Below are 288358 nucleotides of genomic sequence, written 5' to 3'. Positions count from 1 at the left end.
TCATCAGAGTTGATAGTCTCGCAGGCAAGCAGAGAAAATATATAAATTGGTTTGCATCAGATTATATCAACAGTAAAGATAAGTCAAGATTCCGGGTATCATTCTAGTAACGATTAAGAACCGATTTACAGCCGTGATTTGAATCATTATTATGGTGAATTATTTATTTAAACTTATGAACCTGCCACAATTTTATTATCGTCAATGTTTATTGAAACTGTATCACCTGCCAAAATATCCTTTAATATTATAGAATGAAATGATACTGTAGATGTGCTACGTACTCTTATAAGTGAAGAATACTTTAAAAATCGAAATCATTATTTATTCGATACTAGTCCTATAATGATAGATTTTCCTTAGAGTTTTAGGAAAAATTAATTCTTTTAAAACGAGTATAGGTGCTAGACTTTATGTCGACAGTGGTGAAGAGGTACCACTATAAACAAAAATCGATAACTAAATAAACTTACTATATATACAATAACAAAATAATATAATATAAAATAATATACAACGAAAAACAGCTTCGTCGCGTGAACCTAATCTCTGGAGACACCGTAGCTCTACTGGTAACTGGTCATGGGTAGGAGGATTATTGTTTTATTAAGGAAGTTGTTCAAATGTCTACCTGTATTAAGTATTTTTAAATGCGAGGGCCAAAAAGTAAAATATAAACCCTTAAACCCATATAATAATAAGACAAAATGAATCATTTTAGAAAGAATTGCAATTTTTAACCTTTAGCTGTTTGGAAGTTATAAACTGTCTATTAAAGATGTGACACGCCTATGGCTTACGATTGCTCATTTTATTACTCTCACGTTTCTGAAAATAGACTACAAAAATTTGTTTTTATAAGACAATACGCCTACGCGAATGAAAGACACTGTATCATCATTTAAGAGGGTGAAATTTTATAAAGCGAATTCAAACTTCACCGTATCAGCTTGATGACGAACTTTCAGGATGACCAAAAACTGAGATAACCAGGGATATCATCGAAAAAGTTCATAAAATGGTAATTGAGGGCCATGAGGCTGGAGAGATTAGAAGAGGCTACCAAAACAATTCATTGCCATATTCTGACGATATATTATGCATACGTAAGCTATCCGCACGTTGGGTACCGTGTCTCCCTGGCTTATTAACGCTGTTCGTGTAAAACAAGTCTAATTTTTGGCGTCGATTCATAACTTTAGATGAAACTTAGATACACCAATATACTTCTGAAATGAAAAAACAATCAAGATAATGGATTGCAAAGTACAAGCCTGCTCCGAGAAAAGTAATGGTCGAAAAAGTGATAGTGTGCGTTTTTTTGGCATAGTCTTGAGATTGAGTTTACCCACTATTTTGTAAAAGGTAAATCATCAACTGCAGACGGCAGTTCTCACACTTTCGTGATTACCATAGCTAAAATTCACAATTTGAACCACCGTTTCACCTTCAGAAACATATGTATTCTCACGTACGAGCATGTTATAAATGAACTCCGATTTTCAGGAAAAAAACGGCAAGTATTAGTTGGAAGAGTGCAAAAGATTAGAGCTTCGTTGAACTGAGTTTACATACAATCCTCGTACAATGGAGTTTTCATCTGGCGGGAAACTTTTATCATTATTGCTTTGAAAAAAACTATTTATCATGAGAAGTTTCAAATGTCAAAGAATATGTTTGTTGTTAATTGATTCTTCTTCAACTCAAGGAACCAGCCCATACCGATCAACGAAGCTTGGAATTCATAACCCAAACCCAAACGAAATAATTTCGGCATGTCTTTATGGAAATAAAAAACTTTGGTGAGACATGTGAGCTTCAGTAACTTTTTTTAATTATAATATCACAAATACATCAATTTCAGAAATAAAAAGGAGCAATATAAATACACCAAAATATCTGGGACTAAAACTAGATGCGAAGTAATGCTGTAAGCCTCTAATGAAAAAGAATCGAGAAGAACAATGTATTAGATACAAGAGAATGTATTTGTTGCTGGGAAGACAATCCACTGTCAATTTTTAATAAACTACGTGTATATGAAATCGATAGAGACCTACGGGATTCAACTATGAGAATGTGACTGCGAAAGCAACACCCAAATAATCCAGAGATTTTAAAATAAAGTGCTAAGGAGCATCGTTGATTCACCCTGATACTATCGGGACCTAGAGACAAACACGGTAAGGTAGGTATCCACAAAATTTGTAAAGAGTTACAAAAAGCGACTCTTAAAACATGTGATCATCGAGGCAATCCAGAGTCTCGACATCTAGAGAGAAGACTGAAGCGGATAAAGCCTTTTGAGTTATCTAAGTGCTCAGTGTTAAATCAGAGCACAGCGTGGAATTCTACATGTTAGTGTAAACTATTATAATTGTAGTTATAATAATTGAAGGAGGTTCTGTTGAGTAACACCCTTAGTTACGAGATATTTATAGTAATTTAGAATAGAATAAAATTGTTCATTGATCATGGTAATGATCAGATCACAATGATAGGGAAACCTATCTAGGTTTTCTAGAAAAAAAACAAATACGTCAATAACAAAAATTATCTTTCGAACGATGTATCGTCGTTAGCAACGTCAATGCACTGGTGATTGCTATAACTATCACTAAAAGTGATGGAAAAAAATTATAGAAGCATTATAAGGCCAAATTATGGAAGTTAGTAACGCTAATGGCACGAAATTGAATTATAGAGGTTTTTATTGAGAGGATTATTTATTATAATTTCATTAGCCAGAAGACATAACGGATTGCTCATAGGTACAACGTAGAGATACGCGATTTTACGCTTTCCGATGGGGTTTAATCAATTCGGTTTTTCGGTGTTTCCAAGAATGTATATATGTATGATAGTAACTATCTTTTGGAGCTATTCAAAACGACTAGAATCATCTTAAAATCGTAATGAAACGCTTCAAAATAGCTTAGAAATGAGTGAAGTAATTGGATCTTCAACGCCTCTAACACGTTAAATACGCAGAATTGTATTTAGAAGCAAATTTCAGCATTTTGTGAAGAGCTAAAATTCATTATTTAATCGCACTGGTTGATACTCTAGCAATCAATAGTCCCCAAAAAATTAATTGGGTTACGTTCACGTGATTTTCCAGAGATTACGTCATGTAACTCATAACATAATCGATATTTTCAATGGTCTTGTGATATTACAATTGATTAGAAATAGATAGTTGAAGAAATTTTCATCACAACAAAGCTAGAATGCTGCTTGTAGAATTTATAATTTATACCTACTTTCGATCAAATTATTGTTAGAATGATATATTTCCTGATAGAAATTTTTCTTAAAACCATTAAATAACTCAATATCCGCGTTTCTGTCTACTGCAATGTCGTCGAAAATTAACAATTCAGGAAGCATACTTCGTCCCATCCGTTCATCCCCTACAATTGCCTCCTTAATGCGTATAACCCCTCACAAATTACAAGCCCACGATACCCTATATATACACAAGATCAAAACAATAAGAAATAAGTATCCAACAGAGTAAAACCACGTTGAGAGAATCCGAGGGTTGCTGCCACCCCTTATGTAGGGCAGAGAGAGACTCCGCCCACTACCTAATTTCATTGGTTCCTGCTGGTTAGAGGCACGCCTGTGCGTAGGTGACTTTCTGGGCGAAAGAGGGTTGGTGGGGCAATGGGCAATCGGGTCGACTTACGACCCTTTGTTTCAAACTTGGAAAAACAATTTTATAAGGGTGCTAAATAAAATATTACCCATTTAGAGGGATGTCTCAAGGAAGTGGGAGTAGTATATTACAAAATGTTTCATATTATACAGGGTATGTTATAAATGAATGCTTTAAGTAGGTCATTCAAAGTTTTTGCGGAGAATGCGTTTGGATTAAATCAACTAAAAGACTAATATCAAATTGCGTTCGAATATATTATATTCATGTTTGATAATTTATTTTGACTATTTCAGTAGCTGATTTAGTATATTTATTAGTAAGGAAAGTGGATAAAGTTTAAATACGACATAAAATAAATGTATTATTATTATTTTACATTTCAATTGAAAACTAAATGTTTTGAACAGGAAAATACAGAGATGGCCGCAACTTTCTTGGCAATTTATGGAGGAGGTGTTCCAATTTTCTTACATCTTTTCCTTGTTTCATTGGAACATTGGATTAAGTATATTGTGTAGAAGTTTAAAGAGAGTTTACCGTTTTGCTTCGATTGCTATCTCCAATATTCTCTATTTTTTCTACACCTAGATCTATATTATCTACTTTTTGTACAAATTAAAAAATGAATATGAGAACCACAGCGGTCTATTCAAAGTATATGATATCATTTGATTTTAAAAGTATGTGGCACTAGCAAATTTTTTTTGGGTCATTCCATTTATGAATCAATGAATCCATATATTCGCTTAGCCGCAAAACGTAGGTATATTGTCGTTTATTTCAATTGGTATAATAATATATTTTGTGATCCCTGGCAAAACCAATATGTACGTATTATTAGAAAATGTCGTGAATATTGTTTTTTTTATTATTTTATCGGACAGGAGGCCACTATTCATCCCATAAATTTTGGCCCAATAAACTTCCATTGCTTGAATTGGTCAAGGTCCTTTAAAGGATATTTTATATATGAAGTTTTTTAGGTAGGTACTTATGATAAATATATCCTATAGATAAGCATTACGAAATAATTTCCTGTAATTTATCGAGAAGAAAAATGTACTAAACAAGTTGGCCGATTCATGGAAATTGGTACTCGATATTCGACACATTGTTTCCGCCGTTCATTGTCACTATCCTTGCAATTGACAAAAAGAGAAAATATATAAAGATCGATGCAAAATCTTCATTCAAATTCAATAAAAAAATGGCAACCACGCCATGTGCCCTAAGAATACATAATACAGGTACTTCTTTTGTGAATTCCTAGTTACCTTCATTTAATAACCTTTTAGTTTCCTAGCATCATGCAGTTAACTTAATCCTTTCCTATATATCCGGTAGCACGTTTCAGGAAACTCAACATACCTTGGGACGAGCAGATCTCGAACGCCATCTTAGTTACGCTGCTTCTACAGATTCGGGACTTGCGATTTAGTTTAATTTTAAGTTTGTTATATATGTTTTATTGGCTTATTTATATATAAGTAGTTAGTTTTAAGTAGTTGTCAACTGAGATTATCTGCTATCTCTTTGCCATCCTCGGCCCCAACATTAGCGCCCATGAGCGGAATTCTCCAGTAAAATATTATTCAAATAACACTTTGTTTTTGTAAACATGATTAAATATAGACCATTGATATCTTTATCATGATTTAACCAAAAATCAAACTTAAGGGATCATTCTCTCTGTGCTTAATACTCCTAATTTTACTGAGTGTATATTCGAAAATATATTAAAAAATTCTCATCCTACTATAGAACCTAACAAAATTTCAATGTCAAAAATTTTTTTTGCTCAACATATTCTCCTCTTAATTGGATACATTTATTAGAGCGAACCTGCAACGTCTCTAGACCTTTAAAAAAATGTTTCTTCTTGCTCTGCAAACCAGACCTCCATAGCTTTTATTACTTCCTCATTGGAAGGTGAGGAAATAGATGATAGTCGGACGGTGTCAAATCTGATGAATAAGGGGGGTTTTCTAGTAATTCAAACCCTAAATCACGAATTATTTGCATGGCGACATGAGATTTGTGTGCAGGGGCGTTGTCCTGCAAAAAAAAACACCTTTGGATAGCTTTCCGCGTCTTTTCTCTTTAATTTTCCCGTAGAGTGGTCAGTAATGTCGAATAGTAATCTCCAGTTATTGTTCAACGTTTATCTGAAACTGAAGCAAGAACTTTTCCGGCAGATTTTTGGACACGGTCTGAGAGAACCAGAGTGTCGCCATTCCATCGATTGTTGCTGTGTTTCCAGATCGTAGAAATGTACCTAAATCTCATCCATAGTAACAATTCGGTTTAAGAAGTCTACATCGTTTTCAAATCGAGCACGGATCGAACGCGATGCTTCTACCCTTGCACGCTTTTGGTCAACATTCAAACATTTGGGATCCATTTTGCAGCAATTTTTCTCATGTCCAAATTAACGTGAATTATATGATGAACGCGTTTGTATGAAATATTCAGTGCTTCAAATATCTATTTTATTCCAATTCAACGGTCTGATAAAATCATGTCATGAACTGTATCGATATTTTCGGGGACTGAAACTGGCCTTTCCGATCGGTCATCATCTTCAATGGAAAATTTAATATAGGTACTTGGCTCGATACTCAAATTTTTCGATTTTCACAATTTCGGTGGACATCTTTTTTCTTTTTATTTATTGCGTAACTCTGGTTGACTTTTTTGACATCAAACTTTACACTGACACTTTTAATAAGTTATTGTTCGTTGCTATGGTAACGCAATATTTTGTCTAGGCTAACTAGATATCAATACATCCTCGTAATAATCAAGTGGATTAAATATGATGTTTAATAATGTTATGTTTTTTTGATATCGAAATTTTTTGATATTTAGTTATACAGAAAAATTTATTAATTTTGCTATTGTTGTGATACAATAATGACTTATTTCTTATTTGCTTCAAATTTTCAAATTATATGATTCATTTATCTCAACTCTCTCAAATAAATTGATAGTCTGATTTCTACACATTCACTTCGTTCTTAATTTATGTCGGAAAAAAATAATTAGATAATTGCGATCTTCTCGTTTACTCTAACTATTTTCCGAATAAAGAAGTGATGTAACAATCAGACCACCCAAAGGAGACTAATCTTCCTACTATTACATACATTTTTTCAGTTAAACTCTTGATTTGAATCGATGCAGAATTGCCAACATACGGTCACGACGACAAATTCTTATACCAGTCTCCGCAAGGCAACTAAGCGGTTTTTTTATTAAGTAGCTAGCTCATCTAGAGAAGTTTCGATCAGAATTTTAAGTAACAACAATATATTATCCATACCAAAAAGTTGCTTCAGGATGTAAATGAATGAAAAGTTTCATCCTATATTCTAAAAAAAAAATTTAAGCACTGTTAATTGAATACAGCAATTTTTACAATCAATGGAACAAACGTCACTAATATATTTCCACAAAATACTTATATTATAAGATATAAGTGTTATCTAAAAAGTTTCTAATCCCAACTTGAAGATGATAGTACTTATCAATATATGTAGGGTTGGCTGGGTACTAGAACATTGTCCAAAATGAAAAAAAAATCTGGTAAAATTTGGGTTCTTAATATCAATATTTAGAGGTGCCGCATCGTAATTTTTTATTTCTCATTTAAATTACACGGATATTTTTTTGGAATTTTCAAGTATTTCAACGAATTATTGTGTAGTGAAAAGGAGATATTTTTGTAGGAAATTAAACGGCCTACAAAAAAGGTCTGAAATAATATTTCGCTAAGTCAACTCGGAAAGTTATTGGCAGATAAAGTTTAACCTTAAATAATATATTACAACTTTGACAATATTTTATAGTTTTCTACAAAAAAAGTCTTATAAACATATGACAACATAATTTTCGTGATTTTTCTTCCTAAATTTATTGATAAAAGCTTATGTTACATAGCACGATTCGAATGAAGACGTTGAAAACTGATTTCAATGTAACTGATTTTAAATAACAAATAATTAAATAATAGACATAATCGCATAAAAAATCTTTACAGTACTTCCGACTACAATGAAACGTTTATAAGATCATGACAGGCGACGAATCATGGATCTATGCATATGAACCCGAAACTAAACAACAATCGAAGGTACGAGTCTTTCAAGACAAGGCAAATTCACCAAAAGTTGCGTACGGAGCACTTCTAAGTAAATGGTGGACTGTTTTTACAGAATTACTGGACGTATCGCCACCGTTCCATTAGAGCAACGTAGAACGATCAATACTGAATGGTATATAAGCATTTATTAGCTAGAAGAAGCCCAAAATCAGGGAAACCAATGGCAGAAAACGAATCTTAACCACCACGAGAATGAGAGCCCTCACACATCAGTTCAAACAAAAACGTTTTTGTACAGTCAAACCATTGAATTGATGGGTATCCACCTAACGATTTCTTCTTATTCCCGCAGATTGAAAATAAATTGAGATGTCAACGTTTTTCTACACCTAAAGAAGCTGTTGATGCGCTCAAATCACATTTTTTGGAGGTACCTCAATCGGCATGCTTAGACATTTAGTTCAAAAGTATGCAAAAGTATATTCATCTCATTGGAGAATATATTGAAAAACAATAAAGCCATATTCAATTATAAATATTTGTTTTCATTTGTCTATCTCAAAACTTGAGGAGCAACCCTCGTAGTAAAAGTTCCTACTTGACCAACTTTCCTTTACATATATATCTATATAACAATATAGTTGTTCAGTTTTTTCAGCATCAACTTTTATTATTTAAATCATTCTTATGGTCCAATTCTAACAAGTTTACACCAAAAGTTTCTAATTTTTTTTATCTAATTCGAAGATTAATTATTCTAGATACCATTTGATTGGCATATTTGTCGTATTCAGAAGGAAATCGAATAACAATCATTAATTTTAGTCATAAAAAAGACTTGGTTTTTTAGAGCAACAAATCAATCTACTTCTTTTTTATGAATAAAAACAGGGATAGCGGTAATGTTTTATTTTTATAAGGATAATTCACAACATAAAAAGAGACTAAATGTTTTTATAGTTAATAATAAAAGTACTAAGTATATGCTATGACTCTATTTTAAATAGGACGCAATGGTAATGTATAGGATGTACTCTTTGAAGATGAAAGGTAATGGCTAGATATCACCTGGCTATCATATGTCACGTACTTTTTTACATCATTATGAAGACATAAATATTTTGCCAAAGCCAAGAAAGTTTTTCAACTTCAACATATTAATATGTGAATTTTTTGGAAATACTGGGAAAGAGTATCAATTTTCAATACAGTACTCACCAGCTCTTCTCCAATTTTGCTGCAATTTTTCAATTCTACTTGGTATCCCATTATATAATATATAATTATTGATTTTAGGTCTCTTTTGATAGAAAATAAGTTTCAATAAACAGGTAGATATGGACGTTTCAAACTATTTCGGTCTGAATCATAACAAGTAATTTTTCCTTAGTAGTAGTATATTTGAAAAATACCCCTTAAAATATATGGTAGACCAAAACTCCAAAAACCTGACATCTCTCTTCGACCAATTGTTCCAAGTATTCAAACTCCTCTCACCCCAATATCTAATTATTTGAAATATGCTTGGAAAAAATTTTATACCATCACAAAAATATCAAAAAGACGTGGAATTTCGGACAAAAAATTAAAAATTACAAAATACCTGACAGTGATCAAATAACAAGAATCTTTTTTTACAAAAAAGAGGTATGGGACACCCCATTACGTACTGAATAGTAAACAATTCTTTTTAGGTCCTTATTACAATATTTAATTTTCAGAATAATTGAATCATTTAAAAGTAGAGATAAACAACAACACAACATATAAAATTAACTCCTTGAAAATGTTAAATAAAACCAAATCAAATAATATTGAGCGAATAATGAATGTGAATGGAGTATTATACATAATTCTATTTTTCTATATCATCAGGTACTTTCAGTGGGGTTTCCGGTTAGTAGTCAATAGTTTATTGTTTTCTCTGCAAGTGTGTGAATTATTGAAGATCAAATTATTTATTTATAAATATTTTCTGAACAATAAAGTATATGACAACCGTGGCTTCAAGTTCAACCATCAACAAGTCGATTCTCAGATTCGGTAAACATCTTACTAGAGCCTAGTACAGAGACCAAACAGTTGAAAAGAGAAGGCAACATCTATCAACAGATGCTCAAAAAGTGATTCAAACTGTTTTTAACCGATCTCGTAGTCGAGGAATGTTCACAAGAAATGCTATCCATGGAACAATGTTTTCAACAAATTACTTCTCAGAAACACACTCTACAAAACCTGATAGCTAAACTCCAATATGAGAAACAATATACTGTATGTTTGCTTCAAACATGATGCCAAATTATCAAGGTATGATTTGGAGGGAAAGTAGCCGTTTGATAAAGTGGAAAAACGAACGTACAACAGAAATTCGTGAGTATCGTACTCAAGGAAGACAAATCTATTGCTTGGTCCATCTATGGTTTGACAGCCACTGTTCGTAAAGCGTGTATAAATGATTATTGGACTTGTAAAACGGAAGTATCCTATTCCAGAGGTAAACGCATATGCACATTACATAGTTGTAGGAAGCAAGTACAGGGGAATGAAGGATTAGTATTAAGTTCGAAGCATGCGTAATAGCAATAGCTCTTTAGATTATTATCAGGATATTGAAGGGACTCTTTCCGACTCTTGATTCAAAGAAAAACTGGTACCAGTATTACATTCAAACAAATTAATTGTGTTAGATAAAGCGTCTTATTATATAAGACAAATTCTTAAAATTCCAACAAAATATTCTTCCACAGCAAACGTATAGGTTTCTACTTGAACAAGATTTATATTTTGAAGGACATTACACAAAGACGCAACTCATAGTGGTTTTCGAAACAAAAATAAATGCCAAAGAATATAATGCATACTGCTGTGTTTTATATCAAATTGAATTAATATAGTCCCAACTAAAAAGACAGATAAGAACTAGTAAAATTCCACCCATAATTTCCTTCTTCGCTATAGAACTAAAATGAAAAAATGTTCAAACTTTAGCACCGAGAATTGGAGAAATACCATGAATCATATTAAAATAGTTGAAAACCGATACATGCAACATATACCACGTTTAAATAGACTTGCAATTGATTCAAACGATAGCCTTTCTGAGGGAGGGGAATGTGTATATGTGTATATGTATTATAAATGAAGACTACAAGTGAAAAACTTCCTAAGTCACAATTTTAAAATTACCCAGAAAATTCTCATAGTAAAGTTATTCCCCAGTGTGATTTTACTGTTATCAGATATCCACTTGTATTGTATCTATATTATGGCAACAAAAACAAGAAAAACAAAAAATGGTATTAACAATTTTTTCTGTCAAAGGTTCCTTAGCTGTTTGAATAGCTTTCATCAAAAAGTGCTGTGTAACTTTTAATCTATTTGTTAAGTTACAAATAAAACTTTGAAGTAACAAATTCATCTAAGTATTTATTTTTACTGAAATTAGTTTCAGTACAAGTCTGCACAAAAATGAGAACATCTGTGATAACAGTTTTCCTATTTGATGACCAGCTTAATACAATTCTAAAAGATACATTATTAAAAAAAATTGAAGAATACCTCAAAAATGAAGTATATATACAAATTGACGGTTGCGCCATGGGGGCATCCACATGAAATGTTATAGCGCAATTAGTATTGGAAGATCTTGAGTAAACTGTCTTAAGTGAAATTAACAATTATATTACATTCATTTCATTCAAGCGAGTTGTTGGAAGACATTTGGATATAATCCGCGCAGTGGTTGAAATAGTGTGTCTGAATCCTTACATGGGCGACCTGGCAGAAGGCGACTTACCACTTCTCGTGATGACAGTAAGAAGAAGACTGCAAAATGATAACCTGATCCCTAATACACCTGCGATTGGCCCAAAACTTACTCCACCCCATTGGCAATCATGCCTGCCGTGGTGATCTGTTCTCTTCTCAGATGACACCAGAATATGCCTCCATGTTAGCGACCGAATAAGGAAAGTGTACCGAAGACCAAGAGTTGTAGACTGCTGCTTTGAAGTGGTTGGCTGAATGAGTGCTTATGGAAGTGGTTTCTGTATGATCTGGGGTACAATTTCTATAGGAGCACGAACCGACCCTGTTTTCATTCGCAGGAGCGACAGTGTTCAAGGAAGAAGATAGCTAACTTGATTAGATCTATACCTAATCGGATGAGAGATGTTAATAGGACAAGAGAAGGTCATAACAAATAAAGCTTAATTTGCTTAATTCATTTTTACTATGTTACACTTATGAAGTCACAATAATTTTGAATAAATTTATACTCACATTGAAACATATTCTTTCAAACAGCATATTCATTTCTTTGACTGATGAATAATCTAAAAAATATGGGTAAAGCCAAAAGTTTATTTATGCACGCAAGTATATAGGTATACACCTAAGTAAATATACATATGGTTAGAATGGGAAGTGGGGTTTTTAAGGCTAGTTTACTGCGAACATAACTGAAAAGAAGGTCGATCATTACAATATTATCGCTATTGAAAATACTAAATGTATTCAGATTACTATTTAAAATTCTTCACCTGGATTTTAAACATCTATCGACAATACATATGGTAAATAAAATGTTGAAGCATTAATAAAGATCAAATAAAGTATCGAAACGTTGGCAATTTAAACAAATTCTACACAATTTTGATCCGAGTCTTTAACCCACAACACCATTCGGAACTTCGAAGGAAATAATTGTTAGTTTAATACGTTGAACCTAGAAATCCTAAAAATAATTGCGAAGCTTGTCTAGATGACATTGACAACGCCCACAGTGGAGTAACGAGCGTACAGTGGGCCCATGCACTGAAAACCTGGCCAGAAGTCCACATCCTCAAGTGTTCAGGAATACGCAAAACTTGTTAACTATGCAAAAGGGTTATTGGGTCTGTAACGGAGTGCAATCAAATATACCCGAAACATCTGCTTTTCTGATTTTTGGTTCGCACACATATTGATTGAAGAACACAGAATGGACTGAAATGAGTAGAAGAATAGCATAAGGAAGTTAAGCCATAAAGCAAGTAAATAAAATCATAGTAGTCATTTGGAGAAGTCAAAATTGGAATATATCGAACAATAATATGTCCAACAGTAACATACGGAAGTTAAATATGGGTTTTAACAAAGGCAGAAGAGACAAACTAGTTAAATGAGAAATGACGATATTGAAGAAAATCTTTGGAGAAATAAAACATATGAAGAATTCTGGAGTGGAGGATCTTACCACAACTGAAGAATCTATATAAATACTCATCAGTAAGAAGTTCCATAAAAGCTCAAAGAGTGAGATGTTTGGGGCATATTAAAAGGATAAATATGCAAAAAGGGTAATTGAAGAATGGAAATGAGGTAAAAGGCGAGGAGAGACTAGAGAAGAGAATGGCTAGATGCGGAAGTTATTACAGAAGTAGAATTTGAAGTCCAGAATGGCAGTTTGTGGGAAAAAATGTTTAATAAGAGATAAACTAACACAGAAGTTGATCACCCTGTATATTTGTTGGTCGCACTTGGTCAACGTTTAATAGATGCACCGTTAGTAATCGCCTATAGATGTTATTAAAAAATTTGAATACAATTACGTAGCTACAGCTCTGTAATTTTAAAGATGTTAAATGTGTTTTGTAATATTAATAGGATCAAAATAGCGAAACTGCCAGATAGATTATCTTAATAATAATTCAAGTCATACAATTATTCCACCAATAAAAAATTAATTGGAAAAAGTTTAGAAATCGGTATTGAACGGAAGGTATTAAGTATCTACAGGGACAGTATATATTAAGAGAATATGCATCAAAATATTTTTGTTCATCATTTTGAATGGAAGCATTCGATAAAATTGATTAATTGTATCTATAAAAATTATTCGTAAAAACATTTTTAATCTACGGTAGTTAATTTTTGCAGAGTTTCTGACTGATTTTTTCTAAAAATTAGACGGAAAACAGAGCTTCCAAATTATAACGAATGTTTATATGTATAAATAACAATACAACAGATGCCAGTATATTTTAATCATTAGTTTTATGAATCGTTTTACTCGAGAAAAATTTTATTTGATATCAAAATAAAAAAAACAGCAGAAATTTTTCTGCAATTTTATTTTTATATGAAATACTTTGCCTCGACCAATATTGGAAATTGCCATATCGTCCAATTTCATTTTCAAAGACATCTGTTGATAACCAATCATCAAATTTAGCCACTTTGATATTTCTATTGTTGTCATGGTAGTAACCGCTGAGATATTTCTTCAAATAAAAAATGATGTGGTAGTCGTTTTGCACTAGATCTTGTAAAATGGATAATAAACTTGTTTTCAACCAAATGCTCCCATCATTTATTGAATGGGCATTAACGTGTAGCAAAATGATGACTTTTTTAAAATTATTGTCTTCTAAATCGTACCGCGTACCGCAAAAGGTACGTACAAGCACTGCCCGACCGCGGTTACACCTGTCAGCATTTTTAATATCCAACTCAGATATAACTTCCTTTAGTTTGAGCGCTTCGTTACAATTTCGTAGAGAAAGCACTACGAGACACTCGATTAAACTGTGAAGCGTTTGTTTTCTTGAATATTTTGGTGCACATTTTCCACTAACTGGCCAGTAATGACGGAAAATTCATTGCGTTTCACATTACTGTCATCAACGATGAATCCTAACTCACTCACATAATATTTTCTCCCTACATTGCATAGATCTCACGATGAATTTCATGCATGCACATGCTTTAATGCTAATTAATACTCCATGTTTAATGACGCATTAATTTTAATTTATTCTGTATATTAACTGGAACCGTCTCGAAACACCTATTCCCAGCTTCTGCTTATTCTTTATTTCTCAATCCCCAACCCAACTCTTTCAGTTTTACTTATTTGTATGTATATATTAGAATTTTATATAGTGATAGTATGACCTTGAATACTTTACAACATGTTGCAATTTGAAAGTTTCATTGAGTTATGCGAAGGAAATTTGTTAAGACACAGTTTGTCGTTATTGGTAAAATAAGCAAAATTAAACTCAGGACACTTATTTAGTTATAAGAAATACGAACAAAATAAGCTTTAACAAGTAGAAATAATTAAATTGATTTTTAAAGATTATTACAAAGATCCGATATAATAATAAATGTTCAGATTTAGAAATAACAACAGTTACCAATATAATGTTATCATAATTTTTAGAAATAACATCTCTTATATTCCGTCCTCTAACGTGAATTGGATTGTTACTTTGTTGTGTCCAAGAGTTGTTTCGTTTTTGATGTTTTGGCCTTGTTTTTGATGTAAAGGTCATTATACCTGACTTTTGCTTCGGAAAATCATGTCGTATTTCTTGTCTTAAGCGTTTGTTTCGCCGTACTACATCATACTCTGAAGACATCCCACGACCTTATTTTCTCTGGCTATTTGTCCTCTTCTCTCGTCTTTTACGTCTTTGTAACTGGTTATGTCGATTCCATTTTCATTCTCTTTTGTATTATTTGACCATTCAGCTCTAATTTGCATCTAATGGGCTCTTTTGATGTTGTCATGCACAAGGATTTTTCAATCGAAATAATCATCTGTGTTCATGTGAAATCAAAGGTATTCAATAATCTTTGAGAATCATATTCATTTTCAAAAAATATCATGGCACAATGGTCATAGCCAGGATTTACAGTGCATCTGGGTGGTACTGTTACCGGCCCCAAGCCAGGTTAGCAGCCTACATCGGAGAAAACAGATAACTAGCTCAAAGTACCGATAGAATGCCTCGGATTTGGACGTTAACAACCCACGCCAGGAAAAGGATAAAGAAATGGAGAAGGAAATACATACTGATAATAGCCACCTGAAACATAGCCGCCCAGGTGCTTCTTCAAATAAAGGGAATCTTCAACTGCAGAGAGTTCCAGGAAGAAAGCACAGCTGTTAAATGTGAAATAATAGAGACTGATGAAATGAGCAGAGACAAAAAAGTTCTTCCTACGGTTTTCTTCAGTATTTGCTAGAAAGATTCAAAGAAATAAAGAATCCAATCAATGTTTAAAGAGCATATAATGATTGACTTACTAATCTCGATGGTACATTTTTCATTTACATCTCTAAGGATATACCAAAAACCAATATTCTTATGTAATCAATTTTCAGTTAGAAATTATCCCGCAATTGAAAATCAAATTAAAATAGCTGTACAGTACTTTCTTATGTAATTTCCATTATACTCCGAATAGAAATTAAGCCAACAGTGATATTTTTATTATTTCAATGGTCAATAAATTCCATTGAAAATTCTTTTGAGATTAAATGTTTCAGGTTACTCCTTATAAATTTTAGAGTAATAAATAAATTATGCATTCGCGAAATATTAAATAACAGTCGTTCCAAAATACTGGAATGTCGAGATATTGGAATATTTATTTCTTTTTTTCTACACGTAAAAAATAGAGATGAATATTTATTTACCCTACCAGACGTCGCGTCGTCGTCTGCTGTGTTAGTAGACCTAGACTAATACATTTCAAATTTCAAGGTGACTAGTTGTTGTTATTGCCGAATTTCTTGATGTTTTTTATCCAAGTTTCATTATTTATATTTAAACTTTAATTTGTATATATTACATACTCGTATCAGATAAATGTGAGTAGATTAAATTTTTATAATTATACGCATTTGACCTTACAGCAAATAGGTACCACCAGAATAAAATCTAACTATAAAATATTTTGGGTCAATTCTCCTCACAAATCTTACCAGATAAATACTCCTACACTATAAAATACTAGACATATTGCGAGACAGAAACTCAAGTTTAAAAAAGGACATAAAGAAGAACCAGCTAACTATATGGGGATATCAAATGGATACAACAATAAAACTCGTTACAAAAATTATCATCAACCAAGCAAGCAGCAATGTTCCAGTTAGATCCTGCCTAGATGCAAAATTTATACTACAACAATTAGTTGTATTGAGAAATCCATAAAATATAACAAACCTACATTACTATGCTTAATTGAAATCACGAAAAAGTTTGTTCTATTAAACTGGAAGACGTTATTCATCTCTTGTACAGTAGAAACATACCTATCAATATAATTCAAACTTCAGGATCGCATTAATAGGGAACTGAAAATCCCATACCAGTCAACCAAGGTATTCGATAAGGAATTTTGCTTACTCCCAAGTTATGCAGCTTGCACTTGATGGAATCATAATAGTGGTGCAGCTAAGCAACGGTTACGAAATGGGTGACAGACAAATCAAAATCCTGTGCCATGTCGACGACGTAATGATATGTGTCGAAGATGAAGATGATCTTCAAAGATTATTAAATACTTTCAATATTACAGGAATATAATACAAGATGACAAAAAAAAATTTGCTCGACAACTTCAAATTAGAACTATAAGGTCAAATAATACAACAGAGAATGAAATTTAAGTACCTTTTAATTGAGACAGCTAATTAAGGAGACCTAAAAGACGCAAGATGAGGACAAGTAGCCAGAGCAAATAATATCGCGAAGTGTCTTCAGAACATACTTAGTATGGTGAAACAAATATAGACAAGAAACAAAGGCGCGAATTTCTAAAACAATAATCAGACCTATAATGATCTATACATCAGAAACAAGGCCAGAAACATAAAAACTACTAAACTAGAACAAGAAGGAAGTGAGAACCTCAGAATATATCATTAATGAATGGGTTTCACAGTATAAGAGACCATGGACCTAACATATACGTCGAATAACAGACGATAGACTGGTGAAAATCGGAAGAGTGATAAATCTTCAATTGGAGCATGGAGTGACAATCTAGAGCCGGGATGAAGAGAGATATCGAAGAAGGAATAGGCGATAGATCTGTTATGGAAGAAGAAAAAGAAGGTGATGGATCAAAATGGAACATCATTTTTCTATTAAACATTGCAAATGAAATATATCTCTTACGCAAACGAATTCTGTACTTTAAAGACACGTTTATGTCACATAAACTATTACGTTTGCAACGTAAAATATAGATTTGAATTGTAGATTAACCAATCCAAATGTTGTTGTATTTTATTTTCTAAAGAGAGTTGCTAAGGTAATTCTAAAATAACCATCAAGAGAATTATTAGATTACAGAACAACTCAAATGATTTACAAGTACACGTGAGACTGTTCAGTTGTGGGAGAAAAGTTCCGATAATTTTTAACAGATGTTCCAATCAATAAATACCTTAATATTAAATGGGGAAACTAATTTAGTTCCAAATTCTAACTACTTTCTATTTTAAACAGATTTTTAGGAATAAAGAAATGGCTTAACAAGCATGTTCCATTTTTTTTCGTTTGTTCCATGAACAACATTATTCTATTTCAACAATCAAATTGCTAGATTTCGTTTTATTTATAATATAAATTCATTCACACCTGAAATACGAGGACAGTTTCACGAAAACTAAATTGTTGTCATATCGATGTTTTATGAACATAATCTAGAAAAATAGATAAATTAGTTTTGATACACAGGGATAGGTCATGATCTTTTTTCCAAAATTTTTCTGGTTGTGGACGGTAACAGCTGCAATTCTTACGACGACGAATCGATAAAATTACTTATAAGTTTCGCGACTGTAACTGATTTTCAAAAAACAATGGATGCTTTTGTAGGCTTATTTAAGCATCAAACGATTATCGAAAACAAATCTTCGAAATAAATCGAACCAAACTGTATAATTGACGCTATCGACAACCGATTGGAATTTTTTTTTTAATATTGTGAAAAAGTACTAATCACATTTTATTTCCGAAAGTCGTTTATAAGATAATTATTCTAATTATACATAAAGAAATATAAATCTTGTGTAGTTTTTCAAAAACGAATATCTATTGTATTTGTATATCCCTTAGCAACAATTTCGGATACGACCTTGATAGAGCTATTAACGAATTCATACGTCGCGCCTAAAACTTTTGTATTTGTTGTTATAGCGAATTTAATGCGTTAGCGACAACACAGTCGCAAAACATCACTAACAACCTTGAATGTTCTTCACAAAATTATTTACATTTTTTGTGCGTCCTGTTTAGGCCCACTCAATGATGAAAAGTGGATAAACAATAGTACAATCAAATTCGACTTCATACCTAAGAAAATTAACATAATTATTGTAGTTTCGTGTAGACAAATACAGGTTGAATGAAATTGTTGATTCATTCTTTTCGATATGAATTCTGCAATAGTTTTTAAAAATAGTCACTAGTTAGATTATCATCAAAATGTTTTTTGAATACAAATTAGTTTTTTGAGTAGATTATTATTATTATATACGTACATGTGAATTTCTAAGTTTATTTTTTTCACAAGAGGATATTCATGAATTCATTCCTACATAATCAATAATCTCATTTACCATGAGGTGTGTTATTTTCTGTTTTGTGTCATATTTTTGCTTTATTCATGCTCTTCTTTTTCTCTTCATGTTTTCCAATAGTACTGTATCAAAGAGGGTTGCCAGTTCCGGGCGACAGAAATCCGGGACACTAAATAAATAAATAACAATTTATAAACAAAAAAAATTAACAAACTAACTAACTAAATTCATTCTTCATCAGTCACTATTTGTCTTGTTCATAATTAAACTAAAAATCAGTGCAACTCATCTCTAAATTTAAAATTATGAGAAGTTCGGCCCTTATGAAATCCACACTGCAGTGTGTACTCAGTACGCAAGACACAACTGTTTTTAACGCGTTCAAATTAGCTTCTGTGGCACTAGCAAAAATCTAACCACATTTCTTATGAACTGTCAAAGCTGATAGAATGATTATCGAATATCGATTTTTTTCTCAATGCACAGTGGAATGGCAGCTTCTTAAAGACCTTCAAAAAAGATATCGTCGCTGAAGTCAAAATTCTTATCTAAATAGTAGCAAATATCTATTCATGGCCATCCCCAAATGAAAACCAAAAAGTTGATCTAATATACTCTAAGTTGAGAATACTGCCATTCTGTACTCTTCAGCGAAACAAAATATCTATAATGAATTACATAAATAAAACAATAAATCGTAAGTATTAGAATGATATATAATCCATAAGTGTCAATACTTAAATGTTGGATATTCCAATATCTAGCATCTATCCTTTTTTATGATTGAGCATATAGAGATTATCCTAAACAAATAATATAATAATAACCTAACATGATGATAAGTTACCGGGGTAAATAACTATTGTTCAATAGAACAAAAAGAAAACTGATTATAGCAATAGATTACAAGAGATAATACTAGCGTACTTAATCCTGAAGCCTTCCCACAGCTCCAGGTCTAAGGCATGTTGAGCACCCTTTTTCATAGTAATTTCCATTCTATCCTATCCTGCGTCTTTTGATCAATTTCCTGCCAGCTTATTCCTCGATTTTCCATTGCCACCCCAATTTCCTCTGCCCATCTCCTCATGGATAATCCTTCTTTTTATAGTTTTCTTGCTTCATACATAATATCACTCAATAAGTCGTGTGACTCACCCACAGATGGCGCTTTCTTTGTCAAATCCATATGACGTTTATGTAACAAGTACTAACTTTCAAAAGACTATGTGTAAAATTTCATGACATTTCGATTAGTCAGAAAAAGTGACAGCCATTTAAGTGAAGCTACTTCTGTTATTTTCAAAAAAATGGATTCAAAACAACTTCGTGTGTTAATTTATCATTGCTTATAGTTGAAAAAAAATTGTACAAGCTCAGCAATGGCTTCAAAAGTGTTATACCGTCTGTTCCACTGAAAAGAACCATTTGTTATTGGTTTGTTGAACTTAAACGTGATACCCATGATAGTTAACATTCTGGTCGTCCAATTGAGGTGGTTACTCCAGAAAATATCAAAAAAATCCATAAATTGGTTATATGAAATCGTAACTTAGAATTGCGTGAGATAGCTGAGGCCGTAAAGATATCAGAGGCAGTGTGTTTTCAAAGTGGGTGCCGCGTTTACTCACAGTGGTTCAAAAACAATCATGTGATGATGCGTCGATATATCTGAGTGGACAGCAGTTGGTGAAATACGTCCGAAGCGTCCAAAGGCACAACAGTCAGCTGGGAAGGTTATGGCTTCAGTATTTAGGGATGCGCATGGCATATTGCTCATCGACTATCTCCAATAGGGAAAGACAACCAAAAGCGAATACTACATAAAGTTGTTGAATCCTTTGAATGCAAAAATCTAAGAAAAACGGTCTCATATGTCGAAGGAAAAACCACTGTTTCACCAATACAATGCACCGATTCAAAAGTCGATGACATTTGCTTCCTCATCCACCGTATAGTCTAAATCTGGCTTCCAGTGACTACTGGCTATTCACTGATCTCGAAAAAAAAAAAAAAAAAATTCGTCGGTAATAAATTCAGCTTAAATAAAGAAGATATTGCTAAACCTAAAGCCTGTTTTGAGGCAAAAGACAAATCCTTCTGAAAGTACGGCATCCATAAGTTGGAGAAGCGTTGGAATGATTGTATTGCTCTAGAAGGAGTTTATATATGACTTATTGAGTGATGTTATTTTCCTTATTAATCGATCTTCTTCTATTCTCATAACATGACCGAGCCATCTTAATTGTTCTTTTTATGCTGTGTTTTGGAGAGATGATACGTAACAATACTTAGAATTTACTTCACTTCAATGAAATCCATTTTTCAGGTATTTTTGCTTTGTTTTATCATCTACCACCTCAACATCTTCTCCTTCCATTTTATTTTATTTCTAAGTTTTTTCTCCGGACTCTGGGTCAGAGTTTTTCGTTTTTCTTTTTCTGTTAGCAAAATATTTGCTCTTTTGTTTCCTCCAATGGTTATTATAACACAGTTTTTCTTCATTTTTATTTTAAATACTCATAGATCACATAGTAACTCGATATCTAAGACGGTAAATAATTATTAGGGGTTTATTTTTCCAGTCACGCGCCACTCCAACATTAAGTCCGTAGAAAACGGTATCTTAAAGAAGAATTTTATCACTTAGCAACAATTTTCGAAATTTCACTACTTAACTGGAGATTATGAAATATTTTGGCTAATTTTCTGAGGTTGTACTTTAGTTATCCACGATACACAGTATAAGTTATTGTGGTGGATTGAGCGGTGATATAGTCCAGCCACTGATCAATTATGATACGTATTTCTCTATTCAATGCCAATCTCTATCTTTGGATACCACACTTTAGGACTTCAGATAATGCCTATTTCTCCGTACCTTCGACCCATTTTGTACTATATTAAGCATGATAATCTAATCGGATTCCTTGATCAATATTTGAACTTTTCCAAATTCCTTTATAGTAATTGCGACCAGTTTTCAACTGGTCAATAAATAAAATATTTTAGTTTCACTGAAACTTTATTTGTACTCAACCCATGCATAGAAGATAAGCTATTTTATACTTAAAATATTGATTAGAGTACAAGATTCTGATATAATGACAATCACACCTACATAATAATTCGTTACGAGTTCAAGTTTCTTGTCTGCGTTACTTTTGGTATGTTGAACTCTTAATACCGTAAGCTCTGATACAAAAATGTTGTGAAAGAGCACAGTTCCCAAACTTACAGGGCTTACATTGGCACCCATTCAAGTCCGATCTTCAGGATAAAAGTATCAACTGATGTTCTAGAAAGTATTTGTTTAACGCTGGTGAATTTATTTTCAAAAGTTTTCGATATTCACTATATTTTCCATGCAATGATTGTCTCAATTGAATAGTTAACGCAGTTTGAAAAAAGTTTCGTGCATATATTTGATAATTCGTAACTGGGAACGGTAGAGAGAAGCCTGAAATATGGTATTCAGTTATAGTTACTTTAAAGCTATGCTTAATATTTTGTGTTATGATTACAAGAGTTTCCATAATAATAGTAGTTTTAGACCCGAAAAAGTATTATCTTGAGGATTTCGACTTTCTCAAGTTAAGATAAGTATATTTGATAACTGTTTGCAATATAGAACATGCAAATATGCTATGAAAATTATGAATATTTATATCTTCCTGAATATTATACGAGCTTTACATTTGAATAGAACTAAATGCGACTCTCCGATTTTTATGCCAAAGTAAATATAATGTTCCAAAACACCTAATATAATAAGAATACTCATTCGTGAACGTTTCCTAGCTTCCAATAATTGCTTGTGGAGTTTCCAAGGAAAGGTAGATTTAAAAATATGTGAATTGAGGAGTAGTCATCTGCTCTGTGTTCACTTTGAAGGGTCTTGTTTTTTAATAATTCTAGTTCTGTCGCCAAGCCGTCAATAAATAAATATACAAATGATATTAAAAATAATTCAGATGATTGTTGTGAGTATAAATTGATCGATTTTGTCAATTCATTTTTCATTCATCCCAATGAAAGTGCCAGATAAAGATACGTTGCAGCCTTTTGTACAAAATAACAGCGCCATTGAGTTCGTTCCATCTGTAAAATTCTTGTTTTAATTCTTCGAAATGGGCTGCTTTATCTAAAAAATTGATTTCGCTTTGTTTTGCGCTGAGATCAAATTTAGAAGATTCAAAATTTAACATTTCTATTCTTATTCATATTTGAATTTGCATGGTCCGTAAACAGGCTTATCCTCTTGTGATGCACAGCTATTCACTTAGGAACGCGAAGCATGATCTTTGTCTACCTACTCCATGTTCACAATCAGTTAAAGGCTGAATACTATAAAATGCGAAAAAAATGCAGAATTATTTGCCAATTGAAATCAAATCTATTTTTCGGCATTTGTAGGCATATTTACTGAAAAGTACTTTTCTATGCTGTAATGTACATTACATATAAAATTTTGTGTGAATACTATATATTTAGATTTTATTTTCTCTATGTATTTATTTGTGTTTGTTTTGTGATTAATTGTAAACAGTTTTTTGACAATAAAGCATTCTTTTTGAAGAAAAAAAGACAGTTAAATAATTAAGTAATACTTTTCAAGGAACAATGAAATTTGATGTGTTTATTCATTTAATGTATTAAATGATTTTTACAGTTTTATATTTCTACTTATGTAAGGGCGGATCTATCTTCAAGAGGAATCGCTTGTCGAGAGCGCCGATACCCCTTGCTGCACTGCAGACTTCAGTCGTATACGTCTTCAAACTCACGCGCATTCCCTACATTTCCTAGTTTCGTGGTGACCGAGAAAATTAACTGGCTTGAGATTAAAGACGTATTCCAGTTTATTCAGTAAAACGTATTGAAGATATCAAGTATTTATTAGATCTAGAGTTATGTGGATCATAATTTTGATAATAAATAATCAGATTGTCTATAACTTTGAGACTTCTAGAACAACTTAACAATATACCGCCAATTTGTTACTTCACTAACTTAATATCAATTAATGAATGAATCAAATATTCTGACAAATACTTTCGATGATTTGACCTATAAGATTCTTAGAATGATACTCATTATCTTGATAACATACATGTAATAAAGATTTAGCAAGCCTGTCAGTTTTATCGATCAGATCAAATAAATTACTTTCCTAAGGTACAAAAGATTACCAGTGCAATATCTTGAACGCAGGAGAATTCGTAAAAAATAAATTCGTAGAGTTCTTCTCTAGTTTTTACAACTTGTCCTCAGAAATAATCGCACTGAAATTGTTCCATAGTTAGAACGTTTTCTATTTCTTTTCCAACAGTGTCACGAACATTAGACCATTAGTTTTCCACTATTCATTTTCTATTAAGCATTCTGAACCATTAGATCTTAAAGGTATTTGACTCTCCAGATCATTCGACCTTTTCTAGCCGTTAGGCTCTTACCATTTATTTCCCATTCAACACACTAGATCTTTACGATACGTTTGACCCTCTAAACCACTATATATATATATATATATATATATATATATATATATATATATATATATATATATATATATATATATATATATATTACATCACTTCCTATTTGATTTGAATTATGACATATACTTGATTTCAAAGCATCACTTCCTCTTTCTGTTTCTTAATGCGATATTTTTCAGTCCGCAAACTCTTTTAGTATATAAATTAGGTCAAAAGGTCCAAAATAAAGAAGAATTTCAGAAATTTATTTATATAATTTTACATGTGGAATTTAAAATTTTCCTGTAGTATAAACACAACTTCTCGCTTTTCGTAGGAGGTGAGAAAAACAAGGTTTAGAAGCGCGAGTGGAACAAAAACAGACAATCTATGAGAATGAAACAGACCGAATCGGTGTTTGATCACTGGCGCATAACTATTCATTATGCACGCATTTCGGTCGGGACTGACCGTCTCAAGGATAAATCTAGTCTGTTAGGCTCGACTGAGCTATAACAGCTTTTCCAAAAAGTTTAGACGATGGTTTAACTTGTATTAAATCTAATTTGCGGGATTTCGTGGAAGTGGAATAATATAAGTTTTACAGGTAATCCTAGGAAGCGACAAAACACAAAAAAGAAACATTTTTATTATAGCCTGGTTGTAATCGTTTGGTTTCACAGTCTCGTTTTTTAGATTTTTTTATATGATGGGATTTGAAACATTTTAATCGTTTCCGCTTGAAAAGTTTAAAAACTCAACACCTTATAAAAATCTAATATTTACTTACAGTTGTTCCAACTAGATGATTATTAGCAGTAAATGAAGAAGTTCTTCAAAAATAAAAATTGTGTAAAAACAACTCTCCATTGTTCGATCGTAAGAAATTTAAAAAAATATATTCATAAATAAATTATTGGAATAAGAATAAAATTGGATTGTAATTGATTTCAAATGCGACCATATTAAAAATCAACTTTGATTAAATTTTTTTAATTAACATATTCCCTTAAAAACCTACCACATATTTGGTATCCTGTTTAAACTGAACAACCTTATGGGGTAATTTTTTCCTCCTTTTTTGCTGTTTCTATTTACTATTTTCAAAAATGAATGACAGCACAAACTCTATAACCCATGAGGTATGATCATGAATCTGTGTCGTAGAATTTCTGAAATAACAGACTCAAATATTAAGAACAAATTCCACAATAAAATCTTTCGCATTTGAGAAAACTTCATGACACATTTGTTAATGAACATTCCAATAAGGGAGTAAGTTTTCGAAGTTTTCAAATATGATCCGATTTGAAACATCAATTATTCATAGACTTGTCAAGCAAAGAAAGAAGTGAAAGAATCACGGACTTCAGCTTCAACTGGGAAGAAACCTAGACATGCAATAATTGATCAGACTGAAAGTGCATTCATTTTAGAGAATTATGAATTATTACAGACAATACATTCATTAGACTTTAAGAGAAGGACGATAGAAAAATATGTGCGCTCTGGAATGATTCATTTTGACAACATTGCGGCTGATTGACTTATATATATTATCGTCCCGTCTCTCAGCGCTTCATATCCTTTTTGGCTGTCGACTCAAAATATGTGTTGATGGTCTGTAATCCTGGAGTAATAATTAGATTAAACAATTTCCCAAAAAGAGAAAAAATTGTAAGAATAGTCCCTTTTATGACTACTTTGATGTTGGAATTTTACGAGTGAAATGTTACTGAACAAAAGCTTGTAAATCGTTCTTTTAATACCCTATCACACTGCAATTCTTCTTGTAGATAAGCCGTATTATCTCTTAATCCTATTACTTTCTCATCCAAGCTGTTTCTTTCTATATCGACTTTTTTTAAAACACTTCAAATTTTGTAAAATTTGAGACATAGTCTACCGAACAATATGGTTGTTACTAAAATCGTCTAAAAACATGTTTAATGTAGGAAATTCTCTTAATTAACAATTTGCAATTTATGAAAACGGTAATTTTTTCGCATATACGTATGAGCTCTTAGCCTAATATTTCTTTCTTTTAATTTCATACACTGACTAAAGCTTCTATGCCACTATAAAAATATAATGCATTTCTACAGTTAAAATGTTCGTACACGTTTAATTTAACCGTAACAGTTAAATCTTTTACCCTTCAACTCGACCTTATATTACCTTACCTAATGATAAAAGAAATTTCAAAGAAGCACAGACCAAAGTAAGAAAAGCTATAACAAAAAAGAAAAACGAGACATGGGAAAAGACCTGCACTCAAATAAACACCTACCTAGGAGGCAGCAGAAACACAGAAAGTTGGAAAACCTTAAAATCTCTTCGAGAAGATAGACCAAATAATCTTATATCACCAATTACATTAGAAAAATGGGATGAGTACTTCTCTAAATTGTTTACAGAAACAAGACCAGAGTTCAAAAATAAAAAACAGGACAATATAAACATCATCACATCTCCGCTTAGAATTACAATTAAAGAAGTAAAAGACGTTTGTCAGTCACTAAAGAATCGAAAATCTCCAGGCCCGGGTCAAATAGCACCAGAGTTAATTAAAAATGGCACTGAAAAACTTTTTTCTCATCTGCAAATGCTTTTCCAGAAGTGTATAAATGGTGAAGCGCTACCCCAAGAGTGGAAAACATCTTATATGACTACCGTATATAAAAAAGGGTCCAGAGAAAATTGCGACAACTACCGGGGACTTACAGTGCTGTGTACAATATCCAGAATTTATGGAAAAATCATAAAAAATAAAATCGAACAGGAATATTGCAACATGGAGGCAGAACAACAGGCAGTCTTTAGAGCGGGGAGGTCGACTATTGATCATTTATTTACGATTTCACAAATAATTGATAAGAAAACCGCCAAAAATCAAGAACTCCACCTTTTGTATGTTGACCTTAAAAAAGCATATGACAGCGTACCTCAAAGAAAACTATGGGAATCCTTGGAAAGAACAAATATAAATGCGGCACTAATAAAAGCAGTACAAAAGCTTTATGAAAACAGTAAATCACAAGTAAAAATAGGAAACAAGGTCTCAAAAGGATTCTCCATCAATAAGGGGTTAAAACAAGGATGCTGTCTGTCGCCCACACTCTTCAAGATATACCTGGAACACGCACTAGCACACTGGAAAAGGAAATGTAAGAACATGGGCATTCCACTAATCGATTCCACACTATATACCCTGTGTTTTGCAGATGACCAAATAATCTTGGCACAGGACTACGAAGACTTAGAATATATGACAAGAAAGCTAGTAGAGGAATATAGGAAATGGGTTCTAGAAGTAAATTTTAGTAAAACGGAATATATGTGTATTGGAGGAGAACAACAAAATTTAATACTTGAAGAAACACAACAAAAAATAAGTCATTGTACAAAATACAAATACCTAGGCATGATCATCACTAATGATGGAAGATTAGATGAAGCAATAGCACCACGAAATAACCAAGGAAGACAAGCAATAAGACAACTAAATAGTGTATTGTGGGACAAACAAATATCCAAGGAAAACAAACATCGAATATACAATAGCATAATAAAAAGAAACATATAGTAGCGAAGTCTGGCCTCTAAAAGAAAAAACAGTCAAAATGCTTGAAGCCACAGAAATGGATTATTGGAGACGCGCGGCAGGAATATCAAGACTGGAAAAAATAAGAAACGACAGAATCAGGGAGATCATGAACGTGCAACACACGATTATGGAAGACATTAAGGTGAATCAGTTAAGATGGTACGGACATGTCCAAAGAATGCCTGAAGACCGCATACCCAAACAAATTTTAAATTGGGCACCACAAGGAAGAAGAAAGAGAGGAAGACCAAGATTAAGTTGGAGAGAAGGTATCGAGAAGGATATTCGAGAGAGAGGATTAGAAGAAGATCTTTGGGAAGATCGAGAAAAATGGAAACTGGGAATCGGAAGACGGCGAAGAACGTTTTAACCCGATTAACAAAAAAAAACTCGACCTTAACTTTGCGAAAAAAAAATAGTTGGATGGGGCTTTATGACGGATGATCAATCTCTGTAAAGCCACACTCGTATACAGCCTTGGAAAGAGAACCAGAGTGGAGTCGAGCATTGACATGAAGTAAGCGCACACCTTGATCGATTTCGCCGGGTTGTTATTGGCGCAACAGAGTTAGTAAGCTGAAGTAATATGCAGCTATCAAAGTTGTATTTAATTCCTTAAAGTTAATCGAAAGGATACCTTCGTCAAATTATTGACGTTATCAAGTTTTTGGTGCTTTTCTTGACCTTTGCTTTTATTGACACGGGCTCTCTTCTCAGATGCCTCAACATGGAATCCCTTTTTGATCTCGTATCATAGTAGAAGACCATAGTTTTATCACCCCTTACAATTGATCGAATTACACTTTCTTGGTCCTCATATCAGAGTTTCAAAATTCGTTCAAAACATTCTACTCGTCGCTGGTTTTGTACTGCGCTGGAAACAACTTGAAACAATTTCTAATTGTTATAAATGATAAACACAAGTTACAACAGCTTCCATTCTGATTTTGATTGATGATGGTGTTAATCCTTCTTTAGTCAAAAAATCCATAACAGCGCGAAACTAAGAGTGAGATATTTTTCAAAACATCTCGACTAAGTCGTTCTATCTCTACTATATTAAAATGGATCAGAGCAGCAAGTTGAAACTTTATGTAAAGCTTGTGGAGACTTGTCACTGACCCGTGCGGATACGGACGCACTCTACTTACTATATGAGGCTCAGAACTCATGGACCGCACTACGTATCTACTACGGTGCGAATTTGACGTTACATTACTTTGTTAAACAGATTCAAATGGTGAAAGATATCTCTAAAGTTAAGTTAGTGAAATAGTCAGAAAATTCGTGTTTTTTTATTAGGTAAAAATATGTCTATATCTGTCGCTAAAATATATTCGAGGACTAACATTGGATATCTGCAATAATACAAGAAATGCTGGTGTTTGGAACATACTTCCATGTACTTACATCAATCAAAAAACATGTAGGAGTTCAACTTCACAAAATCCTATACGACCTCCTATCATTTATTATTGATGATTCTAAAAAAAGTTGTCAACTAGAAAAAGCATTTTTCATAAAATTTCTGAAAAGGTCTGTATTTTAAATACAGTGTGAAAAATTTTCAATACCTATGGATTGATCGATTTGAAATTTGTTATAAATTGTCAGTCAGAATTATGATATTCACGACGTTTTTCAAAAATTCCCGCCACCCGTTCCAATACCGCTTTCGATTCGATATTGGGTTGAGATTGGTAAGAATAAGAAACGGTGCAATATTCTAACACTTACAATATAAAATTTCCGTGTATGTTGTCTAAAAGATGCCTAAGAATAAAAGAACTATATCTATGATTTTTAATTCACATACAAAAGATTTTTACTATTATTGTTTACATTTTTCGCCTAATTATTCGAGAATACTTATTTCTGAATCAACCCTTACTTAAGTTTTATAGTTATCTGGTTTTTTTATGTATAAAGCATTCGAAATTGATAGTTAAAATTTCACTATTTTTGGTTGACTTCAGCTGAAATTCAGCAAAAAGTTTGTTCGAATTATACGTGAAAATACTTATCTATAGAATATCCACTAACATATATCCGTATGAATTAAATTACGCGAATATTTATGATCATTAAAATAAATATAAGAACACGTGTGCCACCTTGATCAAATCAAAACTAAGACGCGATATAGACATACGTATGATCTGGTAATCGCAAAACGGTAATCCTCGCAACCCGGATGAGGGCCCCTTGTCTTCTTTAGTTTCTTCTATAGAGGCCTATTCAATTCCGCATCTCGAATTCACATTCCGTCGGGCCCGTGTGTTTATTTCCTTTCACAAATTCGACGGTTAGAATCGCATAGAATACAAGTCTTCAGTTATAATATATAAACTGCACGCAATCGATTTATTTAAACTCGAAATATATATTGTACCGGACTAAAATATTATATTTTGTGATTTAAAGTTGCGCCCTAAAAGTAGATATACGTGAAATATAGTTAATGTAGATATTAAGTAACCATGTTAATTCTAAACAAAATTGTCCCATATTAACAAAATGAGTACGATTTGTTGAATATGCAGGCGGTAGTGACTTATTGATGAAAAAATTACTTTTTTTACTTTACTAATTAATTACAGAAAATAATCAAAAAAAGCCAGATCGGAAAAATATTGCAGATGAGCTAATGAATCGTGATGCATTTTGGATAATTTCACTTTTCATTTCACATTTCAATTACACCTTTGGAATCCCAAAACACCGTGACCATGAACTTAATGGCCGAAAAAAACGGTTTTTGGCTTACGGGTTTAATAGGAGAAGTATCACTCTTTTCCCATTTCTTTCTGTTTGGAGGAAAATCTGTTCTAGTCAAATTCAAATCAAGCAAATTGTCTACAGTGAGAATTCATTCGTTTTTCTTGATGAAACCTAAGTCTAAGTCTTCTCACAATTAAGAATGTAATTTTTCCATTTTTCAAGTTTTTAATGTGGGTATTATACGTTTTACACTGCTTGTAATATTTATTCCTTTCTCAAAAGATTTTTATCGTGCTATTCCTCTATCATAAGCAAATTTTCTAGTAGAAAAACCAATTTTTAGGTACATAAGGTGATTTTTTTCACCCACATTTATGTTAAACTTCAATTGGGTGTGAACTTTGTCTTTATTAACCAAAGCCATATCGGAATTAATAATCTTATCTATAATAAGCTTGTTACAAAATATTGCATTGAGTACATTATCAATCAAATTGTTAAAGAATATATAGTGTGAAAAATTACAGAAAGAAATAGTAACGATTCTAGAATTAATATCTGAATAAATTCCCGGTAATCAAAAGTTCATTACATTTTCTAATGTCTATTAGCAGGTATTACGTTGGAATTTTTGGAACCGTTGATAATATTCATACTGAACACAGTATTTGCACTACCACCACACCAACATTCACAAATAAACTGCCTGACTCGCGTTTCGATAACGAAGTTATCGACTTCAGACACTGAAGGTGAACTACAACCTACTAACTTAACTCCCCTTTTTTATACGGAATTTTCTTACCAATGAACCTTCTCCCACAAAAAATAATTCTAGCGGGAAAACCTCCTTTGCCGGAATCTTCTCATTTATTCCAACTAAACTAGAATTTATTTAACAATTTCATATACATCCAACTATTTATTATTGGATACGAATCCATAATTATGTTTATTTTTAATAATGACCTATTAAGAGGATTCGAATGAAGAGTTTCAATGTAGATAATGTAGGTAATTTTTGATGTGTAAAAATAACGCAAAATTATTTTATTAATGATTAGTGCAATTTTTTCTTTACAACCAGACACTTTGTAGACTTGATTTCTGTTTGTATTAGTCGGTTGCTACATGACTACGTGTTATTTTGAAACTTTACAATGGGATTTCCCAGAAAAAATGTTTTTTAAGGCAAAAAAAATAAGTATTATGTAGCAAAAACAATTATAATAACTTCAATAGACCGTAGGTACTCACAGAGCGTTTCGGGTTTTATTAAGTATTACGACAAATGATTCTTAGAATCTAAACACTTAATAAAAATCTAATAGACAATCCTTGACGACTTAATTTCTCGTGAACATTTTTATGCAAAAAAATGGTACGCTGTTATAAAATTAATTTGGTGAAGACGAAATAGAGAGCATTAACCTATTATGGGATTTTTTGACTTCATAATTAGGTACGTACCTAACATTATAGTAGGTGAATATCATTTTTGAATATTTTTTTAATGGAGGAGCAACAAGAGACTCAATTCATACCAAACAAAATTGGTTTACAAATTTACATACATTTATTTGTCTATCTCATTCTGCAAAGACATAATATCCAATGAATACAATGGAGTTTATGAAATCCACTGCTCTGATTGCACCCGTTGCTATATTGCCCAGATAAATCGACGTATTTCCGTCAGAGCCAAGGAACATTTGTTTTCTGTCACTAATTCCGATATATCCTCAACCCTTGCCCACCTAACCATACCGGACACAAAATCGATTTCAATAGAATGAAAAGTATCGCGCCACTCCGCTCCTTCAAGCCCAGGAGAAGCTATCGAAATAGAGAAACGTCCAAACTGTTTGAACACAAAGGACGATAGCCACAGATTGCCGACAACATGGAAACACTTTCATACACTTCGCTCCAATACCACTCCGTTTAACTACAACATTTCCTCTATAACCCCCCCGAGAAGCCGATCACCATACATTTATTACCCCTCCCGCCAAGAATATACTTTTCACGCGCGCCAAAACCCCAAAACCCGCCAATAGATTACCTTTAATTACAAGGTCCAGGTGACTAGCTTCCCAGTTAGCTCAAGACCAGCAGTGAGTGTGTTAGTGTTAACAGCATTCTTGATGGTAAGCATATTATTTCTATTTTCTATTTGAATCATTTTATATTTTTGTTTCAGCTTTTCATTTCCTTTGTGAAATTTCGAGGAGTAGGTAGAAAGGGGAGTGGACAGATTAAGGCCACATAATCGGACCACTTTTTACCAATAAATGAATAACCACCCTATCCCCACCCTTCTTTTAATAATGGCTCAAAAGGGAGCCGAAACTTCGAGAGTTTTTAAATTTTTAACATATATATATATATATATATATATATATATATATATATATATATATATATATATATGTGATTCCTAGCTCTTCTTTTTTTTGACATGTGGTTTCCAGCGCAACCTCGTTTCTAATGTGATAACCTCTGTTGAAATTTGAGCGTTATTTAATCTTACTGGCATATGTTGTTCTCTCTTGTTAAAAAGTTTGCGTGCACTTATTTGGTTTCGCTGAATTTCGCTGAAATTTCAAACCAAAGTTGTATTTAACAGTTAGTTGTTTGTAATGTACCTAGATCTTCTTCATGAAGGTTCTCAACTGCTCTAATGGCAGTAACATCTACGAAAGTTATGATATTTTGCTCTAAATCAGGTCCTAATACATTCCTTCGCTTGAGTTTAGCAGCTTTCTTCTTGTTTTATTATGAATACACTGAGATATATGAGACTCTAGGAGTTGAGTCTATTGTTTTGGCATGCCATGTTTCCTTTTAGTTTGCTATACTTTAAGGTTATACTGATTACAAAATTTGTACCATACAAACAGACAGAGCGAGTTGAATAAAGTATTGCTTCAAACATTGGGAGATGAAAAAGATGTCAGATCATTGATATAGAATATCAAGATTTCAGGATATATCTAAAGCCTTTGACAATATCACCCAAATGTCTGTCCGAAAAACAATCAGTTGTTGTTGAAGCTACTAGCGGAACACGCCAAGAAGAAATAATATGAGTAACAGCTCCTGTCCTATGGAGGTCAGTTTGAAGATAACTTGAAGCTTCTACCAACATATTTGAACGAATTTATCCACACTATAATAAGAATATGATAGTTGACTTTATACGATAAAAAATATCAAAAGTAATAACAAGTTTTTGCGCTCATTTTAGCTTTGGTTTTGTAGACCCATTTTGTTTAATTTTCATAATTATATATTGATATACAATCCTTTGATCAAAGTATGAATTTTCTTTCAATAGTTAATTTGGATATGCATACCTCCAGTTTCAAATTGGTGTTTACTTGTTCAGTAAACTGTTAATTAGAGATTTGAGTATTGATGTTAGGTATTTAGTTTACACACGAAGATTCATATTGACAGCTTCATCATATCATTATACTAATGATTATGCTGAACATTGAGTAAAATTAACATCACGTTATGTATCTTGCTCTTTCACGAAGATTGCGGTACAATAACTATAGATGAGCTATATGCTATTACTAAATTTGTCTGATCGATATTCATGAGTGAATCAAAGACAACTGTATATACAGTATATTTTGATAAAAAATAAACAGTTGAATGCAAATAGGATATGAATTTTTCAGGGAAAAGCGTAACGTATTTTTTTAGTGTAATTTATTGTGTTATTAATTAATTCCAATATTTCCAACGAAACCAAAGATGTTGCTATGATAGGTTCCATCAGCTTTTACAATAATTATAAAGTAGAAACTTGTATTTATTCTCACTATTCTCACAATAAGATTTTGTTTTTTTTTTACAAATGTGTATATAATAAATAACGAAAGGTGTAAGATATCATTAATAAAACACTAATTCTACGGTTATAGCTAGTTAGGAATTTATTTTGTTTTATCATGATTAGAAAATAAGTTCAGCAACCTAATGTTGTATTATTCTTCAAAGGACTATAAATGTGAAGCTATGATTTTGTTCCTTACCAAGATTCAAGTAGATATTCATGTACTTTTAACTTAAACATAAAAAATGCCCTACGGTCACGTCGAAGCAACATCAAAATCATAATTTATTTTGTGTACTACAATTCATTTATTTGTTTTCAGTTTTCAACGTTGATTGTAATCAGTGCAACCAATTTTTCACGTAATTTTAACTTAATGTTCATTACAAAGTTCTGTTGGTAAACTTTTCCGAACTTTCAAGCTAATATTCGGTATTATTGGCACGTTTCTCACAATATTTGATTTTCCTTTTTTTGGAACAGGAACTGTATTGAACGAGAGAAAACATACAAGACTGAAATCATAATCAACAAATAAACAGTTAATGAAATTGACATATCCTGATACCACTAACACTACATATAACTAAACAGAAAAAAAAAATATATTCAAATTTGTCTCATAAGTACTAATTAATATTTTGGATGCTCGATAAAGTCCTCATATTGTTGAAAACAGAATATTCTTATATTCTATTTACAATTTTCACTTCTCCTGTCATCTTTTATATATATTTGATTTTTTCATTTCCAGCTGTGGATAAACTGAACAATCAGTTTGCATCGACAGTTGCAGCATCAATAATACATTCATATTAAGTATAAGTATAAATAACTTACTCTTCTAGTCTCATAGTTCCAATGAGCTTCACTAGCTTTAAAAAAACTAGATGTTTCTTTTTTGTCGAAACACTGCTTGGGTATGAGTTGAACTAGAACCAAGATACCAAGTATTCAGTGGCTATTTCGCATGACAGAAACGGCATGAAATCTCCACAGAAAATAAAATCATCTAGGCTAGGAATTATCTTATCGGGTGCTTCCAGAGGAGGCAAAGCATTATAAAGGGGGTGGTTTGAAGGTGTAGCTTCATTTCACCGGGAGCCAAATACAGATCCCAAAAGCACATCCAGAGTGCTCTCTTCCGGTACCTTTCTTCAGCAACACTCCAGAGAAAGGCTCTGAGTTACAATGTACATAGTTAATCATTTCTTAAGAATATCCTCATATATCCTTATAAGGTACACTATAAGATATAATTTTTGGAAGTCTCAGACAAGCAGAAAAATATGTAAATGAGTTTCCTCTATTTGCCGGAGCAATCCCATAATCGTTTAAATATGTGTTCATAACTACTTCCTAAGCTATTGAAGTACGAAACTTATTAACTTGAAAATAACAATGAAGCAATGTACTCCTAGCAAACAATTTTAGAGTTAGGTTTTTTACATGATTGTTACTTATCGTATCATTAACGATGTCTCATACTAAAATCAAAAGTTACAATCAAATATTTATAACTCATGTTTCATATACATCAAATAGTTATAACAAGTATAGTTTATTATAGTTACATCTTCTAACTCTTTTGTAGAAAGTATTGAACAGCAGTCTCTCTGCAAATATCTGAAATGAGCCTGAGAAACATAAGTCCAGGCTGTATAAGAGGTGATTCTAGAAAGTAGAAATATCGAAAAAACTCCCGCATTTGTTTTTCAGTCAATAATTGATAGTTGGGTTAATCAGTAGTCAGGGATCGTTGCGCAGACAGGCCTTTTGATAAGCCCGTCATGCTCTACTTGAAACTACTAAAGGTCAATGTTCTTTCAGAAGCTAATCACCTAAATTGGATTGAAAAGTCTGCAGATTGAGATAACTGTGTTTCTATGGAGTCAATTAAATATTACTTTGATAGTATGAGGCCTGTTATTGTCATACAGGAGAATCATAAATTTACGTAACATGTCCGACTATTCACGTCAGATAACTTCGCTCAACCTTTGTCAAAGTGACACAATAACGATCTATATTGATGGTCTGATAACGATTCAGGTAATCGATCAGGATAATCTTAAATTTCTATGTTAAAAGTGATCTCCAAACCATTTTTTTTTGCTATGAGAAAAATGTTGAAGTTTCGTCACCAGTGATCAATTAAGACTTCCCTGCCATCCTGTCGGTCTGAATAAAGGAAGTTACATCATTTCGCTACGTCTGCATGTTGCTTCTTCACCATAAAATTTCACAAGTCCATGCCCATAAAAATCGAATCAGAGAAAACAAATTTTCTCCATCTTATCCTATTTTTTACAATCGAGAGTATTTTCCTTCTGGTAAAAAACCTCACCTACATATAAATGCTATTAATCTGATTCATTCTTGCCAACCCTTTTCAATAACTTTCATAGTTAGCAAAATTTTAGATTTGTAGAACTCAACTGCTAAATTCGCGTGACTTAACTCAATCACCAAGAAAAAGTACTTCATTGAATAAAACTGTAACAAGTGATAAGCTTTAAATATCCAGGATAAAAATTAAAAGGAGATGAAAGAATCGAGGAGGAATAAGAGGAAGAACAAAAGCAGCAGGAACATTATTTCAAATAGTCAAAATATTTTGATTGACAATCTAATTATGTATTTTATTTCTGACAATCATCTCAATAACCAATTAGTTAGGTTAATTTTTTTAACACTATTACTTTTTATACGAATCTTGCATAATGTCATACTAAAGCCGAGCATGATTTTATGCAACCGTCAGTTATTCAATCCCTGTCAAAAAGCAAAACTAGCAAAAAAGTAATAACAAAAAAGTTCCAAAGAAGTAGTTAAAATAGTGACAGAAAAAGAAACATTGAATGGAATAAGCATAAAAGTAAACGATTCGACTCCACACAAGCCCAATATCCTTAAAGCTTAGAATTCAGTAGTATTTGATTTTTTATATGAAATACTGTTTAGTAGAAATTAAATGATAAAGGATGAATTGATAAATAAAAATATTCCGAAATATTTACTAACTTCAGTTCTTTTAGAGACAAATTTTATTTTTCTCTAGTGGTATGACAACATTCAAATGATAATCCAACAGTTACATTTGGTGTAATTACTCTTTTAGAAACCAGATAAATGCTGAATCAGCTTCGATAATCTTAAAAATAACCCTATTGAACAAGTCATGTAGGTATTTATGGTTGTGGAGATAACTATAATCCATTTTTATGTAGTTTGTGTAGTAGATATAAACATTTTCTCAATGCAAACCTGTCTAAAGTGAATTTCTCAGTAAAAGACAGGGAGAATAAAAATCTTGAGTTAAAATCAACCAAGACACTACTACTATTATCATTCTGAGTAGAGTATTTAACTTTAGACTCCATAAAAAGTATATCGTATTTTCAAGTGAATAAGATCTTTTGATAACCGACTTCAAAAACTTTCAACTGTCAAAAACATTTCCTTCGAATAGATGACTAGGAGAACAGAAACCAACCAAGATACTACTATCATTATTATTCTGTAGTAGTATCTATATTTAAAATCCATGAAAACGTGCATCTAGTTTCCAAGATGAATAAAATATTTTTCTACTGATAATTAACCTCAAAAACAAATTAGTATATTTCTAAAACTGAGAGATCCTGTACTTTGTTCGATTATCTGCAACAATTTGTTTTAGTGGGGGTGACATCACAGCTATGAAAAAACTATAGGAAATTTTGTCTTAAATCTATGTTCAACAGTTGGACAAAACTTGAACTGTAACTTACTAGTACTAGTGTAATTTAACAAAATGTTTTCGTTCTCCTTGTCATCTACAGTGTTATTTTTGATAGTTGATAGTTAAGCTCCGCGATCTTAGTACCTCATGTGCGGAGTTTCAATTGACCAATTACACCATCTGAAATGTCAAAAATTGGTTGATCTTATTAAGTAATCAGCGTTATAAAATTTTTTATTTTATATTATATTATTTCATTTATTTTAATATTTAATATTTTATTTATTTTAATATTTATATTATTAAGTTCGAAGTTTTTCATGGTAATCGCGAAATTTTAGCACCTTATTCGCTGATAATTGCTTAGCTTACATAAATATTTGGTCAGCTTCATTTATTACTTAAAAAACTTTTTTTATTTGAGGAAAAAACTTAGACATGTATCTACTAGTATCAAATAGTGGAGGAACAAATACTTCAGTATTTTAATCTATATGCATGCATAAGATTTGAAGTCAACTAGCTTATTTAATAATAATAATAATAATTTATATAAACATGAATTTTTTTGAATTAGACATATTTCATTTACATAAAAAATTACCATTACCAATAATTTCTAAAATACAGTTATTATAATTTAAGTTAATCAATTCTAAATTTCTATTTATAAGTGCTCACTGATACAATTAATCGTCCCAAAACATACGCGTTACTCATTTAATTTTTCAAATATTAAATTAAACTCACAAAATATTCATGTAAGCTAACCAATTATCAGCAAATGCTTCTCGATCGCTGATAAGTGAACTTTTTGTTGCTAATGAGGTATTAAAATTTCTCAATGACTTTGAAAAACTTAAACCTTTATTAAAAAATTTTATAGCGCTGATCAATTAATAAGGCCAATGGACCTTCTATGACCAATTTCTGACCTTTCAGATGTTGTAATTGTTCAATCGAAACTCCGCACATGAGGTGCTAAGATCACGAAGCTTAACTATCAACAATAATACATTTAGTTAAAGTACACTAGTATCTAATCTACAATCATTATTCTGAGTGAAGTTCCCCAAATAAGTAATAAGATTCTGACTTGATAATTGACCTCAAAAAAGCAAAAATAGCAAATTTGGTCTAATGGCTATATTCAACATTTGGACAAAATTTTGAATTTTAACTATCAATTTTTCAAAAACATGTGTTTATATTCAGGGGTATCTTTGAGTAGATAACACGGAGAACAGAAACCTTGAGTCAACTAAGACACTATATATCTAACGCTATAATCCGTGAAAGAGTATATCGTGTTTCCGGGTGAATTATAAAGTTTTCTTGTGGTAATTAACCTCAAGGAAATTTTATCTAATGTCCACTTTAAAACTTTGGACAAATTTTGAAATTTAACTGTCAACTCTTTAAGGAGATTTACATTTACAGGGGTACTGATTGTGTGATCCGTTTGGTAAATAAATACACTTTTATTATTAACAAATCAAAATAACTCCATAATAGATTTGTACAAGTCATACTGTGCAAATATTAATTCTATGTACGTAAAATAAACAACGGTCGATAACTACTTAAACTTTATATAAATCAACAAAACAATATAACGTTAGACTAAACTAAGTGGCGCGTGCCGAAACTTTTGGACGTTCGCGAACCACTCGCCCCGCTGTCCCTAGAACGAATGAGCTTCTGTTCGGTTTAAAATGTTTCACCTGGGCTCCTGTAAGTGTATTAGTTTTTCCTAAAACTTCTACTAGGTATTTCAGAAATAATTGAGTTAAATGCATACCAGTAGGAAATTAAGAAGGTTACAAAAGAAAGGAGATTTGGAATTTCCTTGGAATTCAGGTAACGGTCAGACAGGGGTGGAAGGATTATTGTTTTATTGAGGTTGTTCGAAGAAATATGTACCCGTATTAATGCTAGTGATTCGAGTGAGTAACATATAGATACAACAGTCAAAGATCAAATAAAGAGTTCGATACCGATGGGCCGGCGAGTGAAACGTTGAGAAACTGTAATTTGACCCTCTCGAACAACGTTTGTTATGAGATGTGCTTGATACATGATTAACCAAATAAGAAGCTAAAGGATCTCAGACACGTGACCGCGAGAATGTCTGAAGATGTGAAAACTAGACAAGGGATTTGATTGAGTCAATAATCTGAGTCTACTTCTAAAATACTACTTTAGTGACTATTACATAGAGAAAGACAGATGTATGAGTTAGATGGATGTTGTTTATCAGTGGGAACCATGTTGATGAGGATTGTTTTCATTGACTCACAAAACTATTCAACTTCAAGCGAAGCTTCTAAATAAAATTTTCTTGCATTATAGGAATTGAGAGATACGATGGGCCACAAAGCTAATGACACAGTTTTATTGTTTCTGATATCAAAATCATCCAGTTTTTCATGCAAATAATTTCTACTAGTTCCATGATAGAGAAATCCTCGAAAAATGTACAACTATGAAGTTCAGTCCAGTTGTTCCAATACATTGTATTGCGAAGCTTGTCTGATGTAATTTGTACTACAATGGTATTTTTTAAGAAGTCCGAAATAATTAAGTTAAATCGTGCCACATTTTCAATGACGAAACAGCTTGTCTCGATAACACGATTGGGTTCAAAATACACGAGACAAACTTCTCTAACGGTATTAATTTGTGTGTACGTGAGAAAACAATTAAAAACATAAGTAATTCTGAAATTTTCATCATTTTATTTCGATTAAAATGCACTTGTATATTTTTTCAAACAAATATTACAATTAAAAGTTATTTGCATGGACGCCTTGTACGTAGACGTGGATATAATAGTGTAGTATAATCGGAGTAGATATATTTCTATTCTACATCGAAGCAAGACTTGTAGTAACGTGTCCTATGCAATATTAACCATACAAATATATCAATTCTGTTGTATAATTTAACACCCGAAGAGAAAACGAGCCACCGGAGCCGGCCGGAATGCATGATGCATTCGGGGTTGGCAACATTGCGAAGAGAACGAATCAGGGGGTGGGGTGAGTAGTAGACGACGCGTGTGACGCAGTGTCTGGGTCAGGGAAGGGGAGGCAGGGGGAAGCCGGTGGACTAGCCTAGACTAGGTATTGATCTAGGCCACCTTCACCCACTAATTTCGACGGCAGAGGGCCTGTAACCCTTCCTTTTCCCCACGTTTCCCGTTTAAATCCCCTTGCCCGATTCGAAATACCCCACACTCCGGCCCGATGCACCAGGACATCTTCACGTCTTGACTTTATAACGCGTTCCAGGTAGGCGTACACTTTGGGGAAAATTGGGATTTTAATTTATTTCTTAAAGTGAAAATTATATTAATCGTTTTTAAAAATTTGATTTTTCCACGAAGGCAAAGCGAAGAGAAACTCAATTGAAAGTAGTTTTTGCTGAATTTTTGTTATTTTAAATTAAACGATACAATTATAAACATGTTATGTTTAATTATATTATATTCATAAGTTGAAAACAGTGAAATTAAGTGTATAAAAATCGATTTTTTTCCATTATTTGTCTTATTCCACAAAAATTTTCGTTTGAATCATGTACTGAAATATTATTTTATATAAAATTTATTCTTTATTTCGTTCGTATAAACCGTTCCGTTCTTTGGATATAATAACTTGAAATAGACTCTTGCATTATCGGGTATGGATGCGACAATTGAAACGGAAAGGTTAATGAGATTTGCAACATGTAATATAAAGGGCTTGAGGACTAAGGAATCAGAAGTCTTTCACGAGCTTATGAAAACAAACATTGGGTATTGACAGAAACAAAGAAAGGAAAATGAAAATATTGGAGATTACATACAATGGGAAGACATGAAAAAGTCCATCAAAAGTTGAGAAGAAATAGACGAGCAAATAATGACCATAAAAATAGTAAAAACAGCCTACATTATACGACGTTATAATTGCTGTGTATTCCTCCAGCAATGTTGCGTTGTCGCAAATAAAAGACCAATTTTATAATAAGCTTATAAAGGTTGTGTCAAACATCAAAAGGGGTAAAAGGATACTCATCTTAGAAGACTTGAATGCAACGACAGGCAACGACAGCTAAAGCAATTATTTTTCTGCAAAAGGATATCCATAAGTTTACGTGGGAGAAGGCAACCAAGAATTTGAGGTCAGTTATAGAATGCGTAATGTAGAAGCAGCACTCGCAATTGAACATAACAGATATAGAAGTGTACCGTGGAATAGAATGTGGGACATAGTACCATGTAGTTATGGCAAAGGTAATAGTGGAGTATAGAAGAATAAGAAATGGAACAACAAGACCAACAAAGTGAAGTAAATGGAAGTAATTATAAACTAGACAGCCTGTAACAAGAGTGACGAACCAATTGCTCTATAAACTAAGGCTGGCTAATAAATTACAGAACATGGTAACACAAAATGGGAACGCAGAACAGATAAAGTATGAACAGATAAAGAAATACATAGAAGAAGCGGCTAAAGAATCTCTAGAATACATGAGAAAGGAAGGAAAACAACAAAATAATCTTAATTTAATAGATATATGTGAATGTAAGGATCATTACGAACAGCTGCTGTCGGAAATAATAACACAATTTGAATGACGGTATAATGATATTCAAGTTGAAGCGCTACGAGTATAAAAAATTCCCATTGAGTTGGTGAAGCATGGATGGAAAATATAACATGAAATTTTAACAAATATATACAATAAGTGCCTATTGAATGGGGACGAAATACCAGAAGATTGGAATATGGTGTATTACATTAGTGTAATTACCGCAATGGTTAAGTTGTACGGCAAAGTATTGAACCGCTTCCATAATACAGTTCATACATCGCCAAAAATTTAAAACGAGTTTATGTAGCCAAATTGTCAGGAAGAATAGAATAAGGCATGTTAAAAAGCAGTCTTAGGTGATGAAAGAGCAGATAGAGCTGGTAAAGAACAACTATCAATAGATGTGCGATTCTACGATGAAAACACAGGAAGAAGTTGTAGGTTTTGTAGAAGTAGTGTGCGATATATGAAATATCGCTGAAGCAATTTTTTTTATCAATTCTTACTTTCCTGGATTTCGCATGGTTTTGGTTCAAAGGCCTTTATATATAATAATCAGTTTATAAAAAGACCCACTCTAGCTTTTGCGTTAATTGAGCTTCATTCTGTGTATGTGATTAAATTTGATTTAAATTGATATCAAGCAGCTACATAAAAACGCAAACCTAAACGAAAAGCTGGAAATTTGGCACAATTTGTATCGGATGATAAATTGGAAGACGTTGAACTTATGGATCTGTTTAACGGTGCCAACATATTTTTACCTATTCTTGGAAAAGCATTGAAATTTTTAAACATTATACCGTGCAATACAGCGCCCGTAGAATGATGTATCAGTACTCTACGGAAAGTTGAAACTTCTTTGAGAAGTATTGAGAGAGAAGAAGGATTCTCGCAGTTGTGCCTATTGAGCATATATCGTTTTTTAGAAAAATAAAAATGTGCTAATATTGAAAACGGTGCTTTTGGAAAATTTTCAGCCAGTCTTAAAAGTTTACTCTTGAGTTGAATGAAATACATTTAATGAATTATTGTGTTTCATTTAATCGATACCAACGAGTACCTCCTGCCTCTCCCTAGCCCCAATCCTTGGTACGCCCTTGAGAACTTCATTCTGAATAAACGAAATTTCTAACATTCTCTGTCACTTATCGAGAAAAAAGTCCACCTTTTCCATATTACCTACCAAATTTTCCAATTTATGTACATTTACAGCATTAAGTACGTCAATGTTTAGCTACACAAATTCATTGCATGTTTTGTAAAATATCACTAAATGGACATTAATATTTTTGCTTTAAAGAAGGACGGGCCGAGGTGGAGATTCATTTCCCTCAAACAAGCTTTCGAATCATTATTGAGCGGCTTGAAAAGCTGTCAACGAATAATTATGTCAATCCTTTTTGTGATTCCTTAGCATTTAGGTATCCAGGCAAATGAAAGGGCCGACGGGTTAGCGAAAAGTACTGTAAGAAGTACGCTATTAGTCTTCCCAATTCTCACACCTAATGGTGTCATCAAAAGTCTGATAGACAGAAGATCTGAAGACAACTTTCTGAATAACTGGCTTACTACAACTTGGAACAAATTATCTAAGGCTAAACATCGGGTTGATTACTGGCCACTGGTATGCAGAAAAGCACTTCAAGATAAGGTTCATCACATAAAATGCTCCAAGATGTAAAAGCGACGAGGAAACTGCAATTCATATATTGTTCAAGTACACACTTCTCTGGGTTGTTGAAGAAGACATTCTAAGAATTTTTATGCTAAACACACACATGCGCCTAAGAAAACCCATCCCTCTAACCATCCAAACCCGGATAAACCCACGGATGGTTGCGAAGAACGACATCAACTTCGTGGCTTTTCTCAGTTTCGCGCGTAGACTCCTTCCTGAGTTCTATGAGAGATTCTGGGATGTCTTATCTTTTTGTTAAGAGATTAGCCTGTTGGCTATACACTCTTGGCTTCTTGTTCTGGAAGTCTTAATGTGTATGTTTGTGTATTTCGTTGCCTCGGGTAAAACTTTTCCAACCTTCTTTGGCAAGAAGAGATCTTCCTTCGCCTTCACTATAGTTGTCCTCGATGTATAACACTGCATTTGCTTATGAAACGCGGAGTTACCGTGTCGGGGGGTGTCATCTTGTGGGCAGACTCGGTTAATCTAGTATATTGTAAAATATTTCTTTTGTTTTCTAGTGTATATCGGTAGTAATTTTCCAGTGTTCTCATCGTTTTTTTGAGTACGACTTGTTAGTTGCCATATACTTTTTGATTTTAGTCCATTTTCCCTCAGCTCTGTCTCTACTTCCGACATGGGGGTGTTTACTGCCAGTCCTTTTATGACTAGCTTCCTTTCTTTTTCATTGTTGAGTAGGATGCTGAACACCTGACCCAATTATAATTCATATTCAATATACACTTTGGTTGGAGATTTTTGAAGAAGTTAGAAGGCCTTCTCCTTAATTATAGCCGAAAAATAATTGTCGGAAATATTTCCTAATCATTCCTGAAAACGATTGAATTAATTTTTTTTTATGTTGGATTCTCATTTTTTGTATTAAAATACCAGACACCATCAACGTAATTACACTTTCAAAATACGAAGAGTGATTTTTAAAGGAACGATTTCGTAAACAGGATGGTACTCAAAAATTGTTAGCTATTATAAAAATTCTCCAATATATGAATATGTTGATAGCGATTTCACAAATAATAGTATGTGTACCTCGTAAAAGCGCTTGCTGTTTACATTGTCTCTCATTTATGCATTGCTTTTGGTACTAGTTACACAATTACTATTCTGCATCCGTTTCGAAAATTTTCTTTATGCTTTATTATTATTATTTTTTTTTTACAATCTTTTTATTCTCGCCAAGATTCTTTTTATTTTTAGAACGATTTTTAATATTTTTGTAAGCGGCTTTAACATTAATAAGAAAACTATTTTTTTATATCAGTGAAGTGAATTTTGTTTTTTTTTGTTGTTTCAAATCCAAAAAAACTTGTGGGGAATATTTCATATATTTTATGAGTAAGTTAGCATTTATAAGTGATGTATTCATAAGTGTTTATCCATAATATTATTTTCAATATACAAAGCGGCTAAAGAAAAAAATATCGTACGTAACATGATCTAAAAGCATACGTTTTGTCCTGGGAAGATCCCAATCACCCCATGAAATATCATTTTCGAAGCTTGTTACATAAATTACTATTATCTCCATTGTATAGTAACAGCATAATACTGTCTGATATCGGAATATTATTGCTTTATATGTATTTTGCTATATCTCACTCGCCTTTAACTTACTTAATAAGTCAACTGCCACTCAACATTATATGTATTTTGTTACACAGTTGCTCCGTATACAAACCGTTTCAAAAGTTCTGTAAAAGGACCCTCTACGTTTACCTTTCAAATTATCATTTACTGCTTAATTTGATTGAATCTCTGCATACGATAACATTTTGACGGAAAAGTGAGGTTTCAATGTTTGACAACAATTTCCCTGCGTTCATTTTCATATGTTTCAACTGGTTTTTTGGCTGAAAATATAAAGAAAAATACTTTTAATACAATATTTTTTTATGACACAACCATATAAAAACCCAGGAAAAGCTATGGAAATTATCCTGAAAGAACTTCATCCAATAGAATGATCTCCGAACAGATTTGCAATATATCACATAAATGGTTCTGCAAGGTGGGTACCACGATTGCTTTATACTGATTAAAAATTCTCCCGGATCAAAAATTCAAAAGAAAGTTAAGTTATCTTCAGATATAATCGTTTATTTATCGATAATAGATAAAACTTCATCATTATACCTCAATAACAAAAATACAATCGAAAAAATGGACTTCATCCTTGCCCCGAAAACTATTTTTTACTTTGATCACTATTACAATGTTTAGTGATTGCGAAAGTATAATCTTCATTGATTATTTAGAAGGGATTTGCTGACAGGTTTTTATCTTGTGCCAGTATAGTTGCAAAAAAATTAGCTACACTGTTCTACGATTGTCTTATAGGCCATATTCACCTTATTTGGCTTGCTTCGATTACTTTATTATCCAAACAAAGGAAAATGGTTTGGGTGGTAAGCGATTCTAGACAGATGGAAAATCCATGATGTTGAAAATAATCCGAACCGCAACAGAAATTTTCTTCGTTTGATCGTATATAAAATGTAGTAAACACTATAATATATCGTGTTCTCAAAAATTTACTGGCTGGACAGAATGTTTTGATCATAGATCCTGATATTTTTTGTTATAGAGATATAGAAATATCCGCACCTAAAAACAAATCGATGTACTTACACTGTTGCTACACTATATATATATATATATATATATATATATATATATATATATATATATATAAACAGCTCCACACACCTTATATGCTCCATCTATTTTTGTTCACGGCTGCTTCACACCAATCCGTTATTCCTATTCTTTCTAAATCTTCTCTACATACTTCTATCCATTTTTCCGTGAATGCCCTCCTTTTCGCTCCTTCTACCCTTAACAAGGATCTTTCCACCCAACTGTCTTGTCTATTCTAGCTATATGCCCCATCCAACGGAGTCTTTTTGCTCTGACCACATATCCCATCTCAGCTTGATCGAACAGTACTTTGATCTCTGAGTTAGTTCTTCTTCTCGACTCGTTTTGCTTTCGTACTCTTCCAAACATCCTCCTTAGTACCTTTTTCTCCCATATGCTTATTTTGTTTCCTTCTTTTTTATTCATGATCCAATATGTATTGCTATTCAGCACCGTTGGTTGTATAACTGTCATGTAAATGCGTAACTTGGCTGCTCTTGAAATATCTTTTAATCTTAATAGTCCTCCTAGGGCTCCAAACGTTTTGTTCCCTCTCGCCAGTCTTTTGTCAATTTTCCTGGTTTCACCTACTTCGTTTGTCACTGTCACTTCCAGGTATTCGAAGTGGAACTGGACTTTTTCAAATCTATACTTCTTGTTTTGCTCTGTGGTCACTTTTAATTGGTTGCAGCTATTCGGATTCCTTTCAATCTTCATATATTTGGTATTTTGTTCATTTATGCACTGTCCATATTCCTTTGCTTTCTTTTCAAAAAGTAGGAACTTTTTTTCTAGATCCTTTTTCGTTTTCGTTTTGAAGAATCATTATGTAAGTAGTTAAAGCAAAGGTCGTAAGTAATTAACATGGTCGCATTATTATTTAGTGTATTGAGTGGATGTCGACGGGCAAGAACTTGTAAATATGTAATGTGGAGCTTAGAAGCTACGTACTCTTATTCAAACTGACCGACTTCCTCGCAGGGATATTCAACTAAATTCAACTAAAAAAGAATGTGGTGTCGATTGGTGGAACTGAACAAGACCTAACTAATTAACTTCACTAGGAAACAAACTCAAGCTCATCAAGCAAGCCATTTAATGTGATAGAGAAATATCTGAGACTCACTCATAATAAACCCTTCTGGAACAAAAAAGAAAAGGAGATTAATACTAAAACCACGAAAGCCTTGGTGGTGTGCAGAAATTCCGGGGTTGTAGCCCAAAGATACCATGTGAGATGTGAGACCAAACATCAGGTAAAGAAACAATCTCTCTAAGGTACAAAATCTGGCTTGCATATGTCAAACCAGGACCATGAGATCATGTCCAACAGCTGCACTAAAAGTGATTCTAAATCTACTACCTCTCCTTATAGTATTGGAAAGGGTGGCGGAAAAAACCTTCAAAGAAGGAATTAATAAGTATAAACCGTCTTCAAAAAATGATTAAGTCTAGGTTAGGATGGAATACCTAAAAATTTTAGCTTAAAGAAAAAACATTATAATTTAAGATAGGAATAAAATCAGTTACTCGGTCAATCTATAGTAGCTGAGACAGGCAAATACACTCCTGGGAAACTATAACCAGGGAAGCTCTGGTGAATGTACGAACCTCAGCAAAAACAACCTACAAATACTAACAGGGGTCTTCTAGGGGCGTTCTCGCCTCTATGGTCACCTGAAGACGCTAGGTTTAGTAGAGTGGAACGAACAGATTCTATTACGTAGACGACGAAGCTTCAATCCACATCCTCTCGAAGTGTGAGAGACTACACCTGGAAATTCCAACTTTCAGAGCTATTCACTATGAATTTACCCACCTTCAACTTTTTCACATATAGAGATACATAAAAATGTATTATACAGAGTAACACAAAAACCATTTATGTTATTTTGCAAAATGAACTTCATTTTTGAAATGAAAATCGTATATTTTCCATCTTTTGGTAGAGAGATCTTGAACTGATATTTTATGCTATAGCTGTTCTAACTACTGCATATGCAAATAAGAGAACAGAAAGAAGGCTGTTTACGGTCACTTGTGACCTTTATTTTCGACAATCAAAAATTGGTCTAAGTTGTTTCTCCCAGAGCGAGAGTCACTAGAAGATGTCCCACGTGTGGGAAGTGACCGGCTTCTTAAAACCAAAGAAATTGCAACATAAACATCATTTTCGAAACAAGTATTTTAAGGATCCGAAATGAGCATTTAAATATGACAAAACTTCTCAACTTCTTAACTCTACCCGTCGAGTAGAATGTTGTAAGCGACTTTTAGACATTTGCCGATCAATTGTAACAGGTAATAGAACCATGTTCTTTCTTTATGATCCGACTTCCAAAAGAGATTCCATAGAGTGGCATAGAAAAAAAAACCCGTGACTAAAATAGCAGAGGTTATAAAAAGCGCCAAAAAAGTGATAGCTACAATATTTTGGACCGCGAAGGAGTACATTTGATTGATTTACGCAGTTGTGTCAAAACATTGTCGAAAAAAGGCCGCACCGTAGTCTGCGTTTTTTATTTATGACCTTTCTATGATAAGCTGAGAGCTCTGGACCGCACCTCATATGTTGGTTGAAGGATTCTGAATGTTTTTTACACAATAGGTCACGTATTTTCTTTTGATTTCAAACGTTAATATTAAATTTTTAGAAAGAAAATCAGAATCTTTTGGTTTGAATTTAATAACGAGTCGAGAATATTGGCAGTAAATACTGACATCACTTTCAACACTCAAACATGAAAAAGATCCATTTTATGCTATAATTGTTTATTGTGAGTTATTGTTTTCGTTTGCAACAAAAAATAAAATGAAAGTAAAGTGAAATCAATCATAAATAAAGTGAAATTAATCCTAAATATACGCTTTAGATTAGGTGTCAAATGTAAATGGCTAAATATTTTGTCTCAAAATATAAATTTTTGCAAAAAACATTCATTTTGACGTTGAAATTATAGTAATTATTTTATTATCGTATAGCTTTTTTAACCAAAATAGAATAATAAATAAATTCACATTTGAAGAGGATTTCAGGTGTATATACCTCAAAATTTATATGAAAATTGTGTCGCAAGATTGCTGATATACTCAAAAACAAACAAACAAACAAACAAAAAGAGCAAAGTGAAGTAAAAATTTGGGTTGTGGTAAATCGGCTCATTCTGTTGGAAAGAATAAATCCAAATGATGAAATTAACCCATTAAATTTACTTTTTCAAAATCTGTGCAATGACGCTCCGTCCTACTGACAAACTATTTGCTCTAAGTCTTTAGCAGAAACCAGTTCCTCCAATATATCTATAGAAGTGGTGGGAACGTAATAGAAAAATATAATCCCAATTTCACAAGAAACGTTAACAGTTTCTTCAATTTCTTTTAATATGGATGATGTTATGATGTATATTTTTTCACTTGAATATATCTTCTGTGAAAAACGATTATTGTCCGTCCAAATAATTATAAGATTTAATCAATTACTTCCAGTATTCACAATATATGTTTAGAGAATTATGAACGTTTCTACTTTTTTCTGCGAAGATGTAAGTAATTTATATGGCCTATACAGCTTTTTTCAACAAAATGTTTCCTTGATCAACTTCTTTTAAATTCAAATACTGCTTTGTTCAACTTATTTCTTGTTGTTATTAGCTGTGTGTTCGTAATCAAATGAAATAATATTCAATTCTCAAAAATTAATACTAAGCAAAAAACAAAATTAAATGATAAGTCCAATTCTTGATTTCCATTCCTTGAAACGTCACGCTTCTTAGAGCTTTTAGCAACACTAATTAGGGTATATATTTTTGAAAATATGTTTCTACTAAGAAATATGCACCATATTCTAAGCTTTATAGATTGTTAAATACCTATCATATCTATTACCTGTACACATTGTTGTTTTATCACAGCTCACCACTTGATAATTGAGTATCAAAAAAAATATTTATTTATAAAGACCGCAATAGGTTGAAACATCAAAATTTTATGTATTATTAAACGAAGTTTCAATTAAGAGACCTAAAATCAAGATAATTTATCAAAAAAACTGTACAAGAAATAAGAAATTAAAGAAATTCATTATGACATGCATGAAATAATGCCTACCTACAGTGTTATTGAAATCGAAATACTTTTATATACTTAAAACATATCGCACGTCCGCTCAAATAGTGTCACAAGTCAAAAAATCTACTTCATGGCACTATTAGTGTGATAAATTTTATCTTAAATAATATTATGCAAATAGTTACTATTGCGGTAACTATGTAACTTTATAAGTTATCATTCAAAAAGTGAAAAATGAATTAGAATTAATTTCGAACGCTTATTACTCGATAGTTAGTGTTTTTTTTTGACTTATGACAATATTTGAGAAAAGATGCGATATGTTCGTGTCTCTTTTACAAAATTATTTGGAGGTCAAATTAGATGGAAGAGCAAGGTACATATAAAAACTAAATTGTTGCACAGAGTAAGGTTGGATTCTGGTGTCATGAGGAAAAATCTATGTATTACCTTCGAAGCGCAGATAAATATCTTTTATAGAATCAAAAAATCCGTAATTAAAGCAGTACCAAGTGTTTACCATGTTTTTTTATTTTAGAGTTTTGATATTTATTGACAACTAAAATGGATTAAAAGGAACTTTTTCTATTTTCTCCCAAAATTTTTGTATTAAATATGTTAGTATAAAAGCCGATTACTCAGAAGAGTGATTTTTCAATAAAAAGTGACCTTATATAAAAAATAGTTCTTTTCTAACCACAATCTCCTTTTAGTTCTACACCTTATGGTGGTAGCGACAAATACACAGTTCGGCTAATTTTTCTATAAGAATATCAGACGAATGATCACGCGCAATATATCCAAGCATTCATTTGAATTTTTTATTCACGTGAGTTTTTGATCAGCTTCAAGTACTCGCGGCACCTGCCTTGCAGATATTTTGGATATTCGTTATATTCGATAATAGTTGTATATTTCAAAGTTAGAAACAGTTTTCCCCATATGAGTATTGAAAATAAAATAGATTAGATTGATGTAAATGTTTGAATATAATCGTCGTAGCCAAAGTATTGTCAACCTTTGAAGTGACACCATTTTATCAATCCGTTCTCGTATTTTGATAGTTTATTTGATTAGGAATATTAATATGGTAAGTGTACTGTTTGGTATGAAGCCATAAAATAATGTTAAATAATCTTCTCTCAAAATTTGTCATCAAAAACTGGCAAATGCAAATCCAGTCTACATAAAAGTGAACTAACCTTAAAAACTTTAGATGTCTGAAGATTCTCTGTATGACCTTCCTTATTACAGTCTTTTCGCAACCAATTTAACGAAAATTCCTACACCATTAGTAAATTCTAATTCTAATATCTCAATAATAATCAAAACCAATTTCAAGGTATCAAAAAATATTCTAAATAATAAGACTATTATTGGATTTCAAATGAAATGCTTGTAAAATAAATTGTGTGAAATAAACCCAAATGAAAACCAGAGTTCACGTATATGTGTTCATACTTTTCAGATAAGTTCTACAGTTTCCTTTTCCACAGGATTAAAGACTAACTACGACACTGATATTATCCGAACTCCTCACTCCATAGGGCTCCCGACACTTCGAAAAGGGGGCGATAGTGGTGCTTGGACTCTTTTTAGTTCTAGCCGGGATTCCTGGAGAATTTTCGGGAGAGGGTATGGGGTGACATGTGGGTTGGATGGAGGGAGGATTTTGAGGGTATTTGAACAGTTGGGAATTTCTCTTTGTCTGCAGGAATGGATGCACTTGCACGCAGTCTGCTTGATGTGGAGTTTAAATTGGGAATTCTGGCATTTTATGAGTTGGCTGCCTTGAATTGAGAGTACTTTTATATGTTAACAGAGTTGTTGGTGAAACTTTGGGATAAAAGATATCTGATATCGATGTCATGCACCGATATAAAACATTTTTATTACAAATAAGATTCGATTGTACGGAAGACTGAAAAAATTGCACCAAAACAAATCTGAAATATTATTTCATTGTATAATTTGATAAGCAAAAATGCAATAAAAAACAACTGCCGTAAAATTTGTATTTTCAATTCATTCAATATCTCGCCAATATTAATTAAGCGGCAATATTCGTACACTACTTTTAGTTTATAATTTTTACATTTTAATTATGATAATATCTAATACTTATCCACAAGAACAGTCCTTGTTAAAAATTCTGCATAAAGAAAACTTATGATATGTTTTCTAGTGTCCAAGACATGCTAGTTGCTTTATTAATCTTATTGAAATATATCCAGCTCATTTCAAATTTAGTTTCTTAACCCTTATCAACATCTTCAGAAAAAAAACCGTTAGTTAAAAAAAGATTCTAAATCTGTTCCGAAGTTTGATATTAATTTTAACATTCCTATTTACATACAATGTTTATGATATGATATGATAATTTTTACATTGATTCTGAATGTATACGGGGTGGCCAAATAAGCGAGGTAAGCGGATCTATCTCGGACACAACATCACATCTTGCAAAAAAATTATTTTCATATAACTGACCAAGAGAATTTGCTGGAAAATATTTTTGCTAGTTTGAGGAATGTCTGCTAGAAGCTAAATAAATTTAAAAATAATATTGCCGAACAGAGGTATGCTGAACTTTTTTTAATCTAGAGATAAGAATGAGAAAGAAATGCTTTATTGTCAAAAAATGTTACAATTTGTAAACAAAAACTTGTAAAAACTAAAAAGCAGACATAAAAATAACTAAATAAAAATAAAACAAATGAAATAAAGATTGGCGAGATACTTTTTTCTATTTGACCCACTGGAGTGTTCTCAGTTTTGTTATGTTTTAACTAATACACTAGACAACATAAACTGTGCTCTGCTTTCTCACCACTACACTAGCTTAAAAGGTTCAACTCTTTTCAGTCTTTTTACTATCCCACGTTAACCCAGCAGCTGGATTACTGCTACATTCTAGTGGTTATCAAGCCGTTATTTATGCTTCGCAAATTATATAACATGCTTTGGTAGCTTTTTATAATTTTGAGGTTGTTGGAGACCGATACATTTCGAATTGATAGTTCAGTGTTTCTACTTGAAAACGAATATAATTTTTAATATTGGGCATTCAGCATTTCCCTTTTCTTGTTGATGTTTTCTTTACATCATAGCTTCGTATATAAGTATGTACTTAGCAGTAATTGCATATGGAATAATATGATCATTATTGATTATAGGTATTTGATCGGTGTATGTATTTGTAAATGTGCACGGATTTATTTTTATTAAGTACCAACTTTTCGAACAAGCGTTTATCTAACGCTCCTTGGAGGATAAACATCTTATTCTGTAGTTTGTTCAACATCTTATTCAGTTTTACTAACTGCTAGTACACTGTACTGTACTGTAGTTTGTTCTGGTACATCAAAGGTGTGTAGGTGATATAGCAGTGGGGCCAAGAATACTGCCTTATGGTATATCATTCTTTCATAAATAAATCTAATTCTACAACAGATATCATTGTCACCATTCAAATTACCAGAAATGAAGCAGTGGTCGACAATGTTGTCTCCTAAACTACCCACTCAAATATTTAATTTATGTGTAACTTTCGAAAATGAATATGTATTAGTTTCATTTCAATATCTTCAATTTGTGTCTATTCATTTATTGATTTAAATAAAATGTACATTCATTTGAAAAACCACGTATCTTATAGGTGATTGGCATTAACCTGCATTAAATCTCTTAGATTATCGTCGCCTAGAATTTTTATATTAAAATTATTTATTCAAGTTTTTATTTGGTCATAAAGAGATGGGATCATTTAGATTTTTTAATAAAATGATGGGTCCGATTTCTAATTTGATTGTTTTTTCCTACTACCAACAACAATTGTTAGTGAGAAAATATAGAATTCACATTATTCGTCTCCATATTTTATTTCACGCTTTACATTCAATAAAAGAAGCTACTGGAGATATTCACTAAACATATAAATCTGAAAAGCATTCGGTAATGATAAAGATACGTTATTCATAACAATAACTAAATTTGGCTGAATCTTTAGTAGGATCTAATGGGTAAACAATTTTTAATATAATGCCGCGGTCATACCTTAGTAGCAGCAAGACAAAAATGAGAAATGTCTTCAGTGATTAAAAGCAATGCATTTGATAAAAATCGAGCTCTTTTCCTCGTTAAGCAAGGAGTTTTTTAAAAATAATTCTATAAGTATTCTTTCGTCGAGTTTATTTTCAAAACCACACTATATTAAAAAGCACCTAAATGTTAAATAACAGCATTTACGGACTTGCTCTCGTCTAAGGCACGTAACTATATTTGATTTAACCCTTCAACAATGGACTTCAAACTCTCCATATATTTCCGTACACACACCTTTTTCACTATTCAACACCACAAATAGTAACCAAAAAACGATCACCCTTAATAAATTCAAATAATTAATAACAATAAAAACAAAACTGTTAGTTAAATACAATTTAATGCATATTAAACCACATAAACAAGTTAAAATAATTCATTGAATACAACGTTGAGAAACCTTGAACATTTTAGAACTAACTTCAGTATATTAGTTTGGGGTCGGAAGTCTTTCTACAATCCTGCAATGATAATAAATAATTTATACCATATTGATTGGATGTTTCAATCTTCAACCGATTCCAAGGTTCGTACCGTCTGTTCCACAGAACCTATTTACATAAATTCATAAATCAACTTTAAAACATACCCATAACCAAAGTCTTCATTTTCGCTTGACTTTACTCGTATTTTTGAATCCTCAATTTCTATTTTCTATTGAATATGAAATTTTGATGATAATTTTTTATTCGTCCTTGAAATGAAGAAGTTTTGTCAAAAAAACTCCTATTTATTGTAAGTAATGTAATATAATAATTGGTAATTAGATGATGGGTTATACGGCGTCTTGTATTCATACAATCATCTTTTGAAGAAATAGAAGATCATTTTAAGCTCATATTTTTATTTTCAAAATCCATAATAGCTAAAACATTTATTTCAAAGCCCCATTCATAAATTTTATAACAAATCATAAACTGCGAAAAGAATTTTAAGATCTTTTAAAAGATCGACAACACTTACAATTTAAGTTTATAAGGGAATAACAATATAGGAAAAAGGAATGACCTTGCGTAAAAAAGTATTCACGAGTCTTATCAAGTTCAATGTATATACTTCTCTATCATTTTAGAAAATTCATATCTTCGTAGTTATTTGAGGTGGATAATATTCGTTGAGACACCTTATACAATTAAACTTAATGCAAAAAATGGTTTTGTCGACATTATTGATAATGATAATGATAATTTATTTTTATGACATCGTAAATCAGAAATTGTAACTCCTCAGCTGTAACTCAGATATTGATACCACACAATTTTAAATTTCATTGCTATTTCAACAGTAGATCTGCTTAAAAACAAACAATGAAATATATGGTGTGAATTTTATTGTAATTTATCTTTGAGATTGATAGATACTGGTGATGTAAAAGTATATTTTGGACATTTACTACGAGGATTATCTGAAAATTTTCCGACCTCAATATAAAGATGTCAACACTTATCAATTTAAGCTGGGAAATATAATTTACACATGCATTGAAAGATTCTGGATAGAATTTCAGCCATTTTAGATTCTTAGTTTGACATTTGTTTAAATGAGTCGATTTGGAGATTTTTCTGAAAATGGATTAGAGAGATGGAATAGTTTATCAGCTTCTCAAAAAACGCTTTTGCAACACACATGGAGAATTATGTATGAGTAAACTATTCAATCACAAAACATATGAATTAAATCTTTACTAGAGGAATTTACTTTTACTGTTTTTGTCAATAACTATTCTTATCTCATGGATATACAATGATCATTCCCAAAAACAACGACTTTTCCGAAATAACAGTTCAATAATTTAATTTCTAAGAAAGTGTTCGAAGTTTATATGATCTACCACAATTCTTATAACCTTTATATTGTTTGTATTTACAGAACACCTGACGCTGACGTACATAGTTTATTTCATAAACTACTGACCTTACTGGAGTCCTTACCTCTATTGAATTTTTAATGTTTACTCCAGCCTAAGCAAACATCACTACACTGCAATAACTTTTTGTCACTTTTTAAGGCTTTCGATTCTGTTTTTCATCTTAAGCAACAAATTGCAGTACTACGGTTTTAGGGGAACATCTATCGCATGGTTAAAGTCATACCTTACCAACAGAAGTCAACTTGTAAGAGTTGATACAACTGATGTCTTCTTGCATGCCAGTAGAATGTGGAGTGCCTCAAGGCTCTGCATTAGGGTCTATTTTGTTTCTTCTGTTGATAAACGACATCGCCTATCTAGACATCAGTGGTAAAATATGTCTATTTGCAGATGATACTAGTTTCTCTTGGAGCAACCCTGATCTCACGGCACTTCATAGGACCATATCTAGTGACCTAATCACCCTTAAATCATGGTGTCATTCTAGTATTCTGTGCCTCAACGTTCATAAAACTAAAATTTTTTCATATTAAAAAGCATTGCTGCCTTTTGTATTAAAAAATACCATCATTGACGTTACTGAATCTGAAAAATTCTTAGGGGATAATTTTGTGAAATGGTAGTTAGGTTAGGTTTTTCCTGTTTTGCGCTAAGATCAGTTTCCAAGGAACTAAACTTATCCACCTCTTTAAAAGTCTATTATGCTCTTATTCTTCAAAGGACAAAAGAGAACTAAGAGAGCTAACTAAACAGCAGGGCTCTGGCCGGGACTATTTTATAAGATTCAAAATATTGACTCTTACTTCCTTATTCATCTTTGAAGCCTAATTCGCAGGTACGCTTCTCCAATTTTAGAAAGATCATTGCACAGTTATCCACCAGTTATCCAGTTTTACGTTCAGATTTGGTTAACGGCTCAATACTTTATTATGCAAAAAATGCACAATCATTTGCCAATTGAAATCAAATCTATAACATCTTTTCCGCATTCCGCAATAATTTTAGGGCATATTTACTGGAAAGTGCCTTCTACTCTATAAACTACTTTTATTCCAATACTAATATTTAATTCGGAGCATACTACGCACTAGTTTTATGTTGATATTGATTTTTAATACAAATTATTACCTATTTTAGGATTGCCGTATAGTTAGTTTATTATCTGGTTTAATTTTGACGATGTAGGTAGATATATAATGTACGAGTATATTACATATAAAAATTTTCACTTGTACATTTTCAAAGATAGTTTCTTTATTCATAGTATTGTTCTTGTATATACTTCATATGTAGATTGTTTCTTAGCTTTTTACAAACTTTGATCTATAAATTATAAGCAACTTTTTGCCACTAAAGCATTTCTTTATCTTTCTCTCTGCGTTGGGTGTCGCATTTGCTCACTTTGGATCCAAAGCGCATTCCAATAAGTTTTTCCCAGGCCGTATTGACGTGGATTAACCAATATGAGTGGAACTTTTCGCATCGATTCATAACAGTATTTGTAAATTAGAACTGTGTTCACCACTATACTCCTGAAACGAAAAAACAATCGAGGCGGTGTATTGCAAACGGCGAACAGAATCATGAGATGGTGTTCATAGATTATTTCGAAAAAGGTGAAACAATAAAAGGAAAGTATTGCCATCATTGCTTGATATGGTAAAGAAAGAAGTTCTTTCACTTACAGGAGAAGACGAGGAAATTATCGCATACGTAAACGCCTATTTTAAGGAGAAAGGTGACACCTATCATTTGTAAGCGTTGAAAAAGTTAGTGCCTTGCTTCACTGAGTGTTTAGTCTTAAGTTGAGAGTATGTTTAAAAATAGTCTTGTTTCTTTGTTAGATAGAAAACTTTTGATATAATCCTTGTTCGTTCATTCACGATTTAACTATTATTTCACACAGTATAATATTTTTGTATAATTTTATAGATATCACATTGTACGTAAGTATACATTACAATGAATTTTAACTTTACTAAATTTAGCTAATTATTATAAACTACTAGAATCTGCCATGAAAAGCTAGAAAGGATATGAAATTTTCGGTCAATAAGTTAGTTAAAACTTAGTTAAAATAGACAAACAAATTAACGAAATAAATTGAATAAAGTAATGTTAAACATGTTTTAGGTCAATGCATGTTCAACAGTTTTTTTACAGATACGTATGTTTAAATTGTTGACGTCAATGATATTATTTCTGGCCAATTTGATGCCGTCAAGGGGTTTAAACTCAAACTTAGTTATTTATAAATTTTCAAATCCATAATCATTTTTAATATGGGGAGAATTTTGGAAACTAAATCCCAAAAATATAAATTTATATATTTGTAATGTTAATTTTGATAATATTAAAAGTACTTATTTGCTTTTTCAAGTGAAATCTCGAAAAATAAATTGTTAACAGTATTACAATTCTTCAATTAATTTTATTAATAGCCTTAAAGGAGCAACATATGTTTTTATACAACAATTGAACGGAATAAACTAAAAATGTAGAAAATATATATTTCCACACAAAAGATTATATTGTTTGTTTCCATAAATTTTCTAAAAAAAATTTGATTCTTTGATTCACTTAAGAAAAATATTTTTTCAAAACTTCACCCAACATATTACCACCATAATCAGTAATCGGGGGAATTATCGAGAAGACACAAATAAGTACAATGCGTAGATAAGTTTTATATGCACAATGATAATGAATCAACAACCAGAACAGAAATCTCTATTTCACTACCAATATAAAATTATTTACTTTTCCATCATTTCTGCAAATTGATGATTATTTATGCGTAAACCACCCAGAAAGATGTGTGGATATTGAAATATCAATTCAATATAATTTGTCATCATATGGAATCAATAACATTTCAAAACGCGTTCAAAACATAAAGTTTAATATATTTAAATATTTAACGTACAGTTGACGTCTTATAGCTTTTCGTTTCCTATTTCCCGGGTTAAATTAGTAGAAAATCTCATTATACGAGGGCGGTTTGATGGGAGAGTGACTTTCCAGAAGCTATGTTAATAACATAACTCATAGTTTGGTTAGTGAGGCTTTCTGGTAGGCCCGTTGAGATAATCAGGCAACATAGTTTGAACCTTTTATTACTACTCACAAAGTAAAGTTTGTCAAAGTGTTTGAACCTGTTTAAGTTTATCAGTTGATAATATAGTTAGTATTTGTTTTATTTTTGCTGTCATCTATAAAAATTTCACATAAATCGACAGTTTATTTTTGATATAATGGAAAATATGGAGATTTTTTACAAACAAAAACCGTTAAGGAAACAAAAATTATCGTATCATCGTACTTAAAATAATTGTGATTTTCCGGCCTGAAAAAATGGACCTATAAACACAGATGGGGCTGGATGTTAGGTATCGTCATTTACTGAACTTTTCCAAAAATGGTTCAAAGTCAAAGTAAACTTAAAATTGAAACGATTGCATGGATACCTTTAACAGTAAATCCAGTGAATGTTTCCGTGGATATGTAACGGTGAATGAAACTTGGGTACACAATGACGTCATGGCTCAGTATTTTATTTCGTTAAACGAAAAAACTGAAATGTGTTGATCGTAAATTTGAATAAAGATTTTTTTATTTGGGAAAAAAAGAGATTTTCCATCACGACCATGCCCCTGCTCGCTCATCCGCCAATGTTGGTAAGAAATTAACTGAACTATATACGCAATAATCACCTGATCTGGCTCTCTCCGATTGCTTGTAAAAATGAACCAATAAAAAGAGATGGTGCTGGATGTCAGGTATCGTCATTTACTAAACGATTCCAGAAATGGTTAACAAAATTATTATATCCGGAGATGGTGGAATAAAAAACGTGAGACAGCTAATAAAGTGAATATTTCACTAGAATGGGTGAGCAATAAAAAGCAACTGCAAGGTGAATGCAGTTATTACTTAATGCTGATGAAAAGTAAGCTCGATCTTAAAAATGAAACGATTGCATGGATATCTTTCACTAAACTCTAAATCTTGTGAATGTTTCTGTGGATATGTAACAGTTAATGAGACTTGCGTTCACAATGAGGTCATGGCCCAGTATTTTATTTCGTTAAACGAAAAAACTGAAATGTTTTGATGCGTAAATTTAAAGAAACATTTGGTATTTGGGAAGAAAAGAAATTTTCCATCACGACCATGCGTCTGCTCGCTCATCCGCTACTGTTGATGAAAAATTAACTGAACTACATACGACGTATTCACCTGATCAGGCACTCTCCGATTATTTTATGTTTCCAAATTTCATTAAATGACTTGATGGGAGACGACTTCATATAAAGGTAATGGCCCAGACGTGTAATTTACAAAACCGCAAGGTTAGTTTTTTTTAAGGTTTAACTTGAAATAGTTGTACGTTCTTCAAACTTGAGTGTTTAGAATTAAGAGGAAATTATAATGAAAACTAACTTACTTTTTATACAGTAAAGTAAGATTTCTATTAAAAGAACAAAACGTCCTCATAAATTGTATTACTACTGTAGTATAATGTGCAAGAAAAATAGGAATGTATTAATTATAACAAGTAAGTTCACAGAATACCTCAGAGTAAGCTAGTAAGTAGTATGGTTTGAAGATACATCCAGATTGATTTGAGAATAATTGGAATTACTGATAAAATTGGATTGTAGACGGGAGCATAAATTTTCAATCGGCTCCGGTTGAGAAATATGAGAAAATAAAAGTACAGATTGGAGGAGCTTATATGAATTCACACTCCAAGATGAATTTTTAACGGGTGTCGCAATAAAAATGGCAATGCGCCGTATGTATAAGAAATCGCTTAGTACAGCTGCGAAAATAAATAGTAAATGGTTTCCAGATCAACATGGAAATAAAATTTGTATGTTTAGTACTAGAGGGTGTTCCGGTATTTGATGCCAAAAATTCGGGAGTCAGTAGATGAATGACTATGCTGAATAATGCTGTGACATGAAAAAAAGATATGCATTCGAACATTATGCATTTTTAATTTGTGTTTGACGGAATAAATAATTCTACACTACTATATGAATGTCAGAGGCGGTTCATGCCCAAACGTCAACAATCTATAACTTTCACAGTGACAACCTGTACATTCTAAAGATACCAAAAAAGAATTTATAATCAATTGTTTAAGAAAAAAATTCTCTTGGCTTAAATCGATAAAATTTATGGTTTAGGAGATATGTAGTTTTTTAGAAGCCAAGGAAAACATTCGCCATAAAGAGACATTCTGAAGGAAATTATCATAAATTGTAATTATTTTTTGGAAATTCTTACAGGAGGTATTGAAACACAATCAAAGGCATAAAGAACAATTTGAAAGTGATTAATAATTATTTTTCATCTAGTAGGCTTATGTCAAATAAGCTCGTGATCTAGCTCGTAAGAATCCAGAAGGTTGTACACTGAACGCTTTCCTTGCAGAATTATACCCTACTATAGAACTTTTGTTAGGGTTGATCGCAGTTCACTTATTTTACTTATATAAAATGATTTTCTGCCATCAATCAGTTTATGCTAATCCCACAATCAGCGTACGCAAAATGTTTCAAATTTCCAATTCCAATAATTTCCCTTTATGGGCACGGTACAATTTGAACAAAGAATCAATATTGTTTTTGTATTAATGTGAGGGCAAGAATTGTGGTTAATAATTTACTAGATCTATATTTTTTTGATAATAACCTGAATAATCAGCGATACTTAGAATTTCTTCAAAATGATTCCCCGCCAATGTCATGTATATTCCTATAAATATTCGAAGAGACATGTGGTTCATGCACCCCTCCCCTCTTCCTAAATGATGTAAAAATAGGTGCATTGATCGGGGAGGTCCATTTGCATGGTCACCAAGCTCCCTGAATTAAATATTCATTCATTCATTCATTTATTTTTCATTCATTTTTTTTGGATATCTCAAAAACTTGGGATACCTATGCAACACCGGTAAACACAAGGAAAATAATGATACGTAGTATAATTTTCCATTGTGACTCTATAAGACAGAATCTTGAAATGCTCTTCCAAGTGGAAACATATATTCTCCGTAGACTCCGGAAATGCAAGGTGCCCACTTCCAACATTCATTATAGTTTTGTTTTGTTTTTATTTGATAAGTTGTAATACGATGTTCGGCAGTATGCAGTTCAATTAGAAATGTTTGATTGTGTTTTAATACATGTTGTAAGTGTTTTCAATCAATAATTACGATTTATGATAATTTTCTTCAAAATGTCTCTTTATGGCGAACGGTTTCATTGGCATGTACAACGGGCCAAAAATCTATATATCTCCAAAGCCATACATTTTATATAGTTAAGCAAAGAGTGCCTTTGTGTTAAAAAATCTATTAAAAAATTCTTTTTTGCTTTGTTTAGATTGTACAGGTTTCACCTGTAAAAGTTACGGATTGTTATCCATTGGGCATGAGCTGCCCCTGGCCTTCAGTTAGTTGTGAGGAATTATTTATTGTGTCAAACACATTTTTCCATCATGTTTTTCCATAAAGTCCCGGATTATAAAATTAAGAAACATAAAAAAAGAAAAAGAGTCTGCGTATATTTGTTAACATAATTTTTACCACTAGGAAAACCTTCTCTTCTTGGAAACAGCTCTTCTGCTCAATAAGAAGGTAATAAACTTAAGGAGCAGTATCAATTCCAATTAAAATTTCTAAGATATCTATGAAAAAAATAAAACAAGCTTGTAGCTTAATGATAAGGAAAACGGTATAATAGTTTAAAAATATCTTTCTGTAAATATAGATTATAATTGTAGATATAAAACAGATTTTAAACATATAGAACTAGGTAGAATTAACTTTCTGCCCTATTTACAATAATTCTCTTCAATTTCTTATGTGTATCTTTCTAGATGTTCTTGATTTTAGGCTTATTCTGTTTAAAATTTTTTTTTGATAATTTTTAAAATACTGAAGTTAAGTAGAAACGTCCATTTATTTATATCTTTTAAAAATTATTAAAAAAAAACTAATTTTGAAACAGAAGAGACCTGAAATCTGATACTGGGAAGAAACGTTAGGGAACTCGATGAGATAATATATAAAAAAAAGTAGTGAGACTAAAGGAACAGCATATATAAAAGATAAGAACAATCAAAGCAACTAACATTCGAATCGTTGCCCATTAATTGCGACACAAGCTGTTTACTTCTTATCCACCAACGCAAAAAATGTGAATCATTTAAACAAACTTTATCCAACATTTTCTACAAACTTACAAAAAGTTTTAGCAAATTATGTTTTTTTATAAACACACTGTATAATGAAATTGACGGTTGGGCTATGAAGCGATGTATATAAAGTATTACAGCACATAGAATTTAATAGAAATATCAATAGTAAATCAATAAATAAATTGTATTTATAATTAACATGTGCTAACCAACGCTTGGATAATACTAAGAGATTATTACCGAAATCAAAAAACGGCAGTTCGGTAACTCTCTTTTTTCTTATTTAACCCACATCTCATCATATTGAGGAAGTTATACAAATCGAAATTACACTGGAAATAATTTAATCCGAATCTACGTTCTTTTTATAGAGGTAATATTTGTTACTCTTATTTATTGTTATGAACTGAACGTGTATTCTTTAGGTATCATTTGAGAAAAGTGCTATTCCCGTTAATAAATTTCACGTAATTTCTATTAGTTTTAAGGAAATCCTTAATCTCTAAATAAACCCCTTCGCTACCTCACCAATCCGAATTATCCCGATTCTCAAACACCAGCAACCAGCAGAAATGTGTTGCAGATCCCCGCTAGATAACAAAAAATAATGAGCTCGCAATAGCGGCACGCAAACCCCTCTTTGTTCCACTTCAGCCCCTCGTCTAGCCGTAGGTTGCCTATGATTCTTCTCCTCTCGCCCCGCACACTCCTCCGTTACTTCACAAACTTATTCGATGATCGGACGTGACCTCGAAACGCATAGGCAGCGCCTATCGCCTAAATTGTGAACGGCGGAATGAACGTGTCTGTCTATTTTGCAACTCGCCGAAAAACGCTCGTGCAGAACGTTAGAAGCGGTATTATGGATGAACAGGAACGTACTTATTGCGCCAATGAAATATTTGAAATAAGCGAATATTTTCTTGTTATAATTTGGTCGATTTGTCTCAGACTACTTATTATTTCGAGGTTTAAGAATATTTTTAAATAGGTAAATAATATTTTATTCGGCAATCTGTAGTGAAAGAATTTGAATCAAATAAATTAAAAAAAATTATCAGATGAATAGAAAAGGAAGTAGTACAGTTATTATCAAGTTAAATCCATGAATTTATTACAGTTATTTCCCATTTTTTATTTTCTACATGTAATTGGTTTTATCAAGGTGCACAAAATAGATATTATTTTAAAGAAGTCAAGAATTCTTTTGATCAGCTATTTATTCAAGTATGAAAATACGCATCAGCTTGGTAAATGCTGGATCGAATAGCTACTTTAATGATATTAGTATGTCATCACCGTGACTGCATATGTATGCAGACGTATCGTAATAGAATAGTGATATTTCTCTCATCACTGACCATTAAGTTAGCAGACGGAATGTCACAACAATTAGAACCAACAAGGATACTGAATACACTGTTTACTCTACAACTACACCAACAATGACGATCACACTGTCTGACGCGCGTTTCGATAACCAAGTTATCGTCTTCAGAGTCTAAAGGTAAACTAAAACTAAACTAAAACTTCCTTGGCGGGAATATTCACATTCATTCCTTGACTACTATACTATAGATTGGGTATAAAAACTGGACCCTTTGTCCCTATTTAAACTACTATTACATCTAGCAATTTCAATGCTTTCAAATGCACCCAACAATTGATTAGTGGATACATTTTTTAACAATTTTACATTATTAATATTTATGTCATGATTGTGACTGGCAGCGTGATCGTCAATACCAGATTTTCCGGTCAGCCCATATTTTAAATGAGCTATGTGCTCTTTAAATCGGATGATAACGGATCTCTTAGTCCACCCAATATACTTTAGACCACAATCTAACTTAATCTAACCACAATCACCACAGCTAATTTCATATATACCAATCTTTTCCAAATTTGGTATTTTATCCTCTAGTCTACTCATTATAGGGGGTTGGCCTCGGAAAATCGACGTGCTCAGTATATTACCACGTCAAAACTTGTATTTTGATATCCTAAAACTATTCTCAAAACTCACACATGATTGAATTGTCGCCAGTTCTAAAGTCAGGGGTCAAAAGCCACTAAAATCGATTTTTTACAGTTTTTAAGTATCTTGTTTTCTATGGGTTTTACACTATTTGTAGTTATTGAATTTTCTACAACTTTTGTATTTAACATTTTTTTATACCTTGAACTGTTCTCGAGGTAGAAGCCGTAGAGCGCGTTGTCAGAGAATTATCTGAGGTCAACTGGTAGTCTAGATCAAATTAAGATTATAATTTATTGCTATTATAATTATCACTTTTTATTAACTTTTAGATTAAATTCAATCTTTCTTTCTAATAATACTTAAAATTATCAATTCAATTACAGTCATAATCTCTTTCGTTAATTGAAAAATTACTAAGGGACATACTTTAATTACTTTGTAATTATATTCTCATATGCACTAATAGCGTTTGAAGCAGAAAATAATCAAGTACATCTCATTTAAAATCCGTGAACTTGCTACAGTTATTAGCACTTTATAATGCTCCGAAATCTGTGGATGGTACTGATTTGATTATCTCCGTTATACATTATACGTCAAGTCAACAAAGTCGGATAAACCTATGTAATTATCAAATACTCGTATTCCACCAACGATGGGAGCAGCTCACCAATCGCATTTATTATCAAATTCAAACTTGGTAAAGGCAGTGTTTTGAACCTCAGAAATAGGGTTGGACTATGCGTAACGAATTCCTGGAACCAATCATGACTATCTTACCACCCGCACCAGATGAATTACTCTATATGATATTCTGTAACGGCCAAAGAGGCTATGGCTCAAGATGTTGATGCAGGAAACGGGGTTATAATGCTCTTTAGCTTGCAGACTGTGTAATGCTTGTCTCAATGCTGTACTATGCAGATTATATAGCCTTTGACACAGAAAGCATGAATGACTTGAAGAAAAATGTCGTTGAAGATGGTAATGAGAAGGAACTTAAGACTCTGCAGCAGAGTGACGATGATGACGATGATAAAAAAGAATAAGAAGAAGAAGAGAATTGAAATTAGAACTATTTATAAAATGACACGTTTAATGAAAAAATTAATCAAAAATTAATTTTTTTTCTTTATTTATATAGAAAGTCATTAGTATAAAATAGAATAGAATTAGAATACAGTTTAAGTATTTTCCTCAACAATTTCTTAATTATATGACCAGGTAAGTGTTATTAAATAAAATGACATAATTATAAATTGACCGCGCGCTCTACAGCCTCTGACTCGAAAACAGTTCAAGGTATAAAAAAATGTTAAATAGAAAAGTTGTAGAGAATTAAATTTTCTACAATAATATAATTATTACAAATAGCGTAAAACCCATAAAAAACGAGTTATTTACAAAAAAAGTAAAAAAATCGTGTGATCTTTGATCCCCGACCATCCAATTATATGTGAATTCCGAAAATAGTTTTTACGTGGTAATATAATGGGTTTGTCAATTTTCTGATATATTTACTTAATTAAGATAACTGGACTACTTAGGATTGCCCAACAATTGTTTTAATGTATTGTTGAATTTAGAAACAAATTTAAAACCTACTTTGCTAAATATTCCTTCCAATCCTTTAGTATGAAGAGTATTGAAAATTATAAGAGCAAATTGTTCTTGTTTTTCATTTTGGGTTTGAAAAAAAGTGGTTCCACATAGAGATTTCTTAAACCTATGACGATTGATTAACCTATTTGTAATTCTTTTATCACAACCGTTAAGTACAGCTACATCCTCAATGAAGGTCCTTTCCTCGTAGATTCTCTCGATGGTAAGTGAAAAGTGAATTAACCGATGTACCATGAAATGGAGACTGGCCATCTTATGTTGGTTACGATGAAAATAATCAGCCGGGATGTACCTGCACGTAGCTGTGTTTTTTCTAAATACATCACATTCTAGCCTATAACTATTCCCAATCACTAAAGTATCTAAAATTAATAACTGTCAATTATTTTCCATTTCATAGGTGAACTTAAGAGATGGATATTTTGAATTGAGTTCCAAAATGACACTTGATTGATTTGCTTCTCATGAACAGTTCATCTATAAACGATGATAGAGAGATCTCCATTGCTGTTCCTTCGTCTTGTTTGGAGATTTCGTTGTTGTACTAAAAATAGTATTGTTCCATACTTTTTTTTGTTAATTGTAAATATTTTTCATCAAAGGAGATTAAAATTTACCCATCTTCAATTTCTGTAATCTTCACTTTGTTGATGAACTCTAACGAACTCTTCACTGAAAAACTCTCAGTTTTGATGGGTAGGTTTTCAAACTCCTTCGTTATTCAACTGGAAATATTACAACTAGGTGAATTTTGGGAAGGCAATAGAGCTTTGACAATGTTAAGTTACTTACGGATAACTTATACTTGAGTGTACAGATTATCTTGGTTATCGAAACGCGCGTCATACCTTGTAATTGTGAGTGTTGGTGTAGTTGTGATGTAAACAGTGTATTCAGTATGAATATCGTTAAATGTTCCAGGAATTCCAACTTAACCAAGAAGGATGCTCTTCGTCAAATAAATGAATAATATATTTATTTGTTTTATGGTATTTTAGCTTCAACACCTGGTATCCTTGGATCTCTTATACACCGACTCAAATGATCTATCGTATCCCCCTTTCTTGCTGCGATACTGGATAACCCAGTGGTTACAACTGATCCATCAATCCCACTCCTTCTTAAAAGTTTGTATCCTCATTAATCAAACCTTTAGGGTGATTCAACAATGCAATCACATCGTATAAATGAGCTTTCGAACTTTGAAAATTTCATATGCAAAACATTGAATATTCTAATAGTGTAAATGATATTCAAAATTTCAATTTAAATTGAAATGAACCTAACATATTGAGATTTATAATTAGTTGTCACCTCCTACATCCAATTATTCTTTTCTAATTACGCATTCTATTTGCCAATTTTCTTATGAGAATTTTATCATGTTTATAGTGAAATTTAAATGCTGTATCGTGTTGAGTTACAAATCTAATTCACCTAAAAAAGCTCGATCGGATTCAATTCAATATGGTGGCGATTGAGAGAGAGGCAGAGAGAGAATTGCTTTGTTGTCAAAAAATTTTTACAATTTTTACAATATACAGAAGAAAATCACAATAAGTATCAAAATTATAGGTAATAGTAATAGGTGATAATTAGTATATATAAATTCATAGCAAAATATTATTAATAGAATAGAAGTTCTTTTACAGATTAGAGAACACTTTCGAGTAAATATCCCCTCAAAATATTGCGAAATGAAAGATGATGTCAATTTGATTTCTATCGGCAAGTGATTGTGCTTTTTTTGCATTGTACAATATTGAGCTCTTAACTAATTCTGAATGTGGAGTAGGTTGGTAAAGGTCGTGCTCCCCGTTCCTAAGCGGATAGCCGTGCAACGATCTGAAATTTGAGAAGCGTGCTAACGATTGGGCAAACGGAATCAATGATGAATAAGGACGGAAGAGTCAGAACTTTCAATCTTTTAAAGAAGTCCCTGCAGTGCGCCCTGCTGTTTATTCCGAGTAAATATCTAACAGCTCTCTTTTGTAGTTTGAAGACTCGCTCAAATTGAGTCGCACCAGACGTACCTCAGAAGGGAAGGGCATATCAGAGATGCGACTCAGTAAGGACATAATAAACTGTTAAGGAGGTGAATAAGTTCAGTTCTTTGGGAACTAATCTCAGCGCAAAACAGGAGGAACTTTATATTTTAGATAAGGCGGTAATATGTAACTCACATTTCATGGAATTGTCCACGACAAGCCCTAAGAATTTTACAGATTCAACGACGTCAGTGGTGGTGTTATTTAATAAAAAAGAAGTTTTAGAAACTTTGAGACAGAGAGGATTAGAATCGCACGAAACTAAATAGGGTCTAGTACTGAGCCTTGGGGCACTCCATATTCTATTGGTTTGCAAGAAGACACCGTTGTATCAACCCTTACAATCTGACTTCTGTTGGTAGAGTATGACTTAAACCATGCACCTGAAACCATAGTACTGTAATTTGTTGATTGAAATATTATGAATAACAGGCTGACTTCTATTCCATTGAATAACAGTAATTCCTCATTCCTTGACCATTTGATGAATTAAATATTTTAAATGTTAATATTTCCCAACCAAGATTTAACATATCACGGTTAGTAGTAATTCCCTTTTCAATTTACCAAACTTATGTATCGTTTTTTTTTTTTAATTAATCATGAGTAAAGTTCTTTTCTCTCTTTTTCTCTTATTGGGAGTTAGATATTGTAATTAATCAACCAATATTACTCAAAAGGGTAAAATGGCTTCGCACGCTATACGAATGAACTATTAATGTGATTGTTTTTGCTAAACCAGCATATTGATAATTTTTCAATCTCTGATAGCTTAGAATGTTTCATAGCAGAATGATGCATATACTTGTTTAGGTCGCAACAGAATATTGCCATACCAGCATTTAAAGCAATATCATGTTGATATATTCGTATGAAATGTAAGAAGCATTTAGTTCGAATTCTTACGGTTTGAGTCATCCTATACACTCATTTATTAATTGTTCGTGGCTAGAGTGATATAAGTACTCTCTTCAATCTAATGTTACTTGTGTTAATACTGAGATAGAGAAATTGATTGAACACTTACATAGTTTTTTGAAAATGTAAAATTAAAAATAAAGAAAGCAAATCCGAAGATGTTCGCTAATTTTTTTCACCCTTGAACTAGAACCACGTAGAAAATAGTTGAGATACAATAAAGCTACAAGACTTTTTGGAAAATGATTTTATTTAGGTTAAAAGTGATTACAACGTATATCAATCCATCTTTGCAAGCTTGTATAACTTAGAAGCCTGAATTGCTGTATCTAGATCAGTTTCAGCCCTCAAACGTCGACCAAATGAATATATATTCAGGTTAAATAATAGACAAAGAGAGAGAGAACTTTATTATTATAAGAAAACTTTACAATTTCATATTAGATAATATAAAACAACAATTTGGCTTGATAATAATAATTATAATACATATCTCACTTCATACTTAATTATATTATGCCATTCTATTGAGTCTATGGTAGATTGTAAAATTCTACCACATAATAATAAGGTCATTCAAACAGAATTGCCTTTGTCAATCTCCGGAACTCATTAAATGTATTTGCCATTTTTAATTTCGAAGGTAGCTTTTTCTAGTAGGGTAGTTATGAATGAGTTTCTCAGTTGAGTTGTGAAAGTGTTCGCGAACCAAATAAACATATTCTAAAATGAAAAGAGCGGGGAGAGTTAAAATTTTGTATTTTTCTAAAATTCGCAATGCGTTCTATGACTCAAACCATAAATATAAGGAATAGATCTTTTTGGTAATTGGAAAATAGATTCGAAGTGATGCAAATTACAAGACAAGACCGTCAGAGAGGCAAACCATGGCGAAGATATGATTCGAACAATGATTATCAAGTTGTTGAAGCTGAACGAGAATCCAGCTCTTGACTCAGGTTCAATGGCAAAACAAGCAAAGGATAATTTTTGCACTAAGGTCTCTACATGTTCAGACCATTGAAGGGCATTACCAATATGTAGACTAAGAAATTTGATCGACTTCGAGGGTCGTATTAAATCATTGTTGAGTTTTAGAGGTTGTAAAACTCCTTTGTAGGATAAAACTTAAGTTTCCTTAGTGTTTAAAGAGAGACTGTTCGAGTCAGACCAGGACTTAATAGTAATGCGATCTTTGTCTATAGTAGAATGTAAAGCTTGTAAATATGGACCATTCCAGGTTACACCGGTGTCATCCGCAAATAAAATAAATTTACCATTAATTCGTAAGTCTGTGATATCATTAATGAACACCGAAAAAAGAGTTGGACCTAAAACTGAAGCTTGAGGTACACCATTGCCAATTAGCAAAATACTCGAAACTTTACCTTTTGCTCATACCAGTTGTTTTCTAAATTCAAGGTAAGATATGAATCATTCTAAAGAAACGCCTCGGACGCCATAATACTCAGAATTTCATGATCAGCACAATCGAAGGTCTTCATAAAAAACCGAAGCTGTATAAAATCTATTATCAAATGATTCTTAATATTTCATTAAGAACAGAAAGACAAAAGAGAAGACAATAGATGATTTTTCATTACTTTTTCAATTATGTTTGATGAGGTTGGTAATCATCGCCACGCTTGTGCAAGAGAACAATTATAGCTGTTTTTAGACAGCTTGAGAAAAGTCCCTTTTTCAAAGGATTCGTTGATTAAAGAACATAAAACATTAATCATCAGTGGAAAATTAAAAAATAACTTTACTTATAACCCGTCGCGTCGATGCCCCCGGAAGTCTTGTTTTGAATGCTGAGTATGGTTTGCTCTAGCTTTAATCTATTTACAGGTCTAAGGAAGAGATGTCCGTGGTTCTTTTAGAAGGAACGAGAAAAAGAACGCCATGACTTGGAGATATTTTAGAGCTAATATTGTTACTAACGTTCACAAATTGAATATTAAATTCGTCTGGGTAGAGGTCAATATTGTTTGATAAACGCGTTTTATTTCTCATATCATCGATAACATAACAAGTTCCTTTCGAGGAATTTTTGACTCTAGAGATGCGATAGTTTTGATAGTTTGCCGATACAATAATCCAATCATCTATTCAGAAATCCCACAATACCAAATCAGGCGAACAGGGCGGATGCTTGCTACATTAATTTACGTGAAAATACAATTTCCTGCTATGCACATTGGCTTATTCAAAAAATGTAGATGAACATTTTCTAGTGTAATAGTTTGATGTAACTTCAAGCTTAATGGCCATCACTAATCCTGTGAAAAAGTTGCATAAATAAATTTCTTAACAGGTTTCTGTTTTTTCACCATTATTAAAAGTTTTCATTTCCCGTACGCTCTGTTATAACAGCAGTCAAAACTATACCATGCTTGTTTTATTTCATAACATAAGCAAGATTACTTTCAAATACTTGCTTCAACAAGAGGTTTCATTTTATAATTTAATTGTAAATCCGTTCCTGTAGACATAATCCAATGACGTGAATAAAAGAATTATAATTAGAAAAGCCTTATCATTGCGCTGACATGCTATTCATTTCCAAAAGCAATTGCAAATTTTTTTGCTGAATTATAGATATACATTTACTGTAAACATAAAGCGGTGGTACTTTGCCCTCGCATGAGTATTTGCGAAAATATTTTTGAAATCCAAATACCAAACGTACTCTGCAAAATACTTTAATTAAATATAAACATTTTGGTTATGCAATCATATATTACAATTATTTCAAAAATGCATGGATATTTGTATGCCGTTGAATTTTATCCATTTCTCTTGAACCAATCTCATTTAGCTAGCTCATTAGGATATTTTCTCAAGTGCCAATATATCGTTGGTTTTTATAGTGCTTGCTGAAGTAAGTTCTCTCTTTCTCCTCTTACTAGCGCTCTACACGAAATGAGATACAACAAGAGTTTTGAAAATCCAGTCCTGATATAGTTTTTAAAAACATTAGCCTTAATTCAATATTTGCCTCTTGCGACAAAGAAGATATTATAATATTCCACAATAAAATAAATCTTCATGTTGGGATGAATATATAACTAAATATTTCCTATAGTAATAATTTATTGTCCACATTCTGATTAACATAATCAATATTGATTATTTAACAACTATACGAATTTAATAACGCTTGCATTATATCATTCTTTAATGATGTAAGCGTTTTAATCATTATCATACCGGTAGTAGAATTTTTTTCATAGGTACGGGCCCATGTAGGAGCTCGACAGGCCTTAGCTTGTGCCAACACTGAGAAACCCGGCCTTGGTAAACCGATAATGGCCCAAGCCTGGTTGAAGTCTGGGTAGCTTACCCCCGGCCATTCTATAATCAGTCAAGCCTGGCCGAACTCTATGTAACCTTATCTCGACCATCCCATATTCACCCAAGCTGGGCTAAGCTATGGACATCGGCCATCCTATAGTCAGCCAGGCTTGGCAGAACTCTGAATAATTAAATAAAATTTTGTTCTAATATCTTATCCATAATAGATATCTTAACATTAAAAAAAATTTTATGAATAAAAGTCTTTTATGCATAAAAGACAATAAAAATTAGAATAATAAAAAGTAGTATCACTTTTTTATATGTAATCATTTAACTAGTTTCTTTATGGGGCGATGGTGATTACACTAAATATATCCAGCCTTTTTTGGGAAAGTGAAGGAAACTTTTCCATGAGCCTTCCATCGTTCTAAAATAATCTATGCTTCTATTAGCTTTCTTTAAGGGTAAGTAATTTTCAAATTCTTTTCAAATAATTCGTATTTTTATCTAATTTTTTATAGAATGTAAATATCAATATATTTCCCGCATTTTATGTTGGCATTCGACGGATACCATGTAAACATTTAGGAACATCCACTAGCATTTTGGATTATCATATAGGATCCATTTTTCGTCTCCAGGTATCAAACCATCAAACAACGGCTCTGTATGGTGTCGTTAAAGATACGTTTCATCTGATTATGAAGATCATAAACATCTACTCTGCTGCATATGTTCTTGGATGGTAGACTGAGGTTGATTAAGTTTTTTCAGAAATTCTCGATTCGCTTCTCTTTTTATCCTCAACATGTCATGATCTTATGTTCTTGGTATTGAAGAACTCTATTTAGCATATATAAACGGTTAATGCATTTGCATAAACATATGTAATGTTTGTAGTCGCAAACCTACCTTTCCAAAACTCCAGATATATAATGAGATGACAATCAAATATCTCAGGCACTACATCACTTTCCAGGCTTCTCAATAGTATTGTGAAATATCAGAGTTTCTTAGAGTTGATTATGTTCTAACTTCGATATTTTTTTCTCATCAAATGTACTGATGAAAACGATGTTAGTTAAAACTAGTATTCAGTTACTTGTGTTTATTTAGAAAATTGTCTAAATCACTGGAATCAATATCTTGTAATTATTCAAAGATTTTCAGCTAACAAGAATCATTTGTACTGTTTTAAGGTTGAGTAGTCGAAGAAAGTCTCTTCTTGAGTGTTTAGGTGAGGAACTATTGGTGTCTGTAGGATAGAAGTTATGAGAAGGAGAATACACAAGAAAGACCTATAGAAATTTCTAGTTTTAAGAGGGAATGTATGATTGTTATCTAATCAAGTTTTGGTTACGAGGTAGTTTTATCATCCTAGAGGTTTGACTTGTCAATATTACCAATTTTTTTACTTTTTGTGCAAATTTTAAATAATGATATTGTTTCTTCTATATAAAGAAAGTTTTGTAATCTTTGATTCAATCATAGGAAACAAAGCAGACCAGGATTTTCCCAAGAATGATTTATAGTCCATACGATAAGGAGAGCTAAGAAAAATATATATAAAAATATATACTTTTGAATGATTCATTGAAAAACATTTTTTTATTTTTGAACGGAAATTTTGTTCCAAGAAATAAATAGGAAATATATATAATTTCGATATTTTTCTTTTATTGTTGTATAAAAAAATGGGAATTTTTTGATAATTATTACCTCCAGTCAATATTATTTTTTTATTCTAAATTTAAGGTTCTATTCAGAATGGATTTTATTCATAGAATGCCTTAATTTTCTTGGAAACGGTTTATTGGTGGTATTATGAACTTTGTTATTTCAAATGGATCACCCTATAAATTTTGTGTTTTTAGAAATTATTATTATTCATATTATTATTAATTATTATTATTATTAATTATTTTTCATGTAATATCCATTTATTTCTATACAACAAGGCATGCGATTTTTAAAACTTTGCAATCCATTTTGCAGCATTCTTATCTTAGTATGTTTTGTTTTATAAAAGATGTTTCTTAAGTAACTCCACAGAAAATAGTCTAAAGGATTCATGTCGGGTGATTGCGGGGGCCATTCGATAAAACCACGCCTCCCAATCCAAAATTTCTAATAATGAAGTTGTTTTAATATAATTGAAAATACTTGGATTTGGAAATATCCGAGCCAACTCAAGAATAATATTATTTTCCAATAAATTTAAATATGCCGGACCATTTAAGTTATTCTCAATGAAAAAGGGAGCAATTATTTTGTTGCCTATTATTCCAACCCATACATTAAGTTTTTCGGTATATTGGGTGTGGGAATCGCGCATCCAACGAGGATTGTTACGTGACCAGAATCTACAATTATGTCGATATACGTTTCCATTAATACAAAAAGTGGCCTCATCGCAAAACATAACATTTCAAAAAAAAATTGGATCTTTTTGGTTGTACCATTTTTCCATCATTAGGTCTACAAGCTTCACGTCTATCAAAATCGTCATCTAACAACTCTTGAACCAACATTACTTTGTATGGATGGAAAAATCAAGTTCCTTGAATATTTGTCTAGTACTCAAAAGTAGATCGTCTTCTAACAAGACACAAATATCTAAAGATTTGCTTTCAGTTGATACAGCCCTGATTTGGATATATCTTTTACTGAAACTTTTCGTTAAACTTTTTTAAAATTAAAATAGTTTATTCAATCGTAGCCATCTAAATATACATCATTAATTGTAACTCTGGTGGAGATACTGTCAATGGAGTTGTCATGAAATGTCGGTTAGGATATAAATTATTAAAGATATTACACGTTTCTTGTTGATTTCTAAGCCATATTCTAATATCATTAAACTATCAATTCGGTCTTTTTCAGATAAACGATCCATTGTGACTTTCAATAAACTAGAACAATGATAATTTATTGAAATGTCAAATTTGTTATTGTAGCAGTCATAACCCCTTAAATGTATTATTTCAACTTCGGCTTAGTTAACGCTATAACTTCGAAATTATGGCATTTAGGTATATGAATTATTGAATGAAAAATAATCTTAAGGATATCGAAAAGCGAGAAATATATAGGGTGATCCATTCGAAATAACAAAGTTCATCATTTTTCCCGAAAAAAAAAGAAATATATAACAACAATGTAAATACCATCATAATACCGGTCGTATCAGAAGACCCTTGCGCACAGAAATTTATAAAAATCGTACAAGCCGTTTCCGAGATAATTGAGGCGTTCCATACATAAAACTCACCCTGTATATTGAGGCACCATGAAGATTTTAAAGAGTGTTAATGCAACAATTCATTATTATTCACATTTTCTTATTAATTTATTTTTCTTTTATCTTGGCGTTATCAAGAAACAATTTTCAATGACACCAGAAACGGAATTCTCGTGTCGCATTGTATTTGGTCTCGTTAAAGTTGAAACAATTCACAAAAGTATCGAGACGATCTAAGGAAAGACTATACCTGGTATCTTAAAAATTTAGAGCATCATTCCATTTCCAATTATACCGGAACGTCACAAAAAATTGCAATTTTAAGAATAAAATGCATTATTATATATTTCCATAGAGCTTTTATTTAAAAACTCTCTCACTATATCAAACACTGTTTTTCTATTTGTTTTTTTACCATTACCTTTGTATTGGAAATTCTTCTCATTTTATATCTTTGACCGCCATCGCCTGCGGTACCTATATTATCTCTCCAACTCCTCGTTGTATCTTTTATTTTGGTCTGTTATTTTTCAAGACCAACCTAACCAAATGCCGTCCCTGTTCTGTTCAAAATAAGTAATTTTCCATCAACTACCGATATAGTTCAACATTATAGAAGGATCGAAATAGATAAACCCAATTATCAATTTTAAATTTATCATGAATCTCTAAAAACAGCTGATTGGAAAACCAAAATAATTCCTCTGTACCTAAAAAATGAAAATCGTATATATACAAACACAGTTTATTTTTTTGTAATACTGTTTTTTTACATTTCTGAATGGTATTAAGTGAATTATTACATAATTCTTACAATTTAATTACAATTATTTCAAATAAAATCTAATCAAATAAAACATCACTAGATGAAAAATAATTCAACTCCATGTAGATAACGTCATGCAATACCACCTTTACAACCCGCTCATTATCTTCCGTTTTATAGTATCAAATAATCCAAAGCCCAGCTTCCAGGAAGACTGCAAACAAAAGAATAGAGCACCAAATTAAGCGCCGATCGGCGTACGTTGTTGCGAAAGACGGAAGAAGGAAGTAAACACCGATTGCAGGAGACGAGCCGCAACGACCGAAGTGAAGATTCATCTAGCCATCCGCGTCCGCGTCAGCATCGTCCACGACCGCCCGCACTGCAAATTTTCGGGGGTAATGCGAGAAGAAGAAGACGAGAAGAACAGAAGTCGACGAGGAAGAAGGAAAGAGAAAGAGCGAGAGAGTGCACACACGTCGAGACGAAATGCATCGCCTTCGGGCGCCGCATTCACACGTTTTCGGCGGGGAATTGCGGGGGCGCTATGCTTAGAGCGGTGTTGCCACGAAATATTAAATATCATTCATCTTAGGATATTATCAAACAAAGGACTATTAATATCTGGAAACTATTACCTCACAAGTCAATATAGTGAAGGTTCATCTTTCGTTTATTTTATAAACCAGTTTTAGTTTTTTTTAAATAATAATAGCCTTTCAAGACGCATATTTTTTGTATATGATTAAAATTTTTTAATAATCATTCGTTTTTGAAAAATTTTTGGAATAAATTGGGGACTAATTTGGGAAAGATAGAATCATGCATAGTGCATTCATTTATGTGAAAAATATGAGTAAAGAATGTCAATAAATTGGAGATGGTCTGGTTTTGATTTAAAATTAACTTTGACACTTGAGATTCATTGCTTTGGTACGGGAAAACATTTAAAATGTAACCTTAGCTAATTAATTTTCCAATGAAACAAAAGAAATGAACGAAAGCTACCGAAACTTCAAGTATACTTTCGTACTATGAAACAAACATGCAATTGCATTGCAGCAGGAATGTTCATTCCATTGAAGAACAATTTTTGAGTATCAGATAGTAAGACCCTTGTATTCTTCATAAAACGCGTTCGATCGAATAAAAATACACGCGAAAATGAGCATTTTGTGGAAAGTTTTTCAAACAAATACATATATTCTGCAATAATGTCTGAGCAGAAATTCTTTACAACAAGCATAAGTATTTGGCTTGATATTTTAATTAAAAGAGAAGTCTGACTCTTGATCGTTGATCGTAATAAAATCATTCTCAACAAAACATAGAATTCACGAAATACAGTAAATATTAATATAATTTTGTCCAAAGATGATACCGGACTTTAATATTTTGGAAATAAAAACTGAAAGTAAATTTCACCACATCAAGTTGTATGCTTCAGTCTCTTCATACCGATTCACATAAACTGTATGCCGTTCTTCAAAGGAGAACTTCCTTTCCTGGCTAATACCTCGACGAATATTGAATTACATCTTCTCTGAATAGCATGATGTTCAACGACCTTTTTGTCGATATTTTTATCCCTAATAGCTCGCAATTCCAAAGATTTTCGACGTTATTTCGTCTCATTAGAGTGGTATAACAAACTCTTGTTCAGGCTAGATGTCTATAGTCTAAAGGCCTACTACATTGTTCTTATCAAAATATGATAATTTGATAAAGACTAAAAGTAGTCTAAACACCAAAATTTTTATCTATATTTCAAAAATTATTAAAAAAACTAATTTTATAACAGAAGAGACTAAAAATCAAGACGATTTACGAGTATTTAAAAACTTTACGCTTATAAACTGGTGGTCGGTCAGTCTTCATTACATCAAATGCCACCTCAAGACGATAGTCATGGCAGAGAACGACAGCTCTAGATTTTGCAAGACCGCAGAGCATCGAACTCAACGAAGGTACCTTGAAGGACGCTAATACCTTGGGAAGTTTAACATAAAAACATTAGAAAATTAGCCTCCTCTGGGAGGATTCTATGTATTTTGCTAACAGAGTGGCATAGTTTTCTAGATATAGGTGCAGAGGTGGTTGGAAAGCCAAAACAACTTTCCAAAAAATCTACTGATATGTGTGCTTATTACAAAATCATCTTGAAAAGCCCAACACACTTTTGCCAATCAAAATTATATGTTTTATTCATCACCTCACCCTTATTTGAAGTTTTAAAAACTTATTTCCTAATTTTTAGTATGGTCTGCTATTGAAACGTATTTTTCAGTTCTATAAACTATTATTCATTCTCTAGCTTAAGTTTTTTGTTATTAATATGTGTTTTTCCAATTTTTTGAACTAATATTCATTTATAATCGGCAACATATTCAGAAGTGGCTAAATTGTGAGATTGCTATCGTCCTTTGATAAGATAAAAGATTCTAGGGACAAAGTTTTTCTTTGGTTATAGAACTGAGCAATATGCATGTCTGAGCACATCCCTTGGACATTCACACCAAATCGAATACAAAAAAAATGTTATTCTGATGACCCTCATAATCATCATTTTACGAATTTATGGAATTATTGTATTTCCATTTGTCCTTAATAGGTCCTTAATAAAAAGAAAGAAAATAAGATTTTTGGAAACTATTTTGTGGCGTTTCATTGAAGGAAGGTAACATATGACACATTTTTGGATTTAAGTCATTGTTTCTCTGGAACAACGATATATAAAACAGACAAGATAATGGTTGAAACGGATATGTTTTGGCAATAACATTCCTTTTTCTTTAAAATATCACAATAGGGTTACTACGCCTTATACCGTTTACGTGTAGTATAAGTTCTTTTTATTTTTGATGATAATTAATAACAGATTAGTAATTTATTTAAAATATTTATTATTTATTATTTCGTCGCCCCTTGTAATGCCGTTTATTAAATATCGATTTAAACAATATAAATAGTGAACTTTCATTTAATCGGTTTCATTTGTAAACTTTTATTAACCGGATTGTAAAGTATATAACAGTCCTATTTGTAAACTTGCAATATATAATCCTTGTCAATTATCTTTTAGAAATCGACCAGTATAATCCATCCCGAGCGCACCAATTTTTCATACAAGTTAATCGGCAACGTTGCATTTGAAGTGGTCCGACACTACCAGCTACTGACATCGCTTTAGCCGCTCTAGACAGTCGACGATCGACGTCACGCCATGGCAGGTTAGAGCGACAGAATAAAAACAGTCACAGCCACCCACTACTAATACATACTTTTACTTCAATATCATAATCTTGTGTATTTGTTGCTAACACGTGCGAACGCAGTGCCGCCATATTGTGGTTCCGGGTGCCTACGCCGACACTGTTGACAGTACCGTTAGAAATCGGCGGGTGACGGTGGTTCCTAATTATTAAAACGTCTAATGCGAAACTTCGATTTTACAAATCAGTGTTGGCTGCTTCAATTACATTCAGTGTGCTGTGATTTTAGTGCGTTTTCGGACGCATTGCGTAATCAATGACAGAAAGGTATGAACAAGATCTTATTTATAATATTACTTCCGGTATAGATGAACGTAATTTCGCACATGCTTCTAAACATATAATTTGCAACTCCGTTGACAGCCGAGTATGGTTCTAATTTATCGGGACAATATTTAAACTATCAAAAATATTTTTAAAAAGATCTGACAACTACTAGAATTAGTAAATAAACGTTAATTTTGCTGTTTAAAATTCTGATCGAGGTTATTTTTGATAATTGAACAAAACATAATTTATCTTATACAAGTTTTCTCGAAGATTTAATTTAATTTTCTCAATTTCATTAGTTTAATTAACTGTAATTTACCATGATATTACCAATCGATTTTGAATTGTCAGCAAATATAACTATACATTGTCCAAATAATTTAATTCAAAATGTTTTGTATTATTCGATATCAATGAATTGAAATATCAATTAATGTAATTATTAAGTCAGGTACCATTCATGATCTCAAACAAAGGATCTTAGAATATTCATTTCAGATTTCAATGAATGAGTTTATGCGAAATAAATTTTTGTTTACATTATACCAACTATCTAATTTATTGAAAACGTTGCCTGGGTAATTATTTACATAATATTATTTGTTAATATAACAATGAATGTAGCAATACTTAATGTAGTTTCAGCAGTTTTGCCATTCAATTTGTATACGTTGATATAAATCTATAAATAATTCCCATAATTATTTCCAATTAAACGGGGTTAATTAAATTGTATAAACATGTTTCATTTCATAGGTTAGTTTGAAGAATTATAACTACAGGTATATTCGTAATAAGATTTCTTTTTATACGAAATATAAAACTGATGTATTTTATATTGGTGACATGAAAAACAATTCAGTTATTCACTAATTAAAAATTATTCTCGTATTTATTGTATATACACATATTTTGTATTTCATATTTTTAAATTACCTACGTATGTATCAACAAGAAATAGTTTATAATCGGTACGATATTAATTTACACGTAAATTCTAGTATAGCAATAACAATTTTTTTTTCAACTTATACATAGAAAAATAATTGAATATTTCTATACAGGACATGATTACGATTTCGGTGGTGCTACGATTTGATCATGCAGTTTTTTTAATTAACCCAAAATTATATTATACCGATAAAATTTCTATATTTGGTTCGTTTTCGAGATAACAATACTTGGTTGATTTTTTCTGTTTTATGTTTAGAAATACTGAATAAACCATTCAATTAATGAAATGACTTGATAAAGCATTACTTTATAAGGATTTAAATAAGTCTTGTCGTCTTTCTACTAGATATTTATTATTTCTACAGGGTTTCAAAATATAAGGTATATATCCTAATTCCAAACTATCAACTTCGAGTGTCAATAACTCAAAAACGACGCTAGTTATCTTAAAAAATTTTGAAATTTAAGCACCTCCTGTTTAGTAAAGTTGAGCCCACTTTTTTGTTTATTATCAGATACTTTGTCCAATTATCTTAAAGTGAACGTTGTTTCCCTTCTGCTGTTATAACTCCTCAGCTCAACATCGAAAAAAATAAATGTTTGTTCAGCATATTTCCTTCAATCAACGACATTCTTGTGTGAAACATCATGTTATTCTTTCTAGCAGATTTAGATATTATTTTTCAGTGGAAGAAATGATTACCTTACTTCGTTAAAATCAATTATACTGTTTAGTAAAGTTAATGCTATTTTTTTGCTAGAAAAATTTATTTAATCAAAATATCAAAAAAATATCACTATTTTCATTATATCATATCGCCACCTTAATACTACAACTAGATAATATATTTTTAGTGATATTGATGTAAAAAATTGAAACATCAATTTACAGAATGAAGTAAATATTAATAATTTTGTTCAAAGATAATAACGGACTCTAATATTTTGAAAATGAAAACTGAAAGTAAATTGCAACACATGTAATTGTATGCTTCAGTCTCTTATATGTACCGATTTTTTATTGAAATAAAATGTATGCCGTTCTTCAAAGGAGAAAACAACCTCCTTTCCTGGCTAATACCTCAACTATCTCCACTAAGGAGTTTCGACGTTATTACGTCTCATTAGAGTGGTATAACAAACTCTTGTTCGGGCTAGATGTCTCTAGTCTAAAGGCCTTCTACTTTCAGTTTTTATTAAAATTTGATAATTTTATAAAGACTAAAAGTAGCCTAAATATCAAGGAGGTTGTAAGACCGCAGAGCATCTACTCAACGAAGGTGTCTTGAAGGACGCTAACACCTTGGGAAGTGGAACATAAAAACATTAGAAAATTAGCCTCCTCTGGGAGAAGTCCACGTATTTTCACAGTAGAGTAATGAGATGTATAGTTTTCTAGAAATAGGTGCAGAGTGGCTGGAAAGCCAAAACATTTCTCCAAACAATCTTCGATCTACTGATATGAGTGCTTATTACAAAATCATCTTGTTAAGCCCTTCACACTTTTTCCAATTAAAATTATATGTTTAAATAATCACTTCACCTTTATTTGAGGTGTTGAAAAGTTATTTCCTTATTTTTAGTATGGTCTGATAAAGAAACGTATTTTTCAGTTCATTTAACTGTTATTTATACTCTAGACTAAATTTTTTTGTTATCTAAGTGTGTTTTTCTAATTTTTTAACTAATTTTTTTTCAGCTTATACATAGAAAAATAATTGAATATTCCTATACAGGACATGATTACGAATTGATCATGCAATTTTTTTAATTGACCCAAAATTATATAACCGATAAATTTTAGATATTTGCTTCGTTTTCGAGATAACAGTACTTGGTTGATTTTTTTTGTATTATATTTAGAAATACTGAATAAGCTATTAAATTCATGAACTTGATAAAGCATTACTGTATAATGATTTCAAGATGTTTTGTCGCCTTTTTGTTAGATAATAATTATTTCTACAGGATTCCAAAATATAAGGTAAATATCCTGAGTATCCCTATCTAACTTCTAGTATCAATAACTCAAAAAAGACACGAGTTATCATATCTTCATTTTCGATTTATTTTGGATTATTAAGCTTGTAAAATTTTTAAATCGAAGTACTTCCTGTTTAATAAAGTTGAGCCTACTTTTTTGTATATTATCAGATACTTTGTCCAGTTATCTTAGTCAATCTTATTTTTAGGAATATTGATGTAAAAAATTGAAACGCATTTTTTACTTTTACGATCAGGTTTCCTAGAACAGAATTTTTATGAAAAAAATTGAACTACATTGTAAAATATCTTCTTTCCACACATTTAAATTAAAGAAAGTTGCCATGTTATATTGAAGAAAAAATTTCAATTTCTCTTATAATAAATTACTCACCATACTCTTCAGAGTTTCATGATATTTCTATCGCTCTACTGCGAGGATTGGAAATTTTCATAGGAAGCTCAAAGTTTGTCGGAAAGAGAAGGAGACTCCAATTTAAATAAGTTAATTCATAAATCCATCGGAATCAATTGATGAAAATCTAGAGCGTACTTAAAATGGATTCAAGAATGAGTAATTTAATTTTAAATTGTTCTTTCATATTTATGCATTTTTAGTTGCGTCGCAATGAAATTTCAAACTGATTTGCTTAAAAAATATTAGATGTGTAAGGGTTATAACAGGTGCTTCTGAATAACCATAGAAAGCCTAAAGTTTGTCAAAAAGTGTAAAAAATTTTAATTTGAATGAGTTAACCATAGTTGATCCAGCGGAATCCAAAGTGTAAAACGTACGTAATAAGAATTTAATAATGAATCATTTTGTTTTAAATTGTGTTCTTTGAAGTAAAATTTCAGATTGCATCTTACGCACAAAGAATTATAAGAAATACTTCGTGTTTTAGGATAAATATATGAAGCCCAAAGTTTGTCAGAAATAGCAGGATATTTTATTCTAGTTTCTTCTTAACACTTGAAGGAATCGAGCCCCGTAAAAAAAAGTTAAATCACTATTTTTCAATTGTCAACTAACAAATTTTTTCCATTGGCATAAAAAATGGGGTAGAAGGTATAAATATCTATAAATTTTCATCTTCGTGAATATATATATATATATATATATATATATATATATATATATATATATATATATATACATATATGCATCTAAATGTTCGTTGTTGATTTTAGGTCTCTTCTGTTTCAAAATTAGTTTTTAAAAGAAAGATAAATTTTGACGTTTCGACTTCTTTAAGTCTTTATTAAAATATGATATTGTCACTGACAATTTGCTTATTTACATTGATCTATAGTTCACCTTCATCATGAATATCAAAATAAGAATAAAATCAACTTAGAACTTTGTTCCAATAAGAAAAATGAATTTTTTTTTTGGTTTCTACATCTCAAATATATATCAATCAATCAATTAAATTTATTAGAATTTACCAAATAGAGCTATAAATTTTACTTAAATTATTTAGATCTTTTTTATCATTTATAGCTTTTTCGTTCTTATGAATGTGAACCATTTCTAGAAATTCCCTTTTTCGTGTATTAGATTGCGTTTCAAGAATTTTTGAATCTTTATAATTGAATTTGTTTTTTTTTGATATTTCATGGTTCGTTGATGCAGTTCTATTTTTTGTATCGTATTGATGACCTCTTAGTCTATATTCTAAATACTGAGATGTTTGCCCTATGTAGACAGCGTCATAATTAGTGCAAGGCACTTGATATATAATATTACTACTTTTGTTTTTTGGTGTTTTAGATTTCAATTTAGTGAAATATTTGGATAATGTATAATGTCCTCTATGACTTATACCAATATCATATTTATTGCATTACTGCTGTACTAAAGAATCAAATTGAAAACATAAGTAAAAAATTCAATTCTTATCAAGAAAAACTTCAATTCACAATCGAGGTTTAGCAAAATTTGCTTGATGTCACATTAGACAAAATTAACAATAACATAAGAACAGATACGAAACCAACTTGGTCCTCAAGATATTTAAACTTAAATTCGTGTCATCCTATGTCACAAATAAGATCAGTAATAAAAGTTTGACTGATAGATCTATCCAACTATCAGATCCTGAATTTAGATGCTTAGCTATTCAAAAAGCAAAATGCATTGAAAGAAAATAATTATCCGGAAAAAATTATAAATAATATATTCAAGAAAAGAATAAACAGATACTACAATCAATTTAATAACAAAACAGAAACGAATCATCAAAACATAAAACATTTTTCTTTACCATATGTAGAAGGATACATAGGGCAAACATCTTAGTATTTAGAATATAGACTAAGAGGTCATCAATACGATACAAAAAATAGAACTGCATTAACGAACCATGAAATATCAAAAAAACATAAATTCAATTATAAAGATTCAAAAATTCTTGAAACGGAATCTAATACACGATAAACATACTTTTTAGAAATGGTTCACATTCATAAGAACGAAAAAGCTATAAATGATAAAAAAGATCTAAATAATTTAAGTAAAATTTATAGCTCTATTTGGTAAATTCTAATAAATTTAATATATTTGAGATGTGAAAACCAAGGAAAAATTAATTTTTCTTATTGGAGCAAAGTCATAAGTTGATTTTATCCTCATTCATTCAGTTGATATTCATGATGAAGGTGAACTATAGATCAATGTAAATAAGCAAATTGTTAGTGTCAATATCATATTTTAATAAAGACTTAAAGAAAAGTCGAAATGTCAAAATTTATCTGACTGACTTTATGTAACTATTGCATAATTAAAAATGTTTTGGCATTAAACAATGGCAGTGATTAACATAGTTGATGCATTTTTTAGGTAATTTGTTAATAAAGTTGTTTTAAAATAATAGAGAAAATCAATATTTTTGATTTTTTTTTGCTCTGTTTTCCAGAGAAAATTATGATTAAAAAAATTTTCCGTATTTTAATTTTCAATTATTTGGAATCGATTTTTTCAAATTTTGATGGATTATATAATTAGTTAAGAAATAATATTGCTATTAAAAATCATTATTCACACTTATATAGTTTGAGGAAAAAATATTTTATATTAGTTGTTTAATTGTTTATTAATAAAAAATGGTCCAATGTTATATTTCTGAAGCAGAAGCAGAAAAAAATTATAAAAACAGCTATATATAAATTTTTTTATCTATTATAATATTTCTAATATTATATTATCAAAGTGAATCGTTCCGTTTTAAAGTATGTTCTCTGTGAAAATTGTATTTCTCCATTTTTGGTTATGTCGAAATTTTAAATTGCCTGTTTTGTTCAAAGAAATATTGGACGCCTAAGAGTAATTATTAAAAATATCTTATGTTGTTGCATAAACACGGAAAACTCAAAATTCGTCAGAAGTAGCAAAAGAATTGAAAAAATTCTAAAGCGTACGTAATATGAGCTTAGAAATAAGTCGTTCCATTTTAAATTGTGTTTTTTGTTTAGATCTTTCTACTTATGCATTTTTAGTAGAAATTAAATTTCAAAATGCGTGTTTTGTATAGAAATATATTAGATGTCTAAACATACTTATTGAAAATAAACAAAAAATAAGAATATTGTGTGTCATTGTCAGTTCAAATATTATTTGTTAATAATCTACAGTATACCCAACAGGAAATAATAATACTGCAAATTTGCAAACTAGAATTAATCTTAGAAATTTTCATTAAATTTGTTAAAATAAAAATCTATAACTTTGAAAAAATTTTCACCAGCCTACAGCTACTCTGCTAATATATTTTTGATAACATATACATAACTTATCTAGTCAAACATATTCTTCTGAAAAACATCATGAAGTTTGTATGGATTGTTCTCCTTTCTCCAGCGGATCTAATATTTTCCAATAAAAAAAATTTACCCAACTTTTTTAAGAATATTAGCAAAGGCAGAATTTTTTGAATCAAATCACATCTTGTTATACTTAGGTATACTCATAACAACGGACTTGAAATTTGTTATTTTTAATTATCCAATTCTTTGTAGTGCTCTCAAAACATATTAAATCTAATTTTGATCGCAAATCTATTGTTGTAGCCAACAATAAGTTCGACCTTCTTTGGTAAAGCTTCAAAGTAGCAATATAGCTAACTCGCAATCTCACAACTCCCTCTTTTCAGTTCATTTCACTTAAAACCTCGTTGTGACCCTATTATAAATGGTATATCTATAGGTATTTGACCTTTGTTTAAGAAACGGAGTTATCTTGTCTTGTATGTACTTCTAAACTTATTTCACGACTTCCTGTAGTATACATACCTACTCTGCATTGATCTTTGCTTGGTCTGGAAAAATAGAGTTTTGTTTTTTAAGAAGATGCGGAATCCAAGTGACGGATTCCACCAGGAGAGCTGCTGGATATGTGAGACTCCCGTAGCCTACCCACTAAACCGCCATCTTCTGTCATCTCAGTCCAATCATGGATATTACTTTTAGTTGGTGGGTCTGTCCATGTATAATGTTACGTTTGTTACGTTTCTATGATAACGTCTTACAGGAATCCGTCTACATTCTTTTGACTAAGAATTATCTCTGTTTATGTAGCAATCAGTTGCCAACATTCTAGCTTGTGCAGCATCACCTGCAGGATTTATGCTTCAGGTGTTGCTGCACTGATATTATCAGGATTTATGCTGCTCCTCTACTTCCTCTCTTAAACCCTCCAGGTGGTTACACACGAAGAACGTGTGCTCAGCATTACATCGTTTCCACAATACGTACACTCAAATATTTGTACTTTATTCGTCGGAAGTAGCTAGGTAATGTAGAAGTTCATGTCTCCACACTTCCTTTCGGTCCACAGTCTAAGTTCTTTTAGTCGTCGCGTTCATTCAGCTGATTTCTCTTCTGTCCATCGTTGTTGCCACGTCCGTATTGTTCTAGTGCGTTCTATTGTTGCCGAATCCTGTCGTGTTATATCTGAGCAGATTCTGTATTTCCTCTTACGTTCGAAAGAGCATGTCCACGAGAATTGTACCCGCCACCACTAGGACATCTTGTGCAGCGACACTCCGGTAGGAGCTGGCGATTCTCAGTGCATTTTGTCTCTGTACCATCGTCATCGCTTCGCAGCATTTCATTATTTTCAGAGCTACGCCCAATACAGAAGAATTGAGTGAGTTGTCGCTATCAGAAGCCTTCGTTTCTTCAGCCGTGATTCGTTAATATTTGCAAATAAGCGACTCAAAAATGCTGTCCTCTCGGCCGCTTTTTGAGCTGTCTTCCGTATGTAGGGGCTAGAAAGACATCTTCGTATCTAAGGTCATTCCCAAATACTTTATTTCGCATCTAGACTCAATTTCGTTTGTCCCGATCCCAATGGGCAGTCCAGCTTATATCCTTTTCCTTGTGAAAAACATCAGCTCAGTTTTTACTTATTGTCTGTTCCAGTTTAAGCGCCGTAAGCATGAATAAGCCCGCTAAAAGGTAATTTCAGTCTAAGCGGACTATGCCATAGGTCCGGCTCCAGTATAGATCCTTGAGCAATTCGTCTAGACTTCTGTCTTTCTGTGGTCTCGTAGATTATCCGCCTGTTTCCCAGGTAATCCTCCAACACTTGGGCCAAGTAGTCTGGGAACGCCTAGCATTGTCTGTCCAGTTCCAAAAAGGTCTCGACCACCTTCTGGATTGCTCCGGTTGTTGTTCGGCTCTTTCTGAAAGCCGAAATGCAGGTCTAAAAGGCCGCATCCTGTTTGTTTTCCGTCCGTTAGTCTCGGTCTCAGTAGCCCTTAGTAATAAGAACTTCCTTCTTACCTTCCTTGGAAAAAAAAATACAGTTTACTCCTATGGTGTGTTGGTGTAGTTAACAGTATGAGGTCACCAGTTGTTCCATAAACTAGAACTTAATTTGTCACATATTGATGTCACGTATCTCAAATTATTCACTATTTCATTAAATATTTATTAAATTGAAATTATTATACAGTGCTTTTCAGATAAAAGTATCCACCTTCAATAACTTTTGTAATACTGGTATTTAGAAAAAATCCAAAAACATGTCAATTTATGTTGGAAGGGGCAAGGATTATGGCTTATTTAAACTTACTGGAAAAGCCACCCCCTCACCCCTAGCAGCATCCCCTTTATTTTTTTTAATTACTTTTCATATTTTTTATGTAAAATTTGGATACTCCTCTTTGAGCTGATTTCAAAAATGTATAATACTTGTAGGTTAAAGTGGTTAGTTTATGAGATAAACAATTTTTCTTTTAAGAGCACAAATTTTACTTATTATTTACTTTCACCTTATTTGCCTGTACTAAAATGGATTGTACAACAGTTCAAACTCTTTAATCTTTTTAACTGTGCTATTTATTATGAAGTTACAATAAGTGTTCATTCACTTCCAAACAATGGTATAATCTATTTTGAAATGCCTCTCTGACATTGCTTAATACGGCTGGATTTAATTGTCGACATTCATTTTCTATCCTCTCTCGTAAATCATGCAGAGATTCTGCTTGGGTAGCATAAACATTTGTTTTTAAATACCCCCATAAAAAGAAGTCTAGGGGTGTTAAATCCGGTGACCTAGGTGGCCACTCCATCATCTGCCCCTTTCTACCTATCCAAACAACAAAAAACTCTACTTTTTATTAAAGTTTGACATTGTCAACTAGAATTTGTAGTCACTATTGATAGTGTAATTTGATACATTATTTATTTTGTTTCTCTGAAATGGTTTACTCTTTGCAAGAATGAATTGAAATTGTAGGTTTATACTACCAAAATAATAATTGTGCAAGAGCTGCTGTTAGAATATTTAACGAATTACATGACGGAAGACATGCAACTCATAAGTATGTAATTCAACTGATGGAGAAATTTACCACAACAGGGTCTGTTTGCAATAAAGTGCATAAGCGAGAGGGACTCGTAAATAACGAAGCAATCCAAGTGGCAATTTTAGGGCAAGTCAGCTTAGAGGCTCAACAGCCCCAATCGTTGTCAACAATAAGTAGAGCGATCGGTGTTTCATCTTCTACAGTTTTCCGAGTTCTACATAAATTCAAGTACCACCCATACAAAGTTAAGTTGGTGCACGAGTTGAATGAAGATGATTTTGATCGTCGTCTAGAGTTTTGCGAATCAATGACGCAAATTATCAATAACAATCCACAATTGTTAAACAATATTTGCTTTTCTGATGAATGCTCATGGTCATTAAATGGCTTAGTAAGTAGGCATAATTGTAGATATTGGGCTGAAAGTGATCCACATATTATGCGTGAATTCCATACACAACATCCCCAAAAGTTAAACGTTTGGTGTGATATCCTAGGTGACCACATTGTCGGACCTTTCTTCATCAACGGAAATTTAAATGGTGAATCATATCTTGAGTTAGTCAGGGAAGGGGTTGACCCACGTATTACAACAATAATAGAAAATGATGATAACCTTTCCGAAGATTTACTGGTATTTCAACAAGACGGAGCTCCCCCACACTATGCTATGCCTGTCCGACAATTTTTAAACGAAACATTCCCCGCTCGTTGGATAGGTAGAAAGGGGCAGATGATGGAGTGGCCACCTAGGTCACCGGATTTAACACCCCTAGACTTCTTTTTATGGGGGTATTTAAAAACAAAAGTTTATGCTACCCAAGCAGAATCTCTGCATGATTTACGAGAGAGGATAGAAAATGAATGTCGACAATTAAATCCAGCCGTATTAAGCAATGTCAGAGAGGCATTTCAAAATAGATTATACCATTGTATGGAAGTGAATGAACACTTATTGTAACTTCATAATAAATAGCACAGTTAAAAAGATTAAAGAGTTTGAACTGTTGTACAACCCATTTTAGTACAGGCAAATAAGGTGAAAGTAAATAATAAGTAAAATTTGTGCTCTTAAAAGAAAAATTGTTTATCTCATAAACTAACCACTTTAACCTACAAGTATTATACATTTTTGAAATCAGCTCAAAGAGGAGTATCCAAATTTTACATGAAAAATATGAAAAGTAACTAAAAAAAATAAAGGGGATGCTGCTAGGGGTGAGGGGGTGGCTTTTCCAGTAAGTTTAAATAAGCCATAATCCTTGCCCCTTCCAACATAAATTGACGTGTTTTTGGATTTTTTCTAAATACCAGTATTACAAAAGTTATTAAAGGTGGATACTTTTATCTGAAAAGCACTGTATATATAGTATACAAGTTCATAACGGAGGATAATGCAATCAATAGAAAAAACTACTGGAAATTGTACGTAGATTTAGCAAAGGTATTTGACACCGTTCACCATCAGAAACTACTACACTCGTGATGGAAACTAGCAAAAAATCTGATTTTAACATCTCTAAGTCATTTCACTTAATCTTATAATGAGTGGTCTTTGTTGTTATTGAGTTATTTTTATATAAAGGAAAAATATCAAACCAAAGGGAATCTTAAATAATGAAAAAGGGTTATAATTAACAACAACAGAAATACAAAGTTAAAATAATCATTTACATGAAATTAACCAATCAGCTTCCAATCACTTTTTAATGGATCATATAAGTTTCATTTTTCAGTAAGCGCCGTTTTGAAGTCCGATTTCGTTGCTGGTGCAGGATGACCTAAGTTTTCTCTAAATTCATTCCATAATTTGAATGTTCGATAGAATTCAAGTCCGGGCTACGGGTTGACCAATCCATAGCTACAATTTCGACATCCTGTAAATACTGATGTACCTGCGGTGTGTGGGCGGACGCCGATAAAACTGACGTAGAGAATAACGCATTCCACTAAAATTTCTTCTATGTATCGTTTCGCCTCTCAAGCTCCCGTTTCCATAAAAACCAACTCGGTTTTTGCTTCTATTGAAATGCCTGCCCACACCATCCAGCAACCTTTACTAAAAGCCACTTTTCTTTGATGCAAAACTTCGCGAAGTTTTCTTCAGGTTTTCTGTAAACTCGCCCTCTTCTCTATCGCTACCAGCTAGCAGACCCTGCTTTTGTCTGAGAAGAGAGCGGTGCCACATTGTTCGTCATTCGACGACGACGCCGACGACAATTAACGTGTTCTCTGGCAAGTTGTAGACCGTCTCGGTAGACTTTTCTTTGCAAACGCTACCGGATTGATTAAAAGTTCGATTACAAAGTGCGAACCGTATATATAGGTACATTTATAAAAAGAAAAATGTATGTTTTAACCTTTTAATTGCCTTTGCCTAAGTTACTACGGAGATTTGGCCGAATGCTTTAAGCACCATTTACCAACAGAAACTGTGTGTGTGTGTGTGCATAGATATTCAGGAAATAGTCCTCAATACATTTAGAAATCACTTACAGCGCTCGTGAGAAATAGTGATACTTTCAGAAATAAAAAATCTTCCAAGTTTAGTGTGCTCCCATGTGGTGTTCATGGATCGTTATTATACTCTATAATTTTGATAAAACACAAAATGCTAACTGTAAATATTAGTAAAACAGTTTTTGATGTAACTAGAATACTTTACCAAAATATAACATCACTTAATAAGTCGTGTGACTGACATACAGATGGCACTGCCTTTGTCGAATCTATATGACGTTTATGAAGTACTAGCACTCAAAAGACTGTGTTTTATTTCATGACATTTCCATTAGTCACAAAAAAGTGAAGCCATTTAAGTGAAACTACTTTTGTTATTTTCAATGGATTTAAAACAATTTCGTGTCTTAATTTATCATTACTTCTTGATAAAAAAATACTGTACAAGCCTAGCAATGGCTTCAAAAGAGTTTTCCGGGTCTTTGCTCCATCGAAAGAATTATTTGTTATTGTTTTGCTGAATTTAAACATGGTCGTTCAGACACCAACGATGGTGAACGTTCTGGTTGTCCAATTGAGGTAGTTACTCCAGAATACATCAAAAAAGTTCACAAATTGGTTATATTTGAACGTACATTGAAATTGATAGCTGAGGCCGTGAAGGCAGTGTGTTCACAATTATGAATGAATATATGCATGAGAAACCTTTTTTGCGTTTTCTCACAGTCGATCAAAAATAACAACGAGTTGATGATTCAGAGCAGTGTTTTGCCATGCAAATTGTCGGGGTCAATATAATATTTTGATAAATAGATAAAGAAAAATCGAAACGTCAAAATTTATCTTTCTTTTAAAAACTATAAAAAAAACTAATTTTGAAACAGAGACCTAAAATCAAGAACATTTAGATGCATTAATATATCAAAAGGTCCAAGAAATGATAAATTTCATTCATTAAGAATGTCCAATCTCTGAACTGTAGATTCTAGACCTCAAAATATGATGATTCTGATCAACATGCCCTATGCAAATATTGCTAGTTTCCGAGATTAGGGGCGTTCAAAGTTTAAATTTATATTTTGATTTTCGCAATAATTTTTTATTGTTTCACAATTTCTCTTTGAAAATTGGCAATTTTACGTTTTTTGGCATGAGGAATCATAATTTGCACTCTAATTCAACATTGCTAATATAGGGCGCTTGCTACACTTGTTTGTGTTAATTAAATAAGTGAAAAGTAAACTTTTTTTGGGCTAAACTTACAACTAAAATAATTAAAAAATATCACAAAGCGTTAAATTCTACAAAAAAAAATTACTCTTCTTTGATTCATGTAATTCAATCGGTTATTGAGTTATTTACTTCTAAAAAGTTCAATAAATTTTAATCTACAGTTCAGAGATTGGACATTCTTAATGAATCACCCTGTATATATATAAAAGAGGGGTTAATTATTGGGAACGTGGCAATGAAATGCCAAAGTGGACTAACTTTAATATATTTTCCGTCAAATACAATATAAGAAAAATAAATAAATGTATAACAATAATAAAATTTTATCTACAGTAATTAATTAAGATTTTCGATGGTTTTGAATGTATTAATTCTTGTGAAGATTTTATTGACGTTGGAAGAAATATTGATTACATGAAATATTGATTCTGGTATAGGCATTTTTATTAATTTTTAATTACATATATTTCTCTCATAGTATTTTCAGATTTTCCCCATTATATTATTCTCCGTTTATTTTGTCACTTCTTGTAAATACTTCTCTTTTAGTCCTGGTATTTTTATTTAATTTCTCATCTATTTCGTTATTTTGTTATATTTTATTTGTCAAAACTTTTCATCTTCTTAATATGGCTGTTACTTTATGTTTAGTAAGGTAACGCGAACGTGATAAGTACCTTTGAAAGGATTGTCTTGTGGGAAGGCTGAATTGGAACATTAGTTTTGTAGATCCACAAGGAGCTTAAGCATAATCTTTCATTTAGTTTGTTCACTGTCCTCAGTCTGTTAGTTTATCTCAAGATTTTGTTTTAAGATTACAAATTATTTGGCGAATATCCAGAGATTTTCACCGCTTAAAATGATACATTTTGTTGCTTTATTACACACAATTCACATTATTTCCTTTGAATTGGTTGGAAATGATAGAATTACTCAATTATTTATACTGCAAAATTTCTAAAAAACTATAAAGGTAATAATATTGTATTATACAAGATAGTTATAGTTATGAACATGATGCATTTAGTTTTTGAATAAGCCTCGTATTTACATTTTTATATGTGGTTATGTAAAAGGAGAATAACGCATTAAATTTGTACTCCTTATACGGAACACATAGTACATATTTGCAAGTCATATACTTTAAAAACACGTCGTTGATTAAGTTAAGAATTTAATTTCTTAGCTATTTAGAATATGTCGTTTTTATGCCTGAACGGATTAATTAGAAGAAATAATTTTTCGTGAGACACTTGTGTTTTGAAACGAAATCCTTGGAGCATTGGAGCTTTATTTTCATTTGATAATAAAAATTTTTTTACCAAATAAGGACTAGGACGACGACACAGCGAAATACAAACATATATTCTATACGGCACAAAAAATATATAAACTTGAACTAATCAAGACGTGTTTAATCACCTCTTCCTGAATCATGTCAACACACGTAGTTATAGTGAAGGCATCACATGGTAATCCTACCTTGTGATGGGATCTTAAGGAAACAAAGACATTACAAATTATTAAAAATAATAAAGGCTTATTCAAACTCGGTTATTTTTAGCCATTTTGCGAATCAACAATATATTTCATCGGTAGGGAAACTGGTAATATGACAAATCCTGGACTACCAAAAACAGTGAGGACTTAAGTGGACGTAAAGCAGCTACTAATGTTGGGTATCCCACTCCTTCTTTGAAGTAAATTTTCCATTAAAAAAATTGAAATTTCTCATTAAAATTAACTGTTCTCCGGAGAATCCATGTGAAGCGCTTCTTGTGAGGTCAGACTATTTTCTTAATTGAATTTCTATTTCTTAAAACAGGAATGAATGTTTTTCCTTCATGCAAAATTATGTGATCTGCATTTAATAAGCTATACCGAACATTCATCTATAGGATATATGACAATAAGGTAAATTTAATCAAATTATAGTATTTCTATGAAACTAGTATCTCTTAAAGGTTTGTCTTTCTCAAGTTAATACAAATAATTTAACTACAGTTTTGATTATATTGATTGTGAGTTTATTGTGACTATTTTCAAATAATTATGCTTAGCTTCTACAGGATATTTTCAGAACCGCCTCAAGGAAAATGTCTAATAAAGTCTAGATTTGATCGAATCGTAATGAATATTTTTCAAATATTCAATTAAGTGAACAAAACAATTTTCCCACACAAATTTGTGACATAAAACATTATTTTGCTGAAAGAGGATTTTCTTCGTTCTTGGGTGGTTCAATTGTGATTTCCTTCTTCAATCAATCAATCAATAATGTAGAGAAAAAATGTTAAATTTTCCTTTTCCAAATAGTTGAAGAAATATAGAGGGTATTCCGAAATATAATAACTATTCCTAACCTTGAAACCAGAGAGTCTTTTCACTTTGAAAAATTCTATTACAGAGAATGAGCTCAACTTTGATAGCTGTTGCTTTGATTGTACTTCAAATAAAAAATATTTCCAAGACTGTTCAGCATGTTTTTGTATAGGGCTGAAACACAAGCACGTCTGCAGAACTCTCCACATCATATTATCACGCAGAGTGGTATCCCTAGTAGAAATGTTAAACAAATTTCTTACGTAGAAAATGCAAATCCTTAAACAATTTTTTACGAAGATTTTGTAAGATTATAATGTTGTGAAACGGCTACGGCTTTAAATGAAGACCAGAATATATTCAGAAAAAAATGATTTACTTATGACTGCTCTTTTACTCTGAATGGGCATATTAATAATCAATATTGTCATTACTTGAGCGACGTTTCAGGGAAGTTAACATACAGTATCAAAAGAAAATTATAATTTTTGCTGATAAACCCAGGAATGCTAATATAGGATATAAATTCACTGAGAAATATCTAGTGAGCTCAACTTGAGTTTGCTCCAGTAAATGAAGGTTTGTTACATGATTTTGTAGAAGACCTTATTCACTTCTACTTGTAAAATAGACATCCACCATATTATTTTATACCATTTAGACAAGAGCTGACAAATTATCTGGAAAATGACTGCCACGTTCGCCCATTTTATCATTTCCAGATTTCTTACAGACAGATTATACGACAAATGGCTGCCATGAGCGCCCGATATAGCGTTTCCAGATTTCTTTCTATAAATTTAGACAAGAGCTAACAGATTATACGATAAATGGCTGCCATGATCTCCCGATTTAGCGTTTCCAGATTTCTTTCTGTAGAAACTTATAAAATCGATTATTATTTGTAAAACACAGACTCTAGATTTTTCATATTTGATGACAATAAAAACAGCTGTCTATAAAGAGCTTTAGATAGAACGAATTCGAAATGTTTGAGGGCTGATTTCTTCACTGGTTAGAAACTAAAGGATAACAATACTTTCCATTAATTTCTTATATTGTTATACTGTATTGATAAAAATAAAATAAATTTACTGAGAATAAAAACGGTTCAATACCTATAACTGGTACACCAAATTAAAAACATGAATATGATCAATTCTCACAACCGAATTGTTATTTTTCAGATAGAAATATATATAGGGGGTCAATTGAAGTGTGTTTCATTATTTGATTAATAATAGCATATTATAATTTATTAGAATGCTCAAAATTTTGGATAGTAAGAAAAAGAAAACTGTATGGATATTAATCTAGATTTACTGGTCTAATCCTGTTTAAAATGTATCTGTAATATTTCTCTAAAAAATTTCTTCTAAACCTGTTTGTCCTTACCAATATATCAATCCCCAAATCTTTTTTTATCTGCATCTCAATTAAAGCATGCCCTACAAATCGTGACGATTTTTAATCCGTTGATATGCGCCACCTCACTTCAGGGATATTTCAGGTAAACGAAAAGGTAGTTCGAGTACATAATAAAAGTCGTGACGGAGTATTACCTGGAATTTAGTATCCAATCCACTTTGTTAAGATGGAGAATCACAAAATTGAAACCTAGGATTTCTAAATCCTTTCAAATTGCAATTTAACATTAGATAGGTAATAAACAGTATACAATAGAGAAATGAATTTTTAATAATGCACATACGTAATTAGCTAGGTTATGTTAGGTTAGGTTAGGTTAGTCAAATAAAATAACATAATATGAATGTGTAAAACAGGTCTGTGATAGATACAAAATGTAATTTTTTTATGTGTTTAGAATGTGAAATATTTTTTACTGAAATATATTGTAAATACATATTTTAATTTTGTTTTTCATTTCATAATTGGAAACCTGAGCTGCAGAATCTTCCGTTTTTAAACAGTATTTTCGAAAACTGTTCAGAATACATATTTTTTAGAGATTCTTGCACAACTTTTTCAAATCTTCATACGCCTTACCGCAATTATAACTGAAATTAAAATAAACGGGGAGCTCATTTTTCATTAAATTAATAGAGGCTCAATTTCTATCCTCCCGCCACTTAGCATTGCTTCCTAAAAAAACTCTTTTCAGTAAATACTGAGATGGCGGCAGCAGAAAGTAGATATGAGACAATCTTAGTATGTTTTTAAATTTCTCTGAAGAATTTACTAATAAATGGCTGCACTTTTGGCCAATACTCATTGCGAGAAAGTCTTTGTCTTCTGATATTTTTTCATTACTGCTTTGAAATTTGTTAATAATAGGACTGAAGAGTTTAATGCCGCGAAAGGAGGTTATGTACTGCGAACTCACACAATCGTATGTCTGTCAGTGAGTGACAGTCTTGAATAGTTGACATTGACAGATTCGTTCAGAAAAGTTTGCTTTGTTTGTGGCTGCGCTGCACTGAGCAGTAAGCGCCCTGTAACTAAATAAAAACAAATTTATGTGATTGTTTAAGTATAAAGTATAATTCAGAAAAAATAGTGTAATACTTTAAAAAACACTATATTTAGCAACTCTAGTCTCATGAATGATTTGAAAGAGTGGTTGTCTGCTTTTAAATGTAATTATATAAATATTGAATATATTGTTTACACCACCACTACACCAACACTCACGATCACACTGTCTGACGCGCGTTTCGATAACCAAGTTATCGTCTACAGAGACTGAGGGTAAACTAAAATCTAATGACTTGACTGTTTTATACTAAATTTTCCCACCAATAAACATTCTCCCGCGAAAATTAATTCTAGCGGGAAAAAACTCCTTGGCGGGAATCTTCACATTCATTCCTTGACTACTAAACTATAGAGTTGACTGTAAGGAATTGGCTCTTTGTCCCTATTTAAGCTACTCTTACATCTAGTAATTTCTATGCTTTGAAATACATCCAATAATTTATTATTGGATAAATTTTTAAACAATTTTACATTATTAATAGTTATGTCATGATTGTGACTGGCAGCGTGATCGGCAATACCTGATTGTCCGATCCGTCCATATTTCAAATGAGCTAGGTGCTCTTTAAACCGGACGATAACGGATCTCTTAATCTGCCCAATATACTTTCGGCCACAATCACTACAGCTAATTTCATATATACTGAAATTGGTATTGGTAAATAGCAAATCAGTCAAGAGTTTCAGCATTTTCCCAATGTTAAATTGTTAAAAAATGTATCCAATAATAAATTGTTGATGCATTTGAAAGCATTTAAATTGCTAGTTGTAAGAGTAGCTTAAATATGCAAAAGGATCAACTCCTTACAGCCCATTCTATAGTTTAATAGTCAAGGAATGAATGTGAAGATTCCCGCCAAGAAATTTTTTCCCGCTGAAATTAATTTTCGCGAGAGAAGGTTTATTGGTGGGAAAATTTAGTATAAAACAGGTAAGTCAAGTGATTAGATGTTAGTTTACCTTCAGTCTCTGAAGATGATAAGTTGGTTAGCGACGCGCGTCAGACAGTGTAATTGAGAGTGTTGGTGTGAATAGTGTATTTAGTATGAATATCGCCAATGGTTCCAGAAATTCCAACTTAACTATAGAATGTGATTCCATAATTCTGATCAAAAATTCGCTCGCATAACAAATTCAAACGAATGTTTGGATATTTTTCAACGTAGACCAAGTGATGTTTCCTTCGATCTGGCACAGTAGATGAAACTTAAGCTTGTTATCTCTATTTATACTGTATTCCTCTTTCATTCTTTCAATATCATTTGATTTGGTTTTGTCTTAATTATCCATAGAGCTCTGTAGATTTAGTACTGTCGTCTGCAGAAACCCTTCCAGAGAAGTTTATCATTGCAAGAAGTATCATGCACACTATTGAATTTATATAAACATTTTCTATTGTTCTAAAAATTGTTTTGATCAGCTTAGTTGAGATAATATATGAAAAAAAAAATATAAATTCTTGATCGTGTTGTATAGATTATCGTTATGTTTTATGTTCGTGTCCGTCCGCATGCAATAAATTTTATGTCTCTAGTAATTGCATTTAAATGACAATTTTGTGAGCGTTTATGTTCGAGTCATGAATTCATGAATTTTACGAAGATTCATATTATGTAAGACCGACCGTACCATACATGTAAAAAATATGAGACAAGCCAATACAATACAGGCTCGTTATAATTTGATTGTTGGCTACCAACTTTGTTAACTAAACCTTTGTCGGTTAATGTTGTTTTTACCATTAATTATTTTTTTTTGAAAATTTATGAGCTGTTGTTTTACAATATAGGAGGATATTATATAACTAAACATTTGTAGCGCAAACCTATTCAAACACATCAGTAACCCTGTTACCCATAAAGATATACCCGTATTCTGGTTTTTTCTTTTTTATCTTCTTGCTTTCTTTGTTAGATTCTCTTGTTAGGACCCATGTAATGTGCGAAGTTAAGATATCACCAGAATGGAAACTGCTAAGTTTATGGTACAGTAATAATGAAACAAATTTAATTCTGTTAATCATAATGCATATCCTCAAAAATAATATTTAAATTTGGAAATCAGTGATATTACACTAGCTCAATATTGACGTTGGTAGTAATGATTCGACATATCGTTATACAGCTGATAATTTTTTAAAAACTACAGCTTCAGAATCCTCTTTCAAATTTGATTGAAAGCCCTATTATAATAGAAAGCATTATTTCTGGTTATCTAATTCTTATGGATAGCATCAATAAATATACTAAACTGTAGACATCATGCGTATACAGGGAGAACTCAAAAAGTAACCGTTGTTTTTGCGAATTTGGCTACAACCTCGTCGTAGCCATGTATAAACAGTTCATAATTATAACATTTTTACGTTCGTAACGTATACGAGGGTTGGTACTTACGTTTTGTGACAAATAAAAACATATATTTATAATTGGATATGGCTTTATTGTTTTTCAAAATATTCTTCATTCATACACGCACGCATGCATTTGAACCAATAGTCGAAGCATTTTTTCCATTTGAACGCATCAATCATTTTCTGAAGACAAACGTTTACTTCGCAATTAATTTGGTTTGTGTTTGAACTGATGTGTGAGAGCTTGCATTGTCGTAGTGGAGAATGATTCTTATTCTGCGATTGGTTCCCTGATTTTTTCCAACACTTCTGGTGAACAAATGCTGGTGTACCATTCAGAATTGAAGGTTATACGTTGCTCCAATAGATCGGTGGCAACATGTCCAGTTATTCCGCGACCATTTGCTTCGAAGTACTAATACCATAGCATGCCCCAATCTTATGCAATATTAGTTTACTCACAGTATAGATGTTTTCTGATACAGCAGCCGATTGCAAGTAAAACACGATGACTTGAGATGGTGCCTAATCACAAAAAGTCGAAGCGAGTTGATTGATGAACACATTCTTAGTACGTGCGCCATTAAAAATGTGATATTTTATGATGACATTGTTAGATTTGACGTTTTGACATCAGTGTTGCCTTTTCTCAAAGCTTAAGTAGCAGCCTCCGTAATCATTTATATATTAAATATTTTATACGGGGTAAACCACATATACCTGCGGAAGAATACCCACAGATAAGGGTTACTAGCCCCTAAAGATTCTTTATAGAAGAGGAAATATATAGTCGCTAACATGCATAAAACAAAAATAATAAAAAGTTGAATATTTGGAGCTCGGAAACAACAAATCAGAGTAGAATGAAAATATTGCCGGTGTCTAATAACGAATATATACAGTGTGTAAAAGCCCATTGGAATAAATTCATTATTTCAGTTACTGCACAGAGTTGAAATAATATAAAATCATATAATTACAGAAATTCGCTATAATATACTAAGATTTACCGGGGCAACTTTAATTTGCATAAATTGCCTTAGCAATTTGTATTCTAATAATAAGTCAGAATTTGAAATTCGTTTACTTTAATTCTGAAAAATGATTAGATTAACGGAAATGCATAAAATAACAGTTATAGGTATATTTACGGAGGTCAAAACCAAACACAACAGAAAGTAACTTTACTATTGCATGATAAATTTCTTGATTAGAGAATATGGAGGGTAGAGGTAAGGTGTATCCAAAAGTGTCTGTTGAAAGGAAGCAAATTAAGGTGGCGCTATAGTATTGGGCTTATAACTTAATTCGTGCGGTTTGATAAGAGATGGCGTAAATTGTATAATATTACATCGTCCAATATCGCGAACCTGCGTTGTAAAGCTACTGTTATTGTACGTCTTTCATTCTGTCTACGTCTGTCATTCATTTGAAGCGTTAACAACAATAATTTTTTTTCACTCAAATATGTCGAACTTTATTCCTGAAAAAGTGGAAGTTTATGGTGAACATGCTCTAGCTGAGCGAACGTGCCAAAAGTGGTTTGCACGATTTAAAAGTGGTGATTTTAGCTTGGAAGACGATGAACGTTCTGGGCAGCCAAAAAAGTTTGAAGATGAAGAACTGGAAGCATTACTCGATGAAGATTGTTGCTAAAAACAAGAAGAGCTCGCAGAATCTTTGGGTGTCACTCAAGCAGCCATTTCAAAACGTTTAAAAGCAGCTGGAAATATTCTAAAGCAAGGAAATTGGGTTCCATATGAACTCAAGCCGAGAGACGTCGAAAGGCGGTTTTGCATGTCCGAAATGCCACAGAAAGAAGTCAATTTTGCATCAGATTGTTACTGATGTTGAAAAATGGATCCAATAAGACAACCCCAAGCGCAAAATGAAATATGAAATCTGGTCAACCAGCCAATTCAACGACAAGTGAAAGAATTTTAAAAAGAGCGCCACAAACTATTAGAGTAGGATACTAAATTGAATTCTTTTTTGAAAGTCCTAACTATTTCAAAAAAACTATTTATATATTTAATTCGAAAATTAAACATAAAATATATAACTGCTAAATTCATATCATTTCCAATTGCTACACTAGCGTTATGTTGGTGAGTCTTCGTATTATAATTTGCTGTTTACAGCTGGACACTTTTTTAACTAATCCCCATACAAGACGGTTCTCCTCACCCCTACCCTCCATATTAGAGAAGAAGTGTTGACAAGTTGGTTATATAAGGTAGATGCAACTGACAATGCATTGAATTATGACATCAAACTAGAGACTAACTATGTATCGATAGTAAACATACGAGGATGTATTGAAAAATTCTTAGCCTATTATAAAATCAAACAAAATTTCAATGTGAAAATATTTTATTACTCAACAGATTATCCTCTTAATTAGATACATTTATTACATCGAAAATGCAACGTCTCTAGACTTAAAAAAATGTTTCTTCTTGCTCTGCAAACCAGAACTCCACAGGTTTTATTACCTCAGAGAAAATTTACGACCTTTTAAACTTTTTCAGTTGAGAAAAGAGATGATAGTCGGACGGAGCCAAATCTGGTGAATAAGGGGGGTTTTCTAGTAATTCAAACCCTAATTTTTTACATGGCAACGTGAGATTTGTGTGCAGGGGCGTTGTCCTGCGAAAACAAAACACCTTTGGATAGCTTTCCGCGTCTTTTATCTTCAATTTATTTCCGTAGAGTGGTCAGTAATATCGAATAGTAATCTCCAGTTATTGTTCTATCCTTATCCAAAAAATCAATCATGATTACTCCATGGCAATCCCAAAAAACTGAAGCAAGAACTTTCCTAGCAGATTTTTGGACACGAAACTTCTTAGGGCTTGGAGAACCAGAGTGTCGCTTTCCATCGATTGTTGCTTTGTTTCTGGATCGTAGAAATGTACCCAAGTCTCATCCTTTCGGTTTAAGAATTGTACATAGTTTTCAAATCGAGCACAGATGGAACGCGATGCTTCTACTCTTGCACGCTTTTGGTCAAAATTCAAACATTTGGGGATCGATTTTGCAGCAATTTTTCTCATGTTCAAATTGACGTGAACTATATGATGAACGCGTTCGTATGAAATATTCAGTGCTTCAGATACTCCAATTTTCACAACTTCGGTGGACATCTTCTTACTTTTAATTTATTGAATTACTCTGGTTCACTTTTTTAACATCAAACTTTACATTGACACTTGACACAAGTTATTGTTCGTTGCTATGGTAACACAATATTTTGTTTATTCATGGAACTGGTCTAGGCTAACTAGATATCAATACATCCTCGTATTAAAAGAAAAATATATTCCTATAAAATGATATCTAGTTAAAATTTATTTTAGTTAGCGTTTAATGGATATATTGGATAACAATATTATCCAATTAGAAGACGGTCAGTTTTCTATTGAGCTCAGTTTTTTTTACTTTATGGTTATGCTAATCGGTATAATTTCCAGTTTGGTCAATAGAAAAACACATACAATACCCTTAAAATGTTAGTATTCAGGTAGGGATTCTTGGAAATCATATCATTGGCCCCTTTATTATTAAAAGCAATTTGAATAGTGAACATATTTTGAAGCTGCTTCAAAATGATGTCAATCCAACTTTGGCAAATGTATATTCTGATCTAATAGTTGTGATTCGGTTTCATTAAGATCTAGTAACTCAATGCAATATTTCAATGTAATACTTACAATTAAGTAGATCATGCTTAATATGTTGGATAAGTTAGTTTTTTTCAAGACCAAGGATACGCGAAGATTTTGTAAGCGGCAATTTAGTGAACATTGCTCGCCGTGAAGGTTTAATGAAGTGGAGACAAGGCAGAACTCTTGAGGCAGGGGAATGCGATAGGCGAAGAAAACTTAACCCTACTCAAACCTAACCCAACCTAACTTATATTGAATCAACATATGTGGGCTATATATTATTTAAATTTATTAACTTATATAATAGAATTAGTTATCAGTCAGCTACACTACTAAATGTAGTAAGTTTTATGAAATCAGTAAGAACTGATTTGTTGTAGAAGTCAATTGTTTCTAGTCGACAGCTAGTGGTCTTCGTTTCCTTCACCTATCACATTCCAGTGTTTCTAAGGTCAAATCTTGTCTTATCCTCGTCAAACATCAACCTAGCGCGCAGTATACAATCTTCGCTAAATAGTAGCTGTACGCAATCTTCGCTGTACGAAATTTTCACGACACCACCGCGAATATGTTCGTGGGGACCATTTGATATTTAAAGTTGTTTTTTAAGTTTTAAGCTTATATTTATCATTATATTTCAGTTTTTATTGTATTGTAGCAAATATCAGTAAGCATATGATTAATTACTGCAATACATTTTAAAACGATAACATTTTAAAATAGAGAACTGGCAGACATTTTGAACGGTACATCACAAACCTATACTTCCCATTTAAAAATTTGGGTTTGTACCTCCGATTCGAAGGAAGTTGCAGGTATTGACTGCATCTTCACGCGAATAATGTTAATTCATAATCCAAAGTTTTCGTAGTTTAACTTTAATTTGATATGTAAGGAATATACGTTATTACCGTAAAAATGTAATAAAATATCTGCTCTTCGTGGATATATCTCATAAGTACAGTTAAGTTTCTGTTATTAAGTAATGCTAATAATTAGAAACATTACCGAGCTCATTTTATATCCCAATAACAAAATTATACATGAGCATCTTTTCTCAAATAATGTGTTGTTTGTGCCCTCCCGTCCACTCATTTTTAAAAAACGGTCTTGGAAACAACTGTATCTTTGAGAGAGTTTAACACATCTGTTGGCTTCTGTTTAAGTGAGTCTTCCAGTTTTATCCAGTATGCAACAAGGTGTGTACATACATACAAATGAGGTATTAAAAAAAATGAATCTTCCTCAAAATTGAATAATGATGTACTCACGTTGAATCCATGATTAGAACTACGAAAAAGCGTTTATCGAACTGGCTGGTGTTAAATTCACCTTCCAGATCAGAACAAATCTAAATTTTCTCAGAAAGAGGAGATTAATTAATAAAAAATTAATTTTGTTTTGGTGCCAAGGATTTTGAAAATAAAACAACATAAAGTATCACGTTATGAAGACCAAAGTTAAGTATTTTCAACATGACTAGTTTCTTGGAATTTTTTTCGATTTAAGTGACTGTTTATCGGTTAATAAATCGTTCTGAGTACTTTGCGTTAAACAAATCGCATTCCTGTTGCCGAGTTCTCATTTTTAAACACGAAATGAGAATTTTTATGTTTAGGTTTCCTCTCAAACTAGCCATAATTTGTATTTAAAACTTTTTTACTTGAACGTTGCAGATATTTTGGTTGACATACGGCAGGTAACTTGATTTTTATTATAGTTTTACTACAGAAATTAAAGATACCGGGTGAGTTGCCTGAAATATTAAACTACCTCACTGATTGTTGATAAATTCAACAGTGGTAGCTTCCCGAACTGAAAAACGTAATGAATTTTAGAATTGTCCATTTCAATTTAAAAAAAGTAAAAATTATTAACTTAAAACTAATGATACTATCATTTAAGCATATTAAAATTGGAATCCAAAAGAAAAATTCACCTATTTCTGGACTTTTGTTTGCAAAATAAAAAATTTGTTAAAATTTCGAGCATCTGAAATGTATTCTCTTTTTTGTATTAAAACGGTGTGATTGCACGACATAATATCATTTTCAGTTTTAAATTAAATAGGCAATAACTGTCGATTCTGGTAATAAAAGTTGGGTGAACATTTGTTGGTACAATGTTCTGGAAATTAATTTAGTTGTAAAAATATCATTAAATAACACGTCATATAATACATTCATATGAGAGATTTCGCGTGACTAACCGAGTTACAAAAACTGTGCCTAATGAAAGCTTAACAATTTTGGTTGCTACAATAAATATTATATAGAATGTATTTATAAAAATCTTTTCTCTGCTTTGTTTTTTTGGTTGTTCTTTTTGTATAAGTCCGAAATGACATAAATTTGATTTTAATTTTGATATACGTAATTAAACAAGTGAAAACCCTTTTATACAAAAAATATTTACTTAAAATGGATGTATGTTATGTTCCTAATATTTTATTTTTGTTATAAAAAGCTCACTTCAACCACACTACTTGATTAGAATGAACATAATAATTTCCACGAGAAAAACATACTTCTGGGACTTGATATTAAACATTTGACATTTAATATATATCATACGTTCAGATTAATTTCACTTTATAGCGAATTTACTTTATCTAACTGACTTACTGGAAGAGAAGGATATAAAAAATTTATTTTTATTCGGTGTTTCTGAAGAAATTAGTATTTTGTGCATTCGGAAAAAAATGCATCTAGTATTAATTGAAAATTGAATCGGAAATTTACCCAAACTCGCGAAAAAAAGTTCATAGATATTATTATTGAAACTAGTAACTAGTATTGGATATAAATGTATTAAATCATATAAAATTCAAGCATACATCCAAAAAAAAATGATCAAATTTAATTCATAATCTAAGTCTATGGTGTTAGATGCATACTAATCGTTCAATTTCGTTGAATTCATTTCTGTGATATGGTTACTATGGACATCTAACAGATAGATGTAGACGAGGAACCACTAATTCATCTCAGATTTTATTTATTTATTTTTTATGATAATCTAATGGTTTATTAATTTTGAATTTTTTCTCTTTTCAATATTTTCTTGTAGGCCTTATAAACCTTACCTGAATACTTTAAATTTTTCACACTCTTAAGTTGTATTCGTAAGTATATGAAACAACCGCACTGCTCAATTTTGGGCAACCGTCATGAGTAAGTTTCTGCAATTTTTTTACTTAAATTACATTTTAGTAAATTATATTTGGCTACATTTGTATTCTTTTTTTATTTGTATATGTAGCTCTCCCTATATCCCTGTACGACTACTTTTTTAGTTAGTAGTTTTGTATTTTTTTCATAATCGTCGTCTGGAACCCCGAGGAGTGAAGGGCACCTGTCGGTGTTTCAGCAGTTGTTGTAACACGACGAGGTCGTTATTCCATGCATCTTTTTGTTGGTTTCGTCCAATTTTGTTGGGAAGGGCTCTCCATTTTCTTCAAGTTTTGGCTATTTCTGTAACCTCGGTTGCAGTACATTCTTGGTAGATCTTCGTACATATCTGTCTCTTTTCCTTCTGCCTGTTGTATTATTATCAAATGTTTGTTTGATTATATTTGTTTCTGGCTCCCGTAGTATATGATCTAAACATCTCCATTTTCGTTTTGTAATTTTTAATCTGTTTTCCCCTCTCTCGTATTCGCATTTTGAAACTTTTCAACGTTTTCCTGTTTATATTTATCATATTTCTCCTTTAAATTTTTACATTTATTTTTATTATTTATTTTTACCTTTTTTCCCTATTTTCTGGTTTTTAGGGATAAGTAAACATAAAGTGAGGCATTAGACAAAAAACAGGTGGTGCCTCTATTGAATATCTTTTAGTATACATGGTGAGTCATAAGGAACCTTACCATCTTTTACCATATTAGAATATGTTATACTCTGAAAAGGATATTAAATAACCATAAAAATGATTCTACCTAACAGCACCCAAGAAATTTAAGTGCAACAGAAGCTACAGAATTATGTTGCAGGTACACATTTCAGTTAAAATAATCAAAAGATATAATATTCATTTACATTAATAGTGACATTAAAAGTGACCTTGTCGCTTATATCGTTTTCATTGGTTATTCATGTAGTTTAGAAATTACTTATTTAATTTAAAAAAAATTATACAGGGTGCAATATTCAATACGAATCCCTAAATTAATTTTTCCAAAGCCGGTCCTGGACTCTCTAGGTTTACCTAATAGTGGGAGATATAAGCTTTATTGTTAAAAGAAAATTTTACAATGGAATGGACAAAGCGACTTAAATTTATATTATTTTATATAAATTGCCTTTGTCAATCTCCGGAACTTATTAAATGTTGATTGAATAATTTTTTGGTTAAAGATGAAGAAATTTTTTACCAGATCAAAGGTAGTTAAGTTAATTTCCAATTTTGTTTTTCTTGTAGGATAACAATAAATTGAAATGAGAAGAGCTGGGAGAGTTAAAATTTTGGATTTTTCAAAATAGAATTCGCAATGCGTTCTACTACTTATACTATAAATATATGGAATAGGTCTTTTTTGAAACTGGAAAATAGATTCGAAGAGGTGCAAACTATGAGACTCCCAGGAAGGCAAACCATAGTGAAGATACGATTCGAACAATGATTATTAAGTTGTTAAAGCAATACAAGAATCGAGCTGTTTAGATCTAGATTTAGGTAATGGCAAAACAGAGGATATTTTTTCGCCAAGATCTCTGCACATACAGACCATTAAAGGGCACCGTTAATATGTAGACCAACAATCTTGATGGCATTTGAGGATCGTATTGAGATATTGTTGAGTTTCAGCGGTTGTAGAACTCTTTTGTAAGATAAAACTAAAGTTTTCTCAGTGTTAAAATAAAACCTGTTCGCGTCAGACCAGGACTTAATAGTAATGAGGTGATAGAATGTAAAGCTTGTATATCTAGACCACCCAGGTTACACTGGTATCATCCGCAATTAAAATGAATTTACCATTAATTGGTAAGTCTGTGACATCATTAAAATTGAAACCTGAGGTACACCAATACCAAATGGTAACTTCACCTTTAGCTCGTATCAGTGGTTTTTTACATTTAAGATAAGGTACAAACCATTTTAAAAAAATACCTCGGATGCCATAATATTCTAATTTTTTCAGAATTTCATGATCAACTGAAGGCGTCATTAGTACTTTTATTAGGTAGGAATCCAGATTGTTGAGCTTTCAAGATTTTATGTTTAAAAAGAAAATGCAATGGACGGTTTTTCATTAGTCTCTCAATTATTTCCGATAGCTGTTCTTAGACAGCTATGGGAAAACTCCTTTTCAAAGAATTCGTTGATAAGTGAACATAAAACGTCATCACTTCTGGAAAATTCAAAAATAACTTAACTGATAACCCATCGATGCCGCAGTCTTGTTTTAAATGTGGAGTATAGTTTGCACTAGCTAAAATCTACAAGTTTAAGGACGACACTGTCACTGATTCTTTTAGAAGGAGCAAGGAAAGAAAGAGCATCACGATGTGGAGATATTTTAGAGCTAATATTCTTAGTAACGCTCACGAAATAATTATTAAGTTCGTCTGGGTCGAGGTCGATAGTGTTTGACGAACGCGTGTTGTTCCTTAAATAATTGATAACAGACCAAGTTTTACGAGGACGCAGAGGAAATGCTGTAGTGAAGCACCTGACAGTTTTATCGAGAAAGTCCTGCAATATACAGTCCTCAATGTAATCTAGTCGGAGCCTATGTTACCAGAAAATAGCAGAATAAAATAAAAGTGTAATAACAAATGAAGAAAACGACAATCGGAATTACCAGAAAAGGTGGGAGGAGTCCACCAAACTGGCCACTTTAGTTGCCAGATATAATCTGAAGCTTGTAATCTTCTCCATTTTTCCGGTGGTTTGGGGATAAGAGAGCCACTCGTGGAACTTTCAGTTAGGGGGTGTTTTCATTTTTTAATATTGTGTATCCTTCTTAAGAGCCTTTATAAAATACTCCCTGAAGGCTCTCGTCACGAATATGTGAAATAATATTGAGGTATCACAACATTATTTCAGAAAAAGTGAGAATAATGAACTCAAGATTCTTTATTGTTGGAATATTGAAATTTATGCAATAGAAACCTTTTCTTATCGACGCGAAAAAGTCTAATAATCAAATTAGTCAATTCATCTTCACAAAAATATTAAATCTACTTCTTGTAAAAAATCATCAGAAACATAAATCTTATTTGTTACAGTGTGGTTGTCGTCAGGAGAGATGGGAAGTGAGCATTACTGCCTGAGGTGGAACAATCATCAGAGCAACCTCCTAGGCGTTTTTAGTCAGTTGTTGAGAGACGAAAGTTTAGTCGACGTCACTCTGGCCTGCTCGGAGGGCCACTCAATTCGAGCTCACAAGGTACGTTAAAATTATTATAACTAAGTAGGTATCAGTTGTTATGACTATATTATATTAAAAGCTGTGGAAGATTTGCTTTCAGAAAACTGGTGATTGAAAATTTGATTTTACTTTCATGAATTTGTTGTTTAAGTGCGGACTTAGATTGGAGTATAGTTAGTTTGCTTTGCTAATGTGAAGAGATATTTTTAATCCTATATTAACGGCGATCACCTCGTGATGCTCTTATATTTTCTAATCAAATTAATACAGGAAATTAGAATTAGCGTGCAAGCAAAACCCGCCAGGTTTTTAATTTTCGGTAAATAATAATCCAGTCATTTTTAAGCGAAAACTACAAGCAACCTGTGAGATTCAAAGCCATATTTACTTCCCCTATGAAAAATAATAACGTGTCGTCAACCCAACTGTACTTGTCATATCATTCGTTTCAAAACAAGTTTAGAATATGATAATTATTGAAGACAGGTTTTGAAAATATTTTCAGCGAACTGTCATTAACAAATTAAGACGCTTGCAATTTTCTTAGCTCTTTCAAGTTTTTCCTTATGCCAATAATATCTTCGATAGTATGTAGCCCAAATGTTTTTTTGTTTACTCTTTGGTTCTCCAAGAAATGTTTGATTGTGTTTTAGTACCTCCTGTGAGAGTTTTCAATAAATAATTAAAATTTATGATATTTTTTCTTCATAGAACTTTTTTGTTAAGAAATCGGTTGAAAAAATTCATGTTTGCTATCTTAAGATTGTACAGGTTGTCCCTGTAGAAGTTACGGATTGTTAACCATTGGGCACGAGCTGCCTCTGGCCTTCAGATTGTAGTGTAGGATTATTTACACACTACATGGAGATACGTAATCATCCATTAAAAATTCATAAAGTAGAATTTAAAAAAAATACCTAAAAATATAAGTTCTGATGTTGAAGTTTATATAAGGAGAAAAGGGCTGCGACATTAGAAGTAATACAGCAAAAGGTAGCAGATTATCCAGAATACAATTATACTAGTTCAGAAACTTTGCGTCAATTTTTGTCAGCATGTGGTATTAAACACAAAATCTGAATAAAAGGATGGCAGTAACCGAATCGTCAAAGATCGTTCAAGGCGACAAGATTATTTGCGTCAGATAAAAGAGTTCTAATAAATTTATCTAGATGAAACATGGTTTGACAGTTACGATGTAGTAAATTTCGGTTTGGTTGACAATAATAAAAATTACTATTTGATTGGGTCATGTTCTAAAGGGAAACGCATTATAATAGTACACGACGGAAACAATGCCTAATGCTAAAACTATGCGGCTGATTATCATGAAGATATGAAGCAAAATAATCGTTATGGATAACAGATCCTGCCACTCGCGGTAACTCCTTAAGATACGAAATAGTAGTAGTAACAGCTGAAATTTTAGCATTTATCTCAGAAAAATATATTCCCATTCGAGTCAGCGATCTTAAAAAAGTCCCAACAAACAAAGAATTGCTTACTGTCTAAAGTTAGAGAAAATTTATTATATTGACTAGCTGTGCAAAGAACAGGGTCATACTCTTCTCAGACTACCTCCTCACTATTGCATATTTAAGCCTATAGAGTTAATATTGGTAAACGTAAAATCAGCATTACGAAAATCTAATCAGTCTCCAGAACTGAGTAAAGATGTTGTAGAGGAAAGTTCTAGGTGCAGATAAACAAGAGCTTTGGAAAAACGGTCTTGAACATGTTATCAAAGAAGATAAGTATGTGGTATCCCCTCTTAACAACCCTTCACCATTTAATCAAATGATGACTCTAGTTTAGACGATTCTGACTACCGTAATAATTTATAAAAAACCGAATGGGGTACAAAAAGGGCTCAGTTCACGTCTGGTACCCTGTTTAAACCAAACTTTCTTAAAGGCAGGTACATTTTACTCGTCCATTCACGTTTTATAATTTAAGTTCCAACTAGGACTACAATTTATAATGAATAGATTGTTTTTTAACGAATACTTTCTAGGGTAAGGTATACATATTTTTAAAATTATTTATAAAAATTATAAATTTATAAAATGAGGTATCTTAGCCTATGGCAGATCAAACAAAATTGTCGGCAAGGGTTTTTATAATCCGCAATTGATATTGATATAATCTAGATTCGAATATCTTGTTTTTTATGTATTCACATTCAATTAGATAAAATATAATTGAGGCTTCGTAATTCATACTCAAGTTAGTTGACGGTTATAGGCCCATAGGCTTAGTAACTTAGCTTGAGTTCTTCGAGCTCGGTGGACCAATTTAAAGACGCCCATTTGGTTATACGTATGTCAACTGGCCACTCACCGATAACGTAGTTAACAGCTTCTTCCTCCTCCATGCATCGGCATCTCCGCTTAAAAGACCAGTCACCAGTCTAATTTCGCGACTACTTATATGGAGTAGTTGATTGGTACCGCAGGCAAAGTGCCTTAGCTTTTCTCATGCCAGGTGTATCCATCCATCTCCGCAGAGGTTGTGTTACAAACTACTCAAAGATAGAAAATATACTTTTTTGGCTACAAAATTTTGAGGTTTTACAGTCTTAATTTTGAACATATAAATAGAAAATTATGGAATAAAATTTTTTGGATTCTAATTACGTCTCTTTTTTTATTGATATATTTAACTAGATATCTGACTCAGATGTTTGATTATATAGTACCTTCATAAACACAATAAAAGTAAAGTAGTTTATAAAATAAAAAATTGAAATTGAGTAGTTATTTATAATATATTGTTAATGCCACTCGTTTTCTTTTTTTTTTTTTCAAGGTAGTGCTATCCGCTTGCTCTTCCTACTTCCAGACGCTGTTCGTCGACCATCCCAGTAGACACCCCATCGTAATCCTTAAAGACGTGCGATTTTCCGAGCTCAGAACCCTTATTGAGTTTATGTACAAAGGCGAGGTTAACGTCGAATACTGTCAACTGTCAGCATTACTTAAAACTGCCGAAAGTCTCAAAGTCAAAGGTATGTATTATAATTATCAATAAATAATTAAAAGCGTCAACCTTCCATCTGATTAATACGATTTTTATTCGTGTCGTGAATTAATTGACAATGTCTCTTACGTTCTTACTTTATTTAAACACTATATACTACACTAACTGATAATAATTTACTTATCACTATCACTTAACTAACTTAAATAATTTCTTTAAATTCTTCGCTTACTTTCTATTCCGGTCTGTTCACTACGATTCTAAACTAAACTAAACTGCGCTACACAAACTCCTTTATATATATATCCCAAAAGTTCTAGAAAATAAAGGAATAAAACAAATAAATAAATAGACCTATGCATTGTAATCTGAAACACATACCGAAACCTGCTCTTAAGTTGGAATTTGTGGAACTATTGATGATATTCATATTGAACACACTGTTTACATTACCACTATATCAACACTCACAATTACACTGTCTGACGCGCGTTTCGAGTAAACAGTTCACCTTCAGTTTCTGAAGACGATAACTTGGTTATCGAAACGCGCATCATACAGTGTAATTATGAGTGTTGGTGTAGTGGTAGTGTTTTATCTTTCGAATAATATAAAATATCATCTATCTTTCTTCATGCTTATACCTTATAGTCCGATTACCATATGTATAGTAGGTCGGAAGAAATCGACAAGTTTGAAATTTTTGATATGTTGTTAGACATTGTGTGACAAGTTTTCATCTTTCAAAAATTTGTGCTAAAGATATCTCAGAAGAGGACTACGTTGTAACGGTTTTACTGCTCACAGCTTGCGTTACTTTTGTTGTTATAAACATTATACGATATAAACCTACCCACTACTTTTTTTAAATAATTTTCTTTATAAGATATTTTGTCATATTATCTTTGACTAGAAATATTTACATATTATAATTCTTACCTCTTTTTTAGTTTTGTATGTACTTGTTGGTGACATAATGGGTTCCTAGAATTTAAGTAATTTAGCACAGTTTCATTTGTCCTTTTGTTGAACTATTTTTATATAAACAAATTGAATGTTTGGTTTATTTTCTTTTGAGGTTGAGTTGAGTCTTCGAAATTTTCCAGACGTGGTATAACTGGTTGCAGAATTATGTGCTTGTAAAAGCCAAGTTGCTTCCCCTTAGAAGGTTCGAGCAACATCTAGTTAACTGTTCACGAGTTAAGTTATTCGTGCAGTATTTTGTAAATTTTCTGGATATTGATTTTTGGTTGTTCAGTCCGTTGAAAGGTTGTTTTGAGGAGTGATTTGTTAGCTGGTGTTTTTGAAATTGTTGCACCTGGCTAGATTGTCGTCATGACGTGTGACCCGATTTTGCTCAAGAAGTCTGGTGCATATTTTCCTTTGGACTGTCAACCAATGTGGAATTTTTCATTATGTATTTGATTATAAATTTTCAAATTTGGCTCAAAATTTTATATTTGCGGAAGTCGTGATATTTCCGACTGAGAATTTGACGATTGGAGAGGTAGTTATCTTGTTCTTTTGGTCAGCGATCGTGGTAGCGTTAAGATCAATTTTTCCAGAGATTTTAGAAAAGCGGGATTTATCCGAACTAAAGGAGCCTTCCGCCGATTTCAAAAATTCTGGAATATTAATTTGTTAATTTACATCCAAGAAGAAGTAGATATAAGTTCCCTTCGTTAAAAAGGAAGGGACCTAGCTTTGGATATAGGAACTTTATCGGGGTTTGAAACTTAAACGACCTTAATTTAACGTCAAACTTTGACTCGTGGAACTACCTAGTCCGGGACGATTGACTGAATGAACTTCTTTGGTTCCTGACCGAATTCCACGGATGTGGTTCCGTTTGTATTCTCCTGACAAGTAGGGAGTCTCATGTGTTGTTAAAGGTCAAATCAAGTCTTATTAGTTGTTTTGTAAAATTTATTTCATCATTTTCTGTAAACCAAAACTCATGAGTTTTGCGAGTAACTTCTTTTAACCTGTTTTTTTTATAATTTCAAATGTAAATCATTGTATTTTATTTTCAAGAAGTAGCTTTATTCCTAAAGATACCTCAACCTATTTCTATACTTTTCTCAGATAAGTTAAAAAACTGAGTGGAGCCCCATTTGGAACTTGAAAGCATATAAAATTTCTGTACATATTAAACACAGCAAAATCTTGCAACGAACCCTGACAACACACATTAACATGATGAGCTTAGTCGTAGCCCAAAATGTGACCTTTTAGGTTACAAGGAGGAGATTAAACTCTGCAAAATATTTATGGATAAAATAATAAAAAATTATATGAAATTGAATTTTTAAACATAATTTCCTTCCATATGTCTTATTCATTTAATGAAGGCTGGCGACAATTTTGGTATACTTATTACGGTCCTTAGTGTTGCGAATTAAAGATGATGTGTTCATACCAGACCAATCGCGTTTGTTTTTTAACCATGAATGTTGTCTGCGACCAGGTCCACGTTTTCCTTCTATTATTAATTTTAGTATATCATACTTTTTGTTACGGTATATGTGGCCCAGTTAAGCGGCCTTTCTTCTCTTTATTGTTGTAAGTAACTCTCTTTCCTTTCCCATACGTCTAAGCACTTCATCATTAGGTATATATTGAGTACATGATATTTTTAGTAGTCTACGGAAGATTCAGATCTCAAAAGTATCGAGTTTGTTCATCGTAATCACTTTTAATGTCCATGTTTCTGCTCCATACAAGAAAACTGAGTGTCCTTACCACTTTACAAAACGGTATCTTAAGTGTAAGTTCAAGGTTGTGTTACATAATAGGTTTTTCACCTTTAACAATATAGCTCTACCTTGTTCTATACGTGATTTCACTTCGACCTCAGGGTCTACATTTGTCGTTATGCAGCTGCCAAGATATTTAAACTTCTCAACTTTCTCTATTGCATAGATTTTTATGTTCAGTTTTGGGATTGGACGTCTTGTTATAGCCATTACTTGTGTTTTTGTTCATTAATTTTCATGCCTAGCTGATCTCCCACTTCTACAACTTTGTTTAGGCGTTGAAGAGCTCTAAAAATGTCCTGCCGTTGATTTTTATTCCATCCACGTCATCGCCTATTCCTCCTTTAAATATGTGCGCAGAGTAGGTACATATTAAACAGTATTGGCGACAAAACACAACCTTGTCGTACCCCCTTTTCTATACACACCGGTTCTGATGTCGTTTGTCCATATCTAACCGTTGCTTCTTGGTTCCAATAAAGATTTCTAATAAACTCGATGTCTTGTTTGTCTAACCCTCTTTTCTATAGTCATGTCAGAAGGACGATATGATTAACTCGATCGACACTTTCTCGTAGTCTATGACACAAACATAGACATTTTTCCTGACGTCTCGACATTTCTGGAAGAGTATTAATAAGCTGGCTAGTGCTTCTCTCTTGTTCCTAGACCTTCGCGAAATCCAAATTGGGTATCGCTTTGAGCGAGTGAACCAGTATGTCAGTTAAATGAATTCGTCATTAAGATTGTTGAAAAATGTATTGATTATCAATATGTATTATTACAATTGCACAAATTTTTATCAATATTTACTAACCTACACGATAGCTAACTTAGCTACTTCACTTTTGCGTTTCGACATAATTAGTCAGACTTTTTGAAAAAAAAAATCTGTTTTGATTGTTGTTCATTAGAACCAAACCTAAACTAAAAAATTTAATAATGACACGAGAGTATTAGGATGAACCGCAAAAACTGACAGCATTTTAGATGGCCAGGCAGCTGCATTGTATGCTCTTATTGTTCATTGTGAAATATTTTCCTCGTAGTCAAACCTAAATTAACTGAATTAAAAGGTTTCTATCCCTAAGGTCTCTAAGTTGAATTAATCCTAATCATAGGATATGTATTGAGTGTCAAATATGGCTTTATTAGCTAGACACACTTCTGAAAGGTTTGAAGTCAATACTGTTGTTACCCAGGGATGCATCACCATCTACTCTCTTCCTCTTGTACATTATTCGACAAAAATGCAAACCGATAGTACACTGGTGTCGTCGTTCAAATCAACCACCCCAATAAACTTGGCTAACATCCCAATTCGTAGTTAGCAACAGATAACTACCATCAATACCGATCTTGAAAACATTATAAAGTAGGGTAAAAGCAATATGTTGAGTTTAATGCAGCAAAGACCTAGGCTGCTATACACAGGCATCTCCACGCGCTGGAACAACTCCAACTACTTGAGTATAATAGGGTTTACAATCTTGTGCTTGCTTTTCACTTGAAAAAAAATTGATAGGAAAGTCTGTTTGTCGCCCTTAATTTGATCAATATCAATTTTATAATATCAAAAAAGTACTTGGCAAACAGTCAGGAAACAGACAAACTCCATTTTTTCAACTATTTCAATCCAAGATCAACAAATCTGTGTACTTAGTAGAAATAGTCGTTTGACTTATATTCCAAAGTTCGGCTTTCTCCGAATTGGTAGTTAAAAAAGAAATTCAACTCTTTTAATTGTTTGTATTTCGTTTATATGTTCAACATTAATATATTTAATAAAATTCTTTTGAAAAAAGTATCGATGTACTGGGCGTTGAAGTTCAAAAAGTACGTTACCTACATAGGTATTTGTACAAAAAATATTAATTAACGTGTAAATTCTAATGTTTGTTTTATTTACTCCTAATTGTTATGAAAAAATTAGGAACGAAAATTACAGTAAATTTAAGTGCTTTTAGTTTGAAAAGGATTTGAGATGTTCGAGCACCTCAAAATTAAAATCAAATTGTTAGCTGAGATTTCGAATTATCTCACAAACAACGAAGCAAAATGAAGAAAAGAATGTAAAAAACTTATACATATGAAAATGTTGGGAGCCTGAGAATCCGCTGTTGCAGATAACAGTGCCATAACACAATTACAATTATAGATACATGGAACAAAACACACAAATACTAAATATTACAACATTGTTGTGCAATTGCGTTTTTTAATTCGATGAGAACAACACAATTTCATGGTGTTATTAGTCAATAATCTATATTATTTATGGTTTTTTTTTGAGATGTTACAGCCAGAAATCAGGAACTAATTCTGATGGATAGAGTAGAGGTTTTAAGAGTTTGTACTTTCATTAACCTTGGATAACGGGACATTCGTAAAATTTACGATGGTTAATAGTTATCGTGATATTTTTGTCAGTACTTTCCTATTTAGTTGGTAGCTAGACTCCAGTGTCCGAAACATCCCAATATTGTCAATTGAATCGCAGATTTTTGTCAATTTTGCGATAGTCTTGTATTTACGTTTATTAGCTTTAACGCGAGCTTTTTTGGTTTCATATTGCGAACAGCGGTTTTGCTAATATTTAGGGGACATGTAAGTCATTATTTATTATTTTAACTTATGGTGCTCTGAAGATATGTCGTTTCAGCAGAATGGCTTCAAAACGGTCATTATTTCAGGCCGTACTAGAAGAAGAAATACGAAAAATTATGGAGGAAGAAAACAGTGATATAGACTCATTTGAGGATAGTAGAAGTGACTGGGAAGAAGATAATTTTGAAATTGAATCGATAAAGGAATCAGATGATTCAACAGATGAATCGTCTCTCGATGAGAAGAGATCAATGGACAAGAAATTACTACTTCGGGAGACAATATGGACGGCTCCGATGATCAGGTACGTCAGCTACAACTCGAAACGAGCAAAAAAGATCAACTTCTGGTTCAAGCAAACACTGTAGTTTTGTAAGAAAAGAATGGTCACAAATGGATTTTTAAGCAGCCCATTAGAATTAGGAGAACTGTTTCAATAAACATTATCCATTTTGTATCAGGGCCAAAAGGCAAAGGAAAGCAATATGTAGTACTGGAACATAACTTTTCCCATTCCTTTTCTAAACCGATTCTTAATATGATATCATTCGGCACACATGATGAAATATTACTGAAAAAGCAAAATTTCAGTGATAACAACAATGTGTCACCTACCAATAAAGAAACATTGCTAGCCTTGGTTTGCAATTTTGATTCTCTCGGCTGCCAAGAAAGACAACCATCTATCTGCTAGGCATATGTTTGATACAATTTCTGGTTCCCCTTACAGAGCTTCCATGAATTGTGATATGAAAATTTTCATTGAAACTTGCAGATCATCATATACGCCTTCATCTTACCTGACCATTGACGAACAACTCCTGGGATTTCGTGGACGAAATTTCATGTACATACGGAATGAACCTGCAAAGTATGGTATAAGAATTGTTTTGATGTGCGACTTCTCGACATATTGTACGGTAGATGCAAGTCCATATTTAGAAAAAAAACTAGTACAAATGGTTTGACACTTGTTGACTATTTTGTGAAGGATCTCAAAAAATCCATTAATGGAAGTAATAGGAATGTTACTATGGATAATTGGTTTCCTTTAGTTAGCTAGGATGATGAACTCTTACTACAAGATCCATATAAACTAACAAAAATTGAAACGATCAGGAAAATAAGAGGGAAATATCACCAGAACTGCTGGCAAATCAATGTTCTGTTATGATAAGGAGAAGGTATTACTTTTGTAGTTGTACTGCTATTGTCTACAATGCATTAGGGAGGTAAAATTTCAGAAGAAACAGAAAAACCTGCGATTTTTTAGAATTACAATTAATTAAAAGGTGGTATGATCAATAGATTTGAGTCGTCCTCTTGCTGAGCTGTGGATGAGGAAAAGTTTAGCGACCCCAACTTTAATGCGAAATATCCGTCAAGAAATTGCTCTGCTTATTTTGAATATTGAAAATGATTCAAGAAATACAATCCCTCAGAAAAAGAAGCGCAAAAATCAAAAGAGGCGGATGACAACTTCTTGTGGAAAATGTGATCATCTTATCTGCGGAGAGCACCGTGGAGATATTTCCAAAAATGCAGCGTTGATGAATAGTTTTTCTGGAAAGATTTTTCGTAAAACACGGGTTTTACTACCGTCGTAAAATTTATGGTAGTCCTGTAATGACGTGTTCCGAAATAAGTCCCGTTTTCTAGGGTTGAATAAGTTTTTTGTGCTGTGTGTGAGGATGCGTTATATTGATTAAAAGTGATTTTTTCTTTCTTATTCCTCGAATTTTTATATCTTTTTGAATCACAAAAACAACTTCCTGTCTTAAAAATAGGAATCTTGGGAACATTACTATAATTGTCCCATGTAATGTCTCCGCAAAATCATACTCTAGATCAGTCATGTCAAAGATATGGCCCGCGGGCTGCTTCCGGCCCCTGGACCGTATCAATAAGGCCCGCGATCGCAATATGTCACAGAATCAAGTTTTTTAGAACTTAGACTTCAATCGATTCCTCTACGGATGTCTTAATTACTCGTTTTCTCTAGTCTAAGGATGTTTATATATGTTATGATAATTCAGTCCATTCTTTTTTATTTTCAATCTGGCCCACCTACGAATTCAAAATTTAATATGTGGCCATTTCAAAATTGAGTTTGACATCACTGCTCTAGATCATCTTTCAACTAATGAAGAGACATTTTACTAATGAAATCATCCTGGGACACGTAATATATTTATGAAGTTTATCTAAATATTTATAAACCGTTGTAAACATCATCTTTGAAATATATCAAATAGTGTCTAACGTTTTTAAAATATTTGCGTTGACCTTGGTTGAGATCATTTCGCGTCTCAAGGCTTTACAGTCGATCTGAAGTTATTGTTATCTTTGTATTAACAAAAATGTCAACAGACAGTGAAATATTGGTATTTTCAAAGCCAATTTAAAAATTATGAAAAAGTTCATATAATTGGGGCATATTGAGCATTTCATTCCTATCTACACTCTTTGTAAAAACTAACGAAAAGTTTACTTGAAAACGCGAACTGAAAAATGTCATCCTAACAGAAGAGACCTAAAATCAAGAAAATTCAGGAGAATGAACATATATAAAAGGTCTAAGAAATCAGAAATTTAATTAATATATAGATGGTTCAATGGAATGATATTAATAAATAAACGTTGTGTTAAATTTAAAAAAAAATAAATTCATTTATTACTGTATTTGTAGGTATACCTATAGCACCTACAGTTAGTGTTTTGTGAGTTATTTGTTTATGGGTATAATTCTTATCTCTGCTCTGGTATCAACTTAAAAATGGTATCATTGGAGAAACGTCTAGTGTCTAGTCTGGGTCAGTATTCTCAGTCCTCGCTTGGAACGATATCGATGTTGTTGAATGCATTCACAAAATTATTCCGGTATTGAATAAACAGGAAATAATAGATGCATTCATAAAATTTCCCCTAACAATGAACTGGCAACTATTTTGACAAACTACGCTAATATACCGGTGTTTCTGAATCTGAAAATTCCATATCGCTGCCAATGAAATCACGCCCTTTGGTGATCGCTAGCTTGTGAAAGAAGTTAGGAATACCGTTCCTGGTGCACCGTTAAATATTCTAAAATTAGTGTCTAGGGTTTTATAATATGGCATGTTAATGTATTTTGTTGAACTGGCAACAAGTAATCAATATTAGAGCCATTTTTTCTACGCTGAAAAGTAAATTGATCATCAAACATTTTTTAATTTAGAATGAAAAAACTTCCAAAAGATCTATTACAAACGTATACTTCCCATTCAAGAAATTGGGAGTTGTACCTACAATTGAAAGGAGATTGGAGCCTTGGATCACATTTTGAATTCGAAGAATGTTCATAATTTCAATTTGACGCGTTATAATATTTCTTAAAAGCATGTATAGCAAATGAAATAATGAATTTATTCCATTTGTATTTTACCCAACTCCTCTCGTCTCCTGTGCTATAAACCTTTTCAAACATAACTATTTATATATTTTTTGTTAACAACTAATTCCATTTTAAACTCGCTCTCTAACGGTGCAATGAAAAAGCAATTTATGCGTAGCGAATTGATTAGTTATCGGTAAGAGAGAATAAAGCACATTTCCTACTATGTCGTTAAATTGGTGCAATATTACACTTTTTTTAATTGAACACAACATTCAACACGTTCTTTTCTACATTCGAGTAATTCCGTCCATGCCGTTTTTACAAATTAGATGAGTCAATTTATATGTATGTTATTGCTCGTGTTTTATTTAGCTTATATTATTAGTACACCTAGTGTCTAGTCTAGACCTTCCTTTCAAATATGTACTAACACTACGCTATCGGTGTTTCATTTTTTTTTTGGATGGGGTTTTGAAATTTGGATGAGAATTGAAAATCATCCGAGTAAAAGAGTCAAAATAAACAAAGAGAGCAAGGTCACCAGATTACAGACAACCGTAGAAAATCGATAACACCGATCTGCGATAGGAGTGGTGATAGTTATCAAGAAGGTTAGGGTAGGCTGGTAGTTGGAGAAGGAATCAAAATACGTAAAAAATAATAATATTCGCTTAAGTTTTCTCATAAAAATTGATAAACCGGTTTTTGTAAAAGAAAAACACCGAATGCTTTTATAATTGACTAGCTGACCCGACAGACTTGGTACTGCCTCAATCGATAAATAAAAGACCTAAACTTTTGTATAAAATAAACTTGAAACAAATAAAAAGAGTCTATTTCTTATAAAAAAAACAAATAAAAAAATGCTCGGTATGAATGAAGTTTTATTATTATTTTCGATTAATTACACATGATGCTGCTTACCTACAAAACAGAGTTTTCTTGAGATACTAGCTATTAGGTTTCAATTTGATATTGACAAAGATACACAGTTATGATACAGTCTGTTAATCAATTTAAAGCTTTCTGATAGACTATATTTTTTGTTTTATTTTTTGATGTGTAATTAAAAAAAGATGACGGTTTTCCGATGCCCCAACATGCGACCATGCGCCAAACAGGGAAAAGTTGATTCCACAAACTTCCAACGACTGGCCTTGCGATTTATTTATGGTCATCGCAAAGGCCAGGCGTTCCGAAATTTGTTAACGTTTAAAATAGAATGGTAAATTCGATGGAGTCATCAGTATACGCGGAATCAAGACATCCTCTCCTTTGTAATTTCCCTTTATGTTGCCTCAATGACGTTATTCATCACCTGTTTCACAGCCAGTCTTGTTCCCTTGCACTGGATTAATGTTACGCAGCGTGATGACAATTGATCCTATTTTTAAGTGTAAATTGTGAGGAGGTAGTCCAGGCAATTCCAGTGAATTTAAAAACTCCGTGGGATAGTTTACTACGTCATCCTGGTGTCGACTGATTTGAAGTCGAGTTGAAACCAACTATCCTGGAAGAATACTGAATGGTCGCATTGAGATCCTCGACATCTTTATTTTTCGCCGTTAATATTGCTCGTTCACCCAGCCAATTATGATTATTAAATTGTTGAGATATATCTCTTTTGAGTCTGTGATGAGACAAAAATCTGTGGGTAATGTGATGAATCCGGTCGAGGTGTCCACTGCGACCTTATTTCCAATGTCTAACAACTGCTTTGCAAACACATTTGCAGTTTCATCTTGTTGCAAAAATACTCGCATGTTAGTAGTAAACTGTTACTATCACAAAAGATCAACAATTAAAAGAGCTTAACTTAACAAGTCACCGAAGTAAGGTAAGTTCTCCTGCACGGTAGCAGTAATCGTCAATTACAAAGATAGAAGGATGCACTCTTTGTCTGAGGTTTCTATCGACATAGAGGATGGATTGACATATTAGTTTATCAAATTTCAAATATTATGGTTGCGTACAGAAATTTAAAAAACGCTGGACACTGTTTTAATTGAGATGAGAAAAAACAACATACGTGTTTTGTGGTTCTGTTTAAGCGATTGTTATAAACTAACCGACGATCAACCAGAATAAAGACTAGAAAATTCTTAGGCGCATTCGATAAACTTCTAGTTACAAGTTAGCCCATGACAACTTGCTAAAGTACGTCGGGAAATTGTATAGTCTTATAAAATAGATTGTATTGGTGTAATCAGTATTGATGTAATGTGAGAAAATTAAAGATCAGACGTGTGTCCCCATTTTTGAGAGATATTTCACATATATAGTGCGATTTCTATAATATAAAATCTAATTGAAAAAATCAAGTTAGCATATAATATCAATTGAGATCTAATATGATAAAAACTAGATATTCTTGTAAAATATATAGTAGTGAATATTACCCAATCTCTATTTATTTCTTTTGAGAACGTTAAACGTTGAAAAAATACAGTTTTTAGTCTACAGCACTCTTTTTTCGTCTATATAGTCCCAGAGATGGCTACAAAAAACAGCTTGTAAACTGGCGGCCCCAACTTAGTACATCACGAAACGCCACTTCATAATATCAGCACAGGTCGGAAATGAAAGTGCTAGCCGGTTTGGCTGTAAAACCTCATAACGGACGCGCGTGAAACTTTGTAAAGTGGGGTTTAAACCTCAAATAAGAAGGTTTAATAGCGCAAGAAGTTTTGCTTAATGGAAAATTATTTTTGATGTCTTCATTCAAAATGTCTGTTTGAGCTACCCGAAATTAAAAAAAATCATCAGGATACGATGAAAACTCGCTGAAATATAATCATTTTTTATCGCGCGCTTGATTTTATAGCGCCTACTCATTTTCCATCTACTCGAGCCGCCGACAACAACGCAAAAAACGGGCTTCTAATTTTTTTTAATTCATTTACTGCGCCAATTATCAATTGATTTTGATAAAATTTTTCTTGAAACTTCTGGGAATACTTATACTTTTTGATAAAGTTGCTCAGTATTGAGCACAGCTCGTGGTGCCCCAAGAAACTGCTCGTAGTTGAGACCCCAAAAACCTAATAAAAAAGTTTCGCGCGTGCACGTTATGAGGTTTTTGCAGATGAGTTTTCCGGCACTTTAGATCACTTCTTACGAGGGTTTTCCGGCACTTTAGATCACTTCTTACGAGGGTTTTCCGGCCTGTAAAACTTCTTACACTATTACACCCCTCTTATTTGAGGCTTAAACCGCACGTTACAAAAGGTTTCGCGCGCGCACGTTATGTGATTTGGTGAAGTTGGGGCCACCAGTTTACAAGCTGAAATGGCGCGCACCTTATCGACCCTGTTTTTTGTAGCCAGCTTCCCGTCTAATAGATGATAATATGTATGATATTGGAACATAGAAACTGCATAGGGATCAATTTGTTTGTATTGGAGGAGGAGAAAGCTCATATATACTCACAATAATTTCAAAATATTCCTTGAAATTTTATATTTGGAATTTAGATTTCTTTCCAAATTTCCAAACACCGGAACATTTTTTATCGTAATTGTAAAATTTGGAAACGAATTATATTTTTCGTTTCAAAAACGCTCCAAGCTGGAAGTTATTATTATTTCAGAATTTTTTTCTCTACCAGGTTTAAAAGCCAAGTAATTTTCTTCTGTACTAATATGTACTATACTGTAGAGATATTTCCCAGCGTTTTAGCAATTCTGGAGGTTTTTGACTGCAACCTCCAACAGCACCCTCGTTTCCATTATTTTGATGACCTCAATCGAAGATGCATTCCTTTCATGATTAAGGAGGTTGCAGCAGCGCTGGAATCGCTCTCAATAAGTTTTTTTGTGTTGGATCATTTGGTGATAGCCACTGTTGACTTTAGAGTCTCGTTTTGGGATTTTACTAGAAAAACCAACTTTCTTCATCTGTAATAATGCAATCAAGGAGTGTATTCTTCTATGATTGACATTCGATGTTTTCTTGCTCTTCTGAATCATAGAACTTTCTCATTGCGTGATCTTGAGTTAAGACCTGCTTGACGGTTTTGTGGTTGATGTTTAGATCGTCTAACTGTTGACCGGCGATTTTAGCGGATAAAGGCGCGTACACGTGTTTGCGCACCTCGACCAGTCTTCATCTTAGAGCTCCATCTTCTACGTGGATCTTGAACATTTCGAAAATATAACTTGTTTATCACTTAAACTTTACAAAACATAGATATTAAACAAAGGAATATAATTTTTGCTTGTAAACCAACCTCACTTAATTAATAATGGAGAAGACTGTAGGTGTCGTTGGCTTTGAAGCGAGGCTCTTTTACAAGATCTTGGGATACTTTTTATACTAATTTTATACTATACACTTTTCACAATATCAAGTACCAAGTGTTGATCTACATGAGTTTCGTTATACGACTCTCTAAATAATTCTATTTTTAATGGTTCCCATTAAGTACGGTGTTCAAACTTGCACTATGAATTACGAGACTGATAATCGCGCATAATTAAACATATATTTTTACTCTTTCATAAGTAGTAGAATGTACGTTTATATTTTTTTTTCTTTCAGGGCTTGCCGAAATGACACGTGAATATAAACCTCTTCCTGAACAAACTGAACCCAAAGAACTCACCACCAAGCGATCACAACAGTCGCGACCTATTACTCCAGACGAATTGGAAGATTCTCAGAATTCACAATCTTCAGTACAAAACCTTCGAATATGTAGATCACCTTCTGAAAGGGACAGGGAACGTGATAGAGAACGGGAAAAGGATAACAGAGATAGAGATCGCGAAGTCGAAAAAGAAGAAAAATTATCTCCATTGGGGGAAAGCAATTCTCAACCAATTTCTAATGATTTTGGTGCTAATGATATGAGCATTCATAATAGTAATAATTTAGTAGCTACATGTTCCTCTATTAGTTTACCAGGCCCTTTGTGCAATAGATTATCGCCGTCTATTAATTGTGAACCCCTCCCAGGCCCTTCGAATTTGCCTCCAGTCCAACAAGTGCCTCTGGTAAGTATAAATTCTATCAAAAAACGTGAACTTTAGTAATTTATTCGGCTCAGAATCAATTTTATGTATAGCTTAGTGTTACGTCCACATTTTCACAAAATGTTTTTCGTATTTAGACATTTTATTTGCTTGGTAAGAGAGAAATCTCGTCTCTGTTTCATTTATTTCAAGTTTTTATACTTTTTCTTTAAAATGTTATTTGGTGAGCCGTAAAAACTAGTATCAGCACAGGTACTGATATTTTGTGTCTCTATGCTTTGATAAAATTGAAATGGAAACAACATCGATAATTCACAGTGCGTCCTATAAATGGAGGTAGAAAACAAAGGGGTACAATATTATAAAAAAATAATATCCTGGAACTCCGATCAATTTTCAAGTATACTAATATGACAGTACCAATATTTGAGAAACTGTTAGATGAAGTTAGACACAACATATCTAAACAAAAGCGATCAGATAGAATATTAGCCGAAGAGAGGCTGGATCTTTGTTATTCAAGTTTCGGTTGATTTCCAAAGGCAATCCAACAATGTCTGCTGAGCTGTCCCCACATTGTATACTTTCCAATACGAACTTTCCGGACATACCAATACCTTTTCGGTCCTGATTAATAAAATTGGAAAACAGAAAAATAAACAAAATAGTTTCATTTAGATTCATTAGCTATGCGCTGGAATGCAAACGCTGAAAATAAAAATTTGCCATTTCCCAGCGCGATCTCGAAAGGAAGCAAGAGCGTTTGGTTTATAAATCACACTGCGTAATCTGTTCAACTTATGTTGAACGCGAACGAGCGTGTCAGCGCAGATACAAGCGTTAAAAGTTTATAAATTTACCTTTACAATAAATTGTAATTTTCGTGAACAAATCTAATTGTGCTAAAAGTTTATTCGGCTGCTGAAAATTGTATATTTATGAAATATTTCTCCATTAATAAAAATACCTTCAAACTATTTTCTGAGGCCATGGATACAGTTGAATTGATTTATTACCTTCCTGTATTCGTTATTATTTTTCTCAATGCATGGAAATTACTATGGCTTAACAAAAACATCAGTTTTCTTCCGAAATATTAGATCATCATGTTTGTTTCCTAATGTTTCCATCCTAATCTATCTAAAAATGGTACAATGATGCAATGAGTCGCCAAAAAGAAGATAAAGCCTCTTTTATAACATTGTATGGCCTCATTAGATCATCAGAAATTCATATTAATTATACAATCAACTAAAACACGAAGATATAAACCCTCTCTATGATTCTATGATATCCATTATGAAGTCTCAGTACAAACAAATAATAATGTAGCTTGTCCATACACCAGTTTCTTCTGAATATTAATCTAGCGTCCATCTAAATCTTTACTCAAACGAAAACTCTCAAAAACTCGAATTTTTGCGGCAATGAATCAAAACATGAGCTAACTATGACATTCGTTGTAGAGTTTCAGAATAAAGATATACGAATATGGTCTGTTAAGACAATAGATTTCTGCTGGAGAGTTATCAAGCTCTTATCGTAATCGTTAGACAAATGACAAAAAGAGTAGATGAACTCTATCTATAACATTCATTTTGAAGGTCAAAATAAACAGAGACTAAGGTGGCTTGTCAAAAACACAAGTTTTCTACTAAAAAATAATCTATATTCCATCGTAATTCATCCATAAACGATAATATCCTTATCCATAAACGATAATATCCTACTCCAATGGACTCACAGTGCTACTAATGCAATGGACAACAAAAAAGAGATAAACTCAATCTATGACATTCATTGTAAATTTTCAAGAAAACAAACTTATGTGGCTTGTCGAAACATGAAGTTTCTGCTAAAGAATTATCAAGTTTCTATAGTAATCGGTACACAACTGATAATCTCGTGATCCCACAAACTCATATGAATGCAGATGCAATGAATAATAAAAAGAGTAGATGAACTCTATCTCTGACATTCATTTTAAAGTTCAAAATGAACAGAGACTAATGTGGCTTGTCAAAAACAGAATTTTTCTACTGAAAAATAATCTATATTCCATCGTAATCTATCCATAAACGATAATATCCTACTTCCATGAATAAATATTGCTACTAACGCAATGGAGAACATAAAAAGAGAGCAACTCAATCTATGACAAATATAAACTAATGTGACGAGACACAAACTTTCTGCTGAAGAATAATCTCGCTTCCATAGTAGTCGATACACGAAAGATAATTTTCTACCTCCACATACTCACATTGCTGATGTTTTTTGATAAAAAACAATCTAGCTTCCATCGTGTTTGATCCATAAACGATACGTAATCTCCTAATCCAACAAATTCACATTACTGCTAATGCTATGACCACAAGAAGATAACCTCCATCTATGGCATTCATTGTTTAGTCTTAATACAAATAAAAATTCATATTGCTTATCAAAAATCCAAGGTTTTCCAAAAGAAAAGTTTGCTACATTAGTACGCGCAACTCAATTTTTAGAAAGAAAGAAAGGAGAAAATTTTGCATTAAACTTAACATTGGAATGAGTTTTTCTGGAAAATAATTTGTGTACTCTCATTATTGAATAAAACTTCTTCGTTGTAGATTCCCATTGGAGAAATAGAATTAAAAAATCTGTCTTTATAGATTTAGGTTGTAATTCATTTTTGTAGATAGAATGTGAGAAATTTCTATATTCTTTTGCGATTTCAAACAAATTGGGAAAATTCTAGAGATAATTTAAATAAAAAAATCAGTCTAAAAATCTCACTAAAAACCCCCTATGAGATAGAGCTAGCTGTAAGTCAAATTACAATAACCATACAAAAAGCAGCCTGGGCAGCAGCTCCACCTAAAGAAAATACAAAAAATGTAAATAATACTCGTAATTGAAGAAAAAATAGTCGAAAAAAGATAACTACGCAAAAGATGGCAGACCTCGAGAAGTACAAAGGATAAAACTAAGTTAAATAGTACCAAGGATCTGTCAAGGCTGTTAGGAGATATTAAAAACAAAGGTATTCAAGAATATCTAGGTTCAGTTACCTCCACTGAAAACACCGATTAGTCCCTTTGCAAACCAATAAAGTTAAAAGTTAAAACAATCACAACAGTACTATTCTCCTTACAAGATCTACAAGAAAAATAGGCCAGGAACACCAGAGAAAAAGCTACTTTTGTCGACCACTTGGTTAAAGTGGACGAGGATCCCAATACATACTACCATGTCATACATAACTATTTAGACTCTCTGTTTCAAATGGATCTTCCCGTCAAATGGGTTACACTTTCAGAAGTCAAAAATACAATGATGGAGCACATAAACCAAAAAAAGCCCCTGGGTATGATCTCCTAACAAACAAAGTATTATAAGAATTGTCAGTTACAGGTTTCAAACTATTACAACTATTATATAACGCATTGTGTAGGCCATTTCCCTTGCCAGTGCAAATTATTTTAATACCCAAACTCGGAAAAAAAACAGAAGAATTAGAATCATATCGCCCAATCAGCTTGTACCAGTTCTTTCAAAACTATTCGAAAAACTTCTTTTGAGATGACTGACTCCAATTCTAGAAAGCAGAAATCTTATTCCAGACCAGTAGATCTGTTTTAGATCTGCCTGTGGCACTATTGAAAAAGTACATAGGGTAATGAAAAAGATATCTTCAGCTCTGGAAAGTAAATCCTATCTCTCAGCAGCTTTCCTGGACGTTAGCCAAGCGTTTGATAGAGTCTGGCTTTATATATAAATAAAAAACACAGTTCCGCATTCAGTTGTACCCATCCTAAAATCCTATTTAACAGAGAGACATTTTTTGATAAAACATCAAGATGAATTCACAAGATTGTATTCGATCAAAGCTGGGGTTCCTCAAAGAAGTATACTGGGGCCCATTCTATATTTCCAATCTTCCAGCGAGCAATCTATTTCATCAGCAAGAATGCAGTAATTTTGTCTTTCTACGTAAAAGCATGAATTTGAGGCCCTTGTATTGATTTATCTGAAGTACTGAGACTTTGAAAAATAACAACTAAATACGCAAGCTTTAGAAGGAATTTCGTGTCATAAAACAAGTTTGTATCATCTCTATTACACTGGTCGACAAAAAATTTTTTTAGTAATACAAGAATTAATAGCATATTATGATAAAATACGAAAATGTGAAAAAAATAATTTTTTTTATTACATTTTTAGAACTATACTCATTAGTAATTATTAGAAAAATAATTTCACGTTTTTTAAATCGTATATATTGACAATATTTATAGTTTACATCTAATAAACATACCTTACATCTATTAAAAACAAAAACTTTAACAAAAATCATTTTAAACATTAATTAGTTCTTCTTTTTTCCTTTTATGAGGGGTTGCACTTTCTCTCTTTAAAAACCAACAGTAATCACCCATCATAGCCGATCCCATCGTCCTTGATACCGAATTTCCATTATTCTAATATCTTGATGGAACCTTTCATTCATTCATCAACTAACTGTTGGTAGTTTGGATCCATATTGTTGTCCAAAAATCCCCTCACTACACTAACAAATGCCTTTCAAGTTCCTGTCTGGTGAGCTTTTTTGCAAAATTGTCATCGTGCAGCAATTTTCTTATTTGTGGCCCAATCAAAATACCTTCCTTTATTTTGGCATCACTCAACTGGGAAAAGACTTCTCTAAGGTATTTGAGTCCATAGCCTTTACAAAGTTTTTCATCAATCCAAGTTTAATGTAAAGGAGGGGCAGAAAGACATTTTTGGGATCTACAAGGGGTATAAACTTAACATTTTGAGATCCCAGTTGAAACTCACTTCTTGCTTGCCAATTTTTTTTACATAGTGGTGATCGACAGCAATGTTTCGTAAACCCTCCCTGAAGTTCCATTAAAATTCTAATCACCTTCAGGTCCCCACATATCTACCACTTATACTTGTTGTAGTTAATTTTGTCTAAAAGCTAGCAAGTTTCTTTCATCTTCACAGAATGAGCAACTGGTATAGACGGTTTTAAATTTCCATTGTAATAACACTGCTTTTAAACTGTATTTAGACAAGTCAATAAACAGGCGCCACTCACTGGGATTATTCTCAATATCAAGTTCCTTCATTAGACCATCAATATCCGTACACGCACACAACGAATTTCCCATACTTCAGACTGCAGAAAATGTAGCATTTCTTTTTCTGAGGGTCATAATTTTTGTCTCTTTGGGTAACAAGTTCCATTCCTTAAGAAAGGAAGCAAGAAGTTCAGATTGTTGCTTGGATAACCCCAAATCACGTGCTAAATCATTTAACTCACTTTGAACAATCAAATGTGGCTCCCCGGAACTGGTACTTGGAGTAAAAATAGGGTCGGTACATTGTTCTTTGGAGCTTCCTGATGATACGTTGTCTCCAGTATCATCCAAAAACAATATTTTCCTTTTTTAGAATAACTTCAGTCTTTGTTAGACAAAAATAGCAGTCGTCAAAATGGTTAATAGGTTCCCGCCATACCATTGGAATTGCAAAAGGCATGTTTTTTTTCTTCCCATTCGTCCACTGCACCAATGACACGCTACAACTAACACAGCACTCGTGGGGGCCTACTGTTTATCTTGGTCTCCAATTAAAGTACCAAAATATTTGAAATAGGCTTTTTTCACATTTTCGAAAAACGCTTTAAACCTGATGATTTCGTAAACAGATTTATATAAGGTTTATTAAAATGTATAGTATATTAATTTTTATTTCTGTTGTATTAATAAGTTAGAGTGTCCTTAGATATAATAAATTTATATACCGTGAAGGGGTATCTTCACTGGAAGATACTTCTGCATGTTTATTAAATCAACTGAATTACACTATGTGCAATCAATTTATTTTGTTGTTCAATTACAGAGTCTTAAAAAAGAAGTCGATTGGGGAGGAGGAGAAGATAAAAAACCTCCCATAAGTCCTTCAGAGTTTTCACGGAATCTTCAAGATTCGGTGAGTTGTTTTTTTTATCTACTTGAAATTTTATCAAGAAAAAGGTAAGTTTCAAAACTCAAACATTGATATGAATTTAATCAAAATAAGATATCAACACGAGGAAGAAAAAGTGAAATAAAAAAATGTTTTTGAAAAGATACGGCAAGTTTTACATTCTCAATTTTTTTAACTTGCTTATAACATTTAGTAGTTGAAGTCTAATCCATTCATCCGTTCAAATATCGCCTTAAAATATTGTTCACAGTAGATTTGGTTGATGCTCTAGAACTTCTAACGTGAGAGTGATGAATCATTAATCAACTGTAAAACTCAATGATAATCCATCATTTACATAAGTGTAGGACATCTACAGTTTCTGAATTTGTGAGACCGTCTAAATTAGTTGCTGTTAGACATATTATTAAAATTTATACACTCTAAAAATAACGAGTGAAGTTGGATTTAACATAAAGAAATATACATTAAAAAAATCCTAATTATATACGTAATCAAGAAACAATGAGTAGATTATTAAAATTAGTCTTGCTTATTCTTATTAATTGAGGATAAGAGAGTTACTACTTAAGTGTCGGGATAGAAAAATGAAAAAAAAAACTTGGATGTGACTTTATTGTTTTCCAAAATATTCTCAATTTAGATCGATACTTTTTTGCATGTGTTCGAACCAATTGTCGAAACATTTTTTCCATTCCGATTGAGGTACCTCACAAACATGTCAAACACATCAACTGCTTCTATAGATGTAGGAAAACATTGTTATCAATTGATTTTTAATCTGCGGGAATAAGAAGAAACCATTGGGTGCAATTGAGGACTGTACGGCGGATGATGATCAGTTTAATAATTGAAACTTGAAAACAGAAACTGATGTATGAGAGCTCGCATTGTCGTGAAGGATAATGATTTGACGTCTGCGATTGGGTTTCCTGATTTTTTCGAACACTTCTTGCAAACAAATGCTGGTTTACCATCCAGAATTGACCGTTCTAATGGAACGTTGACGAAATATCCAGTTATTCCGAAAAAACAGGCGACCATTTGAAAACTTTCGTTGGATTTGTTTTTTCTTGAAAGACCCATACAGTCGATTGTTACTCAGTTTCGGGTTTATATCCATGATTCATCGGCTGTCACGATCTTATAGACATCTTTTGAAGTATTTATTGAATTTTTTCAGTATCGTTTCACACTAATCGACACGAGCTTTTTTTGAGCGATTGTCAAATTATGCGGTATCCAACACGAACAAATCTTTTGATAGCCAAATGTTCATGCAATATTGAATGTATGGAACTTATGCCCAAATATGCCTCAATCACACGGTATGCCACATGACGATTTGCAATATCAGTTCACGTACAGCATCGATGTTTTCTGGCACTGCAGCCGATTTTGGACGACCTTCACAAAATTGATGCTGTAAGGAAGTGCGAACACAATTTAATTCGAAAAAGAAAAAAGTCGTATACCATGTTTATATTTTGAGGCTCCCCTCTTTGGTTTTCTAGAAATGTTTTGATAACGGGGTTAATTCAGTCTGGAAAATTATGAATTTAAGAAATATTTCAATACCTATGGCCGACACCGAAATTGAGCCGAGCTGGACGGAATTCTCCATTTTATTACTCTATACCTTTCTGAAATAGACTATAGTATAGAATTTAATCATTGGAATGGGGAAAAAAGATTCAGAGATTATTTTCTCTGTTTCGGTATTAGATCAACGTTGTTTTCGCACGCATTTTTGGTCATTTTAGGTTAGTTCAATTTTAACATATTAATTACAATAAATTATGAGTTTTTAGGCAAAGTAAATGTAGTTATCAAAAATATAGAAAAAACATAAAAATCTACAGTAAAGAAGTTTCTTAGAAAGATCTCACCTTAAAATCAATGGATGGTTTAATATATTGAAATTATTATGTTTCACTCGTAACGTAATCCTTTAATAAAAATTAGATAGTATTTGATGCAGGGACATTCTTCAGAATTTTTGGTATCTTCTCATGTATAATATAATATAAACATAAATAATTAAATTAATTTTCTTTATTCAATGTGCAGTTATTATAAATTTCCTTCCTTAGTTGAAGTACCAGGTATGTTTTATTGAGAATTCGAAACAACATTATTATTTTCCTCAGTAAAATTAGTTGGAAACTCCAGCACTTGCAATTGATACAGAACATGAAGGTTTTGTTAACTTTGCCGCCACTTTTTCTAAAAGGCATTATCGAATCTAAATACCCCTCTGCGCAACTGCCTCCAAGATGTTTGAGGGTAATTAAATATCCGCCGTTATTGGCCAGGTGTGATTAAAATGTCTTTCGAAAGCAGTGTTCTGAAAAATTTTCTCGATCTGGTAATTATAATCATTTTTTATAATAATTAATGGCATGTGTAAAACGCCCTTGCCAGTAATTCACAAAGAATCGTTTGTGGATAGTATGACTTGGTCTTAAGTAGGCATATTTTTTAATAAGTTCAATCCAATGGCCACTGTTATTGCAAACAATATTGGATGATTTGTTATTGTCTTTGGTAAGGTTACAAGTACTGATTCAAGTTTATATTCAATATTATTTATTGAAAGATTGGTTAAATCATCTTTTCTGCATGCACCCGAATAACCGATCACTAGTGCAACTACAACAGCCAAAAATCAACAACAGATGCTTCCTTAATAATTTTTTTTAATATCAACATTTTTTTAATATTTTTAATATTTTATTTTAATTTTAATATCAACATATTCCAATATAATTTATTTTTTTTGGTCGATATCCCGTTAAACATCTATTCAAAAGTTATTGCTATTTCAGAAATTTGGAGATGTTAATATTTTGACGAAAATTTAATGTTGAAATAAACATGGAACAAGTCTTTCACATTATTACTTTTTCTTAAGGGCATCAAATAAGCAGTTAACATATTTTTGATAGTTGCCCCTTTATCTTAACACCAAGCCATACATTTTTCATATTCTTCTTCATACTTCATAATAAATAGTAAGTTACTTATGTCGGTGAGGCTACGTCCCGCAAATCTGGTGGAGCTCTTCACCCGATATTTTTCTAATGCAAGCAAACTTTTGAATTCAAATAATATTTTTAAAGTCAACTGTCAAACATGAATCAGTGGCACCAACCGACCTCCTAAGTTACGGTATAATTTCCCTAATATATATTTTTAACAATTTTTCTATAAATAATTTATGTGAATACAAACCGAAGCAGAGATAATAGTAAAAAACACTCTTAACAGAAGGCCATTCCAGCATATTTTCCTTCGGCTACTAACTGTACTAAACAAATAGATATTTTTGACAATTGACTAATTCGAGTAGTGAGGGCGGCTGGTGCATAAGCGCTGCAGGGCTGCTGAGAAATAAAGAGTAAAAAGACAAAATCACATATTTTATTTAATAATCATCTAAATTGATGCACTGTTTTGTATTCCTTTTTCAATAAATTGCAGTCGCCTTTGATGCCCTGATAAACAACTCAGTGAAGTCGACGATTTGAAAAAGTCATCTACCGAATCACGGTGTTATAGTATTATTAATCATCTGGAATACATGTTCGTGTATTCTACGCGGTCTTTCCATGATGACTAAGTTATAGTCCTGGCAGTCTAAAATAGTGGAGTGTTTACCTTAAGAAGTTCGCTGCATACAGGACAGCGCGTCACTTTAAAGTTGCGTTAATGCGAAATAAATGCAACTTTCGGGTCTGTTTTGATCTTTAGGACGATTTTAATTGAATAAAAAAATACTGTAATAGAGTGTGTGTGATTTTGTTCGGTGTGGAAGTTATTTTTAACTCAATCAATACCAAAAGAGCTCATTCATTTGAGAGAACATTAACAAAAAATAATATTACCAAATATTATTATACAAATTTTTGTGAAAAAGTCAAAACTACATAAGTAAACTTATTCAAGATATTTATACGAAATTAGGTGTCAGCGATCTAGAGCACTCAAGTTTGAAAATCAACGAATATTATGGCTCTACGTTATTCTGTTTATTAGGTAATTATGCAGAGGCATAAAAAAATGTGTATAAGAATCGACAACCGTAGCGTGTAGGGATTAATTAGGTAGTAGATTATACAATTACGTTTTGCGTTTAACAGGTACCGTTTAGTGCCTCTGCCTAATTCCAACCCTATTTCAGATTTGGCTTAACCATGCGCCGTAAGGGCAATGGTGCCTTACCCAAAATTTTTAGACCTTTATATATAATATATTTGTTTAGTTTAACGTATCAGTATTTGCTGTTAAGCCGTAAATAGTGTTCACAGTATTATAAGATTAGTAATAAAATGGCATTTACACCTCCTAAGAAAAGTTCAGGCAGACCAGTAAAAGTCCTTGATAAGACACCTAAAAGTGTAATTCGAAGAAAAGTTCACTCTTTTTATTTTAAAAAATAAATACCCACCCTAGATAAGATTTTAATGGTGCTTGGCCAGGATGACAGTATTCCGTTGATAACTAAAAAACTTTTATGGACCACTTTGAGAAATATGGATTTTGCCTAGGAAAAGCATAACCGTAAAGCACTTTTACTGAAAAGCGATGAAATTGTTTGCTGGCGACGAAAATACTTAAGACGTATTAAGCAGTTCAGAACAGAGCAGAAGAAAATCTTTTATTTTGATGAGACGTGAATTAATGAAGGTTATACAGTACCCAAAATGTGTCAAGACAAAAATATAACCAACGCTCGCCAAGCTTTCATGGAAGGCCTGTCAACGGGTATTAAGGTGCCTTCAGGTAAAGAGAAAAGACTAATAATCGTCCATATTGGAAGCGAAGGGGGATGTTTAAAAGAAGGTTTGCTAACCTTTCAGTCGTGCCATACGGGAGATTACCACGAGGATATGGATTCGAATGTTTTTGAAGACTATTTTGGTGAAATGATAAAATATCTTCCGGCTGATTCAGTAGTAGTTATGGATAATGCAAGTTATCATTCTTGACGCATAGACAAGACTCCAACTTCATGTTTGAGAAAACAAGAAATTATTGACCACCAAAAGTATTGAATTTGATAAGAAAAGAGCTATTAGCTATAGCAAATTTACACAAACATCGTTTTATGAAATACGCCGTGGAAGATATAGCAGAAAAACATAGTGTAACTGTGTTGCGTACACCGCCATATATTGCGAACTAAATCCTATAGAACTTATATGGGCACAAGTAAAAGGATTTGTAGCAAGACACAACACGACATTCAAAATGAAAGACGTTAAGCTATTGTTAGATCGAGCCATTAAGGAGGTGATACCAGAGAACTGGCGAAAAGCAGTCCAGCATGTCATTAAAGAACAGGAGAAAATGTGGGATCTTGACTACTTGATCAATCGGATCCGTTAATTATATCGTCAAAAGGAGATTACAGTTCCTCAGACGACGAAGAATATTATGATTTTTTATAATTCAATTTCTGTATAATGTATTTTTTGTATAATGTTGAATAAAAAATAAGTGTACCTATTAATATGTACGTAATGGCTAATTTTTATTCTGTTAAAATAAAATTCATTCCTTTTTACGAGTATCCTACCGGCACGCCTTTGGCACAATATTTTCAGTGTTTGTGAATGGATAACAATAGGCTAAACCCATATATTGACCCCAACCCGAGTGGTACTACCTGCACCTAATAAAAAGTATTTTACAATGAAATCAATGCCAAACTATGAAAATGGCTTAAATATTCGTTGGGTCACTCTGTGGTCCCTTCACATACCTAATGAGATTTTATTGCTCTATACCTTTCTGAAATAAACTATAAGAATAGTTACCGAAAAAAGCAGTGTGCGTTCTTATTTGGTCACTTACTACAATCTGTTGAACTCTTAAATTTATACTGAATGTTGTATGTATTTGAACATATGCCATATTCGATAATATATTGAATAGTGACTCTAGAAATAGAGTTAAAATTCATTAAATCGTATGAGAAAACAATTTGTTGATAACTATAATATAAAAAACATTGTATCTTCGGAAAACAAAAAACCGCTGCTTCTTCGGGTCAAATGACAAGAACAGAGACAGGCATTATCATATAATTGTACAGTTAACCCCAATTACCCTAGCTCTAACTCTCTGTTGTCGCAGTTAATCTGGCAGTGTATCATTTGCGGTTTTTTTATGAATGTTTGGTTAGTAGCTTTTCTTTCCCAATCCTTCTTCATACTTAACATCGTAATAGAAGCCTCATCGATATTTATTCTTATTTTTTGACAATTATATCACTATTATCACAGTATCAATATTATTGACAATGTATTTAGCGTCAGAGACGACCTCTCTCATAATCTGTATATTATTTAGATAGGTCTATCAGAATGTGATTAGGTGTGAAGTACGTGAGTCAATACTTTAGTTGGAGGCACTTAATTATATTTCCAGTGATCTACATCCCTTGCTTTTTAAACGGCTTTCCAAATGCTACTTTCACCAACTTCGGTGTGCCAGACTACTCCACCTTGTGAGATTATGTGACTCACAGTTATGAGGTCTGTTGCAGTGCTCAGAATTATGAATTAATTATCAGATATTGAACTTCATATTTTCACTCTACGATAATATTCACCTGCAGAGGCGGAATTTAGACTCAAATGAAAAGGATTATTGTAGTCTTGGTTGAGTTGTACAGATTTCTTGGTGTAGTCAATCGATATTTCATTACTAACAATGAGACGTGAGTTCTGAGAAGAAGAATCGATTGTTCCTCTTCCCCCCGTATTACTCGTCTGACATAATGGGTGTACGGAGAAGAGATATGATGTTGCTCACAATTTCTTATCTGTTTCTCTGAGCAATCAATAAATTCAGGATTTTCTATATTCTGTTTCATCGTTTAGAATTTTATAGTTTTCGCTGACTTCAGCTTTGTGTCAGTCAAAGCTTTCCTTCAATCTTTACATAATGGTTTTTTTAAAATGTTTTTTATATGTATTTATTGAATAAAAGCTAGGTTAAGTTGATATATTCTAATTTTTTTATTGTTTCTAGATTTTGATTACGAAATTAGCTAATATTAAATGCTTTAAAATTATTTATTGAAACGTAGAAACTAGACCTATGTTTTCCATTACAAAATAAATTTAATGATGTAATCCGTGTGCCGTCAAGAAGTTGACAATCATTTTGGCTATAAACATTAGAAGACGCTTCCAGCTCCATAACCGTTTTTCTAAAAGCAGAAATTGGGAGACTTTTGAAGCAATATATTATAAAAAGAATAATTTTTTTGGTGGCACACTTCTTGCTTCCCACAGCCAAACAAAAATGAACGTCAACTTCTTGTGACGGCCCACGCAGAAACTTCCACTACATCTAGAGGCATCTCCAAGAAGTTGATTGTTCTTATGTTTGGTTGCAGGAGCAAGAAACCGGTGACGCATCTCCAAGAATGTATTCCTGTATATATTGCGGCAATTCCTTTCCACATCAAAGTAAGCTAACTCGACATATATTGAGTCATAGTCTGGAAACATTGAAGTATAGAGAGCAGAGGCATCACGTAAGTCCCCTTAACATACCGGAACCTTTAGGTTTCATGGATTTCACAGGACGGTTATCAGCTACTCCACATGAACCTCCTGATCCCACTGATCAACCACCTACTCCTATGGATTTGGATATTAAGGAAGCCGCCGTGGCAGCATTAGGTAGCAGTGCCAGTGGAGTGGTGCTGTGCAAGTTCTGCGGAAAATCTTTCCCGGATGTTAGTTCTCTCATTACTCATCTTCCTGTTCACACAGGTGACCGACCTTTTAAGTGCGAGTTTTGTGGTAAAGCGTTCAAGCTCCGACACCATATGAAGGACCATTGTCGTGTTCATACCGGCGAACGACCGTTTAGGTGTACTTTATGTGGTAAAACTTTTTCGCGATCGACCATTCTGAAAGCGCACGAAAAGACACATTATCCGAAGTATGTGCGTAAGTTCCTGTCTCCTAATCAGTTGGATACCGAAGAGGAGAGTCCACATTAGATTATGTGTCGTCTTTTTTCTATTATATAAATATCACCACATCCACGTAGGTTTCCTGAGTTAAAGTGAGCCTTCCTGAGTTTCTGTAGTTACCTTTCGTAAATTTAAGACAGTTGATATAAAATAATGTTAAGTGTTATTGTGCCTATCGAAAAAATTGATTAAGTTACAGCCGAAGTTTATTTAGAACAAATTTTCTTTCTTAAATAGAGAAACAAACCATTTTTTACAAACTTCCCATTCTAATAATTGAGACATACGAGTTTTTCTGAGCTAATTTATTAAATTTATATTAAAGGTTTACTTCAAACATGTCAATTTTTATTTTCTATTTTTTGTTAAATGACTTGGTTCAAGGACAAAGGTTTATTAATTTTGAACGAAGGGTAGATTGGATTTCTCTAATCCTTTCTCAAAAAATGCTTATTATCGGTCGAACTAAAACCCACACTAAGTTTGTTCAATTCATCACTAAACAATTTAGGATACAAATTTAGGGTGTGGGTTGCACAATGTTCATTGGATTGGGCCGTACTTTTATGAAGGGTTGACTGGAAAACGGTGTTCAAATTTTCCTACACACGAATTACCTGAATGAATTGAGATGCTTCCCTTTGGCTCAACGTAATACAATACTTCAGTTATTGGTCCGTGCTCTATCTCATCATAGAACAGGAGTGCCCAACCTTTTAGTAAATAAAGGCCAAATGTAATTTCAAATGAATAGTGGCGAACCGCAAGATAGGTCTATCTATCTGCATTGTAAATTTTCTGCCCGTACTTTAATAGTTAATTAGAATTAACTAATCTGAAATAATTTAAACCTAGAACTTATCGTTATTAAATACACACCATGAAAATAAACATATATAAACTAAACATCAACAATTCTTGATATATGTTCAAATGGGGTGCCATTTAAAGAAATAAATAACTACAACTACTACCACCACTGACACAACGGCCTTCAAAGAGCTTTGGCCGCGACCATCAAATTTCTCCAGTCATCACGTTTCATCGTTCGGCATCTCCACCCCCTCACGTCTAGCTCCTGAAGATCCTCTTCGATATCATCCAGACATCGTTTGTGCCGTCGCCCAGGTAGTCGCCGCCCCTTGGGCTTCTGCGGGTACGTTTTGATCTCCTCCCGTTCCTCAGGCATACGCTGTCATCTGTCATCTGAGTGTGGCCCTTTCGACTTCTGTTACCAGGCTGGGGTCTTCATAGAGCTCGGTGTTTGTACGGCTGTGCAATACATTCTTCTCACGGCCGTTTAACATCCAAGTCTCGCTAACGTACATGACAACCGGGTTGTAATTGTTTTCACTAGTGATCTACACGTCGGTACATTTTCGAAATTTAAACCGGCCTACTTCGAAAGCCACCGGGGAAGTCCTTCTGTTCCTCCTCCAGCTGCTCAAAGCTTTCCTTCAGTTCATGCTCCCTTCGGCTGAGTAGATCAATGTCATCGGCATTGGACAGGTACTGCAATGCTCTGTTGAGCCAAGTTCCTCTTCTATTAACTTCTCTTCTATATTTCTGATGACTGGGTCCAATGACAGGTTGATGAGGGTACTCGCGGGGCGTCTCCTTGCCTGAGAATTCGTCCTATTTGGAATTATCATGAGGTCTTCGCCTCTATCTTCACTTTGCTATTGGTGGAATAAGTTTCGGAGGAATGCTAAAAAGACGTAGTGGCAAGATCTATCAACTTAAGCTGGTTTGTAATCTATATGTATGGAAATATTATGCTCATAGCATTTTTCCAACAGGAAGAGAATAGTAAAGATTTGATCAGTTATTGATCTCCCTCTACTGAATCTCTCAGTGCTATTTCGGAGAATGCTTCCAGTCTTTTTGCAGACGAAAAAAATATTGTAAGAGACGTGGTCAGAAAGTTTGATGCCCTTCGTTGTGTGATACAAAACAGTCAAGGTGAAGCCGATGTTATAAAACTCTTTGTCCTAGGATCGTTAGTAGGTCGTAAAATTTATTTTTCTAAAAGCAAACTTTGGCCAAGAAAATGATAATTCCAGAGAGGAAATAAAGAAAAATATTGTACGACACGCAGTCAGAAAGTTAGTGACCCTGGTATAAAGGTCGAGGTGAAACCGATGCCATCTACCTTTCTGTACATGGGTCGTATAATTCGCTTTCCCGGAAGGAAATACGGCGGGTAGAAAATAATTAGGATTAAAAAAATAGTTTAAGACACGTTGGCCAGCAAATTGGATCCCCGAATGTGCGTGAACTACAGGTCAACCAACTATTTACCCCTAGGCTCTGAATGGGACGCTAAATTTGCTGTTTTCGCACTATAATGGGGTCAGGAAAACGTAATTGCGGTAGGGGGTGAATAAAAATAGTATATGACCTTTGGTTAAAAAGTTAGATGCGTCACGAGTGGGAAATAATGTTCTTGCACTGTTTATACAGTAAGTTGCTCGTTATTTATAACCGATATGTCAAATATACTTAGTACAAATTGTGTTTAGTGGAAATACATATTTATTTTGGAAAAAATGTATTGTCTTCAACATGACATTGCATTGATAAGAAATTACTTCATGATTTCATAAGTTTCGAAAATTCATTTTACCCATCCATATTAATGATAATTCCAGTTATTGGTATAATTTCTAATTGATTGATTGTGGATTATTTTAATTTGCCGTACACGGAAACAAAATTTTTTATCATTTTTTAAACCCCACAGCGTCTAAATTGCATTTAGACAGTAAACTTTGTTAATGAACTGATATCAATATACATATTATGTATTGGCTACACGCTTAACATTGTTTTTTTTTAACGTTTGTCTTTTACCTCTAAAACCTAAAGCAATACACTTATAATCGCTTCGAATTGATAGAAAACACCTTACAGGGAGGTTCACTTATTTCGCGTTGAAGCAATCAGTGCAGTGTTTTGCTCTGGTCAGGCAATCCTGAGCTTTTTTAAAAAAACTAAGAGCTATGTTTTGGCGAGATGTGAGAGCTGTGATAGTATTATTACCTTTTTTATTTGAATGGTACTTTACTAGTAAGTAGTTCTTCAAAAGGTGATGACTCCCGATCTTTTACTGTTTGCTGTTTTGTATTTCTTTTAACGAGAATATACGAAAAATTCATGGTTCATCTTAAAAAGAGTTTAAATATTTAACAGTGGATTCAATATTAAAACACAACATGAACAGATTTTTCAATTTTTTGGTTTAAGTTTGCTATAAACTGTAGAGAAACGGTTCAATTTTTTCATTTTTCATGCTTTGTTGCTTGTAATATTTCATAGAAATCACCTGCTACCTCACGATTTCTTCTAATTATAGAACATAATCTTGACAAACGTGCGAGAAATTTTTATGACCTATTCATAAATATTTTAGAAATGACGAAGTATATATTTCATTTAGTTTCCTTCAGTTCAAATTATGTGCCAGGTTTCACAATAAACCTGAAAACTTTACGAGTAATCAAAGGGAAGTAGTAAATTACATTAAAAATAAAGCAATTTAGTTTTTCGAATTGGGCACAATTGAAGCTACGCAATTGCAAATTTGAAAAAATTCTCTTGACAGTCACTAGATTTTTGAGATTTCACAGTAATGCGAAGGTGGATATTAATCTTGATAATTATAAAAGTTAAACAAAACAACAATTTTTTTTCTTGGTTTGTAACCTCCTGAGACCTATAGAACGTGTGAAGCTAATGTCATTTTATTTAGTATGAATTCATATTCGTATAACTATTGCATTGGAAAAAAATATATAAAAAAGTTGTCAGGAAGAAATTTGTTTAAGGAATTCATCACCTACTTTGCTAAATTTGCAGAACGTACTTTGCAGGCGGGTTAACAAAGTTGGAGGATCGCTGAATCGATTGTTTCGAATTTAAAAATGCTATATTGCAAAATAAATCGCCACTTTTCCGAAATTATTGTTTTCTCATTTAGTTTAAGTACTTTTCCAGCCACCCTCCTATATAAATATAGATAGAATAGTAAATAATTTAATATTGAATTAAAATCTTGATATTATCAGGATTTTCAGTCTTGTTATCAAGATAAATGACGTATTTTAACTTTTGCGTTAAATTGAGTTTTCTACATTAATATTAGAATATTTCAATCAAAATTAAAATATGTTAAACATCATTTATATGTGTCTAACACAAAAGTAAATGGTTCAGTGTCAAAAAAACCTTCATTTTTGAATAATTTGAACATCAAAAAGCACTTTCGACTATTCTCTCCAACTTCTGTCATAAATTTTCAATCAGCACGCCTCAGTTCGTTTAATTATGTAACAGTGATATCATATCCCATCTAAGTCTAATAGTTGAATTTGCGAGAAAGGGTCATGGTCATCTCGTGGGGTCCAGTATTTCAAGGTAGATGGCATTAAAACAAATAAAAAGAAAATTTTGAAAAATGTAATTTAAAACCGGCTTGTCTCAAGATGCGCAGTGTAGTAATTACATTCATATATGCACATATTGTCGTTATTAAAAAAATTTTAATTTAAATAAATATTTCTCACTTAGAACGTATATTCGAAATTCCCGCCAACATATAAACACATCTTGTGACACCGGTATATTTATAGAGTTTGCTTGGTTTATAAGAGATGGAGCCACTAGAATAATTTGAGTTTCATATTAAACAAATATGACACAAGGTCTCGAGAGGTTAAACGATGCATGTTTCACTTGGTTATTCCGCATTGTGTACAAATTCTAAGAATATTTGAAAATTTACGTATTTTGAAAAAATTGAGAGCAGTTCTACTCGATATTAATAATAAATTTCAATGAGATTCTCTGACTTATTCTGTAATGCTCAAACAAAATTGCTGTAAAGTTATTTTAAACTTCGAAATAAGAATGTGCCTGGTTGGTACTGATTTGTGATATTAGGTGGATATTATAAAACCGTATTATCTTTGCTTGTGAATTGATATAATCGACATACTTTATTTGTTCATAACACTTATAACCTAAAATATTCAATCAATACCTTACCAGTATATAAAATTAAGTCTTATGCCATTTTCAAAAAGTGCTCGACAAGATTCTGAAGTTTTCTAATATAAAAAGAATTCTGTTTCTCAAACTAGTGCAGGGCACACACTCAATATGGTAACTGAAAGTTATTCAAATTACAAACAGCTTATTTCTGATGTGCTTGATAATTTCGAACGCGAGCATTTAAAAATGTCCTTGGAATTGATCACTTGGATCATTTTAAATATAATTTAGGGGTTTACATAGGATACCAGAGAACTGTTGTCACCAATACATGACGAAATTAAATAATATCAATGACAATTTGAGGACTAAAAAGAGAAACCTTTCGCCTATTATGCCGATTCTGAGAGTTTTTGGTGTATTTATCTGTAGTTCTAAATTAATTTTTAGTGAATAACTAAAAGTTCTATGTATTTAAAATAGCTAGCGCTGTTTGGAGATGATGGTATTGACTCAGATACATCAAAAAAACTATCTACCTTCAAACTTTCAAATTAGTATATTCTATAAGGTTGAACCAGTTATTCACTAAATAATTATAAACTCGTTTCTTCTTGTCGTTATAAACAATTAATATTTTGTAAATTTGATCAAATTCTATGTCTTACAGTCAAACTTGAGCACGTTTGGCAAAAATGAACGATCTAGAGACAGATCTTAGACATCTTATAAATCTTATATGTATTATCAAATAATAATCAATCAAACACAAGCAAAATGATACACAAAAAATTTACCACATTCATTTGTAGCCTATATCACAATTTTTTTATCATTGTAGGCCTGTACAAGTTTGTGTTATGGTTTTTTAACATACATTTATATATTTTGGAAACTATTATCTTCAAAGGGTACAGGCTCCCTTAGGAAGAAAACCACATCTGTTAACTGTAATTTACGAGTAGAGAGATTTTCTTAATACTTTGAATGAAACTAGAATTAGAAAGAAAATAATTTTGTCCTTAAAATTTTGAAACTTTCCTCAGTAGCAACATAAAAAAACGTTTTGTGGCATTTTTACTCACTTTGCTGTGTACTTTGTGAGGAAGCAAGACTGCAATCTTGCGACATAATTTTGATTTATATCTTGAGGTGCTCAAACACTTTGTTCAATTGTGAAACACACACTTAAAGTGGATGTGTTCTTTGTTCTTAATATTCTATGTTGATTGAAACAGCTCACTTCAGTTACAAGAATTAAACACAATACACACTATAATTTCTATGTGAAAATGCATATTATTTGCACAAATACATACCTGTCACATTTAATACTTAAAAACAGAGCAGACTGATAATTTTTATAAAGAATGCTCAATTAAATATATAATTACATACTTATTACCCGATATTTCAGTTGAGATGGGAGATTAGCTCCTTAAACAGCAATCATGTGATTAGAATTATTCTGTTCAATAATATAGAATCATCAACAATTTTTAAGAATTTTCATTTTTAAATGGTAATATTTTTTACAAATATATAACCTTTGAATTGGCAAAGTATAGTTTAACTGACGTAATATGTAAAGATAATTTGATTTTTCAAATGATAATAAAAAGTTGTTGTTTATCACAACAAAATTTGTTAATCCTAAAAAATAAATATATTGGATATTTAAACTCTACAAATAAAATTCAGAAAGCGGAAGCCGAATTCAAAAACATATCATAATGGGTGCATAAAGTAAAAAAAGCAATATCCTAAATAATATAGTTCATGAAGTGTATTTGATATATTCATTGTGAAAAGAAATACAAACATATTTCTGTCAGTAATAATTTGACGAACTTCTGCCTATTTTACATTCATTCCACAGATCATTGGCAACGTGGTATGAGTGAGTGTTTTTACGTGCTTCATTTACAAAAATACGTAGTTCGATTAAACATTTAGATGTTGTCACTGTGCCAACTATTCACTTTTACAATTATATTTTGGAAATAAATTTTCACGCATTGCTTTTTATAGAATAATTCAATTATTATTGATTGAAAAAGAGACCATTTGCGCATAACTCATAATGATAATCAGCTCAAAATTTTATATAATTGCATCATTTATTAATTTTTATATAAGTGTGAACAAAAATGAGGAGTTATCTATTATTCAATATGCTCAAAATTATAAAGAATTTCTCATTTTCACTCTTAGAACTCTTTATTTCCTTTGGAACATCATAATAGTGGGGTATTAGCTTTAAATCTCATTTTATTCATTATTTCCACTCTACGAATCTTTACTACTTCAATCATTTGTCATATTGTTTTCCCCCTTTTTCTCCATCTTGCGCTATTTGATGCAGTCAAATTTTCAAGAATCTTTTCTTCCTTCTTATGTCTCTTTGCTTCTGTTACTTTTTTTACCAGACTCCATGGTATTTTCCTCTCTATGTTGTCAACCAAATTAAACATCTTTTAACTATTTTTATCTCTATAGTTCCCGTTTAAGCTTTTCTATAATTGCCTCAATTCTTATCCTATTCATCCTCGATTTCCCCGCTATTTTCGATGGTTGATTCATATTAGTTGCTGTTATTTTTCTCTGTGAACTTTTAATCTTGAACTTGTATATTTTCATTTTTATGTCTTTTTTGCTGTTTTTTCATATTTAAAAAATTCACGTGGAGAGTAAGTATAAGATTAACTCGAATGATACGCTAGAAGTCATCGATTTCCACTTGGCATCTTCATAATTTATCTGAAATTATCTATCCGTCTTGAAATCTACCCCAGAAAATGTGATATATTTTTCCTTGGGAGTTTTCTTTCCAGAGCTGTCGAAGCTTAATTTTGAGAAAATTTCCTTTGACAATCATTTTTGACCGGTCATCATTAGTAGGTGTCTTAGGTACTTGGCATTACAGAACCAAGACGGAAGACTGCAAGGAAGTTCCCGACCCAGAAAGCAACAGGTTATATGTATGGTGATGTCAAAATTCTTAAAAATCGTGTAATTTTGAGCTCTCTGTCCAAACGGGTACATTTTTCTCTATTGTCTACTACAGTTGGAGTCGTATGCATCTTCCAAAATCATAATAGTACGTCGCATGAATATTTATGACGGACGACGTTGAGATTTTTCGAGAAATACAACAAAAAACATTATATTGGCATGATGCCAAACTTAAATGCCTTATAACTGTGCTGTTGCTGTTGTATGGTCATTAACACGAGGGGGGTGAATAAGCGGGAGGGTGGAGAAAGACCTACATTGGCAATTCGATCTCACAGAGATGTTAGAGCTAATATTTACGTTTTAAAATCATCAGTCACCTGTTACTACGTTTATGTTGTCGCTCACTCTGCGCCTCTGAGGATCCTTAAGATGGTTCGCTGTAGATAAACCCGGAGAAAGTGACACAAGCGGAGGACTATGACGGAAATCATGTTGATACCCCTTCTCTATAATAGATTTATCGGAATTCGTGAAGGATTATCGTATGGAAGAAGTACTTGCTTGGCTAATGCCTCGAAGAATATTGAATTACAACTCCTCTGAAGAGCGTGATGTCAATCGACCTTTTTGTCAATATTAACATCCCCAATGGCTCGTAATTGCAACGAGATCCTGTAACTACTGTCTAGTTTCGACGTTATTACGTCTCATTAGAACAGTTTAACAATCACCGTTCGAGCTTGAGACCCGAATTGAAGACTACGTGAAAGCGTCGCGTCGTTATTTGGTACATGTAGTTAAACATACCAACGTCGAACTACTGGTCAGGTAGAAATCTAGCATAGTCACCGATAATAAAGATTACGATGGTAAATGAGGTGTGTAAAATACATCAAAATAAAGGATTTCTACCTCTGAAATAATTTCGAAATTAATATTTTGGAAATTTATTCGGCTGTTCTTCGAAAGATAAAACAATTATTCAATATTTGTCGAGGCATTAGCCAGGAAAGTAGTTGTTTTCTCCTTTGAAGAACGGCAGAATAAATTTTCAAAAAATTAAATTTTGAAAACTCAAAAGAGGACAATTTTTAAAAATTTTTACAGCACCATGCAATCACCTGTTGCATTGCGGGTCGGTAACACTCCCGTGGTCGTCCATCTTGTTTAAAAAGTGATTTTCAAAGGAAATTGCCTGAAAATTAGGTTTTGACAGCTCTAGAAAAAATTTTCTCGTACGATTTATATAATTTTGTTATTTTCTGAAAGAGCATGAATTTCTAAACAAACACTGTAATTTTAGTGACCACGCGATTTTTTCCTTGTTATAATCTATAACTACATGCATTAAGAATTCCACAAATATCCTTGATAATGTAATTTCAATTATACAAGATTCGTTTCACTCATATCGAGTATCTTTATGACAAGAATGTTGAATAAGTTTCTTCTCATAATATAATATACATAAGTGACCATTAAGAACAAATCATAAAGTGGAAAGTTATGCAAAAATTTTATAATTCCTTTTATAGCCTTTTAGTAATTAAATGCAATCTAAATATTACCATAAATTTTTTAAATATTTCAGATATGCTTCATTTAAATTCACAAATGGTCTCGTTTTTTTCTAAAATATGCTTAACTCGCTCCTATTAATTTTGTCAAAAACATTATTTTTACCACGCCATTGAATCATCTATTCTGACGGAATAGTGTACCTTTGCAGTATTAGAGTGCAGGGATTAGTGGTATGGATGGTTTGAATTAATATATACAGAGTGTTATTGTTCACTGACCAGATTTGCCGATTAAAGTAGTGAGACCACCGTTGCCACACCACAACTGTTTATTTTCGGCATACATCCAAATAGGATATAAAAACTTTATGTCACAAATGGGAAATTTTTAGAAAATATAGGAATCAATTGGTTAAAAATATTTTACAAATAGTATTTTACTTACACATGTCCATTGCTCCATCATTAATTAATTCGATTTGTTTGAATGAATGAGGTTTGATTATTTGTCTAGGTTTAATCATAAATTAGTTATTATTACTTCTATTATCGCCATTATCTTTTTCGTAACCGTTTTTTAGCTATTTCTTTTTCATTTCTTTTTTTCTCAGCTAGTTACTTCTAAACGTAAAATTTTCCTATATACTTAAGTTAAATTCCAGCTTTCAAATTAATATTCTAGTATTCTCAATTGATTGTTTAGTAAATGTATTATTCTTTGGATTTCTATTTTCCGAAGGCATAGAGAATATTGCTTTCTCATTTTACTTCATGACGACATCTAAAATATCTATGAGATTGGAATTTTTTCTATTGCAGGAAAAATCTATGAATAGAGGATACAGAAGATCACTAATGAACTTTGTAATCGTTCTGCCTATCCAATTTTTTCTCATAATAATATTTCCAAATATGTATCTTATTCTCACGATGTGGAATCACATGAATTTATTCTATAGAAATACAACCAAAAAAAAAGTAAATTTTCTCAATCAATGCGATTTAGTTGAATAACTCTCTAAAATAAAATCAGTTTTTCCCCCAGATATAGATATCAATGTAACATTTCAACACCAAAAGTTGATTTGGGACTCTTTACATCCAAAAGTACAAACGTTTTTCTGTTTTTTTTTATCAAACTATGTACCTAGTTTCCAGACAAATGTCGCTCCTTACAAAGTCAGTATATGTGGATTTACAAACAATTTGTCAACTTGACATTAAATTTCATCTACTCTCCATTGATAACAATATCACATTACTCAATAAGTAGAGAGACTTACTGAGAAGAAGACATGTTTTGCCAAAAATTAATCATTCCAACGCTTCTCCAATTTATCGATAGGCTTCAGTTTCTTCAAGTGCTTCTTCATTTAAGCTGAATTTCTTACCGGTCAGCATTTTTTTGAAATCAGCTAATAGACAGTAGTCACTGGGGGCAAAATCTGGACTATACGGTGGTTAAGAAAGCAATTCGAAGTGTTATTCATTCAATTTAACAATCATTACCATAGGTGTATTGCCTTGGTGAAACAGTGTTTTTTCTCCAACATAAGAGGCCGTTTTTCCTTGATTTTTGCATTCAAATCATCCAATCTAAATCTGAATCAATACTTTACCTAAGGATAATTGGTCAATTAAGATGTTCAACATATGACAATATATCATTTGTAGTGTCCTATATAAGTTGAACGATGTCTTATTGATAGATAGTATGATTTAACAGAATATGCAAAATCTAATACAATTGACATTCACCTCAATTAATATATATTTGGATGAAGATCACAATTCGTTATAGTGAACAATACTTATGAGTAAAAAACTATTTTTAACCGTATTTTTGTCATTTTTTGAGTACATCAGTATTGGTTGAACTTACTATCTTAAGTCAATGTACCAGCTTCAATTAAACCATACCTTCAGCACAGATATTATGAACTGAATTACAGTCAAATATTTCAATTGGTTTAATGTGTTCCCACGTTCCATAAAGTTTGGTATTTGGTTGTAAACGAAAATAAACAAGCCGTTATCCTGCAAAGTCGTATGTTCCTTTTATGTTGTGTTTTATAGAGAAATTTACGTTGTTTACCACAGGAAATATATAGCAATAATCATATACAAATAGTTTTCATAGATATTAATATTTATATACATATTTGTATGATACGTTAAGGGGTACGTCAAAGAGATTTTTATGTTAATAATTGCATGTTGTGTGTGCCTATAATTTTTTGTCAGAGATTTGTCCATCGTTTTGAAATGATTATATATTTGTATGTCATATTTTGAACTTAAACCACAATATTTTAAAATTTGGATCCAAATAATTTTCACTTGATAACTATTCAAATTTTCCAATATAAGGAGATTTATCATTAAAAAATGCTGGATATAAATTTTAAGGTGAAAATTAATTAGAGACTACCATAGAACCAGTTTCTTGAAATATCTCGAAAACATAAAAAGATACGGAAGAAAGTTTTAAATCAAAAATATAGAGTTTAAAATTTTATTTAAATCCTCTTGAAAAGCAGTTGAATGTACTGAGTGTTTTTAAATTCAAGCGATAAAAGTTGGGATTGCCCTCATAAAATTATGCTGACTTTCCTTTATCCTATCACTCTTGAAAATTAGTGAGTAAGTTTAATTTTTTTTCTCAGTTAAAGATATGAACATAATTTTATAATTCTCACGCAAGGCATAACCATCAAAAATTTTTCAAAATCCCTGTTATATTATGAGGGGAATAAGTAGCAACCCTTATTATCAATTTTTTTTTACTTGATTTAGTTTTAGAAAATAAAAAAGTACTTAGTATCCTATAGTTTTATTCTGGAGTTAATGAATTCTGAGAAAAAAATTGACCAATGTTATGTTTTTATTCTTAATTATATTCTTTTACTCACTTTACTTTGTTGCTTGTTTGTTTGTGTGAATGGACGATGTCAGGGCATAATTCTGATTTGGAACTTAGATACTTAAAACACCTCAAATCTTTTTCAAACTTCAAAATTTGGATGTATTTTTTGTTCCCAATATTCTATTCTGTTTAAAGGAGTATTCTGTTTAACAAAACTAACCATCTTTCGTAGGTTAATTTTACACAGATACCTTTCTTTCCCACTTAATTTAATAAATTTTTTTATTACGAAAAAATAATAACTTTGATGACAAAACAAATATTCTTGGATCGTTATGAGATTTAAATTTAGTTTCTAGTAAACAATAATCGAATCCGCATTTTTTTCCAAAAATTCAATTAATCACCTTGAAACCCAAAAGCTAAGTTATCTATTGTGTACATAAACATTCAGTTTACAGTTCACGAGTAGAGTTAAATATCATTGTAGATTAGTGAAAATTATTTAAGTTATAGATCAATTCCAGCATTTTGGTTAGATGCTTCTGTAAACGTAAACACACTTATTACTTGATATTTTAGTTTGGATAGGAAATCGAACTCTTGAACAGTAATTCTGTTTGTACCTTGAACCGTATGCTTCGCACTGTTTTAAATGCAGCGAACAATACAACGTGTCCTCTAATTAGCAGCCTAACGGAAAGTACAACCGACTCCATTTTTCCTTTATAAAAATAAACTGTCTACAAAGTAACTGTAAATTGTCCTTTTACCCGTCGGAATATTGGGTTGTTTCTAATTGATCCACGTTGCAGTATAATAAGTAGACCTACAAATTTCTTACAATTCATTGTAAAATAATAAAAAACTTTACTTTGTCCTTAAGCAAATCTGGCTCTAAATTCCCCAAATACTTGTCCTCTATTGTATACATCGTATATTCCTATTTTTTTCAATTAATTTTTATAAAAATATTGATTATTATAAACTGTTCGAGGTGTCGTACCGCCAAGTGAACACACTTCAAAAAAATACGTGCGTCTCGCGCAGTAAACACTTACCTTAAACAATCGTATTTGATTCTTCCATCTCCTTTATTGTTGTACAACCTCATTAGTTAGTCATTATTTAATAAACGAAATTTCGATTTAAAGATATTTTGAATATGCCAATATTTTTGAACTAAATCTGGAAAAAAAGCGAAGAAAAATTGCTTATCTCACCCCTTCCTTGGTTTGTTTCGTTTTTTTTTTAAATTCAATTTGACTTGTAACCTTGTAGAGGAAATATATCCAAAGAGGGTGGGATGAAGAAATTTTTCTATAGGAAAGAACCATAATGAATTTATAAGCAATATTTTTGCATGAATTAAGAAAAATCTTAGATTTTGATTTATGTAAATACTCCAATTATTATCGCATCAACGTCAAAAGTGAATAGAAAATCTTAATATACATCTTCCACATCTTTTTTTGTTTTTGAGATATTTTAAAGAAATTATTTTGGTGTTTTTATTTTCTCCCCCTCTTGTGAAATTCAAATTTCTTTAAATTGTAAATGCTTCAAAAGTAATGCTAAAATTAATTATTAAAAAAGCAGCCTCACCTCTCGGATGGTGAATTGTTATAAATTAAGTATTTAATTGATTTTTTGAATCTTGGATTCGTTTTATTCAATAATCAACTTAAAATGAAATGTCATTTGTTCAAAATATATTTCCAATAATCAATTAATATATACTTAACATTGTGAATCTATGGAATCGATTCCCTCAAGAACGATTTTAATGAAACTTAATAAATTACACCTTATGCAATCAATGGGAAGAGAACAATTTACGGTCTAAAACTTATTATCACGTAATAAATCCGAATAGAAATTTCTTGGCATTTCTCAAAAAAAAATTGATCGTTTTTTGATATAGACAATAGAAGAGTATTGAGTAGTAATCAAAAAAATTTATGGATACTTCCATGTGAAAACCATTTGAAGGAATCCAAATAACGCTAATTTAGTTTTCAAAATTCTCAAAATAATCGTGAAAGAAATATTTCAAATAATAACTGTACTTGTACCAAAATCTACTTCAACTATAACTTATCCCAAAGTTTTTCTTTTAATTTATTTGAATGACTTTTTAACGGTACTTAATTTACTTATACACTTACATTAAGTACTCCAAACTATTTACTAGTAACTAAACTATACACTAAGACACTTACCTAATTTTTAACATATTAATTTATTTAAATACCCCATTTACTTATCTATCCCGATGTGTTCGGAAAGACATGAGATTATTTGCTGACTTTCTCGCTAATGAACAAGTGAATATTCAAACAAATAGAATTTTCTGATTATTCGATTCTAGAAAGTGAAGAATTAATTCTAGAAAAACAATATAAACAAATCGTCGCTATGTATATAAAAACATGTAAACAACTTTTCCGAGAACTGCAGCATCCGTCAAACCTTTTCTTTTATTATAATCGAACTGGACTGGTTTCAAGGTCCATGTCGTGGACGAGTTTGTAACAATATTGTCAATATATTGTCTTCGGTATCAAAATTTGACGTGACATTAACAACTTGCATAATTCTATTAATCAATTGATCACATTCCTAACATTTGATATTATGTCTCGGTATAAAAACGAGTTTATTTTTAAAAACTGTGTGTACAGACACTATTTCTTCCATAATAACTAATATAACTAATAATTACAATCTACAGCCTAAATTATCATCATAAAATACTTTTTAGACGATTGTAAAGTAAAATCTTGAATGGTGTACATTATGTGAATATTATAGAATGAAGTCATCTTTGATTTTCCATAAAATTTAAGGCGCTCAGTTTCATTTGAAATTCTTCTGATGAAATAAACATATTACGTATTGGCTGACAGGAGGACCAATTTCTTTTACGTTATAACAAACGATTGTGATAGCTTCATCGATGTTAAGGCCCACCTATTATTCAGATGTAGGATTCCCAAATTGATCGATATCGACTCCTTGAATTCCAATTATACAAAAAAAATGGAGTAACTCCAAAATATTACCACATGTTTGGATTATAGTTAATTTAGATTAGATACTGTGTTTCTTGTAATTGAATTTTCTGAAAAAACTCTCGTTTAAAGACAACACTGATAGAGCTGTAAATCGTGGGATATACAAAAATACATTCTACACATTCATTAATTTTTGTTTTGATGAGAGGTGACATATGTCTCGGTTTCATTCTATTTTTAAATATCAAAATTCAACTTATGACTTAAGCTTAATTGTAATCACGTGTTTGTTTATTAAAAATTAATACTATCACATCCACGAAAACATTTTTAGGGGAATTTCTAAAATAAATTCATGGATCGCGTTTCTGTAAGTAGTTTTCGGAAACTATAATCCGGGTTTGGTTAAATCACCCAGCTAATTGCGAGGTCTAACCAAGAACGAGATTTTGATCACAGGTTCCGAACGTCGCGTTCAACTGTCGGTGGAAACTTCAAAAATACAACATTTTCCACAAGAACCTTTGATTGTTATCACTTTTGTGTGATATTTCTTCCATAATACTTCTTTAGTTGTATAATAGATTCTAGATGTTTAATAATTATAATTGAGCAGTTATTAACGTTTTATCTCCGAACAAGGAGAAAAAACAGCAAACCTCAATAACCTATAAATTACGCAGGTCACGAGAATTGATAATAGACAGCCATTTAAGAGGAATAAATAATTTTTAATGTTGAAATTATCCGTCATCTGATAGCATTTACCTACCGGTCTACCAGGGTAGAAAGGATCTTATCATATGATTAGGACCCGATCAAGTCATTCAACAATGTTTTTTGAACATTCAATAGAATACAATTTTTCAAGAAAATCTTTTCATTTTGGTTCCTGTATCTGTAGAATCATTACTATCAATTTTATTTTTCGAAGGTATCGAAAGCAATTGTAATTGTCATATAATTGCGTGTATCCCATATATCCAAATAATATATTTGGTTCTTTTATTCAATATATATGAAAACTCATCATCTGGTGTGCATATCCACCTATATAATTCAATGAAATATCAATATCACTAACAAAATTGAAAATCTCCTCCTTAGTGATCATACTAACCAATATGATTATTTCATGGGTGAATTCTACTGTGATAATTTATGACTTCTATTTCCTTTCAACACCTTCATGTCAGACACTCGTTGTAAACAATGCATTGTCACACAATATCGTTATTATTAATTTGAGTTATTTAGGTACCCTTCTTTCCCATTTATAAACTCACAGAAAATCGTCAACTCTCCTTTTGCTTTAGCAAGTTTTATAATTAATAAATTCATTATTCTATTAGTTATTACATGACGTATATCGCTAATAGTTAGTCAGATTCAAATTCTGCCTTTTCAATGCACTTCAGGAAGATGAGGCGGTCAATACAATGCAAGGATGTAAAACTAAGCTAAAGAAATAATTCAAAAGTGCCCCTTTGGAATAGTATTAACTGGATTAATATTTGGTTTTTCCGAATACAATACAATAATCAATCAAAATATAATCGTAGTGTAGTGGAATGGTGGTTGGTCTGCTAATTCTCCATGCCACCTGTCGGAAACCAGTGCAAAACCGAACATAGTTTATAGTCCCTAATGTAGCCTCTCAACTAGACGTTCGAATCCGTTGTTAAACCGACTTTTCTATTTGTGTTTAATAGAAATATGAGAGAAGGAGAATTAACACTTCCACCCTTTTTATGTTATGGACATACAAATCCGACGTAAATTAACTTTTTAATGTTTGTAGTAGCGGTGAGAAATGTTTAATACCTAAAATCGGGAGATAAGATTAACATTGATTACACTTATACCAATTGAATTGGCTCTTCCTATGAAAATTCACGACGATTTGTTTCTCATTATTTTTCTCTTGAATCAATCAGATTAATTGTAACTGTTGATTACAAAGAAACAAAATAATAAATATAATTAAATAATCATACATGGATGATAATGGTGGATGAGAGGATTTACGGTTTGATGTACCATGAATACCAATAGAAGCAGTCTATGATGTTAAGACCACAAGTATGCAAGTCAGCCTTAGGATAAATGAGATTGATCAATGCTTAACCCTGACCCGCATTTCGGAATTTCAGGTTGAAATAAAATACTATCGTACTTTCCATCAAATCACGAATGACAGAATATATTTCAGTACTTCCAGATGTAGATCGGAAAAGGTTTTAAATCAGGTTGTCATGAACTTAGTTGAAACTTTCTGAACTGTTGGTGATATTCAAACTGTCTACAATACCACTACACCAACACTCTCAATTACACTGTCTGGTAACAAAGTTAACGTCTTCAGAAACTGAAGGTAAACTAAAACTTATTATTAACGTGTTACAATACTTCTTATGGGATTCTAAGGACAGATAGATAACTACGTGTACATTCATAAAACGTTCTTGTTAATAATCTTGATTGATTATAAAGTATATCTTATATTGGCCTTCGTAATATACAATACTGAGTGACAATGTAAACCATGTAATTACTAGATATTCAAACACTGAAATATTATGGCGTAAAATTTGTTTGAATATTCTCTATTAAGTTCAAATGCTTTTTCTCAAATGTCGGGAATAAATAAAGCAAGTTAACATCTTGTTCGGCAAAAATGTTCTTAGTTCTCATAGCATTGTAAGCAGAAACAGGAATTTTGTCATAGATTAGTCTACAATCACTGGTCTTGGATTTTCCAATGTAATCGCACAACGGCTTTTCGTGCAGAATGCGTGAGCATTGAAATTTTAAGACCGTTCCCAACCCTCGACTACTTCTTGGTTTCAGGTTTCATGAAAATGTGAAAAACACTGGCTACGTTCTTTATAAAATTATTTAACCATAAAATTGGCCTTGTTCATTCTGGATGTTTTTTGGTCATCAGTTAACAAATCAGGTATCCACTTCACTCAAACCCTTTTTTAAAAATCATTATAAATAAATAATTAGTACGGAAGTTATTGATCGAGTTCCATTAAAGCACAAAATTTGATTTACTCCATTAATTTGCAGACCCATATCGAAGCTCGTATTAAAATGATCAAGACTATTCCAGATATACAAAGTACCAAACACACTACAATTACGAGGTTGCTTTAGAAGGTCGTGTTGCCGCGTGTTTTAAATTTTCATATATGAGAGAAAACAAACATGGATTCATTGCATCGCATTTTCAAATTATGTAACATACATTGACGTAACGAAAACAGTTATTGAACTTTCATTTATTAAAAAGCTATAAGAAACAAATTGTATCTATCATACGACTCCATTGTGGAAAGCAATAAACTGAAAGTCTCTTTTTTCCTGTGGTTTTCTTGAAATTAAATAAAGTGACAGTAGGCCAGATCTGGTTTGGTCTTCCTTAAATCTGGTATTTTTTCCTTACATTCTCACATAAAGCCTCGAATGCTCAAACATTGATCAGCACTGAATAATTTGCCATTTCTGTAAGGTTTTTCTTGTAAGATTTGTTCTGAGGACAGATTATCTTCGGATATATTACGCTATTCATTAAACCGTTAGGAATACTCAAAACTTTATTCTTTTTATTCTCGGAGACTTTTTTTAACAATGCATTTTTAGTGCACATACCAATCGACTGTCACTGAACGGTTTGCTTTTTAGTCATCCTAAATTGGAGGAACGGTCATCACACTTATATATGTTCAACAGGTCGAGGAGCAGCTGCAGTTTGCTAGAATTAGCATTAGTCGTATCATTACTCAATAGTCATATAATGGATGGCGCAAAAAGAACGCATGAGCTTGAGATGAGTAATGAGAGTGGATGGAGCGGATTGAAGGGGCGCAGGCTAGTTGTTTTGTGGGTTAGAGCGTCCAGTTTTAGTAGCAAATGCGCAGTGGACCGTGGCGCAATGCATTTTAGGTGTTGAACATTTTTTTAAAAGTAATGAAACTGTTATTACTGTTCAACGGCTTTTCCTCACGTGGTTCGATACCTGATCGCAATAAAATACCTCGTTGGGTTGTCTCTTCTCACACAATTGGATCAGTTATAAAGCAGAAGTCGCTTGGTCGCTGTTGCACAAAAGGACGCTATCTGTCTGAAGTAAACTTCTAAAATAAAGCAAATTATACCGCTTTGAAATTCATGCGTTCTTTTTGCGTTTGTCAAGTAAAAAACCAACTTATCATTGTTTTCATTCATTCGTTTTAATAATATTGAGATATAAAGTAAATTTAATTTTAAAAACTAGTAACTTCTATAAACTAAACTACTTCTCAGGATATTCAAAAAAGCAGTGAATATTCCATATAAATACAAATTCGAAATTCTATAATGAACAAATTAACATTTTTATATCTGAATAGAGACTGATCTGTATCCAATTGCTTTGTTATGTGCAATTAAATTGAGAACAAATGACTGTATTTGGTGGTAATTATATTTCAAAAGACATACATATATATGGTCAAGTAAACTACAGTAAAGTTATTTTGTAAAATCAGCATTAAATTTAAAAAAATCAAAACATTACGGACCAGATCTCAATATGGTCACACACATTTTATCAGCACCTAGAAACGCCTTAGTCATAAGTTTTAAACTATTATTTTTGTTTCCTACTTAAGAGAGTATATTTATAATATTTTTAATAGAGAAATTTATATAAATCTATATATTAATGTAAATAGATCACATAGTTAAGTAGAAATATTTATTGTAAAAACTTATAACGTAAATAATATCGAATATTCCAAATTTTTTCATGTAAAATTTCACAAACAAAAAATAGAATGATATATAACTAAATACATTGAAATACCTCGAATCAGAAGATTTTTGTGTTTTTGAGAAAAAAATTGATTATATTCCTCTTCAGTGTAAAGTAAAATATTCGATATTATATTCCTATTGACCCGGTTAGTGAAGGTGTTCTTTAGTTCTTAATGCAAATTAGTATGCGCCTGTCCAATGTAGTTAAATTTTGGTTGCAATAGCGGTCAACAGGACTCACCTTGGCTATTAAAAAGAGGTACCGAAAATAAAAGGCTTATTTTAGAACATTAATTAAGATGATCAATGTAAATTTAATATTGAGTCTCTTATTTTGAATTTTTTTTTTTCGTAGCCAAGAATTATCTATTTATATGAGTGCCTCTACTTTACTAAAAAGCTGTTCAACTCAAACTATAATTCGTGGAGGGACATCAGTTTAGTTGCTTCTTTGAAATGAAAGTGGACAAGGAGATTTTAATTATAATATAATATAATATAATAATTCATTACCAATCCTTCTGTCACAAATTCTATCCTTAATCAATAGTTTTTATGAAATTGAAAAAGTTACTCAATTTGGAAAACTTGAAGTTGATTAATATAATCAAATTCCATCACCAATTCCAAATTATTGAAGGGAAACCAAAAAATGTTAATAATTGTTTGTTTCTTTCCATATTATTATTCTCTTCAAAATATATTTGGATGAATATTTCCATTTAAATATTTTAAATCTTCTTAAAACATACATGTGATATATGCGAAGCGAATAAATTATAATACAAACGTAAATTTCAGTATAAATGTAGTAGCAGCAAAATGGCGTTAGTAAATTTCAGTGCGGGCACTAGATGAAATTAAGTTCACAAAATGTAAGAACTAATTTTTTTAATTGAGAAGTTAAGATCACAAAATGTGAGAACTAAATTTTCAATCCGATTTGAAACCGGAATAGGCTTAATAAGAAGAATCCGAATCTTTACAGTGCAGTTTTTGATCGATTACACCTACCGTGCTATCGTAGAAAACGGAGTAAAAAGACTGAAAAGTCGAAGGAAAATACCATATACATAATCAGTATTATAATGTTATTGAAGGAAAAACGTTAACCATCAGAAGAATAATTCGTATTTTTTGCAGAAGCATATTCAAACCAATTAAAACTGATGTACCACAAGAAAGTGTATTGGTTCCGCTCCTGTAGTTTCTCCTCTACACATGTGACAAATAATAGAACTGCTAGTTTTGCTGATGATACAACTATATTATGAGTTGGGCAGAAGCAAGTTGAAAACTATAAACTGATGAAATGCTCCACGAAATAGCTCTCGTTAAAAAGAAAAGAGAAGAACTTGGAATCAGATGTAGATGAATTTCGTGGATCATTGGGAGAAACTCCACTTTGTTTCTACATAATAAGCTTTTGCTATTAAAGCCAATACTGCCGTATGGTATACAATAAATTGCCCGATGGGTGTGTAATATTTAATAAAAAATAATAAAAAAAAAGTTGCAGTACATCTACTAGGTTAAATAACTCATAACGCAATGCGTTCGAACTCTAAATTTAGTAGCATTTGATATTACTGCTTCTCAAATGGTCTAACAATTTTTTCAATAAGAAAATAATATGTTTTGACTAAATTTATCAATTAAATTTACAAAACGATTTTCAATCACCGCATCCTAAATATTGGTAAGTTGAGCTAGGAAGGAACATTGGGTTGTCAACTGTATTTCCTTAGGGATCACATTGAAAGATCGACTTGCTAGTTTCTGGCAAACACCCTATATAACAATGTTCAAGATACCTCACCCCAATGGCCAGTACATCCTCTGTACACCGCAAGTACTAACTTTATGATTATGATCTTACTTGGGGCGCGTAGTATTTAAAAAATTTGCTTTGCAGAAACTGCGGGATATTAATTCAGCTTTCTATTTTTATTCATCATGAATTTGCTACTAATGAAGTATTTGTATTATTGAATTATTGTCCTTGACGCCGCACGAAATTTTGAATGATTTGCACTACCTCTTCGAAAAAATTCCTAGTCTCGATAACGCAATTTATTTATTTTTTATTATCACTTAAGTAAGTCGCTTAAAAGGACAATTCTTGTCGCGTTGTCTGTATCATATAGTTTAGCCCAATTGTTTTCTACCGTCATCTTCTCTTCTAGACCGGGATCCCTCGCCCTTTTTCGTAAGTGATTACTAACAAGCTAATTTTTCGTCAGTAGCTTCATTTTGACGAGACGCCCAACATTAGCTAGTACAAAAATTTCGTAAGTGGTAGCTAACAGGGGTAATGAGAACATAATTTGTTGATTTAGTGGTTATCAAAAATTCATTACTAACTGGTTTTTTTATTTATAATTCTTATAATAATAATCTAAATTAGCCGAAAAAATATTTGTCCTACAAAATGCTAGGTTTGATCAACGAGGTCCCATTTTTGCAACATGTACTATTTACGAGGTCATGAAAAATTATTACTAACCAGCTGATTTTTTTTTGTTGGTTAGTTAATAATTATATAATTTAACGCCCACATTGTCCTACACATTACGTGGAACGTTTTTCTAGTCCTAGACTCCTAAGTTGTCCATACCACAGGACCATTTTTTTTATTAGTAACTGTAGGACAAAAGTATCACGTGATACATTAGTGTGTTTTTTATCCGAATAAAACAATGTCCTACAAAAAAACTGGTATGCATCCGTAGTCCTACAATAATCGTAATTTTCCTTTTTCCTATGTGCAACATGAGGTAAAGTGAAAATATATTTATTGAAATAAATCAACTTTATTATGTAACATACATGAAAAAGTAGATATTTTTATATAAAAAAAGTAATTAATTTTCATCTGACTCATCAGAAAAACATTCATCCTCACTACTGGCATCACTCTCCTCATCTTCATCAGTATCTTCTTCATTCTGATCTTCCGTGGTATCTAAATCTGTAATAATATGAAAAAATTAATTAATGTCGCCGAAAAATTAAAAACCAAATTTCAATAATATTAATAGGGTACCTTGCAATTGAGAAGATAATTCTTCAAAGGATGGGCTTTGAGGACCATCAAACCAATAATACTCGTATTTACCATCAATTATTGTCCATCCATAATTTTCAGGTACTTTATCTGTGGGGCACCGCATGTGTGCATTACACCATACATTGCTGATGAATACCGTTCTTTTAATTTGTTGCAACAATTCTTGTTTTGTTGGTGGCAAACTGGAAGGATCATATCCTATAATATTTTTTTTTTAATACTTTTTCACTTCCACCTTTTGATCTATAGCCTTTTTCAAATAGTTCATACCGTCCTCTGTTGATATCATTTTTGGTTTTTAATGAGTACACTCTACATACATACTCTTCAATAATTCGAACTATTTCATTTGACGTTGTTAATACTGTATGATCACTTCGTAGGAGTTGAATAAAAGCCTCTTGAAAATTTTTATTTTTCTTAAAAATACTGAAAGGTCTTTTTTTCCTTTACGGAAAAAAGCGGGATTGTAATCATTTCCTGTAAAAATATGGCATATAGCAAATGAACACGATAATTGATCTCCAAGCTTGGCATAAATTTCATTTATGTTCAGGTACATTTTTTTTTATTTGTGCTTAAATTAATTATTACTTGTATTTCATCTTTTAAATACTTGAAATTAGCCAACATTATTATTGGTATATCAGAATCTATACAATGTATCTGCACACGATAGTTACGATTAAATTGACAAACATGGTACACAATTTTGGTGTCAGCTTCTTCATGATAACAAGAAAGATTATAATCAATAATTCTTTTTATTTTATTATCACTAGACACCTCATAAGTGTAACATTGATCATAATTAAGTTTAACAGTCTTCCCTTCAATCAAGGTAAAAAATTCATCTCTTGTCCAATCTTCAATTAAAAATTCGACAAATTTTTCTTTAAAGTTGCTACTCCTCAATAATTTGCAGAAATCCGCAGGACGATTATTGTCTCTACGTATGACGTCATACTGTGTATCCTCTTCACCTCTCAGATCATGTTCAAAATCTTTGATACTGTGTTTTTTGTACTTGTCAAATATAATATGTACTTCTTTTTTATTATATGTAAGTATTTGTAATATATGTTTCGAGATTTTACCATATCTGTTTGGAACGTTTTTCAGCGTATGTAATAAATAAAATCCATCAATTAAGTGAATGTCTGCTTCTGGAGGATTTTCAATTTCGGTTTGATATTCTAGTAATTCATTAATAATCACAGATTTAGGGGTCTTGCATATCGATCCATTAGTATGACAGAGTGAAAAAGGAACAGGAGCTAGAGGATAACTTAATGCTTTTTCTATATCAATTTTATTTTCTACTGATGCATAAAGTAAACGGCCAAAAACATCTCTTTGCATTTTAATTTCTTTGACTTTTCCATTAATTTTGACTTTTTTCGTATTCTTGTAATCAAAATTAATAATTTTATTTTTACTAATGGCTCCATCAAACCTATCTGGTGTTATCCGAGTCTCAGTAATGAAATTCTGATGCTGTTTTTCACCCTCTATTTCAACTGATGATAAAAATTGATATATTTCATCGCTAACGGACTGACCTTTCGATATATTGTAAAGATAATTTTTTGGCAGATCGAACGAGAAAGGGTTGGTGTACTGCTTTATTAGTTGCATTAATACTTCTAAGTTTTTCGTAGCTTTCTTAATGGATGACTCCTTTAAGTCTTTCGTTATGTCATCGGTGGATTTCATATTACAAAACTCCATCATTTTTGATATAACACTCGTACGTAGTGAATGAGTAATTGACCATTTTTGTCGTGCGGAAAACGAGTTTGTAACGTTAATAATTCCAGAAGCTTTAGAAGCAGCATCAGCATTGATTGTTTGTTCAAGTGTTAAATCAATCGGTATTCTTGAAAACGGTTTCATTGTTCTGCGAATGCCCAAAAAACTTTTTTGACAATCATTAAGCAATCCAGGATGTGTTGTTTCAATATTTATTAATTTATCCCAATAAACAGACATATACCTTGCATAATTATGGTGGTTCATTGAAAAGAAAATATTGGTTATTTTCGGTAAAATGTATATAAAGAAATTAAAATCACCCGTACGAATACTGTATTCTAATTGAAGATAATATTCAACTAATCTGGTGTACATTAAATAAATTTGAGGTGTTTTACCATGTCTTCCGAGTAAAGTTTCACTTTTATATTGTTCATATTTTTCAAATAACTTTTTCAAATTCTCATTGGTTATTTGTGGGTCCTCATTTTTTTCTTTATTAAATATTTGTAAATACTCTTGGATATTTTCCAGGTTCTCATCATGTTGCTGTAAAAACCCCTCCAAATGCAAAATCTGCAAAGCAAGGGAGAGTAGAGGATGAATCTTTCTACACCGATTAAAATGTTTTCCACTTAAAAACGAATTGATAGAACCACTGGCTAAAATTTCGCTATCTATAAGAATATTTGTTAAACCAGATCCACTTATAAATTTCCCGATTGCTTTCATGAATGATAACATTATATGGAAAGATCCAAAATTAATGAAAAGTTTTTGAAATTCGTCCTCGGCACTCTGTATCCGTAAAGCAATCTTAGCCATGGCTAAATCGTAAGTAACACTGAAGAAATTTTTCTGGCATTCCGAAGCGATTTGCAAACTTCTTCGCATCGTCTCTTTCACAACTGATGGATCCGTGGGTGAATCATTAATTTGCGTGAGATACTCCACCTTTTGAATTTTACTAGTATCTTCAAAAATTTTGGCATTATATCCTATCCACATTGGCGTGTCTGAAATTTGTAACTTATGGGAAAGTACCCACGCAAAGTATTTATGTTGAAATTTATCTGAATTTTGTATATCTTCGGGTAACGATGAACTACTATGCCAAAATTCTGGACGACGTTGCTTCGTAGGCTGTAAATGTTCAAATGAGTCGTCCTCAAATGAACGTTTTCTACGACCAGAGAAATCACGAACATTAATTGATAAATTCTGTTCGAACACTGTAGATGCATTGTTCCTTTCGATGATGTTCAACTCTTCTTCTGTTGGGATATTTTGATAAAGAATACCCACTGTATCATGCAGGGTATTTTTACCAGAGCTTGTTTCCACAAATCTATCGTAATTATCCCACGCTACTCCACATGACAATATAGAAGTGCGTAAAATGCTGGTAGGACATAACTGATTATTAGAAGTACAAGAGTATGCAGCAGACGTTTCTAATTCCAGTATACTGGGATAGGTGATGCAGTAGCCTTGCCTATTTAATATCTCTACTACTTTTTTGCTTCCAGTAAGGCTCTTTACAGTCATACCCAATAAAATATGTTTTTTCGGTTTGATGTATCCTCTTGTAATGCTGTAGATAGAATCCTGTGAATAACATGAAGATAATCTTCTAACTCGATCGCAGCTTTCTTTGCCAACGCCGCTCAAGGCAGTAGTCCAAAAAATATTTAACCACTTGGGAATATCGCACTCTCCTTTATTCAAGACTTCACTATCTATGAAATCTGTTAAAGGTTTTTTTTTTATTTTCATTATATTTTTGCGATATTTTAAAGCGAAATCTTGAGCTTCTTGTTCAAATATGATGTCTTGGATTTCTTCGTCATCAATAGCTTCTATATCAACTTCAGAGGATATACAAAATTGCTTATTTGAAATTTTAATTACTGTAATTTTATTCTGTAATGTTTTCAGAATGAAGTCCTTGAGAACATGAGTGCTGAAAATGGAAGCCTCTAAATCTGTATTTTCATATGTCTCTTTTAGAAATTCCGTGTAGCAATCTTGGAGGTGAATTAGTGACAACACTCGACGATTTGCAATAATTTCTTTTTCAATATATAGAATTAATCGTTGTTTAGCAATTTTATGGCTGTCTCGCTTTTTAGACCAATCATCGGTAGAGGGTGGATTAACTTTTCTTCAATTTTTTGCAACATCTCAATGTCATTCAATTCTGTAGCATAGCTTTTAATTTTTTGTAGAAAAGGTATTTTATTTTTAATATTACGGCAGTATATTTGCCGCCCTTTACGTTTGATGTTAATTTTCATGCAAAAAAAGCATGATTTGGCTGATCCATCATTTTCAAAACTCTCAACATCTATCTCATCATGTGCATAGCTCTCTTCAACAGTATCCAGCGAATGTGCAATGTTTTCTGTTTCTTCATTCTGTTCGATATCTCTGTAAATAATAACATGTGAAGCTATTATATTAGTAACGAAAAAATCAATAACCGAAAACATTTTTTTTGGAGCTTTGTCAGGGTGGCGACTTGAAATTATATTATATATATATTATAAGAATGAACAATAACGTAAAAAAAGAATATTCAACGAACTAACCGAGAGGAGCATGGCATTAAGTGTGGTTCTACGATTGGAGCAGACGTTAAAGAAGTCGAAGCGTCTGTAACTTCAGTACATTCAGCTGCAGACGATGTTACAGCTGGCTCAGTTCTGTATAAAACAAATAAATAAAAGAATAATTCAAATTAAGTATATACATTAGACACAAAAATTACGGGATTGAAAAAAAGGTCATAAATGTTTGGATAATTTTCAACAGATTGTAACTCGGAAGGAGATCGTCGTTCAATAAACAAAAAAAAAAAATTATTTTAGTCCCAACTGTTTAGTTTTCATATGTTACCATACAAAATTTTTATCATTCACGGTTTCGGAGTTATTCAGAGAGAACTACAAAAATAAAAAAATTTCAACAATTTAGCTTCCTTTAAAAAAAGTCTGTGAGTTTGAAAACTTTTTTTTCGAAATTTCACCTCATTGATTTGTTAAATATCATATATATAGATATACAAATTCCTGAGCAACGGCTGCGTGCTTTACCTTATTTTGAAAATAAAATTAAAAAATATTCAATCGACTTACCGTTGATAACACAAATATTGAGATTTCACTCTGAATTCCTTATAACAAGAGGAATGATACCCGATTATGTCGTCATTCCAATTTTCCGGTAATACGACATTACTATATTTATGTTTATGATGCTTTCGAGCAGACAAAAAAGTTCGACAAGAAAGCAAAATTTCTTGAGAAAATTTCTTGATCTCTTCGCGTTTCTCTCTAAAGCGAGGGTTATCACACAATACACTGCATAAAAAACACTCCATTTTTGCTGAGCAATTAAAAAAAAAATGTAAGTTATTTCAGAGCGTCCAACACGTGGTCAACAGAAAAGAACAGCACGGTTATAGTCGGCTTCAGCATGGAGTAACTAAACACAGTACGCAGCATCGCGCGCATGCGTACTAATATAACTAAACTCCAATAGAAAAATGTACAGAATGAATAGATTTTTATTGTTATGAATTTCAAATTCCATTGGAGGATCAGCAAAATATACCATGCAATTTGTAGGACAATGTGGGCGTTAAATTATATAATTATTAACTAACCAACAAAAAAAAAATCAGCTGGTTAGTAATAATTTTTCATGACCTCGTAAATAGTACATGTTGCAAAAATGGGACCTCGTTGATCAAACCTAGCATTTTGTAGGACAAATATTTTTTCGGCTACTTTAGATTATTATTATAAGAATTATAAATTAAAAAACCAGTTAGTAATGAATTTTTGATAACCACTAAATCAACAAATTATGTTCTCATTACCCCTGTTAGCTACCACTTACGAAATTTTTGTACTAGCTAATGTTGGGCGTCTCGTCAAAATGAAGCTACTGACGAAAAATTAGCTTGTTAGTAATCACTTACGAAAAAGGGCGAGGGATCCCGGTCTATTCTGTCTACCGTAATATTTTTGGTTTTGGTTCTTTCACTAACGAAACCGATCATTTGATTGTTTGTTATTTTCAAATTTTCTACTTTAAACGGTAATTCTAATGTCACAGCTGAACAAACAGTGCTATGCAAAAAGAGGTCAATAATTTTTATTTCACGTTTATCATATGAATCTTTGCGTTATAACTGTTCACTATAAATAATTTTGTTGACTAATGTATATGGTTTTTATATATCTGAATCTGAATTTCCAATCTGATTTCTGTGTTTTAACGTTTTCGGTTTTAGGTTTTCTCTCTAATTTATCATTGATCACTTCAAAATATCTAAAAATATGCAACTTATCATCAATTAAATATATCCCGATTTATTATATACAGTGTGTTCCATTTAAGATGAAGATAACTTTATATTTTCGTTATTATGGACGGTTTCAACTTTGACCTTTTACAGAGGGTCTCATTTCTTACTGGAATTAACTAAAAATTTGAAATTGCTACCGACTACTACGAATTTACAAATCAAGTCTAATAATTGCTTTGAAGTTATTGAAGAGTTATCAAAAAAAATATTGTTCTTTACATGGGATTATTTTTAAGGATTTTTGTTAATATAATATAATAAGAATTGTGAGATTTATAATTCAATAATGTCATCAAAAATTTAAAAAAAAATATACAAAGCATATATTTCACATTTTTAAATACAACTAATAAAAACCGAACCGAATCATACTCGATCCAGAATTAGGACATAACAGAGGACTGTTTTTAGTGGCTTTTAGACCGAATTTATGAAATGATTATGATTCTAAATATTGATTCAGCTTGTCTCCTTAAATAACAGGTTATAGATTATGTGTTTTGATAAATAGAACTATGCATTAATATAGCCAAAATAAAAAAAAAACATGCTTGGACCATGATTTTCCTGTTAGTATTTATATTAGTATATATAATATACAGTATCCAGTTTTATCAAGAGTACCTTTTTGGTGTAAACTTGAATACTATTATAAAATTCAATACTACTTAGTACGAATCGTGTACTAACTATGAGTCAGACGTAAAAATATATTCGTATGAAATTTCAATACAATGTTGCCAGTAGTTGCGGCAAAATCGTAAAAAATGTATATAACGCCGTTTATTTTGAATACGGATGGCGTAACGAAAATTTTTTACTGAGCAAACCCTAAGTATTTTCAATTTTTTTAAACACCCTGTATATTAATTTCTTATCATACTTGTCTTATTCTGACACGAATCTCGGCATCGGAAAATCAGAAGGTTTGTCACTTACACTTACACTGTATGACGCGCGTTTCGATAACCAAGTTATCATCTTCATAGACTGAAGGTAAATTGTCTAAGTCAGTCAGATAACTTGGTTATCGAAACGCGTGTCATACAGTGTAATTGAACAACCAAATGAAAATTATATTGAATAATATTGAATCATAAATTACGAATTGCATACCGTAATCAAATATCAAAGAAAAGAGACAAATTATTCGATTTCATTTCATTTGGCAATGGGTAAAGACAACACCTTGGACGAAATCTACAGAAATTTTCTTCTTCCCTTACATTCAATGGCATTCTAATGAGGAAACATCCAATTTACTAATTAAAGCGCAAACGAATTCATATAAGTGACATTAAAAATTGTGTCAAAATATTTTTTTTTGTGGCAAATATCGAGAATCGACTTATTTGTGAAGTTATAGTGGACCAGCTATAAATTTTTAATTTCAGCTTAGTATTACTGTGAAAAAACTAAGATTTCAATTCTTGAAAATGTGGTGTCTTCATCTTAAGCGCGACACACACACTGTACAAAATAATTTATCCATACTCAGATTGTTACTGGTTTTAAAATAAATATAGTCTAGAAAACTATAATGAAATTCAAATTGAGTAGAATTTTGTGATTTTCTAATGTATCTATTGTGAAATTTGTGGAAGTGTTTATATAGTCGCATTATATATATTATACTATCTCCTTGTCCATCAATCCTCAAACAGGCATATATTTAATTCCATTTGTACTTAACTATTTCATTCATAGTTTGAGAATTTAATAATACGACACGCGGTTATTTTTTTCGCATTTTCTGGGTTAGTGGTATTTTCTTTAATAGTGTGAACTGACAAATTTTAAGATTGAGAGAAAGGACTGAAGAATTACATCGTGAAACAGGGATGGTTTCCAGAAAAAGTGATTTCTTTGTTAAGATTCAGAAATAAGTTGGAAATAAACGTTTTATAACTATTTTATTTTTATTTTGTTTTATTTTTTTTATTGATTTACTACTAAAATTTTATATATTTCATATTTACTCAAGAGCTTTTGTCATAAATGAATTTCGATTCTAATCAAACCAAAATGAAAGTCATGGATACGATGAGACAAAATCAAATAAAAATCTTTTCCATCATATCATGGATTAGAGAAACTTCTGTAAGAAAAAATATACAAAACAAATTTGTTAGCTTGTAATCATTTGAACATTGTTATTTATGCAACAAGTGAGTAAAGCAGTACTTTTTTTACGAGTAGGACGGTTTGGCGGCAATTCCTACAAGTGAAAAAAAGTTACTTTACTCACGAGTTTCATACAAAAATTTTACTGCGTCCGTAGACTTAAAAAATTCGACAAAACTTACCAATTATTATTTTGTAATAGTAATATTAAAAGTAGAACTGTGAGCATTATTAATTTGAAATGAAGAAGTTACATTACTATTGGTACTTGAATTGGCAGCATTTAACGAGTTCAAAGAAAAAACATCGTCTATAGTTGTATTAGTACTTATTGGATTGTTGGTAGGATCGTGAACATTTACAATGTTGCTTGAAGTCGAACTAGTTGTCAAAATTTTCACTGCTGAATCCATTTGGTTTTTTATTGAGTGGTTTACGTAACCCTCCGCAACTGTGTTGGATTTCCATCCACTGTGATTCTTCAGTTGAATGATATCACCACTGGAATCTACTAATAGAGACGCCGAAGAGCGTGGGAATGTATGCCCAGTGTAGTTTTTTGGATTAGATAAATTCAAATATGTTGCGATAAGCGAGGGAATTTTTGAAAAGGTTTTGATAACTACAACTTGGGTTTTGCATTTTCCATTTCTATAATGCAGAAATGAATGATCTGTTTTGAAATTTGTGCGTCGTTGGTTTTTACATTTTTTATAAATGTTTACCAAGTTCAATCTATTGTCTTCTGATGTGCAGTTTAAACTTTCTTCGCTATCACTCTCCATCACTAATACTAATACTACACTCCTTCTAATTAGACACAAAACGGATTTTCTTGAAACGAATATCAAGTAATAAAAGTGTAACAGTTTATCGGACAAACGAATTGACATGAGAAAGAAAGTGTTCACAGCCCACTATTTTGATAAAACAATTTTATATTTGTGTTAAAAAATAAGACGTTACGACACTTTTTTAACGCAAAAGCATGAAAAAATAACCTGCCACGGTACTTTTTTTCACGCTTCTTGACCGATTTTGAAATTACATTCTTTATGAATGCGAATGAATGAAAAAAATGTGAATATTATAACGGACGTAGAAAAAACATTTTCCCTGTGCATTAACCTTAATGTTTTGTTTCAGGATTGTAGAACAACACTGTCTAGATTTGCAATTATCCATTGTTGGAATTATATAAGTTTATAGTTTCATTACTACATGATTTAATGTTACATTTTTTCTCTATCTGTCCGAATATTTATCTAAAAAGAAGAAACCAAATATCTTCTCTCCCAATTTTCCACACGAATGATATAATCATGATTAGTTTCACCCCAATTTGTACTCATCAGATTTTTGAAACATACTTTGTAACATGAACTATATACAAATTTTTATATGGTAAAATCTCCTTATTTGAGTGGTTTAGAAGCACCAAAATTGAAATAAAAAATTCCAAAAAAAAGTTTTTAATATCGATTAAAAATCATCGTCTTTCTTAAGTAATTAAAGTTTTATACATTTTAAAACCTCTTATAATTCAGATTGATCGTCGGCAGTGGCAATTATAATTTGCACCTTATATTTTCTCAATTTTTTCTCTTAATTGTGATATAATAATTATGATAAATTGTACATACTTTCTTTTGACTTACCTGCAACACCATTCAAAAATTGAAATGTATCGAATAAATATTGTAACGTTCATTTCTTGCAGTTGTATAAAGTAAAATCTTTTCCCGATAGAAATCGGTGATGGCGAAAGAGTTTTTTACAGTATTGATTAACAATGATCGTCATGTTTAGGCAACGTCCACTAATAGAATTATCTTATTTACACTTACATTACTTAGATATTAATCAGATTTATCATCTGTGCTAGCATTCACATAAGATAAAATCTTTGAGGAGTTTATTGCTGTTTCGCCAGGGTCGTCTTCTTCTTAATTAACTGGCAATATATATTTTTCTGACTTCGCCATCAGCTCTATCCGCTTTTTTTCAAGAAATTGTCCTCGTTTTAATGGATAGTAGTGAATCAGAGCAAATGAGTAAAATATTTATTGAGTCCGGATGTTTTCTGAAAAAGTTAAAGCAGTTAGATGAGCACCTAGCAGTACGTAAATTGGGTTATACTATTTCAAATTCTGATTAGCTACAATCAGAATCCCAGAGGTGTTTTTTGTTGTCTAAGTGAAAAAATTCAAAACATTCAAGAATTTTACTTTCGCAAAAATGTATAAATAATAAAATATCACTTAACATTTTTATGATTTCATTATTAATATTTATAGTTAGAGGATAGTAAACTGTCAGTACAAATCTCAATTTTACAGGAAGAAAACTAAATAGATAGGATGAGGTGATTAAATATTTGACTTGCATTTTAACACTGCTAAAATTAGACTAATCCTCAAGTTACGAACTCCATTTATTGAAATGACGTACGTCTTTTCTCAACATTAAACTTTGTAATAATAGAGGAATCGCCTATATATTAACTTTTTAAAAACCTGATTTTTCAATTTTTGTCCATTGCTATTAACACTGTGCAATGGATTGAAGAATTTATTGCTCTTGTTTTTCATATCAATTGTTTTGACGGTATCACGCATCGTTAGCCAAATTTCCTCTTTTCGAACGACCTAAATATTTAATATTTCGGTCATAACTTGTCCTAATGTCCTGGATGTCGATTTTATCTGTTCGAAACAATATTGTTCTTTAATATTCGTAATTTCAGTAATGTTTTGTAGACAATTTGGGCAGATTATCTGTAGTCACAATAATGAGTGTCAAAGTTTATTATTAACTGATTCGGGTTATATTACATAACAATGGTTAATAACAATCTATAGAAATCTTCAATCATAATCAGATATAGTGATTAATAAATTTAAAAAAAAAATCATTGATGAAAATTGTTTCAGCTAACTGAGAAATGAGGTTCTTTTCTTACATTATACGGTTGTTTAATTAGTTTTTCTTTCGATTGATCGACATAGATTGAGTTATCCAATATAGTCTCCCTGTTCTGCAATAGATTTGTTTTCTGCGGATGAATTTTTTGAAATAGCAATTGAAAATTTCAAATTTCTCTTGTTAGGAGGGAACGTTAAGGCAAAAATATTAATACACGTCATAGTGTAAATTCAGTTTTGCTTTCATTGCGGACAACTAGAGCGATATTTTCAAAATAAGAAACTCTCGTTTTTTATGTTAAATTTAAATATATTCTGAAACCGGAAAAATGTGAAACTACTTCCCAGTATGTCTTAATTTTTGAGGTCATGTCCTTAAAGCTTTAAAAATTAGTAGGACAGTTTTAAATGTTTTGTTTGATATATAAAAACAGAAGTAATACCTGGATATTCAAAAACTGGGTCAAATGAAGTGCTCAAATTGAGAAACCCCATTTCTGAAAAATGAGCTAATCTTAGTTGAACTTTATTCAATCCTATCTTTCAATTTCTGGATATTTGTTTCCAATTTTCAATTTAAATTAACTCTTCAAAAAGAAATGTAGTGAAATAAGGTCCGTTGACCTGGCCGGCCATTCCCCATCAAACAAACTTTCACAGGTGTAGTATGCATTGGACTAACACACTTGAACACCATCGAGATTATGAAAAAAGAATAATATGTAAATTTTTGCTGTAAACGCAATTATTTTAATATTTGTCAAATTTGTTATTTTCGTTACAATCACAATCACAATTTGTTTACCGGTTGCTACGCATATAAACGATAATCGTGATAAATTGATACTCACATTAAAGCATATTAAATTGTTTTACAAACAGCATAATTATTTTTTTGATCTGATGGGTAATTTAAAAAAAATATATTTAAAGTCAAAATTTTACAGTGGGCCGATTTCTATTGAAGCTTATTTGTTATTGTACACATTAATTATTTCGAGAGATAGTTGATTCACGTAATAACAAAATTATCAAAATTAATATTATATTTTCTGTTTGTCACTTAATTTTCTTTAATACTGCATGCATTTTGTATTAATGATTTAGTTCAGACAATATACAATACGTACTAACAGGTTGACAGTCATTATTCAATTATTAATTATTGTTATTTAATAATATTTACTTGATTCAATTCTAAAAGGAAAATATAAGCAATTTCGATATAATAAAAATAGACATTTTCAATTATTTATGTGTTGTTTTGGAAGTCAGAAGTCGACTCAGTAATATTCAATAAATAAAAGGTAAAATTCGTAATAAAGTAATAGCTGTAATCCTGTTGATCCTACTCACTTTTAAATTTTTAAAGATATCATTTAAAAAACTTTGACCTATTAAATAATAATTGTTATTTTCGTTTTTAGAAACTTCTGAGTGTTTATAATTCATCATAGCTTTAAAAGGAAACTGTATTTATAATTAAAAAATTTGAGATTTCCAACTGCATATACATCAAACATATAATAGATGGATTTTTATTTGATGGAAGATATGTAAGCGCTTTTGTCTTGATATTCAGGTCTTATTGATAAATATAGGATTCAAACAGATTCCTTGAGATCGTGGTTATAGTTACTTGATGCAACTCTTATACATGAAAACATACAAACTCACACTGAAGTTATGGTAACTGAGACATTCTTGATTACGTTGTTTAATCTCTTTTTTTGGTGCAGAAGCAATATTATGTATGTAATCCAAAATCCGTCCTTATTTTCTTAATAATTAGATAGCACCATTTTCGAATTATTTATTTCATTTTTATTATTATCTAATAGATCCACTCAAATCTTCGAAAAAATAATTAATTTACCATTAAAAATCATATTCAATTGATTTTAGTCAAATATCAAGGAAATTACATCAATGAGGAAGCAAGTCTATTTGATTTAACATCTCTGTTATATTATTTAAACTTTTATTTTCTTTCTTTTACTTTATTTGTCATTTTCGCATTATCAAACAAACAAACCATTTTTTCTGTATTGACTGTGATGAAATGCACGCAAAAAGAAATAGGAAATGGCAGATGTAATTCTGCGATAGACTGTGATGAAAACATACTTGTATGTATTAGTAGACACGTAACTATTTAACTTAAGTTTAATTGCAGGTAACTGTGCAGGTTTTTTAATCTAAGTTTACGTTTGAGTTTTTAGTTTTATTTCAATATGAACGTAAATATTGATGGAAAAACCTGTTTAAGTTCTACTGAGCTTTTAGAAAACTTTATAATGAAGAATGAATGATTTATAGAAATTGTAAGAGAATCTGTAGACATATACCTGAATTTATTGTATAATGGGTAGTCAATAATGTGATCCTTAACACAACTTCTGTAACTTGTTAAAATATTCGGCATATAGTTCTCAAAAAAAACTTTTTTTATTTGAAATTTTCAGTGCTCTATGGCCTATTAACTTGAATAGATTCACTCTTTGAAAAAACAATGCGGAATTATGTTTCCTAATCATTTATTTCCATTCGAAAAATAGATATTTCATGTCCGTAATAGTAGCTCTGAAGAGATAGAGTGTTGAATGTTTACCTATCGACTGCGCAGTATGTTTTGGTTTGTATTGAAAACATGTTACGTCTTTACGACAGTTCAGATTTCTTTCCCGAACTTTTCATAAATTTTTTATATCTCCACCTTCAGTGTTGCTTTTCTAGTTTATATTGCGGTGCATATAACATACTAACTCTTGTATCTGTCGTGGATTTTGTGTCAGTTCACGTAGTACTAACTTTCATTTTGATATATCAGATGCTGCATTTCGTGATATATGTATTGATATCAATTTTGCCTATGATGAACTGATAATATTCTTCTTCTTTGGGTGCCCTCTTCTAATCCCAGCAAAGTCATTTCTGTCTCTGGCCCTTCTTATCAGCGTCTGAGCGTCTAATCCGGTCCACTCGCGAATATTCTTCATCCATGAAGCCTGTCGTCTGCCAGGACTACGTTTTCCCTTGATTTTCCCTTAGATCAGACATTGCAAAAGTCTGTATTTCTCATTTCTTTTTATGTATCCCAGGTACGAGGTTATTCGAGTTTTTATTAATTCTATACGTTCCCTGTCGCTGCCTATTCTTTGCATTACATCTTTGTTACTGAGATGAGCGACCCAGGAAATTCTCAGCATCCTCCGAAAGATCCACATTCCGAAACTCACTAAGCGCCTTAGTAAGTTCACCTTAAAGGTCCAATCCCCCGTTTCGTATAATAAGATTAGCTATAGAATAGTTTTTTATTTCGCCTTCTTTCAGATCTTACTTTGTCTATTTAATTCTTCAAGTAATTCACCCCCAAATAGTTACTTATGAGGACCAATACATTGGTCATACAATTACTCATTCCTACAATTAAATATTATGGAAATTTTAATTTTTCCATTGAGGTTAACACATTGTTCACATCGATAATTTAGCATAATATTTTTACAAACCTCTGCAATTTACCATATAATTTCATTATTGTTTACTACGCAAGGGATACGTTTTGGAAACAGCTAGTAATTAATGGTGCCACATGCCAGAAAATGGCGGATGGTCGACTAATTCGAAACTAGCCTGAATTATTGCAGATCTGTGACTAGATGCGTAATCTTGATGAAAGAGGAAACCATCACACAATTTCCTTCATCGTTTTAATGTATCGCCCCATATTATTTTGTAAATTAACAGATGTAATATACTAAAATTAAACATCCCAAAATACGGTGTGTATTATCTTCCCTTCTGAAGGTTTTATCTAAATTTTTCTAGACAGTGCTGAAACACGATGTTTCCACTTTTTACTCTAAATTTTGGTCTCCACATCATCGTGAGGAAATAGGACTCATCCACTGTTACTAATATAAACAGAAAATGGTTTATACTGCTTTAAAAGACTGCTGCAAATGTGTTCTCGAATTTACTTGTGTTTTTCCGTTTATCCTATGTCATAATAACTCTTTTAACTAATATCTAGTATAGATATAGAGATGTGACTCTCTAGAATTCATGTTTCCAATGTAAGCACGCTTCAGCAGGTTTGTCAGTTTCTAGCGTGAGTCTATACATAATGTGGCAATGTGAAGCATTGATAAATAATTGTTTTGATTCATAAATAAGTTAGAGGAGGAGCAAAGTAATCAGCCTAAGTAGCATTTCTTATTCTGCTACTATCTTTTCTGTAAAATTTGACCCTTCAAATACTTTTGTAACTGAGCTACATACCAAATCTGTATGAAGTATATACAGGATGGACAATATGTTAAATGTAACTACATTATTTCGATTAAGATACCTTGTATATTTTTGTCTATAGTGTTTCAAATTTTAAAAACCACCTAGTTCGTTTAGTACTCAGTGGTAGAGTGCTAAAAAATGATAAATCAACAAATTGCATTTCTGTATGATAAACGTTTAACATTCGATGAAAGTATTTATCAAACATGTATTATAAACAAGCTGAAAATATTTTCACTTTATTGAAGGAGGAATAAAGGCCGCTTGAGTTGATGAAAGACAACGTGCATACAGTGCAACACGCAATGTTTCTTGATCAAAAGCATGCGCAGTTGGAGTTCAGCTGATTGTTCCATGCAAGATCTCGCACTTGCGAAATTATCGGTTTGGTCTCATTTTGTGATACAAAGATAATTTTGTATTTTTTCTCTTCTAATTCTATAGATAAACTCATGTTTCCCCTTGTTCTATCTAGCCAGGGCTTTGTCCACCAACGTCTGGGCTCTCTTTCTGCTCATCAGGCAAGGCAGTAGCTGACCACTTTCTCCTGTTATTTTCATTTTTGAAACGCTAACAGGGAAATTGTTTACTTCTTCTTATGGAATTTTGAATGACGAGAGACTTGCGTAAAACTGCAATATTTTGATCTTGCAAGAAATTACATGCAAGTTTTGTACCATGTCGAGCAGTCTTAAAAGCAAGAAAGCTGCAATGATAGAATATACGACGTAGCAACCAGATCGTACGACCCCAAGTAAAAATAAATTTTACATATTATTTTAATTGGTTATTTTTGTATGGTATTTCTAGAAAAAATGTTAGAATATTGTCGGAATATATAGATTTTGAATTAATTTTAAATAGTTACTGTATTTTTATTTGGAAATTGTACACTATATTTTTTCGAAAAAAGAGAGACAGATCGATGTCTACATATATAATCAAGAGTAAGAGAAAAAGGATATTAAAAAAATGGAGAAATATACTGAGTATCTTCTTCGAAAAACATTTAATTTGTTCGTAATCGTAAGATTATCACTCCATCTTTTTCGTGGCCTTCCCATACTTCTTCTCCTCAGTGGTAACTTGTCTCGTGCTATTCTTACTATTCTTTCCTCGCTCATTCTACTTATGTGTTCGTCCCATTCGCACTTTCTGCTCAGTACCCATTCGTTAATATTTTCCACTCTGAATTTTTGCCTTATGTCGTCGCTACGTTCCCTGTCTAGGAGCGTTTTTCTAGGAAGAAATCTTCGGATCTACTGTATCTACTTCTCATCTGGACTCGATTTCTTCTTTCCCGATCTCAGTTGGCAGTCTTGTCTCTATTCGTTTCCTTGTGAGAATTATCAGTTAAGTTTTTTCCTTAATGAGTAGAAGTCTGTGGTTTGTCATCCTAGCCTAACCTAACCTAACCCCATACCCGTCTCATTTTCTGGTTCAATTTTAACTGCGGTCGTTTTGCAGATTGTACGGTAATCGCAACTATCACATTATCGGCGTAAGCAACGAGTAGCGCGCCAAAAGCAAACTATCATATAGACCGTTCCATAGATCTGGCCCCAGTGTAGAACCTTGAGCGTCCTCTACGGTGATTTGTCACGTTTATAAAGACATCATTCCAAACACTCATATCAGTAATAAATTTTTTTAAAGACATTGCAATAACAGAATTTTAGATTTTACTTATAGTGTGAAAGGCAAAATATACTATGTGTTTGATGTTGCTTATGAAAAAATTTATCGAGATTATATTCAAAATGTGCGATCTCGTTATAGTAATATAAGATTACATTAATAATGAGATTCTTCCATATGCAAAATATTTTAACAAGGAAACAGTAGCTTATAACTCAATCCCTGTAATATTTCCACAAAGAACCCGTTAGAATACGTATCTACAGCTTACACTAAATAATAACAGGGTCTTCAAAAGAAATAATTATTTATTTATAATGTATATCGCTTGTGAATCCGTTACACTTTGAATACCCTGTACAATTAGTTTTTTAATACTATCTGGTAGCTCAGGGTCACTCACTTCCATAATAATAGAATTTTTTACAATAAACCGAATATGTAAAAAAAACTGGAAGCTTCTAGAGAATATTTAATTGAATTTCTTGTCGAATCTTTGTATATGAAAAATAATAAATTTGATGTAATTATAGCTATTTTAAAAAATTATAGCTTTATGAAATAGAATAGTTTATGCTATAATTAATTTGATTAACATGAGAATAAAAACCACATTAATCCGAGAAATAGATGGAGTTGCTGGGTAGTAGACATTTTAAAAGTACCATTGACATGTCTTTGTTTTGTACTGTGAATTGAGATACTCATGCAACATAATCTTCTATTCAAAATATCTTCTCAATTATTATGAATTGATTGATTATTTTATCCTCCTCTTCCTGTTTCGTATAGTATATAAGCTGACAATATACAAGGTGACCAGAAATTATCTCTGCCAATCGCAAACTATAGATACTAGATGTGATTTTATATCCTTAAAACCTAATTTATGTATACAGGAAAGTTGATTATAATCTAGTTTCCTGTGGATATGTCGCTATTGAATTTTTTTTTCCGGAATTTTCCCTCACGAGTTCACCGATCTTGTCTTCTCTCACATTACAGTCCCTACTCTCAGGTGTGCAACAACCATCGCACGTTCAGTTTATGTTTTCCTTTCTAGAGTTAGTCGACCTCTACGTGTTCTTCTCAGAGGATGCCATTCCAGTAAACGTTTTGACCACCTGTGCTCTGGCATTCTTTGGACGTGTAATGCTCTGTTATCTGGTTTCCGTATTATTGTGCATTCTATCCCTATTCGTTGCTTTATTTCTCTGCTCTCGTAAAAGACATTCCCACAATTTTTATTCTGTTTCCTATTGCTCTAATTGGACATTCTTTTACCTCATATAAAGTAAGAATATTCCGTACTATTCTTAGATAGACATTTTTAATTTCTTGGGTGAGATTTTAACTTAGTGGCAGTTTATGAAGTGCTTGTGTAGCTGATTTTCTTCGTACTATTTTTGTTTCCATAGCATTTCCACACAAGTACCATAGTTTTACTCATATTTATTTCACGTCACCACAATTCGTATATTTCTTCCAACTGCCTTATCATATAAACCATGTCTTCTTCTTCCTGCGCAAAAATAACGTTATCATCTAACAATAGTAGTGAATGAACTAAATTACCTTGTACGGGTATACCCATAATTCCACGTTTCCGGTACCATCTTTGTGAGGCATGATCCATACAAAAATTGCAAAGTGTGGACGATGTGCCACATCTTGGTTTTACTCATTTTGTTATAACTATCGATTCCATTAATTTATTTCCTAATTTGTGCATTTGTATCTTTAAATAACTTTTTTCGTTATATTAACCCATTTCTCTAGACCGTTCGTTATTCCCATAGCTTTCCATAACATATAAATGTTATATGTATTTCGATGTCTCACTACAAGTTTTCTGTAATGTTTCTTACTGTTATTCACTCAAATCATCCACAGGTTGTTCTATTTCGTCTTTTATATTGTGGTGAAGAACCTTGCGATTGAGGATATAGTACCGTATCCTATATATAGTACCTCTATAATAATTGTTGGTTTATTTCTTATTTACTTTTTTACATGTGAAGGATATGTAAGGCAAAGTTTCATTTATTTGCAATTACTTCTCCTCATTGGATTTTGTTTAAAAGTACCTAGATAAAGGATGCAATACTTTCCCTTCTATATTGCAACGATTCCATTTTTTTATTTCCAGCGGGTGTATTATTGCTTGTGCCATTTAGGACTTTCGTAATTTTTGCTTCGCTCACTATTGTTGTCCCTAGGTTCTATTGAATGTAATCTAGTCGATTTTCTTGCATGCATCGATTTATTACAATCTATTGTTTTAACTATATTTCCATATAATATTTTCCATTCTTCGATTATATTCTAGTGTCACTCTTTGCTTTACTCTTCTCGTCTTCCCTTCTAATTTGTCACTATATTTTTCTGAATACCTGTTTTCCCTTCGTTAAATACCGAATGCAGCTTTTGTGTTTTGTTATTGAATTGTTATGATAGTTTCACCTTATACCTAATATTTACCACATTTGCTACACTTTTTGCTGGTTATATAAACCTAATTAACACTAGACGACATTTCGCCTGTTTGAAACTTTTTCATACTTTATTATGCAGTTGCTATTTCTCAATACTTTGATCAAGTTAATGAATTATGTAGTGTTTTTATAAAAAAATATCTTTCCAATTATTAGTATTCAATATCATCATTTGATCAATAAAAAATATTTAAATAGCAGCCTATTTGTCAAGGCTTCTACCTTCTAGAGGAGAAACTTTTGGAAGGGTATAAAATCACATCTAGTATGTGTAGCTTGCTTGTGGTAGATGAATTTATGTCACAAGAGATGTGAGTTGTTAGGAAGGGTCAACTCCAACTAAAAGAATCAGTGACACTTAATTGAGAATTAAATCAAATTTGCTTTGAGAGATTTAGCTATAACTGCTGTGAATTAGTTAAAGTTGATACCGCGATTTGTGAATATTAATACATAGTAGGATTAATAAATGGCTAAACTTCAAAATTGTGCTTGGTGAAACACGAAAAACTCAAGGTGAAGGTAGTACTGAGAAAACGAATAAAGAATATAATATATAATCACTTACCTACATGAAAGTTTTTTATGCACAAAATAGCGGACAAGCTTAAAGTTTATTCTAAAGCAGGGTCCACACTATGCCACGGTAGGCCGGGCAGGTTGACTCTGGTGGGCTAAGCCGAGCGGGTACGGGAAAACGAAGCCGACCGGGTTATTTCTACCTACATTATAGTTTAATTGTAACTAAAGCCGCTCGGGGTCGCTCGACACGTCCCCACTCTATATTTTTGTTCGGATCGGCTTGGCTTCCTTTGATCTGTACCTACTTTATGCGGGTTGGGATCGGCACGGCCCGGGCCGGTATTTTCTAACCTGGCAAAGCCGCCCAGGCCGTCTACATCAACGCGGCTTAGGCCGCCCGACCTACCCCGGCATGGTGTGGAAATTATCACAATAACTTAATTTTGATGCGTTGTTCAACATTCATGTTTCAATACAAACACAGTATTGGTGATTACTGTTATAGAAATCTATTAATCATACTTTTTGATAATACATCTTATTTGACTTGCCAAACTGTTTCTAATGTTACTAATCTTACTACTTTCTTTATCCGAATGTTCATTAAATATGATGTTATTTCGGCTAAAAGAACTCATTTCTTTTGCACTTTACATCCTCCGATTTACTATTTTTTGCATCAACGTAGACTGTATTCTCATAAATATTTATTAACTATGCTTGCTTGTCTATGTTATTTCTAAAGTTTCTATCATCAATTCAAAGATCTACATTGCATTTTAGGTTATATAATGAAGTTTTCAATAAGTAATGAGGGAGTATGTCTACCGCTTACTTTGAAGAGGCCAAGTGCTACCACTATCAAAATAATCTAAGATAAAAAATCATTAAAATCACAAAATATTTATTATTCACCTAGGTTTTGTTAGCCTCTACCAATATAATACACGTATGCCACTTAAAATCCGTCCGTTAGGTCATTTTTGTTTTCATACAAAAGAACATTGTTGCTGATTGAAAAATAAAAATGGTAAGACAGATATTCATTTTATCTCTGATACCAAACAGCCAGAGTGTGGCAAATCTCTAACCACAAATCAACCGCTTTCGAATTATATCACTCATATGGGTACCTACTCGTGTTTCTCTTAACTACGATTCACCGTGAATCTTATGTTGATAACTGCCTCAATCGAATTTTTGTTTCCAATAGAAATAACAATTCTGGAAATCATAAAATACACTTGGTCTGAACCGACAAAATGAAGTTCTGTAAGTTGAATAACAAATGATGTTGAAAATTTGCGTGACTGTAGTCTATTGATTATTAATAATACCTTCAAGTTCGTTTTTAAAATGATCAATTCCTGTCAAGAAAAAGTATGTATTATTTATATTGTCATAATGGATATGAAAAAAAGTATATAATACAAATTTCTTTCCACAAAATTGATATAGAAGTAAAAATTTACTATTAAGAAGTAAAATAACTTTATAGAATTTACCAGTACAGTATTCGTGAATTGAAAAAAGGATTTCTAGGAAAATATGACTTTTAAATAGATTATCTGATCCAATAACATTTTTATTTTGATTCGTCACAATTTTTTTCCGCAGCTGTTTAGAAATGCTTTCTGATGTTTATTTGAGAGTAATTTTTTGGGGGATATCTGCTTTTCCATTTACTGTGCTTAAAGGCATTTATAGTACACAAAAAGTGAAGCGAGAGCTTACTAAAACTCAATGATTTTGATATGCTTATAAATTGTGAGTGTTAATATCATATTTTGATAGACTTAAAGAAAAGTCGAAACGTTAAATTTTATCTACATTTTAAAAATTATTAGAAAAACTTGAAGAGACCTAAAATCAAGAACATTAGAAACATAAAGAAATTAATAATTATGTATACATGCTTCAAATACTAGTAAGTGATATGTTTTAAGATGGCTGAAAACTAATGCATTTGAATGCAACAATAATATAAATATGTTTTCGAATACGTAGACTTTCACATTCGAAAGTGTCAGTATGTTTATCAGTTACAAAATTCGCATGTCGAAAAATAGATAAATTTGAGATCTCATAGTTATACGTCTCATTAGAAATTCGCAGATGTACTACTCATCTTTGGTATTCTGTATATGTTAATAAGGTCATCTTGAAATATCAGTTTCCGTACTGTTAAAAATTAATCAAAAATTATCAACATAACGAATCAATTTGATAAAACTTTTTTAAAAAAAGAAATTCTATTAAATATTCGAAAGAGGCGTGTTAGTTCCTCATAATTTTTGAAAAATTTTTATAGAACCGTTGTTAAACATTTACTCAAAGCAATAGAACTGGACTAATTTACTTATAAAAAGATTAATTAATGTGGAGCTTTCCGTATATAAAATAGTGTAAGATGAATTTGCCTTAAACAAGATATTCATAGTTTGTATTACAAATATAACAAACCTCAATAATCCAGCTCCCTTTGATTCAATCTTTTTTCTCAAATATATATACTGTTGAGTGCCAACTACCAAGAGTTAGTGATGTTGAAGTTAAGTTTTAGTATTTTACTCTTAAGATTTCAACTAGGAATAATAATTTATCGAGTACTGAAAAAACATGTATTAGAAACCGAAACAGAGCTAATTTTTTTTTTTAATTTTATAAGTAATTATCTGCAAGATAATGTAAATTGTGTTTTAGAAAAAAAATCTTGGCAAATGTATTGAATTAGTCTACTTAATTGTAACGACTGGATTATTATACATCTATGAAATATACCCATAATAGATAACTAATTGTTTTCATTCCTTCTCAGTAGAACTATGACAGGTACATAGATGAGACAGACAAAATTTTGCTAGTTACTGTGGAGCTCCTACAGCTACATTACTACCAGTTTCCATAACTCGAGAAATAAGTGCAGATTAGATCTATCTTAGTCTGGAAACAAATTCCGTTACGGGCCAACACTATTCTCGATGCACTTTTTATGTTCCGGTACGTCTGGATTTTGCGATGACCATAAATAAATCGCAAGGCCAGTCGTTGGAAGTTTGCAGAATCAACTTTGAGTTTCCCTGTTTCGCTCATGGACAATTATACGTCGCATGTTCGTGCATCGGAAAACCGTGATCTTTGCTTAATTTCCCACCACAAAACAAAACGAAAATATATTTTATCATAAAGCTTTAAATTGATTAACAGACTGTATCAAATCTGGGTGTGTCTGTCAATATCAAATTGAAACCTTATAAATAGCCAGTATTTCAAGAAAAATCTGTTTTGTAAGTAAGCAACATCATGTGTAATTAATCGAAAATAATAATAAAATATCATTCCTACCGATCATTTTTTTATTTGTTTTAATAGAAAAAGGATTCTTTTTGTTTGTTTTAAATTTATTTTATACAAAATTTTAGGTTTTATATTTATGGATTGAGGCAGTATGAAGTCTGCCTGGTCAGCTAGTTTATTAATATAATATTAAGAAGTGTTACGGTTCTATCGTTTATTTTTATTGTTATACCCATTTCAAGTTAAAATTCTTAACAAAGTTAAATTGAATTATACAAAACATTATCGAAAGGAACGAAAAATATTAAGTGTACATTGTTTGGATTACGAAAGTAATTTAGACACAGCATATTATTCGAGAGAATATTTACTGGCAACCACGAGTAATTAAAGTAATGACAATAGTAGTATAAATACTCACTAAGACTTACTAAGAGCAGAGTTCGTACAAAAAAACTCGCAACATCCGCTGTCTCATATTCATGATTACGTCTACGTCTTTCAAAATAGTATTCTTTATTAATTTTCATACATATAGTCTTAGATCTTTCGATATAATCATTTATAGACAATAGATTCCAAAAGAATTGGTATTGATATTAAAATTGTGACAAGACTACTTAACAATTGATTGTACATACAAGTAACGTAATTTTTGAATTGTTCATGGTGTTTAATCTGAACTTTCTAGCAAATTCTCATCTTGACTCTAGGACACCTTATAGCAAATGAGAAAAATGACATGTGTTTTCCCGAGCGCAAATCTAGTGAGAGATAATTATGTCATTTTCTCACGTTTTGTACACTGTACTTTTATTGATGCATTGTTTTTATGTGTTCAAAATGAGGTTTGCAATTTAGATACATAATATATATCACATTAACTCATATGTAGATTTTACTTAAAAATGTAATTAAGTAATATTTAACAATTTATGAAATTAATTCATTGGCCGAGGTCGAAGGTGATGGAGAATTGAATTTTCAACCCTCATGTCGTTTTAGTATTAAAAGATTTGATCCTGCATTAAATAAAATAGTCGAAGATGAACTTTAGCCTGTATATAATTCCGGGAACATTGGAAAAATTTACCGTTTTGGTAATTAAAAAAAATTGTACATGGTAGTAGCTTTTCATATTTTTTGAAAATTTGATAGAACTCCTGTGACTGTGAAATATACTTACGTGCATAGAAATGGGCCTACTGTAAAGTTTTGACTTTAACTATATATATTTTTTAAATTATTCAGGAGATCAAAAAAATTTGCTGTTTGAAAGAAAATTTAATATGCTCTATTGTGGGTATTAATTTATGAAAACTTATTTCGACTTCCTATGTTTATCATTAGGCAGATTGAGCTTTTTTATTATTAACATGAATATTTCATCTCTCATATGATTCGACGTAGATCTCATCAAGTTATTATTTCTTGTGGAATAGCTACTCTTCTTCTGCAAAAATAAGCAATAATAAGGGATCGAGTTTGGGGTAGAAAGTCTAGCTCGAATTCTTCTTTTTAGAGTATCCCATAAATGTTTTATCGGATTTAGGTATGGATTGTATGTTGACCACCCCATAACCTGAAAACCGAATTCTGCAATGTAATCTTGCGCGATTCTGGCGGTGTGCGGCCTTGCGTTGTCATGCATAAAGGTAAATTCGTCTCCAATGTAGTCGGCGTTAGGTATCACATGAATTACTAATATCTTCTATATCTATCAGCCGTTAAACATCTTCTTCCGTGAACACGGTCGCCCCTACGAATGAACACAGGGTTGGTTCGTGCTTCTATAGAAATTGCACCCCAGATCATGCACTAACCACCTTCATAAGCACTCCGTTCTTCAAAGCAGTAATCTGCAAATTTACCCTCTTCCTCTTTGGTACACTTTCCTTTCTCGGTCGTTACCATAAAGGCATATTCTGGTCTCATTTGAGAACAGAACAGATCCCCATTGTCACAACGTCCAATTCAGATTATCCTGTGCACACGTAGCCGTGCTTGCCGATGATCTGGAGTTAGTTTTGGATCAATCGCTCCTATTTTCACTTGAACGGCATCAAGGTAACTATCTTCTAATATTGTTGATACAATAAAGAGGTCATCACGAGCAGTTGTAAGTCGCTTTCTGCCTGTTCCAAGTCGCCTATAAAAGCATCCGGTCTCCTCTTAACGTTGGCACACTCTTCGAACCGCTCCGCGGGTCATAGTAATAGCTCGTTGACCAAGGCTTTTCGTGGTGTAATATGCTTTAAATTTACACACTTGAACACTATTGAGATTATAAAAAGATTTTAATATTTGACAAATTTGTTATTTTCGTTACAATCACAATCAAACATTTTTTCACCGGTTGCTACGCATATAAACGATAAGCCTTGCTAACGAATTTATAGTCGCATTAAAGCATATAAAAATATCTTTCAAACAACATATTTCGTTTTTTGATCTGATGGATAATTTAGAAAAAAAAATAGTTATAGTCAAAAGTTTACGGTGGGCCGATTTCTATGTACGCGAGTTTATTTTGGAACTACGCCTTTAGTATCGGGTCATTTTATTCTAAAGTCCGAATTTAAATTTACCATGTTATCAATTTTTAATTACGAAGTTCATCACAATGACATGCAATGTAAGGTAAATAGAAGCAGCTTGAAATTAACAACAAAATTGCAACCATAAGATTCTTTTTGGACATACATCTACAAGCAAATACTTTACGTAAGGTGCGACTTTTGGATGTAGTTGAATTTGAATATAATTCTAAACATACCTGATAGGTATTTGCAGCTGCCAGAATCTTCTGCTAATTTTTTTACATATTACGAATAATATAAATCAAAACATAATGTAAACGGCAGACGTATGAAACAATATTTTGTTTGTAAAACATTTTATAATTATCAAAAATGGGGTATTTTTGCGTCTGCGCCACCCCAGGTGGAAGTACGTTCTCATACTTAACTATTATTAAATTAATTATACAAAAAATTTCAACTTTGTGGTGAGTACCTTAGTCAAGGTAGCGACTATAAGTAGCAAATCGCTTGAGTTCAAAAAAGGTTAAAATGGTTTCTCCACAGCCATAATAATAGTTCATCAAATACTGTTTTATTTAGAACATTAATTCCTTTGCTATTTTTCTTCAGAAGTAATAAGAAGAAAAATTCAAGAAGTAGAATAATATTTTTTAGAAGAAACTTTTTAAATTCGTTCATTGTTAAGGGTGCAAGAGGTCGACGAAGATACACAGGATCCAAATCGATAAAGTGGCTAATAAAATGTTTAAAATGTTTGAAAAATACATAAAATACTTTTTATTGAACTTTGGAATAAAGTTAATATTTTGCTGGTGTGTAACAACGTTGAAAATTTAAAGCTTATAATTCTTCCGTGTGTCACATATAGAAATATATTTATTGGAATACCGCGTGTAAAAAATTGCGTTTTGAACTCCACGATGGTACGGAATGAGTTTGTGAATATTGGTAGGAATTAACTATGAACACCGTAAACACGTAGATGTCAAATGCTTTTTTGTATCACAACGATTTTATAGAAATCTAGCTTCATATTTTTCTATATGAAATAGTTCTAAAATATTTATATAATACTTAACCATACTACGGAATGTTGGATAATTGCATCATAATAGAAAAAGTTACAGAGGAGAGACCATAATAACCTCTAATAAAGCCCTGAATACTTAAAACGATTTTTCTTTTTCCCATGAAAATAAAACTGTGACATACTCGTACAATTGCACTTTAATTTTATTAGAAAATAATTTGTATTGAAATACTATTATCACGTAAGTAACAACAAACTTTTACAGCTTCCACAATTTATTACGGTTTTAAAAAAACATTGCCTTCTAATAACGCATGAAAACGTAAATGAGTGAGACAAGATGTAAAATTTTTATGAAAATCTCTAGAGATTTGCATCGATTCTTCGAAATCTCTGTCCAATATAATGTTTTTTAAAATAAAAGTATATAAAATAGAATCAAGAACATTTAGATGCATTAAAATAGAACTTATATATTATACATTATATTGATGTATGCAAAATCTATATGATGCTGCAAAATCTACGGTCCTAGTAGGAAAAAATTAGATTTTCTTGAGAAAAATTTTTTTTTTATTTGTACCATTCAATAATATCTATTTTTCTATTTGTAGCCTTCGCTAAATTTAGGAAAAATTTTTCCAGATCAACTCAGTCGTTCATACGTTCATACTTTCTGCACACGTGCCAACTAATCCAATTGGTGCATTCAAATATCTATTCCATATTAATTTTAACGATTGCAAAAGGAAATAATTATGCACAATCTTAAGCATAATATATAGTTGTGGACTGCAGCGTGATTGATACTTTTATATACTCATAAATAGTTTGAGGAAATGTGGGATAAAAGGTTAACAGAGTAATTGAAAACTGTTTGAAAACAATTAAACACACATCAATGTCACATCGGCTGATGTTTAAATCTGACGCGTTATACTTAGGCTAGAGCAAATCTTCCTTGACAGTGGTGGCTGGAAGGAATTTGATATTGAACGAACATCTAGAGATTTGTTTGTAGGTAAAATACTAAAATACGAATTAAACAACATAATACAGATTTAATGCTTACTAAATTATTTTAATACAAAGTAGAACCAATAAAACAAATTGTTTTTTTACAAATCACCACAAAAGTAACGCAAAATTTTCGGAGATAATCAGAATCGTGGAAGTTGTGTGGAATCGACCAACAGAAATAGTTGAATTTGCCAACTTTAACAAGGGAAAAAAAGCCTGACGAACGAATTGATTGAGGCTATAAATCGAGGCGCAACAACCATAATTCCAGATACTGATACTTGTGCTGCCAAATGGAAAACTGAAAACCAAATCATTCATGTCAGTACTGGTGATGGTGCAAGCCTTCTTGAGGAAAAAGTCTTGTCTGATCACTTGAATTAATATTAATTTTGTTTCCAATTGCTTTCTCTCCACTTCTGAATCATCCACTTTCTTTCATTCTAATTCATGTAATATATCTTCGAATATCTCTGATCCCGCTTCTTTCTGCTCTTACAGTTTTGCATTTGCATAAATTGTAACTCATAAAGCATAGAGTTCAGTGACATAAAACAAACTGAAAATTATAAATGGCAATTATAAGGTGAAAAATGTTATCTACCGTACTTAGGTACATGAGTTTCAAATTGATTAGCTCCTTAAACGTTTCATGAAAACATCCATCAACCTGAAATGAACAAAAATTTTAAAAAAAGCTTTAATGCACCAGTAACAATTTTTTAAATAAAAATGAAGATACTTATCTTGATTGGTTGGTTAGGTTTTTTGCTCATCCCCACGTCTCTTGCCGTTTCAAAGTCTTCACATTTGCGCTGGAACTCTTCGTTGATTATTGATCGTTGAAGAAATTACCATAAGGCTTTCGTTTCTCTCTCCCTCTCTCCCTGAATGACGCAAACGAGCTGATAGAGAAAACTGAAATTTTCCGGTTTCGACAGGGGTACGAATGAAAAATTTGTAGCTTTCTAATGGTAAAAATTAATTCCATTCGCTTGTGGTGCATACAAATGGCGATAACAATATTTGACTAACTGAATATCATATAAGTCATTGATTTACATCGGAAAAACTACTGATCTATTTTTTTATGGTTTGAGCCAACTTTGACCAAATACAAAATACAAAACTGAAAGCAGAACCAATCGGAAAGCACAACGCACCTCAACAATATATTTTAGGAATGAAAAATTTTTACAGGTAAATAGTATTTCAAATGAAATAGGGAGGAAAGATCATCCAAAATTTATAGAATTTGAATAACTTTTCAAATTTCAATACCCATAATTACAAAATACAATTGGTAAATTCCAAAATCATAAAATAGATGGAAGCAATGGTATGGAAATCGATTTTATAAGTACCTATAATTATTTTCTTCGTATTATGAGCTTAATATTTCATTTCCTTTGGTTAGTTTGTTTTTAATGAATGTCAGGTAGTATTTATACAGTGCTTTTCAGATAAAAGTATCCACCTTTAATAACTTTTGTAATACTGGTATTTAGAAAAAATCCAAAAACACGTCAATTTATGTTGGAAGGGGCAAGCATTATGGCTTATTTAAACTTACTGGAAAAGCCACCCCCTCACCCCTAGCAGCATTCCCTTTATTTTTTTAAATTACTTTTCATATTTTTTATGTAAAATTTGGATACTGCTCTTTGAGCTGATTTCAAAAATGTATAATACTTGTAGGTTAAAGTGGTTAGTTTATGAGATAAACAATTTTTCTTTTAAGAGCACAAATTTTACTTATTATTTACTTTCACCTTATTTGCCTGTACTAAAATGGGTTGTACAACAGTTCAAACTCTTTAATCTTTTTAACTGTGCTATTTATTCTACTTAAAAAATCCAAACAACAAAAAACTCTACTTTTTATTAAAGTTTGACATTGTCAACTAGAATTTGTAGTCACTATTGATAGTGTAATTTGATACATTATTTATTTTGTTTCTCTGAAATGGTTTACTCTTTGCAAGAATGAATTGAAATTGTAGGTTTATACTACCAAAATAATAATTGTGCAAGAGCTGCTGCTAGAATATTTAACGAATTACATGACGGAAGACATGCAACTCATAAGTATGTAATTCAACTGATGGAGAAATTTACCACAACAGGGTCTGTTTGCAATAAAGTGCATAAGCGAGAGGGACTCGTAAATAACGAAGCAATCCAAGTGGCAATTTTAAGGCAAGTCAGTTTAGTTGGTGCACGAGTTGAATGAAGATGATTTTGATCGTCGTCTAGAGTTTTGCGAATCAATGACGCAAATTATCAATAACAATCCACAATTGTTAAACAATATTTGCTTTTCTGATGAATGCTCATGGTCATTAAATGGCTTAGTAAGTAGGCATAATTGTAGATATTGGGCTGAAAGTGATCCACATATTATGCGTGAATTCCATACACAACATCCCCAAAAGTTAAACGTTTGGTGTGGTATCCTAGGTGACCACATTGTCGGACCTTTCTTCATCAACGGAAATTTAAATGGTGAATCGTATCTTGAGTTACTCAGGGAAGGGGTTGACCCACGTATTACAACAATAATAGAAAATGATGATAACCTTTCCGAAGATTTACTGGTATTTCAACAAGACGGAGCTCCCCCACACTATGCTATGCCTGTCCGACAATTTTTAAACGAAACATTCCCCGCTCGTTGGATAGGTAGAAGGGGGCAGATGATGGAGTGGCCACCTAGGTCACCGGATTTAACACTCCTAGACTTCTTTTTATGGGGGTATTTAAAAACAAAAGTTTATGCTACCCAACCAGAATCTCTGGATGATTTACGAGAGAGGATAGAAAATAAATGTCGACAATTAAATCCAGCCGTATTAAGCAATGTCAGAGAGGCATTTCAAAATAGATTATACCATTGTATGGAAGTGAATGGTACTCAGTTTGAACACTTATTGTAACTTCATAATAAATAGCACAGTTAAAAAGATTAAAGAGTTTGAATTGTTGTACAACCCATTTTAGTACAGGCAAATAAGGTGAAAGTAAATAATAAGTAAAATTTGTGCTCTTGAAAGAAAAATTGTTTATCTCATAAACTAACCACTTTAACCTACAAGTATTATACATTTTTGAAATCAGCTCAAAGAGGAGTATCCAAATTTTACATAAAAAATATGAAAAGTAATTTAAAAAAATAAAGGGGATGCTGCTAGGGGTGAGGGGGTGGCTTTTCCAGTAAGTTTAAATAAGCCATAATGCTTGCCCCTTCCAACATAAATTGACGTGTTTTTGGATTTTTTCTAAATACCAGTATTACAAAAGTTATTAAAGGTGGATACTTTTATCTGAAAAGCACTGTATATTTGTTTCATATCGAATATTATCCTGCATTTGTGATGAACGTTATTCCTGTTTTGATGTGACTAGCAATGTCACAAAGTTATCAGGAAACAATCTTATAAACTCTTATAAACTCGAGTTGAATGAAACGTAATATTGAAGTAAGACATCCATTGTAGTTTACTACCATTCTTCAGATTCCATTATATATAAAATAATTACTTTTGCTGTTTGGTGATTATAGTAAAATATTTATGTTGTCTTTAAATGAATTTTCCATAACAAAAGCGCAGTTGTTTGAATAAACTCATTTTGAATACGTGTCAGCTGCTTTGGATGATCTAGAAAATAATGTTTACACAAATTCTTTCATAAGTTCCATAATGATTTCGAATAAAATATCCTACAGTTTTTATTTTCATTTGAGAAAAAAAATATTCATAAAATTCTTGTAATTTTTGTTTTTTGTCAAGCGATTATTGACAATTAGTAGCGACTTAGGCAATAAGGCAGTTTTCAAAATTGATTGATATGTTTCAATACAGAATAAACGAATCTAATGGTTGAAAAGCTTATTATTAGTCGAGTTTTACTCAATAACTTTTTTTTTGCAGACTTCAATGGAAACTGATCGATGCATCGGTTCTCCCGTCCCAGACCGTCCTTCAAGTACCCAAAGCAGCCGATCCTCCACACCATTTGCACTTCCTTTCCCTACAATTCCCACTTCTCTTCTTGAAGTTGGTCTAATGCACAGTGCTTTGTTAGGAGAAGAAATGTTTCGTTGTTCCTCATGTATGGCCGCTTTTCCTTCGTTATGGTTACTAGAACAACACACGGCATTACAGCATATAGGAGCAATTAGTTCTTTGGAGAAGCCATTTGTTTGCGAACAATGTGGACAAAGTTACAGGTAAATCTATTACATTTAAGAATATGTAACCCATAAGCTAACGAAGTTATTGGTGCTAAAAAATTAAAATTTTTGTGTTATAAAAATATTTTTAAGTAATTACAAATAACATTATATTCACGGTTTTCGAAGTGAAAAAATGCGATACGCGCTAAGATCAGAAAATGATGTTACATAGGTACACGGGGTCGTATTTTTATTTTATTTACTAGAAGAAATCCAGACTCAAATTTTCATGTATAATCAACTGGAAGTTATACCAGGCCTACTAAGGTTTGACAAAGAGAAAAATATATATGTAATAGTACGTAGGTTACTACTTAAATTTTAAGATATGGTAACACTGATGTGAATATGTCAAATCTGACATTACCATCATTAAGTTTGATATTTTTATTGTCATACGAGTGGTTTTTGAGTTGTTTACAGATAATTGGAACATTCAAATGGAATTTAATCGCGAACATTTTCGTGCAATGATTGTCTATGACTTTCGACGTGGATTAAACCAACAACAATGTGCCGAATAACTCACTACGACTTCTAGTGCTGAAGCACTATCTCAAAACACTGTTTTTCGATGGTTTTCCGAATTCAATCGTGGTCGCACTTCGTTACAGGATGAATTTTGTGAAGATCGTCCAAAAACGGCTGTTGTGCCAGATAACATTGATGCTGTGCGTAAACTGATATTGCCAGATCCTCATGGACATACCGTGAAATTTAGGCATACTTGGGCATTAGCTTCACTCGTATTTGTTCAATACAGCATGAACATTTGACTGTAAGGGTCTTTCAAATTGAACTAAATCCAAACAAATCCAACTATACGCACAAAGCACTTCGAAGCAAATGATCGTCAGTTTTTCCGAAATAACTAGATATGTGCCAACTAGATTAGAGCAATTATGAATGATACACTAACATTTATTTGACAGAGGTATTCGAAAAAATCAGAGAAACCATTTGCAAAAGACGAATCATTCTCCACCACGACAATGCGAGCTCTCACACATCAGTTAAACAAATTTTCATTTCTGGACACTCAAAACATCAATTTGGTGTGTCATTCAACGTACGTATTTGGCTCTCAAGGATTTCTTCTTATTACCGCAGATCACAAATACATTGTGAGGTCAACGTTTTTCTACACCCGAAGAAGCGGTTGATGCGACTAAATCATGTTTCGGAGGTACCTCCATCAGAATGGAAAAAATGTTTCGAAAATTGGTTTTAACGCATTCAAAAGTAATTGATCTTAATGGAGAATATTTTGAAAAACAGTAAAGCTATATCCAATTATAAATATTTGCTTTTGCTCATCACAAAACTTCGTACATTATACAATTAGTGCAGTATGTAGTTATATAGGTAACAAATAATTCGCTGCCTCTTGTTTCTTTTATAATATCTAGTGGAATTAACTGCATTTATTTGTTGCTATTTCATTGATTTCAAAATTATTTTGATATAGAAAAGTGTGTCGTTATGGAAATCACCCGTTGCATTATGCAAATTGTGAATTTGAATTCGTTGAGAAGTATATCGTTGTGAAACCTATTGTCAAATGAATATCATGTTGAAATTGGATGTCGATATCTTATAAAAGTAATATACTTGTTGGCAAAATTATAATACCAACAACAAACTGTCAGCAAACAAAAATTCTCTAAACCAGTTTTTCTTTAATCTGTTCACCTACTCGTGGGAGTACAGATTTGCTGATTTGTTAACAGACTTATCGCATTCTATCACTAACCTCTTGATTCCTGAGTTTGTTTTTTAAACTTTATTTCTTACCATGTCCAAAAAATAAAAGTCGGGCGGATCAAAGTCGGTGACCATTGGAGTCCACAACTTGAAAGAGTTGTGGTGTCTCTACATATTCAGCGGATATGAAATTTTGGTTTCGATCAACGACAAACATGAAATGCTCATGCATTTCTTCGAACCATGAAATTGTACGATCTGCGTTCAATGATTCGTTAAATAATAAGGAACTAATTATAGAATCGTCTAAAATCCCATATCAGACGCGCACTTTTTGAAAATAGGCTATACATGGACTATGTATTCTTGATGATTTTGAACATTATAATAAATTCTTATAACAATGCCAGTTCGGATGAAAAGTATGAGGTTAAAAATGTTAAAAGATCTAACAATGGAAATTTACCTATCCTTGTCGAGTTCATCTGTTCTTCTTTGGGAATCACTAACATAGACAAACAAGTTTTTTCATTATTGAGAATGATTTATCTTAGCAGTATTCAGAAAAAAGAAATTACTATCACTTCTTCAAATTTGAGGACGCTTACACTCCTATTCAAATCGCTAGGTTTCCGTTATGAATTACCCATAATTGAAAATAACACGTAGAGAGCTCATAGGATGTCGAATCTCAAACTTAGACTCCCAATTTAACTTCAAAAGTTTTATCTATATTTTTTAATATTGATACAAAATACTTACATATTTGAAATCTTTGTGGTTGTCTTAACATCATTTCCTCATCAAGTTTAACAAAATGAGACATAAACTTCTGTTTATATTGAGTGTTACTAATAATTAATAATAGGTACAAATCTCAAAATTTATACAATTAATAGAAAATTCAGTATGTTGGATGAATCTGACGGTTTCTATCTGGTTCGATGATGATGAAAAAGCTATAATGCGGGTTACCGTGTTTCAACTTATGTTGTAAGAAAATGGTGTAAATTTAAGAGATTTTCCAATTTTCAAGTAAATTGTAATACCTTCTTGGTGATTTTTGCATAATTACAAACTGTTAATGTTTACCTATAAAGGCCGATGTGACTGGAGTCGTCACTATGCAACTGGAAATTAATTTTGTTACATATATCGTATATAACAGATAAGTCAGGGATAGGTAAATTAGTACCCGTGAAGATTTTTTCAATATTTTAAATTGTGTGATAAGAAACATCTATGGGAGATAATAAATCTGAGAAAAAACAATTTCAAAATCACATACAATTGATTATGGTATATGGATTAAGTTTAACATATACATGCTATCATTAAAGCATTTAAAATCTAGATACCGATGCTCATTTGGAACTTTGCTTGAAAGCTACACTTCACCTACATCTAGGGTAATATAAAGATAACTGGTGATATGCAGTATTAAGATTTACATTAAAGTGGTATGTATACCCATTGTCATAAGTTCAATTAGAATTTGAAGCAAAAAAGGGTCCCTTCTTCATAAGTCAGTCATTAAATCTGCCCTTTGCCTACCTCTCAGTTAAGTGATAAATATATGTAATACAATTTAACAGATTTGGATGTTGATACACTGCGAACATCATTTTGCAAAATAAATCAAGTGAGGAACTTGTGTTAATTGATAGACAATATAGATGTAATTATCATTTTTGTCGATCTGTGGAAAGCCGATTTCAATCACAAGGAGTTGATATTGATCACTTTGGGAATCTATTAGCTTACTTATTAGCTTTTTGATTCTGAGGTAGTTTACTCAGCTAGTTAAAAAAGATTGAATTTCACAATTTGGCCAAAATATTACTTTTCAATTTACAGTTAATATTGATTTAAAAGAAAAGCTATAAGTACAAACTTACTGAACAAACTGATTACGCTACCTCTACAATAACATTCACAACTATACTGTCTGACGCAAGTTTCTATAACCAAGTTATCGTCTTCAGAGAATGAAGGTGAACTTAAACCAATTAACTTGACTTATCCATTTATACTTAATATTTCCACCAATGAAATCATTCCGCGGAAACTGATTCCAGCGAGAAAACAAATTGATAAAATTGGTTAGGTACTACAGCAAATGTTCCCTGGTTTCATTTCAATTTTGGAAAAAGGATTTTTTAACCTATGACGGTTAATTAACCAATTCTCTTAACAGAACTATTGAATACCACCACATCCTCATTAAAAGTCTTATTCTTATTGTATATTTCGAAGTTAAGTGGAAAATAAATTGAATGATGTACCAGGTCATCTTATGTTGGATGCAATGGAAGGAATCAGCCGGGATGTACCTGTCCATAGCAGTATTTTTCTTAAATACAAACAAGTTACCAAAGTATCTGAAAATAGTGATTTTCTGTTATTCTCCATTTCATCGGTAAACTTTATGGATGAATTGAATTCTAAAATTAAATCTTCTACACTTCTCGTTTTCGTATGAAATGTAGCGAACATATTATCAAAATAGCTGTGCCATACCCCGAGATAATATTGACTATCACTAACGGTTCCAGAAATTCTATTTTAGACGCGAACCAACTAATCTACACTAGTGAGTATCACCCTGTATGTTCAAATCTTTGTTCAATTAGTATATTACACCACAAAGTTAAATCTTTGGCCCTGCGTCTCGGGTATCATGACGAGCAGGACCGAGATTTTAACTTTCATCCTTGCTACTTGGGACGAAAGAACGTACTTTCGACCGAGATATGAAGAAAAAACTGTTCTTTGATATGAATTCAACACTACATATTTTCAGCGACGAAGATTTTTTGATTATTGTTAGATTTGAAATTATTATCAAATAGATTTTTGATAGTTTGCAGATGGTTATAAAAAATGAAATATACTGTAAAAGAAACAAAAATAGCTAAAACCTATAATTAACAGCAGTAGTTCCTAAAACATTTTGAATTTTAAAATGAATTGAGAGTTAATTGTATATAAAAAATTTACTTCACAAGTAAAACTAATTAAGTATTTTATCAATTTCGTTATATCGTTAATTATCATTTTTATTGAGACGAAAAATAACCAAGTATAGTTTTTAATATATTACCGTTTTAGTCCGGGAAAGTGAGGCCAAAATATTAATCTAACATCTATTTTTACTCATATAGAATACTATGTCCCTAATCGAAAACATATCGATCCACGGTCATCCTAAACTAAAATGAATTATAAATTCCACAGCATCTTGCAAGTACAGTTTAGCGCACTTGTGTCTTTTGCGCCGATAGCTTTTTCATTTTTTCACCCAAAAACAAAATTATAGGAAATAACATGCCCCATAACATTATATAAAGAGCTTTCGAAACTTTTTTGACCGCGGTCCGATACCAAACCTTTAGAATAATTGTTTATTTACAAAACAAAGTTATTTGTTTAATCATTTCATGCAAAAATTGCAGAATAATTATATAACCAAAACGTTAGTAATTGAAGACAATCTATTATCATTTAAAATTTAAAGTAAATATGTTCATGTTGTTTTACATATTTGAACTTAGTGCAAATGATGATATTGTTCCTCATCGCATAGTAATTTCAAATTAGGAATTTATTATGTTAATTTTGATCTCAAATTATGTTCCACATCCAATCTTTTTCAGTACTTACTCACTTAGAATAGTTTCAATATCGAGAACGCAGTTTCTCACGTATACATGATGACAAAAGCCATTAAACATTGTATTCAATCGTTAAATTATCAACTTCTTGTTCACTAAGATTAAGCAGTCTTTCTTTTCAATATCAACAGAGAAAAGATCTTCAATTCACTTATTATTTGTAGGATTATGCGGAAAGTAATATTTAAAACTATTCATTAGCTCCGAAATATGTTCTTGAATTGAAACTGATAGTGTTTTAAGATGTAAATAATCTTTATCATAATTTGTTTCACAAGCTTTAAAAACTCTTTTTGAAAGGCTTTGTTTTCATGCAATAGTTTTTTATTCATTGCAGAGAATGTTTTCGGTATTTTGGAAATATTAACGATTAATGAAAATATATTTTTATTAATCAAATATGAAGAACCTGCGAGATGTAAACTAGCTGCGAAAGACAACCCCGTTATACCTATAATACAGGGAAAACTCGAGCGCGCATAATAAAAAAACGAAGAACATGATAAAGGCAGCAGATATGAAAACATTGAGAACTATTAAAGGAGTGAGCCTAAGAGATCGAACAAAAAACAGAGCCATGAGAGAACATCTGAAAATTCAGGATATAGTACGATTGAAGAGATCGAAACGGCGATGGGATGATGGAAGATCGATGGGTTAAATAGGCAAAGAATGGAAAACCAACTTCAAGGAGTTCTCCCGGCCGATCTCCTGAGAAATGACAGGAAAGCTGGACAAATCTCAAGAGGCTGCATAGTAGAAGAAGTAAGACTAAGACTTAAGAAAAGAGAAAGACGAAATATAAAGCTGCTATTAGTAATAGGTTATAATAATTATTGGCGGAAAAAATAGGTTACAAAAATTCATACATAACCTTGTTTTAATACACGTAAATTTACGGCGCACATACCGGAGAAACCACTGAATGAGGAATCGAAATTAGTCAATCCGAGCATACGAATTTAAACTTATAAAAGTATCGAATAATATTAAATTTAGAACAAAATGCGTGTTTCTACAATTTTTGCCACGATCCAGTTGATTATTTTTGTGACCCGGTGATGAGTCTTGCACGACACTCTGGAAAACGCTGTTATATAGGTAAATATTGAAAAAAAAAATTACAACCGTCAATTTTATGAAAATTATCCTCCAATAAATCGAAAATTTATTCATTTATGCGTCAAGTTTAATTAAAATTACAATCAGGCAATACTTAAAACTTTATTCAATTATTTATCAACGCTTAAATCAAGAATAAGTAAGTAAGCGTCAAAGACTGGATTCTCGAGTGCGCTAAGCTGCATCACAAACTCCAATGGAATGTATTAGAGAACTTAGAAAAATGACAGGATCGATATATTTTCGATAATATTCCTTATTGGGATAAGTTAATGATGGTTTCTTAACTTCCCCGGACTATATCTGTTACCGTATTGAAGTTACTTATTAACCTTAAGCTAGTCAATAAATATATAATTTAAATTCTCATGTCATACACTCAACATATGGTATTCGTGAAGATTGTTAATAGTGTTAGTTACATGTTTTTCATTGAGTACTAGTCAATCCAAATAACATGTGAACAATAGAAATCAAGCTTCAATCACGAAGTAAGTTAAAATATTTAGTCAGACTATGTTTATAAAAAGTAAACATTGAGTTAACTGCATTGAGTGTAGTCATCTTCCTTTCTCAATCACCAGTTTTCACTTGCATATGTGCTGCATATGCACTGGTATCGCTATTGTATTGTGTGTCGTCATTTTCTATTCGATGTCCAATTTTATGGTCTACTTATACTTCCGAAGCTATAGTAAATCAAGAGCTACCTTGGACCGTATGGGATTTATGTCCATATAAGTTTAGTTTTACTGTTTGAGACCGATTTGACAAATTTGGCTTGTAGAAAAATATTCGATGTCATAAAAAATCAGAACGACCCTAACCAAAAAGTGGAATACCGCAAAAAGTATTCAATAAAATCAAACGTATCGTTCTATGATGAGATCAAGGATATAAAACGTAAATTTGTTAACTGAAAGTGTTATCTGTGAAAATGAGGAAATGAAAAAGCAATGACTAATGGTTAAATGTATTTGACATGTAATGCTCAAAGAGCGGATGTCTGAGGAAATCTTTTGCAAATGGTAGCGAAAAAAGCAAGAGACAAAAAAGATGGAGAAATAATGAACGTGCTCATTAAATGTGAAAGTAGTTAATAGAACAAAGACACCTCGACAACCAAAAACTGAACTTCTCAAATTCTCCGTGGAAGCCAGTTTAACGATTTCCCATTATGAAATACTCAGGGAAACAACTGATGTAATCATGATAGAGAATGTATTTGAAAAATAAGAAAATATTAAATATAAAGGGTAGTCTAAACATAACGAACGGGTGATTGTGAATAAATTAATGTTTAGGCCCAATTGACGTTCAATGCGATGTGATGTGCCTAAGTATCTTCTCCTTTATCTCTTGAGTTTTTACTCTTGAATTACTAAGTTTGCTTTTAATTCTTCCAAAGGTGTCAAATCACATGTTAATAGTTGCCAATTAACTAAAATAATACGGCTTCTTTTCCTCGGTAAACTGTGTAACAAGTGGCATCGTCCTGTTCAAACTACGTATCGTACGGCTCAACACCCTCAATTTCTAACCATAAAAAGTCTGTTATCATCTCGCGATAGTGAACACCGTTCAAGCACACTTCTTTGCCGGCCTTATCTTCAAATAAATATGCCATAAGCTTACAAACAGTAACTTTTTGTGAATTCATAATGATGGACTCTCATTCTCATGATAAATATGGTATTGAAAAGCTATAGGACATTAAGAAAGTATAACCCGGCTCAGTTAGATCATCCATCAGCTGATTGCAGATCCTAGCCCATAACGAGATTCAGATGACAATTTCCAAACACCAATTTTTAGTTGAAATTTCAAATTTATAACATGATCTACATTAATTTTCGATTTTTATCACTTTTTTGGGCGTTATTAACTTCTATGGAATTGATTTCGTTGTATAATAAATTCTAAATGCTTAATGATTGTTATTTAGCAGTTATCATTGATTTATCCTTCCTTATGGATTTTGCACTAAATTTCATAACCAATAAGCTATTTTTATGCTGGATAGTATAAAAACCGCAATCCTCAATGCCTCTACTCATGAGAATTAATAGTGAAGAGACATTTAAACGCAATACATGATTTTTCAGTTCAAAAAACTATGGACAAATAAAACCACCCGTTAGCTGACCGCATTTACTCACCGGTCTATCAGGGTATCTATCATATTATGACTACAACCTAATTCACTTGATCAGTTTTCGAACAACAATGTAATGGTCTTCTTTTTTTGGTTTAGTTTGGTGATTATGTAGCCCTGATATAGAATTTGTTTCCTCTGGAGGGCTGAAATTGAGGTACTTACGAGCGGATTTTTTCGTCTGTGTGCAAGTGCAATATTGTGGAGTGATTTTGATAATGTGATAATAGCTCATTTTTAAGTTGACGTTGGTCAGCGTTTTTTAACAAATAGTTGAAGCAGGAAGAGAAGCAAATACTGCATTTGCATTATTTACTGTCGACTGCTATTTGACTTGACCAACAAATTCAACAGTTTACCGAGGAGGTTACGATACATTCTAAATTAACAGAGTATTCGAAAAAATATAGGATTCTTAAAAAATAAGCAAAATATTGCTTAAAACTATTTATGTGCAAAAATAATCGTTTCTTAATCTCTTCAATAATGTTTTCTGTTATTTCATCTTCTATCAATGCTTTCAACAATATTTTTCACAGTTTACAAACTATTCAAAGGTAATATTTATAGAACAGATTATATAAATGTACGTACTAGTATGACGTTCCACGAGATTCCATTTTCCCTAAACACCTGTTGGCAACTGTGCGAGTGTGACGCATTTTCTGTGTAACATTCACGAGTGCCACATTGGCCACGTTCGGCGCAGTACTGCCCTGTCCTGCTCTACCTATCAATTCACGCGGTACCTATATTCAACACGAGGTACAGAAACTATGCACATGTTGACTGCGTCTCAACTTGCGCCCGGCCTAAAAGTTTGAAAGGAGCTTACAGCTCTTTAAACTTTAATATCGGTCTTTTCAAGATCAACCATTCCATTAATCCATTCAATTTTCTCCTGACAAATTACTTAGGAGATGTTTGAAATATCTGTTTACATATTTAAAACTATCATTTTTCCAATTTTAGATACAGATCGGCTTATGTGAAACACCGAGAACAAAACCATCGTGCCAGACTTCCAGCCGATAAACTTTTCTCCTGTGATGTATGTGGAATGCAGTTCAGATATCTGAAATCTTTTAAAAAACATAGACTCAATCATGCTTTAGAAAAATTGCACGGTAAAAGTGCGGAAGTTCCCAAAGAAGCTAAAGCTTCTGAAGAAGACAATGACGATGAAAAAAGTGTTCAAGAAAATAGTAATGATCAAGTATCTAGTTCCAATGAAACCATTAATGTCGAAGAAGAAAGCAGTCCTATTGTTGTGAAAAAAGAAGCTTCCGAGGAAATTACAGGTAGGTATTATAATATGAATGAAATATAACTTATTATTATGAAAACATAGAATACAAGCGTTTTCTCATTTTTCTCATAATCATTTTTATTCTTCAACATAGTCTATACACTTTTTCCAGCGATGCTGTCTTTATCCTCACAATAGGCATTTACGTATGCGAAAACGTCCGCGACTGATGGAAATCTCTCTCCTGCAAGTGAAACTTTAGAATTAGAAAACAGAAAAAAGTCGCTGGTGGTCAGATCTGGTGAATACGATCGGTGGTAAACAAATTCGAGGTACAAGTCATAAATTTTAGCCATGGTGATTACTGAACTGTGAGAAGATGCGTTGTGCTGATGTAAAAGCATTTTCTTTTTATTTAAATGCAGTCTCTTTTTTGTAATTTCTTATTTTACCTTATCAAACAATGGTAATGGTGAATCGACTCAAAAAACCCGATTCATTTAGCTTAAATCGCATAAATAAGGCCTGGTAAATGTTAATTTGAATGTTAATTCGGAGATATAATAATAATGTGTCTATATAGGGAAGCCGTAACAGATGATGTTGTAAAGTATAAGTTGATCCCAATCAATTGGAACTGGACCGAATTAACTAAAATAGATCTACTGAAACTTTTCTGAAAACCGAAGAATGTGAAGGGTTACAAAAAAAAAACGAACCTATCATCCGAGACATACCTCCGAGCTTATGGCACCTAGCACTGCGAGACCGTTTTGCTTCTACACGTCAAATTGCCTAGCAACGATTTGGAAAGGAAGATGGAACTGCTATATGCCGAATTTTCCATAGGGGGAAATAAATCCTTGGTTTGTGAAATGATCGAAGCCTAGTGGTCAATCTCTGAAAATAGATCATATTTTGAAATCTGTTTAATCTGATGAAACTATGTGTCTTTATTATTCATTTTTTATCGATACAGACCTCGGTATAAGAGAGAAAAATGTAGTCTCAAAATTAATTTATTAAAAGGGGTTTTGAAAAAGGGATACAGTAAGTCTTCAAATTAATGCCTATCTTGATCAAAGCATCTACCACAACGTTTCTCAAGGGAGAGATAAGTCCGTCGAAGCATGTTAAGCTGTCCACGTAAGTTTCAATTTCTTTTTCAATTGCACTTTGGAGGTCGGGAATTGTGAGTGGTCCTTTCGCAAAAACGCGGTACTTGAGAAGGCCCCACTGGAAGAAATCACTCAACGAATCCTCGTGTACCTATCCATTCTCCAAGATGAACATTAAGATACTATCGCACACATAACACGTAATGCGGAGAAGCTCCCTCCTGCATGAAATGACGAATGTTCGCGAGTGTTTGATCGTTGTCCATTTGCTCACGTAAATATTTCTAGATAATTTTGGCCCGTCACGTAACCTTCAAAAGAGTACGAACCCACGAGATATCTGAGATACCTGCTTACATACACACACACACACACACACACACACACACACACACACACACACACACACACACACGCGCGCGCGCGCGCGCGCATGTTTAATTCTTCTTCAATGAAGATGTGAGGATTCTGGTTGTACACGCAGTTATGCCGATTGACTTCACCGTTCAGCTTTAAGGTTGCTTCATCCGATCACAAAATGGGATGCTGGAACTGCGGATCATCCTGACTGCATCCGATGTACCTCTCGCAAAATTCATCATAGTTTTGTAAATTCCTTTCATACGAAGATACGACGTAACAAAAAAACTCTTTCTACAAGCGTGAACATTCTGAAAACCCGTCTTCTTAATGAGCTAGCTACAAGTTATCATGACACAGACACAACTGTCTGAAGTCTGATGAACGAACATGCTTCGTTTTAATCATTTTCGACAGCATTTCCTGACTTATGCCGATCTCTTGAGTGTGAATTTATTGAACGAAACAGAGAAATCATCCGTGAATAATTCTGAATTATATGAAAAAGTGTCAATATATATATATCGACAAGCCATATTCCTCACATCATGACATTTTATGTGGGTAGTTCAGGTCATACATTTTTCTTAAAGTGCCCTATCCATTTACTGAATGTTGACATATGTATGACCTGGCAAGCTGCTTTTCTTTCTATTCACCATATTTTCTTTTTCATTCCCTTCGGTTTGATACCTACGCATTCATTTTACTTTTCATATTTGGTTCATAACGTTGGTCATTGTTGTCAATAAGTTTCCACTTAATACAACAGAAATGAGCATTTCACAAAGCTCAACAATTACAGTACGATCTTTCACAGCAATGGATCAACCTATCATCATTATAAAATTCTCTGTTCTTAAAACAAAGTATTTGATATCAATTATAATAAAGTTTAAAAAAAGAAACGGATGATACTAAATACGATTTTTTTTAATTTGGAAGCTTTTGAGATCTACGTTTACAAAATTATTTTTTTAGTAGAATTAGATACAGTCGAAGATTGTATGCCAAAATTCAGACATACGGATGATTTCGTTTTTTCCAACAAGTTATTGGAAATGTCGTAGAATCACATAAACTTGATACATGGAATATAAGACAATAGCATGAAACCGAACTAAAAATTTCCTTGATATAATAACATAACTTCTGCCTTATTGCCAGTAGAAATGAATCAACCACATTTCTAATTGATTGATATTTGGACCCGTGTGTAAAACATGATAGTAGTGGTTAGCAGTCAGAATGTCATTCCACTAGACCATAGGGACAACCATGAACCATTGTAACGCAAATGATTTAGAGTCAATGGTACAATTGAATTATGTCAAAGCAAGTAATAGCCGAAGTCGGTAAAATTGATTTGTTTGTTCGAAATTGTAGAAAGAATAGACACCAACATTTTTCCATGGGGTAATATTAACTCTAAGCATTTTCACGATAATGTACTTCTTCGTTACAAAAATTAACTAATAAATATTTTGCAGGTGAAGGAACTTCCTCAGATGCAGAAAAAAACGAAGCCGAACAGGACGACACTATAGATTCCATAGCATTTTCTTGTCAAGGTACCTCAGGATACCCCACCGACCTATTACGTACCTCTGAATCATCTATAATCAACTTTTTGCGTGCAGAGTCTATCGAAAAACAACGCGAGCGTAGATTCGCTTGCCCTTTTTGTGGAAAATGTGTCCGAAGCAAAGAAAACCTCAAATTACACGTACGCAAACACACCGGAGAACGACCATTCGTTTGTTTATTTTGTGGTAGGGCATTTGGCGGGAAAAGCGACCTTACTCGTCATCTTAGAATACATACGGGGGAACGGCCGTACCACTGTGATATGTGTGGAAAATGCTTTGCTAGAGCTGATTACCTATCAAAGCATCTTACCACTCACATTAATACTCCTCGTTAAATGAATATAACTGCAGATGAATAGTCATGGTTCTTTATTTTATTTCAGAACTTACATTAATCAAATTTGAGCTAAAAAGTATATTTGGAAATATTGGAAACCTTAATATTATTCACAAGTCATCAACTCTATCGCGGGTCCAAGAAGATTACAGATTTTTTTCAAATAAGCAAACGAAACGATCATGATGTGTAATTTGATTATTGAAAAGCTGAATATTGATTTTTTTACATAAATAGAGAGCATTCTGTTACGGAATATGATGAGCTGCCTTATTAATATTAGACTCAAATTTCAGATTCAAAAATGCGAATACAGCTGTCATGTATTTTTTAATATTAATTGATATTGCATAACTTGAATGTTTGGCAATCAGTCAGTAAAAATTTTGATGAAAAAAAAGTTATCTACTATATGACCCCTCCTTTCTCCGCTACAACTTCACAAATGTTACAATAGGCCATCTTGTTCATTTTAATTTTTGTGGGGTCAAATTCATAGTGATCTGACAATTCAAAGATTTGAAAATATCATTATTAATACATCGTCTATCTCGATGGATGCTTTCTTGAGAATGATCACTAAAATTTTCCTTTCGATCTCATGATAAATTTCACCTCCAGTTCTTTTAAGTTTTGCTCTCCTGGTAGCCCTACAAGAAAAAAATCATATGTAGTGAAGTTGTAAGAACGGGCAGTCTAACGGATAGGTGCGTTCTGAGATATTTTCCGATTTGGGCCGAAGTGATTGATGATTACACGAACCATGTGAATTGTAGCTCCATCATGTTGCAATAAGGTTACATCATTTAGACCATGTCCGCGACGAAGAGGAAAGAAGATTGCTCCTAACATATCCGTGTTGACCCTCATTAACAGTAATAGCTTGCTCCATTTCATTCTAAAAAAATGGTCAATCAAAATTTCTAAAATTCGGTTTGTTTACACAGTCATAGAATTCATTAAGCTCAGTCTTAGTTTTAGTAACCCTTCCTTTTCGCAAAAAATAATTCTTAATGAGTACAGGAAATTCAGTATTATCCCAAATAGCGAGGTAGTTCGCTAGTATTGACTGACGAATACAAAATAAATGAAGCAGCTCATCCTAATTTTGGAGGTGTAAAAAAATCATTTTACTGTTTGTTGATAGAAGAAATGTTACTCTTTTAGTTCAAATTCTGGGGACTTAATGTTCAGTCCTCGTTTAGCAATTCTTGGATCAAATACTAATTCAGCTCAGCAAATTCACTAAAAAATATTATCCAGCATTTGAGATTTCTTTTTTGATAAACTTTGTTGACGATGGAACTCGTCTTGGTGTAAAAGGTATGACTTTTTATATTAACAGGCATGACAATTATATCAAAATCTAGTTTGATAATGATACAAAATACATTCTACAAGTAAAAAACAACTTCATTGAAATTATAATTCAAGCTTTACATTGTGAGATTCGAATTATTAATATAACAAATTGAAAATCATGACTATTCATCTCTTCTGATTAATATTTCTTCAGGCTGCGCAATTCCAAAGAATATTTCATTTTTCTCTTGAACCAGAGTGTGTGTCTAATAGTTTTATAGATATAAATGAAAGTATAACTTTACCTGAGCACATATATTAACTTTAAATGTTTCTCTAAGGTTATGGTTTCAAAATCCTAGCTCAAGTGTTCTTTATTATTTAGTGTTTAGCTATAATGTGTGATATTTTTGTGACAGTGATTACTAAATCTGTTAAAAACATCGTTGTAATTATATAGTACGTTGAGAAAACATAAGATATAATAATGAAGCAGTAGTTTTTTCTAAACTGTAAAAAACCAAAGTCAATTTTGTTCAATTTTACGTAGCTTGTCGAATTCTCTACAAAAGTTTTCTTGAGTAAATATGTACCGTTAATCAGTTTCACAAAGTGGTAGAAAAATATTGTATGTCAACCGTTATGAAACAAATTGATTTATTGTTATAATTGATGTTATTAAAGAACTAAGAAACATACAATTAACTGAATAAAGACACAAATAAAATAAAGTCTAAATATAAAGTATACAATAAATAAATTTTGATCCAAATCTTAACAAACATAATAGCAGAAATTGTTCTAGAATTTTTATGTATCTACTTTTATTTTTTGGCAATAATGCAACAGTCTTCATAACTTGATAATGTTAATTTAGAGATTTTCCTCAAACTTTAGTTTTTATTTTTATATAATAACTGTTGGTTTACTATATACTAATATTTTACTATTCATATCATGGAGTAAGTCGAGACATAACAATATTTAAGTGATGTAAAATTTTGAAACTAAGGGCAAAACAACTGGCGGAAGTAGATTTTATTTTTACATTATCGTAAAGATGGATCTATTAATTTATTTTTAGACTTGATAATAACAAAAAATATTTTCATAAAAGTCAAAAATAAATCTATGAAAAACATGTATCTTACTGAAATACACTATATTATTAATAATATTTATTTGAGAAAATAATCGTAAAAAGATTTGTGATATATATTTACTTATAGAATAAGGGATGTAAGAGAATCAATTCTAACTCAATTTCACCCAATTCCAATTTATAAATTTATATCTTCTTAATTATTAAGTAAACATACACTCTGACCGTACTGTTTTACAAAGTGCCTATTCAACACTGTTAAGTTGTTTTATTTCCATTAAAATATTTATTCATCAACATTATAATTTTTATATCACATCCACTTTTTCCACACACAATAAAATTTTTGTCTTGAAAAAATGTAAGAACAGGACAAACTGAACTATAACTAGAAGTTATAATTTATGCAGGTCTATAATTCAGTTTGTAATTTCGCCAGAAATATAGATTTTCATTATTGGTATAATGCGATGAAGATCAAAATATTTAACCTCGCAGCAAACATATACTTTGTCCATATCTATTTTAATATTTAGTTTCTCTTCAAATCTCAATAAAACTTGATAATATATAATTAAAGGAATAGTGGACATCAAATCCTAATTTCTGAAACTACTCAGTTCCTTCCTAATATGCTTACATTTTTTCAGTGCAGATTTATTTTATTTTCTATGTACCGGCTATGTACAGGCTGTTCTGGGCTCTGGCAACGAAAAATATTTCTATAAGTAGAGAACATCCTGTATAGCCAGAGACTTAGATATTTTCAAGTTTATTTGGCTGTGATTACATTTTAGGTTTTTGTGATAAGCTGTATTATTTATTTTCAAAGAAGTTACCTAAGCAATATATTATTATAAGATAAGATCCTAGTCAAGAGATATTAGATTGCGACATAACCACCCAAACACCCCTCCCTTCCCTTATTTCTCACTCCGATTTCTATGATAGGTATGAGAGGTAACATTTTTTAAGGTTTGAAGGACTAATATTTAATATGTCTTGTGCCAAAAATTGATGTACCACGTACCTCAAATGAAGTAAGTGATTTTAACAGCTAGTTTTGTTCAAAAATTGTTTATGTAAATGAAATAATAACACCCAAATATTTGCAATATTTCAAATGTGTACATTATTGAAGTTGCTCGCTTAGGAGTAAACCCTTAGAGACAAACAACTCCGCAATTCTAAAGGATTCATTAATTTTTTAGTTATTGTCAGTTCTGCAGAGCTTCAATTTTATGAATTTAAATAGTTTCTATAATGAACCTTCAACTTTTTATTATTTGAATCTGATTTTTTTTCTACTAAATTCACAAAATGTTTGGAAAAAATTTGAATAATAATATCAAATTGTAATATAATCGTTATCTTTAACTATCCCATCACCAAAACACAAAAACGTGCTCTAAATAAACCCCGGTCCTCTTGCTTCTTTCAATAATTCTCAAGGTTCTCACAAATCAACTGATATTGGTCATTTTTTTGAAGTTTTTTGGTCAATTAAAAGTTTTGAGAAAGTTGGGCGAGGAGCCATGGCTCTGGTTGAAAAGAAATGTCATTTTAGAAATTATTACCACAATTGGTAGATTGTTAACCATTTGCTTAATAATAGTCAATAAGTTGAAATACCTATTTTACTGATCTCTCAATATATTTATTGAAAAGGTCAACAGCTCTTATCATTATTTTTCAATTTGTTCTACTAAATAAAGTAAAACAAAGATTTTTCAATACACTGTTATGTGGTTTTTACAATTAATTAATTTTTAAACATGCCAGTAACACTAGACAGTCCTATTATTTTTTCATCCACTTCAAACTGTTAATACTTGGTATAATATTACATTTGCTACTTTAACTTTGAGAGTACAAGATCTAGCTCAGGCGCGGATCCACGGTGAGGGAACTGGGGGAACGTTAACCATTCTCCTTTTGTAGCCTAGATATGTAAAAATTATTTGATAATTTATATTTCATAATTTATTAAAATCAGAAATCAAACTGAGACAGTGTAAGCTTATCCAGTACCTTTTAAATATCTGAAAGTTCTCCTCCCAAAAGTCGGGCCTAGATCCGCTCCTGATCTAGCTGTATATATTTTTTTTCACTTTCAGGTGTTATAATGATAAAATAATATAATTAATCTGACAAAGTAGATATTGTTCCATATTATCAAAATCCTCATATTATTTTACTTCATAATCATCATCATGGCGTTTAATCTATTGGATTATGGCTAGCGCTTTCGGCGCCTATATATCCCTTTATCGGGTGGATTACTCCCCTTGTTTTTTGTTATAATATTTTGTTGATCCTAGCTTCGTTTGTCACATTTCTTCATTCTTCTCTGCTTTTGCATTTGGCTTTCCAGTCTACTAGCATTCTGGTATCTTCCTCAATTTGGTTTGTCCAGGTCTGCCTCTACCTCCTCGCCATTTCTGTAAGTTTCCTTCTCATGATGTGCGCTGCCCAATTTAGTATTTATGCTATTTGTGCTTATTATATTTTCTCCATCCAGTTCTTCTATTTATTCCTCATATTATATATTCTAAATTTAAACAAAATTCTAACGTTCCGTATCTTTACATTTCAAAATTAATCAAATATTGGATTATTTAAAATTGATAGTATACAGGATGCTTGAATATGAATTGTACAACACTAAATAATACGACCGCGTTTAAACTCAGTTAATTAGGAACTTAGGAAATTTTAATCAAACAAGACAGTTATTGTCAATGCGAAGATAACACCAAAGAAACAACAACAAAGTACTGATCAAATTTTATCAAATCATCGCATTGTTGAATGAAAATAGAAGGTTTATCAAAATGTCGACAAAATCGTTCAAAAAACTCCAGGCAGAATAAATGAGTTGCTAATAATGTCAAATCACTGATAGGGTATTGACTTTGTCTTCAGATAATTTTCAATATTTTGTATGTTAGTAGAAATTAATCCGAACATTGATAGTTCAAGGAAAACTTGAAGGTTTCTTGTATATCAATATTTGAATAGTTCAGTATAAAAGTATGTGTGAAATAAAGAAAAAATACCCGTTGATGTATGGGGAACAATAACTTTTCATATATTTGACCATACTATATATGCATCATTTAAAATAACAATATATCTCATTATTTGATCTCTTTCTTTTTTGGAAAAACGAGATTATATTTCAATGGAAAATAAACATGACCTATAATTTAAACTGAAATATTTGTTTTCATGTTATTCACAGTTGTCATTTGTTTGTTTTTGAACATTTTTGAACATTTCTAGCAAATTTGTAGTTGTAACCGCAAATTTAAATGTTTAACATCGAATATCCTGCCTCAATAATTACAAAACAAACAGATATTTTTCTATAAATGTACAAAACACGTCCAAATACAAGTACTTGTTAATAATTTTTTATGTAACTTTGTTGCTCAATAGAATAACAAGAAATATATAAAATCTTTTATTGTACACACTGATGTTAAACATTTATTATTTTTTTAATTATATCAAACCATTTTTGGGACAAAAAATATATTTAACAAAATGATGTTTTAATTGTCCCAAGAATACATGACGAGAGAAAGGTGACTAAATCGTAATAGTTCAAAAATTTAGATTGATTGATCTAAAGTAAGATTGGGTTTTCGTCACTTTTTAAAATTATATTGAATATATTATATGTGTGATAATTAAAACAGGCTTTTGGACAAATTTTAACTAATAGTTTTTTTATAGTGTTTGTGCCTTTACGAATGGTCTTTTCTTATTCAAGCAATTGACTTAAACAACACTCTTCAGATTTTCAATACCAACTCCAGTATTTACTAAAGAAAAAATTCCCTTAACATTATCCAGTTTACTGCACTAATTAATTACATACCATAAGGAGAGATAATAATCGAATTAAATAAATGTGGAAAATTTGACTATTTTTTTTTCCATCAAAACAAAAGATGCCAGTTTTTCAAAAATACCAGGAATGAAAATCATTTCACAGCTGAATTAGATACACACACTATGTAGTCCGGAGAAGTTATGTACTCCCAAAAATTCCTAAAAAAAGATTTTTAAAATTTGCTCATAATGTATATTAAACTGCAACTCTTACTCTGTCGATGGCAGCAAACCACATCTTAAAATTTTCAATATTCTTCAAATGAAAAGCGATTGAAAAAAATGTATATGAAATTGGAAAACACTAACTGTATATTTCTGTATATTATTAATTTCATTTTGTTATTTCGATTAATACGCCGCATAAATAAAGAAATTTTTAAATTAATAATTTTCGTCAAATTGAGAATTGACAACATTTTTTTAAAATCTACTTATACAGGGTTTTTTTAAATTTATACGACCAAATTCAGGAGGTGATTGCTCGTATGAAATTTAGATAGGTTTTTCTTATAAGAAAATTTCCCACGCCCACGCCTTTCCGAGATAACACACAAAAAAAGGTGGTGATTAGAATTTCGGTTTTACTAATCTTCTTTTGAAATATCAGTAATGCTAGAATCTCTAAATTCTGTAATTTTCGTGCACTCGTAAAGGACTTACTACGGGTATTTTTTGAATTGTATTATATTTCACATCTTACACCTTTCTTTATCTGAGCGTAACTTAAAAAAGGACATTTTTGTTTTAAATTTTGGAACCATCTTTGCTCCATCTTTGGCCATGGCCTTTACAAAAGTTTTGATTAGTCCTAATTTGACCTGCAAAGGTGGTAATATTATCTTCTAGGGGTTAGCTAAAGGTTCAGTTTTTACATTTTTCAGCCTAGAAACGTAAACAAGTCTTGTTCTTTTTTCTCTCGGTTGTTCCTTACGCATAATAAGCAACAGTATTTCGTGTAGCCACTTTGTAGACCTAAAACTAAAGCAACAACTCTGCACAGATCAATCATTTATGTTTGCTGTAATCTATCTTATCTAACACTAGTTTTATAATGTCGTATGTGTCTTTTAAATGAGCTCTGTTCGCTAAAGGTAGTGATACAAATTGATTTCCATTGTGGAAAAGTACAGCCTTTAGACTTAACTTTGAGGAATCAATGAGAAGTCTCCATTCCTCTGAACTATGTTCATAACATCGTTTTAACATCAAGCTCTCAATATCATTACAGTACACTAAGTCGTCCTCTTTAAAAAATAAAATAATATATGGACTGTGACGTCTCAAACTTAACACTTCAGATTTTTTTTGAGGGGATTGTTTTTGTTACAGAAGTCACCTGTATTTTACCGTATACTTCGATTTCCTCGAGAAGCCTTTGATATTGGTCAGCAAAAATAACAGTCGCTTATGTGATTGATATATTAGCCCCATATCACTTGCTAAATATTGTCAATGAAACCAACCGGTCAAATTCCTATGACATGAGATACAGAAAATGTGTTCTGGTCATGGTTGAAATAGTACTTATTAATTAAAGTGTAATATCCTGTTTTGGCTCTTAGGTGTATATTCTCCGCAAATATAACAAAATTTTAGACGTGAATGACGAAAACTGATATTTTTGGGTTAAATTTTGAGGGCGCTATCAATAACATTCACAACAGATTTGGTACGAGTAATTTTGAGTGTGTAATTAGTGTAAATAACAAAACTGTTATCAAAAATAAGTATTTTATCTACAGAATATATTCAGTTTAGAATAAATGAATCTACATAATTTATAACAAACTATTCTAATGAGCGCAACAAAACTTTCCAGATATTCAGGTGAAATATTTTTTGTTCCTATTCTGTTTTTGGAAGTAGCTGTGAACATGATACAAATAAGGATACGAATGAACAGACACGTTCATAAAAATAATTCAGAGCAAAATTTTCAAAATAAGTTGCGTATTTCGCGATTACTCTTAACTATTATCTTCAAATGATGGTTCAATTTTATCGATTTGTAATATTCTAGAACATCAATACGTTTTAAATATCTATGACTACCAAATGTTCTTTAATGCTCAAGCTTTCAGTTACTTTGGAAGCTTCGTCATTTTATACAGATCAAAAGGTTTGAACTGAAGAGTGTTAAATGTAAAATTTATAAACCAGTAATATTGTAATGTGTAATGATAGTATAAGTCAAAATGAACAGATTAATCACTACTTTCCGTACAATTTTGATATGATTTTCTGACTAATAATCTTCTCCACATTTTATTATAATTCCAGATTATCGGATTTTTTAAGATATGGTACTAGAATTGTATTTCTTTTAACAGAATTGCTTGTTAGAATGAAATTTATTTTTTACAATATCCGATGATCATTACATTACTTTTCTGACATAAATTTTAGTAAAATGAAAACTTGATTAAGAAACAAAATCTGTACTTTCGACATCAACTCTAGCAATTTGGTTATTATTTTATCATAGCACATTGTTCATATAGCGTCGGATTTAGGGAGGGTCTGACGGAGGTTAAAGCCGCAGGCCCCGAGCACGTAGTGGCCCCACAAAATTACTATTATATTTATATTAGAAGCAAAATTGGATCTACATCAAAATTTGTATTTTTTCCCAAAAATTGTTTGGAAATTTAAATGGTATTAATGAATTAATGTAATTTAATCCACACACTAATTTTTCACTCTATATAATAATTTTATACTATAAATAATAATAAATTCTATATTCCATGCATTCAAAATGTGAATGATGAATTAGAAGTACGAGTAAAAACTCTGGTAGAAATATATTCGAATGATCTATAACTTTTTTTTTAATTACAGCAATTCATTCCTCTTATCAAACTTCAACCCGAAATAATAATACAAAAAATTTATTAGTACCATTGAAAATGTTGAATTGAATGGTTGAATCAGATATGATCGAAACTTTTCCGAATGTATATAAAGCTTACTGATTACTCGTGACGATACATAGCAGAAAGGTGGTTTTAAAGTCAGTTTTAAAGAAAAAAAAAATGTAAATCGCTCTACAATGTTAGATCATTAACAAGGCTGTGTATTGAAAATGAGTCGTTACAGAATATGAATTTTGATGAGTTAATTGAAAATTTTGCGACAACTAAATCGAGAAAAAAATTTTTTAAATAAACATTTATACAGTTTATGAAATAAGATTTGAATTTACTTTTACTTATAATTCATATTTAAGTTAAAACTAAAATATTACATTTAAAATAGTTCCAGCTGATTTTGATTTCCTTAAGTGGGTCCCTCTATTTCTTAATCCGACGCTGTGTTCAGAATGTGTTGTAGTATATTTAATTAAATGATGATTCCAATTTGAAGCTTTTTGATTTTTAAATAAGATTTCAAGCTGGGGACATAATATAAAATTTCTAAATAATATAGGTGACTTGTTCTATTCGCTTTGTAATCGTGTAAATATAATATTGTATAATTATGCAGTTTAAGCTAGAGCCTTCAGCCTTCTAGCTCTTCACTGAATTATGATCACTGATTGTCAAAACTTTTAAGCTTCGTATAAACCTGAACATTATGTAGAACAACGAACTTAACGGAAAAGAGAAAGTTAAACATGCTGTTTGTATTTTGACGAATAAAATATTGTGATTTTATTTTCAAACAGTAGTTACTGGTAAATTTATTTACAAACAAAACACTGTATTGTCCCAGGTCCACGGTTTGATGATGATAATAATGATGCGGTTTTTCTTTCCCAGGAATCTTGTTTCATAATTTGGTTATGATATTGTGCAAGATTTGCTTACATCAACAACTTTATTATAAACACTTGATACTAGATCTTTTTATTCTCACAACTATCCTAAAAACCCTAAACTGAGGCTTTCCATCAACGATATATTCGTTGTTGCATTTTGACCTATGTCTAGACCTTTTCATGAACATATTCATTGAGATTGAAGAAATAAAACGTCATGGGGACAACAGATTCGTTTGCCTAATGACCAAGAGTTGTGGATTTGTTTGAATGTTCTTAAATTTTTGCAAATTAGTGTTTTCATTTTTTTGTTCTGTACCAGCTTTACCATGAACTTTTTACATGAGGTTCATAAAAATTTTTTTATAATCAGTTATAAATCAATAATATTCCTAAATAAATAGACATATTAAACCTTCCGTTGGGGGCGCCGTTGTACTGAGTGCTTTGTTTTGGTTTTTCCTTATACCTGGGGGATTAACGAGACCTCTCACCCCTCATTATTCCACCACTACCACAACCTTTACACAATAGAAAAGAAAGCAGATAAAAATCTGCAGTAGTTTAGTCATAAACAACAATAAATGATGTTCAAATACTCCTAAAACTTATTTTCCAAAAATATTGATTAAACAAAGAAGAAATAAAACTACAATAAAACAAGCACTAAGAGCTAATTTTTGGGTACTCGTATAATTCAGTTAATCCATTTTAAAAAACACAGGTAAGAGTAAATAATCTATTTTAGCAAAATTATATGTAACAATAAACATAAATATTTTAAATAAAATAAATGAGTGCGGCTAAAGATTGGGTTGGTTTAGTCAGAAATGTAGTTTTTTGTCGTTTTAATTTTTTAAACTTGTTGAAAATAGAGAGACTTCCTGTTTCGAATCATTTATTCAAATATACTACACGTAATATATTTTTTTCAATCATCACCTTGTCCTTAAGCACAAAGTCCTTCCATATATAAAGAAAACTTAAAATACTTATTGTATTGTTTCGCTATTTACATGTACATACATATAAGAAAAATCTTAAAAATAAATGTTCCTAAATAAAAAGTGAAATAGTTGAAATATTTTTGTGTACTGTAAATATTATGAATTTGTCGCCAGATGGAAAGAATTTTGTTAAACAATTTTTTAGGAGGGGCATAGACTTATACATAAACGTGCTTGTATGTTGTTTATCTCGATGTTAAACTGTATAGTATGTGTTAGTGAAAAATTCATATTCTTATCTTTTACTTAAAAATAAATAAGTACAAAATATAATAAGTTATTTGTTACTGCCTACTACAACGAAGTTCGTATGCTTCTAAATTGTAAACTCTGCTCGTATTTTGGAAATAACGTTTTTTATAAAAAACATAAACCTTTTAGTCTTACGTTACAATTACACTAAAATTTTCAACATGAATTTTTCCATAATATATGTAAATGTTTCACCTAAAATAATCGTGTTTAATTGTGTTATCTATAATAATCACAATGTCTTTTCTCTTATTTTGTGTATTTCCGTTGATGAAATAATGTTGTGGCGATTCGTCATTTAATGTTGAGATGAAACGTTTCCATAAACGTGTATGACCATTCTTGATATTATTTCGTATATTTCAACGAAGCAATAACATTTTTATATACATTTCAAATATCTTCTCCGAGCTAAAACACCAGTATCTGATTAAAAATTAACTGTCTACTTTTATCTGGTAATATCTTTTGAGGTGGAGTGAGACAAAAAATTATGTAGCGCTTTATACACCAAGAATTCAAACTGCGCTTCCAAGTAATAATAAATGAGAAGGGAGAAATTGTAAGCAACGACAATGGTATAGCAGAAGTTTGTTATGGATAATGTCAAAAAGTTAATGTTAATTTTGAAGAAATAGCTACCCGCCCAGAGCCTGATAAGATCGGAAGTTGAAAATGCCTTAAAACATGTCCGAAACAAAAAATCACCAGGTGCAAATCAAATAACGGCAGAGGTCTTAAAAGATCTGGGCAAGGAGAGAATAGAAATATTCCACAAAATCTGTAACCTTATATGGAAAGTGGCCTTAAGATTGGAAAGATTCGCTGTTTATTCCAACATTCAAAAAAGGTTTCTTGGACTGCAACAACTGAAAAACGGTTTTTCTAATCTCTCACACTAGTAAAATCCTCCTGCATATCTTACATAACCATATTTTGCCACAGCTTTCAGAGGAGCAAGCAGGTTTTGTGCCAGGAAAAGGAACTAGGAAACAAATATTAAATATCAGACAACTTATTGAAAAGTCTAGAGAATTTAATATTCCACTGTATTTCTGTTTTGTAGATTATTAAAAAGTATTTGATAAAGTTAACTGAAGCTTTAGACCATAATGGAGAAAATGGGAACGCTAAAATATCTGGTTCAACTAGTGCGCAACCTTTATCAGAAAAACAACGCGAAAGTCAGAATCGACGGGGTTTATTTGGGGACATTCAGAACGGCCGAAGGAGTTAGACAGGGTTGAATACTTTCATCTACCTTATTTAACGTTTATACCGAATACGTCATGAGAGAGGTTCTAGATGAATGGCAAGACGGAATATCAGTTGGCGGAAAGAGGATTAATAGCCTGTGCTACGCCGACGACACACTAATCATAGCGTCAACCATACCAGCAATAACAGAAATTATGATCAGACTGTCTGTAATCAGCGAAAAATATAGCTAAAAAATAAATAAATCCAAAACATAAATAATGAGTTGATAATCAACAAGACAACAATTCTTCACAATCATAAGAAATTGCACGCTACGAAGTGGTAAATCATTTTAATTATCTTGTTACCTTAATTACCAACAGTGGGAAATACGAAAGCGAAATACGCCGACGTCTGACTATGGCAAGATCAGCGACTACCAAGTTAAATAAAATAAGAAAAGTTAAATATATCACGAAAAAAACACAGTGGAAATATGGACTTAAACAAAGTAGATGGTTTATAGTCGAATATTTAGGTTTACGTTTATAGACTATTCTTACGAGTATCATGGACAGAACACCAAACCAACGTATCCGTATTACAAGAATTTGGCCCACGTACAAGGCTGCTCTCCAGAATATCCGCATGTATCTACAATACCTGGGACATATAGCTAGAAGATCTTGAACAATGGAACGATTAATCATAGAAGGGAAAGTAGAAGTCAAACGCCCAAGAGGCAGATCTCCAGCTAGATGGGTAGACCAAACAAAATCCTCAATAAATATGAGACTGCATCATGCCAAAAAGATTGCACAGGATAGGCAAGCATGGAAACAGATATCAATCAACAGATAAATCAAATAGAAATGGTGTTACTTCATCCTTTAGAGGATAATGCAATATACCTATGGTGCCTTCCACTAGGCAATCACGGCGCCTAAAATACTTTTTTACTCATGACGCAGATTGCAATTATGGGAATATTTCTCATTATTTGATGCGGTATAGTCCTTTTGAAGCATTGACTATCGCCGCAAAAGATATTTTGATTTCACTTTAATGTAAATCAATTAAGCACTCCACTTGAAAAATTGAATAATTTACAAATTATCATTATCATGCTCAAAATGCCTCGTAAGCCATTTCGATTATAACGCTATGGACTAAGTGGAACGGAAAAGATAGTGGTCATGAACGTGATTGTCGCGAGTGCTTAGTGGAATGCACTCATAGTCGACGCAGGTTTTAATATGTATGGGGAGTGTTGTTAATCAAAATTGAAAACTGATTAACTTCACAATACAAAATGGAAAAATAGTCTTAGCAGGACATTGATACTTTAAGTCACAATTACCAATGTTTGGTCTCAAATTTTTTTATTCTTGATGATCTTGATAGAGGACTTTATTTTTTTACGTATTGTATATTGACGTAAAAATGGCTTAATAAAACAAACTATAAAGCGAATAGATATAGGGGTGGCTAGAGCTGCAGCTGAATAATTTCCTATCTTCCGATGATCAATGCAGGGAATCCTACGTCGAGTGGTGAAATGGAGTTTGTGGATGAATTCTCCAATTAAAAATATAAAATGCGCTTGTGCCTCCAGAAATACCGTTGCCGTAGCAATCGAAACTATACTATAGATGGATCAGTTTTTATACCGCCGCGTCGTTTGCTCGTAGTAAATATTAAAAACCATTCAAATTTTCTTCATTCGTTTTCCTCATTCCTCAAAATACATACAAATTCACAAATGAAGATCAATTCAAAATATATAATCAGAAAATTTTGAACTACGCTGATTCAACCCATCGATACAGCTCACGACGACAAGTTGATGAAAGGTATTGTATCTAAAGCCCTATCCAGACTTTCGCGAGGCGCCTCCTAGAGGCAATTGACATGAGTTTTGGCTTGTGGCAGATACGATAGGTATCTGCCATCTGCCAGCCATCCACACTCTCGATTTATTCTTTGTTCACACTGTCACTTCTTTTGACTAGCGCATGAAAAACCGACAGCTAGGCACTCTCGCACTGGCATTTCCTCGTGGAGAACGTGGATCGGGCATAAGGACGGAGAGTAGTACCTTCGATGTTGGACAGCGAAAGAAGAGTTAAGTTTATGAATCGACCTTATAGTTTAGTATTGGAGAGTTCGAAAAACACATAGAACTCTGATATATAATGAAATAATATATACCTACTCACTATAGATCCATCTGATCAATTATGTAACTCTTTTTATTCAATTTTTGAACGGAAAATATTAATATGCATATTTGATTTATTAGTAGATACACACGTGGAACTTGTCCAACCAAAATTAAAAAGTTCGCTTCTATTGCTCGTATTAGGTTATTTTCAATAGATTTCTCAAATCTTAAATACGAAAACATGTGCTACGAATTAATTGTGTGTGTATATCATTTTCAAAAAATATTTCCTCTTTGTTTTTGACTCTGTTCTATCTCTTCTATTTCCACAATTAAAATTGTGTTGAGTGAACGAAATAACAACTTTACTTTTTTGTCTTTGTATGATTGGAAGGGTAGTACTATCATACTTTTATATCAGACTAGACAATGTAAAACATGTTTTTGAGAATGACAAAACGTCAACACATATTTCTCAAAAATTAAATAATTATACCCAATTAAATACATTCTCCAATTTCTAATGAACAACTTTTTTATCCAAACAGAAAATATATATTGAGGTTTTCTATCAATTTTAGCCTAAACCAAAAAGGTTGAAATTGAACCGAAACGTTTAAAAATATTTCGATTAAAAACAGGTCAGTACAAATATAGCCCAAACATATTTATACTAGAACATATATATGAAAACGCCGAAAATTTGAAGGAAGACAAAACAATAGATGTATTTGGTAATTCGGGTTGAACTAGCTAAAACTGAAGGCAGTACAAAAAACATGATTCACTTCAGAGTAAATTATATTTATTATATCTTGTACTCTTTCTTTGTATATTTGGTAGGTAGTTGCTGGTCTCTTTCTATTAAATGAGAACAACGAAATATTTCACAAACATTTTGAAAGGCCTATATACATATTTGTCCCTAAACTTTTTTGAGACCAGATACATTTGGAACGTTGAGTGCTTTAAGAAGGTGATATAAAATTAGAAGAATGATGGGTTTGCTCAGAATTTCAAAGCAAATATGGTGCTGTAACTTTGTGAAAGAAATTGTGATATAGAAATGTTGATAAGTAGGGTTATTATATAATTCAATATATTATAATTATTATATATTTATATTAGTAGTTGTAACAGAGTTGATTGCAAACATGAAAATTGCACCAGAAAAGACAGGATTCACAACAAAATATAAAAAAAACCTCTTAAATTGGTCTGATTGCATCTATAAACTTACTTTTTTTTATGACAGTTTATCTTATATCTCTAAGGGTATATGTAATATATCATCGTATTTCCAAGTAATATTATCAATATTCTGTATTATTCATCAGCACCCTTAGTTACTAAATTTTGCATTTTTCTGATCATTGTTATAGATGTCTCTCTGACAATGCTCCAGTCTTCAGACTTTCTACTTAGGTCTTACACTACCAACAAAACATTCTTGAAATCAAGTGACATCGTGTTAAAACATCAATTCTTCTTCAAATATGATAAGAAAAAAACAACAATCATTTCCAGAATTTACTTTTTTGGATTTCGGGTACAGGAGTATTACGAAAAAGGCCTTAAAGCTTGATTGACTACCACTATTTGTAGTCGATCTTCTTCTTTGTTAGCAAAATCGATTTGATTAAAAAATGTTCTTGATGATTCGCTTCCGACTATGTATTTTTTCTAAAACTAGATTCTAAGTTATATTTCTGAAATTGAAGAGTGTGTAGATATTTTAGTAGATTCCTCATATCATGTGAATCTAGAAATAATGAAATTTGATGAGCCTCATACTCCTGTATTTTTATGCATTCTTGAACCTCGATGGAATAATTATCGATTGCTAACATTTGTGTTTTGGATACAGATGAAAATATGACAACGCGTTTTTTAGCAGAAGGCAAATACTAGCTCTCCATACATAAATATATTTTTTGAAATTTCAAATGCTGAGAATTGTTTATAAGAGTGATGCTCATCCATTGCCTTTTCATCTCAGTTATTCAAGGTCTGCTAAAGATGTTCAATATTGCAAAGGTAATTAATACTTTTTCAGAATGGGTGAGGAGTTGCAGAATACTTGGAAGGGTTACGATGCTGATCTTGCCCTTTCGTCATTGAGACTATTAAGTCTTCCAAAACATACTTGGGTTTCAATAATAAATGCCCATGAACGTTACTAGTAGTAGGTTATTGAGATCTGGATATCACTAGTCTTCACTGAAAGACAATGCATCAAGGATTTAAAGTATCAAAAGAAATCCATGCTCCAACTCAACAATGAATATTTATTTCTTATTTCAAATAACTTCTGCTATTTGTGGAAATAAATCATTGACAACAAGTTAGAATATTAATTGGTTGGTCTTTCGTTTGAGACTTTCTATTTTCTCGCATTCGTCCCTTCTCGACGTACTTTCAGCTTCAAAGTAATTGATAGCAAATTGTATATTTTCTATTAATTCTAGAACATACAGCTTTTTACATAAGATGGTGTGTTGTTTGTTTGATAGTGAGTACTGGCTATTGAATTCTGCGTCTTCATCACATCTTTTAATAATTCACATGAATTAGAGACATACTCAAAATTATGTTACTGTTTGTGTGTAATATAATATCTCATTTTCATAAATTATAATTAATATTTTTTATTGTTCTCAAGTTAATTTACTCTCATGGCTATTTTGCATAATTCGATATTATTTTTCTGTTAATTTTTAAAGATACCCCATTTTCCAAGTGTCTACTTAGAATTCACGGATTCATCAAACCATTCTTAAATCTCAATTGATTACTTCAAACATTCCGAAGTCCATATATTATTCTTGAATCAATAAATCATTTTCAGGAGTTTTGTAAGAGACGAACGAAGTTGATAGTGGTTACGCTACATTTTGTTGGACATGCTCTAATGGTATCTTATGAAAAAATCCTTGAACCTGATTGTCATTTTCCTTTTAAATGATATTGACTGTAGTCGTTTTTATTTCCATGTAGGAAGGTGGATTTGGTTGTATATGATAATATTGATGGTAAAGGGTGTCTTCTTCAATGTGGCCCTGGTTTTAGACAGCGGTCGTATTTGATCTAAAATTTCATTCATAGATTGTTCGATAGTATATTATACTCCTTGTAGTATTATAATTGCTATTAGTGAATTTCTTATATAAAATTAATCTAGAATTAGTTGACTTTATATAATGCGTTAAATAAAATAAAAATCATTCAACTTACCGATACCAATATAGATAACATACTTTCCCTTTTGTAGCTCCTTCTGTATTATTGTAAAAGATATTCGATGGTAGTAAATATATCCTGTGCCCGTAATCTGAACAAATTGGCATTAAAATTTCTATTCTAATATCAAGATGATCTAATCTCGTTCTCAATCTACTCGCTTAGGACAAGAACGCCGAGTATGAGTTATTAGGGGGATTTTTATATTTGATTGAAAGGTGAAAAATATAAATTTTCACTCATCTCAATTTGGTCGCAAATTTTGCACGGAACTGTGATGGAATAGAAGATCTGTGTAGTTTTGGTTAGAAAATGGAGTCAATATTTAAAAATTGGGCTTATGTTATTCAAATAACGATATTTTAATGAATTTTTGTTATACTTCGTATAATACTGATTTGAGAGGTTTAGCGCAAGGATTTTATATGTTTAATGAAATGAACATTTCAGAGTTTTAAATTTCAAAATGTATTTCAACGAACAAACAAAACTTTTGATTAAATATTACGGTCATACTTTCAGAATCATTATAAACTGAAGTTGTGAAAGATGTGTTTGCATCAATTCGAAATTTATAAATTATTGTATAAAGGATGTTTCACATATTATTTTACGTGTAAAGATAGCATCGCATTAATTCAATATTTGCTAAGGTAAATTGAAAAAATGCCTAATCTGCTCGATTAATTTTGTATTTTTAAAATGAATAATCAATAAATTTTTTTAGTGGTGAAGCCAGTAATAGTTTCAGCTATGCTGAATAAAAAAATGCGCAAGTTGATTTTTTGGTGCATGACTCAAAAAATTAAGCTATTCATACTGAAATATTCTGAAAAAACAAACCATTTCTATAATTGTTTGTAATAGTGAATAAAGAACTAGTTCGGTTAGGTTAGTGTCTTCAACAATTCATAGAGTTCTCACTTATTATTTCGAGCTTTTAATTTGTGAGGCTCAGATATTTTCAATTAACCATGAAAATAAGTCTAATGGTATAATATCGGGTGACCTAACGGGCTATTCTATTGTATTTTTCCTTCCTTTGCATCGAAAGTATAGAGGGACAATTAGTGTACAGCTATAGAAAAATATGTTTAATATATACCATATTTTGAAAGCAAGCAAATTCTGGGTCAAATGAGAAATTAACATATTTAACAGCATATCCAGATGAATGATCATAAAAAAATGTAATTGTATATCAAACTTGGGTTTTTATTCAATTATTCAAATGCCATTCCAAATAAAATATTTACCAATCCGAAAATACAACTTTATCATATACTTATAGAATTTACTCATTTTCAGCCAACTTTTTCATGAGATGTACTTTATAAGTATTGTATCTTCATTCTTAAAAATAAATGTGAACTTCAAAAACTTTTTAAATGAATTTGTGGAAAATTTCCGTATTATAAGAGTGAATCGTTTACTCTCCATATAGTTGTTGAATATTTGCATTACACAATTCGATGTATTAACACGAAATTCTTCTTATTTTCATTATATTCTGTTAACTATTATATATATTATTATATATATATTATATATATTATATATATATATATATATATATATATATATATATATATATATATATATATATATTATTATATATAGAATAATGTGAGTGCTCATTCAATCAACCGCATTAACCAATATTAAATTTTGACAATGATAATTTGGAATTAATTATTATTAATTAAGGGAGTAATCCACCTCAATAAAGGGATATGTAGGCGCCCCAAGCGCTAGCCATAATTCAATATATTAAAAAGCATGATGATAATGAATTTGGAATTACGTGGATATTTATGACAATTTTCAATGTCAAGAACATAAATCATTAGGTACAATGTTGAAATAACAAAGAAGTTCTTCCCTTTTGTTGGCCATGTACAATTTTGTTATACATTCAGCGTAAAATAGAAATTTTATTATTAATAATAAAAATGGTTATTATATAACTGAAAACTATAATATTCATTGTTTCCATATAATATTTTTGAGTACTAAATACAAATATTAAGAATAATCAGTTGAAAATATGGTGCTTAAATAAATTTCTATCGCTTCAAAACGTTTTAGTTAGCTCACATGGTAAGTTCATTACTTGAAGATATATAATGTCTCATAAGTTCAAATCGTTTGAATATTGAGGTACCAAAAAGTTTAAACTTGCCAACATTTCATCAGATGATTGGTTCTAGGATTTCTCTAAATATGGAATTCTTGGATTATACCAAAAAAACAGATGATACAATTCGTATACATATACGTAACTCATATTTTACGCCTTATTCAAAAAATATAAGTTTGAATCTTACTATTTGCGCTGCAAATGACTAAGTATATATTCTCTTCGTTGATACGTTGCAAGTTAAGTGAATATGAGTTGAAATGAAATTTTTAGGGCTTATCGGGTATAATATGAGTTTATAACGTTTTATTTTTAAGTGGTCCTCTCATTACTCCAATCAAGGGAATACCATATATTTTTTTATATATTTCCAATTTTCGTCTCAGGTATTTAACCTAAAGATAATAGAATTTTCTATTTTTGCAGACAGATAATGCTTAATTGTTGTGAAACATCCTTTATACAAATACATTTACACGTAGGTTTGAAATAATTGCACGTAAAGAATATTCAGGAACAATATAATTCTTGAAACAATTCATTAGTTGAAACTTAAATAACAAAAAATGTCCAAGGGATACCTTTCCACATCCTGAATTTTCTCTTAACGAAAATATGTTAAAATTTTGTGTACTGTGTTCTCGTTCTTATATTAAAATGTTTATATGTGTAAAAATTTTTTTGATGTTGTGTACCATACAAACAGTTCATAAAAGTGTCATTTTCAAAAATATGAACGTATGAATAAAGATTTTATTAATGTGATTGCTGTATTATTAACAAGTTTAACTTATTTGAACGGTATATTTTTAGATTCTTAATACCTCCAGAAATTAGTGCCCAAAGTAAAATTTCGTAATTCCATGAATATTCACTTTTTGTCTTTGTTGGATGTGTGGGTAAGTGCCGTGTGCAAATTAGTTTACAAATTTCGTTAATTCACAACCAATAGGGTAACATTGCTTAAGAGTACGCGTAATCTAAGAGTAAAGTAAAAGCAAAGTTTTTATGTTCTGGCTACCTTCATTGCAACTTTTTATTCATTTAATTCATAAGTTTAAGTTGGATAATAGGTTATGTTTACGCCGGCATCTAGAACTTTGGAGCTGGTGTATCTTTAGTTTGAACGATTGAAATCCAAGAGTCCGCAACGACGACTTCTAGAGAATGCGTGCGTTTTCTAGGATGTTTCTTTTTTACGGGTTTCTATTTATGAATTTTGTCGTACATGGGTCATTACTAAAAGAGAAAAAATGACCGAAAATTGTAATTTACACAGAAAATTTTGCATGAAATAAAAGAAAAAATTGACAGTCCAAAAGATCCTTAGCCAGATAATACGGTATAAATGAAGTAACACTTAGGAAACGGTTGAAATGAGAACATATTCCCACATCTTCAGGTCGCTTTAAGCCCATCTTTGATGTAAAGCAAGAAGTGGATAACAACGTTTTGCCAAAAATATTTCTTAGCTATCAGACAACCGGAAAAAGTAAGCTTAGCGCGCACCATTGGATGTAATCAAGTTCAAGTATCAAGATTTTTTGAGAATCTTCAACAACTTATAGGAAAGTAATCGTTTACGGGAAAAACGATTTTTAATACGGATGCACACCGTTCCTAATAAAATTCCAAAAATTGTGACTGTTCGAGAAAAAAAAGTTGTGGTGAAAGTGGTATCAGGGAGAAGAGGAGAATTTGTAGGAGAATAATGGACAAACTGTTAAAAGAGACCTGATGAAATGAAAACCAAAAAGGAAAAGCAGACCCTCCAGAAAGAGACTTGATACACTGGTTTAATGACATTTGCACTTCATATAAAGAACTGTTTGATTATTTTTGCGATTTGTGCCCGAAAAGTGATTGACTGCGTTCTCTTAGGTTAACTTCGTACTCTTGGATAACACACTGCGTACTCTTGAGAGGAAATGAGATCCAAGAGGACGCATTTTGAAAATTTGGTTTTTATTTTATTTTTAGTTAACTATAATAGGAAATCGTTCAGTTTTGATTCATTTCCATATTCGTATATATTTCTCACTTGAATAAATATTTATTTTCGAAATTGATTGAGTATAACTAATTTATAGCCCAGAGAAAATTATGTGCATACTCTTACGTGAATTTACCCTACACCTACATATAACCTTACTTTCCGCACAATATAAATGAACGGTTATAATGGCGCAAGAGTATTGTTCTAAGTCTAGTGGTGGTTTGCACATACGCAGTGTTCCATTATCCCATGTCCGCGCGGGTGTAGAGCGACAATCTGTTACTTTAGGTTTGCGCATGATTGTTGACTTTGGAAGAGTTGATTATTGAATGTGATTGTTCATTATTGATTCAGATTTCCAATATTCCAACCTAAAATTTGATTACTCGAATAGTCAACACGGAAACAATCGATGGTCGATCGTTAATTGAGTGGTGTCGATTATAGATTGTCGAAAATCAATGACAAACACTTCATAATCAACAGTCAACCATCAATTGTTGTCAATTAAATATAAAAAACTTATACTCTTCAACATTCCAACTCCTAAAACCTCCAATAATTAACGCCAACATTCAATAAAGTCAACACCGAAAAACAAATATGTGTACATGGCCAGTGGACTGGAAGCTGTAGACTTCCCGCTAAGTAGGTCAATGGGCATATGCACACTACCAATATTGACTATCAATCGTCGCTTCTCGTTTGTCCATAAACAGTTAATAGACAATAGTAAACTGTCAATACTCAACAATCAACAGTCAAATATAAACAATCAACAGTCAACTGACAAAAATCTACAGTCATTAGTTAACAGTTTCGTACTTTTATATATCGGGTAACTATTAATGTGTGTATAAATAGTTTCTAGAACAAGCCAAATTATTTAATCGTCTGATTTGCGATGGATTCTGATTTTCACAAACTTGTCAATATCTTATTCCCCGATACCGATGCACTGCTCGCCCATTTTCGATGTAACTATATGAATAAAAAGTGATATTCTTAACACATATGGTTTTGAAAATACCTGTACGTCGGTTTTGGTCAAAATTATTTGTGAGAACCGAGAACATCATCAGAAATGCTGTTAAGTGATAGAATATCAATAAATATGCGTGCGATTTTAATCGAAAAAAAATAAAATTGATCAATAATTACGATTTCATTCGATAAAAGTAAATATACATTTGAAATAAAAATAATATTAATAACAAATGAGTTTGATTTTCATAGTTAGATGATGATGACGATTTTTGTGGGACGTTCATGTATATTACTCTGTCATTAGTTGCTTGAATAGGTCTGAAATTGTGATTCAGTCTTCCTCCATAAGTAGAGAGCAACCGAAATTCCTGTATCTGAAACAAGTCAATATTCATAGTGGTTCAATTTGTTGAATATTTCGAATAGTCTATTCCATAGTTCTTAAGACAAGGAGTAAGATTCGCTATTGTGGTGTTGTCATATTAGTGAAATCAACATAAAAACTACAATCAATAATAGGGATTGCGATGAAGAGGCAACAAATAATTGTTGCCTGCTACCTCTGGAAAAGATTGGAAAAAGCAGCGCTTCGTGCTATAAGTACAGAAGCGTAGACGAAATACTTGTAAAATATTTTATTCTAAAAATTCCATTATTATAACTTAAAAAGATTGTCAGAAAGATTAGAAGTGTCATTTTCGTGTCATATTGTTAATTAATTCAAGCATAAAGTTTTATGATGTTCATTTTAATTGTAGGTAAGTGTGAATTCAGTGTAAGAAATATGAAGATGAGAAAAGAAGTGGTTAGAATTTAGAATAATTACACCCATCTCCTGGGAAAAATAGGCCTAGATCTTCAATTAATGATGACATAGTTAAAGCTGATTTTCCTATAATTAGACGTATTGTTAAAAAATTTTATATAGAAATAAAAATGTGCCAACTTTGGGGAAACTATCAGAAAAATTGCGAGAGGACATATAAGTTAAGGTGTCTTTTGAAAGCTTATGCTTTCCGTAAGTGTGGCAATAAAATAGAAAAATTAATGAAAAAACCAAACACTTACGACAAAAATATCGAGAGGAAGACCGCAACATTACGTATTTTGACGAGACTTGGTTTGATGATGACTAAACATTTCAAAAGTGTTGGCTAAGCAAGGATATATTTGGACTAATCAATCATATCAGTTCAACTGACACTAAAGACGATTTAGAAACATCGTAGCTCAAGAATGGTGCAACCGAGTTTATAGAATACTGATGAGAATTATTCAGCATACAACTAAATTGCTGTATTAACAACCGATGCTCTACGAATTGATAGATATTTTGAATTAATTTGAAGCTCTTTCTTAATCCTTTCAGAGCACTGCTGCTTTATCATAAGAATTATTTTTCTATTCAGACAAAAAAAAATAAAAATGTAGGTAATCGGTCTGTAGACTTTTACTCATAAATATTTTCGATGTATCTAATCCGAAGCAAAATATCGAAAATTGCCCCTAATTGTCAACTCTCAGTGAGTATAAATTTTAAATATCGATTTAATGATTCAGACACATCACCCTGTATGCGACACATCTTATATTTATACAAACTTACTTGCTCGTGTGATAGTGGTATGGTGTTCGCAAATTCTATCCAAGTAACAACTTCAGAGCACGGCGGTGTTGTTAAGGATCCGTGGTAAGTGAAATAGGCAGTTCTGTCAGTTGTAGTGAAATCGTCCAATGAGTCGAAATTAATGATATCTATACTAGATGTGAAATTTTCAACTAGAGGTAATTCTTTCTCAAATTGATCGTATTTCTTATTCTCTTCATCCGTTTTCTAGAATTTTGAAATAAAAACAATTATTACGTGTTAAATTTTCAAATTTATATAGCTTAAAATAGCAATGAGACAAATATCATTTATAACAGTCTTAGTTCAGTGTTAACTTGCTGCGTTATTATGGAGCTACCAATTTATAACGACAGTATGAATAAATTCTTAAACCTTGTAAGAGAATTGTTGTACCATGGCGTTATATTTTTTTCTTAGGCTGAAATAACGGATAGACATTCACATTTTCCTGTAAGTTCAAGACCAGTAAAAATATACTTACATCCAGTGAAGTATATAAGATTTTTTTCATTGCCGCAGAATTTATCTTTGGATTTTTATTAATTCAATTCGATACATTTTACATAAAATTATGGTATAGCTTTAGTCACTTTCTATAGCATCGTAAATATTGTTATTTCAACAACAACGTCAAGATAACAATTTATTATCAAAAATTGAGAGAAACTGAAATTATTGATTTGTTTAATAGCCAAAGGTATATAGAAAATATTGTTTGTATGTCGTTGCTGTTAGAAAATAGAAAAATCGAAAAAGAGTTATGAAACAACGTATCAATACTTGTGCTAAATAAAAACTGCTACTAGCCAAGTTTTGTATAAAGCTTTATAATTTGAATAATTGCAGTATTAAGATAATTTAATATTACTATGCAGAGAGAGAAAACGAAAGCATCTGGAGGACAAACTGAAAAAAATTGAACATTGAACATTACAAAAATAAAGACATTAGTAATTTTTATCAAGAGGCAAAAAGAAGTAACATACCAAACAATATCCGACAGAAATATAACAGAGACAAAGACGGCTCACACGAACAAAAGGAAAACTGGAGGGAATATTTCTATGAACTGCTAAACGATGAAACGAGGGAACATAAGAGGAGACGTGAATGAACCAGTCTCGCTAGATTAAACATAATCGAAAAAAGAAGTAGAGGAAGTAACAAATAATATGAAGAATGGCAAAAGTTCCGATAGGAAAAGGATTCCAATAGAAGTTATAAATTGGTGAACCCTTAAGGGAGCGATAATTTGATTAAAAACATATGGGAACAAGAGTAGATGCCAAACCAATGAGATAAGGCAACACTTAAGAAGGGTATCGTATACAAAGTCTTAGCCAGAAACATAAGAAATAGATTAGGCAAATACTTGACAGAACAAGTTGGCGAGTATCAGGGGGGCTTTAAAAAAGGTGATCAAATTTTCATACTAAAAGAGATCCAGAACATTAGCTATGACCAGGAATTAAACCTGAAGCTCCTCTTTGTGGATTTCAAGCATTCCTATGAGCCAATAAGTAGTAAAGTTACCAGGCGCTAGGAGCACTCGAAATACCTAAGAAAATATTACATTTGGTAAAATTGTCACTGAATAACATCGAGAATGAAGTAGCTGTAGAAGGAAGCCTATCGGGAACGAGGGATTAAATCAAGGAGACACTGTCAACAGTGCTGTTTAACCTTGTATTAGAAATGATTCTGAGTGGCATACGAACCCAGGGGATGATATATAACAACAAAACACAAATCCTTGCCTACGCAGGTGATGTGGTACTTATAAATAGAACGAAAAAGGATCTAGAGAAAAAATGTTCCTACTTTTTCAGAAGAAAGCAAAAGAATATGGACTGAGCGTGAATGAAAAAAAGACAATCAAATATATAGAGGTGGGAAGGGATCTGAATAGCTGCAACCAATTGAAAGTGACGACAGTGCAAAATAAGAAGTTCGAATACCTGGGAGTGACAGTGACAAGCGAAGGAGGTGAAAATAAAGAAATCGACAAAAGACTGGCGAGAGGGAACAACAAAACGTTTGGAGTTCTAGGAGGAGAATTTATATCAAAAGATATCTCAAGAGCCGCCAAGTTATGCATTTACAAGACAGCTATACAACCAACGGTGTTGTATGGCAGTGAGTGTTGGATCCTGAACACAAAAGAAGGAAACAAAATAAACATATGAGAGAGAAAGGTACTAAGGAGGATTTCATGAATCATTGTTAGTTTGACATTGTTGATGAAATAGAAAATATTTTTTACTTTACTGAACTATAGTTGATATTGGCGTCTGTTTTCTAACTTGGTAATGATGATACTAGGATATTCGGAAGAGCTTTTTCGAAAAACCTCTTCTTGAACATAATGATTTGAAAAAACATTTTGGTTAAGGTGGAACACGATATTAAACATAATAATTTCATCTTACTAATGACTGAAATTGTCAATTTAACTTTTTCAGCTTCAGTCTCATACCTCTAAGCTGTTGAACTATATATTTTATCACAAACTTAAAGTATTTTTTTATTTAATTCATATTTTTTTCAAAGGTCTCGCGAAGATTGCGTACAGCTAGAATTTAGCGAAGATCAGTTCTTACTGATTATATAAAACTGTGTAACTGACTAACAACTAATTCTTAAAGCAGTTATAACGTTTACCTAATATATAACCCACATTTGTTATTGAACGGAAATAAGGTTGTTTCTTTGCCTGTTACATTTCACTGCATCAAGGGTCAGACCTTTTCACGCCATCGTCAAACAGTAACCTGGCGAACAGTACGCAATCTTACTAATTTTTTGTTATATGTATATTAATTTAGAAGCCATGTAGATAAATACTTTGTTTTGAATACCTCCAAAGAAGAGAATCATTTAAAGATAAATCTGTCTGGGGAATTAGTTCTTGAGTTGTACGTCCTTTGAAGCAATTGTTATCATTGTTTCATCTTTCGTATACATGTGAATTACCGGATTTTACATTGATGTTTTCTTTTTAAATTGTTAGAGCGTTTGCGTTTATTAGTTCTATGTGATTACGTCAAGTATTTGGAAAATTGAATGACTGTAAATATATAAATACAGTAGAGTATTTTCTGGTACAAATATGTTTATTCAAGTACTGAAAAAAGGTGAAATTAAATAGTTCCCTATAATGATGGGTTCACTGAAGATCCATTTTATTGGTTGCACCTCGGACGCTTTTTGATGCAAATTGTAGAGACTTACTTGAGATATAATTTAATAAGATCAAATTAAACCAAGTCTACTTACGTTGTACAAAAAAGATAATACCGTTAGTCCATCATCATTTCCGAGAGCATAACTGAAGTTGCCATAGTCAGTCTTATAAAATACTATATGTAATTCTAGAGGAAAGCTAAAAAACGTTTATAAATGAACTATTTATAGTCGAATTAGGTTGAGAACATATTTATATAAAATGAGAATTTAGTCAGGAAATCTCAACTTGTGCATAACATAAATTTGATATTAAACGTTTGTTACATCTACATTGTGTTTGTGAAATTTTTAAGACAAATATTTTAAGTTTTAGTCACACAAGGCCGATTTGCGATTTCTTATATGTACAACGCAAAGCCAAGCTGTGTTATAATTATTGTAATGATTTCATGAAAGAAATAAAATATTTTGTCACCTGTGGTTGTTTATCAAATTTTCCGATCCTTCGCTATCGTTTTTGCCCCAGTGAAAGTGTAGTTGATAAAAATTGTAAGTGCTGTTGAGAGGACCTCCGCCGATACTTGGTATATTACCTTGCTGAATTGATAGCTGCACTGAAATATAGAATATAATCAGTAACTAGGAATACCAATCACCACGTGACTACCTATCCTTTCAGATCCAAAATATTTCAAGTACACTTATAAATTAAGTTGGAATTTTTGGAAACGTTGGTGATATTCATATTGAACACACTGTTTACACTACACTACACCAACATTCACAATTACACTGTCTGACCTGTATTTCGATAACCAAGTTATCGTCTTTAGAGACTGAAGGTAAACTAAAACATAATAACTTACCTATTTATACTGAATTTTCCTCCCAATAAATCTTCTACCATAAAAATGAATTCCAGCCGTAAAACCTCCTTGGCGGGTATCAATTTAATTAAAAACAATTGTGGTATATATGAAATTAGCTGTGGTGATTTTGACTGTAATAATATATGCATTTGAAAGTTTTGAAAATAACCAATGGAAGAAAAGCTTAAATAAGTACAAAGGGCCAATAAGAAGGTTTCCCGCTGAAATTAATTTTCACGGGAGAAGGTTTATTAGTGGGAAAATTCAGTATAAAACAGGTAAGTCAAGTTATTTTGTTTTAGTTTACCTTCAGTATCTGAAGTCCATAACTTGGTTATCGAAACATGCGTCAGACAGTGTAATTGTGAGTGCTGGTCTAGTGGTAGTGAAAACCTTGTATTCAGTAAACTCATAAAAGTCTTAATACAAGGTTAGAATTTGAGTACCTCTCAATTAAAAACTCCTGTTTCTATTCAATTATTATATTATTTATTACCTTCAAAGAATTCACAATTATTGAGCATCGGATGTTAAGAAATGCATATCATGGGCAGCTAACTGACTTGATATGTTGGTGAATGTAGAACTATAGATACTGTGATCATATTATTATCAGGCATAGTACAAAGAAGGCCGATGATAAAGAGCCAGAGGCACAGAACGAGTGAGCACGATAGCATCAGATAACACAGATCGTTGCCTAAGGTTTGGAATAAAAATCATGTCAATGAGGTGATATGTAGCGACTTCAAGATTTGAGAACCTATTACTTTACTCAATAAGTCATGTGACTGACACACAGATGCTATTGACAAATCCATATGACGTTTATGGAGTACCGACTTTCAAAAGAATATGTGTAAAATTTCATGACATTTCGATTAGTCAGAAAAAGTGACAGCCATTTAGTATTGTTATTTTCAAAACAATTCATTAAAAACAATTTGGTGTATCAATTTATGATTTGTTCTTGATGAAAAAAAAAATACTGCCCATACTCAGCAATGGCTTCAAAAGTGTTATCCGGACTCTGCTCCGTCGAAAAGAACCATGTGTTATTGGTTTGATGAATTTAAATGTGGTCGAACAGACATCAATGATGGTGAACGTTTTGGTCATCCAATTGAGGTAGTTACTCCAGAAAACGTTAAAAAGTCGACAAATTGCTTATATCTAATCGAAAATTGAAATTGCGTGAAATAGGTAAGGCAATAGATATATCAGAAGGCAGTGTGTTCATAATTATGCATGAACAACTGACCATGAGAAACGCATTTACTCACAGTCGATCAAAAACAACCACGTGTTGATGATTCAGAGCGGTGTTTGGTCATATTTACACGTGATGGATCACATTTTTGCGTTAATATATGACAATACATTAAACATGGATCCTAACTTCTCTCCGGAATCAAAACGATTATCTGAGTGAACTGCAGCCGGTGAATTACGTCCAAAGCATCCAAAGGCTCAACAGTCAGCTGGAAAGGTTGTAGCTTCAGTATTATGGGATGGGCATGGAATATTGTTCATCAACTATCTTCAAAATCAATAGCAAATAGAATAGAATAGAATACTTCATAGAGTACATATTATGTCGAAGAAATTAAGCTCAAATGGAGAAGAAATTGCTGAGATTGAAGCCTATTTTGAGGTAAAAGACAAATCCTTCTACAAGCATGGCATCGAGAAGTTAGAGAAGCGTTGGAATGATTTTAGTGCTCTTGAAGGAGATTACATTGATGAATAAGATCGATTTTTGGCACAAAATGTGGTTTTTGTTGAATATTATGAGTTATCTAAAATAAAGGTTTTTTCTCATATCGAATCTAATGACAAAAATGGCAAGGTAGCTCTTGACACAGCGGTTTAAAGTTTCTTTAATCTGATTTTGTCAATTAAGCTGCAATATAACCATATCCCTGTGTGATTCAACATGTTCCTTAGAAATATTCACATACTTCCACTCTTCCATTTCGTAAGTGAGCAGGATGTTAGAGTCATTTAAATATATGTGTAAGATATCAACGGAAAAAGAAAAAATATTCGGATCTTCTATTCTCTATGTACTTTCTATGTTTCTAGTTGAACTGAAATGAATCTCTAAACTTGTCATAATATTCTCTACCGAAACAACATCAAAGTTGTATGATTTGAGTTGAAAGGCACAAAACAGTCCTAACATACTAGAACATCAAATAAAATTCTGATATCTAACCACTACCTAGTTTCTTTCCCTGTTGGAACAATCTGCTTGTATTATTAACAATTCAAACTCTGAACAGAATGAGTGATTCAGACATATAGCTTGATATAGATAAATAGATGAAGATACGTCAACGTTATAATGTAACAGGTACACAAAGGAATGTTTATTTGAGCTCTTGCTAATTCGGATATAGTAATAAAAGTGTTATTCACTTCAAATTCAATACTTTACAGGTGATAATGAATTAACTATTAACTTTATAAATAAGCTACAAAATGATTTAAAAGTTCAGAGAGTGCTAATATCACTTTGATTAACATCAAGAGTAAAATTTATGCGCATGAATGTGTATATTGCAATATCATGCGAAATGTAATTAATATATTGTGGCAATACAATGTTTTCAGAATATTTTTCCACTCGTTTATTAGTATGCTGATGTGGAACTGTTATAAAACTTGTGGAAATATCTAGTTAATTTGTGTAATAATAGTCATTAGAAATTATCGAATCAGCTATAAATAATAAAAAATACCATTTTACATAAATAATGAATCCTAACAAATATAATTCTCATTCTTTGAAGCGTTATATAATCATGTGCTTCTAACCTTATAAATTTGATTTTGTTTCAGGAAATATTAGATGCAGTATATTTAACAATGTTTCTGAGAAAATATGTAGTAAAAAATAGCCTGTCTGTAAAGATTAATAAAAACTGCGTTCATATAAAGGCGAGACACAGCACATCAAGAAACAAGAAACTTCATGCCTTGAAGACCCATGGCTAAATTTTTCCAATTTTATATTTCAAACTTGAGTATATTTAAACTCTATTTCGTTTTGTTTTTACTACACCTCTCTATCGTTTCTGTTATCTGTTTTTTGCTCCACCCAGTTGTCTTCACTCTTCTCAAATTTGATGTTACACCTCCTATCCATTTTTTCAGCTTATCTTCTCCTTTAGATTCCCTTTCCTTTTATTTGTGTCATCTTAACATTCATTCTATACACATGCTCCAACTACCTGACTCTTTGGGCAATGACTACTTGTTTGATGTCCAACTTCTTCATGAAGAGTGGTCTATTTCCACACCTTCCATTTTTTTGGAGATTTTTCCTCTCCCAAATTTCTATTTTTTCTGCACACAGTAATCGTCGGTGTAATTATCGTTATGTATATGTTCCTGCTTTGGTTATTCCTTTTGCTTTCAAAATATTATTTATGGACCGACTACTTTTAGTCTACAGTTTACAATTAATTATTTTTTCTCATTTAAACTCAACGCATTACAAACTTATCAATAACTCACCAGTGTGACCATTGTTGACCAATTTGACCGTTTCTAATGGTTCGTCAAAATGTTTGAATATAAGCGGTGGATAGCTGACGTTTTTAACATTATTTATTTCAATGTCTATCGGACTCTGTAGTTTTCCTCCATTACATCCACGATATTTTATACCCCAAAAGTCAGGACCTGTGATTTAGAAAATATTTAAAATTCAAAATATCAGTAAAAAATGAAAATATTCAAATTACCTATGTTCTACTGTTTAATATAAGTAATTATTCAACTCGCGATAGGACAATCTAACAGGAAAAAAATGAGCAACTAGTTTGTTTGAAATGTTTTGCTCTCAATGGAATTAGAGCTACGGAATCTTTGAAAATATTGCAGAAGTGTTTTGGGGAGACTACGATATCGTAAACGAGAGCCACCGTATTCGCCAGATTTGGATGCCTGCGACTCTTTCTCTTTTTGAAAATCGATAATCCATTTCGGGTAACGCGCCATGATTCTGATGAAGTAATGAGAATGAAAATGATATGAATGATGATATGAAAAATTTGATGACGCGTTGACATGCTTGAGATGAGCTTATTTTTCAAGCGATAATAGAGACCTGTTTTCGTCAGATCACATGGTATACCTAGTGATGAACAACTGATTGTGGGTGAAATAGCTTCAATACTTAAGCTATCCAGACTCAGTTTTTTTGTATTTGTATCGACATTTATCGTCTGGAAAAGCTGATTTTGGAATGTCTGAACTGGATCAGTTAAATGGGCTAGGTAAGAAGAATAAATTTACTTTCCAATGCGTCCCGGGCACGCTTGAGTGGAAGAACATTAAATAGCTGACGAAATTTTCTACTAGTCAACAAAAGAACAATAGAGAAAACACTAGAAAAGAAGAAAATGCTACTCCTGGGAAACTATAACCAAGAACAATCTAGTAATACTAACAATAGTTTTGCCGGACATTACCGCGTCAAGTATGTCAGAGAGTGCAACGTCTATCGACATTCTCTTGAAGTGTGAGAGACTACGGAATTCCAGAGAATTACGCCTGGGAGGCTATTACACGTGGTTTTTGGCAGGTAGAGCAATACCACATCCTGAACTTCTTAGAAAGAGTGGGTTAATAGATCAGCTATTAACACTGAGTATCTCCAATGGCACAGCAAGAAAATGGATAGATAATAGATTCTTTGGGTCGTAGTGTACGGGACGGCACGAGTACGATTTCTGTGGCGCCTGGATTTGACTAGGATATTTTTTAAATCGACCCAAAATAAGTCGAAAATTTTTCGATATATTGCTTCGTTTTCGAGATATCGATACTTGAAGTTGGAAAAATTTATATTTATTTAATATTTGTATATATCAACCAAACCTAACCTAACCTTGTCGTGGTGCACTTTGAGTGTAAAAAGTTCAAAAATCGTGAATTTTTTACAACCAAAATTGTCTAAAAAAATGTTCTTTGCGTGAGGACTATTTTAATTTTATTTTATTATTATTTTTTTTCTTATGGGGATTTCGCTGTTGTTTATTGAATTACAAACTTCATATTGGATTTGAGGTGATACAATATTCATTTGAAACGAAGTATTGAACGTCATCTGTTCAATAAAGCGAATTTTGAACTAACGTTTGATTATAACTTTAAGTATCGATATCTCGAAAACAAAGCAAAATATAAAAAAATTTCATTCTTCATTTTAGATTTATTTTGGCCTAATTAAGCCTAATCTGCTGTTAAATTGCGGCGCCACGGAAATCGTACTCTCCCCTAAGGGACATTCTAATCACAACATATACATAATATTGAACAAGAAAATGAGAAGAATACATTTTCATCAAGTGATCACTTGTACAACTTTGTTCTGCATGTGTTTCAAGACAATATGGGTAACAATTGTTTTTCAGTGTTTACTACAGTAAAACCAAAATATTGCACATGGGCACGATTTTTATGTTTTCCAAGCACATAATATCCACTAAATTCACAAAAACAATCGACCTTAGAACGTTCAAAAGTAGAACATCATCAGCTGCCAGTAATTATAAGAAAGCATTATTGCTATAATAAAAAAACTCGGAATCTAATATCAATCTTAGATATCAAGTAACGAGAAAAATCTCATCTACTCAGGTCTTAAGGTTAACCCGAATTTGTGAACTTGTATATTAGCGATAATTATGGATTTCAAATCATCACTAACCGAATAACACGCTCGACTTTAAATCAATAAAAAGTCTTCGCAATTTCAATTGGAAATGATTTTTTACCTCAGAAATAAGGGAAAATTGCATGAATTTTCCACAAGATTACCTATGATTACCCAATTAGAATTTTCACTATTCACGAATTTGTTATAGATTGATTGATTGATATTCGAGAACAGCTAGGAGCCCGAATACAAACATTTCATCATAAATTATTCTGAGAATAACAACGTTACCATTAAAAAGATTATATTGAATCACAAACCAAACTAAAATTCAACCTTCGTATTGAACTTGTTTGTTGAAGATATTCTAAGTATCGATTAATTTTTTTAGATGCAAATAGTACCAGATTTGTATTTACGTACATATTATATTGGTTAGACGCTTTTACTGCCATCCTATATCATTCAATCAATTAATTTAGTTTCCAGTGAAAGATTAAAATTGATCATTAAAAGTCGCATCATTATTTTCGTGTTTAAAGCTGCCGTCTCGCATTAATATTGAGTGGTCGGTTTCATTTTAAGCCTGTCTTGAATTGTTCAATTCACTTGGTTTTAAGTTATTTCAAAATAGAATCTGTTATTATTTGACCACCAACTCTTATAATGTAATGACGTCTCTTGGAACGACATCTTGCTTGCGAACTTTTCAATGATCCTATTCTCTTGATCTGTGCTGTTGGCACCATTTCCGTATGATTTGAATGATAAATCGGTAGACTTTAGATCAATTTGTCAAATACCGTGCTGCTAACCCAGTGTTTTTACTGGTACCGATTTAGTTTCCTCTTCATAGTTTTGATATTTACATAACTAAACCAAAGAAAATTTCAGGATTAGCTTTCCAACTCTTATCCTACATTCTTCTATATCTATCCAACGAATGGCAGCACGTTGCGTCTTTAATATTCTGCCAATTCAATCCTAATTACATCTCGCACTTATGTTAAATCTAATAGTGTAAATTTTTTAGTTATGTTGACCACATGTGTCTTCTGAACATAGAGCAATCTAAAAAATATCTGATCTGTGACAGGTTAGCGGCCGTTGGGTAAGCAATCAAATTTTTCATATGTACTCGTGTTATCCTTTCTTGATTTTTTTCGGTAACGAGAATTGTTTTTTTTGTTTTATTGACCATCCATAAAACTTAAAATCATGTGTTAACACTCGCTCTCCAACTATTTACCATTTACCTACATAGAGTACAATACTGCATAATCGAAAAAAAAACGCACAAATCCCCGTTTTCAGGAGAATTTTCGAATTTCTTTAAAGGTTTGTTCCAACTTGCTAGTCGGGACCGTACTTGGAACGGTTATCGGAAGCGAAGAATATTTTCTGAGCAATTTCCGGCTGTGCGCGGTTCTTGTAACAGTACTTGCTACCAACCAAGTATCGAAAAACGTCCCGGAAACGGGTCACAAACGATACCGAAGTCGGTTGGAACACAAAAAAACTGTAACCACCTGGTTGGAACACGTAGTCTATATTTCACAGAATCATCACCGTACCAAGGACAGTTTGTTGATGGGCTGGAGTGAACCTTAAGTAACGATTCTTTAAGAAGTCCTTTCGCTTTGAAATTTTAAATAGACATCAGCTCATTTTGACATTTCTTCACATTCACTTAACGACTGTTAGTCCTTCTTATAAACACCAGTTGTCAATAATAATACGATCCGCCAACTTTCTTCTTCTTCCGAACATTTTCCACTGAGAATAAATACTATGTTACGTACCTCATAGCTGAGGATGATCCATATACAAATTAATCGGATTTTTTGGAACCGTTGCTGACATTTCTACTGTTTACATTACCACTACACCAACACTTATTTCGATAACCAAGTTATCGTTTTCAGAGACTGAAGGTAAACGCGATTGAGTCTATTTGAGAGTGTTGGTGTAGTGGTAGTATAAACAATGTGTTCGGTATCAATAAACAAAGACAGCAGTCGGAAAAATGGGTGAGAAGTGTCCAACCAAGCGAAGATGTACCAATTGCAATATTCACGCCATTCACGACTAAGCGTCACACTTTTTTCCAGTACTACCCGAAGTCGCTAAAACAGGCTTAGTCTAGTACCATGTCAAAGCAGCGCAAAAGGCATTATAACGACGCCAAACCAACTCGACATTGTCTCCTTTGACTTTTTTGTTTCCCAAGTTGAAATCAAAACACAAAAGAACTCAACATAGGGAAGGTCAAAGAAGCTCTAACCATGGTTTTAAACTGGATTATTTTCGACGATTACGAAGGATGCTTGTAACTATGAAAACAACGTTGGGAATATTGTGTCGAAATTATTGTAAAAGTCACACAATCCTGCACCTTGTATAGCATTCATTTTATCGGAATTTTATCATTGTTAATATTTTGTTAGCTCGCTTACCGATAGTTCCTTCATAACCAAAATCTTGACCATGACCTAAAAAGTAAAGCATTCAGTTTAATAAGTTTGTGGTTCCTATTTCAATTCATTTAATGTAATCATCACTATTAGTTACACGAAATAGTCACATTTTTCTTTTAGTGTACGCGAAGTATTATGAGACAAAAACCAATACAATTGACTTGAATAATGATATTTAATAAGAAGGACGTTGAATAAAAGTGAAACTTTTATATAGCATTTAATGCACAGTTATAATAAAAACTAGACAATACAGTGGTATATTCCTTAATTGGTTATTGATAAATAACAATAAAAGTGAAAAACTTTAAGTCATATTTTCCTATGAAGTTAAATATGAATTCAGTAAAAAAATCTTTGAACTTAGATTTTCACAAATAATGTATTTTGTACAAATCCGTGTTTATAAATTCAAAAATTATTTATGATGGTCTCTCTTTATTTTATAATAAGATATTTACTAATGTTATAATGGCAAATTTCCATCCACCTCCTATTCATTTAGTAGATACTTCAACGAGTAAAAATATTGGCAACTTCGCTGCAAATACAAACACCATTTCTAGAGCACACCAATTGGACTTGAATCGACCAGTTTATCGCTATACTAAAGGTAATCTGACACAAATATCTTAGTAATCCAGGGATTCTCACTCACAACTCAAGTTCATAATTGAGAAAGTGGACTATCAATAACGGTTGCGCACATAGACCTCCTGATAGCCCCACTCAAAATCACCAAAAGCCGATGTTTCGAATTTTTGAAGATCACTGAGCAAACTGTAAGGCTTGCGTGAAAAATGGGGTTTGAGGGTTGGAATGGAAATGTATGGAGAATCGTTAAAAGTACAAATGGTGGAAGAGCCTTGTATGTGTAGGTACAAAATAAATAATAACTCTTTCATACAGGATGAGTGAGATTTCGAAAAACTTTTTAATCTTTCAATCATATCTTGTTTGAAACCTCGGTTCTCTTGAACCTATACTAGACATGGATTCTTGTATTCAGTCTCTGAATATAAGTAGGTAGACGATCGTTGACTTAGGGTAAATATCATTTTGTGTGAGACGATAGACGTTTGAGACGATCTTAAGACTATATCAAGGAAAGAAACTCGAAGCGATAAGACAGCATTAAACGCCTAATGTTCCGTTGAACAAAAAATGAAAAGATAATTAAAGTGAAGCGATGATGAACAGAAAGAAATGGGAACATAATGAAGTTGGCTCAACACCCTATACTATTCCTATTATTACGCCTAGATAAGTTATTGAGATCTTGGAATACTTTTGGCTGTCTTAATTTCTTTTTATACTTAGTATCAAATATCATTAACCGAACCATTTTGTATTTTCTATTTCAACAAGTGAAGATGATATTCATGCAAAGTCACTGTTTATCATTGGATGTCTGGTTTAAATCTAAATTCAACCATATTTTGTGAATTAGTATAAATAGGATGTCATTCTTTTTAGTAAATCATTATAAATTCAGTCGCAGACTTATTCCTAAAAAAATCTTTATAATTTTAAATTAATAAATTTGTAACCAAGTCAAATATTCTCTTTCCTCCCGGCACACTAAAATTCAAAAAGAATTTATACAGATTTTGATATAAAATGATATGTATAGAAAACATTATAGGTAAAAATAAATTTGAAATAAATGTGTTCAATTGATGATGGTACAAAAATAATTAGTCTGCCACGTAACAAAGTGGACAAAATCCATGTTTTTTAATTATTTAATAATTGAAAAACCACTTGTCAAATCTTTTCATAGTTTCTCAAATAATGCTACACACATGTATAAGAGTAATCACATTTGATAATTTACCGTTTCTGTTTGTATTTGTACTGAGTTAACAAACTGTGTGTGATGAAATTTCAACAGAATCTCATTATATGCAGTATGACTCAATACTCATAATAATTGACCAGTGAACAATTGCTATTTAGAAAATGATCATTCAGATACCAAATTATTGCATGCCTAGTGCTTAATCATCTTGAAAAGAAAATTTTTCGTTGTTAGCTAAAATTCTAAAAGGAAACTCAGAACAAATAACAGTAAGGTCATGCACTGAATTCTCAGTCATATCGAATAAATAAATAAATAAATAAACGTCTCGGTTTGTTAGCAATCTTTTCACGTAGTAAAGAGCGTAGTCTTATATTGGACAGAGGGATAAGTATATTTTACTCAATGGAGCTGTTGGATAATATTGGTCAATCTTTCAAGATTAATTGTTTAGTAAACATTTCTTTCAAATGCTGTTGTTGATGATGTTCTTATTGAGAAAGTGTCAAATCATAACAGTTAGGTAAGAATAGTTTGTCACAAAAAAGTTTGTACTCATTCTTAAAATGAACATATAAATACTTGTTTTCCTCAAATTCTATAATGTTATAATTGTCGGAAATTGAGTGTCTTCACTTCTTCTTTACGTACCTTGCCATTGGCGATTACCTTTAAGCAGACTCCTCGATTATAAGCTATATGGTTCATTGATATTCAGATACAAAAGTGAATAACGACTTTGTTTGAGTTCTTAGTTTTGTGAAATGTCTATGTATCTACATTTCTAATACTGAAATGCGGTTAATCGGCTCCATATTCGTTCTGTTTTAATTTTAAATCACAAATATATATTTCAATTTTTATGCAACTGGTTTTCTCTACTGCCGTTCTGTCTTCAATTACCTTATTTGGATTCAGCTTGAATCAGTCTAGAATTCGTTCACTCTTTCAACATTGGCATTGTATCCAGTTGAAATAAAAATTCAATTTTAGTTATTTTGATGCCCATTTTGTTTCCACTACTTATTTATCAAAATATATATAATTTCTGTTTAGTTTTATTCTCTACATTGATTTTGTATTACTTTAGTAAATAATTGTTCCCAATATACGAGAGTTGTCTGAAAAGTTTCCAACCTAACAAAGACTTTTTCCATATAAATTTTGATTTTACATCATAGTTTCCTTTTAAGTCTATATAATTTTGTCTTAAATGCTCTAACCATTTCAACCCAAATAATAATGGGCGTTTCTCCTGCAAGCGAAACTTCAAAGTTAGAGAACAGGAAAAATCCGGAGAGAGCCTGATCTGTTGAATGCGGTGGGTGGTCAACCAATTCAAAATGCAATACATATTCATCATAATACATAATACTCTCCTGTTATTACTTCACCGTTTTGAAGACAGTCGATGACTATCTCAAAAAATAATCAGTCTCATTATTCTTAAATACCCTGAGAAATGTTTATTTGTATATGCTTTTTGTACAAAGTGATCGAACGCGGTATCCAACGCGCGTATAGCTTACACATGTATAATTCTTCAATCAGTATATGGTATATGGTGAATATATTTGAAATGCTAATAACCTCTTCTATCTCCCTAGCCTTAATCCGAGGGTCGTCATTTGATGAACGTCTCCGTCTCCGTACTCAGTATATAACTAAGTCCTTTTATATTCTCAAAAACATATTCCTTTTCAAAAATCAATTTTTAATGATAGGTCGATACCCAATTTTTTCCATTTTCAAAAAAATCTTTAAACACGAACTAAGCATCCAAAATGACTGAAACGCATGCGCAGATATATTATCCAGCTTGAGATTGTTAACATCTTCAGGATGAGGTCGGAAAATCTTCAGCAATACTCGTATAATGAATAAAGTTGGAGGCGAAATACAATTTGTTCTTAATCCTCGCATTATAGATATTTCTTTAGTACCATTATTTTCAATTTTTACATTTTATGTATAAATAATTCATTATTCGTATATCTTTCTCTCCAGTGCCTCTGTTCTCCAGTATTTTCTTTATTTCACATGCTGTACTTTATGAAATAAATTTTCGAAGCCCACGAGGTGCGTGAGCTGGACATTCTTTTGTAACAGAATATTTATTCGTTAAAAGAACCTCTCTAATACCAAGCGAAATTTTCGAACCGAACTGGGTCTTTTCAAGATCTTTTAATTTGAACCTGATTCTTTTAGTGAAGCAAAGCGTTTAAGCACTCACTCTTCTTAAAAAAGATAAAACGTTTTTCGAACCATTTAACTCTTGATTAAAAATGTAGCATGTTTCTTTCGAACATTTAAACTGTCAGGAATTTTGGCAAATTTAACGCATTCTACACTGGAAACCACCTCTTTTCTGGTTTTTCTAACAATTTAACTCTTGATTGAAAATATAACATGTTTTTTGGAACATCAGAAGCTCCTTTTCTGATTTCCCGATTATTATTTTAACAATTTTCGTTCCAAAATGCCCTCTGGTATGGTAATTAGAAGTGTTTGTATACCTTAGTCCCTAATGAAGATATATGTATGATTACCTAGATCATCATGAGCAAATATTTCCTTTGAATTTGACATTTCAGTTGGAGTTCTCTAATGTCTATGGAATTCCAGAAAATGTTTTGTATAAATGGATCAGAATTATTCGAATCGCTTGAATTTGAATCAAATTCCCCTGCAAGCTGTACTAAACACCTTTCATAACTCTGTTAAAGATATATATCAGTTCTATAGATATCATTTATCTTTCCATTCTCTGGTATTCTGAAGTGATCTGAGCACATGAGTGACTTATTAGCATTTTATCATTCTTTTACATTGTGGATATAATAGAAACCTAGGAGCGACTATGATTCGGAGAAACTTTTTAAATAAAAATCGCGTCCTGTGCGTAACGAGCTATAAAATACCGAATGTTAAAAATTAAAATAGAAAAACAGGTTTAAATACTTGGATCAAGCATTCTTCAATAGTTAATGATGTCTCCTGGACAACTGATGACTAAAATTGGAATAAAAACATATTTATTCTCTTTATTGTAGAAATTTGAGGTTATTTCCACAGTGTATCATGTTTTACTCTATGTTGAAGTCATTAATTTGGTTTGCCACATGCTTATTGGAAAAAATTACCGTTTTTGTGTATGATTTTTCCGAGAGTCATATCTTAAGCATTCATTTGGTGAAGCATCTTTCTTTCTGTTTATACAGAGTAATGGAACTAAGGAACTTTTTTTTTCAAAATATTTTTTTATCAATATAATTTTGCATGCGTTTGAACCAATTTTCGAAGCATTTTTTCCATTCCAATTAAAGTACCACCAAAGCATTTGATTTGAACGCATCAACCGCATCTTCGGTTTGACCTCACAGTTTATTTTTGATCTGTGGAAATGAGAATAAATCATTGAGTGCCAAACAAGGATTGTATAGCGAATGATGCGTCAATTTGATATTTAGATTAATCAAAAACGTTTTTATTGATGTGTGACAGCTCGCATTTTATCGTGGAGAAAGATTCGTTATCTGCCATTGGTTTCCCTGATTTTTTCGGATAGTTCTAGCAAACAAACGCTGGTGTACCATTCAGAATTGACCGCTCTGTTGCTCGATTGGAAGGACGGCAATATGTCTTGTTATTTCGAAGAAACAGGTGACCATTTGTTTCGAAGTATTTCGTGCGGGAACAACTTTTGTTGATTTTGGCTCGTCTTGAAAGACCAATACAGCCAATCGTTGTTTATTGTCGTTTATATTAACAGATCCATAATTCGATTTTAATTATCAGAATTTCTTTGCAACAATCGACACGAGCTTTTTTTGAGCGATTATCAAATTATACGGTATTGGGGTTGCCATATCTGAAAACTCAACCCTCGTATTATACAAAGGAAGTGATAGTGCATGTGGACCTCATTGACTTGCGCTATGATGCAAAATATTCGGTACTTAACTAATATTGAAATATATTATATTTTGCTTAGTTCTGATGTGTTGTTTTAAAAAATGTGAATTATTATGTTAGATAAACTTTCATACTATGCGACCTCAATTTGGAGAAAAAAGGGGTTCTAGAAATTTCCAGACGAGATGATAGCAAGCTGCCCCCTACGTTTACAATGCTAAATTTTTTGCGAAGAAAATTAATATACAAATAAACATCAAACTCGTTCCGCCACTTATAAAAAATGTGAAAGATGCCGCCCGAAAAGCGCCTCGCGAATTTCTGGAATTTTTAAAATTCTATAGTAGCTGGACAGGGCCGGCATAAAGAAACCATTTTGCGAACTTATTCGTATCAATATAAAACTTTACTAAATACTTTTAACCTATATAGAATATATTACAATCTGTTAGCAATTTCGTTATGAGTAAATCTTTTGAGTCTACGTTGGATAATAGGTTTCACGGCGACTTCAGTTTGTTTATTAACCAAACAACTTATAGATAGCTTGCAATTATTTCATTAGACACATACCATGAAGCATTGGTTATCATCCCCATAACATTGTAATCTCTCAATAATATTTTTATATGATAAAGATGATGAATCCCACAGTAGGATTCCTTATGTCCAAATAGGTTTAAGTGTTGTCTTAATATCAAAAGTTTAATATCGAGAAATACGAAGATACATTCAAAAATTCTTAGCCTACTATGGAACCAAACAAAGTTTCAATGTCAAAATATTTTATTACTTAACATATTCTCTCTCTTAATTGGATAAATTTATTACAGCGAACCTGCAACGTCTCTAGACCTTTCAAAAAAATGTTTCTTGCTCTGCATACCAGACCTCCATAGCTTTTATTACCTCCTCGCTGGAAGAAAATTTACCTTTTAATCTTTATTTCAGTTGAGGAAAGAGATGATAGTCGGATGGAGCCAAATCTGGTTAATAAGGGGGGTGTTCTAGTAATTCAAACCCTAGATCACGAATTTTTTGCATGGCAACATGAGATTTGTGTGCAGGGGCGTTATTGTTCAGTTATCTCCAGTTATTGTTCTATCCTGATCCAAAAAATCAATCATAATTACTCCATGGCAATCTGAAGCAAGAACTTTTCCAGCAGATATTTGGACACGAAACTTCTAGGTCTTGGAGAACCAGAGTGGCTCCAGTCCATCGATTGTTGCTTTATTCCTGGACCGTAGAAATGTACATCCATAGTAACAATTCGGTTTAAGAAGTCTACATCGTTTTCAAATCAAACACAGATCGAACGCGATGCTTCTACCCTTGCACGCTTTTGGTCAAGATTCAAACATTTGGGGATCCATTTTGCAGCAATTTTTCTCTTGTCCAAATTGACGTGAAATGAACGCGTTCGTATGAAAAATTCAGATATCCGTTTTAGCCCAATTCGACGGTCTGATGAAATGATGTTTTGTTTCTGCATGGAACTGTTCTAGGCTAACTAGATATCAATACATCCTCGTAACTATGATTTTCATCCAATTAATTAATATAGTTGCCTAAATTTTCTACTTTTCATGAAGAGGTGTTTCTTGCAAGAAGGTCTCCTATCTAGATATATTACACGAAACTGGTCTTCCTCCCTTACATGCTTGTTGATTGTGACAGGGGAACCATTTACAAGTTGCTGCAGTTTATCGAAATTTTTTCGAAGAATTCGTGATAAGTATCTGACTGATAACCTACTGAAATAGTGTCTTCGGCATATATTGTACTAAATGTATTATCTCATGTGATTGAATCTGCTGCGTATAGAAGTGTAGCGACCATTCCATGTGTCCTAGCATTTAAATTCCAAATTACCTTTTATAACCTTCTTAATGTGCTAATAGCATGCAATTAACTTAATTCTCTTGGATATACTTTTTATGAGAAACTAGCTACATCCCTCTTTCTTCTCATTGTTCCTTACACGAACCAAGTCGAGACGTTCTGTATTGAAGAGAACTTTACTCTGAATCGGGACATTGAAGCAAGTAGACCTCGAACACCTACATCTCAGCGGAGCTACGCTGCTCCTAGAGATTCGCCACGGGTGAATCAGGTTAATTTCACGTTTTTTATAAATTTTTGTGTATATTGTTTTTTTGATGTATATAAATAGCATGTTCAATTACTTAAAGAACTTTCTTTGTTGTGCTTTTTCACTACCGTCCCCGGCGCTAAGACTAGCACTTGGTAGGGTAAGACGGAGTACCCTCTGAGGCAAGATGGGGATGAGAGAATTATTTAATTTTGACCACAATACTCGCAAATAAACACTGCCTCATCGTCCTCATCTTCTACTCCAGCACAGCTACAGTGTGCCCAATTCCCACAGTGGGAACACGCGCCTATCCTTCATTTGATTCCATGTATTTTCCGTTGTAGTAAAAACAAAGAATATTATTTTCCTCTTCATCATATTCTGGTAAAGCGTGTCTATTTTCATTCTTTTTTTTTAATGGCGATTTTCTTCTTTTTAGTCAATTTGATATTTTCGTTCTTAAGTGCACTCCTGCGTTGTTTTTATGTATTGTTGAGTGTTTATTATATAATTTAGGGGAAATAATTTACACATTTTATAAAGTAGACTCAAATGTCAGAGTTTATTGGAGGCTTAACTTACAACGAGAAATATTCCGTAACAGTACTTTTTATTTTCCAGGTCGTATTATTCTTTGTACTTGCTTGATGAGACCATGTTTTTCCCGGAATCCGAATTGATACCTCGAAAAACTTGGTTTTCAATGATAATTGGGATCACTCCTAACTTTTATAACATTATACCAATACTAGAATTGAACTAATTGATCTATAGGAAGAAACGTCTCTATCTAATTTACCAAGCTTAGTTATTTTTGATAATTCCCACTAAATTGGACGGTTATTTTAGGTAGCTGTAGAAAAGGTTTGATTGTAATAAGGTCATGACCCGAAGACTATTTAACATGGAATAATTTCTTTTGGTTTGGTCAAAGAATCAATTTTATTCATGGTTGTTGCTTTGAATATTCGCTTTTCAGGAAAAAATCGACTCAGTATACGTCTAGTACTTTTTTTAAATTGAAAATCCTTGTAAACATTTTCGTTACGTATTCTTATTCAATATTTATTTGTATAAAGTTGATAAATGAAAATAAAATGGAAAGATACTATTAGATTAGAGGTTTCAACCTCTCTTTGAAAAAGAAAATGCAATTGATCTAATTATGCATAAAGTTATTCAATTATTTGACTGCATAATAATACTAACCGCCTCATATATTTTCTCAGGTTTTTAAATTTTTAAATACGTAAAGTATATCTGGTTTGCTCGATCTATACTGCTTTTAAACTCCTGCAATCGTAAATGGATGAACTAATTAATAAGTAGCGTGATGCCTGCTTAACTTAAGTAAGGTGTCAGTAATATGGAAGTATATTTGGGCTAAAAGTCTTGAAATCATATTTAAACTCGAAATCAATAAAGTTGTTATCGATTGATACTCATTGAAATATATCATATTACTTTATACAAAACGAAATATTATCATTATCTGAATTAGTTTTTCTCAAGACGTCTATAAAATACATAATATTATTGAATGTATGTAATCAAAATTCATTTACTCAAAATAACATGTAATAATAAATTTAAGCGTTAAAAATAAGTACTTCACATTATAAATACAAAAAAAATAAGTTATTTTCATGCAAACAAAGCTGATAACAGTAGATAATCATAAACTTATTCACAAATAATGCGAAATTGTTTTAAAAATATTCCATCTAATGATTTTAATTTATGCCAAATACATAGAATACCTGTCTAGCAGAAACATACAAATATGATTACTTCATATTCCATTATAAATTTTGTGAATATGGATTCAGTCAATTATTATTTATTATTCTTCTTATGAGATGGAATTTTTGATCAAAATTTGAAATTACTCACGAATTGTTCGTTCCACACGGTACACAATCAATACTTCTATCGACTTAAAATGATTTCCATAAATGTTGACAAAGCAATTGAATTATATTATGGTGATGCTATACAGTAGTGGAGTAGATAACAAGAAAATAATGCTGTGCCAAAAAAAATTTCTCATGCGACCCCTCATTTCTGACTTATGGGACTTTAAAGTTGAGAAATCTGAATTTATATTTGAGTATATTTTAGAAATTATACATTCGAACATTATGAGTTTCAATGATGATTATTACGTGTGTCCATGTAGTGTCATTGTCGCTATAAATAATTCTACACTACTATCTGAAGGACAAGAGCGGCTAAGGCTCAATAGTAAACAATTCCTAATTTTTACGAGAACAACCTGTACAATCTAAATACTCGTATAGCATAAACGAATTTTTCAATTGATTTTTTAACAAAAAGGCACTTTTTGTTCAACAAATTGATGGTTTAGGAGATATGTAGATTTTTAGATCGTTGTACAGGCCAAGTAAACCGTTCTAGACAAAGAGACATTCTGAAGAAAATTATCATACATTGTTATTTTTTATTAAAAATACTTACAGGAGGTATTAAAACACAATCAAATAGTTCTAATTGAACTGCATACTATCGAACGTCTTGTTACTTACATAAGGAAAATATATTGTTATTGTTTAAAGAGGTCTATGAGTGGAAAACGACTCTCTCTAAAAATGGTTCTTTATCTATTATTTTATGACTATCCTATAGATATTAACGATAGTTGATTCCTTGTGTAGCCTAGGTAACTAGTATTATTTCATAACAGTTTATTTCTATTACTTGAACATATATGTTTCATCCCAAAAAACAATTAAATTACTTACGGTTTATATGTTTTCATTAATTTTTTTTATTCCCTTCTTGGTTCAGTGAATAGTCAACTAACTGTGGAACATACTTAAATATATCATTCAAGGATAATTGAATGAGAAGGTATAATTTTTTCTAATTTTGAATAAATTGTGAATTAATAACAAGGTATTTTATTAAGAAATGCTTTAGAGTAAATTAGAGATATTTCTCGTTTTTTTTTTAATTGTAAACAAGAATTCATACTATATACATTCATAATTAATAAAAGCAAGAAGACGAAAATCTACCACAAATTCTTCACTGTTCTCGTATAAATAAGTTACAAAATTTTACTTATTGCTTTTTTCAGTAGATATTGGTTCACTAATTTTAAATCTACCAACTATTCTCATCAAACAGCTCATATTTTTAGTACACAGCTTTTTTGTGCGAGGGTTGCATGAAAAGTTTTCGACCCACCAAAGAAACAAAACATTTACGTATGAAATAACGTCATCGTCTGAGTAATATTTCTCTCTTGTAAGTGAAACATTAAGTAACATAAAAAATCTCTGATCTCAGATCTGATGAATACGGTGTTTGGTCAACCAATTCTAAGTGCAATTCGAGATTTTGGCCATGGCGATCAGCGAAATGTAAGAAGGTGCGTTGTAAGTATAAAAAGGATTTTTTTTCTTCAAATGTCGTCGCTTTTTTGCAATTTCTCCCTTTATCTTATTAAGCAATGATGCGTTATTGTTTTACCTCTTTAAATATAGTCAATGAACAATTAAAATGGTCGCTCTAACTTTTCCGGCTGATAAAACCTTCATTGCTTTTTCGTAGCAGGTTTGCCCTTTGCAATTCACACTCTTGATTTTTTTCATTTCAGAATTGTAGCTATAAGTAACCAACTCGGCACCCCACAATGGATAGCTTAAGAATGCATAATTATTCAGTTAGTCTATGGCAAAATTGTTCTTTAACCATGTTAATAGCCTTTTGAATCCTATAATCTTAATCCGACAGTATGAGTGGTGAACAACCACGTTTGAATTCTGCTGCTACTCAAATAATAGACAAAAACTAATATTTAATGACACCTTGATACGTTCCATTTCAGAAAATCAGAAAAATCGTTTCAATGACTTTCTTATACTATTGACAAACAGAAACTAAGCATTTGAAAATGGCTGAAATTTCAGGGAGAATCTCTCAACGCATGCACAAATAAATATACGAGGGTTGTTTTTTTGCAACCTCCGATGGCTCCGTGCAGACGCTACGCGGGCAGAAGAAAGCGGGCATGCGCTGTAGGTGATTGCGAAGCTCTCGCACTACACACTCCACCATTTTTATTCAGGCATCAGTCGGCGTTGTACTATAGTCACATGTTCGCCAGAAATCCATCGGAGAATGAGTCGTGTATAAGATGAGTTGACAGAATAAACCGCAGATTCACCGTTACTGTTTTGTCTACGGAATTTCCAGAAGTTTCAAGGTCTGTTGCCCAATTTTATTAACTAGCCAACTTCAATAGGCTACCATAACACTTTACCATTAACATTTACAGCCGATACTTGAAATAGAAATCAGATGTCTGCGATTAGATTATCCGATTAAAGAGTTTTTGACCAAAACATGTTAAAAGAATTAGAAAGAAACTTTTACGTGACAAAAGAACTGTCTGAATTACTTATATCTGGACCAGAAGGCGAAAAATGTTTCGCAGCTTTTACTAAAGTTACGATAGGATTTTTCCCAACAAAATAATTGAGTGTTTAGTTAATAACATTCATTGTCAATAGTAAGTTCCTCATAATTGGCGTGTTTCTATAGATAGAGCTTGAAATGTAAATTGTCACACAACAGAAAAATTTGGCCTTAGAAATCAAAATATAATAACTACATTATGTCAGAGTTGTTCGCAGCACTCTATAATTGTATGCCATATAGGTTTTAGTATGATATTGTCAAGCATCGATTTGTTGTCAAGTGATAGATTGATAGATTTACGACCCAGTATTGCAATCTGTCTGTCTCATACAAGTAGTTGAATATCAAGGTATTTAACTACTAGTGAATTATCACTTTGCCTTAGCGGCATGAGGAAAACAGGTGAAGCAAATCAAGACGCTACTTGTATTTTGTCTGTAAGGTGTTTTACCACTGTTCCTGTCGGCTTCTTGATAGATAGAGAAATTAGGGAATCTAATTTATGTCTTAATAGATTCCAAGCTGATTTATTATTATGTAAGGAGGGTATTTTCTTGATTTGTGATCTTTGAATGAATTGTTATCAAATTAACTGAATTCTCTGATGACAAATCTAACAAAGATATTATTTTGCATATCTTGATATAGATTCCTTTTGTGCCGCTAGCGTCAACGTTGATTCCCCAGTAGGTATATGCTGCAAATTATTTGATTTTATTGCTTTTAAGAGTTCTCCGTTTTATGATGATATTTATGTTGATCCTCACATTTCTGTTTTTCATTATAGTCTCCTCCTACAAAGATCTTGTTGTCTAGTTTATTGGAGAATTCTTGCTCCATGGTCTTTTGGAATTTTTGCTTTTCATAATATTTTAAATTGTGTGTTTTGTATGGTAACTCATTTATAAATCCCCAGATAGTGCTGGTCTGTGTTTTGAGCTATTGTGAAAGTTGTTGAGAGCAACTGGTATTTCAAGTAGCAGCTATTCTATTTTTTGTGTACTACTATTAAACTCATTTGCACATTAAGCATGTGCTCTATGAGATTGCTCAACATTTTTATTAGAGTTGGTGGTAGATTGATTCATTTATGGTGTTACTTGTTTATTTTGTGTATAATAACTGCAAGCTGCTTGTGCGTATGATGTGCATTTTAGTTTTGTGGATTATAGCTACTTTTTTCTTTTTAATAATTTCTTTTACGAAAATTGAGCATTTAACTTTTTCTTCTTGAATTGGTCTCAATATGAGCTGATATTCGACTGTAGATAATAAAAATATGGTTCATTTCTATTTATTTATGTCTAATAATACAAAGAATGAAACAACAATTTTTTTTGTGTATATTAAATTGAATTAATATATTGGCGGCTCAATGGTCTAGGGGTATGATTTTTGCTTTGGGTGCGAGAGGTCCCGGGTTCAAATCCCGGTTGAGCCCTATTTTTTCTCAATTTAATATTATATAGCTTCAAAATTACTTTTTAAAATCCTTTCAACAATTAAAGAATTAAATTTATTTCACAGTTAATACTAACCATAAACCGAAATGTCAGCGCCCAATTACAGAAACTACTGAATGTATAAATCGACGAAACAGCATCAATTTCGATAACGATACTTGACATGACGATAATTTTTCCATCATATGACTGTAGAATTGATTAGACCATTTATGAATTCCACTTGATGAGAATCAATTTTTTGATTTACTTAGCAATAATTATTGACGGTTTGTTACTAACAATTATATAAAAACAATTTGCACATTGGTTATAGTTAGAGGGAAAACCCAATGTATTTCACAGCACCCAATTTATTTTGTAATTATACAGGGTGTACTTATATATATATATATATATATATATATATATATATATATATATATATATATATATATATATATATATATATATATATATATATATATATAAGTTTTCTCTCCGTTTTTTCCAGATGCCACCATCGAATTCGATGGACAAATCTAGTAAATGTGAATATTCGAATATACCCTAGATTCATGGAACGAATTTATCATCAATACATGTGGAATTTTGGAAAATATATCTCGAAAATAGGGGAAATATGATTCTATATGGAATAATATATTATAATGGGATTCTACAGATCGAATTCAGAATTTAAATATTTTCATCTATCATCTAATCGGTTACATATTTTTTCCTTGTAATCCAGTTTGACCTCGGTATAAATTCAACTCTATAAATCGTAATTTACAAATTATATGGATAGGATTAGCATATTTTATATCGTTGCATAAATAAAAATCATTTCAATGTATTTCAATACTTGGGGAGCTGCAACAGTATTCTTAGGTTAACATTCGAGAGGGTTGTCGTATTTTTGGCCTTGGTAACACTGCCATGTCCGGTGTATACTTCACATTAATGAACTTAACCTTTACCACAACATTTTCGTCGTGATTAGTGTGTTGATTAGTGCAGTTGATTACAGTTACTAACAAAAAAAATGAATTAACGCGTGAACACTTTCGTTCAATTATTATTTTTCATAATTTTCGACCTATAATATAATGACATGAGACATCAATAAATATATCAGTGTAGCTCCTTCCTATAGTACTGTAAAAAACTGGTATAATGAATTCAAATGTGGTCAATGATGCCTCTTGAATTGAATCAGTATAGGCTGTCTAAAATATGTCGATTTGCCTGAGAATACCGATGGTATGCTGGAAATAATTAAACCAGATCATCAAATGAAATTTAGTCATTAGTTTAACTAGCTTCAATAATGTACTACATTATCTTTTGTTCGTGAAAGCAATTTGTTTCCGTTGAATCCCGTATAATCCAATTACAAAAACAAGACTTGCTTCTACTGGTACATTGAAATGTTGAGTGAATTTGCTAAATAATGCATTTGAGGCTTGTATTTGAAGACAAGTTAAATCCAATTAAAGTTGTACGCATATGAAGCACATCGAAGCAAATGGTTACTTTTTTATTTCGTATTCCTGGCAAATCGGCAATACTGGCCTTTGAACAGTGTAAAATCATCAACAAACAATCATGAATTTTTATCCAGCCAAAAGGTCGCGTTGATAGGTTCGGCTCCAAATAATTTTTTTGTCACACAACATCAAAAGTAATCTACTAAAATCTTTCAACTCTAGAAGAAACACCTACCTCAGTAATGAATACACTGTTTACACTACCACTACACCAACACTCACAATTACACAGTCTGACGCGCGTTTCGATAACCAAGTTATCGAGACTGAAGGTAAACGGTTATCGAAACGCGTGTCCGACAGTGTAGGAAGATACACTGGGTTTACCTTCATTCTCTGAAGACGAAAACTTGGTTATCGAAACGCGCTTCAGACAGTATAATTGTGTAATATAAGTATTAGTGTAGTCTAGTTTTCAACGAGGTTAAACACAAAGCTTTTATAATAACGTTGAAAATATTAACTGTGCAGAAATGAAAATGAACATCTTACTGCACAATCGTTTATTATAGAATTAATCTTAGGGAATACGTTATGATTGAGATAGAATCGGTAAAGTAGTTCAGAAAACTTATGAGAATGAATAAAAAAAAGATGACAAAAAATAGAATGAAAAGGAAAGATTTCCAAAATCCTGGAATGAGAGCATTCGGAAATTGAAAAAAGAGTTGAGGTCGAGTTGATAGAACGTCCGGGGCGCCACAACATCAAAAGTAATTTACTAAAAACTTTTAAAACTAGAAGAAATACCTACCTCAGTACTAAATACACTATTTACACCACCACTACACCAACACTCACAATTACACTGTCTGACGCACGTTTCATTGACCAAGTTATCGAGACTGAAGGTAAAGGGTTATCGAAACGCGCGTCATACAGTGTAGGAAGGTAAACTGAGTTTACCTTCAGTCTCTGAAGACGATAACATGGATATCGAAACGCGCGTCAGACAGTATAATTGTGAGTGTTGGCGTAGAGGTGGTAGGGAATAGTGTATTCAGTATGAATATCACCAACGGTTCCAGAAATTCCCACTTACCTATTTCACTGGGAATGGATATAATAAATACTTAAAACTGAGGGTATTCATTCATTGAAAATGGTAAAAATCGTAGTCTTCAACGAGGTTCAACTTAAATATTACAAAACTTTTACAATAACTATGAAAATATTTACAATGCGGAAATGAAAATGAATATCTTCTCTCAGCACAATCGTTAATTATAGAATTAATCTTAGGAAATGCGTTATGATTGAAATAGAATCGCTAAAGTACTCGTAGTTCAGGCACCTTATGAAAATGAATAAAAAAAAATATTCCAGTGAACACCAACTAATAAAATGAAAAGGAAAGGCTTCCAAAATAGTGGAATGAGAGCATTCGGAAATTGAAAAGATGTTTATGACGAAGAAAAAGGAGAAGACGGAGACAGCTTATTAATATATTTTTGAATAATTGTATTAATGTTTATTCATAATATATCAAAACTAGAACACTATTTTGTGAAGGTGAATTTTTTTAAAATTAATCTATTCAATCACTTCAAATTGTCGATATGTTACTGAAATTCAAAATATTTTGCATTTTGTGCTTCTTAATTCATTGTATCACTTCCATACAAGTCTTCCTTAGAATTAATCCCTAACACCAACTAAAATTGGTTTGTCAAAGCAATTTTAGAAAACTTGCCAGAAATTAACTTTCGAAACATGTTTTGGTTTTCGGAGGAGAATCTGATGTTTCCCAAATTTGTTAGGAAACTCCAGCATTTATCTTTTTCAGATTTGAATGACATTTATAGATAACCGGCTAAAGTGAAGAAATTCGTCCATCTTATCTCGCTAATATTTTCAATTGAATAAATTTACAATTAGATCAGTAACATTTTCGAAGTTTAAAAAAAATTTCATTCATAAGTAAACTAAATGAACAATGAATAACTTGATAGGGTTGAAACAATCAAAACTAAAATTAAAACAAGTTTCCTTACCTAGCTGATAAGTAAATAACACACTGTAAATCACGAATTGAATTAACTGTAGTTTAAAAGTAATTTCACTCATTTTTATGAAATGTATATTTGACAAAATTTTCAAGATTCCTTATCGGCGGCACTTCGCTGAATCTGGAACGTGAATGAACGTCAGTTATTACAGCGAAACCTCAATATTTGTCACATATAGTAACAGTGACCATGGGCGTCGCTTATAAAGAAGGTTGATTGTTAGTGAATGAGTCAGAAAAACAAGGCAAGGATTATTTATCTTTTATGACTATTTTGCGTAAGAGTTCTAATAAGAGCTTAATTAATATATTTCTGTCATATATGGAGGTAACTTTTAACGACAAAAAAATATAGTTTATCCAAAAAGTAGAACACAAATCATTCGAATAATTTCAGTAACACTTTTCGATGAACCATTTCCTCGAACTATGTGAATAATATTTTAAACTTACCCAAAACTGATACTGAATCTCTTCTATGTATGTAATGCAATTTTTTTAGTATATGGAAAGAAATATATTGTGTCAAAACAAAAATGGAGAAGTATAACTACCAGAGAAAATTATCAATGAAAGAAGATATAAACATAGCTTATTAATTTTTGAAATAGCCTAAAACTGTTTCGAAATACTGACATTTTATAGCAATTTTATAGACCTAGATCGATAATTTTTGAAACCAAAAAAGTAATAGTAGAAGGAAACCTATTGAAGAAGGAGGAGAATATTATAGAAATAAAAGGGAAAATAATTTACGGGAGATTTGAGGTGGGTAAGGGGAAGAGTTTTTAAGGAGGAAAAAACGGTTTCTTGTAAAACTACTATGAAAATAAGTCAAATTGTGAAGCTATAGGTAATATAAAGTTTTAAAACTTTTGTATTCACACTTTTTTCACATAACCTGAAAATTTATTTGAAAAGTTGGAATAACCAAGTTTTTGATTTTTAACAAAATTTAACAAAAAACATTTTTTTGCGAAATTTGGCGAAAACGTAACATTTTATGTCTCAATTATGCCATAATATTTTCAATCGAAAATTCTCTCATCAAAATATCAACTTTTTTTAAAAAGTCGGTGACTTTTTTGTTTGTCAAAATTCCTACTTTCTGATGGTGTGAAAAAAATTATTATCAATATGATAAATTTTCTCAGATAAGGCAAAAAAATCGAAAAAAAAAACTCACATAGGAAGACTAATTTGTATAATTTTAGGTTACTTATTAAAATTTTACACGCTAATTATATATAAAATTCCAATAAATATCCAAAAATTGTACAAAAAACTATTTTCGGATGCGAGGTTTTTTTCGATTATTCGTTTTTTTCGTAATATTCGTTACACTATCAAAAAGTAGAAATTTCAACAAACAAATATTAATATATTTAAAAAAAACCGATATTTTGATGGAAGAATATTCGGTTGGAAATTAGGGTGCTTTTCCGATATCAAGTCAGAAATAGTATATGTCACAGTATTGTGACATAAAAAGATAAGTTCTTGCCAAAAAAAATATTTCATGTATTAGATAAAAATGAAAAACCAAAAACTTTGCTATTTAACTATTCTTCATCGGAGATAGTAGTTTTACCGGAAATCGAGATAAACCTTTTTTTACCATTAAAAACTCACCAGTTTCCATTTTTATTACATTCTTCTCCTTTTTTAATGTGTTTCATCCTATTTTAATTTTTATTCACTTTTTATCATTCTTAAAAGCTTCTATTGTTTTAATTATTATTATTATTATTATTATTATTATTATTATTATTATTATTATTATTATTATTCTAAGTTCTATTATTGAGAACAATGGAAATGAAACTAATATAAATGAACTATGAACATTCCTTGTAATGATACATACAAGGACTGATTCATTTACCCATCCCTGACTTATTCACAATGAAAAATAGGAGAAGATATATTTTTTATTATACAATATAGTATCAATTTTTTGACGTTGAAAATATTCTCTAGAATTTCCAAAGCGTCTCGAAAAAAAATTGTTTACACTCTACAAAGTTTGATTTGCCGACCAAAATCATTTATTTCTGTTGTATTCTTACTTGGATGAGTAGAAAATATGATAAAATTTGAAAATAACAAAGGAATCTGCCACCATTAGTGACGTTCCATTGCTGAAATTAGTAAGTTATGGCAATAAACAATAATATGGACAATATTGCTATAATAGAATCAGAAAGGGTCAGTCAGAAAGAGATGAAATGGTTCATAGTTTTCATAGGATCACTACCTCGAATTTCAATTTTTTATGTTTTTTTTGCCATCAACAATCAATTTTTTTTATATAACTTGTCATTTTGCAAATACTATCAATAACATAATCGTTTCTCATATTATAACTTTTTATATTTGCAGTTACTTTTCTTGTGGGAGTCTTTTAGAAGAAAATTTTAAGTTCCCAATTTTAATAAATGTTAATGTTTCATACTTTTTAAAATTAATATTGGGAGTTTTGTTTGATGTTAGGGAATGATAAGATGCGTTATTTATAACAATGACTTAGTTTGATGGTTGGTTTGGTAGGAGAATATCGGTAAGCCATTTTCAAATAATGACACTGTCCTGTCTTCGTGATAATAATTTTAAAATTATCAAGTATTTGAGTCCCGGTATGTCTTAATACTTTGCAAATATTGTTGTCAATTTTAGTCGATGCGTCATGAATTGTTGTAAAGTCTTCTATGCCTAAAACCACACTCCGTTACAGAACAAAAGTGTGTGTGTTTGAACATTCACAGTCATACCCTGGATACGTAAAAATGTTGTTCTGATTAGTGTCCAATGCTGGCATCAAATTGGCATCATGATAGTTATACACTATTTGTCGAAAAATATCTTTCAAGTGTACATCATAGTTATAGATACATGAATAATCCATTATTACTAATTTTCCAAGAAAATGTTCTGAATACCTACTAAAATATGGATGGAAACGTTTTTAGATTTTACTTCTGTACATGTTCAGCTCGGCGTTACCATGGTTATGAGAGATCAAAATCTTCAATTTTTTATTTCAAATTTGTATATAATTTGAAATGGCAAAATTACGAAAATTTAATTTATTTCTCTTGAAAACCTACCGCATCTTTTTCACACTGGAAAAAATTTTTAAATTACTTTTTATTTATTTCATTTACAAAAATATGAATAACTGAGCAACTAATTAATCAACAACGTAATGAACAGTTGAAGGAACCAAATCATCTTATGTTTTGAAATATTCTTAAGGTGGCCATAGTTTTTAAGCACCAAAGCAGGACACAAAGCCGGGTTTTGGTCCGAAAAAATTTATATTGTAAAACAGTTTGTATTCATAACCACACAAAATATAATACCAATTTATTAGACTTATATAAAAATAAGTGATATAAATGAAAAAATAAATTTTGAAAATATTGTACGAAATTATTGATATTTATCAGAGGAATGAATAGCTTTTACTAGCTTTGATTTATTTTGAGGCTTTTCTTCATATCAAAATTTGAATCCAAATACTAAAGCGGGACATTAGGTTGAGCCCAAGGGAATTTTGGGGATACGACACGATAAATCGGGATTTTTTACTGCAGCAAGCGGGACGTCTGGTTACCTTGAATATTTTTATTTGTTTTGAAAATATCGCTGACTTTGTGTTTACAAAAATATAGTTATTTTCTTGGTTTGTTACGTATGATCCTAATTTACGTTTTCTCAATTCAAATAATGCCAATGTTGCGTCTTTATACTTTTGCGTCTTGAATTATTTGCAGACATTTGGAATTTTCTAAATCTTAATTGGTATCATGGTAGAAGTGCACATATTTTATGCAATATCTTTAAAAATAGTTTGTATTATTCTATGGATGTTGATGGACATTTCCAATTTACAGATATTAAATTAATTTTATAGGTGGAATCATGTTTAAAAATTTGAATCAAATATCTAATACAGAAAAGGAGATAAAATGAATTCAATAACTCACTAAACTTTTTTAAACTTATAATTAGTTATTCGAGGTCTTATAAATTTGATTCATAATCGACTTCAAAAGGAATTACATTTGGTGTTATAGTTTTCTCTGCCACAATTTTGGTTTTCACTTATCACCATGAATTTAGTTTTCTCAATATATATATAGTGAGTCCTACATTTTCACATTCTCGGTTGATCCTCTCTAATAGAATTTGAAAATCTTCTTCACTCTCAATCATTATAGCAGTATCATCGGCGAATCTTAAGCTGTTGATGAATGTTCCTACGATATTTACCCCCTCATTTCTCTCCTCTAGCACTTTCTGAAATACAAACTAAGAGTATAGATTGAATAGTTGTGGTGGAAGAACGCAGCCTTGACGAACTCCCTTTTGAATTCAGAGTTCGTCTGTCTTCCTGTCCTCAGCACGCATTACTGCCGTTTGATTGTAATAGATATTTTTCATTAATCGTATGGATCTAAGTTCATAGTTGTTAAATTCTCTATAAGTTTATCATGTTGGACTTGATGGACTATCAAAGGCCTTCTGGAAATCAATGAAACAGACATATAAATTTTTGTTGTATTCTCTGCACTTCTGTAGTAGTACTGTGATAGCGAATACTTCTTCATCAAGTTTCTCTCATATTTTCGATATATTCTCTGCTCGATTATTTTTAGAGGCACTTTTAGGGTGTGGCTCATCAAACTGATCATCCGATATTCGTCACAGGACTAAGTGCTGTTCTTTTTAGGCATAGGAATGAATACAGATTAAAACCAGTCTTTTGAAATTTCTTCTGTTTTATAAATTTTGTTGAACAATTTTGTATGATGAGTTAAGTTACTATCGTCCAAAGCCTTCGAGCATTCTATTGGAATGTTGTCAGGTCCGGCTGCTTTTCTGGTTTTCCACTTCGGACTTGAGAATACATAGCTCTTCCGTATGTCCGCTTGATGTAATCTTTCCAAGTCTGTTTTTGTCACCTTCTGTCAACTGGATCTCTCCTTCAGTGTTGTTGTGATTTATTGATATCTTTTTCATTAAATTTACAGTTAATTCTTTCAGTTTTCTTAAGTAGATTAAAGTAATCATGTTTATTGTTTAATTCTTACATCTCACGACAGCTCTCATCCATCCATCTTCCTTTGGCCTCTCTTCTGCGGTATTCCTCTTGTTTCTTTAATTGTATATATTTTTGTGGGCTATTGTTTTTTCTCTTTTGAATGCTACTCCAATATAATCCGGACAGCTCCATAAGTTCTTTCTTCAACATACCACTGTTAATAATAATTCTATTTTTAATAGCACACATTGTCTGCACTTTCAAATTTCATTGGATAGAAACAGATTTGTAAATGCATTTTTTTTAAAAAATTCGGGGATCTAATTTACTTGTCTTGCACTTTTTCCCTGTTAATTTACAGACGCAGTTGAATAATAAATTATTTATCTACTTATCTTATCAATTATTAACTCTTCTCCTAAAAGTAGACAGTATGGGAAATACCTCCTTATCATACTATTATTGAGGTAAGATAATTTTCCTTTATTTTATATGATAAAACAAATAATTATGGTTCATGAAAATAAATCTAAACTAATAGACTATAAATGTGTTTCAAATGAGTTAAATTGAATTCAAGAATTGAAAATTAATATATAGGCAACCAAAATCACGTAAAAGTATCACTAGACTCTTTTTATTTAAAAATAGCTTGTGTATACCATCCCGCTTTAGAGGGTAATGTTTTGACCACACTCTCTGTGAAATTTGACGCTCTCTATCTTCCTTGTGAAACTCTTTTCCAGATGACTATACTTTCCGGTACGTTTTCGATTAGCTATCTTATCTAAAATGGTATATATTTTCCAATAATTGAAAAAATCTGAAGATTGGATAACAGCATAGGAGATATGTGCGAAAAATATCAAAAATTTTGTTGTGATATTCTGTTTGAACTGAAAAGTAGCTATATGTTTTGTTTGCTATCAGCTATATTTGAGACTTAATAATTTAATTAAATCTGTTGCAGTAAGGATCTGTTGCAGACAAAAAGCCACTTAGGTTTTTCATTTGTGTAGGGTTTTTGGGAAGTTTTTCGCTTCTCTCACTTTAATCCCCAATAAATTTTTGAAATCCCTGTAGAGGTATAATATTTATTTGAGGTTATTCTGTGGAATAACAAAACTTGACAATGTGTTTAAACATTAGACGAGTGAATTATGGACACTAACCGATGATGTGGTCTGCAGTTTCTTCCTTCTCCAAACACCAGAAATATTCTGTATTATCCGTGATACTCATAGCATGGAGATGGTAACTTGAACGATCAATTAAAAAATCAATCAATTGTCGTATCTAGCGTCTGTTTCTATCCATCTCCGTCTTTTAAAGTGACTTACGAGAATTGGCGATTCTCCTATTATAATAAATATCTTTGACAGCTTTTACAGTCACATGATAAATTTTTCTGTATAGTTTCAAGAATTTTATTATTTTCACTACATTATTCAATCATTTTCTTAGGTGAGATAAAGTTCGCATGCAGATATATGTAAACCTTTAATGGACCAGAGTTCATTCTGCTTATTTTTAATATGCCTGAGGGGAAAAAATTGGATACCAGACTAGTTAGTGTTTTCATGAATCTAGTATGTTCTAGTCAGTTCTTTGAAAACTGTGCTTGAAGTTTTAGTTTTGAAAACTTTTTTTCCGAAAAGATACGGCATAATTTGCGAGAAGCACTTTTTAGTATTGGATTCATTCATATGGAAAATCTGTTCACACTGCTCCATGATCAGAGAGACCTGAACTAATGACAGTATAATCGTTGGATTCCGAATTATACGATGTCAAGATATATTCTATAGTACTAGAGCTGGTCTTATTCCGGTTGGTGCCGTTATCTGCATGATCATACAAAAAGAATCAACAATTGACTGTAGTCATTCTTGACCAGCACACACACTGCTTTTTAGAGGTGAGGACTCTATTAAGGTCAGTAGCTTGTGACAGAAAGTATACACTTCAGCGTCAGGTGTTCTGTAGGCGATGCGTGTTGAATACGTTATAGTTTATCATCTTAGCTGTGAATTGGAATTCATTTATCATCAATTAATCAGGGTTCAAGCTAGATAGCCATCAACTAGAAGGAGTTTTGATCCTACTCTGACAGTAAGATTCTCAGTCAAAGTTTAGCAACGACATGCATTCCAGTACATACTTGCAATTTCCTAGCAAAACTCCCTCTTAATTTGTCTTTTGAGGTCGCCCAGGATTTATTTATGCTGCTTTTGGATGTAGTTTTGAACACTTGGCTTTTCCCGTTGAGATATTCCTCGAAGGATTCTTAACATTATCGGTCTTCTATCTAATTTGCCAGCTGCGCTCAAGTGCCTCGATAATACAGTTTTGCACCCATTTCAATCGCACCAGCAATCACTTTGCATTCACTCTATGGCCGCTAGGTCGGTAATGTAATTGAGAGATGGTGTCAAATTGTGTGAACCTTATAATAATAGTTATAATTATTATTTCTATAAGTAACTAGCTGACCCGGCGAACTTTGTTCCGCCTTAATGGCAATAAATAAGCAGTTTTTTTTTAATTGGAAAAAATACAAAAAAATTAAATACTTACATTAATCATTCATAATTATTTCTGTATTTTAGTACATAGGTTGCTATTCATTTAAGTACCTTGTGATACACGACATTTTTTGTTTTATTATCAGGCGCAAAAACAAACAACGCAGATGGTCTTCCGACCCGTGAACATGCCACGTATAATTGACCATGGGAAAAACATGAATGTTCTAGATTGATTTAAACCACAAACTTTTAAGGATTGGCCTTGTGATTTGTTGATGGTCATGGCAAATGCAAGACGTATCGGAAATTGAAGTCTTTTAAATTCAAACGGCATGTCGGTTGGGATCATCGGTATCCTCGGAATGAGAACTTCCTCACCTTTGAATTTTCCTATCATTATCGTAGCGTAAATTACATTGTTCATCAATTTTCTAACCACCAAACGCGTACCGTTCCACAGTTTTGGTTGGTTTATGTTTCGAAGCATGATTACTACGAAGCCAACCTTTAGGCGTAAATTGTGCGGTGGTAAGCCAGGCACGTATAAAGAGTTTAAAAAATCAATTGGATAGTTGGTGGCTTCATCTTCATTTGTGACGCAGTCAATAGATTTGAATGAATGCATTGTTCCAATGATCTTATTTTGAATTATGTAGTTTAGGTCATCTACATCTTTATTCTTAGCCGCTAAAATTGCTCGCTCACTCAACCATTCATTATTTTTGTAGTAAGAAATAATTTCTGGAAATACATTGTTGATAAGTCTTTTGATGAGACAAAATTACAGAAATTATTTGGAAATAATATTAATCCGCTCGAATCATCGACAGGTACTTGACCATAGTCAGCAATTGCTCCGAGAAATCTTCAGCAGATGTATCATTAAGCAATGTACTCTCATGTTTGTTGTCAGTTGCAGTTTCTTCACATAGCGCCATAGATTTGAAGATTTGAGGCAAGCGTTTATTTCGTCGGCAGCTGTAGATCTTGGAACTACTGGCAGTATTTGGCGGAAATCGCCAGGCAGTAAAATCATTGCTCCTCCAAAACATCTCGAGTCATTGCGTAAATCTTTTAATGTTCGGTTAAGTGCTTCTAATGCACGTTTATGCGCCATTGTGCATTCGTCCCAGATGATGATTTTCGATACCGCCAAAACTTTGCCCATTGCTGAGTGTTTTGCAATATTACACGTTGTTTCTTCAATAGTTTGAAGATTTAACGGTAATTTGAATGCTGAATGTGCCGTACGGCATCCTTCTAACAATGTGGCTGCTATTCCAGAAGAAGCAACTGCAGCCGCTATGTTAGATCTCGCCCGAACAGTTGCTAAAACTAATGACATGAGGAATGTCTTGCCAGTTCCACCAGGAGCATCTAGGAAATATAAACCACCATTTTCATCATCGATTGCCTTCATTAAAGTATCATAAACTTCCTTTTGTTGGTAATTCAACAGGGGTACATTCGTTTGAACTACTAAATCTAATTCCTGGTGATCATATTCACGTTCCCGTTCGAATTCTCGATTAAATGCGTCATTAATTTCACGATATGGTGCTGGCATTCCTAACCTGATTAATAAATTACCGCACATGAGGTAACACATATCTTCGATCGAGAGTCAAGCACGATTATGTATCTCCTCATTCATCTCAATATCGTGATTTCTGGAACTGACACGAATTTGATGTAAAATATCTTCTGATATATTATCCTTGTATTTGTGCCACAGGTTACATGGGTTTGATGGAAAACATGTCGAAATTATGATAGCGAATAATGTGCGTATCTGACTTGGAGATGCAGAGATAATGGCTTCAGCGATTGTCGTATCCCAATGACTATCGTTTTCTAATAACTTCAATTCTTCACATACAGCACGATATGTTGGAAATATTACACCATTAACAGTTCGTAGTGACTCAAATGACGTTGGCCCACGCACATTTACCAGCAACAACCGCAAATAGAAACATTCGTTATTCTTTGGATGAACTGTATACATACGACCAAGAGCATCAGTAGAACGCACATCTGGATACCCAGGAACCACATCGCCTTGCTTCCGTCTTTACAAATTCTTCGATGAAGCATTCCAAGTATAATAACGTGGCATCTCCGACTAAAGCAAAGTTCGTGACAACTGATCGCTTTGGCAGATTGCAAAAAAACTGGTCAATGTAGTTGCTGGAGGTTGTTCAGCACGTCCATTTGCCCAATGCAAACGCTAGGATGCAAGCTGTAATCATTCCTGCAATCGTATTGAAACGCCGCTCGATTCAAATCAGCACTTGATAAATATCTTGTTCTGCGTCGCTAATTATCTATTTGTTGACCTCGGTTGTTCGCTCGACGATTCTGCATTGCCAACCGAGCTCTTTCACGGGCAGCTTCACTTTGCTCTCGTGATTGAGAAGCACGAAGTCGAGCCATATTATCGCGGCGCTGTTCACGTGCAATTTTTTGTTCTTCTTCAGTCCTTTCATTTGCAGTATTTCGTATTCTTCTTGCATCACGGCTTTGTCGGGAAAGATTCGATCGTCTTGGTCGCGGCATTATTAATTAAACTTCACTTCACCTAAAAACTCAAATTTTCAACCATCCCGAGTTTTATAGTTCACTTCACTTTTTACGAATGGGCAATAGCACTATCATTACATTATAATTGTTAATTATTTATTTAATAGAAATAGTTTTATTATTGATTTCTTACAAATATCAAATTGTCATCCATACGTCATTACATATCTGTCATTATACGTCAATTACATAGCTGTCATTTGCGTTTTGTTATTCCAAGTCTGATTCTTTTTTTTTATACCACGTTTTATAGTGACTGATGACGTTTCATGTCAAGTCACACGGGAATGCTGTCGAACGGGATAAAAAGTATCCTATGTCCTTCTCCTGGCTCTAAACTACCTCCTTGCCAATTTTCAGCTAAATCGGTTCAGCCGTTCTTGAGTTATGAGTGGAGTAACTAACACGACTTTCTTTTATATATATATATAGATGAATTGTTTTGAATAAAAGTAGTTAATATGTCACGTAATTATATAAAAGTAGTTTATGATGTACTAATTATTATATATCTATATTCTAAAAATTTTACTCCTGATGTCAGCGATTCGTGGTTGTATGTTGTTGTTACTTTTGTCTAGGATTTCAGTTAAATAGGAACAAATAATAATACTTGTACCGATGTAAAATATTTTATAGCTACAAGAATTAGTACTGTTTCCAAGGGCTCTACGGAATTTTAAAAACAGAAAAAATCATTTTTTGATATGGAATGAGGAAAAATTCTTAGTTGGATTTCGATCAACTAAAGCAACAATTTATCATTGCAGAAATAGGGGCAGTTATAAATAACACGAGAGATGGGTGAGTGCACTAAGATTATTACACCTTTCCATAAAGCAGCTTCAAAAAGTTCAAGAAAAACATTACAGTATAAGCCGTTTTTCTGTGTATATGAGTGCAGTAGATTGAACTTTGAATATTATCTCTTAGAGGTAATAATGCGGAAACTTTTGATATGAAGATGAAAATAAAGCAGCAATTATCAAAGAAGCTAACCACCACATTGATTCAGTAATACCCTCGACTTAATAGACAGAATTTAGTTAGATATAATTTAATAACAGAATATTTTGAAGGCTTATTGTGAGCATTTCTGTCCAACTCTAAGCTGCTATATAGAAAGAGGCCTGAATTTACAGACTTATATGCAAGACATTGGCAGCGAGGCAATGAGTCTTTGTGATCAATCATTTCAAACGGAACATCCCTACAAGCGACACCTCTTTTGGTGGGCATTGAAAATGCTATACCAATATTGTTTGTGCTTAATATATTGATCAATATATGGTTTCAAAAAGAACAGGTGCATTAGTGTAACGTAGTTAATATTATGAACAAATCAATTTTAGTTCAAATTTATTCAATTTATGAAATTTAGAGGTTTAAGAAAGATTAACAAAAGTATTTATTTGAATCGATTAATATTTTCAATCATGAACCTTCAAGAGATTTTATATCGAAAAATAATCTTATTCAAACAAGTTTGTTCAACTTGATTATACTTTTAAAACAAAATACTTAACAATAAAAAAAACATTTTGCTGTAGAAATTCAGCGACATAAACTGTACAATGTTTTTTTGGAACCCTGACATTTATTGAGGCGACATATGTTTTTAAAGCATCAAAATAGTTATTTTATGTATTAGTAATGATAATATTTTGTTAATTGATGGAAATGTCAATGTTTGGGCTGTTTGATTTATTTATTTTGATAATTTACCTTCGAAAAATAAGGCGTTAATAGTAGAAGAGCGTGCTTAGCTTTTAAACATTATAATTGAACTCTATTTATATTCACCTTCACCTCAATAATAAACTGAAAAAGCAAATGGGATCAAAACACCATACCAGAAATGAACAGAAATATCATAAAATGATATACGGATGGATCAAAAACATCAGACTGAATTGGAATGTGAGTATACGGGCACAGAACCAAAAACCCTGAAAGCCTGGGCAGCGCACCTCGCATTTCTCAAACAGAAATTGAAAAATGTGTACAGTTTAATCTAGAGAGGATTTATCGCAAACAGGAGATCATCATCCTGCCCGATAGTCATGCAGCTATTAGAGCTCTAAGCTCCGATAGCATAAAATCCAAACTCCTTAAGGCAAAAAAAATAAAATTACCCTGCAATGGATTGCAGGACACATCGGAGCCAAGGAAAATGAAATAACTGATAAGCTTGCTAAAGCGGAGGCAGACAAGCCCTTCATGGAACTCGAACCCTTCTGTTGTATCAGCTATAGAACAATAAAAAAGAATGTAGATAGGAGCAAAACCAATTGTTGGGATAACCTGCAGGGGCTGAGACGGGCAAAGACTCTTCTGGGAAACTATAACCAGAGTAGATCTGCTGAATGTATCAACCTAAGTAAGAAAAATGTACAAATACTAACAAGAGTTCTATCGAGGCACTGTAGCCTCAACACCTGAAGACGCTAGACCTAGCGGATAATACGGCGTGCAGATCCACATTCTCTCGAAATGTGAAGCACTTGGGTGCGTATGAAATAGAAGACAAAGATTGTTGAATCAGCTGTATACACTGGGTTCTCCAATTCCGCAGCAAGAAAGAAAATAGATCCTTTGGGTCGCAGTGTATACGAGACCCCATATCCATACATACATACATACATTTTCATCTATAAAAACTGACAACTACATTCTTAAATGGATTCCAATATCGCTCAGTATCACTAAAAAATATACTACGCAATAATTACTCCTATATATTTCTCATTATCTTTATTAGTTTTTGCGATTAAGAGAAAGTAATCCTCGAATATGCTGCAAATACTTCTTTGGTTTTATAAGACATTCGTATGATAATAAATCATTCGTATACACTGACAACATTTTTTAGTTTTGAAATAAATTTCGAAAAATGCGAAGTAAATGTATGAGAAACAGTGTATAGTTTCATTATTATTATACAAGAGTTCTTTATCTTTATCTTTTGAGTCTATACATTTAGTCAAACGATGCTTTTTAACCGTTTCAAATAGTATTTGCGTCCTCCTCCTCAACAAAAGCGTTTACGTATGCGATAAGGTCTCTCTACCTCGAATGAAACTAGGTTAGGAAACAGGAAAAAGTCGTTGGAGACTAGATTTGGAAGTAAGATGGGTGATAAATCAATTTCATTCGCAATTCGTGGATTTTAGTCATGGCGATCACCAAAGTTTGAGAAGGTCCACGCCTTGATTAAATAATATTTTTATTTCCTCAAACTCTATTGATTTCTTGCAATATCTTCCTTTATCTTATGAAGAAAAGCTTTCCTGGTATTGTTCTACCTTTTCAAAGATAACCGACAAAAAGATCTACTATCTACTAACTATTGACATCACTTTTTCGGTCGATGAAACCGACTTTCGGGATAGATTTGCCATTTGCAATCCATTGCTTTGATTGATGTTTCATTCCAGCTGTTTGCTTGAATTATGTCAATATGGCCCGGAAAATGTTCGTTCGCATGTGCTTTCAATTCAAAGTCAGCAAATGATAGATATTTTGATATGCAGATAGCCCCTTCCATCTCTCCAACCTTAATCCGACGGTCTTCCAGTACCTTTGGTGAACTTTATCGATAATATCGCTGATGTCTAAGTTTTTAAATTCATCTGCCCAAAATTCGATAACTTTTCAAACAACTCTCGTACCTAACAATATTTGTTTTATTTGGTAAAACAAAGCTATTATGTGAAAAATACATCGTCATTTGAAGTGTAGTAGATGATAGTGCAGCTGCAGATAGAGCTCAAACAAGAACATTCCCAAATCGGCAACATTTTCAGTTGAAAGAAGGAGAGCGCTATCAAATGCATAACGTAGTCTTGAAGAGCGAAAAGATAATCCTCTCTATCATTTGAACACGTGACTTATATAGATTCTATACCAAATACAAATAGGGATACACAGGTGAAAAGTAGATAAAAAGCTGGCCAGGAAAATTCTGCGCTATTGAATAAACATGTATCCTGTCTAAGAATTCTACCTAGATTAGATTGTTGTTGAGAGGGACAGAGAGATTGTTGATTGAGTCGATTTGGCTTCTCAGCTGCTCTGCATTTATACCCGAAAAGAAATTTTTGTGCATGACTCGTCATCTCATTCTTTTGTGTCAAAAATACGTGAAACTCTACTGAAGGAGGCTAATTTTCGTGTGATTTTTTGTCCCACTTCTTAAGGTATTGGCACTATTCCTTCGAGGTAGGTAACTCAGTCTTTGGCTAAAATGGACATAACACTCACAGAGTAAAAGCTTTGCTGTGTCTGTAGCTTGTTCTCAGAATCGGCAGTTGTCTTTCTTGGCCATGCCTATCGTCAAGCTAGTATTTGACGGAACAGTGTCCTGACAGAAGACCGATAACTAATGAAATGTAGTTTTTCAACATTTCGAGAAGCTCCTCAGAATTTTTTGCCGATATAGTTATAAATCTTTCATATTTTCTTACGCCTAAGGTATTGCTCCAGTAATAATTTATCTGAGGGCTTTTTATGACAAAGGTATTTCATTAGGGTTAAATTGTTTCCATTAGCTTTGACAAGCACTTGATAACTTTTAAGCAAATTAATATTCAAAAATTCTTGTGCCCATATGTTTATTGCTAATATATTTCTTCTCAAAATAGTAAGAATTTTAGTTTGCTCCTTGCGCTAGCTTTTAACCACGAACGGTGGTGGTTGATTACTATTTCGAATGGGATATTAGTGTCTGTCATACTATGCATTTAGTCCCTTGTTGTCGCTTCTTGTGGTCGTAGTTAAATGCCTCTTTTGTCACTTTAGTATGAAAGGGATGTAGGTTTAGTAGGAAAAATTGATGTAGCCCTTGTGATATTGTTCAGTTTTCGACCACCAAGCAAGCGATGCGGATATTATCATAGGTTTAATGATCTAAGTCAGGTATGGGCAACCTTTGACATGCTGAGGGCCAAACTTTAGCGTGCAAAACGTTCGCGGGCCGCGTTTAAAAGTACTTAGTGCATTTTAAAGTAGTGATAATATTTTTTTGCGATAGATATTAGACATGAAATAATACGATAATGTTATTATTGTATTATGTATTTATTATTGACGTGTATGTGTATATTGACAATGTGATTATTGTATGTATTAAAATAATAAAATGAAATTTTAAAAAATGGTACAACATTATAATTAAATAGTTACATTTCGTTCGCATTTATAAGTACTGCCAAACGCAGAAATCAATCTTCTTGCGAATTTTCTAAGCTGCGGAAAATTGTCTTCTTCTAGGTATTTTTTGTAGAAATCGCACAACTCTACGTCTTCAAATTTGGATTTTAGGAGTGAGTTTTCTTGAATCTCGATTAACTCCATTTGTAAGTGTTTGGAGCATTTTGTACATTACATTTTGTAGGAGTACCAAATAAATTGAAACATTCTTCCATGTTCCAAATCTGTTCGAAAATTGTTCCGACAGTAACTTGAGTTCTTCAGCATATTGAGCATCAGCAATATTTTCATACGCAGAGAGCGCGTTGAAATGGTAACTGTTACCAGACTGCATCTGTGACTCCCACAAGCGTAGTTTGATCTGAAACGCTTTCAAATGGCTGTACAAATCATTTACTAACTGTCCTTATTTTTGAAGTTTCAAATTTAAATCATTCAAATAGCCTATAAGATCGACCAGAAATGCTAAATCACATATCCATTTTGGGTCACTCAATTCAGATAGTGGCTTATCTTTTATTTTCATAAAGTCTGCTATCTCATTTCTAAACTCGTAAAACCGTTTCAACATTTTTCCTTTGCTCATCCATCTGACTTCACAATAATATGGTACGTCGTTATATTCAGCTGATATTTCATCCAAAAACGTCTTGAACTGACGATGGTTAAGCCCTCGGGATCGAATAAAATTGATGGTTTTTACTACCACATTCGTAACATTGTGGAGTCGAATGGACTTAGAACACAAGTTCATTGTATGCAATGAATGACTATCAAATCATCTTTTTGCACATTTAATTCTGTTGCTTTTTCATTCATCAGTACATACTCCAATTAATTTTGACCATGGCAGGCCAAAACTTGTGAATACCTTTTGAACTTCATTAAAAATATCCTCTCCTGTAGTGGTTGCTTTTAGCGGCTGTAAAACTAGAAATTCCTCAGTAACAGTGAACTCCTTATCAATACCTCGATAAATATAGCCAGTTGAGCTGTGTCAGACAAATCGGTGCTCTCGTCTAATGCTATGAAAAATGATTCAAAACCAGCCATACGGTCAGTCAATGTTGTTTTTATATCATTAGCCATCATTTCTATACGTCGAACAACAGTTCGTCTTGACAAAGTAATTTTTTCAAATTCATTTTTCTTTTCAGACACGCAAACTTCTAACATACACTCCTTGATAAATTCTCCTTCGGCAAATGGATTTAATGCCTTTGCCTACCAATTTTGAGCTAACTATAAAACTAGCTTTCACAACATTATCAAGTTGTGTTCTTTGTTTATGAAACATTTGTTGCTGTTTTGCAATATTTGCTCTAAGCTTCTCGATTTTGTCTGTTCTTAATTGTCCTGTCAGTGAGTGCTGTGTAGCATGCTTAGTTGAGTAATGCCTCTTTATATTGAATTTTTTATTACTGAAATGGATTCATTACAAAGCAAACAAATAGGCTTACCATTGTGCAAGATAAAAAAGAATTCTTCAGTCCACTTTTCTTGAAACTGGCGACCCTCTGTATCTACTTTTCGTTTCTTTCCACCAGACATTATTTTTTTTTACTTTTCGTTCAATAAACAAACTATAGTTAGTAACCACTCAAGATGCACACAAATTCACAATGCAAGTTGACGGCTCTAGCCGTTCGCTAGGATATCGCTTGTCTGAGTTATCACCTCGGTAGCTCAAATAGAACTGAACTAACTTACGGGCCATCCACCCGCTTATATAGACAAAATGAAGGAATAATCTGGAATAAACTAGTTTAGAATAATCGAGAAGCAATAAATAAAATCTTTTGATGTGTAGCCCGTGAGGCGACAAACTTCAAAGAATTTGATCGAGCAAGCCGAGTGGCGGTGATTATCAAAGAGTGAGGCGGCAAACATCGAAGGTTTTGATGTTTGCCGCCTCACCGCCATCCCGTGAGTAAACTAAGGAAACACAAGGAAACTTGTGTAGGCTATGGGATTCATTAGTCTATTGATGACTCCACATTTTTATAGTCTATTCATATCATATCCGGTGCCGGATAAGATAAAAAGCACAAACAAGTGTTTTCTTTCAAAGATATGTACTAGTATAAGTATATGTACTAGTACTTAGTTTAGTGTAATATTTTTTTAATTGGGTTTTTCCAAAATGTCTCGCGGGCCGAATCATATCTTAAACGGGGCCGGATCCGGTGGTTGCCCATATGTGATCTAAGTCTATACAGCCGCAGTAGCTTTAGAGATTATCTTGTCTAGATTTTACATAACCACACATTTATATTCCAAACAAAAATTAATTATTGCCATTGATCGATGAAATTCTAATGAGAACTAATGAGTTTTGGCAAAATGGAACGTTTGCATAATATGGTAGAGTAAGAAATCCATTATGTTAAAAATTATTTTACTGTTAGATTGTGAGAGGTGGTTTCTTCATCTTTTATTGAAAAATCGTTTTTTAATTTAATGAATTTCGGGTGCTATAATAACTTATTCGTAATAATCGAGTTGGAAGATTGAATTTTCAACCTTTGTTTTTTATAAAAAACCTCCATGATATTAATGTTTGATATTTTATATAAACAGGATTTTATTTACTTAAACAGTTCATATAGTAATATAACCAAAAATATTTTGTATATATTATAGATTCATCAATAAAATTTTTAACAATGTAAAAGGCGAATTTCAATTAAATTAACTGAGGTATTGAATAAAAAGAAGGTTTAAAAACAAATTTTGTTCTATTCTAATCTGTTAGATGCGTGAGTAAATGATATGAAAATATTGCTGTGACAAAAAATAGTTACAAATATACCCCCCGTTTCTGAGTTATAGGCATTTAGTTGTGAAATCAGAACTTATATTGTATTTTCTGAATTATACATTTTAAAATTATGATTTTTCAATTGATGGCCAGGAGCGGGTCATGCCCAATGGTTGACCATCCGTAACTTTTACAGGGACAAACTGTACCATCTAAAGATAGCAAGAATGAATTTTTCAATCGATTTTTTGCTCAACTCGGTAAAATTTATGGTTTAGGCAACCGTTCGCCAGAAAGAGACATTCTGAAGGAATTTATCATAACTTGTAATTATATATTGAGCATACAGGAGGTATTAAATTGAATTTAATACAATATATTAATTTTTTTAGGGATATATTAAAAGCTTGGAATATGCAACATCGGTAAACACAATACGAAAGAGAGAAAATCTTGGAATGCTCTTCCAAGTTCAAAGAAATATCCCCTATTTGTTTTTATTTGATAAGTTGTAGGCTAATCTACTAAATTCTTCCCCATTTCAATTTTTTTCTCATGAAAGTAACACGTGCGCAACAGTGTGCAGATCAATTAGAAATGTTTTATTGTGTTTTAATACCTTCTTTAAGTACTTTTCCTAAATAATTATTATTTATGATAATTTTCTTCAGAATGTCTCTTTATGCCGAACGGGTTAAAAAATTGGTTTTTGCTATTTGTAGATTGTAGGTGATCCCTGTAAAAAATACGGATTGTCAATCATTGGGCATGAGGCACCTCTGCCCTTCAGATAGTTGTGCAGGATTATTTATTCCGTCACACACATTACTTGGACATACGTAATCATCCATTGAAAATTCATAATGTTCGAATTTAGAAGATATACTCAAATATAAGTTCTGACTCTTCAGATTTAAACGCCTACAACTCAGGAACAAGTGGTCATATGAGAACATCTTTGTCAACTTATTTCCAATTTTTTTTTCATCAGGTCCCGGAACATCCTGTATAATTATACAAGTTCTCAAATATAAGATTCTATTTTAATAAAGATGGAAAACAGATAAAAATTTCTGAGAACTGATAAATTACTATAATGATTATATTAAAATTTTCTAGATGAATAAAAATGTCATTGATATAAAGAGTATCGATATCATGTATAGATAATTGATAATATTGCGATCGAATATGTATCGTAAATGAAGTATTTTTCGTTACTGTGGCTAAGTAGATACACAGGTGATTCACACACATACATCAATGTTAAGAATAAGTACTTAGTGAAGTGACGACTCAAAACAATATTACTATGGTTGTCCTTCAACATCTTGTGATATTCTGGGTTTAAGCTGTCTATACTACGCTTAAATTATATCTAATTTCGTGGCTCGTTAGTTTAGTCTTTTTATCTTCACCTATAGGGAATAATGAAATAAATCCGTCTAAAAATTTGTTCACTAAATGTTGCTCTAAGAGAATTGCAATTAACTGAAAATATCACATCATTCAAGTCGTGCAACTGCACACAGATAGCCATGACATTGTAAATCCATATGACATTTATGAAATACTAACTTTCAAAAGATTATGTGTAAAATTTCATGACATTTCGATTAGTCAGAAAAAAGTGACAGCCATTTAAGTTAAGCTAGTTTTGTTATTTTCGAAACAATTAATTCAAAACAATTTCGTATGTTAATTTATGATTGCTTCTTGATGAAAAAAAAATACTATCCAAACTCAACAATGGCATCAAACGTGTTATCCGGACTCTTCTTCATCGAAAAGAACCATTTGTTATTGGTTTATTAAATTTAAACGTTGCCGTACATACACCAACGACGGTGAACGTCCTGGTCGTCCAATTGAGGTGGTTACTCCAGAAAATATCAAAAAAGTCTAGAAATTGGTTAGGTTAGGTTAGTATATCTAATCGTAAATTGAATTGAGTGAGATAGCTAAGGCCGTGAAGATAACAAAAGGCAGTGTGTTTACAATTATGCATGAAAATTTAACCATCACTTCACTCCGATATCAAAACGATCATCTGAGTGGACTGCAGGCGGTGAACTACGTCCGAACCATCCACGAGCACAACAATTACCTGGAAAAGTTATGGCATCAGTATTTTAGGATACTCATGGAATATTGTTCATCAACTATCTCCAAAAGGGAGGGACAATCAATAGCGAATACTATATAGCATAGGTGGGGAACCTGTGGCCTCCGCGAGGTTCTTGTGCGGCCCTTTGTCACCTAGTACAAAATGGTAGAGTTCGTTTCAAACAACTATTGTACATCAACGTCAGGACAGTTGCGCGAGAAGTCCCGCCAAAGACAGTCATATTGTCACATGACGTCAGAATACTAGTCGGAAACGGATCCTAGCACGCATGAGCGAGGCTCTGGCCCAAAGACCATTCGTTTCAGACTTGGACACTCAATGTTTTTTTCAGTTTTCAGCGCCCCCAAGCTGCAATAAGAATGAACTAAACGAAAAAAAGTCGGCTTATCTGTGTGTGTTTTTACTTTTTTCTTATTTTTTTTTCTTTTTTCTTTTTTTATTTGGAAGGAATATTGGGAATTAAGGAATTGTAGAACTTTCAGTTAAGTTTATTATTATTCGGAGATTTCAGAATTCCAGAAATCAATTATGCTTTTCTCAGAGTATTACCGAAATGTTGGTTTTATATCCAAATAAATAATTTTTCACTTCACTGAAAATTCCACAATGTTTACGTAATTTACATATATATAAAGAAACGAATAATGTTCTATGTAATATTTATTTGAAAATAAATTGAAATTTCAAAATACTATTTACAAAATTTGTCATACAGAGCAGCCACATGCTAGTAGACGATATGTTTACATCGATATTGATTGGTTGCATCATCGATTACACAGAGCAATTCATTAGTCAGCTGATTGTCTTTGCAAAAAAAATTTAAATTAGTGCTAGCAGCGCCAACTACCTTGTCTAAGAAGTAAACAAAACTCGGTTTCAGATCTCCCATTTGAGTGTCACACCTTGCTTTGGCTTCTCTGACTCGCATCTCTCAACGCTTCCCTGTTGCGATCTTCAGCAAACTGTAGTTAACAGTGCGTGCTTATAACAGTTACACGGTTTTATTGTATTTCTAGAAAGTATACACTTTGTTGAAGATATTATTTGATATTCGTTTTTTTATCCATCATGTCAAATAACAAGAGAAGAAAATTAGGTGATGAAAACAGAACATTTAATGTAGAATAGGAGTTAGATTTTTTCTTTACTGCTGAGAAAGATAAAATAATGGGTTTGTTGTGCAATACAGTTTTAAATACTTTAAAAAAAGCGAATGCAAATAAATACTACTTGACTCATAAAGAACATAAATATTTCGCTTTAGAAGGTGAATCACGAAAAGTTGCACTTCAAAAGTTGAAAAATGAGAAGCATCATCAGCAGGCATCTTTTAGTGCCTTTTTAAATCAAAATTCCGCTGCAGTTGCTGTTACGTATAAAATAGCACATATACTTGGAAAAAGGGACAAACCATTTAGTGACATTGAAATAATTAAAGAATGTATTGTTGAAACAGTGAATTTGTTAGATCTAAGAAATGTCGACAAATACAAACAATTATCTCTTTCAAGAAGAACTGTAACAAATCGACAGCACGAATTAGCGCAAAATGTAACAGCAACTTCATACAACTTCATACAATTATACAAAATGAAGATGTTTATTTTTCGATTGCTTCAGATGAAAGCACTGATAAAAGAGATTAGGCACAAGTTTTATATTTTATTCGTGCTATAACTAAAGATTTTCAATGTTACGAAGAACTACTTGCATTGGGTAC

At 32.0% G+C, this 288358-nt stretch overlaps 3 protein-coding genes and 1 non-coding gene across 6 annotated transcripts; 2 read left to right on the top strand and 2 right to left on the bottom strand.

Annotated features, from left to right (window-relative positions):
- Positions 1–81679: 81679 nt before the first annotated feature.
- On the top strand, positions 81680–217003 carry LOC130449028 (zinc finger protein 408-like). Of its 2 annotated transcripts, XM_056786660.1 has the most exons (8): positions 81680–82106; positions 112627–112787; positions 115578–115776; positions 129027–129481; positions 135353–135442; positions 198616–198914; positions 208548–208876; positions 211793–217003. In XM_056786660.1, the coding sequence occupies exons 2-8, from the start codon at positions 112647–112649 to the stop codon at positions 212224–212226; spliced, it is 1947 nt and encodes a 648-aa protein (XP_056642638.1). In that variant the 5' UTR covers positions 81680–82106; positions 112627–112646; the 3' UTR covers positions 212227–217003. The 2 variants fall into 2 exon arrangements, with proteins under 2 accessions (XP_056642638.1, XP_056642639.1); XM_056786661.1 differs by lacking the exon at positions 81680–82106 and having other exon boundaries at positions 112648–112787; positions 115582–115776.
- Positions 148061–189581, bottom strand: LOC130449027 (uncharacterized). Its single transcript, XM_056786659.1, has 2 exons — positions 155902–189581; positions 148061–155815 (listed from the first exon to the last, which is right to left on the bottom strand). The coding sequence occupies exon 1, from the start codon at positions 170193–170195 to the stop codon at positions 167217–167219; it is 2979 nt and encodes a 992-aa protein (XP_056642637.1). The 5' UTR covers positions 170196–189581; the 3' UTR covers positions 148061–155815; positions 155902–167216.
- Positions 217004–221541: 4538 nt separating the features above from the next.
- On the bottom strand, positions 221542–266583 carry LOC130449029 (carbonic anhydrase 9-like). 2 transcript variants are annotated; one of them, XM_056786663.1, is made up of 7 exons: positions 266364–266583; positions 249094–249129; positions 244489–244656; positions 240573–240711; positions 240188–240293; positions 236888–237115; positions 221542–234665 (listed from the first exon to the last, which is right to left on the bottom strand). In XM_056786663.1, exons 1-7 carry the CDS (start codon positions 266434–266436, stop codon positions 234645–234647), a joined length of 771 nt encoding a protein of 256 aa, XP_056642641.1. In that variant the 5' UTR covers positions 266437–266583; the 3' UTR covers positions 221542–234644. The 2 variants fall into 2 exon arrangements, with proteins under 2 accessions (XP_056642641.1, XP_056642640.1); XM_056786662.1 differs by lacking the exon at positions 221542–234665 and adding an exon at positions 235444–235655.
- Positions 262744–262815, top strand: Trnap-ugg (transfer RNA proline (anticodon UGG)). The gene has a single exon. It is a non-coding gene; the product is annotated as a tRNA-Pro (tRNA).
- Positions 266584–288358: the final 21775 nt, after the last annotated feature.

The sequence above is a fragment of the Diorhabda sublineata genome, chromosome 9 (assembly GCF_026230105.1).
Source record: "Diorhabda sublineata isolate icDioSubl1.1 chromosome 9, icDioSubl1.1, whole genome shotgun sequence".
In the NCBI taxonomy this organism is placed as follows: domain Eukaryota; kingdom Metazoa; phylum Arthropoda; class Insecta; order Coleoptera; family Chrysomelidae; genus Diorhabda; species Diorhabda sublineata.
Note: the sequence above shows the minus strand (reverse complement) of the source record. Positions and strands in the feature narration are given on the sequence as shown.

Excerpts from the sequence above, each read along its gene's own strand:
- LOC130449028 (XM_056786660.1), top strand. The coding sequence starts at position 112,647 with ATGGGAAGTGAGCATTACTGCCTGAGGTGGAACAATCATCAGAGCAAC. Across the intron at positions 112,788-115,577 it reads ACTCAATTCGAGCTCACAAG|GTAGTGCTATCCGCTTGCTC; the intron begins GTACGTTAAAAT and ends TTTTTTTTCAAG. Across the intron at positions 129,482-135,352 it reads CAGTCCAACAAGTGCCTCTG|AGTCTTAAAAAAGAAGTCGA; the intron begins GTAAGTATAAAT and ends GTTCAATTACAG.
- LOC130449027 (XM_056786659.1), bottom strand. The coding sequence starts at position 170,195 with ATGAAAATAAAAAAAAAACCTTTAACAGATTTCATAGATAGTGAAGTC.
- LOC130449029 (XM_056786662.1), bottom strand. The coding sequence starts at position 266,436 with ATGAGTGAAATTACTTTTAAACTACAGTTAATTCAATTCGTGATTTAC. Across the intron at positions 237,116-240,187 it reads TATTATCTTTTTTGTACAAC|AAAACGGATGAAGAGAATAA; the intron begins GTAAGTAGACTT and ends TCAAAATTCTAG. Across the intron at positions 235,656-236,887 it reads TACCACTATCACACGAGCAA|ATACAGGAATTTCGGTTGCT; the intron begins GTAAGTTTGTAT and ends GACTTGTTTCAG.